This window comes from Pelodiscus sinensis, chromosome 27 (assembly GCF_052426305.1).
Source record: "Pelodiscus sinensis isolate ZL-2025 chromosome 27, ASM5242630v1, whole genome shotgun sequence".
NCBI classification, from domain to species: Eukaryota; Metazoa; Chordata; order Testudines; family Trionychidae; genus Pelodiscus; species Pelodiscus sinensis.
The window spans coordinates 12,292,830-12,497,882 of record NC_143078.1 but is presented as its reverse complement, the minus strand read 5'-3'; the positions used below and the strand labels follow the sequence as shown (position 1 = coordinate 12,497,882).

At 45.7% G+C, this 205,053-nt stretch overlaps 4 protein-coding genes across 11 annotated transcripts; 2 read left to right on the top strand and 2 right to left on the bottom strand.

The window, feature by feature from the left end:
* Positions 1 to 650: 650 nt before the first annotated feature.
* Positions 651 to 5,043, top strand: TAF11 (TATA-box binding protein associated factor 11). The gene is made up of 5 exons (XM_075910456.2): positions 651 to 899; positions 1,370 to 1,512; positions 2,528 to 2,615; positions 2,870 to 2,966; positions 4,351 to 5,043. Exons 1-5 carry the CDS (start codon positions 666 to 668, stop codon positions 4,479 to 4,481), a joined length of 693 nt encoding a protein of 230 aa, XP_075766571.2. The 5' UTR covers positions 651 to 665; the 3' UTR covers positions 4,482 to 5,043.
* A 2,472-nt stretch (positions 5,044 to 7,515) lies between these two features.
* On the bottom strand, positions 7,516 to 71,982 carry BLTP3A (bridge-like lipid transfer protein family member 3A). 3 transcript variants are annotated; one of them, XM_075910453.2, is made up of 21 exons: positions 71,810 to 71,982; positions 43,206 to 43,368; positions 39,867 to 39,905; positions 37,967 to 38,058; positions 37,177 to 37,366; positions 36,574 to 36,714; positions 35,731 to 35,901; positions 33,951 to 34,128; positions 30,662 to 30,748; positions 29,867 to 30,031; positions 29,210 to 29,364; positions 27,108 to 27,249; positions 26,250 to 26,443; positions 22,831 to 24,377; positions 21,047 to 21,243; positions 19,686 to 19,840; positions 19,430 to 19,580; positions 16,798 to 17,063; positions 14,826 to 14,934; positions 14,171 to 14,286; positions 7,516 to 9,660 (listed from the first exon to the last, which is right to left on the bottom strand). In XM_075910453.2, exons 1-21 carry the CDS (start codon positions 71,851 to 71,853, stop codon positions 9,535 to 9,537), a joined length of 4,428 nt encoding a protein of 1,475 aa, XP_075766568.2. In that variant the 5' UTR covers positions 71,854 to 71,982; the 3' UTR covers positions 7,516 to 9,534. The 3 variants fall into 3 exon arrangements, with proteins under 3 accessions (XP_075766568.2, XP_075766570.2, XP_075766569.2); XM_075910455.2 differs by lacking the exon at positions 71,810 to 71,982 and adding an exon at positions 64,550 to 64,849; XM_075910454.2 differs by lacking the exon at positions 7,516 to 9,660 and adding an exon at positions 12,078 to 12,738.
* Positions 71,983 to 77,048: 5,066 nt separating this feature from the next.
* SNRPC (small nuclear ribonucleoprotein polypeptide C) lies at positions 77,049 to 91,902 on the bottom strand. Of its 2 annotated transcripts, none has more exons than XM_075910069.2 (6): positions 91,646 to 91,902; positions 90,295 to 90,337; positions 88,543 to 88,651; positions 85,257 to 85,346; positions 84,384 to 84,470; positions 77,049 to 77,397 (listed from the first exon to the last, which is right to left on the bottom strand). In XM_075910069.2, exons 1-6 carry the CDS (start codon positions 91,876 to 91,878, stop codon positions 77,273 to 77,275), a joined length of 687 nt encoding a protein of 228 aa, XP_075766184.2. In that variant the 5' UTR covers positions 91,879 to 91,902; the 3' UTR covers positions 77,049 to 77,272. The 2 variants fall into 2 exon arrangements, with proteins under 2 accessions (XP_075766184.2, XP_075766183.2); XM_075910068.2 differs by having other exon boundaries at positions 84,384 to 84,488; positions 91,646 to 91,803.
* Positions 91,903 to 103,201: 11,299 nt separating this feature from the next.
* On the top strand, positions 103,202 to 160,245 carry ILRUN (inflammation and lipid regulator with UBA-like and NBR1-like domains). 5 transcript variants are annotated; one of them, XM_075910311.2, is made up of 5 exons: positions 103,206 to 103,505; positions 127,629 to 127,783; positions 139,729 to 139,926; positions 145,774 to 145,877; positions 156,160 to 156,337. In XM_075910311.2, the coding sequence occupies exons 1-5, from the start codon at positions 103,348 to 103,350 to the stop codon at positions 156,193 to 156,195; spliced, it is 651 nt and encodes a 216-aa protein (XP_075766426.1). In that variant the 5' UTR covers positions 103,206 to 103,347; the 3' UTR covers positions 156,196 to 156,337. The 5 variants fall into 5 exon arrangements, with proteins under 5 accessions (XP_075766425.1, XP_075766426.1, XP_075766423.1 ...); XM_075910308.2 differs by having other exon boundaries at positions 145,774 to 146,102; XM_075910312.2 differs by lacking the exon at positions 156,160 to 156,337 and adding an exon at positions 150,008 to 150,785.
* The last annotated feature ends 44,808 nt before the right edge of the window (positions 160,246 to 205,053 follow it).

Sequence of the window (205,053 nt, the reverse complement as noted above, 5' to 3'; positions counted from 1 at the left end):
AAGAATGTAAATAGTACCCATTTTACAGACAGGCAAACTGAGCCACAAAGACGTTCACTGACATGTCAAAACTCGCGTACTGACCAAGAGCAGAGCTGGAAACAACTCAGGACTCCTGACTCCTCCGTCTCCCAGCCTAACCATTATCTTAATGATGATAACATCTTAGCGTGCTGGCCAATTAGAAAGCAACAATGCAGAAAATTATCACCTCTGCTTTCGCCTCCCCAATTGGCTTCCTTCATCAAAGAAACAGAGTCAGCAAACCACTCATTATAGGACCTTAATGAGAAACATTTATTTGCATTAAGGATTATAAAGTCCTGTGATAATCCTGTGGGTACCCCCAGGGCCTAGGCACGAGGGATCTTGCTTCATCCACCCCAGTGCTCCCCATCTGCTCTGTACTCCCGAGTCCCCACTCCATGCCCACCTTACCCAGCGCTCCCTCCTCCAACACCCACTGCTCCCCCTGGTCTGTGCCCCCCCCCCTTCCTTGCCACTGCTCTAACCCATAGTCGGCCGCCCCTCCCCCACTCCAACCCCAGGCCCCGCCCCCACTCTCACACCATTCCCCCGCCCCGCGGGCTGTCGCGTTGCCATGGAAACAGAACTTGCCCGCAAGCGGCAGAGCTCGGGCGCCCCCCCCCCGCCGAGCCGTCGCGATGACCTCATCGGCGCGCGCGGCCTCCGCCCAGGCGATGGCGGACGCCGCGGAGCCCGGCCGCGAGGAGAGCGGAGACTCGGGCCCTCCCCAGGAGACTTTCCCGCCAACCGCGTCGCCGCCGGGGCTGGCGGCGGCTCCCGCGGAACCGCCGGCTGCGGCCGAGACCGCCGCGGGGGAGGCGGCCGAGCCGGGCGGGGGCAGCGAGCCCGCGGCGGACGGGCCGGCGGGGGAGGTGAGGGGCGCGGGGCGGGTCACCACAGAGAGATTCCTGCGGCGGCCGCGTGACGTCATCACGCCGTGCCCCCCCCCCCCGGGCAGGGCGCGAAGGGGAAGTGGCGCCCCTCCCCCTCCTGGCAGCAGCCCGATTCCCCCTGCCCCCCCCCCCCCCCTGCTCCCCCCTTGGTGCCTCTAGTGAGGCAGCAAAGGGGGGGCAGCGACTAGTTGAGCAGGGACTAGGCCACCCAACAAGCCTGAGATTATCCCGTAGTCGACTAGTCGCTCCCCCCCCCCCAGTCCCCCGCCCCTCTAGGCTCATGCGCTGCTGACCAAACAGTAGGCTGCTAGGTGAAAGCGTGTAGGGTGTAATATTTATCATCCTGCTCTGGGGGTGCTTCCTAGTACTGCGCACAGGCCACCATGGACGCACATGGGTCGTTTGGAACCAGCAGACCTCACCCCGCTAATTGTTCGCTCTTGCGGCAGGTGACTAGCCAAGAAAGCTTGGAATTGGGCTCAGCAGAAGCAGAGGATCCTGCATTGGCGGCAGCCAAGAAGATAAAACTAGAGATGAAAGAGAAGAAAGAGAAGAAGCACAAAGTAGATGAAGATGAGATTCAGAAAATGCAGTGCGTGCACCCTGTTATTTCTAACCCATTTGACATCAAGTTTGGTTATAGGATAGGGGATGTTGATTAACCTAGAAACTTTTGCTTATAAGTTAATGCTGTAGACTACATGCACACATCCCTTCTCCTTGGCCAGGACATTTTTTTTTAGCAGGCTGGCCTGCAGCATGACTCAGTCTGGGCTTGTGCCAGGTCCAGGATCTACCCCTGCTGCAGCTCTGCATTTAATGAGTATTAGGAGCCAGAGGGGCAGGCAGCCCAGCTCTGTTCAGGCTCATACTGCATCCAGGAGCTGAGTCCCCCCCACCTCCCTTCCCCAGCTGCTATTCTGCACTGCTGCCTGTATATTAGAGGCAGCAGCATGGGGCAGCAGGTCTGCAAGGGGAGCTGGTTTTTAAACCCTCCCCTCATGGACCAGCTCCCACCTTACACCGCAGCACGGAGTGGCAAGGGGGTCCTCGGGAGTGGGGCTGGATTACATTGGCTGCAGGCCTCACCCTTGTGGACTATAGAATAGTTGAGTAATCAATCAGAATTCATGAGGTTAATAGACTATTCAGTTAACCCATATTTAACATCCCTGTACGGGATTTTATTTTATGACAATTTGCTCATCAGACTGAGTTTAACTCACCCAATTCACTGTACAGAGCTTGCTGATGTAAATGAAAAGTACAGTAGTATGTAATATGCCATGTCATTATTTTAAGCCTAACATTGGAGACTATTCCTTAATAGGTTGTCTTTCTGATTTTTGCCTTCATAAAGGAAGATCTAAGTCAAGCTTGTAAACCAAAACAATTCATCTGTCTCAACCTTGTGTGTTAGATAATTAGGGCACAATCTACCCCCTCCTTTTAGTGGTGTGTCTTATGCTTAATGAAGTATTTATGGCTAAAGTGGCACACTGTAGTAACAGACCATATGTAGATTTGGGTAACTTTTCAAAATGCTTTTTAAGATGAAAATAAGTCCACCTGTGTTCTCTCATAACTGACCTGTTTCCTCCTTCCAGAATTTTGGTTTCTTCCTTTTCTGAAGAGCAGCTGAATCGCTATGAGATGTACCGCAGGTCTGCTTTCCCCAAGGCTGCTATTAAACGGGTAAGTTTTTGCAAATAGTCAGTCCACAGAGGAACATATCCAGCTTGGTACGTATAAAAGTAAGTGCATAAAACATCATTATAGATTAGGTCACAGTTTGAGTGCACAAGTTTTCAACTATGGAATAGGTGTTGAGCACTGAAGTCCACTTGTGTTGACTTCAGTAGTTACTGCTCAGTATTTCCCATGCTTAGACTAAGTGTTTCTTAAAGTCTTCACCTGCAAAACTGAATTACATTTTCTTTTGTTTCAAGCTGGTCCAGTCCATTACTGGTACATCTGTGTCTCAGAATGTGGTTATTGCTATGTCAGGGATTTCCAAAGTCTTCGTTGGGGAGGTGGTAGAAGAAGGTGAGTAGAAGAGGAATATTGTAAAAGTGGGGGGAAATATTCCTAAGAATATATTGTGTAAAGATCACTATAAAAGCAGAGAAAAAAGCTTTTGAAGTGAAATCATGTGGTTTCAACAGCTTAGACCTTTGTCTTAGCATCTGTATAACTCTGAAATGAATCATTTTGTCATCAGAGGCATTTGGCTTGTGGTCCGCAGATTTACATTGAGCAGGGTGGGTCGCGGGCCAAAAAGTTTGAGAACCACTGCCTCACAGTATCTCTATTTGAGATGAGCTTTCTTTCATGTGGCAACTGGAGAGGGATGGATGTAGTGATCCAATAGGTTCTTTCCATCTCTGTATATTAGGGATGTGACTATTTAACTGGTTAACCAGCAGGTGCCTGCTCCAGACTGACAGGGGGCCTGTTGCTGACAGGGGCTGCTCTGAGGTCCTGATTGAAGCAGACAGAGGTTGCAAACAGGGCACAGCTGGTGCAGCCCCTGCCTGTGATGGGGCTGGGTGCTACAATCCAGCAGAGAGAGAGTGTGCGCGCGCACGCATGCGTGCGCTCAAATTGGGCTAGAGCAGCCTCCCCCCTTTAATTAGTTAACTCTTTGGTGTCCAACACACTAGCCACATGTGGCTATTTGGCTGATTGAATGTGGTCAGTTGGCTTGAACAATGTGGTTATTTGGCTAGTTAAGTTTGACTAATTTGTCACAGCAGTAGCCACTATAACTTCAGAACTGGTTGGACACTAGGGTTAACCAGTTAAAGTGGATGTGAATATGTACCCATGCAGATGGTTAACTGATGAGCCTGAGCTCATTTGTTAACATGCATGGTTACATGCAGCCCTGCCTCTGATACAGAGGCAGCAGCAGGGGACTCCATATAAACATGTAACCACTGACATTTTCGGTGGTTACACGTTTATCTAAATAAACACATTTAACATCCCTAATCCGTACTGTTTGTTTCCTTGTGTATGTTCATCTCCTAGCTCTAGTGCAGTAGTCCCTACATGTGTTCAAGTTAACCAACCTGTGAATATTTTAACAGTTCAAAGGAGAAAGGGGCATTCTCCACTTATTTTATGTTCTAAGAAATTAAGTAACCGCAACTGTTCCATAAAATGTAACTTCACCAGTTAAAGAGTGTTTATATTCTCTGTCAGCTTGGATAGTGAGAACCAGAGTCGTCAGTTTTGCGCTCATTCTTGTCCACTGGAAAATCCCAACTGTCCCTTGCGGACACCACTTGGAAACTAGTGCCTGCTGTTTTTAGGGATTTGAAGTTGAAAGGGTTTATGAATAGTAGAACCTGCTTAGTAAAAGATGAGACACTTGCTTAATAAGTCAGCTGTCTGACATAACATTCTCTGTGTTTGGTTTGTTTAGCACTGGATGTGTGTGAGAAGTGGGGAGAATTACCACCTCTTCAGCCCAAACACATGCGTGAGGCAGTCCGGCGGCTAAAATCACGTGGGCAGATCCCCAATTCTAAGTATAAAAAAATCACCTTCCATTGAAGTGAACTAGAGAGCAGTTTAAGAAGCAGACCTTGGAGAAGATGGAGGAGAATAGACTTCCAGCTGTAAATTATATCACCTCAGGGAGCTGCTTAAACAAAAAGCTTGCAGACCTTCTGCACTACTGATGGTTTCAGCGTTAACTAGCAAACCTGTACCAAAACAACCTAACAGAAGTTTCTTAAAACTACAGAGAGCCCATGTGGCCAGTTTCTCAGACTCTATGAAATGCTTCCATTTATAACTTCTGCAAGAAGTGACTGCTTAAGTTCTCTCTCTTTAAACACTTCCTGGGCAACTTACAGAAGTGCTGGTGGTAGAGAGACATAAAAACTGATGTGGAAATGTTGTCAGGGGAATTAGACATAGCTGAGGTTGTGTGAAAGGTAGCCAAACCCTTCAATTACAAAGGACAAAAGCCTTTGGTGTAATAGGCTTTTTAGTTAGAGAGGAAAATGTGATGGGGGCTGATACTGCTGTAACAGGTACACTTCAGTCTGTATAGAAATGGGGAGATTTTGTACAACGAAAATTCATTAAATTTGCTGTTCTGTTAAACGACTGGGATTTGAGTCGTCTCTTCCATTCACATTGACTCTGCTGATGAAACATCATTGAATGTTTTGTGGTAGCTGCTTATAGAACTTAAGCTGAGAAAATGCTATCTGTTAATCCTTAATCAATAATGTGGGGGCTCTAGCGTTTTAGTTTTCCTTTGGAAAAGAGGGTCTTTTAACAATAGCCTCTCGTTCTCACAACCTTTAACCACTGTTACTTTTCCTGTGTGCTGTTCAGCCACGTTCTGCGTTTACTCAGGATTCAAGAAAACCAGCCATGGAGAAAAACATTTGACACAGTGGAGGTTTAGTTTTTCTTTAAGATGGTTCACAGAACCAAAAAATGCACTAGTGGAAATGTAATACTGCAACATAAGATTCCAATACTGATAGGCCTTAGATTCAAGTCAGACTTGTACCCAGTATTGCCAAGTATAAGCAGAAAAGACTGGAACCCCGAAACTAATGAGCTATTGCAACCCCAACTCATCCCTACTGTAACACTGCAATTACACTCAGAATGAAGTTAGCTCATTTAATAGAACATACAACAGTAGAGCAATCTTCAAGAACTAACTTCCCTTAACACAACGTAACTTATCAGTCACATCACCCTCCGTATCTTTCCTACTGTTCAAGCTTAGCTCTTCAGTCCTCTGCAGTGAGCAAGCTTTTATACAGCACGAAGCCCAATGAGGCTTTGAGTAGTAATGTACCTGTATTGTACTGAAATACAATGAAATAGAAGCACTCAGTTTTTTCCTGAACCTAGCCCTATATGGACTGATCCAAGCTCCTGTGGTCATTGGAACAAGATGCTTGCCAAGGAAAACTACGTACCAGCTGTTTCTGATGCAGTAGCCGGAGAGGGAAGTAGCTTCATGTTATTGTAGCTAGATACCAGTTCTGGGCAAAACCTTCCCCTATCACTCCTTTCATAACCTGCTAAAAGACGCAGCAGGACATCTTAAAAAAAGTTTTGGGTTTTTTTGTATGTTTTTTTACAAAACTGATTTCCAAGCACACTGACTAAAGCAGTGGGATCAACATCACCTTCCCCCCGGGGCATTTTCAGTCAGTTCTTAGCACTGCCCAGACCTGGTCAGCAGCTCTATGCCCTAGAGCAATTGCTGCCTTTGCTCTCCACCCCCTCCCACCAGGGGGCCTGGTTGCAGGAATACTCTTATCTCAACAGGAAGAGATGGAGTTTGCATATAAGTGTATAAGTTTCACTAAAGAATGTTAATTTCAGTTTACATGGAAGTGACCAACAACTTCACTTTGGAAACAAACATTTGGGCTTAAAACACACTTCACAACATTAGATGTCTTTTACACCTACAATTAGCTGCTTTATATTAGGTTCACAGCAAGTCTGGTTATATATAAACAGATGCACTGTAACATTAGTGCCTGTTTTACAAGAAAACTGTTTAGCCTTGCCACAGTGTGATCCTTACCACACGAGATAATTCTTGCATTTCTAAAACCTCTTTTTCTTTATTTTAAAAGTATTCTGTGCATACACAAGGCAAAGGTGGTGGGGAAATACTCAGTTGGGCTACCCCTACACTACTGCTAAAAGTTAAAGTGCCTTCTCCTCTTGTTAACAGATTCTCTGCTCCATAGGATCAAACAAGGACTGCTACACAAGAGGATTTTTCAACGTAGGCAATAATGCATGTAATAACCTGTCACAAAGACTGTTTTGAGGAGGCATAGGACAAGAAAGATGCTCTTGAAGTAAAGCAGTAAGATTCCAGTACAGAGAGAGAGAACACTATCCTCCCTCTTCCAGGGACAGAAATTAACATGAGAACTAGAGCAGTCAAGATATAATACACAGTAGCCAACACAGTTCCATCAGATGTGGAAAGACATTACAACAACTGCAAAGCCTTCTGGCATTTGGCTGCTCTTTGCCTAATGCTCATCTCAGGCTGTTTAAAACAGATTTTTCCTTCAAAAGCCAAATAATTTCTAATTGTTGGCTCCCAGTGCACACAGGGAAGTTTGGGCTCTTGCTGACCTGGTTTTAGGCATTGGTCAGTTGGACCTTGTTAGACAAGGTGGTAGAGATGCAGTCCACCTTACAGCAGTAAATCAGGGCTGTCTCTGCGCCAAGGCTATTGTGTCTTCAATGGTACTGGTCAAAGACTCCATCTTCAGCGTAGTGTAGTCAAAATATTTTGAATTTATAATTATCCCCATAATGACAGCTATTTGTGTTGGGTATGGGCATCCTTTCTATGTCCTCTCCTTTCATCTGGAGTGACATATGCAAGGGATTCGTTGTTGGCTCATTTTATAGTTCAGTACCATCAACTGAGCACATAAAAACATGCACCCTTCCTCCCTAGAGCTTAGACTGCAAGTTCCCTGTTAAAGAGAAACACCTGATAGATCCAGAATTGGGTAGAAGAAAAATGTGCAGGATAGTGTAACAGGGAAAAAACGGTTACAAGTCATTGTCTTCCTTCTGAACACTCCCCAAATCTTAATTCATCAAGATGTGTGGGGCTCATCTGTTTGTTTTACAGGCACTAGAAAAAGTATTGTGTATGCGCTACAAATCGTGCATTAATACAAATATAAAGTACATCTGGAGAAATCTAATCCATAAAAAGTTTGAAATGCATTAAAATCCAAGAGACTCTGAATGCTATAAAGTATGGTGGGTGGGCATTCTTCAGTAGTAAAACATTGGCTGAAACTTGTATGGTTCTTTCTTAAACTGTATACAGCTTACTCTTCTGTCCAGCACTATTTTCTATCTTGTGGATACTCTCTTTGCCATTGCTTTCTCTCTTCCATTTATTTCTTTGTTAGTTAAGGAGGGCACACGACAGTTGCTTCTTCACCCAGTGCCAAGACTGTGCATGCACTAGCTTAGTCAGCTAAAGTGAGGAAATAGCAAACTTAGCCTTTAGAAAAGCATTTGATTCTTGTAACATTACAAAAAGAGCCTTTTCATCAATGACTTCTCATGAACTCCTACTTCGTCTTTTACCAGGTATTCTTACCTGTAGAAGCTATTTAATTTTAAATTAAGAAAGCCACACACTGACTTTGGACACTTCACCTTCATCATGGAAGCAATTTGGAGAAGATTAGCACTGAGTCACCATCTTCCAGGAGAGAACATTAGACAGCTGCTGTTTTGATTGCCTTTAGATAACTAGCACAGAGCAACCAAGGCAGCTAGAAGCCACTAAAGTCTGAGTGTCAGCACTCTGTTAAAACACACATTACCAGCCCTTTGTACAACTTCCATATCATCTGATTCATCTCTAGCTCAGAATACATGACTAGGGTAGAATATGTATACTGGTTGTTGTTGCTGTCAGTGCTTTTCCTCCGTCACCAGTCTGTGAACCTCTGTCAGGTAAGTCTGAGTGCAGTACTCTTCACAAAGGGAGATGACAGGTCCTCCCCCTCTTCTGCCCCTTGGCCTATAAGCTTTGCACCCAGCCTGCCTCCTAGGTAGTCAGTTGATAGAAAGGTCATGTTTGTGGGGAGAGGTTGGATTCCTCCCATTTCATTGTGGAGAACACTAAGCTGAACTCAGCCTCTGTGCTTTTAGCTAATGAGCAAGGGACACTTTTCAAACTGGCAACTTTCATACCAGGCTAAAGGCAATGGCCAAGGCATATGGACATAGAGTTAGAGGTGGGGTTGAGAGGCAGCATTGCAAGCAGAGTACCTTTCTAAATCTAATACCCCACATCTTCCTTTTGGCCTGGGACTACAAACTGTTGGGTTTCTTCTAGTACCTTTTCCACTGTGTACTACGCTAGATGGGTGGAAGGGAGAATATCTTCAAGTCACATTCCCTCTCCCCTATAGAGAGTAGTTACTTCCAGATCTCTCACAGCTAGTCACCCCCCACATTTCCAGCCCATTTTACTTCATTTCATATGTATTCACTATAAAACAAACTTCTGCCATATTTGACTATGCCTTGACTGAACAAGTTGACCTTATTGCTTTTGCCTGCGCTCTTTGGTGAGTGTGTTTGGGCAAAAACACCCAGGAAGATACTCAAGGAAGTACAGACCCCCACACCACCCACCTCTGTAAACCAAGATGAACAAGGAAGAAGACGCAATGGTGGTATGAAAGTAGGCCAGCAACACCGTTGTAAGATGACTAGACGGGGTGCCTGGCTCTTGACTACTGTTCTGCATTTTCTGCTTGCAGACCAAGCACTGCAGTTATTCAGTGACACCGAGTATAGCACCGTTCTGTCAGGACTGAGGGACATGGCTGCAAAACCAGAACCAGGTAGCTCCTTGTTGCTAATTTCCCTTCACCCAGCCAGGCTCTCCTTCTTTCTTCCTGACTTAAGAGTTTATCCTGCTATTAGGATTTAGTTCCCCAAGGCGATTCCTCTCTACTGAGGTTGGCCTCTCAGTAGCAATGTAACAAATTAGCCACCTGGATGCTGGTGATGATCTCTGCTCCTCCTGAGCAGCTGCAGCCTTGGGCCTCTGTTGTCAAAGCTGGAAGAGGGGATCGTATTTCCTAATTTCCTGCAGAAGGCGTTCTATGTCCAGATTGGCTTCTGCTAGGGCTATTTTCATAGCCTGGAGATCCTTCTGCAAAGCTGGGGCTTCCTTTAGCTACAAGAAACAAGGAGAGAAAGAGAGACAGATTTTCCAAAAGGTAAAAAGCAGGTGAGATCAGACTGATTTTTCGCAATACTGTCAAAGAGGAATATGAAACCAGGAGCTTGGAGATGAACTGCAGCTACATGCCAGACAGCAAACAAAGCCTGCCAACATACTGATTCCATTTGACTTTCTTGCATGAGTCCTTGCTGACAAGATGCATTTCCAACAGTTTCCTGGAATACCTTTCATAGTCATTACTATACTGAGCCTGCACACCCATCAGTGGCAGCCTAATGGCCATCAGACTCCATGGATTCCCTACTTTAGACATGTGAACAAGACTGTCAGCAGCAGAGGGTCTTCCTGCACTACTCTGGCATCAGCTTAAGGTTAATACTGTACTTACAGGGAAGATAAAAGTGGGCTCCATTCTGTGCTTACAGATGTGTTATCCTCAAACAGGCATACTAGAGTTAACGAGGGATGTTAAATATCAAGTTAATTGAATATTTGATTAACCTCATTAATTCTTATCAACTAGTTGACTAGTCTATAGTTCCCAGGGGCGGGGCAGGGCCAGCAGCAGCCCCTGTCCGGGGGCGCTGAGCTGGGCTGCCTGCCCACCTGGCTTCTTAACACACTTTAAATGCAGAGTCACAGCTAGAGGTAGCCAGTCTGCTAAAAAATTTACTGGCAAGAAGGTCTGGGGGGAAATGTGTGTAGTCTATAGCATTAACCTATAAGATTTTGTTTATCAGCTAACCGACTACACATATACATCCCTACTGTTAACAGGACTACTTGTGTAAGTTCACCAGGAACCTCCCCTTAATTCGGTCACATCTGTTACTACCTCCTGGACTGAAGCTACCTGTGCCTTACAGATGTGTTTTCTTCATAAACAGGCATACTAGAGTTAACTAGGGATGTTAAATATACCTTGTTATACCAATGGCCATCAGGATCCCTAGCATAGCATATGGCAAGTCTAATGTTGACAATGATTTGGACAATACTATTTATTGGTGGATCTTCCTTGGGCTGTGTTATTTTTTAATTCAGAATTTAAGCCTCAATCCTGCTCCCACTGACTTGAGTAGCATCAGTAAATTAACTACTGTATGACCTAGAGGTTCCAGTTGTGATCACCAATCCATTGTCTAGACTAGGTGCTACACACACAATCGGACAGTCCCTTCCCCCAAACAGCTTACAACCTAAAATGAGGCAAAGAGAGGGAGGGAAAATAGAGGTACAAAGTTGAGAAGTGATTTGACCAAGGTCACCCAGAAGGCCAGTGGCAGAGCCACGTCTCCAGAATCCTAGTTCAGCACCTCACCTGCTAGACCTCATTGCTTCTATCAGCACATTTTTCAATAGCCAATCATCAGATTATCTAGTAATACTTGCATAAAGGAAGAGCAATACAAAGTGAAGGTTGTTTTTTATTTTGTTTGCAATACAAAATTATTTGGGTTCCAGATGTCTGGATGAAATTAAATGGAAGATCAAATTAAAAAGTGAGTAAACTAAGCAGAGGGTTCCATCCATGTTAACAGGATATTGACTGTAGTACTCATTCTGTGGTTGCTTATGACCTATTTTCTAAGTCCCTACATCTAAAAGAACGTCACAGAATCATAGAGCTGGAAGAGACCTCAGGAGGTCATTAAGTCCAGCCCCCTGCCCAAGGCAGGACCAATCCCAACTACATCAACCCAGCCAGGGCTTTGTCAAGCTGAGACTTAAACACCTCTAGGGATGGAGATTCCACCACCTCCCTAGGGAACCCATCCCAGTGTTTCACCACCCTCCTAGTAAAATAGTATTTCCTAATATCCAACCTAGATCTCCCCCACTGTAACTTGAGACCATTGCTCCTTGTTCTGCCATCTGTCACTACTGAGAACAGCCTCTCTCCATCCTCTTTGGAACCTCCCTTCAGGAAGCTGAAGGCTGCTATCAAATCCTCCCTCACTCTTCTCTTCTGCAGACTAAATAAACCCAAATCCCTAGGTCTCTCCTCATAGGTCAGGCACTCCAGCCCCCCTAGTCATTTTGGTCACCCTCCGCTGGACCCTCTCCAATGCGTCCACATCCTTTCTATAGTGGAGGGCCCAGAACTGGATACAGTAGTCCAGGTGTGGCCTCACCAGAGCCGAATGAAGGGGAATAATGACATCTCTGGATCTGCTGGCAATGCTCCTCCTAATGCACCCCAATATGCCATTAGCCTTCTTGGCTACAAGGGCACACTGCTGACTCATATCCAGCTTCTCATCCACTGTAATCCCCAGGTCCTTTTCTGCTGAACTGCTACTGAGCCATTCGGTCCCCAGCCTGTAACAGTGCTTGGGATTCTTCTGTCCCAAGTGCAGGACTCTACACTTGTCCTTGTTGAACTTCATCAGATTTCTTTTAGCCCAATCCTCTAATCTGCCAGATCACTCTGGACCCTATCCCTGCCCTTCAGTGTATCTACCTCTCCCCCTAGCTTGGTGTCATCTGTAAACTTGCTGAGGGTGCAATCCATCCCCTCATCCAGGTCATTAATAAAGATGTTGAACAAAACCAGTCCAAGAACCGATTCTTTAGGCACTCTGCTAGAAACTGACCGACAACCTGACATCGAGCAGTTGATCGCTACTCGTTGGGCCCCACTGTCTGGGCAGCTTACAGTCCATTTATCCAATCCGTACTCCCTTAACTTGCTGGCAAGAATATTGTGGGAGACCGTATCAAAAGCTTTGCTAAAGTCAAGGTATATCACATCCACTGACTTTCCCATGTCCACAGAGCCAGTTACCTCATCATAGAAGCTAATCAGATTGGTCAGGCACCACTTGCCCTTCGTGAATCCATGTTGACTATTCCTGATCACTTTCCCCTCTTCCAAGTTCTTCAAAATGGATTCCTTGAGGATCCCCTCCATGATTTTTCCAGGGACTGAGGTAAGACTGACTGAGCTGTAGTTCCCTGGATTGTTCTTCTTCCCTTTTTTGAAGATGGGCACTACATTTGCCTTTTTCCAGTCATCCGGGATCTCTCCGGATCTCCACAAGTTTTCAAAGATAATGGCCAAAGGCTCTGCAATGACATTTGCCAACTCCCTCAGTACCCTCGGATGCATTAAATCAGGGCCCATGGATTTGTGTATGTTTAGCTTTTCTAAATAGTTCCTAATTTGTTCTTTTCCCACCATGGGCTGTCCACCTCCTTCCCATACTATGTTGCCTAATGCATTTGTCTGGGAGCTGACCTTGTCTGTAAAGACAGAGGCAAAGAAAGCATTGAGTACTTCAACTTTTCCCACATCATCTGTCACTAGGTTACCTCCCTCATCCAGTAAGGGCCCCACATCCTCTCTGATCACCCTTTTATTCCTAACATACCTGTAGAAACCTTTCTTGTTACCCTTCACATCCCTTGCCAGCTGCAATTCCAATTGCGCTTTCGCCTTCCTGATAACTCCCCTGCATTCTCAAACAATATATGTATACTCCTCCCTAGTAATCTGTCCAAGTTTCCACTTCTTGTAAGATTCCTTTTTGTGTTTAAGCTCACCATGGATGTTCCTGGTAAGCCAATCTGGTCGCCTACCATATTTGCTTTTCTTCCTGCACATCGGGATGGTTTCTTCCTGTGCCTTTAATAAGGCTTCTTTAAAATACTGCCAGTTCTCCTGGACTCTTTTCCCCTTCATATAAGCATCCCAGGGAATCCTGCTCATCAGTTCTCTGAGGGAGTCAAAGTCTGCTCTTCTGAAGTCCAGGGTTTGTATTTTGCTAGTCTCCTTTTGTCCTTTGGTCAGGATCCTGAAATCTACCATCTCATGATCACTGCTTCCCAGGTTGTCACCCACCTCTACTCCCCCTACCAGTTCCTCCCTGTTTCTGAGCAGTAGGTCAAGCTGCACATGGCCCCTGGTCAGTTCCTTCAGCACTTGTTCCAACAAGTTATCCTCAACATTCTCCAAAAACTTCCTGGATTGTCTGTGTACTGCTGTATTGGTCTCCCAACAGATGTCAGAGTGATTAAAGTCCCCCATGAGAACCAGGGCCTGCAATCTGGAAGCTTCCCTCAGTTGTCTGAAGAAAGCTTCGTCTACCTCATCCACCTGATCCGGAGGTCTACAGCAGACACCAACCACAACATCACCCCTATTGCTTCCCCCTCTAAATTTAACCAATAGATTCTCAACACTCTTCCACTCAGGGATTGGACGGGTGGTTGAAAGATGGATCTCCTCAGAAAACAAGGTCGTGAAAGTGATCAGGAAAGTTTGCTGCAGGCATCACTCTTGATTCTGGATTGTGTGTGAAAGGTGAGATGGGAACTGAATCCTGACTGCTCTCACAAGACGACACTAATGCTTCCTGTCTATAAACACCCCAGAAAAGGAAAAAGACATGCATGTATAGGCCTTACATGTCCCAACTCTGCACTTTCTGGTCTGCAGCCATCTGTCCGGGACACAAGCTACTATTTATCTGGAAGGAAACATGCAGAAATGGCTTACCTGTAGTACAGGTACTGCTCCTCTTGGGACTGCCAAGAGTCTCTCTTTTGGGTCCTTCTGTTCCTTCAGACCTTTCTCAGGCCTTTTCTGTAAAGGTAGTCCCCCATTCTGTGCAGCTGGAAAGGAATACAGAAATACTAGTATGTGCATTTATACCATGAAGCACTTTTTTTTAAAAGGGTTTTGAAGTGCTGTACAGATGTATTATCCCCATTTTAAAAACACTCTTACTGCGGCACAAAAAGGAACTACTTGCCCAGTCCTTGCAAGTCAGCAAGAGTGACAACCAGAACCAAATTAATTTTAACAAATACACCAATGCTGTCTTGAGTTTTTAATATATAATCTCAAGAAAAAGTTTGTACACAAGCAAAAAGTTACACCAGTTGGAGTGGCTGCTGCTGAGAACACTGGAGTATTGTAGGAGAGGGATGCTTATACAGAAGACGTAATATTCTTAGCCTGTTCTGGTAGAAGTGGCTGCAGAGAATAAGGAAACACTGGGTGCTGGTGGTAATCAAATACTCCTGATCTAACTTCCCCCAGCAGCAGCAGATTTCAGTTCCAGTCTCTACCTGCAGGAATCCCTGCAGTGTTCTACACTCCAGTGATGGCATGAAGGAAGGGAGACTCAAGGCTTCCCTATTTTACCAACCTGTTACATAGAACACTCCATCATCGCTGCGCTTCACAACAACATGATCCATCGCCAGAGTTATGGGAATGGGGCCAGGAGAGGTAGGGTATACCCGAGGGCTGTCATCCTGCAGAACCAACACAAATTATCAGCTGCCATGCACCAGTGTGAAACAGGCAAAGCAGCATAGAATTTCCTCTCAAGCCCTCACAGTAGCCATGTTACTGCTGATCCCATCCTGGGCTGACCATTAAACAGAAGAGGATGGCTTTGCACAGGGGTTGCATGTAAACCTTAGTTATCTTTGCAGAAAGCCCTCCTGGGTGGCAAAAGAGAGTTCACTCATATCCCCAATGAAGACCCAAGAGTCGGTTTCTCACCACAATCCCCCTGAAGGCCACATCTCACAATATTGTTCCAGATTCTAAGTTCCATCGAAATTCATTAATATTGGCCCTTAACAATCCGCAGATATCCCTGCTGGTTCACAGTAAGCCTAGCTCATGCGTGTCTGAGGAGACACTGACCAAAGAAATGGGCATGCAGTGGTTATAGGGAGTATAACAAAGACACATGGCTGGATTATCAGACATCTCTCTGCACATGGTATCCTCTCTCAGGCCATGTCTAAACTACATACCTCTTTTGAAAGAGGGATGTAAATTAGACAGATGGAAACTGCAAATTAAGCCGGGATTTGAATTTCCCGTGCTTCATTTGCATCATGGTGGCTGCGTGTTCTTTTGAAAATGGGTATTTCAAAAGTGAAACCGCCATCTAGTCACGGTTCATTCGGAAAAAAACCCACCTTTTTCGAAAGATCCTGTACACCTAAAAAATGAAGTTTATAGGATCTTTCAAAAAAGGATGGTTGTTTTTTTTTTAAAGAACGCGCGGCTGCCATTATGCAAATGAAGTGCAGGAAATTCAAATCCCGGCTTCATTTGTAATTTTGATATGTCTAATTTACATCCCTCTTTTGAAAGAGGGATGTAGTCTAGACCAGTAGTGCGCAACTTTTTTTCCCAGCGCAACCCCTGGGAAAATTTTGGTTGAGAAAAAGAAAAAAAAAAAAAAAAGCAGCCCCTTTAAATGCCTCTCCACTTGCCTGCCGTTCCCCGTGCCCCCACTGCATTTACGCCACTCCAGGGGAAAAAATGGCAGCTGGCCCGGTGCTCCGACCCCCCCCCCCCCCCGGAAGACAACCGCAACCCCCTTGGGGGGTCATGACCCACAGGTTGCGCACCACTGGCCTAGACCAGTGTTTCTCAACTTTTTTTTTTTTTTTTTATAAAGTACCCCTTTAAAAAAAAAAAAAAAAAAAAAAGTACCCCCAGTACTTACAGTTTTCAGACATACATTTTTTTTTTCTATTGCAACACATTTGTTTAAACAACTTAATTGTAGCTGGGCAGGTGATGACATTTTTGGGTGTAAAAAGTACAAAAATAAAGCACTGTACAACAAAAATTCAGTGTTCTCTAAATTTCAGTTGTGTTGACGTAACCCCCAGACTTCTCTCGAGTACCCCTAAAGATACTCGTTCCACTGGTTGAGAAACACTGGTCTAGACATAGCCTCACTAACACTCTCACCCAGCTTTTATGCAACCCTTTCCATTTGTAGAGCTCCAAGACCTTCAGAAGGAAAGGCTGGTAACACTGCCCCTGCTACAGATGCAGATGACAAGAGCAGCATAGAAGGATGAAACAAGTTTCCTGACATTGCAAAGCACGCCATTCGTGAAACTGGGAAGGGAACTCCCATGCATATTCTCCATGGTCAAACCATTACAGTACAATACCAAGGAGATATCTGTTCTTCACTGAGGTCATTTAAGAGTCAGGAAAGGTTATAGAGCCATTCTGCAGACCTGATTAAGGAAATGGCACCTCTCCGGGTAGCCACATTTCTCTTTCACTGGTAAAATCTTAGCCAGAATTGAGCCTCGAGCACCCCCTTTTCCCTGCCAGTGCACACACAGACATACCTTCAGTGTAATCCTGGTATCCACAATTTCTATCTTCATGGGTATCACCTCGGGTATCGCTTCATCCTCGAGGAAGGGTCCGAGGTTGGTGAGGAAGGACATCAGGAGCTCTGTGCTGTAGCTATGGATGAGGATGTGAAGGAACCCATTCTGGACAGCGAGGGGTGAGTGCACAATGGCGCTGGGTCCTATTTCAAGACGTAAGCACATTTCTGGTTGAGTCTGATTAGCTTCTGCGGATAAGGGCTTCTCTATGCTTGGGTCCCCTAGAGGCACAAAAGAAAATCATAGAGGTGGAGGAGAGTGGATGGTATCAGCAGTAGGTTATAGGCCTTTAGCACACATACAGCCTCTAAAGCCTTTCATTGCTCAGATACTGATCAAGAGTCCTGAGTGCTTTTCAGTATTACCTCTCCCTCCCTCCCTCCCATGTGAAATGAGTCTGAGCCTAATTTTCAAGCCAACAAGTTACACATCACAGAAATAAAATACAGGACTATGTAGCACTTTAAAGACTAACAAGATGGTTTATTAGATGATGAGCTTTCGTGGGCCAGACCCACTTCCTCAGATCAAATAATGGAAGAAAATAGTCACAACCATATATACCAAAGGATACAATTTAAAAAAAATGAACACACATGAAAAGGACAAATCACATTACAGAACAGAAGGGGGATGTGGGGGGGGGGGGGGGGAAGGAAGGTGAATGCCAGGTTAATTCAGCAGGGGAATTAACAAAGACTCCAACTATCTTACCCATTACAAAGATAGCTTCCCCAATTATCACCTCTAATACTATTAACTCACAGACATTTCCCCTTCCGCACCTCTAATATCATTAACTCACTGGCATTCACCTTCCTTCCCCCCCCCCCCACATCTCCCTTCTGTTCTGTAATGTGTTCAGCTACACCAGACTAACACGGCTACATCTCTATCACTATATCACAGAAATAAGCTCCCTGGCAGTCACATGACCCCTACATTCAACCCTCAGCTATGTCAGCTCCCAGATAGGCTTAATTGTTCTTGAGGACTTGACTCTTACATGTATCATGCAAAACTCCACCCCATAAATAGAGGCCTTTGGTAGAAGACAGGAAGCTTTACATGCCAACTGAAGGCTATGTAATTTTATAATTGTATTGTGCCCTCTAGTGGCAAAAGGGTGTATTGCTATCAAGGGGTATATCTAGCACAAAAATTACTACTCTTTATTTTAAAGCTTCAGGGAGTATCCGAGTTAGTCTGTTACAGAAAAAAACAACAAATGGTCTGGTAGCACTTTACAGACTAACAAAACATGTAGATGGGATCATGAGCTTTCGTGAACTCCGGTCATCTGAAGAAGTGGGCTGTGCCCACGAAAGCTCATGATACCATCTACATGTTTTGTTAGTCTATAAAGTGCTACCAGACCATTTGTTGTTTCTTTCTTTTAAAGATTTTAAAGCTTGAACTCAGTGCTGTTGGAACACCCTAAAGTAAGCAAACTACAGTCTGAGGATGTCTATCAGCACAGAAATAGCATCAAGAGTGGCAATGCAAGCTTCCCCACATAGCTTCTGTAAGCCTTATTAATTATACATCTAGGAACCCTAGCCAAAAGTCAGGTCCCAATTATGGTAGGCATCATAGAGACAAAGTCCCTACTCTGGAGAGCTTTAGCGCGGGAGATACCTTTTGGCATTGATATGATCATCTAGTCCAGGGGTCTCCAAACTTTTCAGCCCGAGGGCCGCATTAACTATCAAACAGCAGTTCGGGGGCCGACTACACACTTGAGGTCCAAATAAAAAACAATCCATACATGGATGTTGTTTTTAATTATTTATTTAATATTATTTTATTCAGTTATTATTTAATAACACATTCATACACCACACATGAACACCTGTATTAGTGTGAATGGTGAAATTGTTTCCTGGATGCCAAAATAGCAGACATTTCTGGCTTTAGATTTGTTGTCCCTAACATCAACAGTGACCTGAGATTATCATCGGACAAGTTTGTTCTCAAATTGTTCTTCACGTATTTCATTCTTGAAAATGTTTGTTCACACAGGTATGTTGTTCCAAAGATTGAAAGGTACCTTGATGCAAAAGTTTTGACATTAGGAAAGTCTTCCTTGGGCAAAAACTGGTAGAAACCCACCAGTCCTATTTTGAACTTGTCCCTAAGGAGGTCATTTGCTTGCAACTCAATGACTTCCAGCTGCAGTTCATCTGGGCAACTGGCCACATCTGCTTCAAATGGGTTTTGAAACAATCTCACTTCTTCTGCCTTTGAATCCAAAAAGGTCTCCACGGGCCGGATGAGAGGGCCTCGCGGGCCGCATCCGGCCCCCGGGCCGTAGTTTGGAGACCCCTGATCTAGTCTGACCTGCACATGACTTTCCTGCATCAATTCCTGTTTGAACCAGAGCATGTCTTTTATAAAAAGCCCTGGAAACAACGTTTGAAAATTGTATTTCAATCACCGAGAGGCTCTCAATATTAGTAACTTTTCACGTACATTGTTACTGGATGTCAACACTGAAACCGCTATGTACAATTCATGGCTCCCTAAAAGCATCCAGTGCCTGATGCTCTGGTTTCGAAACAAGCAGGTCCAAAGGCCAGCATCTTACCCACACGGCTGCTTTGCAGATACTGCCACATCCCAGTATTGCCCAACTGCTCTAGAGTAACCTCCATTACTTGTACAGCAAGTGACAGATCGTCTCCTCTTGTCTCTATCCCGCAGTTCACCTCATTCATTTTCAGCACCAGAACAGAAACCTGAAATGGCAAGTCAGAGTATCATCACTCCTCAAACAGCTACATGGCCCTCCTCCAAGCTTCTTTAGAGAAAGACTTTAGGGAGAAGGAGAAAAGAAATCTGACCAGCTGAAGGCTGGGGTCCTCTCCACTCTGAGAAGCTGAGCTGTTCATGTCAGGCGTCCCTCTACCCTCATCCTCTGCCATTGGGCTCTCCCTGCTACCTGCATCATGAAGGTCATGAAGAAGTTGTCCTGGGGTGAGGGAATCCAAACTAGGCTCTGAAAACAAATCATGAATACGTTAGGGATGTTAGATTTCGTTTAATCAACTCATTGACAAGTCGATGGATTAGTTGATAAGCAGGGGAGGCAGCAAGAAGGAGGAAGCGACTAGTTGAGGGACTAATTGACTCTCCAATCACCTTTTGCTTATCGGATAGTCAATTAGTCACTTACATCCCTAGAATACTTAGGTACAGTTCCACTTTACCACCTTCCTGAAAATAGTCACAAGCATCTTGGATTGATTTAATTGAAAGATAAAGAGCCCAAATGAGACATTTATTGTAATAGTCAACATCACACATTGCCCTTCTACAGCACCTTCACAAATATTCCACCTACCTATGTACAGTACTACTATAGCATTCATCACTGCAAGAGCCAAGAGTCTTCAAATTCTAACATGAATACACAAAGATCATGTTTCTGTCGGTCTTTCCACCCTTTTGAAACCCAGGAAGACTGTATAATTTGTTACATTTAAATGTATTTATTTAGGGGAATGATAGCTGAAGAAATGGGTTCTGAACATTGTATTCTGCAGGCTGAGATTCATGGTCATTCTGCTTCTTCCCAAAGGTTAGATGCACAGTCATAGGCAAGCTGCCTAGGAGCTGGCTCTCACAGCCACTCTCAAAGTTGGCACTCCCATTGTTCCAGAGGAACATACCCATTATAGGAAGTTACAGTCATGCAGAGTGAGGCATTCAGGCAGTGTGGGCCCAGCCACAGAGGGCTTTGAAGAGAAAATTCATGAATCAAGCCTCTTAACTTCCTTATGAGGTAGGTTAACTATACCTCTCATTTTACAGATGAGGAAACAGAGGACGTGACTAGCCCATGGTCATGCAACAAGACTGTGGCAGAGCTGGCAATAGAATCCAGATCTCCCAAGTCCCAGTTCTATGTTTTAGCCCTTCTCTAGAGTCAGCTCTACATTTTGAGTGTGCCAGTGACCATACCATGCAGATACTAGTAAAGCTCTGTTTGACTGTACTCGCCCTACAGCTCCTTTCACAGAGAAGGCATCTCAAAGAGTATCAGAGATCCACACTAAGTTAACTGCCCAGGAATGAGAGATTGACGGGATCACTTAGAGACAGACATAGTGGGGTCGCTAGTATAAATCACTCCATTAGCTACATCAGAGATCTGTCTGTGGGAACGAATAATGGAAGAACGCATACACGCAGTTCTAGTTACCAGGGTCCAGGAGCATCACAAAGCCATCACTGCCATCACTGTCCACAGACAGCCTGTCCTCTGGGCCATTCCCATCTAGTGATGTGGTATCAAAGGAATGCTGGGACGCAGTCCTCTTCATGGAGAAGAAACGCATTCGCGTGCTGCTGCTGCCCACAGGGGTGGCTGCCCCCTCTTCAGCTTTAGACACAGGCTCCCTACCAAAAACCCACAGAAGCAGACAGCTTAGCCTCTACGCACTAAATTCACTATCACAGTTACACTGTTTCTATATTAAATAATATGTTATCAGCACAGCTCTGTGGTTTCATTTAGAACTGTATGAGATGAAATGATGGCAAAGCAGAGTGAAAGAGAAAATGTAATCCTGTTTATCTACAGCAGAGGCAGTGAAGTGCAAGCTTCTTGCAATGCTCCATCCACACATCTTAGTTCTCTCTTGGAGGGGCCATCTCTGCAAGAGAGAGAAAACTTGGAACTTCAGTTATTACCTCCTCTAATGTATCAACCACATGGGGACCTGTTATTCATAATGTGATATAGACTTGTGCGGACACTTGTCTACAGGGACCTAGACTGAGATCTAGCCACTCAGTTCAACATGCCCATTCAACAGCTATCAGGTAACACCCGGCCACCCTATTTCCCCAGCTCTCTGTATTACCTCAGGAAGAATGACTGGAAGGGAACCAGCTGTAGACACCAGCTTACTGGGAATCACTAGCACATCCCAAAGGCAATTCAATACCTGTCGGTTGGTCAGAATTTTAGGCCCTGGCCAATGTGAGCTATACAGTCCTGATAACCGAGACGTGACAGGTTCCTGTATGCCTTGAGAGATCTAATTCTCAGGAAAGACTCTTACCTGGTGATGTGTGTTAACCTGCACCTTCTTCAAATGTGGGACAGAGAGAAAGTCATAGGGATAGTGAGAAGGGGCAAGTGGTCTAATCACATCGCACCTGATAGATGTTAGTCAGACTGTTTAATGCACTACTAGAAGACCTTTAGATACCCAATGCAGGTGGGGAGCTGCTCTAGCTCGGCCTGGCCCACCACGCTGCAGGGGGTGTTCCAGCCTGACTGGGCCCACTGTGGCATCTTTAGTAATATATCTGGCCAGAGTAGCCCACAGTGTGCTGTGCTGCCACTCCAGACCAGCGGGACACACTGCACTCTGCTATGGATAGGGGGGCTGCTCCAGCCTGGCCTTGCCCACTGCACCACGTCACAGACCATTCCAATCCAATTGGGCTGGGACGGCCCCTTATCCACAGGATCCTGGTTAACCAGAATGTTTAACATTCCGGTTAACTTTTTAATCAGAATTTTACATCCCTATATTACAGCAGTGAAAGGTGCTAGAGACTATGGGATGTGTAGGATCTTGGATCCAAGCCACTAGCAAGGAGGAGGAAGCAGGCAGCAATGTCCTTTATAAGCTGTGTGCTTGTGCAGCCACTCAGGAAAGATTCAAATGCTTCCCAGCTGATTAGCAAAGCAAAGGTGGGTTGTTTCTGCTGGTGGTGCACATAAATTTATTGTGCACACGGATGAAAAAGATTAGCAAAAACATTGGCAGATAGCCAACATTTTGTGCCCTTCCCAGAAAGTGAATGGCCTACAAATGTAAAGAGAATCCAGTGTAGTGTCAGAGGGAAAGATGAGTTTCTAAAAGGGAGAGGAAACATGGACGTGTTACTGTTAAACTCCACCACCACCACCCCTGGTCCGTCTCAGCTTTGCTGTTGCTGTTTGGAAGGGCAAGAGGAGCAATCACTCACTTGGCTGGGGGTAGAGAGAGCATTTTCTGCATGGTAGAAGCCATCTTCTCCCGGCTCAGGCTGAAAGCATCTTTAGTTATAGACATGGCTTCCTTTGTGAGGTCCATGGTCACATGCAAGGCTTCCTTAGTGGCATCCTTAGTCATATGCAGTGCACTTGATAGTTCTACCTCTAGATTCTTCAAGGGAATGAGCTCTTCCTGCTCCTTGAGAGTGAGGTCTCCACTCCTCAATGGCTGTACATCTGAGGAATGGCTGGAAGGAAGGACAAGAGGGGTTTGAGAGCAGCTGGGCTCACTCACTCTCCTAGTATCCAGGGCTTCTACAGCTTCATGTGCTTCCTCAACTGGGCCCCTCTCCTCCAAGCCTTTGTTCTGTGGATCAGCTGTGTCGGTTGCTCCCAGGGTTCCATCACTCACAGATTCTGGCAGTCTCTCTGGCAACATGGTCACACTCACATCTGTGTTTTCAATACCACTGTCCTCCAGGACTTTGGAGGGGCTGTTTACTTCCTTCTCTGAGCTAGCTTCTGATTTCAGCTCCTTCTCTTCTGTAGTCAGCACCTCCCTGCTGTCTGAGGGTGAGAGCTCAGATTCTATCAAGCTCGTTGTATCTGAGTCCATAGACCTGGGTTCTGATCTTGGGATGGGATGCATGAGAAGGGCCATTTCAGCACTGTTGAACATGATGCCCATACACACAGTCATGGGTTCCAAGGGAGATCCAGTCAGTTCCTGGGTGTCTTGGGCCAACTGCTCCTGCAGCATCTGCAAAACTTCTTTCATTCTGAGCAGCACCAGATATTGGTAGTGGTTGAGTCGCACTTTCACGTGGGCGGTCGAGTACACAAGCATGTGAATATCAGCAGAGGCTTCTGGCTCTTGAGCATCCTCTGTGCCATTGTCACAGTTATATTCTCCCAAGATATCCTTTGCCTCACGGACCTTGTAAATGTTTTTCAGGTCCTGCTCAGTCTTTGATCTTTGGCAGAGCCCAGGCTCTCTGGTCATGTCCTGGTATTTGGCATGATTGCTAAAGCTAGCAGAAGACTTTATTTTCAATTCCGATGCAGCAGAGGCCTGCTGCTTAGACACCTGAGCTAGCTCCCATCTCTTGGGATGACAAGCCCAAATGGAGAGGGGGAAAGGGTCAATAAAGGTAAGGGCTCTGCCCTTTGAACTCTCAGCCCCTTCGAAGTCCAGGGAGATCTGGGTGAAGTTAACAGACCAGAGGTCTTCAGAAGCAGAGGTCCTCCAAATTGAATAGGCAAAGCCGTTACATTTCTGGGCTGTGGTTTCTACCTGATATGCGTGGCGTAAGAAGAGAGTGTGGAGGACACTGAAGTTGTCCTGAGACTTTGGGAACTGGGTGTAAGTGGAGTGGAAGAACTCTGAATTGGCAAATCTGCGAAACAGGTTCTGGAGGGCTGAGCAGCTGCAGTGAGGGTCGTAGCGTGAATTGGTGGCAGTCACCTCCGAGGTGTGAATGCACAGGGCCTTGGGACGGTCCCGATGATCAGTTACTTTCTTCTCTACAGGGATGCTTAGCTTCAGTGAGGGGTAATAAATAAGAAGAGAGATTAGCAGCCAGTTCTAAGAATGTATATTGCACTCAGCACAGTGATATCTGTACTGTCATGCTTAAGTCATCCTTATTCTGAGAATGACATACATTAAGAACAACTTTTTTTTAAGTGTGTTTTGTTCTGAAAGGTGAAAAGGCACCAGCCCAACAGCATCGGTGACTGAAGTCCTTTATTAATTAATCAAAGCTTGGACACCATCAATGCAAGGTTCTCTCACCCTGTCTCCATTAGGGATGTTAAATTTCGATTAATCAGTTAATTCAGTAATCGATGGAATTTCCCTCAACTACTTGATTAGTCAATAAGGGGAGGGGCGCTCTTTATCCCCCCCCTGCGCTTCACTATTCCCGCTGCACTTCAAGCAGTCCCTGCTCATGCCATGTCCTCCGCTTCTGCCTCCCCTGCCCCCCGTGGAGACGGTGCTGGGGAGAACTGGCTTTTAAGCTGGCTCCTCCCAGCACTGGCTCCTGCTCTCCCACCCCTTTGATGCCTCTGATACAGAGGCAGCAAGGTGGAAGGAAGTGACTAGTCGAGTAGTGACTTGGCTACTCGATAAACCTAGGCATATCAGGTAGTCAACTAGTTGCTTACATCCCTAGCCTCCATCCAGCTACCCATATCTGGAAAGACCCAGCTCTAAGAGGCAGAAGGTAGGGATGTAAAATCCCATTTAATTAGTTAACCAGTTAAACTTAACGTTTAACTGGTTAACTGATTAAACAGGGGAGGGAAGGGAGGGACAGCGTGGCTGGGCTAGAGCAACCCCCATCCCCTTTTCCACCTCCCTGCCTTCCAGTCGCGCATGGGGCTGCTGGCTCCAAGCCTGCATGGGCTGGGAACTGGCAGCTCCATGCAGGGGCCCAGCAGACCTCTGCCCGTGGCAGGCTGCATGCAGAAGGCTGCTCCCTGGGTACCTGGTAATTGGTTACCCGTTAACATCCCTAGTAGAAGGGCATTTTGGGCCTTAACTTGCCTGCCAAAACTGGTAACAACAGGGCTAGCCAGTGCCAAATGCAGTAGGATTTCGGTGCTACGGACATTTGTCCACTGGGCACTGATGTGAGATTCAACAACTCATTTCATATAAGCCAAATGGCCATCAACCTACAACAATTTTCAGTTGCTACTGTGTTGGCTGTCTTTGAAGTGGCAATTTAGACAAGAAAGACTCCATATAAACCTACTTCACCTGCCACCCAGCCATTCCTCCTCTTAAGCATCAGCTCGCTCCCAGCTGGTTCTGAGCATGTGTTCTTCCATCCACAGGTCACAAAGGGTACGTCTAGACTGCAAGCTTCTTTTGAAAGAGTGTCCACACCTCAAAACCAAATCGAAAAAGCGATCTGCTTTTTCAAAAGAGAGTGTCCAGACTGCATGGACGCTCTCTCGAAAGAAATCCCTGATCGCTATTCACAGAATGGCCACCAGGGCACCTGTGCTTTTTTCGATTGCCTCATCTTCCGAAAAATGTCCCTGTTCTGCATCCACACACGCCTTTTTTCAAAAGAGCTCTTTCAAAAAAGGTGTTCTTATAATTTGAAGTTTACCAAGGTCTAAAAACCCCCTGCGTTCTTTCAATTTAATTTTGAAAGAACACAATTGCAGTGTGGACGCAGGTGAAGTTTTTTCGAAAAAAGGGCAGTTTTTTCGAAAAAACAATGTAGTCTAGACATACCCAAAGAGAAATTAACAGCAGTAGGAGCCAGCCTACATAGGTGGAGTTTCCATTCTCCTCTTCCTCTGAGCTGCCACCGTACCTTGTTCTCACATTTTTCCCTTCAAAAAGGGATTGGGAAACCACTGCAGACAAGGGCAAGAAGTGAATGAATGGTACCTTTAGCCTAAAGCCATCCAGTCGGATATCCACATGCTCATCTTGCTTCTCTGAGTCCTCCAACTTGTAGATGGCTTTGAACTGCTCCAGGCTGCGATAGAGATCCAGGCAGAAGAGATTTACCCACAGCATGCTTGTCACATCCAGAGTCAACATCAGATCATTCAACTGCATGTATAGGTTCGGATATGGAACTGGAGAGGATGAGAAATGGGGCAATTAATAGAGATTCAAAGAAAAGAGGATTGGTCATGGATAGCTAAAGCCTTCTGAGAAAGAATTCAGCATTCACCACAGTTCAAGAACATTAGGGTAGCAGGGGAAGAGATGATAGGCAAAATGCACTGTACTAATATGCACTGGTAAGGCTGCCTAATATTCAAGGATCTTAAAGTGCTTTAACAATATTAATTAAACAGTACAATGTCCCTCTGAGATGGATCTCTGTATCAGAGAGAGAGAAACTGAGGCACAAAAGCAAAGTAACTTATTCAAGTTCACAGTGAGTGAATGGTAGATCCAGCAAGAAAACTCAGATTCTCCTGATTCCTGCACTAGTGCAAAAAAACAAACCAGAACCTCAAGGCTAGAATAGACAGAAACTGCATATTTTCAGTAAGCATGTGGCAAACTATAGTCACACAAATGTAACCCTCCCTCCTCGGGGGAATTTACCCAGGATGCCAGAAGAGTGCAAAAAATCAATACACAGAGAGGAACATCGGGAGACTGAACAAGAACATAGCTGCAGAGAAACTGACTCTCTAGTAGCTGTAACTTGATTATGTATCAAGAGAGCTAAAGATGGGTTGGTTCCTTAGGAAGTTTATCAAATGAGGAGCTAACTTATTGCATTACCTGGGAAATCCTGATTGTCTGGGAAGTAATACTCTGTGAACTCGATATGAATTGCAGAGACTTGATCTGGAAGGTTCAGGGATTTCCTGCTACAGGAAAGCAAGGTGGAAGGTTTCTTACTCTGCTGACCAGCGGTGGAAACCTGAACAATAAAGACAAGTAGTTGCACTGCAATCAGTTAGAAAAGCGACTGTTCGTATAGCATCACTGTTTCCCATACTCATCCTCTCTCAAAGATTCATTCCTGCATCAAATGTTTACAAAATCAGAAAAGTTGTATTTCAAATGCCAGCACCTCCAAGTCAAACCAGGATCTGAAAAAGCCAGCTGGGAGCTTTGAGTCTTTCTGCCTCTCGCATCACCATCAGTACAAGATGTGCCCATCAGAAGTTAATGGAAAATTCTATTGAAAGATACAAGGTAGATGAAGTAGTATCTTATATTCAACCAACTTCTGTTGGTTGAAGGGACAGAAGTTGGTCCAGTAAAAGATATTGCCATCTTGTGTGTTTCAGGTCCTGGAACCAACATGGCTACAACACTGCAAATGAATTCTATTGATGACATGAGGCAGAACAGAATCCATTTCACTCTCCTGAAACTCTGCAGGGGTAACAAGAAGGGTCTGTAAGGAGTAGCCGTGTTAAGGATAGGCTGTAGATTGTTAATGATGCACTGGAGGAGTTTAAGTTGGGGGCTGTACGTGATTACTAGTGGTGTAGAGCCCTACAGCCCCCCAACTTAAACCCCTCCAGCGTATCATTAACAATCTACAATCCTGCAAAATGATCCCTTACTCTCACAGGCCTAGGGGGACAGGCCAATCCTCACCTACAGACAACCCCCTAACCTGAAACAATTTTTTTCCTGCCACCATGCAGCACATCTCCATCATATTCACCCAGAAACTCACCCCTGCAATAAACCCCAGTGCAACTCTGTTCACACATCTACACAAGCAACATCATCACAGGGCTTAACCTCATAAGCCACCATGTCAGAGGCTCATAAAACTACACATACACCAATGTGATCTATGCCATCAAGTGCCAGTAATGCCCCTCTTCCATGTTAATTGGCCAAACTGGATGGTCTCTACCAACAAGGATTAATGGACACAAATCAGATATTCGAAATGGTAACACACAGAAACCTGTTGGGGAACATTTTAACTTGCCTGGACACTCACTACTGGATTTAAAAGTGGCTATCCTTTTACAAAATAATTTCAGGAATCAGCTAAAGAAAAAATCTGCGGAACTGGCCTCCATATGCAAATTTGAAACATTCACCCAAGGACTGAACAAAAACATGTCTTGTATGTGCCATTATATTCAACACCCAAATGACATCAGAAGCTAAGTATTGGGCACTTACAGCCCACTCTGTTAGCCTCATTTAGCATGGACACTTTAATTTACAGGGTTTTTGTCTCCCTCCTCCTCTCCCCTCTTCTTCTGCTATATATTTGTACCCCTGGACCCCTTGCTCCATTCATATGAGGAAGTGGGTTTTGCCCACGCAAGCTCATGATACTATCTATATCTTTTGATTAGTCTCTAAGGTGCTATAGGACCATTTTCTGTATTTTAAGAAGGGTCTGTGTATGATTAAGTGTGTGTAAAGTTTTCTGAAGCATCTGATATTAGTCACGGTCAGAAACAGGATTATAGACTAGATCAGTCTTGGGTCTAGATCAGTCTTGGATCCAGCCTGGCAAGTCCTACATTGCTGGCAGTGAAGACATTTACCGAGAGACCCTCTCCCATCCTCACTCATTTCTCAAATCCACAAAACACCATTTGTTTAAAGTGGTGACAAAAAGCAGCTCCAGCTCTATAGTCAGGGCTTCCCCAGAAACTCAGCAGTTTTGAATGAAGTTTGCTTTGAGATTTGGGGTTCTTCTGATCCCATATTTGGTTCAGAAGATACAAGTAATATCTTACAGAGATCTGCCAGGCCTCCTGAATGCTGCAGCTATAGAATTTTGTTTGGCTGTAGTTGCACACTCGTTTTTTTGTCATTTTTTATTTAACATGGTATCTGATTAAATGCTTTGTTTCAAAACTATAATCTAACAATGGATGAGAGCTCCTTCACACCTGATAAATGTCCAGGTCATCTACACGGACTACCATGCAGCTGGATCGGAGTCGGTTCCATGAAGGGTGCTGAAGAAGCGGTAAGCTTGCAGGAGGTACACGTGTTTGGGAGCAGCCTCTCTCTGGGGGGCTTTTGTGAGGACTGGACAAAGTGTCTGGGGAGAAAAAAAAGTTAAAAATTACATCAGCCATTATTAAATGAATCTCCTTAGCAACAAGGTAGAGCTATTAAACATCAAACCCACAAGAGGTCTCTAGGGAATTCATGTTTATTGGTTAGACGTAATGGACTGAGAGTAGGATATAAATGGGAAAGACTAAGTAATGAAAGCTTAGGACTTTATGAAAAAAGAATACAATCAAAGATCTGTGTAATGTGTGGCAAAATCAACCTAAATTCTGCAGCAAGGACTCAAGGATTCTGTGGTAATCATACAAGCTTCATTTACATCCAAACATAGAGGGGCTCACTGGACTATGAAAATGAACACCGCAATCTGTCTAGTGGTCCATGAGTCACTCATTTGGACATTAAATTCAGTGCATTTTATTCTGTCCTTAAATTGTGCCCAAATCACCAGCAAGTAAGTCTGTTCATATCTTTCTTAAAGTAGAAGCAACTGAAAGAAAACTCCCAAGCCAAGCCAACAGTGCTACCTAGTTGCTTTTTGAAAGGGGATCTTGGAGCCTTGGTGGATCCAGCATCCATTTCTTCACAGTGCTTCTCCATCTTGCTTTGAAATTCATTCACCAGCTTTTTTGCCCACTGTCCCCGAGTCTCCATGGTTTCACAGTACTTCACCCAATGCTTACAGGTGTCTCCTGCAGAACAAATGAACAAGGTGGCTTGCGTGAGCACCAAAAACTTCAGCACCCTTACTCACATGTGCACCTTTTAAATGCTCTCCTCCAAATGGAGCCACCCTAACACAAGACGGGCTACATGGCCAGAGGACTCCCTGTTAAACAATGCAGATTTCCTCATAGCACAGCTGCTCATTCTGTGAGGGTTCCAGATGTAAGAGTTTCTTTCTCCCCTTTTCCACTGTGAGGGGTCCTGTGTTACACATATAACTGTGCCTGGGCTCTTCCTGGGCCTCGTTCCATACACTGAAACCCTTTCAAGCTGACCAGGCACATACAGAAACCAGATCCCAAGTTTAGGCAATGGGAAAGGTCAAGGGGAATCCAAGAGTTTAACCTTATGACATTATGACAGAGAGCTATGTGTTCCCTTCCTCAGAGTCTCACTCCTTGGCATCCTTACTTCGCACGAGAAAATCACCCACAAAGAGGCAAATTGGATTAATCCTGCAAAGAGGATTCAAGTCACAAGATCTCTCTGCATACTTACTTGCAGTCCTTTCTGCCTCCTTCAGCCCACAGTTTTATAGCAGCATATTTCCTCTTTTTATCCCTTTCATGAATGAGGAAAGAACAAACTCCTCTTACCTGTCCAGTGGAAGGGATAATAGTCAAAAGCCATCCTCCTAAAAGTGAGCTGCATTGCACCTCCCATCACCCTCTGCTTTGAGGTACCTGTAGGAAGAAGGGAATAAAGAACATCTGCATATCAGCTGTGCAATCCAAGTCCTGAGGGGAATTCAGAATAACTTTGCATAAATAACACACCTCATGAGTTACTATCTCATGTCAGACTTAGGCGGCACTGCATTGCCAGCAGTATTGGTACCTTCTTTTACAAGAGACATAAAATCTTGCTCATTAAGGATCCCACTCCTTTTTTATATCAGAAGATTTACCTGCGGCCCTGGGTAAATTCTAAATAGAGTCATTGCTTTGTCTCTTAATAAAATTCCCCCTTAAGGTTTCAGTAGGCTGTGTAAAGTGGTGTCCTGAATGGCTAGTAAAGAATTGATAAGCACTACTGAATAGTTGCTACATTTGAGGTGATGTGAGAGTAATCCCTGTATATATACAAAAAGCAGAGCATTTTGGGATCCCTTAGCATGCTATATAAGATACTACACAGAATACTATTTTAAGATACGATGCTGTAAACATTATACCTCTTTTGGGGTTTAGCATCCTATCCCATGAACAACTAGGCCAGGAAACAGACAGCGGAATGAAACTGACAATTAGTGGACTCAAGAAAATTAGTGCACCATGCACAAAACTGCATAATGCCCCTGTGTCCCTAGCAATCACCGTTCTCACTACTATAATAAACAATATGGTAACAAAATAAAGAGGACAAAGCAGCTTTGGGCTGCATATGCAGAGGCTTTAAATCACAAGGTTTATTAAGAGCCTGTTCTCTCTATTTGGCTCTGGTGAAAGTCCAGCTGGAATACTGTGTACACTGCAATTCCAGGCAACTCAGCAACAACACAAGGTGTCAAACTGGAGCAAGTTCAGAGAAAAGCAACAATAATGATCAGAGAGCACTGAATTATAAGAAAAGTTTTATGGAAATAAATATCTACGGGTTGATTAAGGGATCTCCTATGGGGAAAGAAGGGGACTGGAAGAGAGTTAATATGTACTTCAACAGGGAGGGAAAGTCATGCAGCATGGCTCACTGGAATAAATTAGAAAAAATTAGATTAAAATAAGGCAGATTTTAAATTGAATTATTGGGAAAGCTTTCTCTGCAAAGATCTACTAACCTAGGGATTGGCCTCACAAGGGAAGTAGTGAAGCTCCACTGCCTAGTCAAAACTAGGATAACTAAGGGTATATCTAGACTCCATGGCTCCGTCAATGGAGCCATGTAGATGAGTTTACTAGACATAGGAAAATGAAGCAGCAATTTAAATAATCGCCGCTTCATTTACATCAAAATGGCCCCCGTGCTGTGCCAATCAGCTGTTTGGCAGCACAGTGGGGCAGTCTGGACGCGGCGCGGTCGACAAGGGAAGCCAGAGTTAGTGGATTTTGTGGACCCCCTTAGGCTTGGGGGGACAGAAATGGGGGGTTCAGTGTGGGCGACAGGGTGCAGGATCTGGGCAGGAGGGGATGAAGGTGCAAGGTCTGGGTGGGAGGTAAGGTGCAGAAGTAGGTTTGGGAGTAGAGTGTCTGGCCAGGAGGGGAGGGAGCAAGAGCAAGGGAGGGTGCAGGAGCAGGCAGGGGTAGGTGTCTGGCTAGGGGGGACGCGCAGAACCAAGGGGGGACGCAGGAGGAAGTTTGGGGTAGGATGTCTGTCCATGAGGGAGAGTGTCTGGCCAGGAGAGAGGGTGCAGGAACAAGGGAGAGTGCAGAGTCTGGATGGTAGAGAGGGCGTAGGAGGAGACTGGGGGTAGAGTATCTGGCCAGGAGGGAGGGTGTATGTCCCAGAGGGAGGGTGCAGGAACAAGGAAGGGTGCAGAGTGTGGCCAGGAGGGAGGGCACAAGAGCAAGGGAGAGTGTAAGAGCAAGCTGGGGGTGTGGGAGGAGTGAAAGGGATTGGAGTGCAGGGGTCTGGGCATGAGAAGAATGCTTACCTGGGTTTGCACCCCCATTAGCTGGCCAACGGCAGCAGCGGGAAAAGCCTACAACCAGCGCATCATTGCACTGGGTTCCCCCAATAGGGTGGGGAGTTCAGCCCCCTTTCTTCCCCTAAGCAGCAGGGAGCCCGTGCTGGCTGGTGCACTTGGATGGCACGCGGGAGCGAGGGGGAGATGAAGAAAGCCCCGACCTTCCCCACCACACCTGGCTTGTGGAGAGCGGCAGAGAAAATGGCTCCATGCTCTCGTCAGTAAGAAACAACCCCAGGTGTCTCAGTCATCCTGCCAGACCCCACCCACCGCAGAACGAGGCTGCGGGAGGAGCAGGGAAACTGCTGCAGGGTGCATGTTAGTGTCACCGGTGATTTGCAATCTCAGCCTCTCCACTCCGAGCCAGCGGGTCCCAGTGAGGGGGGAGAGGCAGGTGCCCAGCATGGGGGCAAGTGCACCATGCTGGAACCAGGCCAGGCTTCCACATGCACCTATGCAGAGCCCATTCACATGCCAGGTGCTGCTCCACTATCAAGTCTATGGCAGCTCAGCCACAGGGGGCCCCCCCACACTGGACCCACTGCAGCCTGTGCCTGGCTAAAACTTTACTTGCCCACTACTGGGACAAAAGTCTCCAGAGAAGGCAGCACAGGAGACTGCTGGGAGCCAAGTCCTGTGTGCAGGCAACCCACACAACCCCAGGAGCTCCAGCTGCAACAGAGACCTGGCGCTCACTACTTTCCCATGTGGGTGGGTGTGGGGTACCCAGCCTGCAATGCCCACTCTGGGTGGGTGAACTTTGCCTCTTTCTGCCTGCAGCATTGCTCAGAGCTGAAACTCGCCCCAGCCTTGCAATGTTCCAGGTGCCTGCCCCTGCCCCAGCTTGCAAAGGCCTGGCTTCCCCTGCCTCCTACTGTCATTGGTTGGGTCCACCAGGGAGCTGGTGACAGCGCCCCCAGAGGAGCGAGAAGAGGAGGAAATAGACAACCCCAGCTATGGCTCGCTGGTGCCAGTGCCACTCCAGCCACCTCTATCCCAGTGGGGAAGGAGGCGGGAGGGCTGAGCTTGAGCTGCTGACGACCTGGGAGGCAGCTGCAGATCACTAGTGGTCCGTGGACCACACTTCTACACCACATATTCAAGTCTCCTAGTACTCATCATAGTGTCACCCCAGAAAAGCCAAGCCAATAACATCTGCTTCCCTCTGATATGCATGTGCACACGTGAGAAAGAACTACCCCACAATCTGGTTAATTTCTTCCTCCTCCAGGCTCTCCCTAGTGCTACGCTTGGCTAGATACCTGACTCCCGGGTGTGGCTATCATCGCAAATGTGCAGGTCGAGACGGGAGATAAACAGATGGTAAGAGGACTCTTTCATGTCATATTTCTCAAAGTACTGGCTGATGCTGCTTGCATTCACGTTGCCTCCAAATGTCTGGGACCAGGACTGCTGGGCACTAGGAGCAGGTGGTGTAGTCTAGAATAGACAGAAACATGTAGCAGCACATCATGCAAGGAAAGTGTTCCCCAAATGAAAGGCCATTGACCGATGGTTCTGACACAGCATGTACAAGGAAAGAGCCAAACATAACTTAACAACTAGAACTTATAATTATCAATGTAATCTTGATCTTCCATTTCTGCACAGACTTTGCAAAGCTGAAAGCTGTTGCAGTTCATCAATTGATTTATAATCAATGGAGGCAGCAAGGCCAAGCAGACAAGGTACCAAACAGGGAATCAAGATACCTCTGTTCTATTCTAAACAATGCTATGTGACCTTGGCAAGGCATGCCTCAATTTCCCAATCTCTAAAATAGGACTAATGATACTCACCTATCTTTGGGAAAATGCTTTCAAGTCTATGGTTGAAAAGGAAAATAATAAGCTTTATTATTGAAACTCCTCTTGGCCTCATCTCACCACACCGTATGCCAGAGGTCGGGAACCTTTTTTGGATAGGGGGCCACTGACCCACAGAAAAATCAGTTGGGGGCCACACACAAATGAGAACCAAAAAACCCCCTTCACTGACATGGCCCCTGACTGAGAAGGAGAAAGACACTCCTCACATTCCCCTCCTAAACCACAGGCTAGTGGAGACCAGACTAGCAGATTTTGTGTGCTCCAGCCCCATGGTGTGGCAGCAGGGGAGAGGGGCTGGAGTGCCAGCACTGCTCCCCAATGCTGGGGGCCCCTGAGCTTCGGGGGCTGGATCCAGGCAAGCTGGGGGCCGCATTCGGCCCCCAGGCCTGAGATTCTCCACCTCTGCTGTATTTTCTCTCTGCAGCAATTATTTAAAAATATCTCTGTTACTTAACTCTGCTGAGCATTTTGCACACTTCTTTAAAAGAATTGTAAGGATAAAGGGAGGAAATTCAAGGGCTAACAATGAAAGGAGGTGTAAGAAACAGCTGGTTAGAGGTTCTGAAATACCAATGAGCTGTGTGTGCTGCAAACAAACCATACAAACACCCCTGAGCACTGCGAGCCCCTAGCAGGATACTGGGAGAAAAAAATAATGATCCTGAAAACATGGTAATTTTTACAGGGTTGGAGTGCCCCCTGTGTAGATTTTTTTTTTGAGAAATAAAGTAGGAGACATACTACCTAGCATAGGCTGAAGAGAGTGTTTCTAGGGTATGCTCATTATCTATTATTACCAAAACAAAATCTAGGGATTCCCTGGCATGTTGTGACAGTCCTGCCTAGAAGATCACAAAATTCTGCATATTTTCCCCCCAGATCAATTCTAGTGCATGACTATTTTTAAAACATTCACTGATACTTTTCTGACGTTAGGTGCAATGCCTTTAGGCCATGTTTTATCCCAGTGGTGACTCTGTACCCATGTGCTCCTAAACTTGCATCAGGTGAGCTTTTCAGGCTCCTCCCAATGCTAACACCTGTATAGAGTGTTGACAAGACTGTTGGGATGCTGCACAGATTACAGCTTTCCTACCTCTTCCCATCATTAGAGAGAGCACTAGGCAGCAATCACTGTTTGTGTATGTAGACAGAGAGTCCACACTGCCTTTTCCATGTCTCTTTTTCCCAGGTGTAGACAACGGCTGCTTACCAGGACAGGTTCTGGTGCCATACTCTTCCTCTGCTGGGCAGATTTCTCCATGGCTTCACTCAAGGACTCTGCATACTTCATCATGGCTTTCAGCTGGGAGTCTGTCAGTACCCAGAGCAAGTCATCGAGGAGGAACATCAGCTTAGATGCCACCACATTGCAATCTTTGGTCTGTGGCAACAGAAAGCAGGGCCTGGTTTAATATAACCATTTTAAATCTCCATATTTATTCCTCAGTGGACTTGTGGAATGAGGCAGCTGCAAAATGTGCTACTTCACAAGTCATATGAGAGAAAATAGGATGGAAAGAGGCTATTTATCTACCCGACAGGTGTCCAGGGTACCACAATATTATTCAATAGGATCTGTTGTCTCAGCTGAGCTCCAAGCTCATCAGATATAAGGAGGCATGTACCTCCTTCTCCTTCTCCTGTTTATCACACTATTAAACCTGGCAGTGATTTATGTTCAATGAAACAGTGAAGGAGCACACAGCATACTTTTACATTAATTTGACAGTGGATTATTCACCCATTAGCCCTGCTGCATGCATTCCTGAATTAAGAAATGAGTTGTTCTGAGTATACACGATAAGAGCACAGCACTTCTCTCACTGACACCACAGAGCAAAACAGCCTGTAGGGCTCTTCTTTTGTGGACAGCAAGCACAAGCACTGAGAAGGGAGGGCATGTGAATCATCATTGGACACAGGAATAATTATCCCTCTCTGTCCCTCTTCTCTGTTCTGAGATTCAATTTAGTAAGGACGCTATTCCTCGTCAGGGGGATACATTCAGGATTTCACCATGGAAATCACTCCTGGTATGAATGGAGATACTCACCCTTCTCTTGAGAGAAATTTGGATCCTGCCTTGATTAGTAATGAGTCTCAAAGGAGTGGTAACAGGATCCTGATCACCATTGTCAGTGGCATCTGCCTCTATCCGAAGTGTCTGCCAGGTGAGCTCTTTAAATGTCAAAACCTACCCAAAGAGGAGAGTTGAGGAGACAAACAGGAAAATGCTGAGGTTTTCACCAACTTCAAGACCTTAACTACAGATACGTTACACGGCACATAGGCAAGAAAAGAAATAGCTATGCAAGTGGGGAAGGAAGAGGCAACCATCTTTCTTCTGGGATCTCAGTAATAAATGGAGGAGCTGCCCTCGGAGCATGTAGTCCTCCCTCTACAGCGCAATCGCAGCGAAGACTAGTGAAACTGTACTCATTGCACTGGAGAGCACAGCACTCTGAGTAGGTATGAAATAAGACTTCAGAGCAACTCCAGTTCCCAGTGGATGCTGGGGCAGAAGTCACTTAGAGCCATCCACACCGAGACCACGATGTGAGAATTCCGGGAAAATGAACTATGACCCCAAATCTGCCAGAGACCACAGAAGAGATGCCCCCGCATGCTGTATCTGCCAATACAGACAGGTTCTTACCTCTCCTCTGTGAGTGTCAGTAATGCGGGTGAAACGCAGGTCACTCTGCTGCCAGCTGGGGTTCACGCTGTATCCCTGGAGCTGCCACAGTTCCAAAGAGGCGTGGAAGGCCTTGGAATGAATCTTGATGGTGATGGAATTGACAACAATGTACATCCCCTCCACAACCTTTTCGGCAAAGCCATACTCGCTGTCAAGAGAACCCTCAAAATCATCATTTTATAAACAGGGGCCCTAGCGCAGGCTGACCCGGTGCTAACAAACATCTGTCACAAAGGAGACTGACCGAAGGCTCAGAAGTAGCCTAGCTCCACAGAGATGAGCTATCTCCTGGAAAGGTGTCATCCCCTGTGCTCCAAGGCACCCCCATTTGATAGATTAGCCTCAGCCATGGTTACACCTGAGCACTTAATACCACCTTCAGGAACAGCACAAGACGAATAAATGGTGGAGCAAGGGATGGGCGAGAGGATGCAATGCACATAAGAAGCTGAAGTTTAACTCCCGGAGTCAGCTTCTAGCTCCCAAGGCCAGAGATAGAGATATTTATCCTTAAACACTCCTGTCCCACACATTCCAGCAAGCACTACTAGCTAATTCAGAAGAGACAGGATTGTTAACATAACAATGAAGGCGTATACAGCACATCTCACAGCTGGAAAGACTGGGAGAAAACAATTCCTTTTATTCTGCAAAGCTCCTTCACTGTTCAGAATGGACAATCATGGATGCCTGCCCAACTCCAACAATACAGTGTCAAAAACTAACGGTAGAGTGAGTGGATGCCAACCTTTGCCCTGCAGCGAGAGCAATAGGAGACTGTCCATTGGGTGGCCGAGGTTCTTCACAGGTTCGCATCTCCACCTCCACCTTATCCAGGTACTGCAAACACAGAAAGAAAGAAGTAAATATGACATTAAGTCTCAGGATGAGCATTGTGGCCTTAGGTTTGAAACATACAGAACTGAAGGATTGAACACAAACAAAATAGACTCCACCTTCCATCATTCTCAGAGAACTCACTGTGGATACGTCTAAACTACATGCCTCCGTCGATGGAGGCATGTAGATTAGACAGATCGGCAGAGGGAAATGAAGCCGCGATTAAAATAATCGCGGCTTCATTTAAATTTAAATGGCTGCCCCGCTCTGCCGATCAGCTGTTTGTTGTCAGATCGGGGCAGTCTGGACGCGCCGCGTCGACAAAGAAGCCTTTTTTGATCGGCACAGGTATGCCTTGTGAAACCAGCTGATCAGCAGAGCGGGGCAGCCATTTAAATTTAAATGAAGCCGCGATTATTTTAATCGCGGCTTCATTTCCCTCTGCCGATCTGTCTAATCTTCATGCCTCCGTCAACGGAGGCATGTAGTCTAGACACACCCTGTGTGCGGGTGCATATTTCAAATGAGACTTTAAAAACCAAGGTCTCATCTGCTCTGCATGGACACTGAAAATCTCACAGGGCACTTTTCATAAAAGTAAGGAAGCTGTCCAAACCCTCCACTCTCATGTGGCAATGGGGCTGAATCCTGTCGTGCTCCTTTGCCTGCAGCCCCTCAGCTGGTTTGTAACTATGTTTGTGGCTCAAGCTATCCAATGCTTTCTGTCTACTCCAGGCAGCAGCATGTCTAGTGTGTGGAGCATGTCACAACTGGTTAGTTAATTGCACACAGTCAGGAGTCACAAAGAATGGTGCAGTGTGGAATAGCTGCTGGAGGGCTGTTGGGGTTGACACAGGTCAAACAATAACTACTCTTACACTACATTGACTTCAGTAGATGAACTATGGCTCTATGCCATTTGGGGAGGTGGTTTTACTGTGTGACTAACAAGTGCTTATATCAGCTGGAGACAAATTTGAGTCTAGACACGTGCACAAATAGGTTGACACAAAGCAACTCACATCAACCTAACCCTGTAATGTAGCCCAAACCTCAGAGGTTGCTGCATTTTAGTGCTACTCTATCACTGATTTCACATCTACTTGTAAAGAGATAATCTGATAATACACTTTAGAGCATATTAGCCCCCTGGGGCCAGTGGAAATGTCTCCTGGGCATTTCTCAGCATAACCCAGGAACTTGTACTCTTTCCTAAGGCTACTCAACAATTGACCGCAAGACAGCATGGCAACCTCCGAAAAGGCCTGACTACACTGCAAAAAACTAAACAAAACAAAAAAACCCTAAGCCCCATGGTAACTAGTCTCAGAGGCTGGGTCAACTGAATGAGGCTCACCAAGCTCATGCTATGGCATTAAAAAAAAACACTGTAGATATTCCCTCCTAGGTTGGAGCTGGGCTTGGAAATCCAAGGAGGGAGGTGAGTCAGTGTGTGGACTCCAGCCCCTCACCAGGTTTCAAAGCCAAGCAGAAATGTCTATAAACTGCTATTTTTAGGCCCACCACACAAGCCCAAGATACTTGACACAGGCTCTGAGACTCACTGCCATGGGGATGTTCGTGCAGTATAGACATACTCTTTGGACAAAGACACCGCCTACGAGGCCTGAGTGGTAAAAAAACATTCATGTACCCTTAGAGAAGCCTCTGTGCAACAGGCTGGATTTCACCAGCAGCTGAGATGTTATGTCAGAAAATCTTCAACACCTTTAGCAGAAAGCTAACTTTGCACAATCACTTGGCTAAGATTTATTATAAAAAGGGGAAAATAAAACAAAATATATTACCAGACAAATTGGGTGTGTCTTCAGTTTCGTCCACTGGATCTGTAAAGACAGAGCTCGAGTTACAGAAGATGCCTCAGCATGAGGAGGTTTGAATGATTTCAGGAAGACAGTGAAAACTCCCAAGAACCAACTCACTTCAAGTCCTGCTCTGCTCTGAGAGCTGATCACATAAAAAATAGCACTGTGAAGATCCATGTTCACTGTGTCTCACTGACTCCAGATCAAATGCGCACTTACAGACAACTGCACAGATGTTCCAATGACTTGGGCTGTGTCTACATTGGCAAGATTTTGCGCAAAAGCGGCCGCTTTTACGCAAAATCTTGCCACCTGTCTACACTGGCTGTGAGTATTTGCGCAAGAACACTGACATTCTAATGTACAAAATCAGTGCTTCTTGCACAAATACTCTGACGCTCCCACTCAGGGATAAGCCCTCTTGCACAAGTATTCTTGTGCAAGAGGCCAGCGTAGACAGGCAATGTTAATTGGCCATCGGAGCTTTCTTGCACAAGAGAGCGTCTACACTGGCACGGATGCTTTTGTGCAAAAGCACATGCCAGTGTAGACACTCTCTTGTGCAAATACTTTCAACGGAAAAACTTTTCCATTAAAAGTATTTGCGCAAAATCATGCCAGTCTAGACTCAGACCTGCTGAATAAGTCCAGTTTGGCTTTTGTATTTCAGGCTGTCTTTTCCTTCTCATGCATCATTACCAGTAATATACATTCTGCAGCCCACATTCAAATTTCACTTATGCATGACCAACTCTCTTGTCTTTAATAGGTTTGTAATCAATTAATTCACGCTGTAACTGGGAATTTAGTTAACAGTACTGTAGATGATTCTCAAACCTGAATACAATCCATTTTACCTGAACTGACCTGTATTTGCTCTGCAACTCTAAGAGGAGCAAGAACTAATCTCTCTATATATTTTAGAGAGTTTATGCATCCATTTGTCTGTCCATACATGAATCCATCCATCCATCCATCTCTGAGTCCATTTGTTCAAGAACTCCTTCTAATAGTAAGACCTAGGGGTGCAGCTTCCTCTTACCCTAACTTAAAGATTAGGGTTTGGCTGTGCCAGGAAAACAAGATGTGCCTGGCATCAGATTATTTTCCATAACACAGAAAGGGAGGCAGTTGAGAGCAAGGACAGCTATGCTCTGCAATGACCACTGTGGGCAGTAATAGAGATGTAGCCGTGTTAGTCTGGTCTTGCTGAAACAAAAGACAGGACTATGCAGCACTTTAAAGACTAACAAGATGGTTTATTAGGTGATAATAAACCATGGGCAGTGAGTGCAGGGGACAGTTATACTGCAGAGTGACCACGGGGTGGGGGGGAAGGGCAGCCACACCAGGAAGAGAGTGGTCAGCTGGAGTCAGAGCTCTCCATTGCCAGTCCCGGGTAAGTGGTCTCCCTACTCCAAACCCCTCCCTCCCTGGCCCTGAGGAATACCACTGGGGCCAGCCAGCACAGACCCTCGCCCCCGCAAGAAGCTGCTGGGGCTGGAGCCGGGGCCGGGTACTGCAGCACCATCCCTCCTCCTCCAGAGGAGCCATGGCTGGCCACTGCAGCCACAGCCACTCCACAGGAAGAGCTAGGGGAAAAGTAGCAACTGCAGCACTATCCTCACCACCACAGGCAGCTCTAGTAAGCCCTCCTAGATCTCACAGTCCCCTGACTTCACCCCACTGGCCTCAGCCCCCCACCTCCTGCCCTACACTCCCACACATCCCATCCCCCTGCCCTGATACCCCCCCACCTCCCTGCCCTGAGTCCCCTCCCACCCAATCCACTGCCCTGAGTCCCCTCACCTCCCAGGCCCTTTCCCAGACTCCTGCACCACTACTCCCTGCCCTGAGCCTCCCACACACCCAACCCACTGCCCTGACTGTTGCACCTCCCACTACCTGTCCTGAGCCCCCCAAGTCCTGCTAAGACTCCTGCCCCCCCACCCCCCGCCACATCACCAGCCCCCTGCCCTTAAGGATCTGAGCAATGCCAGGTACATTTCTAGTGTTTGTTATTCAATTGAGTAGAACCAATTCTGAATAAATACATGGAGCAGCTGAGATGAGTAAAAGGAGGCCTTTTTACAGTCATTGGCAGGGCAGAACCACACATTAACAGAAAGTTTTTTCCATATGCTCAATGCTTTTAGATTAATTTAGTGTAACTGTGTCTAAAAAAGCAGTTGGAATAAGATTTTCAAGATGAAGAGACCTATTCTCTGTGCACAAGTGTGACTGCAAGTACAAATGCTACAATTATACAAGCAAACCGGGTAATTGCGATAGCAGAGGCTGATAAGGGGCCTAACAAATCGTTTTTCACAGACTTTCACCAAATTTGCACATTATTTCTGAAGTCTCCTTTGCTGAAAATCTAATTTTTAAATAACAGTTACTACACACAACCTCACGGTACAAGAAGGTTTTCAAAGAATTTCAGTCTGTGTTTATTTACATTCCTGTTTTGAGGTTTGTGTGAACAGCCAAGGCAACTTTTTTCACTCTCTCAGCATTAAAGAATTAGGCAGGGAAAGGAAGGAGGGGCAGCATGTGCTTGGGTTACCACAATTTCATTTTCAGGAAACTGACATCCTTTATCAAAAGCCCCAGATAACACCAAATGCAAACTGACATTAAGTGGGCTGCACTGTGTTTGGAGCAGGCATGTAAAATCCCATTTAATCAGTTAACCAGTGAAACATTATGTTTAATTGGTTAACCACCTAAAGGGGGATGGGTGGGCCGCTAGAGCAGTCCCCCAATGCAGGTGGGAGGTACTCCGGCTGGGCTGGAGTATCCCCCCGCCCATGTAGAGGCATGGCTGCTCTGGCTGGACTGGGGGCCCGCCAACTGTGGTGTACTGCTCCCGGCCAGGCCAGGCCTATGGCAGGAAGGGGCTGTTCCAGCCCAGCCAAGCCACCAGTTAATTAGTTAACCAGTTAACCATTAACATCCCTAGTTTGGAGGACACCATGGGTATGTCTGCACAGCAATATTATTTCAAAATAACTAGTGTTATTTTGAAATAAGTTAGTCTGCATCTACGCAGCAGGCAGTTATTTCGAAATAATGTTGAAATACTGTCAAGCTGGAGGACTTCTTATGCCTACTCCTGTAACCCTCATGGTACGAAGAGTAAGACAAGTCGGAGAAAGAGAGCTCTATTTCAAAATAAGTGCTGTGTAGACGCTCTCAATTTTGAAATAAGCTATTTCAAAGTCAACTATGCAAGTAACGTAGCTCAATTTGCGTAGCTTATTTTGAGTTAAGCCCTGCTGTGTAGACTCACACCATTAGTGTAGCATTCCAACTCACCCGGATGGAAGCCTTGTTACAGTAGACCCGAGTGATAGCTAGCCAGGTGGGCAACTCCAACACATTCTGCAGCACCTCTTCATCCAGTTCCAGATTGGTCAGCTGCCCCTGACCTTTCAGTGTGCTCAGGTTGATTTTGTCCGGAGAGAGATTCTTTGTAAACCTGTGGAGAAGGAGAATTAAGACAACAATTTCCAATGTGTTTGTTGAGAATAGAAAGTCCTGCACCTAATGGACGTTATTTTAATAGTAAACACCTTCCTGTTCCTTTGCAGAGCACCTCACATGCTCAGGGGACTAGAGAGAGGGAATAACAGGGACACTATTACACCACACTCTGGACAGACCATTGCAATGCTAGAAGTATCCAGTTAGGCCCCGAATCAACTCCTGCTGACTTCCGTGGCAACGGGGTCAGCTCTTTGAGTCATAAGTGCATTTGACACCTAAGTACTATGGAGATTGACTCACTACTCAGGAAAGCAGAGAAAGAAGCAGATAGGTCCAATATGCTTTATTTTATTTTTTTAAAGGGAAATAAGAGGGAGGAAGGTCACAAACATGTTCAGACATCCTTCCCCACAGAAAAATCTTCACTAAGTTTGAACTGAGGTTGCAAGAACATAGCCAAAACTAAAGGGAAAAAATAGAAAATTACAGTTTAAAATATGCTGGTGGAAAGGTAAGGTTGTTAGGTGTAACTTTGAATTTCTTGCCTTTAAGATGTTTTGATTCTATGGAAGAGGACAGAATTAAAGCCATCCCAAAAAGCATCTTCGCCTTGGGCATCCTCCATATAAGCTACAAGTGTTGTAGTATCATAGCTAGCTGACAGTTAAACCCTGGTACTCTGCCAGTTCAGCAAAGCAGCTTGGTGGGTATCTTTAAGGCCTTTATAGTTTGGCATTTAAAATGTGTTAAATAAAATCATGAGAGCGCACTGGAAACCCAATAATTAACATAATTACATGAGAGCGCAAAGAGAAAATGAAATTGACAAAAAACAAATGCAAATGGAGAACAATTTAATTCCCCTAGATAAGTGACATTCAAAAACAATATTAAGAAACTTACAGCATCAATGGTGGGAAAAGATTGTCATGAATGAAGATGCAGCGGGGTAGCAATGTTACTCTGTAAGGATACATTTACACTGTGGCACTATTTTGGGATACCAGAAGTATCACGAAATAGCTATTCCGCATCTATTGAAGCAGCCCGTTATTTAGAAATAGATTTTGAAATAACAGGTGGCTTATTCCAACGTCCTGGTAACCCTCGTTCCACGAGGGTTATGGGGCATTTTGGAACAGCTAGTCATTTTGAAATTTGGCATTGTGTAGACAAGTGCCAAATTACAAAATAAGCTATTTCGAAATACACTAAAAATAAGCTATGCGATTTGCATAGTGCAAATTGCATTGCTTATTTCGAGTTAAGGGTGCTGAGTAGACGCACTCTAATTAAAAAAAAACTTTAAAAACAACGAATAGTCCTGCAGCACCTTAGAGACTAACAAAAAATGTAGATGGTATCATGAGCTTTTGTGGGCACAACCCAACTCTTCAGATGAATGGAGTTTAAGGGGTCCAGGTAAAAAATAAATAGCAGAGAAAAAGAGGGGATGGGGGCAGGAAGGAAAGGAAAGGAGAAAAAAATGGGAAAAGAATAGTCAATTCGAGTATCCATGCTAAATGAAGCTGATAGAGTGGGTTCTAAGTACTCTTAAGTACCTGGTGACAAGTATCAGAGGGGTAGCCTTGTTAGTCTGAATCTGCATAAACAATGAGAAGTCCTGTGGCACCTTATAGACTAACCCAGCGGTTCTCAAACTTTTTGGGCTCCAGAGCCCTTCACATGCATAAAAATTTATGTGGAGCCCCAGCAGTCCACTATTCTATGTGTTGTACCTATCGATGTTTCCAGTTTGTCAACCTCACATCGCAGAGCCCCGGAGCTCCGCGGAGCACAGTTTGAGAAACACTGGACTAACAGATTTATTGGAGCATAACCTTTCGTGGGCAAAGGTCCACTTTGTCAGATGCATGTAGTAGAAATTCCAGAGGCAGGTATAAATATATAGGTACCTTAGTCCAGCCAGTTCCCAAGTCCCATCTACACCACAACAACCATAGTACAATACATGGCAGTTCCTTGACACAAATAAAACATGGTTCAGTCTCACAGTGTAGATGAGACTGAACCATGTTTTAATTGTGTTTCCGAGTTGTGGGTCAGCCCACAAAGTCCTAAGCTATGGTGCATTTCACGGACATGGTACAATCCGATCTATGCCAAAAGAGAATATTAGGGATCTGAGCATGTTGTAACCAGGTCCCTCAATATACAGCCAGCCAGCTCTGTTTGGGGGTAGAGCCTGTTTTAAGAAGAGGTGTTCTCTCCAGGCAGAGCCCAGGTAGGGAGGGGTTAGGCCATTCTTAAGAAGGACTGAAAGAGCTCATGTCAAGAGAAAACTGAAGGAAATAGGGCAGCTCATGTGACAGGGAGAGAGCTGTAAGGGGAAAGGCCTCTGTGGCCCTGCATCCTGTGATGTTCAGAGAAACAGTTTGGCTGTGTTTAGACTGCATCCCTTTTCCATAAAAGGGATGCAAATTAGACATATCGCAATTGCAAATGAAGCGGGGATTTAAATCCCCCCCCGCTTCATTAGCATAAAAATGGCTGCTGCTTTTTTCCGGCTCGGAGCTTTGCAGGAAAAAAGCACCAGTCTAGACGCGGATATTTCGGAAAATAAAGCCTTTTCTGAAAGATCCCTTATCCTTCATTTAAAGTGCTACATAGTCCTCATTTTAAGAGGGATAGGGGATCTTTCAGAAAATGCTTTATTTTCCGAAAGATCCGCGTCTAGACTGGCGCTTTTTTCCGGCAAAGCTCCGAGCTGGAAGAAAGTGGCAGCCATTTTTATGCTAATGAAGCAGGGGGGATTTAAATCCCCGCTTCATTTGCAATTGCGATATGTCTAATTTGCATCCCTTTTACGGAAAAGGGATGCAGTCTAGACACAGCCTTCGAGTTTGTGTTAACTCAGGAGTTTTGTGGCTGAATTATAAACGTCCTAAAAGAGGGGCTAGAAGTTAACTAGACTTTGGGAATGGGATCAGTCCTTTCAGGGCTTGTGGGACAAGCCAGCAGCCCACCTACTGAACCCACAACTACAGAAGTGTATTTGGCTTGCCAGTATCTCATTGGGATGTCTGCTACAGAGTTTCCCCCTCTATATGAAAGAGGGAAGCCAAAAGAGGGCTGCAGCTTGCACAGAAATAGTAACACCATCATGATGGAGTTTTTCTGCCAGATGATTTACTCAAAGCTGAAGCCAGACCCATTTTGCACATTCCCCCATGCTAATTCTAATTCTGCAGAGCAGCTCAGCAAGCGAAGGAAAAGAAAGGCCCCTTTGTCAACCACGGCAGGATTAAATTCCCACATTTGTCACATGCTGCAGATCTCTCACTGGCGTGGCTACTTGTGCTGCCCCATTGTGCAAGGCCCACAGACAGTTCTGAGACACTGTGCCAGCAGCTGGGGAGGATCATAAAGGTGGGAAAAGAGGGGCTATGGTGCTTGTTTAATCCATCTCACTACAAGAGCATGAGTTGAACTCAGAAACCAGCTAGGACTAACTGATTGGCTTATCTGCCAAATTTCCTCCAAATTTGATTTGTCCTTTTTATTTATGTGTGTTCACTTTTTTTTTGTATTGTATCCCTTCGGTATATATGGTCATGCCTATTTTCTTCCACAATTTGATCTGAGGAAGTGGGTCTGGCCCACGAAAGCTCATCACCTAAAAAACCATCTTGTTAGTCTTTAAAGTGCTACATAGTCCTGTTTTTTGCTCCAGAACAAAGTGAACTTCGTGTCAGGGCAGAATCCGAAGCGTGGAGAGAAGCAGCTCTGCATTTCACTGCAAACAAACACTCTCCTCCTAGGAGAGGCTGGGACTTGAGCAGCTGTGAGCTTGCCTGCTGCTTGTTTTCCCACACCATTTCCTGCAATCATTCCCTGCTTTTATTTCCACACCATTCCCTGCTGGTCAGGATCACAGTATGAGACCTCTACAGACTTTAACCTGCCACATAAGTTTTCTCCATTCCAGACCTAATAAGCTTGTATATTTACTATTTCAAACTGTTTGTCTTCCACCACGTGACAGAATAACACATATGTCACTCTCTCAGGCTCACAAGGGAAACCACCCTGCTTACTTTAGACAAATATTTCCTCATTAAACTAGAGGTCACTCTTAACACCTGAGAAGGCAGCCAAAATCAACAGTTTCTCAATTACTAGATGGCAAAATCAGCTGTGTGTAAAATTACCTATGCCAGCCTGTGTGACATTCTACAGGGGACAGGTTCATGGGAGCAGCATAAACAATTATATCATATATATCTGTAAATGAACCAACCTAAAGATCTCAAAGCATAATGCCCATTATCTGGATCATTACTGGGAATTGAGCATGTGATATCCAGAGATCAATCATGAATCTTGATGACTTGAAGTGGGCTGTGCCCACGAAAACTCGTGATACTATCTACATTTTTGTTAGTCTCTAAGGTGCTACACGACCATTTGTTGTTTTTTCAGTTTTTTCCCCCCAGTTACTGACTAACATGGCTACCCCCTGAGACTCGATGGCTTGAGCTTACAGATCAGAGTCCTCAGAGCTGCAGCAGAGTCATATCCTCTGTGGACTAGGTACAGAAAACAGCATATAACACATGCTGACCAGGAGGATGCCAAAAGCATTCTGCAGACATTAACTTGACATTGTAAGGCTAAGTCAAAAAGCCTCATTTTATAGATGGGGATGCTGAGGCCCAGGGAGGAGATGTGGTAGAGCAAGGAACAGAAAACCCACCTCTCCTGACTTCTAGTCCTTAGCATACTTCCTCTGTGGAGACAAGCTGCTCTCAACTGGTACATTAATGCCATAATTGTTGTTTCAGAAAATTGCAGAACAAATTTATCAGACCATCATCTCAGCCAGAGGCAGAGCTGAAATCTTCAACCCCAGACAATGATGGAGAGAGATATTAAACAAAGCCAGATTTTTAATCAAAGTGCAGTGGCTAAAAGGAGTCCTGCTGAACTGATAGGAAGATGCTGTATGGAACAGTCCCTTAGGACCAGGCAAAATTAATCTGAAACTTTAATTAACAGTGCCCACGGAAGGGGACATGGGAAAGACTGTGGAACAAAAGAGAAATGTAAATAGTTACATGAACAATGGGGCCTCTGGCTTTAGCCAAACCTCATACAGCCACATAAAAAGAGTGGAGTTTAGAAGAAGATCTAAAGCACCCTCAAGTCACTAGATAAATCTAACATGATGTGGTGAATGGGAGCCGCTACACCCTTTTCTGGATATCTCAGCCATTCAGTTAACTAAATTGTCTGTAAGGGTTAATCCAAGAGACAGTGAATCCTAAGGAAGTGTTGGAAGGGAGCCAGGAGAGTCAATGATAAGAGAGTGTGAGTATTTAAATTGAAAAGGACATTCCTGCTGCAGTCTTTGTGTGATCAGAGTTGAACTGGGAGAGATGAGTTAAGCTAGAAACAAGGCATGGAATTTCCAGCGATATCCATGACTGGGGAAAGACTAAACATGGGAACAATAGATATGTAAGTAGAACTGGGATGTTTAGTCAGACACGATCAAGTTATTTTCAGCTTTGTTGAACTCCTCTGTGCTCAGCCCATGTATCCCCTCATGCCCACCCAATACACTGTAACTTTTAAACTGAATCCCAGAGAAGCAATTCTGTGTTTTTAATCTGCCTTTTTTTCAGTTGCTCGGTAAAACCTAGCAATCAAATATGCTTTACCAAATATGTCTTCTTTGTTTTGTTAATAAAAATCACCTTTTTAAGACTATGATATGATTCCTGTGTCCTAGGAGGTTCTGTGTACAAATGCCTGAGACTGAAAGATCAGCTAGTAAGAAATTACAGTTTGTTTTCAAGCTCTCTCCAGAGAGAGGGTTGAAGAGCTTGAGTGCAACCTCACACAAATAAATTCCCAAGTGTGTCTTCCTGGGTTTTCAAAGGGGTTTTTGCATTTGGGTGATGACACTCTGATCTTGGAAAGTTTTTTGAGCAGAAGCCTTTAGTTGCAGGGTATTTTAAAGTCTCTTGTGGGAGCCCACCTTCAGCACTCAAAGTGGCAGAGTGGGGAACAGCCTTGACACATGACAAACAAATACCCATGGTACTGATCCCACGGTGACAGACTCAGGCTCACGGCCACTGTTTCTTCTAAACCTTTCTGTCCTTGTACGAAATAAATGTTTATGTGCACTGAGGCATGTGTGAATGTGCACCAACAGTAGAAACGAAAACCTAGTTGCGGGCACTGCTCTAATCAGCTGGGCAGGATTTGAATGCCTCCTGAGCAGCTGCACAAGCACAGAGTTTAGCAGGGGGTTCATGTTACAGCATGAAAAATAGCTGTGTTTGGGTTCTGAAGTATAGGGAGAAGGGAAGGTTTCACAGCCCAAGGAACAATGGTTATACAGCTATTTTAACCCCAATCTGTAAATCTGGGCTCTGAAACTTGCTGCTATTGGTTTGTTTGCTATGTAGATGTATCAAATGAGATTAGGGTTGCCAGGTGTCCAGTTTTTAACTGGACAGTCCAGTATTTGAGCTTTCTGTTTGGGAACAAATTGAGAAAATATAAATGAGAACATATAAATGTCCAGTATTTTATAAAATACCAGATATTTATATTTTCTCAATAAGATGTAACGTAGATTGTGATATAATGTCAAGTATGTCCAGTATTTTTGTTGAAACCATCTGGCAACCCTAAATGAGACCAAGTGCATCACATTGGTTTCCAAGGTAGAGGGTAGCAAGCATCTCCCACTAAGTTGATCCCTAGAACTTTAATAGCTGGAGATAGCTCTTTATCTGACATCAGAAGGACTGGAGAGCCTGAAATATCCCCATACAAAGTGGCCAGTTCCATAGCTCAATGCAAGATTAATCTGTCAACTGTTCTAACAGCAAGTGAGAGACCTAACATCAGTGTGGACAGAAAGCAGAGTGAGTTGGGCAGAAGGAATCAAAGTCAATCTTCACGTTGCTGCAGCTGAGGACACCGGAGGATTCCTCATGCAAAAACACAGTTTCAAATATTGTGCCTGTTGCCAGTGAATGGAAAGATCTCAGACTCTGCTTAAGTAACATAAGATTATGCTACAGTAACAAACTAAAATATAACTGTGTGATCCAGCAGAGCAGGCAATTTCCAGTCACAACTCCCGTGTTCTATTATCAGCATCACCACTGGACAAATCAGTTCTCTATGAATTAGTTTACCCAGAACTAGAGTCCTACCAAATTCACAGTTTATTTTGATCAATTTCATGGTCATTTGATTTTAAAAATAGTAAATTTCACTATTTCAGCTATTTAAATCTGAAATTTGTCAGTGTTGTAATTGTCAGGGTATTAACCCAAAAAGGGAGTTGTAGGGACGGAGTCACACACTTTTTGAGGGGAGGTGGCAGCACTGCTATCCTTAATGATGCACTAGTACTGGTAGTGGCACTGCCTTCTGACGAGGGTAGATACAAAGTGGTGGTTGCTGGTCTAGAGCCCAGCTCTGAAGGCAGAGCTGCTACCAGCAGCACCATCACAGCAGTAAGGATGGTGTGGTATGGTGCCCTTACTTTTGTGCTACTGACTGCAGAGCTGTATGCCCTGCCCACAGCCACCACTCTCCGACTGCCCAGCTACAAAGGTAGCACAGAAGTAACAGTGCAGATGGCACTGCTACAATCCTCCTAAAGTAACCTTGTGCTCCCTTTCCCTCCCCGCCCAAACTCTCTGTAAATGCACACAAGAGACCAGATGTCACCGGGGGAGAACAAATTTCATGGTTCTTTTTTAATGGGCATGAATTTGGTAAAACAAAATTACTACACCTACCTCATATGACTGTCACAAGGTTAAACCGTTTGCTAAGGCTTTAAGATCCTCTGATGAAATCTTCAAATTCAAAATATTCAGGGAGAAGACAGTATGTATATTTGGGAATAGGTTCATAAAAGAGGCAGAGATAGTGTGGCAGCACAGCTGCTGGGAATTCAGAAAGAAGTCCAGTTTTCCTAGCAGCTTCAAAGTAAATGCTTTGATCAATATCAGTGGAAGGTAAGTCCATTGAATGTGGGCTGGAGATTTTAAGCAAAGTTTGCTGGCAGACTCTCCATTCATACTGAATGGCGGTAAAACTTTTGGCAGAATGCATTGTTGGCTTGGACAAAAGTGAATGGAAAGAGTTTGTGGCTGCTAAGAAAATTGTCTGAATGGACTAGTTCCATTTCTTTTTCCAAAGATCCTTAATAGAGGGCATGCACTATTAGCCAGTACATTTAAAGAACACCACTCTTCTTAGATCTGCCAGGAACAATATCAGCAAGAATAATTCAAACATATATGCTCTGTCAGCGGCTGACACTATTTCATCCTCTCAAATATCACCTTATCAAGACAAGTGCAAATTTGATTTGTGGGGTAATGGCTAAACTAACTACCAGAGTCACCAGTATCCACAGAAAATTTCAAAATGGCTAAAGACTCTGACTGTATTCTTAGCCATGGCAATTACAAAGAGGAGACATGGGATCATAGTAGATTGATGCCCAGTCATGTCCATGCCGCAGTAACCTATGCAGAGCTTTACTATAAAATATATTTTCCAGTGCTTTGTCTGATCCAGGTTTTTCAAGTAACTGCGGCTTCCAACACAGACTTTGTGAGAATGAACATACACACCACTGTTGGCAAATTTTCTCTTTCATCCCGTTACTTCTAATTATACTCCTGCAGACCACCCTAAATAATCTCTCTCCTTTGATAGCATTTTCACACGTTGAATTTTTGCTGAAACAGCAGCATGACTTTGGTAGTCATGTGCCCAGAACTGGATGCCATATGTTATATCTTATTTTCCCACACCTCAATGCCACGCCCTTAAGTGGAGGAGGAAAGAGGCCTGTTGGAACAGCTGTTGTTAAAGATAAACTAGTGGGATATGGTAGCAGATAAAACACAGCCTATAAATATGGTTTAAAATCCTGTTTAAGCTACAGTGGTTTTGGGCTGCTACAGCACAATTCTTAGGGGAAAAAAGTCTTCTTGGGTGGTTTCTGAACTCCTGATGCTTTAGCTTTTATTTCTTTAAAGAGTCTTTTGTCTGTTTTTTGGCTGGAAAAAAAAGGAGCATAAATCTAGCTCTTCCATCATTAACTTTAAAAGGATATCATAGGAAGATTTCATTACTCAGAGACCTTGTATCCAATTCATCTCCCCGTACATCTTGATATCTCAAACCTACTTATTGCAAGAGAGAATTAAGTCAAAGATAGTTGCTGGCCAGAAGCCAGACTATACCAATAATACATTTAGAAATCAATGTCCATACTTCTGACTGTCTGGCAGGTAAAGCACTGTCTGTAACTGAGCAAATATTTCTCTTGAAGGTGGGAAGGATTAGATAAAAAGTCTCAGAACAGGATGTCTTAATATTAAACCATAATTATGATCGCCCCCATTCTGATCTCCCTCTGCTCATCAGCTCTTGATCCCTTCTCATTCATTACCCTGCCACTGTTGGTCCAATACCATTCTCCTTTGCAGGTCCAGCCATCTGAAATACACTGTCTCTCAAGTCTCCTCATATCTCAATTTCTTCTCCAACTGCTCTTCTGTAATTTTATCTTACTGTATATAATTAGCATCTATGTCTTAATAGATCTGTTTCTATTAATAAATTTGTAACTATGGGTAAATGTGTGCAGTAACACTGACAGATGCCCGTTATTTTAATTTAGACAGCTACAGGCTAGGGTAATATATTAACAGATGTATATAATTATTACTCACAACACTGCTACTGATACAGAGTAGCAGATGGTGAAGATATAAAAGGGTGAATAATAGAAGGAACAGGATAAATTTTCTGCTGAGATATGAAAAGATGTGGAGAGACTGAGGGTTGTAGGGAAGCTGCTTTTGTTGTTAAATGGTACAGAAAAAAAGGATTTTCTTGTAACAGTGGTGAACTTATGGAAAGGGACCAAGAGTTTCTTTTAGGGTTGCCAGATGGTTTCAACAAAACTACCGGACACACTTGACATTACATCACATTCTACATTACACATTATTTAGAAAATACTGGACATTTCTATTTTCTTATTTATATTTTCTCAATTTATTTCCCGAACAGAAAACTCAAATACTGGACTGTCCAGTTCAAAACCAGACACCTGGCAACCCCAATTCTTTTCTTAATTGAAACACAAACACAATATTTATACACTTATATCAACAGACAAAACAGAGAGAGTAGTACTACGTTAGAAATGGAGGAAACCAATTCAGTCATATCTAGTCATGCCCTGGCTAATGTGGGATTGCACTCTACACAGCATATTCCCCAGTGTCTTGTCTAATCATGTTTGGTCTCACAATGGGATTTCCATACTTTTCTGGGAATATTTCATTCTCACATCTTTTAGAGATCTTTCATTTCCCTCATATTAAATCTCATTATCTCTAAAGCCAAGAACCACATTCGCTTGGCAAGAAGGCCCATTGCTGGTAGAAGAAAAGATCGATAATTATGAAACAGACAATCTTCCCCGGAAAACATAAGAATGGCCATACTGGGTCAGACCAAAGGCCATCTAGCCCAGTATCCTGTCTGCAGACAGTGGTCAATGCCAGATGCCCCCGAACAGTGGAAGCTTCTTCTATAATAAATACAATGAATTTGGAGGAGTATCTGAGCAGGGAACTAAACTTAGTTTTGGAAGGAAATAAAACTGGGTCAGAGGCCAAAATGTTTTTGAAGAAGGGAAAAGCAGTACTTTGATAGACACTGCATTACACAGGAGGAAGAACGCACACCACAATTTAGTGGAGATAAACCATTTAACGTTTCAGCACAACCCTGCAGAAACCTGTTCACTAACAACACATTATATCACTCATTGCAAGATTTAGAAGTTTCAGGCTGAGCACAAGAAAAAGAGATGTTTAATTAGTATTGGATATCTAAATTAAAACTTACATTACTTTAGTTAGTAGCACATTAACCTAATTAATCAATCTGTATAGAACTAAATGAAACCAATTAGTATCAGACCAATTGGTTCTTTGGAAAATTGAAAGCACAAAGTTATTAATATTTATCACTTCTGCAGCATTATTCATATACAACTCCTTTACTAATCCACAGCAGGCCAGACAGGTAGGCTAGTAATATTAGCCCAAAAACAAGAAAAAGGTTATGTGACTTTAAGGTTATACATGGAGTAAGTGTCTGCTAGGGAAATGATCCACAAGCTTTTAGCTGCCACTACTGTGCTTAGTACATGCTACTCTCCAAGAATAAGAAATTATGTTTAGCATTTAATTTGGAAAGCATGTAATGCTTTCAAGAAGTGTCACCTCTTATCCATATCCCATCTGATGGGAGTTGGGTATCTTGCCTACAGATCTGGAAGGCTAGAGAATCTCTACAGTTGTTCATGATGCAATCTCCAGTTAGACTGGGATTCTGCCATGATTAACACTCCTAGAGCATCATTCAGCACTGGATCAGCTGGTGCACTGCAGTGGGGCAGGATTACAGTATACTGACAAATCTATGTGAAGGATGTTTTAAACACCATACCTGCCTGTAGCAGAGTAGGCTCTAGATTATCAGGGTTTTCAGTTCCCTGTTTCATGGGCACCACATTCATCTAACTTAAATAAAAGCCTAGCCACTAAACTGACCAATGCAAATTATTCAGCTTTATTTGTACTGTGGAATGTTCATGTATCTTGCCCCAATTCATTTAGCTGTTAGTTCTCTGAGCTTCAGGAATATCATTAATGCTATTCTCTGCAGTGACTGTTGGCTTACAAGTCGATGACTAAAATAAAAAGGAATTGAAAATCCAGTTCAAAGTTCAACCTATAAACAAAACCATGATTTCCAAACAAGCTGGGAAAAGATAGAACCGTTATACAGATGAACATGTCACATTGCACTGTCCCAGTTTCTCTCCCACCCCTTCCTCAATAACATCCATTAACTTATTCCCTTTTAGACAGTCTCTTCTCCTGGATAGGAGCAACTAACTAGGGCCATAGACTCCAGAACTTAATGAAGGCCCCTGATGAAGCATACTCCATATAGGGAAGTTAAAATGCAGTTAATTGACTAGTCGAGCAGTCAATGGAGTTTCCATTGACTACTCAACTAGTCGATAGGCACTTCCGCATGCCTCCTTTGAAATGTGCAAGAGCCCCCGCTGGGTATTTTGTACACTCCGTGTACAGCCCAGGGCCAGCGGGAAGTCCCACTGACACAAGGTTGCACATGGGTGTCTGCTTTGAAATGTACAAGTGTCCCCGGCGGGGGCTCTTGTGCATTTCAAAGCCATGGAGCCCAGGGTAGCCCAGTGTGCATTTCAAAGCCATGAAGCCCAAGGTAGGCTGGGGACTCTCTAGCTGACTACGGTTCCCTATGGCATTTCAGCAGAACCCGGGATCAGCTGGGGACTCCCCAGCTGACCCTGGGTTCCACATGGCACTTCCTTGGAACCCAGGGTCTCCGCCGCTAACCCCAGGTCCTGGGAAAATGCTGCAGGGAGGTTGGGATCAGCTGGGGAGTGCTGCTCAGTTGAGCCTGGCCTCCCCATTGAAACATGGAGGCAGAGTTTCAAAGGGGCAGCGCTGCACAGCTGAGCTGGGGATCAGCTACGTGGCGGCTGCCCCTTTGAAACGACACCTCCACGTTTCAATGGGAAGGCCGGGGTCAGCTGGGCACTCTCCAACTGATCCCAAGCTCCTTGCGGCATTTCCCCAGGACCCTGGGTCAGCTGGGGATGATGAAATGCCATGGGGAGCCCAGGATCAGCTGGGGAATCCCCAGCTGACCCCGGGCTCAGTGTTTTAAAGGAGCAGCGCTGCACAGCTGAGACGCAGATCAGCTGTAGAGCAATTGCCCCTTTGAAACGCCGCCTTGGAGTTTCAAAGAGGCAGCACTGCACAACTGATCCCAGCTCAGCTGTATGGTGCTGTCGCTTTGAAGTACCCCTTCCTCCCACTTTGCTGCCTCTATCTTATAGAGGCAGCAGGGGGAGGGGAGAATCCACTAGTTGACAGACTATCCAATAAGCTAATGCTTATTGCATAGCTGACTAGTCCTTAACATCCTTAACTCTGTACAAACACATAGCAAACTCCTTCCTCACCAAAAGGAGATTTCGGCAACAGGCCACAAACTGATGTGAAGAAAGAGGGAGTTGTGCCAGGATGACACATGAACTTATTAAGGAGCTGTCTTGTTATTCTGAGTCCATCAGCTGGAAGCTCAAGAGTCATTAAATGCCAACTATTCCATGTTCTGAAGCTGTAATGCTATACATGTTAAACTGTCAGGGTTTTTCCCCCAAGACTAAACCCCAAGCAAATAATAGCACACAAGCACAGGCAACTAGAAAACAAGGCACAAATTGAGAAATTTTACACCTTTTTTGCCCCTTTATGGTAGATGCCGCCCATCAGATTTTGAGCAACTCTATTTTGCAATCTGATTTCCCTGGGGATTTATTTCCATCCACAAAAAATGAAAAGCTATTGTGTAATTTAGATTCATGACAATGGTGAGGGCAGAACAAGTCAAGAAGAAACACTACAAGAGCAGGGAATGGGAGTCAGGCTCATTGAATTCCATCTTAGCTCTGTGACTTTTCTTCACCTTTGTTTTCTCTGTAAAATGGGAATAGTACCTACCACATAAGGAGGTCAGTAAGTAATTAGTCACTATTAGTAAAGCACTATTGTGCATGTGTATTCATATACAACATACACTTTGTCCCATATAATGTAGGAGGTAATTTGTGTTAAGTGCCAAAGTATTAATACAATCATACAAATGCTTGTTACGTACTCAACTTTACAATTCCCTATGTGATAAGTAATATTAGTCATTTGGGGGGAAATAAGCTGGGATACAGGGAACTTTATGCGGCTTGTGTATGGCCACCCCATAAGCCAGGGGCAGAGCTAGGAACTGGACCCAGGAGTTACTACTTCCTCAATAGAATAATTCAGATTTTTGCACTCACAAAAAGTGTCCTTCTAACTTGCCAGAGAGAGTGATCATTCTTCTATACAACTTTGTAATTAAAGTGGAAATGGTTTGAGACGATCAAGAGCCAAGCTGTAGATACAATTCAGCTCTTTTGATAGATTGCTGAGCTTTCTGATTTTATAGATAACTTTATGCAGAAGAAAGCAGGCCCTGTCACATGTGCACACACTTCCCCCATCCTGTTTTCCTGGGTAGAAAACAGGACCCAAAAGCCACCAAACACTGTAATAGAAGAAGTAGTTACCAAAGTATATTCCTAAAAGCTCTGCCTTCATAGTCCTACATGTATTGGTGGAAACTTAAGAGACTGAAGTTTATAAATGAATAGTTTTCAAACTAAGGTCCACAGCTCACCAATTCCCTTGGCAGCTCTTCGTACAGATTAGGTATTGCAAGAATCAATGACAGGAGTATTGAGGAGGGGAGGGTTGATGTATATGTTTTAAAGAGGCCCCTCTTAGGAAATGGACTGAAGAGACCCTTGCTTTGAACTGTTTTCACCCTGTACCTGAATATAGATTTGGAAACATTTTCAGAGTAATATACAAATGTTCATGAACTAATCCTCTCATCATTAAGATGAGGTATTATCCCTATTATACATGGGAGAGACTGATGCAGAGAGCAGAAGTGATTTTCCAAGGACCACGCAGTGCATCACTATTGGCTGGATTTACCAGACATCATCTCCTTAACTCCCAGTAAAGAAGAGAGGCACTATTGCCATCTGTCAGATAGGTAAACAACATAAGACTAGCATTTTCAAAGGACCATCTATTGACCTGCATGCTTGTCATGGCATTAAAATCAGCAGATGCAGAACTGCTGACCATCTTGAGGTTTCATCTCAAGTGGATAGGAAACAAGGGGTTTTCCAACAGAAGTTAGCAATTCTGGAGTCCTCTGCTCCTTTAGAGACCGGATCATATAACAAGACTCCCAACATTTGCATCTCTGCTTCGATTCTCTGTTGTGGGATTGATGCTGGCTGTTGGAGGATGCTGGCTTCCACTTAGAGGTTTATTGCTCAGACCATGTTCCTTTTGATTGTAAAATATATGTTCTGTTTCATTTGGCCACAAGACAGCTTACTAGCTGGTTCAGGAGCACAGCATGTTGAAAAAGCAGTAATGTGATGCTTTTGCAGAAGGGAAACTTCCATTCCACTCATGATTTATCATCACATTTTAACTGCTAGAAGCTTTGTGGTTTTACACACTTCCCTATAGCTGTAACAACTCGTTCAGGCCGTGTGTGGTTCCCCTCTTAATGAGGAGCTGTCAATTCCTGAAATACTAAAAGAGGGTATGCAAGATGCTGAAACTGAGACAGCCTCTCTTGCATTATCTTGTGGGTGAAGCATTATCTTGAAGACTAGTGTGACAATACAGGATTAATCTGCAGTCTAGACAAAGTGAGATATTTAAAGCCCAAATACAGAATTTTAATTCATTAACGTTAAAGCATTCTCCAAGAGCCTGAGGTGAGAAACTGTTTTGGTGGCAAAGAGATCTTCAGGCTCAGAGAGCAAGGCAGGTTCTTCTGAGACTAATACATTTTACCTAGTATATTAAGTGCTAGGAAGAGTGGTTAGACTAGGAGCCCTGGAGACTGAAGATGAGCCATTTGTAGGAATGGGAAGGGAGTTCAGTCTCCATGATCAATTCCGTCATTAGCCTCTCTGCTGGAACTATCAAAAAAGGGAACACAATGTTAATGGTGATTAATCTGGAGGCAGAGATACCCATTAATTTATAGGTGGACCAAGTCTCCTGAGTTCATTTCACATAGAGCACTGAATGGTAATGAAACCATGGTAATGACTTTCAATCACTACGGAATTGGTTTGGTTTCAAGTGGTTTGTAGAGATGAAAGGCTGTACAAGTCCCACTACTGAATCTTTGCAGCAGAAGTCCTGCTTGCTTTTCATCAGTTGCTGTCCAGATGCATGGTGTAAGGTAGCAAAAGCCCATATGGAAACAGCTAGTAAAAGTAATCAGGCATTTCAGTATCTGCAGGGTAGACTAAGGGCAAAACATAGTTGCATCTCTGTGCAATTTGAAATTTAGCTCAGTCTTGTCAAAGGTGCTGTTCTGCTGAGCACATTCCATTACTACAAAGGGTCAAATAAGGTGACCACTTTCAGACCATTCCAAGAACTGTGATCCATTAAACTAAAGCTGTGGATTTCCATTAACTTAATGAATGAACAAAGGAAAAGATTCTCAAAGGGTTATAAGGTGAAAAAATAACAGCTTGCATTTATATTACACTTCTTAATCTGAAGGACCCTGAAGCACTTTACCAACACCACATGCAATAGTCACTTCAATCATGACAGAAAGGTAGCCACAAGGGAATGGGATGCAGCAGCTGCTTATGAGCCAATAGCAACAACACATAACAGATGAGAACAAGAAGTTAAAAAGTTACATATGCTAGGAAATTTAGGAGGGCAGATGGTAATTTCCAGAGTTCAGCATATAGCCAAGAAACTGGAGGTATTGATGAAACACGTACAACCATAGGATTTTCCCCATTACACATATTTCAGCAATCATAAAGCCAGTAGGGACCATTATAATCATCTACTCTAACTTCCTGCCTAACACAGGCTAAAGAATTTCCCCCGGTAATTTCTGAATGGAGGCCACATCCCACTTTCCTGTCTTATATATTGCCTTATCCTCTCTCAGTGCTTTCTAGAGAATGATAAGCCTTTTCATGCAAAACGGTTTTTCTGACATCACTGCCATCTTGGCCTCTGAAGCACTTTATTTGGCCTCTGAAGCCTGAAACCCTATGTAACAAGATGCTGACTTGTGCAAGCAATGCCTCCTTGCTCAATTACCTTATAGTATCATATATATAGATAATATGTGGGGATGAATGACAGTTGGGATTCTTGGCTTCTGCATGGCCAAACTGCTCTCTGACTCTAGTTGAAAATCCCGAAGTCTGTTATTGGAGATTAAGCGTGGTCTAGTAGACAGAGAACCAAACCTGAACGCAGGCAGATGTGGGTTTTATTTACCAGTTCTTACAGACCCGTTGCCACGTTGGGTTGACTGCTTGTGTGTGAAAAGGGAGTATTAATACACATCTACCTCATGGGGTGAGGAGGATACATTCATCATTGATGGGAAAATGCTTTGAAATCCCTAAGTAGAGAGTTCTATATAAGAGTCTTCCAAACAGGTCTGTGAAATGCTTACTGATCACATGAAGCTGACTTCTCCTGATTTCTCCTAAAATGCTCCTGATATTGCTTTTCCATGTAGGCTATTGCTGTAATTGCCACAGGGATGTTATGTGATTGTAAACAAAATGGGAGGTGAGTCAACCCAATTTTGAGAGGAGGATTGTAGGGAGCATGGCCTGTACAACTGTGAATGGGAGGGGAGTGTCCTTGAGTCAATATTAAAATATAGCCCATCCCATCCAAGAATTTGGAAACCCCATGCTTGAGAAATACATAGTATCTAAGTATTACAATACCATCTTAAATTTAACCTGCTATTGGTATCAGTTGCCATACATGCAATAATTGGTTTTCAGAATTATTTGCCAAAATTTTGAAAAATTTCTCTACTTCTAAAAGATTTACACAAAACAGACCCATATTACAGAAAGCTCCACTATCAGGCTATGTAAGACACAAATCTGTCAAACTCTTCCCCTTTTCTTATCCTTACTGCCAAATGTACGGATAAGGGTGATAAAATTTGCAGAGAAAACAGTGAAACTGACTATACATCTTTATGCGCACCAGTCACCAATGATGATGATAATTAGGCTTCAACCTCTATCATGTAAACTACTAAAAAAAAACCTTGAAAGCAGGAATAAGAAATCCTCCAGAAAAGGCTTTATTTTCCGGAGAATAACGTCTAGACTGGCGCTTTTCTCTGGCTTTTCCCCAAGCCGGAAAAAAGCGGCAGCCATGTTAATGCAAATGCTGCGGGGGATATTTAAATCCCCCGCAGATTTGCCTATTCCAAAGTCTACATTAGCATCCCTTTTCCGGAAAGGGGTGCCAATGTAGACACAGCCTATGGGTATGTCTAGACTGCATCCCTCTGTCGGCAGAGGGATGCAGGTTAGGCAAGTCAACACTGCAAATGAGGCAGGAATTTAAATATCCTGTGCCTAATTTGCATAAAAATGGCCACCACGTTTTGCCGGCTCGGCACTTTGTCAGCAAAAAGTGGCAGTATAGAGATAGATCTGTCGAGAAAGAAAGCCTTTTTCAACATTGCTTATGCCTCTTGCAAGGAGGTTTACAGGATCTGTCGAAAAAGGCTTTCTTTTGCCACAGATCCCGCTAGAGTGCCGCTTTTTGCCGACAAAGTGCCGAGTGGGCAAAATATGACGGCCATTTTTATGCAAATTAGGCACAGGATATTTAAATCCCTGCCTCATTTGCAATGTCGACTTGCCTAATCTGCATCCCTCTGCCGAAGAGGGATGCAGTCTAGACATACCCTAAGGGTGCATCCCATAGCTCGAAATAAGCTACGTCATTTGAGCTACGCAAATGGCGTAGCTTATTTCAAGTCAATTTTGAAATAGCTGATTTTGAAATTTGGCACTGCCTACACAGCACTTATTTAGAAATAAATCGCTAGTCCAAAATATCCCTTACTCCTCATGGAACGAGGTTTACAAGGACACTGAAATAGTGAGCCCGTGATATTTCGAAATAACGGGCACACTCAAAAGATACAGAATAGATAGGTCGGGATACGTCTGGTATCCCGAAACAGTTCTGCAGTGTAGACATAGCCTAAAAATAAATGCATTTCTTCCTGTCATCAAATTACCACATTCCTCTCTAGGTTCTAGGGTTGCCAGGTGTCCAGTATTGACCCGGACAGTTCGGTACTTTCGCCTCCTGTCTGGTAAAAAATTCAGAAAATACCGGACACCTAAAATATCCAGTATTTTCTGATTTTTTTTTCCTGGCCAGAAGGAGAAAATACCAAGTGCTTACCTGGTTCCGCAGGGGAGTTATCTGGCCCAGAGCAGGAAGACAAGATGGTGGGCTTGTCAAAGGCTTCAAGGGGACATGCTGGGCTTTTTTCTTAATTCTTGGGGCTTTTTTTTTTGGCTCAACAACTTTGGTCTCTCTCCCCCCCCGCAACAGAATTTTTTCCCTGGTGTTTTTTTTGGGGGGGAGAGGGGAAGGGGAGAAAGGGTGTTCGATATTTTTGGTTAAACCATCTGGCAACCCTACTGGGTTCCCATAATTCCAGGTTTTCTAACTCACTCTGTATCACAGATTTGCCTTTCAGAAGGCATGGTCCATTAAAACTCTCCAAACCAAGACCCATACTAGTATTTCAATTAAATGACTGGGATTGTATAAGCCAAATAACCAAATGTGAGGTGTGTGAGATGGAAATGTCCCTGAGCAGCAAAGAACTGTGCCTTGGCACTTTCTACGAGATCTGGAGAGAAGGGACCTTGTCAAAATCAATCCCTTGTCTGCTCACAAGTATGGTGGGTTCAGCAGAGACAAGAAAAGTGACAGCATAATATATGCATTTGTGTGTTGATATCACTCACATCTGTAACCACTGAAGCCAGCTGCCTAGGCTACTTGGTGACTTAATAAATAGCACCATTTGTTATCACATGTACAGCAAGGAGAAGCTAATAGATGGTGCTGATTTTCATACTCTTGTCTCAGCCAGCCTTCCATAGACAATAGAACCTTCTCCACAACTCCTGCCCAGCCTATGCCAGTGCTCCTCTCCTCCGACACACACCACCCTGTTCCCAAGAGACCATCCCAGATTCTCTGCTGACAGCTCCTTTAACCCTTTCCTGACTCCTAGTCTTCCACACTGAACCTTCTAATTAAAACAGGTAAAGCTTGCCAGCCTCTCTCTTTGCCTCCTTAAGATACCACCTAAAATCTATCCTAACATGTGACTACACTCCCATTTTGTATCACATCCACTCATACCATTACAGTGAGATTTCTTTGGCACATGGCCTTTATTTATTGGGCAGAGATTACCTAGCACCCTATGACTCATGTATGGTTTTTAAGTGTGTAATAAAACGAAGCTTTAAGAAGCCTTTGTTAAATCTAAGGGCATGTCTACTCTACTGCTTAAGTCAATCAAATGTACATTGCTCAGGAATGTGAAAAAGAACTTACCCAGAGCAACACAACTTACCTAGCTGCATCAGCTGGAGTGTTTCCTGCTGACACTGTTTCTGCCTTTTGCAAAAGTGGAGTAATTATGCCAATGGGAGTGCTCTCTCCCATCAACAAAGTATCTTCACTTGAACCGCAGCAGCCATGTATTTGCATCAGTGCAGCTGCACTGATGTAGCACTTCTAGTATAGATCTGCCCTAACAGTGGGCAGAAATTTTCTCCATGAAATTCAACACAAACAATTCTCTGAAGACTATGTCATAGAATCATAGGATTAGAAGAGACCTCAGGAGGACATTGAGTCCACCCCCTTACTAAGGGGAGAGGTAGCCGTGTTAGCCTGTAACTGGAAAAAACTTTAACAACAAATAGTCTTCCAACACCTTAGAGACTAAAAAAAACCTATATGGTAGCATGAGCTTTTGTGGGCACAACCCATTTCTTTGGGTACTCCATCTGAAGAAGAGGGTTGTGCCCTAGGAATATAAAAGTGTAGTCAATTCACCAATTAGCAAAAGCTTATAGATTAATGCTATAAATGACACACATTTGTTGTTAGTCTCTAAAGTGCTGGAAGACTATTTGTTGTTTTTTAAGTTTTTCCATACTGACTAAATCATCCCAGCCAGGGCTTTGTCAAGCCAAGACTTACAAACCCCTAGGAAGGGAGATTCCATCACCTCCCTAGGCAACCCATTCCACCTCACCACCCTCCCAGTGTAATCCTTTCCCCCCCCCCAATATCCAACCAAGACCTCCCCCACTGCAACTTGAGACCATTACTTCTTGTTCTCTCATTTGTTACCACTGAGAACAGCATCTCTCCATCCTTTTTGAAACCCCCCTTCAGGTAGTTGAAGGGTGCTATCAAATCCCACCCCACACACACACTTTTCTTTTGTAGACTAAATAAGCCCATATCCCTTAGCACAGGTGCGGCCAACCTAAGCCTGAGAAGGAGCCATAGTTTACCAGCGTACATTACCAAAGAGCTATAGTAATTTGTTAGTAGTCCCCATCAGGTGCCTCCTCTCCCATCTCCAGTATCTTTTGCCCCACCAATCAGTGCCTCCTCTTCCTTCCCCGTGCCTCTCGTCCGCTGCAATCTGCTGGTTCATGGCACTCAGGAGGCTCTGTGGGAGAGGGAAGGAGCGAGGGTGCAATATGCTTGGAGGAGGAGGTGGAGCCAAGAGTTGAGTACTGGAAAGTTGGCAGCTGTAGCTGCAGCCCCAGAGTCATTGCCTGTAAAAGGAGCCGCATATTAACTTAAGAGCCACAGATGGCTCCAGAGCCACAGGTTGGCCACCCCTGCCTTAGCATCTCTTCATAACTCATGTGCTCCAGATCCCTAATCATTTTTGTTGCCCTCTGTCAGACCCTCTCCAATTGCATCCACATTCACATCCTTTCTGTAATGGGAGCCCAGAATTAGGCCTAGATGTGGCCTCACTAGTGCTGAATAAAAGTGAATAATCACTTCCCTAGATCTCCTGGCAATGCTCCTACTAATGGACTCCAACATGCTGCTACCCTTCTTGGCTACAAAGGCACACTGTTGACCCATATCCAAATTCTCATCCATTCTAATTCCCAGGTCCTTTTACATTGGGAGTGAAATCTTAAGAAGTCTCTTCACTACCCTGTGCCTCAGTTTCCCCACTTGTGAAACAGAGATAATACCATCCCACCACCCTCATGAAGCAATAAGATCAAGCACTCACGTCAGTTATATGAATGCTAACTGTGATGGACCGCCCCCCCCCATGCTTTATGAAATGGACTTATGGACACTTATGCATAACTCAAAGGCAGGGGCAGACCATGACTATAGGCGGACTCGGCTACCACTGCCCGGGGCATCTGCTGATGTTGTCACGGGGCACCCAGGGTGCCCAATGATGACGTCAGTCCATTGATGGCCCTGCAGGAAGGAGCACCAATCGCACATTCCACCTGGGGCGCCAGCTGCCGCAGCCCGCCTCAAGCCGCTCCTGCTCAAAGGTGCTTGGGACAAGCAGCCTCATGTAACCTATCAATCTTAATATCACAATCCACTTGGTCTGTGTATCTTATTTTGGTGTGTGTATCATTCTTGCGTGTAAAGTTAGATATATTGAGTATGGAATGCTGAATGCTTTGTCAATGTGCAAATAAAGCCATCAAGGGTGTTTCCAAAGCTGGAATGCCTCAACATCATATGTAAATAGACAGTTTTGTCCTTGAAGTCTTAGAAGGGTTTGGTCCCAGGAAGTCATGTGACTGCCTTAACTGGTATGAACTGGCCAAGTAATTTCCCATGTAAAGTAGAATGTATAAAACAATGGAAGTTTAGCAGTGTCTTTGTCTTGTATGGCACGCCCAAGAGGATGATCCAAAGACCCCAGGGTGAAGGAACTTCCCTGGTTTGAAGGCTTAGCTGGAACAAAAACAGTTTTAGGGTGAGTTTGTAATAAGTTTGTACTAAATGTTAGTGTTAGAATTAGCTAAGACTTTTCTGTCACTTTAAATTTGTAATTCACTTTGCTCTGCCTATTTTCACCCCTTAAATCCTACTGCTTGTACTTAAAAAAATCACTTATTTAATATCAAGCAAATGTAAATAATTGTTAAATGAGGGAGCAATCCTCCTTTCATTGTTAAAGGGGGCTTACCTAAATAATTTATTTGGGGTTCGGTAACCCAGGAAGCTGGGCCCAAAACTACATTTTCCTTGGACCTGAAGAGTTTCAGTGTCTGTACTAGTCCTCAGGGGAGTGAGGGCAGTGATCTCAGCTCTGTGCCTTGGGTGGGGGAGACCAGGGAGCTGGCTCAGCAAGACCAGGCAGCGAAAAGCCCCAGAGAGCAGGTAGGTGAAGGTCCGTGGCTTTGTCAGCACCCTGGAAAGCACTCCAAAGGGGTCTTCTGTGACCTCACCCCATCACACTAACTATTAGAAGTTAATTCAAATTAGATTAATCTGGTTTCATTATCCAAGATGAGTGAAATGGAAAGCACTGAAGGGATCACTCTTTAAACTCAAAACATAGAGTTTTCCAAAATGAAGGTTTTATAAAGGCTAAGATCAAGAGAGAGGTTTCTATTAATTATTATTATAAATTACTAAATAAAAAAGTATTTTGTTGTGTGTGCATCTAAGGAGCCCAAACAGGGATTAGATGTATACAAATATAGACAATCCCTGCTCCAGAAAGCTCACAATCTAGGATCTTTATTTCAAGGTAAACATTCTGCCAGTGTTTGCAACCTAACCATAGCAGCCATGGGCCAATGAAGGAGAACTATAAAGTGAAACCAACAAAACTATTTTCCTTCTACAAGCTAAAAATAGCGCAAGAAAATAAACAGGATGATGAAAAATACATTCCTGATTTTAGATTCATTCTTTAGAAATGGAACATAAGTTGTTAAAAATGCAAGTTTTTTCAGATGTATCCTAAGGTCAGTGCCCGTCATTCACATAAAAACTCACCTTTGAAGAGCTTTGGAAAGTGATAATCATTATTCCATTACAAGTGCATGTGTTTCATTTCTTTTGAATAACAGCTACTGAGCAATTTGATACAGTACAACTCTCCCTTTGATTTATTTAACTTTGCAGTCTCACTTTCCCCTTCTTTGTAAATTCCCAGACACACACACACACACACACACACACACACACACACACACACACACACACACACACACACACACACAACTGAGCAGACTGCAAAAGGAACAAGGAGTGATTTCAAATTAAAATTGAAACCAGAAAATTAAGGGAAGATACAAACGCAATAGCAAAGCTTCTCTGAAACACTCTGTTAGAAAAGTGAGACCCACATGAATAAAGAGTTTGGTTATTTTATGTCAAAGAAAACTATAGTAGCAATATTAGAAATGCAGGTTATGTTGCTTTTCTGCATAATCTTTAAACTTGTGAAGGCTCAAGGCACATTACATTTCTCAATCCCTGTGAAACCACTTTTAATAGATGGTGACTCAGACCCCAATCCTGCAAGCTACTAAATTCACTTGGACAGAGCCCCAAAGAAGCAAATAGCATGAAGGATTGGAGCCTGGCTGACTAGTCTAAAATACCACCACAAACCAGTAACAATACCAGGAGCAGAAACCAGAAATCTTCCTGATTCCAAACCTACCACTCACACACACCATTAGGCCGTAGTCCAGGCTAGGGATGTTCAATTTCGTTTAATCAGCTAATTGAATAGTTGGTCCAATTTCCTTCAACTACTCGCTTAGTTGATAAGGGGGGAAACTGAAGAGCTGCAATAGGGATAATTCCCAGGGAGATAACCGCTCTGCTACTCTGCCTTTTAAATGTAACAACAGCCACCTGGCTCTTACTACATTTAAAAGGCAGAGGAGCAGTGGGGGACCAGGCATAAGCAGGGAATCAGCTGTCCTAGCTCTTGCCCCGTCAGCTGCGCCTCTGCTTTAAAAGCGTTTAAAAGGCAGAGGCACGGCAAGGAACTGGGCATGAGCTGGGAATCTGCTCTCCCGGCTTGCACCCAATCCCCCACCATGCCTCTGCCTTCCCTTGCCCCCTGCGGAGATAGTGCTGGGGGAAACTGGCTTTTATGCCAGTTTCCCCCAGCACTGGCTCCTGCTCCTCCAGCTTGCTGCCCAAGCGAAGTGGAAAAATGACTAGTCAAGGAGTCACTCAACTACCCGATAAGCATATGCTTATTAGGTAGTCGACGACTCGCTTACATCCCTAGTCCAGACTAGGGATGTAAACAAGTAGTCAGATTGACTACTCACTTCCCCCTTCCCCTGCTGCCTCTGTCTCAGAGGCAAGCAAGGTGGAAGGAAGCAAGAGCCGGTGGGGGGAACAGGAGAGGCTCATGCCAGGTCCAGGGCCACTGTGCCTCTGCATGTTAAATGTACTAAGAGCCTCTTAGTACATTTAACATTCAGAGGCGCAGGAGTCTGGGACCCAGCGTGAGTCAGGACTCCTTAGTCCCGGCTCATGCCGTGTTTAGGACCTACTCCGCCACAGCTCTGCATTTTAAATGTAGTAAAAGCTGGGCTGCGTGCACACCCGGCTTCTACTACATTTAAACTGTAGAGCTGTAGCAGGGGTAGCTCCTGGACCAAGCACCAGCCGGGACAGATCACCTCCCTTTATCGACTAATCGAGTCGTCGATACAAATTGCATCAACTATGCGACTGGCCAGTTACCCAGTTCTTAACATCCTTAGTCCAGGCACTGCAACAAATGGGTAGAAAAAAAGCAAAATTGAGGACTGTAAAATAATTAGATTAGGAGGAGTACAGGGAAGAGAAGGGGGTGCATGAGCAAAAAAAGACTTTAAAAGGGATTTTGACAATGCATGGTGAGACAGCCAAGAGGCAAGAATGAGCCAAAAGATTAAGGCACCCAAAAATACCAGTGAGGAAAGGTTCTGCACATAAAGCAAATGACAGTATTATATATGGTCAGAAAAAGGTGTCATTTAATCATGGGGATAGCAAAATTTAACACTCACATTAACTTTATTGATGACTACATTACTAACTGGTCCAATGTACTCATACACTTTTCCACATTACGAATGGGTCAACACCTCCTGACAAGGCGGCTGAATCTATAATGTACATACACTTGTTTTGGGGTAGGGAAATGTAGGAAGCTTGGAAGTGTGTGATGTCAAGACTAACGGAAAATCATGTAAATTAAGGAACTTAAGAAGCCTAGTAGCAAGCTACGTTACATTCTTGGTACAAAGGTGAAGTAGAGAGCAAATAGCAACTCGCAGAACAGCCTTAAAACCTAAAGCTTTGCAGACTAAACTGCTCATTTATCATTTGCAGAAATTCTTTGCAGGTCCCAGAAATGCTGAGATTTTACCTTTGGTCTACAAATATATGAAGTCTGCCCACCTCAGTGTACCTAGCAGTTCACAGTAGAAAATGGCACAAGGGTCCTTTCCTAGCCACTTACATTATATAGCTTTTACCTCTCTTTCTCCATCTGTAATATTAGGATAAATGCCCACATTTATACTTGACGGGCTTTCGGTCAAAGGTTGCATGTAATATTTCACCTTCAATCACATTCTCATGTTTCATACCACCACTTTGCGATATTTGTTGACCTAATTTTTAGAGGTGAAGTGGCTTGCCCAGGGTCACACAGCTAGTAACAATACCTAGCTCTCAAAAAAGCTCTTTTTGGCCTAGATCACAAAGCAGGTCTTTCAAAGGAAGTGTATATCACTATCATTTTAAGGATAGGAGAACTGAGGCAAGAAGCAGAAAAATGGTCAGGTCAGTGGGAAAGCTGGAAATAGAAGTCCTGTACATTAACCAATAGATATTCTTTCCTCTTAAATATAAGTTTGATGTATTACTAGAGACATTAATATAACATTCATTAGTCACTCCATGTTTTCTCAGTCTACCAAGACTGTGTTGCGTGTGATAGAACAAGAAGCAATGGGCTTAAACTGCAGCAAGGGAGGTTTAGGTTGGACATTAAGAAAAAGTTCCTAACTGACAGGATAGTCAAACACTGGAATAAATTGCCCAGGGAGGTTGTGGAATCCCCATCTCTGGAGATATTTAAGAGTAGGTTAGATAACTGTCTATCAGGGATGGTTTAGACAGTATTTGGTCCTGCCATGGGGGCAGGGGACTGGACTCGTTGACCTGTCGAGGTCCCTTCCAGTCCTAGTATTCTATGATATTCTGCTCTTTTCCCCCCCTGGATTCACTGACCTTCCAGCCCTACCTCATTATCATTTAGCCCTACTCTTGCTTTCCAGTTATTTCTTGGACTTTTTATTCACATATTTATTACTTATCAGTTTAATCTACTTAAACCTCTTAATTAAAAAGCTTCTCTACATCCCCTTTCACAGCTTAGTGTTACCGAATCCAAAAACAGTGAAGAAAAAGCAAATTCAACACCTCCTCAGAGGTTAGAACACCATGCTTTACTTTAACCCAAATAATAGGACTAAACCAACTAAAGGGAAGCAATCACTGGAAAGCAGGACAGAGTGACATCTGTCATCTTTCATTCCTCCTTTCACCTTCTCTGAGGGCAGCAACCAACTCATTAACTTCTAACCTGCCAACCAATCCTGTGCCACATATGTATCTTCCTGCGGTTGGAGAGGGAGAGAGAGCGGGGAAGAAAAAAAACAGTAGAATGAATGGGAAACGCAGGGAAGGGAACATGCTATCAGCCCCAGGTCCAGTCCTTGTGCTAGTGTATGGGAGGCAGAACGTGCAGGAGAGGCAGAGGAATGGGAAAATGAGAGGAAGACAGGAGGGCTACGTCTGCACTGGCACTCTTTTCCGGAAATGCTTAACACGGAACAGTTTTCCGTTATAAGTATTTCCGGAAAAAGCGCGTCTACATTGGCAGGATGCTTTTCCGGAAAAGCACTTTTTCCGGAAAAGCGTCCGTGCCAATGTAGACACGCTTTTCCGCAAAAAAGCCCTGATCGTCATTTTCGCGACCGGGGCTTTTTTGCGGAAAAGAAATCTGTGCCGTCTACACTGGCCCTTTTCCGGAACAGTTTTCCGGAAAAGGACTTTTGCCCGAACGGGAGCAGCATAGTTTTTCCGGAAAAGCACTGATGATTTTACAGTAGAGCGTCAGTGCTTTTCCGGAAATTCAAGGGGCCAGTGTAGACAGCTGGCAAGTTCTTCTGGAAAAGCGGCTGATTTTCCGGAATAAGTGGCCAGTGTAGACACAGCCGAGTAGTATTCCCTCTCACCTGACCAGAATCCATTCCCAAGCCAATAGCAGAAACACTGAGGAGTCAGGGGCACTTGGGTGAAGCAATCACAGCAGGAAGGAGCCTGGAAGGGGGCGTCAATGCCTAGGCACAAGGGACGCAAGGAGACAGTAGGGAGAAAAACAGAGACATGGGGTAGGGTGGGAAGCATAGGGGAGCAGGACAAGCCAAGGAACAAGATAGCCGGGCCACTAAGCTGACACCCTCTGGCCCTGGCCAGGTGCTCCTATCCCAGACTGCCCCTCTGGAGAAGGGGCTGAGGGGGGCCGCCCCACTTGGCCCCCAGGCGGGAGACAAGCCCCCCCCCCCCGCTGGAGGGCAGCCTGGCCCCTCGCTTCTCTGGGGGGGGCAGAGAGGCCCAGGAGGGCAGCGACTGGGGGGAGCAGTAGCGATCTGGGGGGTTGGCCCCAAGGGGCGGAAGGCGGGGGGGGGCCCTGCGGGGGGAGGGGCTGAGGGGGGCGGGGGGGTTGTGCGGCCGGTGTCTCACCTGGACAGGTGTTTCAGGATCTGTTTCTTGATGATGCCGGCCATTCCGGGTCCGGGCGGGGGCGGCTCCTTACGCTCGGCGCAGGAGGGGTGGGGGGGGGACCAGCCCCTCAGCCGCTCCCGCCCGCTGAGCCGCCGGCTCCTGCCATCTCCCTGACAGCTCCCCCCCTCCCCCGCCCCCAGCTCCGCCAGCATCCCGGCTCGCACCGCGGCGCTCCGCTCAGCGCCGCCTCTAGCCCCCGCCTACCAGCGAGAGCGCGCAGCAGCGCCCTCTGCTGTTCCAAAGCGGCGAGCCAGCGGCGTATGCCACCCTTCTTCCCCCCCACGTGGAGTAGCTCTTCCCTCCACCGGCACCTAGGACCACTCCACCACCAAGCTTCCTTGGCCCCCTTTTGTTTGGGGAACGGGCTTTCCTCCTCGACTTTGCCAAGGTCTCATCCACTGCACCAAGTCCGAGCCTCAGCCCAGCCTGCTGCCTTTCCTTGACCTCCCAAGCCAGTGTCCCACCCTCCTTCTGCTTGACTGTAGATAGTCATAACCCTACCTATTGTGCCTGTTCTCACCGCTAAACCCTCCCCCGAGCACAGGATGCTGAATAGCCATTTCCCCTGTTTCCCATGGGGGTAAAACAGAACGTGGTGCAAAAGGGCCAAAGCTACACCGCAAGACCGAGGCCATAACAAGGGTAGGGCAAGCAGGGCGCTTGCCCCAAACCCATCGGGGTGCAAAGACGCGATAAGTAAAAATAATAAGCTGCAAAAGTATAGAGCACAACATGCACTAAGCTAAGACGGTGTCATAATTAATATTCTGCCCTGGACACAGAAAATACCTGGTTACGGTGCTGAGACACACAATGACATAGGTAGGCCAGTTTATATATAAAGTTTTGCTATGATAGCAATGCAAGTTATAGAATAGTCTGTCTACTCTGAAACATGTGTCAGCCAAAGCCCTAATGTACACAGTTATACTGTCCAGCCAAACCAAAAAAGGTGAGAACTTTTTTGGCAGTGTTGCTTACTTTGTTGGGGGAACAAGTACTTTTGCAGACAAACTGTATCTACAGTCTACTCCTTTGCTCTCCATATAGTATCTATGCACAGCTCACAGCAGTAAATGTGGCTATATAGAGACAAGCAGCCATTTACAGAGGCCTAGGACTAAACTTGCAGGAGCATCCCTCCTAAGGTAGAAGACCAGCTTGCATGGATTTCTGATTCCACAGTGATAGGACTAGGGCATGAGCATTATGGGAATTACATTTACTTCTAAAAATCAAACCTAGAGCTACTATGCTACTACTTCGGTTGCTTCTTAATCCCTGCCTTTGCCTCTATTACAGCATTTACCATACACTTGGACCAATCTCATATTCTTATTGGTAGAAAATCTTAAACTTAGTCTCACACCTCTTCTCTGCCCATCTTATTTCCAGAGACAGTTTCAGGCAAGCATATACTTTAACTCAAAAATAGACATGGGTCAGGTTAAAAAAACAAAACAAAACAAAACACACCTTTAACATAGCAACTTTACCTGTTATTGGTGTCAGACAAGATTGAAACGGGGGGAAAAATGAGATTAATTTCTTCCTGGATGCTTTTTTTGTTTAATTGTTGGATTCCACTCAAATTGGACAGTGAAAATTGATTAGTTTCCCTTTGCAGTTCCATGCACCAACACAAAACTACAACAGATGGATGTAAATATAAGCCAACATGATGTGTATGTGTTCTAATTTATTCAGTGAAATGTTGCCAAAACACAAAAATCATGGGAATCATTCTATTGCTCTTCAGTTTACAAGCCGTGTGCTTTATACCACATTGCGGTAAGTCTCTTAACAGCCAAATGTCCTATTTTGGACAAGAAAACCATGTTCTTTACAGACTACGCTCTATTTTTGGAGATGGCTGTAAGCTTAGAGGGAGAACAAAAGTCTAAATATCAACGCAAAAATCCATTTGTGGTGACAGATTTGTGTTGGAGAAAATAGGTGATGGACTTCAACATATGGTTGGATATGCTCAAACCTTTGCAACCATAAATCAAAACTAGGCAAGTTGCAAACCAAACACTTTTCTTTTCAAAGGTAGAGAGATAGATACAAGTTCCATGCTGTTGACTCATTGGCTACGTCTACATTGCGCTTTCTTGCACAAGAACATATACAAATGAGGCACGGCAATGAAGATCTCCATGCCTCATTTGCATACCTAATGAGCCACCATTTTTGCACAAGGGGCTTTTGCGCAAGAGCCATTCTGATGCTTATTTTCAGGCAGAACGGCTCTTGCGCAAGAGGGGTTTTTTGCCCAAGAAAGAGCAGTGTAGACTTCTTCTTGCACAAAAGTCCCTTGTGCAAAATGGCGGCTCATTAGGTATGCAAATGAGGCACGGCGATATTCATTGCCACGGCGCATTTGCATATGTTATTGTGCAAGAAAGTGCAATGTAGACATAGCCCTAGTGTTTGTCTTTCCTACAACTCTTTAGAAACCTTGGCTTTGTTGTACAAAGACAATATCTGGAGATTTTGTAAAAGGATTTTCCTTGTATTCCTTTGATTTCCTCTTCCCCTACCACTGTTCAGCAATAAAGATTGTCATGCTCCTGCCAAGGTGGATGTTTGCCCAGGATCTATGTCAGGTTAAGTAATGGAAAAGCTGATATAGGATTCATTTGAGAAAGAATTAGACTACAGGAATACAATTAATGCCAGTCAACGTGGCTTTATGGAAAATAGGCCTTTTCAAAGAATGAAATCAGGAAGAAATTGTTGGAAGAGATTACAACAATTGGTTGATAAAAATTAATTGCATAGGTGTGATAAGACTTGTATAAAGCATTTGACGTAGTACCACGCAACATTCCAGTACAATAGTTAATACTATACGATGTCAGTAAAACTTAAATTGAACCAGAACTGCCAAACCGATTTCAATACATAGTCATTGAGCAATCACCACAGAGTTGTTTCCAGTGGGGTTCGTCAGAAATCTGAACTACACCTGCCACCAGTCAAACTTTTCATCAACTATCTGAAAGTAAATATATCACTGCTGACAACACAAACACTGGTCCAGTGCTAAATAATCATGAGAACAGGGTAACCCTACAAAGTAATCTAGATCACTTTTAGTAAGCTGGGCCCATTCAACAAAATGCTGAAAAATGGGACACTGTGCAGAAAAGTGCCACAAACATTTGAGAGCTAGTGAAAATGTCTTACAGCAAGAAACTTCAACAGCTCAGTCCATTTAACTTATCAAAATATTGAAAGGTGACTTGATCAGAGCATAAAAGTATGTCATGGGAAGAAAACAGCAGGTAATAAAGGGCTCTTTAGTCTAATGGAGAAAAAACACAAGAACCAGTCTGGAAGTGGAAACCAGACCAATTCAAATGAGAAATTAGGCTTTTTTTTTTTTGGTTAAACAGCAATAGTGATTAATCATTGAACAACCTACCAAGGCAAGTGGTGGATTCTCCATTTCTTGGTGTCATCAAATCAAGACTGGATCTTTCTGAAAAGTCTGCTTTAGCCAAATAAAGAACACAAGTTATTGGACTCAAAATTGGGTACGAAGCAATGGCCTGTGTCCTATAAGCCAGACTATAAACTAATAGTGCAAGGGTGGGGAACCTTCTTTGAGTCAGGGTCCACTGACCCACAAAAAAGCAAATAATTTGGGGCCCGCACAAAATTGACCCCCACTGAAAAGAAGAAAAAACACTCCTCCACATCCCCCTCACACACCAGAGCCTGGGGGACCTGGGCTAGTACATTTTGAGCTCCCCTCAAGTTCAGAGTGTGGGAAGGAGCTGCCAGGTAGCAAGCTGAGAGGTGGAGGTGGAAGGAGGCAGGACAAGGGCACAGGAGTGGTAGGGTACAGGGTCTGGGTGATGCTGGTGTGGGGTCCCCAATGATGGGGAGCCCCAATCCCCAAGGTTCAGATCCAGGCATGTCAGGGGCCAAATCCAGCCCCTGGGTCTTTGGTTTCCCACCCCTGCAATAGTACACCTTCCCCAGGCCTTAACCTTAAGAAACAGCTGCATACTTTGCCTAATATAGATCTGTCAGGATAAGAGGGGATATAAAATGATTAACAATTCAACACTGACAATACTTAAGATCTGCAGATACTTCATTAGGAAATTCAGTGCTAAGAGGCTTGTGTTTCTCAAAACAGCCCAAGTATGATTTTAAGATAGCATTGATTCTCAGAATTTTAATTTTTCCAAGTGTATACTTAGAACAAGAAGCTCCATGTTTAAAGACTGGCTCTTTTTTTCTCAGCTACACTGCACACTGAATCTGATTTCCACCATACCTATTTGAGCAAAGGACTATGGCTGAGACCATGAAATTCCACAAGGCCATTGTGTTGCCTTGCCTCTTAAGCAACAAAGAAGACCTCAGATAAATAACTTGGGTGACCATATACTTTTTGTAGAAACTTCCCTTGAGCCTCCCATTAGACACAGCAAATACAATCCAGGAGACTGAACACAGGAATCACTTTCTACTAAAGATTACAGTCAAAATACACAGAGCTTCTCTACTTGTATGTGGTGGGAAATTGCCTTAGTGTAATGCACATGTGGTTTCAATAAAGCACTGCACTTCCAAAGGCAAGGCCACATTATTACAGCTAAGGGGCCCCGATTGTGAGGCAACAGAACCTTTTTTTTTTTTAAATTTGAAAATGTGAAACTAGCACTCACAACAGTTGCTCCTTTGACTGCACTGGTGACTTGAATACTATAGTCAAACAAAAGGTATAGCACATGAAAGCTACTGTAATGAAATAACACAGCAATTTATCCCTGGGGCTATAGCAGCCAATTACTAGAGTTTGTTTCCCTCTGAGTCAAGGCCAGCAGCAGAGTTTTATTGGATGTTGCAGAGATACCACTGCAGTGTTTTCTGACATATTTTTATTAAAAATAAACCTTCACAAAGACAAGCACTGCACTGCACTGCTTAGCAGCCTGTTAGTCTGAGATATCTAGTCCACTCTTTATGCCCCTCATGGATGTATCAAACGGGAAATTCTATCAAAAGAGGGTTGAAGCATGTTGCAATGGACATCTTGGGAAACAAAGCACAACGGACTAAAGTAGCACAAGGCTATAGATAAAACAAGAATATTGTTGGAATCTATATAACAGGTACCTCATTCTACTGGAGACAGCAAAACCGACACATAGGAAAGCACACTGAATGCTCTGTATCTAAACCAGCATCAACATTTTATTGTTACAAAAGCAAAAGGGCAAAAAAAAAATTAATAGTTACAATGCATTAGCCCAGTGCACCCTAGATCAAACACGCTGCAATTTGTAAGAGCGGCAGGTCTTGTCATCACACCATTTTGTTATAAAATTGTGGAGATGCAGCACCATGATGTTCTGGTGAAGAAGAGAAACAAAGAAAAAGGTAGCTCCACTTCCATCTTTATCTTTCTGGACGGGTCATTCCTGGCCTCGTTGGCACCATCATAGGCCTGGAGGGAGGTCTCATCATTGGAGGACCTGGCATCATCGGCATGTGTCCTCCCATGGGCGGCCTCATCCCTGGAGCTGCAAGATGACAGAGAAATAGAAAGCATCAGAATAAGTTGATTAGGCACCAATTTGCAACTGTTTGAAAGACTGAATTACTCTGCTGGGAAATTTCTATTTTCTATGTTTAGAAAGAATAAAACAATCTGCAAGTCTGCTGGATACTACGGATGTTAAGTAGTGATTAATTAGCTAGTCGAGTAGTCGATGGAATTTCCATCCACTAGTCGTTAGGGAAAGGCTCACTTCTGGGTCTCAGCACAAGCTCCCCCTGCCAATTTCCCCATTGCCACTGTGCACTCTTAAAGTGACAGAGGAGCCGGTGTGGAAAGACGTTGGCTCAGCCTCTGGTCCCACACAGGACAACCCTCCCTCACGCTGCTACTCTGCATTCTGAAAGGGACAAAGAAGCAGCAGCCCGTCCCATGGGTCTCTCACTTTAAGAGTGCAGAGCAGCAACAAGGGAATAGGGGGGCGGAGGGAGGGGAGGCAGGCAGTTGTGCTGACAGATCCAGGGGAGGAGCTGCCCCTGCTCTGTCCCTTTAAAAATGCACAATGGCACTGGGGGGAAAATGCTTGTGCTGAGACACCTGTGAGACCGGCTGCCTCTTCTCTGTCCCTTTCAGAATGCAGAGGGGCAGCGCGGGGGAGGGTTGTCCTGAGACCCTGCAGGGGACCAGAGACCGAGCCAGCGTTTTTGCACTCCAGCTCCTCTCTGTCCCTTTAAGAGTGCAGAGCTACAATGGAGGTGGGGGGGGGGGAAGAGAAGAGAAGAGGGGTGATCGAGTAGTCGATATTGCTACCCAATAAGCTCCTGCTTATCGGGTGGGCGACTACTTGTTCACATCCCTACTGTATACAGGGAATAAGGTTTCCATACAGAGTATCTAGTGATTATAGGACTGGGAGGCAGGCCTCTAGGGTTATCTTTCTTATTTTGACATAAAACAGTTCACCTACCTACAATTACCTATAGGGAGATTAATGTTTAGAAAGTGCTTTGTGATCCTCTGATAGAGTGTGCTATAGAATGGCCACATAACTTATTTTCATCTCTTTGGATGACAGCATTATCAGCAAGGAGAGCTTAAATCATTACTTAGCACAAGATCTTCTGAGAACACTTGAATAACTGATTCAACCTGATTTGCTATTTACACCTCTCACACAAAGACAAGCATTGCACTGCCTAGCAACATGTTCATCTGAGATGTCTAGCCCACTCTCTATGCCTCTCACTGAGCACTTTATTGGGGCTGCTTCTCTACTACTGACAAGAGCATCACAAAGCACACTGCATCACTGCTGATATATATTATTCCTTGGAACATGCTGTAGAAATACGCAAAAAAATCCAGACATGCTGTATGAGAACAAGCCTTCCTGTGCCAATATCATCAGTACAGGAACAGAACACAACAATGCCCTTTTGACTTTTCTCCATCCATTTCTTTAACAACTCCTGTAAAACACTTAATACGTCTGGGATTACGTTCTTTGAAGGCACTCCAAAAGATTTCAAAGTATTCTACACAACTCCACATATACACTGCAATCTCCACCTATAGCTAACATATTTTACCTCTGATGCAGAGGCTACTTAGTGCATGCAATTTAACATAATTGACTAAATTTGTGTAGCATTAACAGTTAGGGCTGTCAAGCTCAGTTAACTCAAGCAACTGAAAATAAACTCAAGTAAAAATAGTGATTAATAGCACTTTTACTCACATGGCTAAGCTGTAATAGAATTTAAATGTAAATCTATTATAAATATTTGTGGGTCTTTCTACAGTAAAACTCCGATTGTCCGGCATCTGATGGTCCGGCACCATCAGGAACCCAGAAGTTCTCCAGGCAGCCGGACCATTGGAGCTGCTCTGCCCCCAGCTTCCCCGATTCAGCCCCTGCTAAAACTGATCAGCAGCTGAATCGGGAAAGCCAGGGGTAAAGCAGCTGGAGTGCCGCCGAGTAGGTCCTATAGCGCTGCCCCTCAGCACTGCGGGACCAACCCGGCAGCACCCCAGCTGTCCCCGATTCAGCCGCTGCTGAAACTGACCAGCGGCTGACTCCAGGAAGCCCAAGGCAGGGCTGCTCTTCCTCGGCTTCCTGGAGTCAGCCACTGATCAATATCAGCAGCAGCTGACTTGGGGACACCTGGGGCAGAGAAGCTGGGGTGCTGCCGGGTTGGTCCAGTAGTGCCGAGGAGCGGCGTTGCGGGACCAACCCAGCGGCACCCTAGATGCTCTGCCCCAGGCGTCTCCAAGAGCAGCTGGGATGCTGCCAGGTTGCTCTCGCCGCGCCAAGGGTCGGCGCTACCGGACCAACCTGGCAGCACTCCAGCTGCTCTGCTGCAGGCGTCCCGATTCAGCCGCTGCTGAAACTGACCAGCAGCGGCTGTATCAGGGACGCCTGGGGCAGAGCCGGACTATCGGAAGGGAGGGCTATGAAGGGTCTGGGGTGGCATCCTCCCCACCCCAGGCTCCTCATAGCCCCCCCTTCCGATAGTACGGCATATCTGATAATCCGGCACCCCCCGGATTATCGTAAGTTTTCTGTACATTTTCAAATATATTGATATCAACAGCAGCACAGTGTACAGTGCCCACTTTACATTACTACAAATATTTGCATTGCAAGAAAAGAAACAGCAACAGCATGAGGTACTGTAGTGGCCTCTCGCTGACCCGGAAGGGGAAGCCATCCATAAGGCCCCATGGTGGGTGGGACCAGAGCCACCCAGCTCCACCCCCAGGAAGTAGATGGGTGGTGCTGGGACTATAAGGACAGGGGCAGAGAGCTCAGTTAGAGCCCAGCAGGCAAGATGCTCTCCCTGGCCTCCCCAAGAGAGGGGCACAACAGCCCTAGGGTTGCAACAAAATACCGGACGCACTTGACATTACATCACAATCTACATTACATCTTCTTTAGAAAATACTGGACATTTCTATTTTCTCAATTTGTTTCCTGGCCAGAAAGCTCAAATACTGGACTGTCCGGTGCAAAACCAGACACCTGGCAATCCTAGACAGCCCCTCCATTCAAGGGAGGACTGGATTGGACCTGCGGGACTGCTGCCCAACCCTGGGGACCCGCCCCAGCTACCCCAACTCCTGCCAGACTCCAAGGATCGGTGGAGACAACCAGAGGCCATGGCAGGCCCTGGAGACTGGTCTGTGCTGCCGGGGCCAGTGAGTGAGCCTGAGCCTATGGACACCCTGCCATCGCTGCCATCCGCCAAGGATTCCGAGAACCAGCAGGCGCGCCAGGTAGACTCCCAGGGGGAACTAGGGAACGGCCCAGGAATAGCGAATCCAGTGCCGGCTGATGAAATGAAGGATGAGTAGGGCAGCGTGTTGTAGCCCGCATCCCACTGACCCCTCCCCAATCTGGTCAGCATGTTGGGGGCAGAATCCCCACTGACCCAGCAGTAGTCCACGCTGACAGTGTTAGGGCCCTGGACTGAGATGCAGTGTAACGGGTGGGCCTGTGTCCCCCTCCTGCCACTCCACCACCCGGGGTGGCAGGTTCCCCCTGTAGGGAGGAAACCCCCCTGTGCTTGTCGGCTGTCCTGCCAGAGCAAGGAGGCCCAACTACCGCTCAGCCAACAGACAGCCTTGAACACTAAATTGCTCAAACTGCCTCACAGACTGCAGCACAGCCCGTAGTCAGGCCTGAGCCTTTGACTGTTTTGCTTGTCTGCTACCTCCCCCAAACCTAGGGTTCCCAGATGGTTTAACCAAAAATATTGAACAGTCCCCCCCTCCCCCCAACAAACACAAAAACTAGGGAAAAAAATTCTGTTGGGGGGGGGGGAAAAGAAGGGGGAGACCAAAAGTTGTTGAGCAAAAAAGAAAGAAAGAAAAGGACCCCAAGAGTTAAGCAAAAAAAAAAAAAAAAAAAAAAAAAAAAAAAAAAAAACCCACAAAAAAAAAAAACCCACACACACAAAACACCAGCATGGCACCTTCAAGTGTATGCAGAGTCAGAATACGGATAGGAAGACGGGAGAGGTTAAGCACTAAGACCGAGGGAAGGCATTGCTGCCTTGCTTCAGGTCTTGTTGCCAGTAGGCATCTTGTTTTCTTGATAGAGCCAGAAGGTAAGCAAGCGGGTCTGGGGGGGGGGGGGAAGGAATTCTGGGGGCTGGGCCCAGCTGCTGAGTGTGTGGTACGGTTGCCAGGTGTCTGGTATTTTCGCCTCCTGGCAGGGGAAAAAACCCCAGAAAATACTGGACATTTTAGGTGTCAGGTATTTTCTGAATTTTTTTTTTTTTAATCAGACAGAAGGGAAAAATACTTGACATCTGGCAACCCTACCCAAACCAGGGCTTGGGCCTTGAACGGTTTTGTTTGATGTAAACTGTTTGAACTGCTTTAACTCCTGCAGTTCAGCCTATAGCTAGGTCTGAGCCTTTAATTGTGGTGTTTGCCTGCTGACTGGGTTGCGGCTACTGGACTTTCTAACTGCCGGCCTGTTTGTTGCCGTCCTGACCCAGGAACCGGGAAGTCCTGTGTCACCTTGTAGCTGTAGTGGATTAGCATGGCCTCTCACTGACCCACACTGGTACAGGTACATTAAAAAAAATGCAGGTATTGTAATGCCAACTGTGTATGAGATTACAATTTACAAATGTAGATTTTTTTTTTAATATTAACTACACTCCAAGATAAAACTACGTACATCTTCAGAGCCTGTATTAGTCCACTCAATCCTTGTTTAGCCAATAGCTAGGATAAACAAGTTTATTTATTTCAATGCAGGGATGTGAAAATGGTAAACTGGTTAAACACTAGCACTTAACCATTTCACCATTTTAATTTGGGGCTACTGCGTCTGTGGGGTCCTACTGCCCCCCTTGCTGACACCTCTGTGGCCAGGCCTGCTGTGGCCCGAAACAGCTGGTCGCTGCCAGAGTTCATCAGCAAGGACTGGTTAACTCGTTAGCATATGGGTAAGCCTCATGCTTACCAGTAAACCATTTAATATCTCTATTTGTATGAGAGATAATGCTGCCAGACAGATACTTATTTACAAGGTCACACAACAAGACTTTGCATGGCTCTGTTGTAGCCAGTGTTGCAAGGTATTTACATGCCAGATATGCTAAATATACACCTTCATGCTTTAACTATTAAATTGCATTACTTTGTTTACTTTTTACAGTGCAAATATCTGTAATAAAGTGAAAACTCTTCACTTTACATGTGTTGTAATTGAAATCAATATACAATAAAACTCCCATGGTCCAGCATCTGATGATCCGGCACCATCAGGAACCCGCAAGTGCTCCGGGCAGCTGGACCATTGGAGCTGCTCTGCCCCCAGCTTCTCCGATTCAGCTGCTGAACTGACTAGTGGCTGAATCGGAGAAGCCGGGGTCAGAGCAGCTGGAGTGCCACCGGGTAGGTCCCATAGCACTGCCTCTCAGGGCTGCGGGACTAACCGGGCAACACCCCAGCTGTCCCTGATTCAGCCGCTGCTGAAACTGACCAGCTGCTGACTCCAGGAAGCCAGAGGCAGAGCAGCTCTGCCCCAGCTTCCTGCAATCAGCCCCTAATCAGTTTCAGCAGCAGCTGGCTTGGGTACACCTGGGACAGAGCAGCTGGGGTGCTCCCGGGTCGGTCCCCGTAGTGCTGAGGTACGGCGCTGCGGGGACCAACCCAGCAGCGCCCCAGCTGCTCTGTCCCAGGCATCCTGATTCAGCTGCTGTTGTAATTGACCAGCAGCTGACTCCAGGATGCCCGGGGCGGAGCAGCTCTGCCTCAAGTTTCCTGGAGTCAGCCGCTGATCACTATCAGCAGCAGATGACTTGGGGACACCTGGGGTAGAGCAGCTGGGGTACTGCCGGGTTAGTCCAGTAGCGCCAAGAGCAGCGCTGCAGGAGCAACCCGGCAGCACCCCAGCTGCTCTGCCCCAGCTGTCCCCAAGAGCAGCTGGGGTGCTGCTGGGTTGGTCTTGCAGCGCCAAGGGTCCGCACTACCGGACCAACCCGGCAGCACTCCAGCTGCTCTGCTGAAGGCATCCCCAATTCAGCCACTGCTGAAACTGACCAGCAACAGCTGAATCAGGGACTTCTGGGGCAGAGCCGGACTATCGGAAGGGAGGGCTACGAGGGGTCTGGGGTTGCATCTCGCCCACCCCACCCCACCCCAGACCGCTCATAGCCCCCCCTTCAGATAGTCCGGCATATCTGATAATCCAGCACCCCGCGGGTCCTAAAGGTGCCAGATTATCGGAAGTTTACTGTATTTAAAAAAGAACGCCTACAAATCTTTATCATTTAAATTCTATTGTTTAACTATGTGATTAAAATTGATTCATCATGATCAATTTTTTCTTGTGATTTAATCTTGCAGTTTTAAAAATAATTTTAACAGCCTTAAACAGTATTGTTTAAAATAGTTTAAAGGTCTGTAAACAAAAAAAGATATGGGACACCAAACAAACTATCAAATTTTGATAGCTGGGGAAATTAGGGAGATAATAAAATTCCCAGCCAAAATTTGACCTCCACATAAGGATTATCAACTACTCTTGTCAGTAATGCCACAGGAACTTTCATAACCCAAGCTAAGGAGATCAGTTTTATGACTCATCTGAAAAACAGCATTCTCTAGCACCACAAAGAGGACAACAGATCAATACTGACTCTGAACATGAAGGATCACACACTGAAACACAACCTGAAGACTTGGGCCATTTCCCCATCCAACTACTGACCTAGCTCAATTGCTTAGCATGCAAGTGCTGATTAGATTTCAGCCTGAAGTTAAGGGGCCACAAGCAAGTGTATATCAATACATTTAACACCCAGGTAGTCCAATTGCTTAGAAAGGATATTATCGACATTCAGTTTGCTGTTAATCAAGATAATAAAAAACTGGATAATAAAAAACTGGAAACCTAGCTCAATCACCCTGTTAATCTAGATCCAGAGCACTGCTTTATAAAGAAAATATAAATATAGAACAGAAATTAAGTTTCTGAAGGCTGAGGCTTACCAGGACCAACTGGCATCATTCCTGGAGGAGGTGGGCCCATCATTGGCATCATTGGCGGTCCACCCATATGGGGAGCTGGCATCATACCTGGGCGTGGAGGACCAGCTGTAAGAACATGTATAAAAACTAATAGCACACATCTAACTGAATGTGTGTGTCATGCCAGCAAGTCTGACAGTATGGAATCCAAGTTAACAAATACTTGTTAACTGCTAAACATCTTCTGTTTGCCTCTTGTAGGTTATTTTATGATAGTGTATGAATATCCCTTTCTAATTTTGTTTGATTTTTCAGCAGTCAAGAAATTAGTTAATCACTTGCTTCTGCACATCTAATAAATATGACCACTCTTCTGCAACCAGGGCTCCTTATTAGCTAAAGGTATTATCCATTTCCCAGCTGGAACACAGAATGGTAAATAGTTTCTCTTCTACTTCAATAATTTATGAGTGGAGTAAGTGGCTGCATTAGAGATACAGTAAAAAAAAACCTGGCAAGCTGATGAAAAACAAAATTTTTTCAGGCATTTCATTGAACACTATCGGGCAACATGTTAGAATGAAGATGCTAAAAAACACTCAATATTATTCAAAGCTGTTGGAGAACTCCTAAAGAGCTGCTTTATATTTTCATTATCAGACTTAGGGAACATTTTGAAGTTCATGGATGACTAAGCCAGAGAAAACTTAACACACAATTTAAAGACTAACAAAACATGGAGATGGTATCATGAGCTTTCGTGGGCACAGTCCACTTCTTCAAATAACCAAAGTGTTGGATGTCCAGAACCAAAAAACTCCTGCAAATCCTAGCGAAGTAGTTAGTGAGCAGTAGCCAACAAATAGGCATACTACTCGTAACACTCAAACTTACGCATGTTGGGAGGAGGGGGGATCATGGCTCCTCCAGGAGGTGGAGCAGAAAACGGAGTAGGTGGGATTTTGCCTTGTTGAAATGCAGCCGCTGTATTAGGAAATAAGAGGAGACAGTGATTAGTTTGTTAACAGGACTGCTATACAGTTGTTACAATATCAGTTGCTGCCCCCCTCAACTCTCCCATAATATTTACATCATGCTGAAATCACACAGGGTCAGACTCTCTTGAAAGCTGCAGTACTGGCTGGACCATTCAACATGTCCCAGCCTCAATACTGCTTCTACTGAGACGGAAGTACACACTGTATGCCAGGCATGTCCAACTGGCGTTTGGCAGGCTGCATTCAGCCCGATCGAATTTTTTTGCGGCCCGCCACTCCATGTTTATAAAGGAATAAAGTGCGGCCCACAGGCCACTTGGAGCACGTGGCCGAGTGCAGATCACAGCCATCTGGGCCGCTCTGCACCGCAGCAACTGCTCACAGGCAGGGCCCCTCTGCGCACGGCACACACCACGTGCTCACGGCCGGCTGGGCTACTCAGCGATGGGTGGACGCACTCCCAGCCCACTAGGCCACTCTGCACTGAGCAACCAGCATACTCACAGCTGACCACTGTGCTCACCCGCCACCACACATTTCTTCTTGAGGCTCGCTGGGGTAATAACAGCAACTCTGGAGCCCAAGTATTAAGTTAAGGGGGGCTGTGAGAGCCTGGCTGTGGAGGAGGGGGAGGCATTGGTTGGGGGTGTCTGGCTCTGGGGGAGGGAGGCGGCATTAGGTTGGGGGGCAGGCTCTGGGGGAGCAGAGGGGAATAGGTTAGAACAGGGGTATGGGAGTGCTTGGCTCTGGGGGAAAAGGAGGGGCCTATTTTGTTAATATTTTGTTTATTTATTCCCAAATAAAAATCATAAACTGTATATTAATTTTATATCCATAAATGTCAATTTTTTGCAATTGCACAAAGAATTATGTTTATGCAATATCTCAAACTTACAAGTATCTGAAATTTTCACAGAACCATGTTCTGTTTGATTAACCATGGTCTATACTTGGATGGTGAACAGTGAGGCAACAACATTTATGGATACCAATGATGTAAGTTAGTGAAAACGAGAAAAGGCTGTGGGGCACTTCACATAGTTAACTTAATGAGAAATGGGATAGCACATGAAATTCCATGACAACAAATGCAAAGTAATTAACACAGGAAAGAAAATAATTATACAGTCACACTGCTGGATTCTAAATTAACAGCAAAGGCTCAGGGAAGAGGCAGAGGTGCCACTACAGGTAACTAAATGAAGATCTCTGGCCAATATGCAGCAATGATAAAAAATATCAGATAAAGGGCTACAACAGACAAAGAATGAAACACAAAATACTAACAATATTAGGCCGTTTACAAACAGTTAGCCACTTGGAATATGGTATTCAGTTCTAGTGACCTTAGAATGGATACAGCTGAAAGTGGTTGTTCAGGAATAGGCAATGAAAGGTATAGAAAGACTTGCATATGAGAGAAGACTGAAGAGACAGACTGTTTAGAAAGGAGACAAGTGATAAGAATATAACAGAGGTAGCAAACGATTAATGGTATTGAGAAAAGAAATTTAGCACTTGTATTTTGGGAGTAAATACACAAACAAAAGAGACCTTCAGGGATCAATGTCACAAATTTAACACTATTTGAAGGAAACACTTTTTAACCTAATGTATAATTAGTCTGTGGAGCTCATTGCCATTCAGTAAATAAATGAGGCCAAGAGACTAATATGAGTCAAAATGCAAATTAGACAGCTACTTAAGTAACTTTTACATTTACACTGAATATGGCAAATCACAGGAATATAACACTCACGTTTGAGACTACAAGCTAAGCACTAACTGCAGAAAATGCTCAAAACCAGCTCCTACTAAAGTGAAGGGGAGTAGAGGGTGGTAGGCAACTTGCAGGATTGCATCCTTAAAAGACAACAATCATGGGAAACAATCAACCCCACATGGAAGCCCTTCTATCCTAGGGCTTAGGAAAGATTTACAGTTCTGCAGCAGCACAACTGTACTACTCCGCAAAAATGCTACCTATGTTGATCCGAGAGCTTCTGCTGTCAGCATACTTCCTCAAGAGACAATAGCTATGGTGACAGAAGCCCTTCAGTCAACATCATACTGTCTACACCAGGTTAGGACTGTGTCACTAAGGGTAAGTCTACATTGCAACACTACTTTGAAATAACTAGCACTGTTCCAAAATAACTTCGTCTGCATCTACACAGCAGGCAGTTATTTCAAAAGCGTCAAAATACTGTCAAGCTGGAGGACTTCTTACTCTGACTCCTGTAACCCTCATTGTATGAGGAATAAGGGAAGTTGGAGGAAGCGCACTCTGTTTCAAAATAAGTGCAGTGTAGACACTCCCTATTTCAAAATAAGCTATTTTGTATTTGACGTAGCTCAATTTGCATAGCTTATTTCGAGTTAAGCCCTCCAGTGTAGACGCACCCTAAGGGTGTGGATTTTCTACACCAGCAAGCTACGTAGTTACTGACAAACTGGTAGTGTGGACCAAGCCCTAGAGCAGGGGTTCCCAATGTTTTTCAGTCCCCATACTCCCTTGGCTTTTAGTAAAACTTCCCATACCCCCTGTTCAATATGAAAGGAAATAAATTCTAGACTCTAGAATCCACAACTTTGTTCATTAACACTACTACTTTTGGAATATTTCAATTAGGATAATCTAGTTATTTACCAAATACTCCCCGTAACCCTTTGACAAGCTTCTCATGCCCCCTGGGGGTACGTGTACCCCAGATTGGGAACCCCTGCCCTAGAGCAAGCAAAGAGTAAATTCAAGTACAGGAACAGTGCCTTGGCTACTCCGCAGTAGGAGGGGGGCTCAAATGATGGCCTTCAGATTTGTGGCAGAACTATTAGAAATTGCTGATACAGGAAACTGATTCACAATAAGGACTTAGGACATGGCAATTTAGGATATTTAATTAACTTTCAAAAGGCATCCTCAACAAAGCAGATGGAGAGTTATGTTTAAAAACCTGAGCTAAAGATGACCCTTAACCTAAGGACCTACCAATACAGTCACCCTCCTGTGAAACCCCATCAGTTTTAAAGAAGTCCTATCCACAGAGCAGCTACAGAACAAAATTCTTTATTACTTTCCTATTTAGACCTTCAGCATTATAATTCACTTCTATCCAATGCAAGACAGAGGGAGGAGGGAACCTTAAGTGAAATGATCTAGCTCAATAAGTCATTTTTCTTACTTGTTTTATCAATCAGGCTCTGAGCTTGTTCTTCCATCCATTTCTGATAGTAATCTTTCACATTCTCTTTGTGTTTCCGACCACTGCAGTGGGTCTTTCTCACAGATGGCTGCAAAATGAAGAGATAGTGTGATCCATGCACTAAGCACGCATGAGTCAAAGATTTACCTCAAGTTAATATAAACCTCCACGCTGGCAGTCAAGAAACACATATATAGGTTGAATGGTATATACAATCAGATAACTGATCCAATATCAGTGTGTCAAGGCTGTTCCCTACTCTAGCACTCGGAGCAGAAGATGGGGGCCTGCAAAGAGAGCTTAAAAGGAAAAAAACCCACCTTTGCCTCCATAGGCACTGGTTACAGAAACCTTCCCCCCAGAATCACAATACACAGATTTTGGAGAGATCGCTGTCATCATCTAATAACTTTGATCCCTAAAAACCAGGGATGTACACTTGAACCCAACCCCAGGGATACCCCAAGCTCTTTTGCCTCAAAGAGCTTGAAAAAAGTAAAGAGAAAAACAAGCTGTAGTCTCGAGTAGCTGACCCCTCAGTCAGAGGCACACAGATCCACACAGACAGACCTTTCAGGACACAAGAATCAAATAATCTTTAAAAAATGGTGATTTTTATTACAAAAGATAAACTTGATAAAGCATACTTGGTTGCTAGATGTTACATAGCAAGTACAGAAAACAAATTAGAACACAGAGAAAAGTCTCTGGGCATAATGCTAGATGGCAAACGGGAAGGGGAGACATAGATTCACATAGAGCATTTCAAACCAAACAACAAAATAAAGAAAAATTACCCTGAACGTGACTAGATTCACTACTCCCCTGACTTACTTCCCATTTTCTCTTTGTTCAGTCCACTCCCATGCCAGTCCTACCTGGGTCTAAATCATTCTGTGTCTCTCAACTCTTGGGTTGTATTCTCCTCCACAAAGGAAGCAGGCAAATAATCTATATCCAATTCCAATTTCAATACTCTCTCAGTTGGGTCTCCCGGCCCCCTGGCCAACACATTTGCTAGTTACCTGAGTAGGCACCAGGTGCAGGTCAGCACTTCTCCTGCCCATTACACAGTGTTTAAAAGCTACAGATCTCCACACCTAGTTTAAATTTTAAAAAGCTTGTTTCCTATTATGTGAACAATGTGACTGTTCCCAATATGTTCATTATGACATCAACTTGAGATATTAACCTGCAAGACACTAGCAAACCTATAAGGATCTATTTTGAAAAGGGGCTTTTTGGGGAGGATAGAAATGTTATTTTAACGTCTGGTACTGTGGTTTTAATAGAATGCAAGATTTTGACTTAGCATCCACTTTCAAAATAGAATTAACAGTAAATCTATTGTTTCTGAAAAGGGATGATAAGTGTTCACACATTTCTTACATTGCTGATGGATGAACGTCCCAAGGGACTTGGCAGTGTAAGTTTTCCCCAGATCAATGCTGCCACATCACATTATGTCCTATCTGCCTACCTCCCTTCTCACAGATATTCTTCCTTTTAAATAACCAAACCTGCTAAGAGATAACAGTGTATCCCCTTTCTAAGCAACAATGTTTAAAGGAAATTTCTCAAAAAAAAAAAAATACACACCACACACATACTTCAAGGGTAATGTATCTACATAGCAATGTTTCAGGTATTACTTTTTCAAAGAAAAAAGAAACAAATTTAATCTCCAACCGAATACTCAAAAGGCATGAATCCAAACAATTTAGTACTTACAGAGTCATGGGTGAGGTATGTGTCACAATAGTCACAATAAAACCTGGGGAAAAGAGAAAAAAACTGTGTTAAAAGGTGGGGGAATTATTACTTATGTCCAATACAAAGCAGCTCTACAAGATAAAAAAAAATTCAGTTAGAACCAGTTACTTCTAGAAGACAATCACTAGTCCATTACTTCAATAGGAAAAAAATCCCTGAACTTTTTAGTTTCATCCATACTTAACCCAAAAAAATTTCTGTTTCAAACCTAAAGAAGTTTCTTGGCGCTCCAATCCTACCGGGAAACCTGTATAGGCACACACTTACACTTGGGACTCTACCAAATTCACAGCCATAAAAAACACCACTAGAGACCATGAAATCTGGTCTATACTACTCAGATTCCATTTCTCAAATTGGGGATTCTGACCCAAAAGGAAGTTACAGGTCCATTATTGCCTCAAGAGCTGGGTAGTCAGACAATGGTAGCTGTTGAGGGCCCACTCTGCAGGCAGCAGCACAAAAGTAAGAGGGGCAATACCCTACCATGCCATCCTTACATCTGCACTGCTGCTGGTGGCAGCTTTGCCTTCAGAGCTAGACACCCAACCAGCAGACTCCACTACTCTCCATCTACTTAACTCTAAAGGCAGCACCACCACTAGCAGCAGCACAGAAGTAAGGGTTGAAGTAGTGCCACCCTCCTACAACAACCTCATAACCTCTGTACAACTCCTTTTTTTTCCAGTCAGGACCTATAAAATTACAACACCATGAAATTTCAGATTTATGGGGGGGTAGCGCGGGGGCGGGGGGGGAATTGTGACATTTGCCCTTTAAAAAAATCATAACTATGAAATTGACCTAAATGGACCCTGAATTTAGCAGGACCCAAGGCTCCTGTGAAATTATACTGATGTCCCAGTCGACCTTTTTACTGGACCTATAACTAGTTTTGTTTTACACATTTCTACCTTCCTCCCTCCATCCAGACCATCAGTGTCCCCTGTAGGCAGGGTGCTTGAGCAGTCAGGAGACTCCAATGCCACCCAGATTGATTAGCAGAGCGCCCACCGCTAGGTTTCGGGTCTGTTTCTTTCTGCTGAGGGTGCACCATCGCACACGCCTCGGTGCACATACAATTTATTCCGCACATGTACGGGGAAAAGATCTACAGGTGGACGAAAATGGTTGGAGGGGCCATTGCAGATCACCCGCCCCCCCACCCCGGCCCAACCATCACCCCCTTCCCCCCGTGTCTGCCCCCCGCCCCCACTGCCTCGCCACATCCCTGCCCCCCAGCAGCAGGCTCCGAGGGCCCGGGGCTGAGGGGGCGGGAACCCCGGGGCCCCGGCGCAGCTTCACTCACTTGGGCATGTTGCTCGGGACCCCGGTGCCGCCAGCCGGAAGTGACCTGATCACGACGCGACTTCTCCTCTTCCCGCCTCCGGCGCGCTCGGGCTCGAACGCCGCTCGGCAGCGGCCGTAGAAACGCGGCGCTCTACCCTCGCCGCAAAGGCCGGGGCGCGCGGCACGCCGGGATTTGTAGTTCTCTTCCCGCCCCGGACTCCCACGGTGCTTCGCGAGGGTCAAACCATTCATCTCTCAGCGACTCGCTTTCCCCGGCGGGAAGTGACACGCAGAGTGGGGGGGGAGGTCCTGGAGTGTAGATCGGATCAACGTCCCACATTGCCCCTGTACTGCCCCCTGCCACCCTCCCCCTACTGCCCCCTGCCTCTACTGCCCCCTGCCACCCTCCCCCTACTGCCCCCTGCCTCTACTGCCCCCTGCCACCCTCCCCCTACTGCCCCCTGCCTCTACTGCCCCCTGCCACCCTCTCCCTACTGCCCCCTGCCTCTACTGCCCCCTGCCACCCTCCCCCTACTGCCCCCTGCCTCTACTGCCCCCTGCCACCCTCCCCCTACTGCCCCCTGCCTCTACTGCCCCCTGCCACCCTCCCCCTGCCCCCTGCCTCTACTGCCCCCTGCCACCCTGCCCCCTCCCCCCTCCCCCTACTGCCCCCTGCCTCTACTGCCCCCTGCCACCCTCTCCCTACTGCCCCCTGCCTCTACTGCCCCCTGCCACCCTCTCCCTACTGCCCCAATGGTGCCCCCTCCCTACTGCCCCCTGCCACCCTCTCCCTACTGCCCCAATGGTGCCCCCTCCCTACTGCCCCCTGCCACCCTCTCCCTACTGCCCCAATGGTGCCCCCTCCCTACTGCCCCCTGCCTCCTGCCACCCTCTCCCTACTGCCCCAATGGTGCCCCCTCCCTACTGCCTCCTGCCACCCTCTCCCTACTGCCCCAATGGTGCCCCCTCCCTACTGCCTCCTGCCACCCTCTCCCTACTGCCCCAATGGTGCCCCCTCCCTACTGCCTCCTGCCACCCTCTCCCTACTGCCCCAATGGTGCCCCCTCCCTACTGCCTCCTGCCACCCTCTCCCTACTGCCCCAATGGTGCCCCCTCCCTACTGCCCCCTGCCTCTTCTGCTCCCTGCTACCCTCTCTCTACTGCCCTTTGCTTCACTCTCTACTGCCCCCTGCTACCCTCTCTCTACTGTCCCCTACTTCTACTGCTCCCATGCATGGACAACCCCAGGACAATATCATGCGACTGTCCAAAAAACTCAGGAAAACCAGAAGTCATTGTGAAAAAAAGATTGTAAACGGACGTTCAGTGGAAATCCCTAAGGCTGCGTCTAGATTGGCATGATTTTCCGGAAATGCTTTTAACGGAAAAGTTTTCCGTTAAAAGCATTTTTGGAACAGAGCGTCTAGATTGGCACGGAGGCTTTTCCGCAAAAGCACTTTTTGCTGAAAAGCGTCTGTGCCAATCTAGACGCACATTTCCGCAAAAAAGCCCCGATAGCCATTTTCACGATTGGGGCTTTTTTGCGGAAAACAAATCTGAGCTGTCTACACTGGCCCTTTTGCGCAAAAGCTTTGCACAAAAGGGACTTTTGCCTGAACGGGAGCGGAATAGTATTTCCATACATAAATGAGTCTATGTCACTTCATTGCTATTAACACCTAGTCATTTACTATGCATGCAGCAGTAGTGTTTTTTTGATGATAAAATTGTTTTCCTTTTTGTCTTGATTAACTGGTATTGGTTGATTGTTGTGTCCTTAAGTTTATGTGCCTAATTACCCGGGCAGAGTCCATTGTTCTCTGCAGATTTCCCTATGTTTGTTTTCCCAACTCCCAAGTAAAATGGAGGTTTGGGGAGGGGAGAGCTTTGCCTTAGGGAGAGGATTCCCAAGTGATCTCTTCTCTGGAAAAGGGTTTATTTTATATTTTCTTTTATTCACTTAGGTGGTGGCAGCAAGGAATCAGTCTTTGACTTTCTGGATCTCAGGGGGACTGAGATTGAACAAGTTTGTCTCTGGAAGTCTCAGAAACAGGTTTTACAGAGTTTATTCTACTAGCCAGCCCCCCATCTCTGCTCTCGGAGTGTCAGGTTGGGGAATTGAGCCGTAACATGCATCACTTCTCTTTGTTGACTTTGTATGTTGACGTGTTTCCATTATGTTAGCTTACACAGCTTAGTTTACACCATGACAGAGACAGATGAATAAACTTCTCTTGTGTGACAAAAAACATGCTTTCTCCTCTACTGGCGACTCACATCTTGACACGCACGCTCCGAACATGTTTCCACTCCACATAAATAAATCCTTACATAGCATCTGCATATAGATTTCACAACAATATTAATAACCCTGTAACTCTCTGTCATTTGAGATCAAGACATTGCTCTAAACCCCTTGTCAGTAAGCATTTAAGTGTTCTTGAGTCACACATGTTAATTGACATAGGCACTGGATAAGTGGATGGTCCAGTGTGTGGTTAATAGAGATGTGCAAGGTTAAACAGTTAACAGGTGGGAGTTGGAGCAGCTTCCCTCTCCTCGTGGGCAGGGGACAGCTCCAGCTCCACAGGGCCTGTTGCAGACAGGCTTCTTTGGGTATCCAGAGCTGTCCCTGTTCACGGCGGCCTGTGTGTGTCGCAGGCAGGGGCGGCTCCTGTACCATCACAATCAGCTGTTTTGTGACATGCAGAAAAGTTCTCTGGGAGGAAGGAGACGGAGCGGGGATTCAGTGTGCTTGGGGGAGGGCACTGGAAGAGGTGGGGAAGAGGAGGGCAGAGATGGGAAGTAGTGGGGCAGAGGTGAGGTTTGTGAGAAGGGGTAGGGTGGAGGCAGAGTCTGTGAAAAAGTGGGGACAGGAGAGGCAGAACAGGGGTCAGTGCTTGGGGGAAGGGGTGGAGTGAGAGTGGGGCCTGAGGTGGAGTGGGGAGTTGAGCACCCCTGCCCTGGACCCAGAGAAAGCCAATGCCTATGTTACTGTATTATACTGTCATACAGGCCCTCCAGTGGGGGTAAAGGAGGCAGTTGACCCGAGGCCCAGTGATTCAAACGGGCCTGGGGTTCCCAGCCCCCGATGCTGCTACTGTGGCAGCGGTGGTGGTCGGAGCCCTGAGCCCTTTAAATCGTTGCTGGATTGCTGCACCTCATGGCTCCCATGGCTTGGGTGGGTCGGGGCATGGTGGGCTCCGGGCAGTGCAGAGGGCTGGCTGTCCCAACTCCACCCCTTCCACCAAAGGCTCCGCCCCTTCTGAGAGTGTCAAGTCAGGTGCCCCCACCTTGCCCAGGGGGCCATGCAAGCTGTGCATACTGCTCTCTGGCTGTCATACTAACAGAAAGACACATAACAAAGAAACAAGAAGACAAGTATGAAGAACTCTGGCACAAAGTGGTGTGATAAAGGAAGCTTAGAACAAAAATGATACTAGTGATTACTGGAGAACTTGGAGCCATCCATAAGGGTCTGAATGAGCAGCTCAAAACACTTTAGGAACAGAAATTGGGGTCCTGACCCAACAGGGAGTTGCAGTGGGGTCACAAGATTATTTTAGAGGAGTTGTAGTGTTGCCACACTTTACTTCTGCATTTCCTTCATAGCTGGGTGGCCAGAGAGACATGGCTATTGGCCAGGCGCCAAGCTTGGAAGGTGGCACCCCACCATCAGCAGTGCAGAAATAAGGGTGGCAATATCATATCATGCCACCCTTACTTCCTTGCTGCTACCTTCAGAGCTGGGTGGCCAGAGAATGGTGGCTGTTGACTTAGGACCCAGCTCTGCAGACAGCAGCGCAGAAGTAAAGGTGGCAATACCATACCATGCCGTCCTTATTCTGCACTGCTGCTGATGTTGACTCTGCCGTCAGAGCTGGCTTTCCAGCCAGCAGCTGCTGCTTTCCATCTGCCTATCTCCATCTGAAGGCAGAGCCATCACCAGCAGCAGCACAAACGTAAAGGCTGTATTACTGCAACCCCTCCTCCCAATAACCTTGCCGTCTGCCTGCAAATCCTTTTTGGACCCTACAATTACAACTCTCTTAAACTTCAAATTTAAATAGCTGAAAACATGACATTTATATTTTTAAAAATTCTATTATTGTGAAATTGACCAAAATGGACCATGAATTTGGTAGGGCCCTAATAATAGTATAGGGTATCTAGGATAGTGTGACAGTAGCTTGTCAAAACATGTTAAGAGCTGACAGTATAGTGAAGGAAAACAAACCCAGTGTGAATGCCAAGATTGGTGGGTTGGGCATCACTGATTCATTTTTTGACATGACTACTCATTATATAATTAGTCTATTTATAACGTTAATTAAAGTATCTTCCTATGATGTGTTTATCCTGAGGGCTGGATATGCTTGTTTATTTGTCATATGATACTTTTTTTCTGTACAAGTCATCTCACTCAACAAAGGTTACTGTTTAATTGCTAATTTTTTTTAGCAATAAAATCAGATCCTGTGTTTTAAATTAGTCACCTTTTCTGATACATCAGAAGCAAACAACTTTTCCCAGCCACAAACTTCAAAGAGTATTCCCTGGACTCTCAGAATGAAATGTCCTATTTTTATGTTGTTGGCAAGTCATTTCTTTCCCTATATTGCTTGTACTTTGTCATTTGTTTTGCTTTTGACTTGCACTGATTTTCTTGTTCACTTGTGTTGTAATGTTTGCTATACAAATATTGCAACAGGAAACTTCCTCTCAGTGGTCCTTAGAACTGATGGCACTATTATTTTTAGCATGGAGAAAAACAACAGTATGTTTATATTAAATGTTACTATATTACAGCTTTCCTGTTAGATTTCTGTATACACTCACTGCTGTTGATTGGGTATGGCCTGACATTTATTTCAGTTTCTTTCTTTCAAAGAATACAGATAATGACCTCTCAAAAGAGGCAAGTTATGTTCTGTTTTTTAAAAAATTCTATGTCTGTATGGAGAGAGAAGTGTTAGATTAGAACTATGAAAGACAAGTACTCAAAGGAATACTCCATTGTAAAATGCTAATTTTAAGAAAAACTCCAATGGTTGAGATTACTGTAGGGATCCTTAGATAAACAAATAGTCAAATATTAATAACAGATAAATAAATACTTCAAGAGACAATGTCAACTGAGAAGTATATTTCTGTCTGTAAATAGCGTGCTTATTTTAGTTACAAGTAACATGATTACTGTGTCGGTATTTGCACCGCACAGTTCAGTCAACACAAGATACATTAGCATACAGCTGCTGAAATTAATGTGTCAGTGGGAGTGCTTGCTTGTCTACTGGCATTAGTACTGTGCATACTCATCAGGAGAACTTGTGTCATGTAAAGCTTGGTGCCCCATAAGTAGGTATTCTCTCCTGCACTGCTATCTGGTGCAATGCCTTTGGGGACATTTTCTCAGCACTTTATGGGCTGGTGTGATACACTGGGTTCCAGGGGAACTGCACTGCAAGAAATGGGATGGCCAGTCCCCAAAGCTGGTTGGTTATTCCAATATTTATAGTCACCAAGCCAGCACAAAACAGCTTCTTTATTACCTTACTGGTTAATCATAAGTGAATTCCAAGCAATTCCAAAACCTCAGGCCTCCATCCAGACATTCCAGCTAAATAAAATTCGACCAATCCCAAAGGATCCAACACATTACTTTCCAGGCCAATGAATATTTCAGATCTTATCCCAACCACACACTTATTGCCAATTCTTATTAACCAAACTAAAATGTATTAAAGAAGAAAAAAGAGTATTGGTTAAAAGAGTAACATAAACACAGACATGAGTTCAACTCCTGAGGTTCAGTTAAATAACAGGGATGGTGATCTTGTTGCAAAATGTTCTTTTAGAATTTAGTCCGTGGTTATAGTCCAAAATCCATATGCAGGATGGTTCTTGACAATGACTGGGACCTCTGTTCTTTGCGGCTTAGGTGTCCCCTGTATGAAACCTCAAGCAGATTTGAGATCCTAACTCAATGTTCATTAAAAAGGGGTACCAGGATATCCTGGGATCTCACTTCTTATGGCTTACAACTTTTCCCATGAGCATCCAAGACATGAGATGTGTTGAAGTGGGGACTTTATTCCCCTTCTTATATTGCATGTAATTTCTACTATCCTGTAATAACCCTGTGTATGTGCCTCAGTTTCCCTGGGCACTGCACCCATGCCTAGGTGGTGATGGGAATTTTGGGGGTGACAGCTTCCTGCACGTACACAATGGCAAAGGCCCTTCCTACCCTGAGCCTGGGAGGGGAGCAACCAGGTGACACCTTTTGCCCAGGAAGCAGGACAAAGACTGGGAGAAGGGCCTGGCTTGAGGGGGTGGGGCTGCATTGAGGCTGCCGGGCATGTTGGTCAGTCCTGGGTGGCTTGGAGGCAGGGGGAGCTCTAGGTCTGGGTCCCTCTCTCCCCAAGATGGATTGTGCTAACTGCTTCTGGTTGCTATGCTGACAGGTCTGTTCTGCATTGTGTCTCTGTCACCTGATAGACCTTCTGTTCTGCCTGATGGCTGAATGTCATATCTGATTGTGGATGGAATGCAGGGCCCATGGACTCCCCCACACTTCAAGGACATGGGACAAAAAGGATACTGTACAAAAGTCCCTTTGGACAGAATCCTCTAGGGTCTCTTGGCCTGGGAGGACATCATAGACTTTTTACCTAACCTTCTGTCTCCTAAACATCATGGCGATTAGTGCGTGGTAATTTATCCATTAAAACAGTTCATACACAATTTATCACAACCTTCAAAGAGACATATAACAATAATACTACTTCAATGAAGTTTCATCATAAATTCCAATTATTCCTTATGATCTTGAATCAAAGCTATAGTGACAAACAAGAATTGTTTGTTCACATCACAAGATCTGAGCAAAGACCTACCATTCTATTGCTGTAACAAAGAAAGTTTGCATTTCAAAGTTTTATTCTAATTTAGTCCACTTAGCGTCTTGCCAACAAGTCTTTAAAAGTGGGCCGTGTGAGCTGATTTACCCTTTCTGGCCATGTGCCACATTTTAATCAGATAACTAATATTTCAATCAGATAACATCACAGATTTTAGTGAGTTAACTGGGATTAACTGTAAGACGTTAGTACAAAAATAGTTACTTTTAAAGGCAGATCCAGTATGCATTTAAGTGAATGGGAATTTTTAATTTATATAAATGAGTGCTGGATTCAACCCTTGATACATATGACAGGCTGCAGGATTTGGTGTGTAATCAGTTAAGAACATAAGCACAGACATATTGGGTCAGAGGAATGGTTCACAGCAGCGGATATAGGGCACAGCGAGCGGGGCTGCTGCCCCGGGCCCCGCGCTTCAATAGGCCCCGCGCACGCTCTACTACCTGTCGGCTGTGGCCATGGCGCATGTGCGAAATTGTGCTGCCCTGGGCCCCGCAAACTCTCATCCGCCCCGATGGTTCATATTTCCCAATATCCTGTTTTCTGACAGCGGTCAATTCCAGATACAGGTAATGAACAGAAAAGGGAAGCCCCAAAAAACTAAGAGAAACTTTGTTTTTACTAACATAAAATAATCTTTGAGTGATATGCTACTATCTCACATAATTTCTTGTAAAGTATCACTTAGGCCACAATTCTGTCAAAATTTCAGCATGTGAATAATTTATGTACAATAAAACTCCAGTAGTCCGGCATCCAACTGTACAGCGCTCCCAATCGTCCGACATCAAAATGGCAAAAGCCTACTGAGTGAGCTTCAGCAAAAAATGAGTCATAAGGCAGCAGCGGCAGCAGCTGAACCAAGCAAAACTGGATGGGACTGAGTCAGTCTGCCACAAGCATTGTGTGACGCTGGACAGTGCTTGTGCTACAATAAAAAGAGTTAAAAACACTTTATATACAGTGTTATATAATCTGATAATCCATCATATCCGATAATCCGGCACCACCTAGGTCCCAAAGGTTCCAGATTATCGGAAATCTACTGGTCTACTGTATATTGAAGTGCTTACAGGCGTTTGATTTCAGTTGTGGAGTTCAGCAAAGTTTGAATATATCATCTTGTAGGATTGAAGCCTTATAAAACTGATTCCTTGCTTAGGGCACATCTACACAGCAGGTCAAAAGCTGAAATAAGCTATGCAATTTGAGTTACATCGATTGTGTAGCTGAAGTCGAAATAGCTTATTTTGGGCTTTTGGCTCTGTCTATACAGTAGGAAGTCCGAGAAAGAGCACTCTTCCTCCAACTTCCCTTACTCCTTATAAAATGAGTGTTCCAGAAGTCGAAGTAAGAAATCCTCCAGTTCAACATTATTTCAAGATCATGTCAAAATAATTGATTGTAGTGTAGACGTGGATTATGTTATTCGTAAATAACAATGCTGTGTAGATGTACCCTTAGAAACATCAACACAGGAAGGCTACGTCTACATTGGCCCCCTATTACGGAATAGGGATGCAAATGTAGCACTTGGGAAGAGGCAAATGCGCGGGGGATTTAAATATCCCCCGCGGCATTTGCATTTTCATGGCCGCCGCTTTTTTCCGGCTTGGAGATAAGCCGGAGAAAAGCGTCCAGACTGGCGCGATCCTCCGGAATAAAGCCCTATTCCGGAGGATCTCTTATTCCAAGTAGGAATTGCTGTTATTCCAAGTAGGAAAAAGAGATCCTCCGGAATAGGGCTTTATTCCGGAGGATCGCGCCAGTCTGGGCGCTTTTCTCCGGCTTATCTCCAAGCCGGAGAAAAGCGGCGGCCATGAAAATGCAAATGCCGCGGGGGATATTTAAATCCCCCGCGCATTTGCCTCTTCCCAAGTGCTACATTTGCATCCCCATTCCGTAATAGGGGGCCAATGTAGACGTAGCCGAACAGAAAAGTCCGTACAATTTTTACAAGCATTTTTAATTAATCAAATTCTACTGCTTAAAAGGACTCTCTGAACTGGATGTTTTTAATAGTATGTTGACAGTTTCCCATTCATTCACTTTGGAGTGTGAAACTAAATTAGTCTGAAAAAGTCTCAGAGAGGTAGCCGTTTTAGTCTGTAACTCTACAAACTACAAGCAGACCTTTAGGCTAACAAATGTATTAAGTCATGAGCTTTTGTGGATAAAACCCACATCAGATGAGTTGGAGTGGAAATTACAGAATATGGGGTATATATAACAGCAATAGAAGTCACCTGTCAATTGTAAAACCAGTGTTAATGAAATTAATAAGTCACGGTGGATATGTATCATTCACAACATTTGATATGGAGATGCCAGTATCAAAAGTGAGGAAATTACCTTTGTAGTGTTTTAAGCAGTTAAGGTTTTTATTCAAGACTAAGTTGATAGTATTGAAATTCAGATGAACTCCAGTTTAGCTGTCTCCCTCTGTAATCGTGTGATACAATTCTTTTGTAGAAAGATGACTACTTTTAAATCCATTATTGAATGTTCATGGTTAAAATGTTCTTCTACAGGTTTATGTGTGTTACCTTTCCTGATGTCTGATTTGTGTCCATTTATCCTTTGGTGCAGAGACTGTCTGGTGTGGCCAATATACATGGGAGAGGGGCATTGCTGTCACTTGATGGCATATATCACATGAACGGATGTGTAGTTGTATGAGCCCCATGATATTGTAGTGTATTGTGTTGGGTCCAGGGATGATGTTGCTTGAATGGATATGTGGACAGAGTTGGCAATGGGGTTTGTTGAAGGGCTAGTCTCCTGGTTGAGCATTTCTGTGGTGCAGCATGTGGCTGCTGGTAAGTATTTGCTTCAGGTTGGGTGCTGTCTGTAAGCAATGACAAACAAGGTCTCCCAAGGTCTGTGAGAATGAGGGATAATTTTCCTGAATAAGTTGTAGATTGTCTACGATGCACTGGAGGGGTTTGAGCTGGGGACTGTAGGTGATGACTAGGGGTGTTCTTAGGGTTACCAGATGGTTTAAAAAAATACCGGACACACTTGATCTCAGATCGTGGCGGAGGGGAGGGGAGCGGGGCTGGCCGGGGGAGATCGGGGGAAGAGGGGGTCGGGAACCAGCAGGTGGGAAGCAGGGCTGGCTCAGAAGCGACTGAGGAAGCGGGGCTGACCGGGGGGGGGGGGGGGGGAACCGGCTGGCGGAGAGGGGGGGCTGGCTGGGAGGCGGTTGGGGGAGCAGGGCTGGCCAGGAGGGGAGTCGAGGGGGGGACCAGTTGGCGGGTAGCGGGGCTGGCCTGAGCGCATGCAGATCCCGGGGTGCTGCCTGTCCTGTGCACGGTCCTGGAGGGGCGCATGAGCGAGTCTGGCCCCAGGGATTCCATCCTGCCCCCTCCTCCACTCCCACGCTGCCTCCTCTCTACTGTGTAGTTGCGTACTGCCTGGCTGGTAGACACGCTCACACAGTGTGAGCGTGTCTACCAGCCAGGCAGTACGCAACTATGCACTGATACTCATGATAACAATAAAACTTACTTACTTAAAAAATACCGGACATTTATATGTCTGGTATTTTCTCAATTTTTTTCCCAGACAGAAAGCTCAAATACCGGACTGTCCGGTTCAAAACCGGAAATCTAGCAATCCTAGGTGTTCTGTTATTTCCTTTGTTGGGCCTGTCTTGAAATAGGTAACTTCTGTGTACTCATCTGGCTCTGTTAATCTGTTTCCTTACTTCCCCAGATGGTTAGTTTGGTTAGTCATTTTCGTTTTCTGTTTCTTGTGTGATTTTAGTGAATCCTTTAGGGCCTGATTGTCAAATGGGTTGAGCAGTCTCATATCTCAAGAGTTAGTTACCTAGGATTTCTAAACTCAGCCCATTAACATTTTTCCCTATCTATCTAGTCTATGAGGGATTGTGAGGCTATTACTGTTATTAATTATTATTAAAATTGTATTAATTTCCAAATTAATAAACACACATCAATTAGGTATACTCTTATTTTAAGCACATTTGTGATTAACCTTCCTCTCTACAATGCGTATTATGTGTCTTGTCTCTTATTATATGATTTCCTTTTACCATCATTAGATTAGTATGCTGGTTAATACAGGTGATGCATATACTCCTATACAGCTGAACAGTCATGTGACTGATTTAAACATAGAACATAATTAAACACATAACTATAATTAATGAAATTAATTAGCATATGTAAAGAAAGATTTTATATCTCTATGTGTCTGTGCTTGATCAGTGTCATTTTTCTAAGACTACGGAAACCATATTATTTGCTGCGGTGTCATTATTTGAATAAACGTGCTTAATTTGCCTATGCAAATGTGAAAATATTTCTCTACGCCATGGTCATCTGTTCCACTACATATGTAAAATAGACTCTTGATTGCACGGCTATTTTAATCATGTGAACAATTAGCATACGTGAAATCTGATTTCCATAGGAAAATTATTAATATGCATACACACCCCATATGCAAAATAGGTGTTGACATACGTCATGGCTAATTTGCATACGTAAATAACGTGCCCCTGCGGAACTCCGCGGAGACGGCTCCCGGGTGGGGCGCTGTTTGTATTTTTCCTTTGGGTGACGTCACCACGTCTGTGCGGTCACGCAACGTGATGACGCTAGCGGTGGCGTGCCCCGCGCGTGGGCGGGCCCGCGCATGCGCCGTGCATCAGGACGCGCTCCCCCCTCGTCCCCTCCCCCTCCATGCAGCGCTGAGGAGACGGGCGGCGGAGCCGAGCAGGGGAGGCCCGGGGCCTAGCGGAGCGGGCTGGAGCGGCGGCCCCGGCGCCATGGAGGGGATGGACGTGGACCTGGACGCCGAGCTGATGCAGAAGTTCAGCTGCCTGGGCACCACCGACAAGGACGTGCTGATCGGCGAGTTCCAGCGGCTGCTGGGCTTCCAGCTGAGCCCCGCCGGCTGCGCCTTCTTCCTGGACATGACCAACTGGTGAGGGGCCGGGGGGGCTGGGCCGGCCCCGGGGGGAGCGCGGGCCGCTGCTGGGCCGGCCCCGGGGGGAGCGCAGGCTGGCGGGAGGGAGCAGGCCTGGGGGGGCCGGCCAGGTAGGGCTGCGGAGTCTGTCGGCACCTGCCTTGTGATCGCGGTCCGCCTGGCAGAGGCGCCCCGGTGCCCGGGCAGCCTTTTCCTAGCTGCTGGGCGCGCCCCGCGGCTCGGGGGTTCCGTGCGCTCCGGGGGAAAGAATCGCAATTGGACCCGCACGCAGTCTGCCCGGGGAGAGTTCTCAGGTGCCCCCCCCCTCCTCGGGGAGCTTTTCCTGTCACAGTCTTGAGCGCGTGGGGGGTTCTCTGGGGAGCCTGTCTGCAGCTGGATGGGATGGGGGGATGGGGCGCTCAGTCTCCAACTTCTCTCTCAGCCGGGATGCAGCCCAAATACTTGTATCTGCACTGCTGAAGGGGACATGAGCACCCTCTCCTGCTGACATCACCTGCTGACCAGTCCTGCTGGCTTCCCCAGGGTCATGTAAAGGCAATTGGAATACAAATGTGGTATCTTGTTCCCCAGGCATCTTTCCCAGTACATTTGTTAACTTTGGTGAGACGACGTCTTATTCCTGTTTGCCTCACAATACTCACAAGGTTATATGAAAGTGAGCCGCAGTCTCTTCTGTTTCAACCATCACAGCAAGTTACTGAATTGAAATTTCAGGTGTTAAACATCAATGGTAGAAAGATCTAGTTTGACTTACAGGTCCAGGTGGCAATGAGAAAAAAAATCTCACTTACGAAGTGAGTAAACTTCCTTTGAAAGGATAACAATGAAAACAGTGTAATATTTAGTCATACATTTGGCTAGAGCCCTGTTTTATTTAACACTGGAGTGTGTCTTTTTGGGAAAAGATTGATCAGGAAATGTTGGATCCATATTAAGATAGCCTCTTTTATCCAAGCAAGGTGTCACGTAAGGCGGTGCTGAGTTTCTTTGGGGTAAGTGTGTTCATGACAAAATATTTCCTATTCAAATGTTTTGGAATGGTAACATAAATGCGAACTGTCTGCTATATGTTCTGTACTTTCCTTGGAGGAAACAGTGTGAACTCAAAAGTTATCATATTAACATAAAGGCATGTTTTTGTGCGTCTGTAATATTCTGTTTTGTATTAGGAATATACTCTTTGTCTTCAGGAATATTGCTCGGCTACTTAATACTTTTGTTACTACTTTCAGGCATGAATAAATCACTCATAAAAATAAGTCTTGGGTAAAACCTCATGTGTCAGCAATTCTGACAACTGTTTTTATTTAATGAATTTTCAACACAATTAGTCACGCTTTTTTTGCCATGTTTAACTTTTGGATGCTGGTTTGTACACAGCTCAGACTGTTGCGCTTTTGTATGAAAGGAGTAAACCTAAATGACATAACATGGTTTGGGGAGTACTGTTCAAAATTTTAAATTGGTCACCATTTAGACTGACCTTTTCAAATTTGTGTGCCTAAATTCATATCTTTAATGTTAACACTGTTTCTAGTATGTGAATTGAGGGATTGGAGCAGATGCTAATTGAGTTTTACAGATTACTTTATCATTTTTACCGTATAAAATGTCATACCACAAAATAAATCAATTGGCATATAAATATTGTATTTACATTTCAGTGTAAAGCATACAAAGCTGTATAAAGAATTAATTTTCTATGAAACTTTAGTTTGTGTGGATTTTGCTAGTGCTTTTTATGTAATCTCTTGTAAAACTAGGGAAATACGTAGATGAGTTGATGTACCCCCTGGAAGATCTCTGAGTACTCCCATAAGGTACATGTAAACCTAATTGAGAATCATGGCTTTAAGAAAGTCCCCTGCCTAATAAGTTACCAATACAGTAAAAACCCTTCCGGTAGAGTGCACCCAGATATTGCACAGATTTCCATGGTTATTTTCCCTTGATGATCAAGAGCTATCAATTCAACATTTAATTGAACTATATTTTTCTCCCCCTTTTTCTAAATCATTTCCTTTGGATGACAAAATCCAAGCTGCTTCAATTTTTTTTGGTCTTTTAGATTCTGGCTTATGTTCTGTACACCACCAGAATATGCTTTTTGGTGAGGAGTTCTTTGTGATTGAGGGGAGAAGTGTGTCATGGGGTTAGCTTTTATTGCCTCTTGGCAGACTTGATACTCTTCCCTGGTACTGAGTTAAGTTCGCTGTGTTGCTTTGACACTAAATTATCACTTATTGTTGGAGGTTATGTGGATAGCATAATCAGTGACCATTTTATGGACAATATATCTGGGATAATAACTGCCCTTCATTAAATAACGTATTTATCTATCATTCTGCGTGTGTTACCATCCCCTCCAGATGTTATGTAATCCAGAAAATTGGCTAGCTGACACTGAATGGCATCTGGCACCTTATGTTTAAGTACTGGGGAAAAATGTGCTGGTCAGATTTATTTTAGTGGTCAAGTTAAGTTTCAGGTGTCTAGAACAGCTTTGAGTTTTGTGATATGGCATGAGTAGTAACATGTCTGAACTTGTGTACTCTTCCCTCCAAACCTCTAGTAAAGTCTATTAGAAATGTGTATCAAAAGCCTTACTGTGTTTAATGTTCCAGGAAACTGGAATATTTAAAGTGGATAGGTGTAATGTAGTGTGCATACACTGGAACTTTTATAGCTCTTCTTACATTAAGACAATTATTTTTTGTCAGTGCTCAAGATAGGTAGAACCAGATTATTTAGCCACAGGAAAATGACTGCAGAGCAAAGTTCATATAGTCAAGTAATTTTTGAGTAAAGTGCAATTGGTATTCATGAACACTACTAATTTTTTATAAATCATCTATCAGAAAATTTTACTTTTGTTACAAGGTTATTGTAGTAGTAAGAGGCTAGAGAAAAATGATTTTTTTTTTCTTTATCACTTTGTGTGGAGTCAGTTTCACTATTTCCCCTTATTTATGTGCATAATAAATGTAGCATTTAATTGAGGTTTGGCAGGTGGTGAAAACTGGTTGCCAAATGGTGTCCGTTATAAATCTCAGGGTTATTGTAGTAAACCTTAATTTGTTTTATTCTTCACTTTCTTTAAGAGAAATCTTTGTGTTAAGACTTCCATTGCATGTCATTTCCTGAGATGGGATTTGTTTTTTAAAGGTGTAATGAAATCTGGTCTAGCATGGTAGAAGCCCACAATGCTATATCTTTATATGAGAGCTCTCAACACAGGTAAGCAATTGCCTAGTGCAACCATCTGGAACCTTTGCTGGGGGCTGTGGATGTGTTGCTATGCCCTTGTGTTTAGAATATCAGAGATACTCACCTTTGCAAACTAATTAGACGGCATTGGTCAGGCACAGTCTGACTGCTGTTTCATCACATAAAACATCACATCACTTAGCTTGTGTACATTCAGAGCGAGAAACTAGTTTTATCCCACCTGCGGTTGTTACCTTAGACATTAAAACTGCTTGTCAGGTTACATTAAGATGGGAGCCTAAATGCTGCCTCTTCACATAGGTCTTTAGGTTGCATTCCTAGGACAGATGCACGCTTTACAGAAGTGGCACTCTTCAAGGAAAGGTCCACTTCAGGAAATGGGTTAGGATGTGTCAGTGGCATAGAGCTGGTTTTTTGCCTCAACAGTGGGAGCTATTCATCATGTTACTTGCATGTGTATGTAAGTGGAAGTACACTTGAAGAAAAAAGGTTCCCATAAACAGAAAAAAAAAAAAACAATTCCATATGCAAAACTTTTGTCTGAAAATGTGAAAGATGACATTGAATGTATGGCCTTAGCTTTATTTGTTCCTCAGCATTATAAATCTTTGTGCTTAGATACAGTCTACAGTTTTATTGACTGCAGTTGGCCTGACACAGCTTGGATTTAATGGACTACCACGGCCAATTATTTTAGGTGCTATATAAATACCTTAGTTTTCTGTTTAAGTGTGTTGTTTTAGATAGCACTCCTCTGTGCTTACTATTTTGTCGTAGGGTTTTATTGAATTTCCTTTATCCTTTATAGTGATAGTCTTTAAAAATGATTGAATAACTTCAATCACATCTTCAGCTACCTTAACACTCTTCCTTTGACTTCCCTTACTCCTCGTGAAAGCAGGGTTACTGGCATCAACTGGAGTGTCCCTCTCATTTCTAATTACCTGTTTTAACTAGACTGCTAATTCAAACCCTGGAAGATCGACAGCAGCACCTTTGGTCTTCCTCTGTAGTGTAGATGTACTCCAAGTGTGTGAGGTGTGATACAATCCCCTTGTCTGAGAGCAAGGTATAGGATGGGATGGGCAATAATTTTTGATGAGGGGGGCACTCCAAGATTTTGGGTAAGTGATCAAAGGCTGCACTTTTGTGTGGAGTGGGTGCAGGGTCTGGTGTGGAGGTTGGGTGCAGGGTCTGGTATGGAGATTGGGTGCAGAAGGGAGCCCAAGGTAGGAGACTGGGGTACAGGAGAGTATGGGGTATAAGAGGGAGTTTGGATGAAAGACAGGGTTGTGACCTGGGGCAGGAGATAGGGTGCAGGATCTGGGAGGGAGTCTGGGTACAGAAGAGAATTTTGGCCTAGGGGAGGCATGGAGGGATGGGTGCAGAGTCTGGGAGTGGGTTGAGTATGGGAGAGTGTGGGGTGCCAGAGGCAGGCTCTGGCCAGGAGATGCTTACCTAAGCCAGTGGTTCCCAATCTTTTTAAACTGTGTACTAGGGATGTTAGCAAGTAGTCGACTGGAGTATCGAATGCTTGCTTCCCTCCCCTTGCTACCTCTTAGAAGCAGCAAGGGGGAGGGAGGACAGGAGCTGGTGCTAGGGGGAGCTGGCTTAAAAGCACTGTAGTAGCTTCTGTCTGTGGGGGTCCCAGCGGGGAGCTGGGTCCCCCTATGGACAGGGGCTACCGCCGCCAAGCATTTCCTGTTCCTAGTAGCCCGGGCAGGCCGTGCACAGGCGCTGCTCCGGTAGCAGTCCCTGTTCGGGGGGGACAGGACTGGCTGTTGCGAACACTGGCTCACGCTGACCTGGGATATTGTGGCTCTGCATTTTAACTATAGTAAGAGCCCAGTTGCTTTTACTATAGTTAAAATGCAATACCGTAGCACAGGTGACTCCCGGAGCCAGCATGGGCCGAGACTACTGAGTCCTGGCTGAGCTGGCTCTTGGAGCTATCTCCGCTGCCACTCGGCAGAGCGATTCTTATCAACTAATTGTGTAGTCAATACCAATTGTATCGATTGCATGATTATTCAGATAACTACAATTTAACATCACGGACTGGCAAAGCATTCACAAACTTTTGGCAGACCAGTAACATTTTATTTGCATATTCATTATGGTAATTAATTTTAAGACATCACGTGTTATTTTGCATTGCATCTGTACACCGACAATACATGTCATTGTAATGTATCAGAGTTTGCAGGTACCTACATCACTAAAAATAATACTGTTAAAAGAATCCTTTCCTCAACTTTGGAAGCCCTGGGAGCCACAACAATAATCCCAGCACATGCCGAGAGCTGCAACTTAAGTGTGGTTGCATGTATATGCAAATATACAGGGCTTGACAAACTGTGGCAAGAGCTACTCGCCAGCCCTGCACCGCACATGCGCAGTGCTGGTGAATGGGGTGCACGGAACGACCGGCTGAAATCTACTTGCCACAGGCGAGTAGAAACTGTGGTTTGTCGAGCCCTGCTAATATATATATGCAAATAGCTTCTTTCACACTGATGGGCATGAAAACAAAGATCAAGGCAAGACTACACAACACGCATGCCCCATTTATGTCAATTCTGCTGATATTAATAAAAGGCAATATTAACCGATTTCCACCCACCTGACAGCACTTTTAATGAGCAATAATAGTCCAGGAATTTATCTACTAAAACGCATATCAACAGAAGACCACCATATTGACGACTTGTTTTGGCTTCACAAGAGTCCAGAAATTTAACTACTAAAACACTTACCAACCCAAACTGCACCCTAAACCCAAACCCCACCGTGGGCTGCAAACAACAGGTCATGTGTTGAGTAGCCCTGTATTAAGCCATTAACACCTGTGTAAACTTTGAAATGTAATCATGCAAGTGTCATGAGCTAGTCCTTTTGTTCTGCCTGCAGCCCAGAGAGAAACAAGTTAGATAGCCCAAACTTCCCTCTGTGCCCACCTCAGTGAATTAGTACCTACCACTTGACAGAGGGAGATGTGCACAGCTAGGCTCCCCAGCTTGCACGCCCCACATGTGAGCCAGGCAGAGTGGCTCCAGCCTACCTGGTGCCCCTGGAGGAGGCAGGAACAGCTGCTGCATGAGAAACCAGAATGCTCCCACCCACCTCCAGGACTTGGGGACATGCTTGGGGCAGGCAGGAAGGCCTCATGTCTCTGCAGGAGCTTCCTGTCAGCAGCCAGGGCCCCCTGGCAGTCCCTCTGCGGCTCCCCCGGCAACATTTGGGTCCATTCTGCCGTGGCTGTGCCAGTGCTTCACGCTAGGGAGAGAAGCTGGAATTAACACCCAGCCACAGGGCCAGAGTTGTGGCAGCTAGTGCTCCACGGGGCAGGCAAAGCACTGTGAGCTGGCTTCCTGCTCGCTCCCTTCAGCAGCTCCTGCCCCCCACTGAGCTGGGCAAAGGGGGGGGGGGGAAGGTGGCCAAGGGCCTGGCACCCCCATCAGGCTATGTGAGAGACTAGAACAGAGATGAAGGGTGAGGGTGCATTTGCACACACACTCCTTCCCCACATACAGGCCTCTTGAGGCATGGGCATGGCCTGGCAGCCAGCGGTTTGTGGCCCCGCACTGGTCTGTGGATTGGCAGTGACCTAAGCAGCTCCTAGCCAGCAGCACTCAGGTAGACTTATCTGCCTGCCATCAGCTCCCAGCTATGGCCAAGATGGCAATTTATAAGACCATGGAGCAGAGGTATACTGAAGGAGGGGCCTGCGACTGGGCTGCCTATTGCTGCTCCTGTATCCATTCATGCGTCCGGGCAGAGTTCTACTGGGTGGCGTCCACTGGTCCCCTCAAGGCCTTTGAGGGGCTTTGGGCTCTGTCCGGGGCTCTCTGCTCAGCGTCCCCATCTGACTGCCTCGTTTTAGCCCTTTGACCTCCATGCTCAGTTTTCTCTTTATTTGTCCCCCGGAATCAGTTGGAGTCTAGGACTGTAGGGGAGGGTCCTTTAGAGTAAGTCCACCCACATATCAGGCCCCAGTAGGAGCAGCTCCTGGCTGGCTTTTCCATGTGGCTGTCAGAGCTGGGGGACGGGGATGCTTTACCTGCTTCTCCCGCTCCCAGTAAAAGCTCTCAACTCCCATTGGTTGGTTTCCGGCCAAAAGGAGCAGAGATTTTTTTTAACAGGGTTTGAGCCCTCCCCCAGCTTTCCCCTGCAGCACAGAGAACCACAGGGAGCAGCTGGCTGCTTTGAGCGCTGCAGCTCTGTGCTGCAGGGGCAGGCGAGCTGGATTAAAAGGCTTGGTAAGCCAGGCCATATCTTGTCCATCTCTGGTGTAGGATATTTGATTGACTTTTAAGTGTTCTAAATGCTTATGGAAAAAGGACTTAGACGCTTAAGTAGGGATGTGAAAGGGTAACTGGTTATCTGGTAAGCATCACCCTTACCAGGTGATGCTTTCTGGGTTATGGTTAACCAGTGTCCAGAAGCAGTTCCCTGCCCGCTTGGGGCCAGTGGCCTGCCTCCTGTGCTGGGGGTTGGGGGCTGGCCCCTGATCCTAATTAGTTGGGTAACTGGTTAAATGTTAGCTTAACCTAATGTTTATCTCATGGGTGGGGAACCTTTTTTGGGTTGGGGGCCACCCATTCACAGAAAAATCAGCCAGGGGCTGCACACAAGTGAGAAGCAAAAAAACCCACAACAAACCCCTTATTGGTGTGGCCCCTGACTGAAATGGAGAAAGGCACTCCCAACATACCCTCACACACCAGAGCCTAGGGGGCCCAACCTAGTAGATTTTGTGTGCGCTAGCCCGGGGGAATTTGGGGGGAAAGGAGGTGGGAGCACCAATATGAGCTCCCCAATGCTGGGTGGGGGGTCATGAGCCTGGTGGGCTGGGTCCAGGCAAGCTGAAGGCCACATCCAGCCCCTGGACCTGTGGTTCCCTACCCTTGGTTTGACCAGTTAACTGATTAATCAGGATTTTACATCCTTGTTCTTAAGGTGTCCTGTTATATTTCTTGTCTTTTTTTTTTTTTTTTTTAAATTAAGATATTTGCATGAAACATGATCGGAGTACTTTGTTTTGGGTGTTTCCTGTCCCATCTGACTTGAGACATCTTGTTGTATGAGCATTCTGGTGATTTAGACAATAGTAAATCTTAGGTCAGAGAATGATATCACATAAGAAATAAGCATTGGGAGCAGATGAGTTCATAGGATATTAGAAATTGTTTTTTAATTAGTTCATCTAGTTCGGTATTTCCCAATTTTATTTGGACACGGAACCCTTTTAAACTCGAAAGATTTTTGCGGAACCCCTAATAACAGTCTTGTATATGGAACTGAAAAATTAGACCATAAATAAGTAAGGATCGTAATAAACAAATGCTAAAAAAGGTCATGAGATCAACATTTAATTTAATTGCACATATTTAAAAACAAAAATCACATTTTATGTGTACAAAAAATAAAGCTAAAAAAATAATACGCATTATATTGGCAGTTTTCAATGCGAAGAGTGGTTTTTCTTCTTTTCTTGGCAAATTCTTTTTATATTTGGTTTTATACTGAAAAGTTGGATTCGCATATCTGGCGAGTCTTGATTGTAATGGTCGAGTTTTTATATAATTAATAATCTGTACTGCTTCATCCATTACATTTTTGAGAGGGAGAAATAGTCTTAATTACCAGGCGATTGCACTGCTGAGTAGTGACATCATCGTCCCCACTCTGGCAAAGCTAGTATTATACAGGGACACTTATCACGGCAAACACAAATGAAAATAGTTTTCAATTAAAGTCATAAATGCTTAAATATTAATTTTTATTTTAAATCATAAAATGTTATTGTAATAGAATTTTCTTGCAGAACCCTTATTTTCACTTTGCGAACCCTGGGGTTCCACGGAACACCATTCTGACTGTTATCTCCACTGACGGTTGAACCAACCTTGTATGTTCCCTAGTGCAAGTTGTCTAATTCACAGGTTCAAAAAGTATGATTTGAATATGTCTACCAGGTTGGTGGAGAGCTGGCTGATTAGAATTAGTTGGCTCTCCTGTTCCATCTGAGACATCAGGTGAGAGGAGGGGATGAAATGAAATGAAATGAAAGGTTGATTGTGGATCTTCCTTTTCCAAAAAGATAATGCAAATTGAAATAAAAGCAATTACAAATCCACACATACGTGTCCTAATTGTTACATGTAGTGTTGGTGAAAAGTGTTGGTTGGTCCCCTGATAATTTATCTTAAAAACAAAAACAAAAAACCTTCCAGATTGTGATTGACAGAAGTTGGTCCAATAAAAATTATTGCCTCCCTGGCCTTGTCTTGCAGTTCCCTTTTGTCATATTTGTGTGGGCATTTGGGATAGTTTATTTTTCAAACTATGAAAAGGGTTGACTATCCCTGCTGTCAGTGATATCCAGACTCTCTCTGTCTTCCACTTGTTGAAATATCCCACAGCTTCATACTTTAGTCAGGAATTTCTCCCTGTATTCAGTGTAATTTCTAATAATTTCTGCCACTCCTAATTATTGTTGTTGTGTAGCACTCTGACTCCACTCCCTTCTTGACTTTCAGGATGCTCAGACCTAATTTGCAAGCTAGTGTTTTTGGCAATAAAAAGCAAGACACAACTATGAGGCAGAAGAATTTTCCAAATGCTTCCCTTTCTTTCATCTCTAAATTTTTTTTTCCCCACAAGACAGCCACTCTTCAGAGTTTTGTTCAAGAAGTGACAGGATGAAAACAAGCGCTTTCTTAATGTACACCACTACTTCTCCCCTGTGACTTCAGATTGCTCTGGACAATACAGTGAACAAAGCTATATTTGTACTACTGGGTGACATGAAGAATCAATATATAGTAGCTTTCTGAGTGAACTGTTTTTTCTCTTGACTCTGGCCATGTCGATGATCTGCTGAACACTTATTTAAGAACATGGACTAGTACTTAATTTTTCCAGGTTGCTGGTTGTGCTTGCTAATGCTGTCAGAAAATTCGTATAACTTAAACTGAATACAGTGACTTGGAAGCTGTTGATGAGCTACCGTTCTTTCTACGCAGTCACTTTTCTGCCTCTAATAGGCTGGATAGCTCTTGAAGCACTGTCACCAAAATGCCCCACAGCAGTTAGAGATAACAGGATGTCAGTGTGTAAGTATAGTGTCAGTTGTCAATAGGTGGACTAAAAAATATTTCAGCTACTCAGTCATTTTGAGTCAGTCTGAAATGTATAGCCACTGACTTTTGCAGTTCTGTATCTTTGTATCCGTGGTCCCACATATCCCTATACCCACATGTCCTGAAATTTGGTTAGAACCATGAGACCATAGGTTAGATTATTCAAAATGCCATCTTAAGGGATATTAAAATGCATTTATTTGTGTGAATGTGTTACTGCTGAAATTTTTCAGCTGTTACACACTTACAAGGGGGGGGGAGCAGCAGCTCACTACACAAATTTGTTTGTGCTTCTCCATCCCCCGCCAAGTGTTGCCGCCTCTGATACAGATGCGGAAGCATGGGAGTGGGGGGTGCTTTGTGTAACCGCGAGGGTTAATTGATGAGCCCAGGCTCCTCAGTTTACCACAGACACAGGTACACGTTCACATCCTGAAAGAGTACAAAAGTACCCAAACCAGCAAAGTTTCCTCCTTCATAACTCTGGTGGTTGTCCTAATAATTTACTTTTTTAACAAAATAAACTTCCAGCTTGAGATTGACACACCATATAATTTTATATAGTGAGCTACAGACTTCTGAAAAACTGGGTGGGTGTGAAATGAAAGTGGAGGCAGACAACTGTAGTGGAAGGAATTAGGGATATTATCATTTTAGTCCAGCTGAGTTACAGTACATGCCTAGACCTGTTTTGTTTCCATAACTTATCCTCCTTTATTTTAATGCAGACAATTATAGATCATAACTGAGGAGTTACAAATGTTACTAGACTCTTCCGCACGTTTGTTGGCATTGATAGATCTTTGTCGCTTTGTGAAGTGTATTGCTCTTCTGATGCTAATGCCTATTTCTAAAAGCTGCAAGTAGTTAATGGCTCCTGCTGTGACATTCTCAAAATACTTTCCCTCATGCTTAAAGCTTCTGACCACCTGCTTAAGATGGTTCAATTGCTGGGTGTGACTTGATTTTTGTGTCCTTTTTCATAATGTCACAGTAATGATTCTGTCTCTAAGCCTGCTTTCCATTGTTTGGAAGACAAAATGCTTGATCTGGTACAGGTGGGGTGATAGGTAATGGTTAAACAATACATATGTTCATTAATACTTTGAGACAGACTTCCTAAAGGAAAGCAGCATGAATTGATATAAATCACTGATATTAATAATTTAAATCAGTAAACAGGACATCTTAATTCCTCTCTCTCCCCATATAAAATTTTTTCCTGTGAGATGACAAGAGTAACATCATCACATTACTCTGTGTCCCACAGCCCTTCCCTCTACCATCAGCTGCCCTGCCTCCTCCCTCCCTCCCCATACTTCGGCAGGCCGGGAGCCGCCCACCCATTCCACATGGTGGGGGTGCGGGAGCCACACGCCCTTCCACCTCATGGCATTTCCTCTCCCTACACCAGTTGGAAGCTGGTGCTCTGATCTTTCAGGGAGGTGGGAAAAGGCTGGAGTGTCATGTAGGTGGTGAACCAAGTGCCTGGCCTGAGAAAGGTGAAGGTGCTGGGTCCTGGAGCACAGTGAGGAGCTGCCGCTGCCGTCCCCTAGCTCGGCCCTGGTCCTCCTCTGGAGGTGAGCCGGGACACTAGGATTGTGGGGGGGGACTGAGAGGCTGGGGCTAGCTTAGCCCTGTCGGGCAGGGGAGAGGGACCGAGAGGCCAGGGCTGGGGCAGTCCCTGGCGGCCGGGGTGTGGGTGTGAGAGCCTTTCCTACTTCCAGAGATTGGGGTTGGTAAGTGTAGCAAGCAGGGGGCACAGCCCCCTACTATAATTTTAATCTTGTTTTGCATTTGTAGTTTGTCTTTAAATGGTTGATTCTCATTGGTTGGTAACCATTAAAACATGTAATTTACAACTGAATATAGCTTTTACATCAACTTGTTATTGCTGTTTGCTAGCCAGAATCTATTATAACTACACATTTAAGTAGTTAGTTTAATATACATTTATTCACATTCTTGACTTTCCCTTTTTTATATTGGAAAATGGTGGATGAGTCACTTAATATTTACTGGCTTAATTTTTAACTTGTGATTTGAATCAAGCTGCATTTGGATGGAAGTTGGAATTCAGTTAAAATTGCACAATAATGTAATTTTAAAAATTGTTTTCGTTTAATACAACCACCACAGATATGTTGATACTTACTTTTTCATAATTTTATCAAGACATGTTTTGGATGTAATAGCATTTATTAAACTAAGGCATTAGTTTTTGTAGTTAATATATTGAATAGATTGTTTCTAGTAACTTCATCCTTTATTTTTATAGAACTATAGATTTCATCCTCCTTCACTCAGTTCTTATTTATACATTACTTTAGTCTTCCAGTCTCTCCTTCAATTTCTGAATAGTTTCTCAACTTCGAATGGACTATTTATTGCACTGAACTAGTTGGATAATGAAAGTACAGTCTCTGCATCTGCAGAAGAGTCTACCTGCTATGAGAACTTGGTTTGCACTTTAACAAACTGATTTCAGCTGATTAGTCAGTGACTTTCACCAGTTCAGTGGTTAGACTTTGATTTAAAGCTGTAGTGGCAGACATGTTGGCTTAATATTAATAATATGTGTAGATCTTAATATAGGGTTGTCATAATTTTCAGTAGGTTTATTTTTAAAACTATTTTTTCCATCCTCAAGAAACTAACAGTTACATAACCTCTAACATAGTCTCAAATCTGGTTTATCATTTGAAAGTAGCTATTTGAAGCAGAGAACTTGTAAAATTTTGGTTTTCTGTTCAGAATTCTTTAGGAGACCTGATAATGGATGACCTTTTGAGAGACCGTTGAACTGAAAGTTTTTGGGTGTGTGTGTGTATTTCAAATTCCCTTAAGTCACAAATTCCTATAGTCTTGATTTTTTTTTTTGAGAGAGGAGTCAATAGTGAAGATTTCTATAACTCATGTTGAAATGTGGCTTTAGAGAATGGTGTCTCTCACAAGCAGTTAAGTGATGGATTAACATATCCAGTGTTATAAAACATCTTGTATCTTTCTACTTTGTCACCATGTCTCATGCCTGCTAAAACATTCAGTATTAGCGCGCTCTCACTTGGGATTTTCTAACATTTTTTCCCATTCTTTGGCCCTCTCTCAGGGATATTCCTTTGAGGAGTCTGCTGTTTGAAAACCAGCAAATGGTGTGAGTTTTCCCATTTGGCCCAAAGTCGATAAGTAGTTCCATTCGAGTTACCCAACAGCTGGGGCAAATGAAGTACATAGGTTTTCCATATTCGCAGGTCAGTGGTAGGAAGCAAAACAATCTAAGGTAAGTTGTATCAAGTTCCATTACCGAGGAGGGAGAAATAATTAATCTACTGTGCTGTGTATTTCTCTTGTGTATTTTCTCTCAACTATATTCACATGAACCACCTAGCTGAGGTTGTTATATTATTGAAGAATTTAAAAAGTCTGAGAGTGCTTCTCTATAATATTGTTTAGCATCTAGTGCTCCATACTGTAGTTTATTCTTGCATCACTGTTCTGCTCTGTTGTATGGGAGGAGTAAGGGTTGTGATTTTTCTTGTTTTTCATGTCTCCTTCCGAATACTACAGGTTGGACTTCCTTAGTCTGGCTTGGACAGAAGAGTTCTCTGGACCAGGGAAGGCTGAGGTGTGTGCATGCCAGCCTCTCCGTTGGGCTCCTCTCCCCAACTACCTGGCTCCACTGCCTCAACCTCCTGGCTGTGGCAGCCCCACAGGCTTGGTGGCCCCAGGGGTGCTTGCAGCAGCCCCCCACTTCCTGGCCCCGCTGACTGTGTCCTCTATGTCCTGCAAATTTTGGCGGCTCCGCCTGCTTCCTGGCCCGCTGCAAATTCCCATGGGCTCTTGCGCTCCCACCATCTTCCCGACTCTACTGCTGCAGACTCTGGTGCCCCATGGGCTCCACTGGCCAGCTTCGCCCCCAGCCTCTCATAACCTCTGTGATGGGACTCTCTAGTCCAACAATATCCGTGGTCCTTCTGGACCACAGATGTTGCCGTACCAGAGTCCCAAACCACAGAGGTTCAGCCTTTAGTATGCATAGCATGCAAATTATAAATATTGAACTTCAAGTAGTTCACTTCTCATTATTGTAAAGCGGGAGACTATGCAACATCCCTGGAAGAGCATCCACAAGAAAAGGAATATAACTCTTTCTTACTTTGCATTAGAGTTGCATCATGAAACTAAGTGACTTGGTCAACTCATTAGCTCAGGTGAAACAGGAAAATAACTGGAGGATGTTTCTTGCTTTCAGTGTCATAATTGCATCCTGCATGAAACTCAGAGTTTAAGGGGTGGATTAGGTAATGTTGTATGGTGAGCTGGGAAGCAACCTTAGCTTAGGATTGTACTGAAAAGTCTGATTTTTGCCTTATCTGATTTGGTTGGTTTTTCTTATTGAAAAATCTGAAAGTTTAGTAGCTTTCATACTCATACTAAATGGCTTTGGCTATAGGGATGGGGAGAAGCCAATAAAAAGAAATCAGCATATAAATATCTCTAGTTCCTGAAGTACTATGGAGGTGAATCACTAATTTGGAACAACTTAAAAAAACAACTAATAGTCTAGCAGCACCTTAAACACTAACAAAACGTAGATTGTATCATGAGCTTTTGTGGATACAACAGAATCTTTTTTTCTTTGCTCTCCGTAGTATCTTTAATCAAAGGATTTCAGAGCACTTAATGGACAAGAATTAATTTCACAAATCATTTAAGTAATAGTATATTTTATTCTCCATTGTGAACACTTGACTTATGAAATCTTAAAACATGAAAGAATACATTTCAGTATAGGGTGTGTGACCCTCCCCCATGTTTTATGAAATGGACTTATGGACATAAGTATACCTAACTCAAAGGTGCTTTGAGCAAATTATTTAATGTAACCTATCAATCTTCATGTCATAATCCGCTGGTTCCGTTTCTTATTTCTGTGTATGTATCCCTCTTGGGTGTAAAGTTAGACATATGGGCTACGTCTACACTGCAGGCTTCTTGCCCAAGATGTGCTTTTGCGCAAGAGCATCCATGGCAGTGTGGACATTCCCTTGCGCAAGAAAGCTCTGATAGCCATTTTAGCCATAGGGGTTTCTTGTGCAAGAAACTGCTGTTGCCTGTCATTGCCGCCTTGGGGAGAGGAATAACTCTTGTGCAAGAAGCACTCTTTTCTGAAACTTTACTGTAAATTTACTTGCACAAGAATGCGCATGCAGTCTAGACAGTCCGTAAGTTTTTGCGCAAGAACAGCTGTAGATGGTATCATGAGCTTTCGTGGGCACAGCCCACTTCTTCCGATGAAGAAATGGGCTATGCCCACGAAAGCTCATGATACTATACATATTTTGTTAGTCTATAAAGTGCTACCAGACCATTTGCTTGCTGTTTTTTAAGGCAAGCAGCCAAGCTGCTCTGAAGTTTCTCAACAAAGTTCCATGTGGATTGGCACCTATTAAGGCCCATTGCCAATCAAGTACTGCTATTCACTTGACTAGAAAGCCTTTCACATTAGGTAGGTGAAGCTTATTGGAATCTCCCAGAAGCAAACAATTGAAATACAAGTACAGAGCCAACACTCATTACTTCAAATACAAAAATTATACATGCATATGAGCAGTATGAACAGAATCGGTGAATTGTTAGCTTACTTGGCCCACTTTGTTCAAGATTAGGTGCAAACATGTAATAGTGGCTACAACAATGATTTGCATGTTCAAATCAGAATCTGATAATGTCAAATTTACGTTCTGATCCCTGCTTTGCTACCCATTTGGTGTGGCCTTAAGCAGATTAACCCGGCTGCATCTTTTTCTCCATGTGGAAAAGAGGGATCATACTAACGTGTTTTGTAGAGGAGAATTAACTCAATTAATTTTGTAGGGGAGAATTAACTCAATTAACATGTGTAAATGTACTTTGAAAAGTACCCTCTAAAGAATACTTAATATGGAACCATTGTTTTACCTGAAATAACACAAGATAAGAGCTGTTTGTCTAAACAAAATCTGGACAAAAGAGGTGGAGCGAGAAGCTTACATTACTTTGGAGATGCTCTGAAATAATTTATGAATGCTGTATGTTGACCTGATTATTGGCTTGTTTATGAAATATGTTGTACTAAACAGGAGGTTGTTTGAAAAAACAGGCAGGAAAATAATAGTTCAAGATAAGCCATTTCTTCACAAACATTTGAAATGTAAAAGATAATGTGAGGGCTATTGTTTTTTTCCTATTTTCTAGCCCACAAAACTGGTTTGAGCCAGGATAGATGAAAAAAACCTGACAGGTTTAAAAAAAAAAATCAGTCTCAAGAGAGAATGTTGTTGTTTGGGGGACTGAGATGCAGACACAGCCGGGGGGTGTCTGAAGTACCTAAGTTGCCATCAGGGGATGGTAGACCTTTGTACAAGAGAGATTTGTGTCGTGTTGTTTTAAAATCCTTTTTCTCAAAAGGCTTTGTTTCTATTATTCAACAATACTTGGTAATTAAGAAGGCTTTCTGGTTACTCTCTTCACCATGGGTCACAGGTTTTCAAAGGAAGGAATGGCAAGTGCTCAACCCAGTTGGACAAGCAAGATAAGCACAGTCGACACGTGGGATGCTGTAGCCTTGGGCTCCATCTAAGAGTGGGATATCATCTAAAATATGTAAAGGCATGAGGTCCAGGGACTGATGGATGTGCAGTCACTGACACCAGAAAGCAGACAAAGGAGCAGCAAACCCTGGAACTGTGACAGCTTAGTCATGTGAATGTTGTTGATTAAGTTTGACACTTGCCTTAATGGTTCCAGGTTTTTTATTAGTTTATATGCAAGCTGAGGGACACACTCTTACCCTAATAGTATAGCCTGGGTTACTAAAAATGATATGCCTACTCTTTAGGGAAAGTGCTCTCACTAATAAAAATATGGTGGGTTACTATAAACATCCATTCACCTACATCCAGGCACTACACACTCCTTTATGTTCTATGGATGTCTCAAAAAACCACGTGTTGTAACTCCTCCCCCCCTTCCCTCCCCTCATCCACCAGAATTTGCATATATTCTTCACAAGCCATGTATGGGGCACTACTTGTGTATTTTGGGCGATGCAGGCTCCTTGTATGTGTGGGTCACTCCCAGGGGGTGCATGATGTAATTTGGCATAAAGGCATGTAATTAGCGCACTGGGCTCAAGCATCACATTGCTGTAATGTAAACTCTGTACCCACCCTCACCCCAACCCTAAAATATGTCCCTGGATATCCTATCTACATTGATGTTAAACTTGTGTTTTAAACTTCTTCACAAACATTTGCTCAATTAACTTTATAATGTAGGCAGAAGGTTTTTGTGAATGAATAGTGAACTTTGAAAAAGGATTTAATGAAGGGTGAGGTGGACTGACACACTGGAAGAGGGTTGCTGTTCCAAATGTGTGGATGAAGGAATGAAGTCAAGGGGTTTGTCGAGGTGATGGAAGGATCCAATGCATAGATGAGTTAAGACGATAAATCCTTCACTTTTGTAGCTGTCTCTAAAGTGCTTCATGTACTATTATGATAGAGACAAATAGTAATGGGGATGGAGAATGGAGACTAGAAAAGAGGTGGCACCATGTAGGTGCTCAAATTGCTTGCTTGGACTTTTAGCCAGTGAAGGGGCTTTTGGGAGGAGAGGTGAAAATTAACTTTTGAAAATGAACTTCATGGATACCAAAACTTTATTTGGATCTGAACTGCAAACATGGTCTCTGGATGTAAAGCAGAGCTCTGTAGATGTTTACTTTTAAGTATTTTTCCAATTTTCAAAGTTCATGCTTGTAAATGGCCCTAGGTACTTAACGGAAGGTAAGGAGTTAGTGGTGGGCACTTTAATCGTAGCTGCCTATAGTTTTGTAGTTCAGATTTCAAATGGTTTACTACTATGTCCATTTACTGGAGCAAGGGTGTGGTATCCCAACAGAAGGCATGCCACGTTTAAGCTCATACTCGAGTTGATCTCTTGAAAAAGGCAACGACAACAAGGAAATGTTGCTGTTTAATCTGTCTGATTGTGTAACCCGCCAGTTTGTGACTTTAAAATGCAGCTGTTGTAGGCAACTGATACAGCAGGGCTGTGCCATCTAGCCTCACAGTGGGATCTCAGAGTGGTTCCGTGTCGGAGAGTTCTCTGGCTTGAACTTTAGTTGGAGATTTGCTTTCTCATTCTGACTGGCTCCTGCTACTTTCCATGTTGCTACTTTCATTTTCTGTTTAGTCTCTTGAAATTTCCTTTAATCGTCCTTTGTGAGGGCCAAAGCATTTAGGAAAAAACCCATAAACAAAATTTAAACATGTGCAGTGGAGTAGGGGCAGGCAGGGAGGGAAGGTATTTGATACCTGGACACACTGGGACAGCAAGTCTGCTTTTCAGCTTGCATCTCATTTAGTTTTTTTATTAAATGCTGCAGCAGGCTTTGAATTGTTTCCCAGTGGCAAAGCAATCTGATGAAATATGACACAGGGACGGAAGAAGACTTGGCAGATGGCCTTGATGCACGAATAGCCCACTACCCTCTGAAGTATGCTACAGCTAAGCAAACCGAGTACAAAATACTGCACGCTGCTTTCAGAATTGCTGCAGAATTTTTCTTCAAGATCTGAATTTTGTTTCCTTGCTTTTTTTCATCTTAGTGCAATGGTTGTATGGCTCATATGCTGCACACTTGGGATCAGACGTCTTGGGGGTGTCTGGAGATTTATCTCTATGTTTATGGATAGAGAGGAGGAAGAGCTGTGTGCAGTAGTATAATGTCTGGCTACTATAATATCTTTAACCTTGGCTCATGGTAATGAGGGGAAGACATTTCAGTGAAGACTAAACTCTAGATCATTGTGTTAACTGGTTGAGTGAACAGGAACGTCTTGGCACAGCTCCATTGTGAGTTATGTAAATCTTGTTTAGTGTATAAGCAACAGGCGTCGGATGACGCAAAACCAAGCATTTGTCTTCATTTACTGGCTAATATGACATGCACCCTTTGACTGAGCATTTGACTGAGCTGGCTGTTTTAAATATAGTTCTATCTATCCTAAGTAGAAAATGCCTAGAGTTGAAATAATGGCTTGTAGTATAAAATTTGTTGATTGTGTGTCTGTGAAAATCTTGCACTGCGGCTATTATGATCAGGATCTGCTCTGTGCTTGGTAAAACCTGATAATTAAATCCTTACCCTGTTTGGCTGCCTAAATACTTACGTCCTTCAGGACATTCCTCCATTGTCACCTGATGCATTGGATACATTCTCCATAACGTAAACAGGATGCAAGTTAATGTCACCATGATTGTGGGTAACAAGTGTATTTAAAACTGAGCTCTGTATTAGGGATGTGATAGTGTACACAAGTACTTTGTTTACTGATGAGTCTGGGCTCATCAGTTAACCTTCTGTTGGAAGACAGGATACTGGGCTAGATGGACCTTTTGTCTGAGCCAGTATGGCTGTTCTTACGTTTTTACGTTTAGTTACATGCAGACTGCCCCCTCCCTACTCTTCTTCCTGATAGAGTCAGCAGCACTGGGAGCAGGTGCTTTTAAGCCAGCTCCCCATGCATACCAGGTCCCACAGAGCCACCTACCCCCCTGTGCTGCTGCCTCCGATAAATTTTCAGTGGTTACATGTTAACTTAATTAATCGCTTTTTAACATCTCTACGTTTAGACCAGGAGACAGCAATCTTTCAGAGGTGGAGTGCTGAGATTTGACTTATTCACCTCTGCGTACGGGTCAGAGTGCAAGTGATACTTTCTAAGTCAATGATAGTCCTACTTAGAGCAGCTTCATTAATCAAGAAAGATGCGGATCTTACCTTTTTAGTTCAGGGGTCAGAAACCCTTCCGAAGCAGCATACCAAGATTTATCTTATTCATGGATCTCATGGATCTCTGTGTTGGGGGGGATGGGAAGAGAGGGGAGGGCAGGCTGGGTACGGTGACCATATTTTCTGAACCAGTTGCAGCTAGGGAGAATGGTTTAATTTAAATTATGAAACAGATTAAGTGTTTTAATTGTCTCATGTTGGTTAATCAAGCTTTGTTTTAAATAAAGTAAAATATTATGTCCAACACACAAGGTTCCCATGTTTTCTTTATGGCAGCGGTGGGGAACCTTTTTTGTGTTAGGGTCACTGACCACAGAGCAATCAGTTGGGGCTCGCAGGTAAGACGCAGGTATTCGGCATAATGGATGGTCCGAATAGGAGAGGCAGACCCCACAGAGAATGGGTAGATGATATAGTGGATTGGTGCGGAGCTAGTCTCCCGAAACTAAGCCACTCTGCACTGGACAGGGAAAGATGGAAGGAAATAGTGAGGAACGCATCGGACACCGACAGACGTTGAGCCCATGGTGGTTGATGATGATGAACTGAGACACCTCACTCCTCTGGTGCCTGATGGTGCTGGGCGAAGGGAAGGGATGGAGGAACTGAGGTTCAGGGCTTCCCATAGACCAAATTTACTTTTTTGGGGTTTTGGATTTTATGGACCCCCCTTAGACTCTGGGACAGGGACAGAAACAAGGGGTACAGTGTGAGACAGGGCTGCCAAAAAGTAGGATGGGTAAGGGGTACAGGATCTGGGAGGGAGATGGGATGCATGCAGAAGGGGGAGAGGTGGTGAGGTCTGGATGGGAGATAGGGTGCATAAGCAGGCCGAGAGTAGGGTGTCTGGCCATGTGGAGGGAGCAGGAGCAAGGGAGAGTGCAGCAGCAATGGTGGATGCAGGAGCAGGGTGGTGGTATTTGGCCAGGCCAGCAGGGAAGTTGCAGGAGCAGGGGTAGGGTGTCTGGCCAGGAGGAAGGGTGCAGGAACAAGGGAGGGTTTTGGAGCAAGTTGGGGGTGCGGCGCTTTGAGGGGAATGAGGGCATTAGGGAGTGGAGGGCTTTAGGGTGTGGAGGACCGTACCTGACTTCGTAAGATAAGGACCAAAGGGCAGGCTGCCAGGGCCCATGTGGTCCGGGACCAGCCACCGGAAGTCCCATTGCCATGCCCACATCGTCCGGGGATGGCCTTGGAGGCCAAAGGCACTGTGGGGCTGGCCCTGGACCACATGGCCAAAAGGCCCCACTGCTGCAGCCATGTGGTCCAGGGCTGTCCCCAGAGGCTGGAGGTGCTGGTGGTGCTGCCGCTGCCATGCGATTCTGGGCCATCCCTGGGCAGTGTGGCGGCGGCAGAAGCATCTCTGGTCCTGGCCAATATGCTGCTAAGGAGCCTCTGCCCCAACACTGCCTCCTCCCACTGTAGCTTAATCTGCTGCAGGGAGGAGAGAGTGCTCTCCAGCGGCTGCATGGGGGAAGAGCGGCGGGGCTGAGCTCCCTCTCGCGTGCTGCAGAAAATTGGCTCGTGTGCCATAAGTGGCACGTTTGCTGTAGGTTGCCGACCCCTGCTTTAGACCTTCATACATGGCATGAGTTTCACAGGTTGTGCATTATGTCAAGAAGTTTTCCCATGTTTGTTTTAAACCTGCTGTCTGTTAATTCCATTGGGTGACCTCTAGTTCTTGTGCTGTGCAAAGGATTAAATAATAATTCACTATTGCTTATCTCGACACCATTCATGATATTTCAGACTGCTGTGTGTCTTAATCATCGTTTTTCTAAGGTAAATGGTTCTGGCCTTTTTAGACTGTATCTACACTATCATTACTTTGGTATAACTTATGACGTTCAATGGTGTGAATAAGCCCCCCAGTGACATAAGTTAGGCTAACCTTAGCACTGCTGTGGACAGTGCACACGGTGCTTGTTGGATTAATTAAGTTGACTGGAGAGCTTACCTTTTGGCTTAGAGCAGCTGCCCTAGAAAGCTTACAGCAGTGCAGCTGTGTCACTATAAGATCTCTAGTGTAGTCAGTCTGTCTCTCTCATATCGTTCTGTGTTCTATTGATGTTAGATATAGTGTAACTGAACAATCATGTAACTGCATGAAATCTTGGTGGTTACACGAGTATTCGATTGTCCCCAGGAGTAGGGCCGGCGGCCTGTGCTCTGGCCCCATGCTTGGGGAGCCTCCCACCACCCTGCGCTGCTTCCTCAGTATCAAAAGGCAGCAGTGCAGGGTGGCAGGCGGGAGCTGGGCTGTGAGAGGAGCCAGTTTAAAAACCAGCAGGCAGCTGGTAAGCGAGGGGAGCTGGTTTTCAAACTGGCTCCCGCTTGCCACCCCAAGCTGCTGCCTTGGATAGAGAGGCAGTAGCATGGGGGGCAGGAAGGGGGCAGGGGATTCCCCAGGGGTGGGGTTGGACTGCACTGGCAGCTGGCCCCATCACCGGGGTCTATAGAATAGTTGCGTAACAAATGATATTTTATGTGGTTACATGACTATTCAATTATATGATCGCTAACATCCCTACTACGTGCAACATATACATCCCTCTCTGTCCCCCTGCAAGTAAATTTTTTAGTGGGCTGGCTGATAGGCTGGCTCATCCCAGCTTGCACTGGGACCTGGCACCAACTCCCGATTCGGCTCTGCAGTACAAGCACTAAGATCTGCCACAGGGTTTGATGCTGGGTCCCGGCATGAGCCAGCATGCCTGAACACTGGCTGTTAGAGCTTGTACTTCAGAGTCGCAGCAAGGGTTGATGCTGGATCCCAGTATTAAGAGCCGGTGTGCGGGCAGGCTGGCTCAGTCCTGGCTAGTACTGGAACGCAGCATCAATCCTGTTGCGGTTCTGAGGTACAATCACTAAGAGCTGGCACGAGGCTTGATTCTGGGTCCTGGCATGGTCCAGGACTGAGCCAGCCAGCCCATACGCCAGCTTTTAGTGCTTCTAGTGCAGAGTTGCAGCAGGGGTTGATGCTGGGTCCTGGCATGAGTTGGCACTGAGTGGTAGCACTGCTACCCCGTATCAATCATGTAGTAGACAAAATTTTTGTTTACTATATAGTTAATGAATTACATGCGTCTTAACTTCCCTAATCCAAAGAGGAACATAACTGCGTCTTACCAGTGTTCTGAATGAGGGGAGGCTGTTAGTCAACATCTTCAGTAAAGATTCACCCGACAGTATGTTTTACGCAAGGATCTTGCATCGCTTTTCTGAAAACCCTCACAATGCCTCTGTGAGGAATTAGCTCTGTTTTAGATGAGTACACTGAGAAGTTAAGTGACTTGCCTGAAGCGTCTCATAGTGAATTATAGGTGCAGCCTGGAATTGAAGATAGGACTCCTGAATTTGAATTCTCATCTTATCCTTCGACCATTTTTTTAAATTGCTGATAAAATGACTTAATTTATAAAGTATTGACTATGGCTCTAGAGCCCATAACATTGAATAGCGCTGAAACGTGTCTACTGATGCAAGCTTCTACCATCACCTGATCTATTAAGGTCTTAAGTACATTGTCTGTCTGAAATAGGTTATAAGCTCTGTGGAGCTGGGATTGTGTTCAGGTCTGAGCATGCTATCACCAATAAATAAGCTCTTTGTTTGTAATTCATGCCATTTTGTGTATAACCATGTACTTTGAAAGCAGCAGGGCCTGTATCGTAGTTGATCCAGCAATGATTTTGGTTTTGAGAATTGAATAATTCCACATGTGTGCTTTGTGCTTCATCCATGCCATAGAGCTAGAGGATCAGAAGATCTTGTATTGCAAAATTAACTTAACTGAGCTAACATTCTTTAAATTTGTTAGTTAGCTTTAAGAGATGGAGTGTATAAGCCCTTGAAAGGGACCTGACCAACTGGTCTGTACTTACAGCTACATTCTCTTTTGTGTTTCAGGAACCTGCAAGCAGCCATTGGAGCCTACTATGACTTTGAGAGTCCGAACATTAATGTGCCCTCCATGTCCTTTGTGGAAGACGTTACCATAGGAGAAGGGGAGTCCATCCCACCTGATACCCAGTTTACAAAAACATGGAGGATACAAAACACAGGTAAATGGGGTTAGATTTCTTTCCTTTTTTACTAAACTGAGATGGAAATATCATAGAAATCAAGATCTACTTGTGCAGAATGATCTTATATTTCATAGTAGTAAAGTTATTTCATGTCAAGGTATTAATGAAGGGGGAGGTTTGAGACCCAAGGGGCAATGAAGTGCCTATATTTCATTGAAAATCATGGTAGTTAGGTGCCTACCATCTTGTTGCCTTTGAAAATGTTCACCTTTCTGGTAGGGATGTGAAAGATTAACTGGTAAGTGTTGGAGCAGCTCTCTGCCTGCCACGGGAAGGGAGCTGCTCCAGTCCTGCAGGGCCTGCCGCGAATGGGGACACTCCAGGCTGGGTAGAGCACCCCTTTAATTGGTTAAACATCACATTTAACTGCTTAACCCAGGGCTTCTCAAATTTTGTGATACCGTGACACCCCTCTAACTTGCTCGTGACCCCCGGGAGGTCGGGACCCACAGTTCGAGAAATGTGGGGTTAACCAGTTAAATGGGGTTTTACATCTATACTTTCTGGACAGTCACTTTTGGGTGAAATGGAAGCATGTTATATTGACAGGCAGGGAGCTGTAATTTCTGTCTTATCTACCTTAACTTTCCAGGGAAGCCGAGTCAGGAGACGTAATACAAAGGTCTGTATATTGGTTAGAAAGAAAAAAGCAGATGTGATGTGATAGCTGCAGCCTAGCTTCTTGCTGCTGTTCCCTCAGGCTCCTTCCATGCTTACCATCCTCACTGCCTTTTTTAGGAGGGCTCTTTTATATGGCAGTCACATGACAAGGGGTAGAACAAGATGGTGTTTATATGGGTATAAAAGGACCTTACGAACTCTTTTTTTTTCTTTTCAGTCCCAGGTATATCTGGTCACTTGAGTAATTTCCATCCCTATAAACTGGATTGATATTTTCTGTGCCCTTCGTTAGTAATTCGTTTATAGGCTGTTTATACTTTGAGCTCTGCACAGCACCATTGTATTTATGGGGATGTTTGTTGTCCTGTTCAAACCTTCTGTTTTGACTGGTTGACATCCTGAATGTTCCAAACTCTGTGGAGAAGGAATTTGTAATGTAAATTCTCAATCTGAAAATAAAACCACAGGACCTAGAAGTGGTCCCAAGTAGTAGTTTCTGTTGAAGTTCTTTATTCTTCTTGCTCTTCTTCTGTCCCTATGCTATATAGTTCACTTAGGAGGAAAGCCTTTAATTGGGATGGTAGTTGTGTTGGAACAATTCCCTAGGAACACATTTAGCCTTACTATTGTGAATGGCATGAGCCAAATGGCACACTACTGAAATCAGTAGTTTTGCTCCAATTGGAGCAGTATCAGTCCCTGCCTGGATACAATATTATTAACAATTCTGATTCAGACAGATTAATGTCTCCAGTTATGATGTCCAGTGGTCTTTTGACCAGGAGTTTCCATCCCTGTGGAATTTGCCAAATACAAATGAAATGCAATAAAAATTGCATGGAATTTCTTATTTTCAATCTTTCCTTCGCATAAAAAAGGCTCTTCTAATCACAATCTCTTCCAACTAGAGGATGGAAATTATGTACTTTTACAAAGGGATATTTTTCAGCAAGTAAACTCAGCCCATTTAAAATCAGAATTGTTTTATTTAAACTTCTTTAAACTCATGAGCAGCGAGTATGTTAGAACAACATTTCATTCTTTTTTGTGTATATGTGGTCTGTATGCTCTCCATTCTGTTGTTTGTGGGGCACTTCATAGAATCAATGATAGTGTTGAGAAATCAATAGAGATGATGCAACTCGGAGAAGAAATGGTGTAAGGTCCAACTAAATTACTCACCGCAAGGCTGTGATCTTTGTAATTCTATTAAAACTGTGTGTGACTTGTGGAAGAGCATAATCTTGTGACAATTACTAGAGGAGAGGATGTGATGCAAGTTTGAGAAGACATCACTTCAGCATGAGGTGAGCCAAAACAGTCTCTTGCATGTGAGTCTGAAGTGAGGCCAGGCAAAATAAATGCTCAGCATTTATTTACTGGGATGTAATTATGGGAGGAAATGAGAATGGTCAGTTCAAAGAGAGATAATATTTTGTCCTTAAGTACTGCAATGACCAACTGTTGTATGTGTAGTTAACCGATGTATCAGAATTGAATTGCGATGCTTTTGCTGCTTCTGTGCAGAAGAATGATCGCATAACAATGACTGTGTGAGCAAAATACAGCAGTATAAAAATAATAAATGATTGTATTTGCTATAGTGCTTGGAGCGCTGTATAGTAATATGCTAGTTTCCTGATGAATAAACTAGGGCAATACAACTTAGATGGGGCTACTATAAGGTGGGTGCATAACTGTCTGGATAACCGTTCTCAGAGAGTAGTTATTAATGGTTCACAGTCATGCTGGAAGGGCATAACAAATAGGGTTGCACAAGGATCTGTTTTGGGATGGGTTCTGTTCAGTATCTTCCTCAGCGGTTTAGATGATGGCATAGAGAGTACGCTTGTTAAGTTTGCAGATGATACCAAGCTGGGAGGGGTTGCAAGTGCTTTGGAGGATAGGGTCATAATTCAAAATGATCTGGATAAACTGGAGAAATGGTCTGAGGTAAATAGGATGAAGTTTAATAAAGAGAAATGCAAAGTACTCCACTCTAGGAAGGAGCAATCCATTTCACACATACAGGCGTCAGTTAGAGTATTGTGTCCAATTCTGGGCACCGCATTTCAAGGAAGATGTGGAGAAACTGGAGAAGACCAAAGAAGAGCAACAAAAATGATTAAAGGTCTAGAAAACATGAGCTATGATGGAAGACTGAAAGAATTGGGCTTGTTTAATTTAGAAAAGAGAAGGCTGAGAGGGGACATGATAGCGGTTTTCAAGTACTGAAAAGAGTGTTACAAGGAGAAGGGAGAAAATTGTTCTTCTTGACCTCTGATGATAGAACAAGAAGCAATGGGTTTAAGTTGCTGCAAGGGAAGTTGAGGGTTGGACATTAACCACCCTGACTGTTAAGAAGTTTTTCCCTATACACTTGAATAAATTACCTAGGGTAGGGATGTAAGTGACTAGTCAAGTAGTCGACTATCTGATAAGCATACGTTTATTGGGTAGTTGAGTGAATACTCGCTTCCTCCTTGGCCCCCGCTGCCTCTGTATCAGAGGCAGCAAGGGGGGAAGCAGGAGGTGGTGCTGGGGAGAGCCCAGCTTAAAAACTGACTCCCCCCAGCATCGTCTTCGCAGTGCAGGGGAGACAGAGCCCAGGATCCCAGGGGTGGCGCAAGCCGGGACTATCCAGTCCCTGCTTGAGCTGCCCTGATAGCTGACTCTGCTGTGACTCTGCACTTTAAATGCAGTAAGAGCTCGGCGGGCTTTTATTACATTTAAAGTGTAGAGCCACAGCGGGAACGCTCCCCTTACCCCTTTATCGACTAATCAAATTATGGAATTTTCATTGATTACTTGATTACTCATTTAACTGATAGTTAACATCCCCTAGCCTAGGGAAGTTGTGGCCTCTCCATCACTGGATATATTTCAGAGCAGATTAGACAGACACCGATCAGGGATGATCTAGATGGTGCTTGGTCCTGCCATGAGGGCAGGGGCCTGGACTGGATCTCTTGAGGTCCCTTCCAGTTCTTGTGTTCTATGATTCTATGCTAAAAATTCTAAAACAAGCATTATTAAAAGCCCACCGTCCTAAAAACTTAGACTTTGAAACTGGCCAAGAGGGGAGGTCAAGGTAGACTCAGCAGCACTGTTGTATTGGACTTTCCTGTGTGTATTTGGTGGCTGTTTGGGTAAAATAGAAAGGTGATTGAGCACTGTGTCTTATAATTTGTAAAACCAGTTGACAAATCTATACACGTATTATATTTGACATTAATTGTCTATATATTATATACATAAGACATGCTTGACAATTAATGAGGGATAGATCCCAGTGGAGCACGTTTTTCACCCTAGCAATCCCCACAGCAAAGGCACTATAACCTTCTTATCTGTTGAGGTGGTGTTTCCTAGAAGTTCAAGTCCTGTCTTAAGTTTAAGATTGAGAATGAAAAGTGCGAAAACCCTAAATGAAATCCCCATATGTGAGACCTCTTAGTGTTGGCTGATAGACCTGTCTGTAGTAGCTAAAGCAGTGTTTCTTAAACTGTTCTGTGGTGCACTGGTGTACCATGGAGAACAACAGAGTTCAAAATGACTGCCCTTAAAGGGACAGGCGACCTTTTCCCCCTCAATAACCCCCCCCCACCCCCAACAAAAAAATTTGGAGTTCCTCATAAAAAAAGTTGTTTGTTCCTCGGTCTTAAAAAGTTTAAGAAACTATCTAGATTTTTTTTTTAAGCTACAGTGAATTTTATATTTTGTTTAAAATTTGTTTCCTCTCCTAAAATCTTTGGGCCTTATAAGATGTGCGTTAGGAAACTGAAAGAAACAGTTTTAACATAGAATTCCTTGTTTTTTTGGCATCTTGTCAAAACCAAAATTTTGGCTTTCACCAGGCCTGAAACATGACTTGTTTTGTACATTTTGGCTGTAACAATAATTGGCTCTGTCCACAAGGGCCAGACCACACCGTTACATCTTGGTTTAGCTTCAGTCCAGGGAAACTACCGTTTTCATGGTGGTATTGCTGTTGTGCAGTTTAGACTGTCTCTCTCATTTAAAAATTATTTTAATTAAGATTTTTTTATCGAAGGACTGAAATGTTGTTCAAGATAAGATCTTGTAGGTAAATAGTGAAGTAAAGCCAAGATTCTTCTTCGAGTGGTTGCTCATGTACATTCTAATATAGGTGTGTGTGCGTAGCATGTACGTGCCGTTGGAGACTTTCCCCTCAGCAGTACCCTTAGGGCCAGCAGGAGCCCCCTGGAGTGGCGCCGATATATCAGCCCATATATATCCTTGGTGGCCCCTTCACCCACTCAGTTCCTTGAAAGTCGTTGGAACAACCCTCAGCTCGTCTTCGAGTCATTCTCTTCACAGTTCTTCTCCATTGTTAGCTGTCTTCTGTTAAGTACCTGTTAATTTAGTTAGACTTTTCTTTTTACCCTGCTGCAGCATGCTGTGTGTCTGTGGCAGGGCATGCCCGGCCCACAAGGCTTTAAGCCCTGCAAGAAGTGCAACAAATCTATGCTGTGTGGTGACTGTCACTCGTGTTTGAAGTACCTGGGAGAATCGCACATTAGAGACGCGCGCAAGATTTGTAAGGTGTTTAAGCCTAGGACCAAACGAGAGTGAGAGTCATGGCTCAAGGTGCTCCTGATGGAAGCGGCACTTTGGCTGGCTCAGGCACCGTTACCGGTGTGCCGACGTAGTCGGGGTTCCCCTGACACTGCACCCACCGTAGCAGCAAGAACAGACTCCGCCAGCTGGTAGAATAGAGGGTGTTTATTGCTTTCCCAGGATACAGCATAGACATGATGTGTTTACAGGAGTCTGGGCCAGGATATCTCAGACCCCTTGAGATGGGGTCCCTGGGCCCCTAGATTCCAGCCCTCTCCTTAGACTGGTTCCTTCATGATTCCAGCCCAAGACTGCACTGCCCCTTCACCCGAAACCTGGTGTTGGTCTCCACCTCTCTGCCTTTATCTCTCTCCCTGGGAGGCTGAGCCTAGGTGTCTGGGTTAATACACATTTGGATGAGTCAGTGAGAATCTCACATCACAGCGCAGGGAGACCCCAGGTTACAGAGCAGACAGCCCCCCCCACGCCACAACTGGACTCTGCACCAAGCTTCAACAGTACACTGGCCTTGGTGCGTGACAGCTCCGTACACCATGCCTCCCTAGTATCGCACAGGGCCAGACGTCGCTCCCAGTCGCTGGTACGGATATGGAAGAGGAGTCCTAATAGGGATTGATCCCCACCCAGGTATGTGCTCTCTGTGCGCTCTACAGTGGGGCATCCAGCTCCAGTCAGTCCAAAGCCTGGGCCTTCTAGATCGGGTGACTACTTTTTCCAACGGAGGGATGTGAGTCCTTCAGAGGATCTCCTGGACCTGTCCACCCTGGAGGCTTTGGTGGTAGCAAGGGTGCTTATATACTTTTCCCTCCTCTCCACCCTCTCCGGCACCCTCAAGACAGCATGGGGGTGCCTGGTACTGCTCCCCTCCTCGGGTGCCTGGCGAAACTGTACATGATGTGTGGCAGAGCCATGTGGCACATGCAACACCTCCCCTGGCACTGTCTGTCACACCCGTGCCGTTGGCACCGGTTCCGGCACAGGATGCGATGCTGATTACCTGCCCGGCACCATGGCACCTACTGTCAGGGACCCTGTCTCGGCCATGCCTCCTCCTCTACCTCGGCACCATGGCAAGCTGGAAGTCATGTTTCAGCACGACGCAGGACAGTCAACACTGGCCCTTGGCACTGCCTTTGGCCGCCTCTGAGTACTCCTCTGACTCCGACGTGGAGTCTGCATGGTCTTCACCGGGCTCTTGGTCCCGTTCACGGTACCGTTCCCGGCACCACTCCTGGCACTGTACTTCTCCACATCGGTACCAACAACAGTGGGCTCAGCCAATCCCCATACCTATGGTCCAGCAGACATGGCCACCCCAGTCACCTTTTTGGACCCCCTGGTCCTATCATCAGGGCCAGGGTGCGAACCCTTCTAGACTGGCTTGTGTCACGTCAGGTCCATGAGTCCCTCGATTGGCGACTCCTTTGGTCCGGTCCCCCACTTCGGCCCACTCGCTACCTCCGGGCCAGTCATCCCCAGGCTTAGGGGAGAGCATGGCTCTGGTGAGCCAACCTCTCTCTCCGTGGCTACGTTGGACGATCCAGGCCGTACAGAGACCCCCCCCACCTCCTCCCGCCGAGAGAAATATAGCAAAGGGGTCATAGTCCTCCTCCCCGGATGAGGCTCTGGCTGACTCTGCACCCTCCATGGATGCCGGGGCCCAACAAGACCACCTGGCCCAAAGTCTGGGAGTCCAGGCGGACAAGGTCTCTGAGGTCTCAACATCTTGCACACAGACACTCCCTCCAGAGTGGCGTTGCCAATCAACAAGACGGTAGCCAAGATCTCAGCAGCCTTGTGGCAAACTCCAGTGTCCATCTCGCCCACCGATAAACGTGTGGAACAGAGGTGTTTTGTCCCTCAGGAGGGTAATGAGCACCTCTTCTCCTACCCTCCCCCGGTGTTACTTAGGCAGTCAACCAGAGGGAGAGGCAGGGACAGCCTGCGGCCACCCCTAAGAACAGGGAAGCTAAAAAGACCGACTTACTGGACAGAAAAGTCTACGCATCTGGGGGGCATCCAATACCGAATTGCCAACCAACAAGTTTTTCTGTCCAGATACGCCTACAACACCTGGGCATCAATGGACAAGTTTACAGACTTGCTTCCCAGAGACTCCTGTGTGGAGTATAAGGCCCTTCAGGAGGAGGGGAGAGTAATTTCTCGAATGGTGCTACAAGCAGCACTTGATGTGGCTGTTGTGGCTTCTCGAGTCATGGCCACCAGAGTGGTCCTGCATTCGTAGCTCCAGGGCTCCGGAGTGCCGCCGGAAGTCCAAAACACCTTGCACGACTTCCCTTTCGAAGGCACATCGCTCTTCTCCGAGCAAACTGGCCAGCAGCTCCATGGCCTGAAGGACACGAGAGCCACATTAAAGTCCTTGGGCCTTCACACACCTGCCACCCAGATGCGTTCTTATGCTAATAGGAATGCCCCTAGAATGCCTCCACAGGGCCCACTCCCCGATTTTACCCATTGTAGGGGGCAGGGGTAATAATGGCAGGAACAATAGGTGCCGCCCTCGCACAGCCCCAGATTCTAACCAGGGGCCCCCCAATAACCCCACCAGGTCCCAACAAAGGTTTTGACGGGATAGCCTTATATCTTCCAGGCTCACAGAACGTCCTAGCGGACAGATTGAACAGATCGTTTGCGAGCTATGAGTGGTCCCTGCATTGGGACGTTGCCCAATCCATCTTGCGCTTGTCGGGGTTTTCCCATCTGGATCTGTTCACCACAGGGCAGAACATGAAGTGCCCCCACTACTACTCCCTCATGGGGCAGGGACAGGAGTCCCTAGGGGACGCTCTCCTTCTCCACTGGCCGCAAGGCCTGCTGTACGGCTTCCTGCCCTTCTTACTAGTTCACAGGGTCTTGTTGAAAGTGCAAGAGTTCAGTGCGTCATTAATTCTAATCACTCCAGTGTGGTCCAGACAGCATTGGTTTTCGACCCTCCTCAACCTTCATGCGAGAGGCCTGTAACCCTCCCACTGGTCCAGAACCTGATATCCCAGGACTTGGGCAGGCTTCACCACTCAGACCTACAGTCCCTCCACTTGACAGCTCCATGGTTAACGGAAGAGGAGCTCCAGTGCTCTCAACGAGTCCAAGAAGCCCTTCTGGATAGCAGAAAACCTTCCACTAGAACTACGTACCTCGCTAAGTGGAAGCAGTTTTGCTGTTGGGCTTCTCAGAAGGGGGTACAGCCGAGTTAGGCACCAGTCCCCTTGATTCTGGATTACCTGTTGGACCTCAAGCTCCAGCATCTCTTTTCCTCTTCTATTAAGGTCCACCTAGCGGTCATTTCGGCCTTCCACCCAGGGAAAGGGGGGGAAATGCTATTGGCCAACCCTATGGTCAACAGGTTCCTAAAAGGAATGGACAGACTCCATCTGCATGTCCGGCAATCCGTTCCCCAGTGGGAACTAAATCTGGTACTATCCAAACTTATAGGGCCCCCGTTTGAACCACTAGCCACGTGCTCCCTCCTTCACCTATCATATAAGGTGTCCCTCCTAGGTAGGAGCAATCACACCCGTGAGGCGGCTGTCTGAGCTTAGGGCATTGACGTCAGATCCCCCCAACACAGTATTTTTTTAAAGACAAGGTCTGGCTCTGCCCTTACCTAGCCTTTTTGCCGATGATAGTTTCTGCATTTCACACTTCCCAGGATATTTTTCTACCAGTTTTTTTACCCAAAACCACATGCATTGAAGAGAGAGCAAGCTTTACACATGTTAGACGTCCGTAGGGTGCTAGGCTTTTATTTAGACAGGACTAAACCGTTCCGAAAATCACTACAACTTTTCGTAGCCAATGTGGATCACATGAGAAGCCAACCTGTATCCACTCAGCAGATGGCCTCATGGATAACTGCCTGTGTCAGAGAGTGCTACTCTCTAGCGGGCATTTCAGCCCCAACACTTAGAGCACACTCCACGAGAGCTGTGGCAGCTTCCACTGCTTTCGCAGCACAGGTTTCCGTCCTGGATATCTGTAGGGCTACCACATGGTCCTCGGTCCACACGTTTGCCAACCATTCTGCGCTGTCCCATCAGGCCAGAGAGGAGAATGCCCTATGTAGGGCGGTCCTTAACTCCTCCGTGGTTTCGACTTCCAGCCTTCCGCCTAGTTAGGTTCTGCTTTAGAGTCACCTATATTGGAATGCACATGAGCAATCACTCGAAGAAGAAAGAACGGTTACTTACCTCGTAACTGTGATTCTTCGAGATGTGTTGCTCATGTCCATTCCAAATCACCGCCCTTTATCCAGAATATGCTGGTAAGAAGGAACAGAGTGGGTGAGGGGGCCAACAGGGGTATATATGGGCTGATATATCTGCGCCCACTCCAGGGGTCTCCCTGCTGCCCCAAAGGGTACTGCTGAGGGAAAAGTCTCTGACGGCGCGTGTACGCTGCGCACACGCACACCTATATTGGAATGGACATGAGCAACACATCTCGAAGAATCACAGTTACGAGGTAAGTAACCGTTCTTTCTTAATGATCCTGCAGCAACTCTTGATTAAATGACTTCAGTTTTAAAAGATGAAAAAAATAGTGAAGCATTGCTTTGAGGGATTAGATGTAGAAGAGCTGCATTCTGTCTGGTGCAGAAAGCAGAGCTATTGTGTACTCATTGAGTTGAACCAGCTCTCTTAGAATTCTGTAAGCAAGTAGTGCTGTTTGAGTAAGCTGCTTTCAGGCAGGCCTTTTTGCCTGTTGTCAAAGACTAAGGTCCAGCCCTTCTGCACTGCGATAGTCTTTCTGCAGGCTAACCAGTCACCAGGCTTCAGCAAACTTATTTCCATCTCCCAGTCTACCCCTAGCTGCTGTGAGCACCTTTGGGTAGTCACTGCAATATATCCTCTCCCGAGAAATTCATGTACTGAAATAGCATGGCGTAATAATCATTTTGTGTTGATGGCTCTTATCAGCTGTAGCACTCTAAGCGCTGGGCAAGTATAAAGCCATTAAAACTGATAAAAATCACATTATTTAAACCAAAAACATGTTGCCAGGCTGCAAACCCTTTCACACAAAAGTCTTTATGCTCTGAAACTCCCACGCATCACCGTCTTAAGGCCAGCTAACCACTCCGATCTTCCTTTTCAAATAGTCCTCTACCGTAATGTTATTTCTAACTAACTTTGGGTCCAAAGATAGCTGCTGTGATGTCATTCCAACTGTCTCTCACTGAAACTTCCTCAGTTGATAGTTTTCCCTCTAGGTTCAACACCTACAAATAATGATTCATTGCCCAGCCCTCGTTGCAGTACCTCCAGAAAAATATATTCTTCCATAAAGTCAGGTATCTCAAGAAATGATCCTACAAGATGATGATTGGGCACTAATACCTATCCAGAGTTGCCATCTCAGCGTGGGCTTGCAATGATCAGGGCTTACCAAGCAGTGGCGAGCCCCGCTTGCCCGCCACGCGCTATCGTGCGCTGTGCATGCGCTGACTGCGCTGCGTGGCTGTGCCGGGCTAAAATCTACTCGCCATGGGCGAGTAGATTACATTAATTGTTGAGCCCCGGCAGTGATCATATACTGGATGATTTACCCGGCATTGCTTGGGTCCTGAACTCAGTGTTTGTTTTTTGAAAAATAAAATGGGGCTGGAGATGAGGCAGGCTACCCTGGAGAGAGAGGACTACCACAGCCCCCCCTCAGCACAGCAGCTTGTGGCAATCTAAACTAGGGAAGTTAAATCCTGGTTTATTCAGTTAACTGGTTAAATCTTATGTTCAACCCTTTAAATGAGGGTGGGCAGGGTGGAGCCATGGGCGGGGACTGCTCTAGCTGGGCTGCAGTGCACCAGGCTGAGCTTGCCACAGGTGGGGGCTACTTTGTCCAGGATGGAGTGCCCCCTCCTGTGGCGGGCCCCTCTGGGCTGCTTCAGTTCCTGCTGGTTAACTGAACCAGTAAGCATTACCCAGCAGTTAACCATTCACATCTCTCATCTAAACTTGGAATACACTGTAAGAGTAGTTCAACCACACCATCTTGGAGATGAAAGGGCGTCACTACAGGAAGGAGAAAAAAAACTGTATATCGGGGCTGCAGGTTGCCCACCACTGATACAAAGGATGTTATTTCTAGTTTGTAAGATTATAAACCGGGAGCACAAAACTGTTAGCTATTTGCAAGACTGCCAACAAACTGAAAAAGAAACCTGACACACTTGAGAGGAAAAGATCTTGTGTTGACTATTAACATATTTTCAGTTATGTGATGGTGGCTTAGGGGGATGAACTGTAAAATGAAGATGGAAAAAACTAGGTGGACATCTTTATTGCATGCTACATGTTTGCCCAACATGGCTAAAGTGCAGCTGAACATGTCATCAAAGGTCGCTCACTCAGATATGTTGATTAGTGTTGGCCTTCGTTAAACTACAACTCTGAATTTCCCAATTTTAAAGCACTTGTGCATATGCTACTGGTCTTTCCTTTCAGTTGGTCACATATTGGAACAGTTATGTTTGTATGAAAATCTTTGCTGTTATGGCTAGCTGTTGTGTGAGAAATAGAAAACTTGACTAGCCTGGAATCCTTTTGACTGTTCAACAAGGCAGTGTGACTATTTTAATAAAAGTTTATCTGCTTGTGCAGGAATGTGCCAAAAAGAAGCAGGACAAAGTTGCTACATTTGCGTTGTCACTGACATTTCAATGCCTTTTTCTGTTCAATCAGGGACAGAGGCATGGCCCCCAGGGGTTTGTCTTAAGTACGTTGGGGGAGACCAGTTTGGCCATGTAAACATGGTGATGGTTCGATCGCTAGAGCCCCAGGAGATTGCAGATGTCAGCGTTCAGATGTGCAGCCCTAGCACAGCGGGAATGTATCAGGGACAGTGGCGCATGTGCACTGCTACAGGACTCTACTATGGAGGTAAGTTTTTCCTCTTTTTGCAGTTATCCCTTAGCACTCAAGGTAAGAGCCTTCATCTTTGTATTGTTGTTGGTCCAATGCTGGCTGGCATCCCAGTCAGCCTCCTATTATTTAAATGATAATCTAGTGGGCTAAGTCTAGACTGGCCACATAAGACGGAATAGGCATGCAAAGCAGGCGAGTCAGAATAGGGAAATCCGCGGGGGATTTAAATATCCCCCGCGGGATTAAATAAACATGGCCGCCGCTTTTTTTCCGGCTTGGGGAAAAGCCAGAAAAGAGCATCTAGACTGGCGCGATCCTCCGGAATAAAGCCCTTTTCCAGAGGATCTCTTATTCCTACTTGAAGCCTGGCTGGCTAACCCACAATTGGGGCCAACCCCCCATCTGGCTGCAGCATCATAACACTCCTGCACCCCCCAGAACCCAAATCTGAGCTTATCGTACACTGGAATCCCCTGTCCTTAGCCTCTTACATCCCCAAACTTCTGTACCCCCACATCTTCAGTCTTCTGCCACAACACTTCTGCACCATTCACACACCACAAATGTGTCCAGAGCCCATCATACTCCCAGCGTCCCTGCCCTGAGCCCTTCACATACCCAACCCAAACTCCTGCACCCTCACATCCACGTGCCTGTGGCTTGCTCAGCACCACAACCCTCTGCCTGACGGCAGCACTCTCCAGCCTTGAGCCCTCATCCTGAGCCAGCATTCCCTTCTTCACATGCTCCTGCATCCAAATTTCCTCCCAGAGGTTGCACCTCTCACCCCTTTTCACACCCAGATCATTCATTCCCACCCCAGAGCCCACACATCCTCTGTCTACCCAGTGAGGGTACGGCTAGACTACTAGAGGTTTTTCCGGGATACCGGAGAGATCCTGGAAAAATTCTTCCGCATCCAGGGATGCCTTTGTTCTTCCGCCTTTTTTTAGCGGAAGAGCAAACATCCTCTTTTGGCAACCCCTGTATACCTCGTTCGACGAGGAATAAGGGGGCTTCCGAAAGAAGGGGTAAACAGGCGATATGTTGGGAAAACCTCTTCCTACAGAAGAATCGAAAAAAATGGCAGTGTAGCCGTACCCTCATGAGTGTATAAGGGCTGGGGATAGCAAGTGATGGAGAGGAGGAGAACAGAGAGGGCGAGGCTTCAAGGAAGAGGTGGGGTCTTGGGGCAGTAGACCTTGGCTTGTCCTGACTTTTAAAAAGTGATCTTGGGCGTAAAAAGGTTGGAGACCACTGATGGTTCTTCCCTTTGAGGCCAGTGCAAGACTGTTCTCTGTACTTCAGGTTTTTTCCCTGTTCATTTTTAAGAGTGGAACAAAAGAGCTGCCATCTGTGCTCATGGAAGACTGTTTTATAATCTAATTGTCCATATCAGGCGTGCTTTTTTTTCTCTCAAGGGAAGGATGTTCAGTGCTTAGCTCTTCTGAAAATTGTGCAGTTTAGTTAGGCACCTGAGTTTGGACTTGAAAGTCTAAGGGTTGATCTAAACTAGGAAGTTGTGCTACTTTTCCAATACTGGTATAATTTAAAGCTTCTTAAAAATCCTGCCATCCCTCCCCAGTTTAGTTGCAGGTACATTAGCTCAAAAATGTTTTATTCTGCATAATTATTCCCATATAGCAATAGCTATAACGTCACAGATTTAAGGCTTGTCTACATTTCACTTGCATTGTTTAAAACTTAAGATGGTAAAAATAAATATATTGAAGGAAAAAAATCACACACTGAATGAAAATAGTTTGGATAGTAACACTTAAATGTAAACCACCCTAATTCCATGCACTGAGTTTGGAGAACATGGCCTGTATTTGGAAATACCAGGCCCTTTTTAAATAATAAATAACCCACTGACTTCTGTACTACATTCCTTTGTGATTTGTGCTAAACATTCACTGGTACTAACAGATAGTGAGAACATACTTAACAGGTGTCTCTTGATTTTTTTTTTTATGGCAATTAGTGTACCCTGACTGCATGGGGGGAGATATATTAACACCAGAAAACAAAATAATTATCCTCTTCAAAAGTACATATTAGCAACAGATCAAAGCTTTCTTTGGAGGGGATGTAATTGATACCTGAAATGAGAGGAAAGCTTTCTCCTGTTTTTATTTCTGTTTAGGAGATCTGCATAACTGCAATTGTCTTCTGTAGTTGCACTGCTGTGTAAGGGTATAAAATTCTTATTTTTAAAGGTCACTAAGGGGCTGAGCCCCTGCTCACTATACTCGCCAACCCCCCTCTCTCTGGGGATAGGTGTCTGGCCAGGGGGAGAGTGCAGGATGACTGGCCAGGGGAGGGGGCAGGAGCAGGTCGAGGGTGTGGCGCTTTAGTGGATGGGATCTGTGAGGGTGCAGGGTCTTGGTGGAGGGGATGTGTGAGGGGGGCTAGATGTGTGGGGGTCTCGGCCAAGAGGGGGTGTGAGGAGGCGGGGGTGCAGGAAGGGAAATGGAGGACGCTGCATGGCTCCCGGCTCTCCCCCCCCCCCCCTCCCGCTGCTCCTGCCCTCCCAGAGTATCAGGGAGGAGTGTGTGGTTCCTGCCTGCTTCTGCCTCCTCCCCGCCCCCCCGAGCACCAGGAAGGGTGAGGCTGCATGACTCCTGCCCCCATGAGCACAGCGGAGGGGGAGGAAGAGAGGATGACGGCAGCTGAAGGTGGAGAGACTGCGGGACACAGAGTGATGTGATGATATCACTCTCATCCTCCAGGAGCATTTTTTTATATAAAGAGAGAGTGATTAGAACTGAAGTGTAGGGTAAAGGTTACAAGTTTTCTTGATTTACTTTCCTTGTGTGTAGCTTTCTCTGATATTTACATTCTTCAGTTAGGATATGTCTAGACTGCAGGCTTCTTTCGCAAGAAGCTTTTTTTCGGAAGAGATCTTCCGAAAAAACTTCTTGTGAAAGAGAGCATCCACACACACAAGTGCATTGAAAAAGTGATCTGCTTTTTCGAAAGAGTGCGTCCAGACTCAGTGGACGCTCTCTCACATATAAGCAGTGATTGCAATGGATGGAATGGCCACCAGGGCACCTGTGCTTTTTCCTCTTTTCTTTTCTTCCGAAAACTCCCTCCCTCTCCAGCCACACACGCCTGTTTGCAAAAGAGCTCTTTCACAAAAAGGCTTCTTCCTTGTAGAATGAGGATTGCCAATGCTGGAAAAACCCCTCTGTTCTTTCAGTTTTTCTTGTAGAAGAACACAATTGTAGTGTGGATGTTCTTCAAGTTTTGTCGGAAAAACAGCTGTTACCCTGAGAAACATAGAGTGATAGCCTGCTTCAGAGGAAGGACCCGTCCCCATAATTCATAGCCACTGATATACACAGTGTGTGGAATTGTTGCCTGATTTCTCTGCATATTTAGATGGTGCTCTGAAGCATGATTTGATTTTCCCTTTTTTTTTGTTGGCATAGCTACAGATGATGATGGTCGTAAAATTATTAATGCTTGGAATGTGGGAGTAATTTTATTTGTACAGTAGAAGCATTCTTTTGTCTTTGTTTCTCCAAGTGCAGGTCATCTAGAGAGGAAATTTGCTTTCCTTTGGTGATCTCTACATTTGCTGTATTTTTAGATTTCTAGTCATGTATCAGTTTCTTCCCTGTTAGAAAAAAAAAAATCTAACTATATGGTGCTTTAATTCCTTTTTTTTAATGATGGAAATGGAGCTAGCTTTTACTAGTCAGTATCCTTCCAGATATGTGCAGTATACTGTACCTAATTTTAACTAACTCTGAATGTGTGTATTGGGAGGAGAATATTGCCATCCCCCATTTTTTCCTTTCCTCCCTAGACCGGTCCTGTTAACCTTCTTGAAAGAGGAAAGATGGTTTGAAAGTGGCATCCTCTGGAGTACAGTGGAGCATTAATCAAAGGTGTTTTTTTGAAAATAACACAAAGTACTTCTTTTGGGGACTAAATGTGCCACCTGCACATTTCTCCCAGCCCCTCAGGATCTAGGGAGCTGTATATTTGAATTCACACTGAGTCTCAGAATTATTTTTGCTAGCTAAGTTGCAAGTCTCACACCTGAAACTCTTAACTTAGAATTAAAATATATTCATGCTAATACTAGGGATGTGAACGAGTAGCTTTAGTGGGTAATGCTTACTGGTAATCGGTTAACCAGTGTCCCCAGGCAGCCTCCCCCAGTGCCCACCAAGCTGACAGGTAGGGATGTTAAAGATTAACCAGTAAACATATGTCTTAACATACAACTAGTTATCGGAGGGCTCTCCTCTCCCCCCGGCCCGGCCACCACGAACCTGACCACGATAGACTGCCCGGCAGGACTAGTGGCTGGAGAGAAAACGCTGCTTCTCTCTTCACATACATGCTGGGTCCTGAGTTCATGATTCTGTGCAATTGCTGATGAAATTAAAAAGGCACAATAAAGGAACTGTTGGGTTAGGGAGCATTTATTGCATTAGTGGTTTCAGGTCAAATGGCTAAACAGTGGGCTTGCCAGGTGGGTAAAGAAAAATTGTTTTTGGCTACTTTTCATATAGTTAAAAAACAATCTACATATTCTGTTAGTCTCTAAGGTGCTGCTAGACTATTCTTTAAGTTTTTCCAGTTAGACTAACTCGGCTACCCCTCTACAACTTTTTTTCATATAATTGTCCGTCTGTACAGATGTTCCACTAATGATGGTGGCATGTCAGAAATTTTCAAGTCCAAATTTTGCAGTTCTTTTCAAATAAGGAAAGGGGGAAAGCCCTTAAAATTGGGTTAATCATTTTGGCTTTTCCTGAAATGGCATGCCCTCTCTTGCTGGGGTAAGACTGGAGGAGTTGCCTGAGATGAACAGCAGATGGCACCACTTCACTGCTTGTGAGACCTGTTAGTGGAAAACTATTTACTGTGTTTGTGCAACTAAGCCAAAAGAATTCTCTGTAAATGTAATTGGATTTAGTCTAATTTCTTATGTCTTTTCAGTGTTCTAATTGAGGTTTCATAAGGGATTTAAACCTTGATAGTATGTTGATCGTTGACGTGTTCATATACAAACTAAGATGGCTTTGAAAAAGCAATATTGGGAGGAGAAAAGGTGCTAGTGAATTCCCCGAGGCTGGCTTGGTAAAGTAAAGGCAGCTAAACCCCGTCAAACTAAGCATTGTGGCCAAATGAGAAGAGACACGCTGTGAGTTCAGCTGTTTGAGAAGCACTGGTAGTCAAACTAAACTGCAAAGGACCCTGCTGCCCTCTTTTCCCCAGCCTGCCTGCCACTGGCAACATGTTGCAAGCAGTTGGGCTGCTTGCAGATTTACTTAATCTGGCAGACAACCAGCAGCTGATTAGAGACAAGGTGGGTAAGGTAATATCTTTTATTGGACCTGAGAGAGCAAAGCTTTCAAGCCACTCAGAGCTCTTCTGCAGGTCTGGGAAAGGTCCTCTAAGTGTCACATTCTAAGGCAGGGTTGCCCAACAGACAGCTCACAGACCCACCAAAGCATTTTGTAAGGCCCATAGCCTGCTTCAATGCAATATATAGACCAGTGGACTGCCAAGCTGCCGGATCTGGGTACAGAAGAGCCAGCTGCTTCAGAGCAGTCCCACGTCTGCTCCCTGTAGCTCTCTGCTCAGGGTGCTGGGTGTGGGGAGAGGTGAAGGGGAAGGCCTTACGCGCTGCCACCACCTCCCAGCAAAATCTCTCAGCTCCCATTGGCCAGAATGATGCTGCTAGGCTTATGTGGTGCTTGTAAAACACTGTAAAATGTATTGTTAAAAATTCTGTCAGGTAAAAATACTATTCTGATATTATAGGGGCAGGAGTGATCGCCTTGTTGTTCTGTGAATACATCTAACCCAAACCTAAGTGACCTTCCCTTTTCACAGATGTCATCTGGGTTATCCTCAGCGTGGAGGTTGGAGGACTATTAGGAGTAACGCAGCAGCTGTCGTCCTTTGAAACGGAATTCAACACACAACCACATCGCAAGGTAGAAGGAAACTTTAACCCCTTCGCCTCTCCGCAGAAGAACAGGCAACCAGATGAAAACAACCTAAAAGACCCTGGGGGTTCTGAGCTAGGCACAATCAGCAAAAACACGTGGGGGCCTGCTCCTGACCAAATTGAACAAGATCAGACTGGACTGTCACAAAACTCTGTAAATCTCTCCCCCAGCAGTCACTCAAACAACTTGTCGGTAGTGACGTACAGTAAGGTAGGTGCCCTGGGAGATCAGGAGAATGGGTAGGTGACGAGACCATGATGTGTATTGTGATAGTCCTGCTTCATTACAAACTGTGAAGCCCTGCCTTCCACCTCCGTCTGACCTGCTAAGGAAGGGTTTGACTATAAGACCGTCTAACTCTGCCAGCTCCTCACCTTATATTAAACACGAAATAAAACACCCTTTTCATCCAATAGATTCTACTAGGTCCACATTTTAAAAATCCTTCTTGATGTCCTCATCTTGACTGGGTGCTGTGTAACTGATAGTTGTTGAAGTCCTCTCCAACTTCCAATATGTTTTGAAGAAAAAAGTCACAATATCTCCAAACTCAAATCTAGGTGATTTCAACATCCCTCCTCCCCTGGCACATCTTGGGATTCAACCAAAGAAAATAAATGTATATATTTTTTTCCTGCACCAAGGAGCAGATAGGGGGTACCCTGCTCAACAGCTTGTTTTCAGGAGCCACAGTTGAGGAATAGTCAGTCCTAGGACCATTCTTGTTTCTGTGATTTTTTTTTTCTTGTCTCTATAATCATGTTTTAAAATTTCCCTCAGAAGCTTGCTTGATGGATGTTATACAAATAAGCTTGCGTGATATTTTAACTTTTTTAAGATGTGTGCGTGTACAAATTTATGAAAATGAATTTCAGGGTTTATTTACACTTCAGAATCCTATTGTTGAAAGAAGCATGTCTAGGTGTGTATGTCCAAAATAGTTGATTTAAAAGCCTTTAAATATGCTTTACTGTAATTTGAACAGTCTATATAGGAAAAGAACACTCAGTTGCTATTTACATTAATAAAGTCCTAATGTTAGGAACTACTGTGCTGTAGATGAACTTGTTAAACTGCTTGCAGTGTACAAATGAATCCATTCCAAAGTACCACACATTGTACTGAGGTTACATCATTTTGTCCTAACTTTTAGAGCAGATAACAAAATAGGAACTGCAACTGTACAGCAAACTATCAATTGCCTTCTTCATATTAGACACCTCAGACTGTCAGCTGTGTGAGACTTACTGGGTCATGCTTCAAGAGGGGACTCTCAACAACCCTTTAAGGCTAGCGCTTCACTGTTCAGTGAATTGAAAATTACAGCCTTGTACCTTTAGATTGCCAGCCTCAATCATTAGTGATCTGAAGCTCTTACCATATGGTGATTGCTTTCTGTGTTCTGGATCAGGCCATGGTGGATAGTGGCCTAACCATAATCACTGCTCAATCCCTATGGAGGGGCCAAGAGCTAATGTACCTGTTGGCTGACGTCTGGTTCTCCCCGAAAGTGATCCCTCTGTAACAAGGTTGAGGCACATTGGTGGGATAATGTGCAGGAAGTTATCCTATTGTCTGTGAGATGTGTATATTCTGTACCTAAAGGGCTACTACGATTCCAGGACTGGTAGAGGGTATCTTGCAAGAATGTTTAATACATGAAAAGAACTGAAATAAAAACTTAATTTAGCTGAGATACTGGACTAATCTACTAGTTTTTTACAGCTACAGATGGAATCAAATCTGTCTTATGTCACCCATGAAAACTTGGTTGTCCCAGTCTTAGCATATGTCAACACTTGCTGGTGAAGGCGGTCATAGCAATGCTCATTTTAATCTAACTACCATGAGTAACAGCTGAGTACATGTGGTGTCATGGACTTAGTCGTGGATTAGCAACCAGAGTACAAGTCCTGCAGAGTCCCTGGCTTGTCCTTGTCATGACAGGTATGTTGTTGTTGTTACCCATGCTAATTAGATTAAAGCTAGGTAGACATACTTGTCCAGCTACGTTATGTCTTCACTTTCAATGTAGACAGACCCTTAGGAGTACATTTTCAGCTAATCTTGGGGATTTGGGGCTTGCCCATTTTGATTGAAGAATTTGGTTGTTACTTATGTCTACTTCATTGGTACCTGCAGTTGGGTAGGCACGTAACTACTAAGATTTGCACCTAAGTATAGCACTACTGCATCATTAAGAGTAGCCAAGACTAGAAAAATGTCAAATTTTAAGATTTAAATTACTGTGGTGGTGTCTTTGTTAGATACCCAGGACTGAAATACTTGTTATGTTGGGATAAATGTGGTATGGCCATTTATGGATAATTTCTTTCGTATATTGCCTGACTGTCTGGAACGCAATACAAAGGCTAATGACAGCTACCATGATACAGAGATAGAAACAGACAGGAGTACACCTTGACTACGCAGAGCTAAAGGAAGAAGTGGCTAATTCCATGGGCAAGGATTATATCCTTCTCAACAATCTGGACAGTATGTGATTTGGAACATGATCTATTTTGATATGGGACAGCCCAGTTTAGTTCCATGATGCAGATGTAGGGTGGTAACTTGTGTTCTAGTGATTCTTTATTCTGACTGATGAGTTTAGCTTATCCATTGCTTCTAACTAGTTGTCATGCCAGCACAAAAGATCCCTTCATCTGCTTTGAACTGAAAGATAACTTTAATAATAGTTCAGTGGGGTAGTCTACAACTTCTTTTCCCAACACAAAAGAAGACCACAGCCCTACTAATTTGGACTTTTTTGCAGTGCTTGTGCACAAAGCTTGCAGTTCTGTTTCAGGCTGCTAAGAGACTCCCACTGTCTTTTTGACAGAAGCTGATGTGGCCTGGGCCTCTGTTACAGGTTGAACCTCTCTAGTCCAACACACTTCGGTCTGGCAACATCCAATGGTCCGGGGGCATGGATATCCACTTATCATGGGTGTGGCTAAGTTTCCCATGGCCCCAGAAAGTATCACAGCCACCAGTCCGGTCTCTGTGTTCTGTGCTGTTATTTGCCCATACTGGGCTCTTTGAAGACATTTAAGCAGTGGAAGTGTTGGTAATGCTGCTAGACAATATTGACCTCCCATAGTTTGGCAAATTCTCTGGTTCAGCACTGGTTGAGTCCCGAGGGTGCTGAACTAGAGACTTTCTACTGTACTTTGATTACCTCCTGCTTAGAATACAGGGCCCTGGAAGAGTTTCTCTATTATTGATCACACGCTCTTCTGTCCATGGTAACTTAGTAGCTAAACACTGTCTCAGCACTTTACAAAGTGATTTTCCAGTAGGCAGCTTTGTCAATTGCATGAATCTCTTGGGCATACAAGCATATATTGGCAAAGTATTTTGAAAAGGAAGCAACAGTGACAGTCCGTTGCGCATTGAAAGGGCTCACAAAGCTGGTAGGAAGCTCCTGGCAGAATCGGTTGCCCATTGACAGCATTTTGGAAATGCAGGGAGAGTATTTGTCACATCCAGAAAGTATTATTGGGTAGGCAGAACAAAATAAGACAGCTTCTCACACGTTACCTTGTGAAAGCTGGATGGATATGTGGTTTGTCACCATGAGAAATTGAACACCTAAATTGCATGGCAGTTTTTTCTAGGAAGGGACACTACATTGACAATCAAAAGCTCTGAGACTCTGGGATGTGCCAAGTGAGAAGCAGTAAGAGAGAATGACCAGTCCTTTTCATCTCATATCCTTGAAGTTCCTACCTCTGTTTGAGAACTTCCCATGGTGGCCAAGATGGTATATGCTGACCTGCTTTGCTAGAAGTCATAAATCTGGCATGTTACTTTTGTTTGAAATACACTGAGCTGACTGTCAGCTTAACAGTAACTTGCTTATCCTAAGTGAATGGTCTGATCAAATATTAGTGAAAAGTACAAACTAGTTTTAACCTTTCGGTTTCAGAATTCCTGCAAATAAGGTGGTGCCAGATACTGACTCCTGTTGTTGCAAGGCTGATGTTTCTCTTCCCAGACCAATATCTCACTGCCAGAAGGATTCCAGTTTTCAAAAAATCATCTTCAAAAATCAGACCTATCAAACATAAGCTAAACTCTTCCTCTGTTTCCTTTTCCATTCCACTGTTCAGGTTGGGACTAATCTGGTGTAAGATCCGGTTGAAGATCTAAAAGCCCTGACTGGGGAGTAGCTGCTATACCATGTTGTGGTCCTAAATAGGGTAATTGTGGAAATAAAAAACAAAACACAAAAACTGTAGCAGTTTTGTTATCACTGCCATACTGTCAATCGATTTAAGAGATCTCATCGGTGCTTTTGGAATGGGTGGAGAATTTGGTGTGTAGGGATTCATTCACTTATCTAGGTGTCTTGTGTCCTGCACTGTTATCTATGGCTTAGTAAAATAGGTAACTGGTTTCCTCCAAAGCCAAGGCTATTCTGAAGACCATTGAATGCCCGTGGCTGTTAAGCTAAGCATTTTGCCTTGGGAAGCTGCTTTATCTCTTCTTCCTTAAGGAAAAAGGAGTTCAGAACTGGGTTTCCGTTCCCCAAAATCATCAGAAAGCTTCTCCATGAGGTGTCTCGGGGTTCTCATGAGAACAACTCCTCTCAGGTAACTGGTTTCTGAAGATATGGAGTCAAGGAAAGCAGAAGCTTTGACACCAGAAATTTCTGGACCCACATTTAATTTCGAAAAGCCAGTGACATGCTGTCCTGTTGCTTTGAACCAGTGATATCACCTTCTTCTTGCAAGCTGGCAATCTTTCTTTAAAAAGAGGGGTTTCTTAGGAACGAATAACAAGTAACATAAATCATGCACTTGGGTGTCTCTGTAAAGGGAAGTTGTAGGGCTCTTCAGGGCAACTCCAGAAGTATTCTGCATTTCTGAGTGGTTTTGGGGAAAGGTGGGGAAATTACATGGATACTTGAAAATTGCTAGATTCTTGTGCGTGCTCATTCTTAACAGAAAAGGCTTCATCCCACATGGTGGTGATTTAACATTATAAAACAAGTTTTAGAGAGCCATATTAATCTGTCATCAAATACAATGAGTCCGGTGGCACCTTAAAGACTAATAATTATTTTATGGAATAAACTTCCATGAATTGCAACTCACAGAATGAGAGAGCGATCTTCAAATGGATTGAGCATGATGTTAAAGGTCCAGAGACTTGGGTTTTATTTCCTGGGTCTGTCACAGACTTGCTGTGTCATCTGCTGAGCTGCTTCGTGGGCTTGTGCCTTCATTTTCTCTGCTTAAAAAATTGAGTGAATTCATTGCCATGTTTAAGTGCTTAAAGATGAAAACCATCAAATCCATTAAATCTGTGAAAACAGAAGAAGGGATGGATGAGGTAGGAAGAGGTTGGATAAAATTTTCAAAAGCATCTAAGTGCCCTTTTAAAAATTGATGCAGGCACTTAGTTTAATTGTCAGATTCAGTGTCAAATTGTTCTTGGGGTATTTCTACACTAGCACATTTTTTGATAGTTCCAGCCATTTCAGGAGTACTAGTGGAAGTGTCTCTTTAGCCAAAGCTCTTGCAGTTTTCAGATTATAACAGATTGTGATTAAACCTGCCAATGTAAAAATGGTCAGAGGCTGCCAGAGCCTTGTCTGAGTTAGGACTCCCTATAAAGCAACTGCACAGGTGTAAATGGTTTTCTAAAATTCCATAGTGTAGATTAGGCCCTGCTGACAACCTCACATGCTGTCTGCCACTGAGGCAAGTAAGAATCTTGAGATTTCACATGCAAAGTATTTGGAACACTGTTGTGTGTGGCAGTGCAGGCTATGGAGTTTGGATAAATCATCTTTGGAAAACCAAAATCGAATGTAATCAAACAAACTTCCTCTAAAAATGTCAGTAGAACTTAATAAAAAGGCAATATGCTCTGGACTGCTTCTGTAGTAAGTTTCTCCTTCCATCCCCAACAATTTGATCAGCTCCTGCCTGACCTTGATATTTCGTTTGGTAGTAATGAGGCCATCCCTAGAAGTTCCTGATGGGTACCTTAGCTCTTGGGCTCTCAAAGCCTGAAATTGTACAGGCAAGTTACTTGGCCTTGGGAATGGTGGGGAAGGAATAGCAGCTTGTGTGTCTGGTATCTTCTAGATTTTTGAGCCCTCCCCTTTGGGGAGAGGGTATGTTCCCATTGTTGACAAACTTTGAGCCTGGATTAGGGATTTATTTTCCAAAATGGGTTAGTTGACTGCCATTATAATTGAACTGACTTAGATCAAGTGTGGAGACGCCACAAGCTCGGCATGGCTATTAGCCACTTTCCTGGGACAATCGCAGAGCTCCTTATTAGTGTCTGCAGGTTCATCTGGTTTTAAACCCCTCCTCTGTGGACCTAGGCTTACCTAACTGTTGAAAGACTAACCTAGATGTAATTGAGTCAAAAGAACTCAGGATAGTATGGAGAGGCACTGACCACAATCGGCCCAGGAAGAGAGAGGGACATATAGTGTTATCTGATGTTGCCATCAGTGTACGCTGAGAGACTTCTGTGTTGCTTGGCAGCCACTTATCAAAAAGCTCATGTCTTTTTTTAATTAAACTGTACCTTTTATTGATCTAAATTCTTCCACAAACAAAGGTGAAATAAAGATAGTTGTGAAAGTTTCTGAGTTGTGATGGTTTATAAAAGATTAAGTCCCTGAGATGAAAGTGGGATTTTGATTTAACTTTAAAAATGTCTGCTTTTACAATGACCATGCTGTTCAGAGTAATCACTAGGGCACATGCTTTTTCCTTCTTCACAAACCCTATTTTAGTTTCATGCTTGGAAGGTATTTAGTGTCTGAGCTGGGCTCATTGGATGAATTATAAAAGCAAAAATGAATTCTTCTGGTCAAATTTGCAGTTGCAAGAGAGACCACTTGGAAGCAGTTCTGGGACTATTCATGACAGACTCATTCCACAGATGTGAATACAGTATACCATAGGGTTAAGGTCCTGCACATATCAGGTGGTTTTCTCACACTTGAAAGTGAATTGTAATCTAGTTCTGATGGAGACTCCAAATCATTAACAAAATTGTGTAAATTCAAATTAGACACTGTTGAAAGTAGGCTGTGACCTATTTTCTTGATGTACTTGGGAAGATCCAAGGACAGAGGTCTTTCTCTTGCAGCTGTTTATAAATTTACTAATCTCTTTAGGGACTGTCACTGTGCTTTCAAGGGAGGTGCTAATAGGCTGCATCCATTTCTGACTGTTATCTCAAGGCAACACAGGGAGCTTTACTTACTGTGTTTTAGCTGTTAATATTGCCATTTGGGGCGGACAACGCTGAGCTCCTGGCAGCAGACATTTTTTTAACAGTGTTATAGCACAAGTGCCCTTGTTTGCCAAACACAAAGAAAAGATGTTGGTTGCAGGGTTCATTTGAAAATCTTGCCCTTGCATTCAAATCTTTTGAATCAAAAGTTATTAGGGGGTTTGCCCCCCTGCTTAATGCACAGGGGGGTAGGCAACCCCAGCCCTCCCCCCAGCCACCGGTGAGGGCCAGGCTGTGGCCGTGCTAGCTCGGGCCCCTTCTCTTTCCTCCTCCGCTTTGCCAGCCCTGGGCCCCTTTTCCCTTTCTCCCGCCCCTGCCAGCCTGGGCCCTTTCCCTCCCTGACTCTGACCCCACCCCGGCACACCAGGCTTGGCTCTCTCACTCTGGTGGCCAGGGAGGTTCAGGGGTGCCTGCTCCACCCCATGTGGGGCACAGGTGGTGCCATGTGCATGCGGCATTCCAGAGCAGTGCAGCCTGCTGAGGTGGGGAAAGCAGCTGTGCGGGCAGCACTATCGTGACCTTTCCTCTGTGCGCTTCCTCCTGCATTACTCTCCGCTCAGCCCTGCCCGCCGGGCCACCCGTCCACCCACTGGGAGCGGAAGGGAAGGAGCAGACAGGTCAGTGAGGCAGTTCCCCTGGGTTGCTTTGGCTGCTGCGGTAAGTGCAGCTGCTGGGGACGAGTTAGTCTTCTTGGGGGCAGCCAGACTCTGGGTAGTCGGACACCGCGCTCTGGCTCCCCAAGAGCCTGCTGCTGGCACATAAGCCCGGCTGGGAGCCCTGCTCCTAACGCCTGTCCCTGGGCTGCTGTCCCAAGCACCGTATCCTCTGCCCTGCCCAGCTCTGGGGCTCTCAAGACTGATATGGGGTTTACTGACTACTGTGCCATGTTTCTTCACGTTGAAAGCCCTTTGGGGTGGAGGTGAAGGAAGGGGAGTAGGGGCTTGGTTTACAATAGCAATTCCAAGTGGCAAGGGAAGCAGTGAGGTTGGGCTTGGTGGGGGTGGGGGAGGCAGGTGGGATGCAAAGTGACATAACAGTCACTCTGTCATCCTGCAGGAAGAACTTTTTTTAGTATATAGAGAGATGAAATACTACTCTTGCGCAGTGTGCCACTAACCATTCTCCCCTGATAGATGCTAGACTCCACAATAGTTTTGAGTCACTGGAAGATGCTTTGTTGATGTGCTATTTCCTGACACCATATAGCCCAGGAAAATACCCTTGCCTTGTTAACTGTGGTGAGACTTCAGTATCCTATCTGCACTTGATCATTAAAACCTAGAAAGTAAGATATAATAAGACTTTTGATAACGTTTTTGTAGTTTGACCTAGCCCATCCCACCAGACTATATAGTCAGGGCTTTTTGGTATGAGCCATACAAAAATACCTCGGTGCTCCACAGCCAGTTCCAATACTTACGGGTCACAGAGCAAGCTAGTTATGGAGTTACAGCAAAATAAGTTGGAGACAATATTTCTTTTGCTGCCTTGGCTCATCCTGCTTGAAATGGTGTTACTGCTTAATTAGGTCACTGGCTGTCTTTTTTACTCCTCGATACAATGGGAAACAGCAGGACTGTATAAAGGCCAGAAGACCTACCTTCTGTCTCTGGTAAATCCAGCATAATGCATTTTTTTTCTTATTTTTACTTGACTTTGTCTTATGGTCTTTTTTAAAAATGGAATTTAATTGCTGTAGCTATTTCAGTAAGCTATGCGCCTCTCATTTATAGAGAAGCCTCTTAATGCTGTGGGATTTATTATGATGTATAATAAAATGTTCTAAAGTTAGTGAAATTAGAGCATGGGAGATTGCAGAAATAGTTGTCCCTGTTAGTTTTAGACCTCCTGCTGCTAGATCTGACGCTTACATAAATTCACTCCGGGTTCAGAAGGAAAACACAAGTCACTAAATATTCCCCTTTTTTTGGAGGCAGCTGGTTTCAATTGAAGAAATATAGTTGTTTAAGAACTATCAAGTCTCGTTGTCTTGAGGGAATTAAGATGGTCAGAGAGGAAAAGCTTCCTCATAACATGTAGTAGTGGGGTGGCACTCAAGCCCACCAATCTGCACTCTACAAGTTGATGCCCTATCCCTGAGTTCACACTCCACCTCTCTACTTGTTCCTTAAGCTGCCAGCTTAAAGCAGGCACCAGCTCCAGGGCAGCTAATGTTGGCTGTCCGGCCACTCCTGGGGGGGGGGGAGGGGGGGAAGAATGGGACTTGAGCAGCTGAGTGGGGGGCAGGATTCAAACCCCCAATCCTGGTCTCCCCAGGTGAAAGCCCTATCCCCTAGGCCACACCTACAGGTGTTTATAGAGGGAAACTAAGGCCATGTATGTCTACATTGAGAATTTGCCCTATTTTCAGCCAGTGTCCTAGGTGTGCACTGCAATACTCTAGTTTAGGCTAGAGAAAACCATTAAGTGCACTGGGGCAGCCTTATCCTGGTTTCAGGGGTATAGATGGGGCTTATAAATGATTTATCCTGTGTAAGCTGGGAGTTTGGACTCTGGCAGTTTCACCAGTAGCTGACATCCCCAATAAAGAGTATAGAAGGTCAAAAAGAGCCAAAAACCAACAGAAGAACATGCAGTCATGTTGATTGTCTATTAGCTATATGACAACAGGCAGAGGTGAGTTGCTGGAAATGTATGTAATGACGCCCCTGGTGAGTTCATCTGTGAGGGTTGAACCACAGGATATTGGATCTTAAAAGCAGCTCCAGACCCATTAGCTTAAAGGCAGTAAGTAGCAGATTCAAACATCTGTATGTGATCTAGCTGCTAGAGGGAGACAGGTGGCGTTTTAGCATGTGTTACATGTAGATTTCAGTAGATGGGTCAGTTCATGTAGGTTAAAGAATGCAGGAGGTAAATGCAGGCAGTGGGATAGGGTAGAGAGGGCAGGTATCCTTTTTTGCCAACTAATGGTGATCAGCTGGTTTCAACTCTTGCCTATTGATATTGATTTTTGTCTCCAACTTTCTTCCAGGGTTTCCACGGTCCTTATCCCTTTGGACAGTCTTAAAAACAAACAAACAAAAAACAAAACGGGTATCGTCAAGAGGAGAGTTTGACAAAGAACTTACTCAAGAGGGATGTAGGGGGGTTCTTATGGCTTATAGAAGATACGGCATGGACCCCCTTCTCCACTTCTGCAACCTGGATAAAGAAGAAAACAAACAAACCAATAATTTAAGACTAGTGGTTTCCAGAGGAAAACAAAACTAAAGTATGCATGTGTGAATGCTGAATTTCAGGAGTGCTGTTCAATGCTACGAGAGAGAGAAAATATACCAACACCATGGGTTTTTTTTAGAAGTCATTATCACAATTGATTAGGTAGCTGAAAAAGTTTAAGAAAAATTAAAATGAAAGCCATCTTTTTAAACGAAAAACAAAGAATTATTTTGCCTACAGAGCGGTTGTAGTTTGAGCAAATGTTTAATATTTTTGTTTGTTTCCTGTTCATAATTTTTTTAATAAGGGACAGAGTGCATTTTTATGGAACTGTTGTGTCTGCTTGCTACAGTACGGGAGCTCGCTTAGCGTCTTCTGGAGTTTATGCAGTGTGTTGGATGTTTTTAATGTGCGATTGGGCCAGCACCCAGCTCTGTGAATTTCAGTGACATCAGCTGTTTTTAGTTATCAACCTTTTAATCTTCTGATTTGTCTGTTTCCCACTTGACCTTAGTGTTTTCAGTAACCTCAGTCAAGACCAAACTCTTGCATCAGAATGAGGGGGGAGATTCCAGAACTGAATTAAGATAACCTGGAGGTTCTTTTTTCTCTTGGAACTTGAAGTATACATACACATGTTTAAGGCAGAGACGGATTTACTAAAGTTCCAAAGCTGGTCCTTAGTGGTTGGTATTTTAAAATGCTGTTTTGTTGTCTGATACTGATGTCCAGTAGCTGTGCCTAGGACAGCCAGGCAAGTGTATCTGTCTTGTGCCAAGAGGAAATTAACTTTCTGTAGCTGTAGTTCACCAAACAGTAATTATAAAGTTATGCAAAGGTCATGTCCCTTTAGATTTAAACCTCATATCCATACCCTTTATAGAAGTATAATTTTAATTCCTCTCTCCTGTGATAAAGTACTAGCTTAGGAGGCAGAGGCCAGTTGTTTTTGAATGTAGAGCAAGAATTTGAATCATCAGCTGAGTTCCACAGTAGCGCCTTGTATTCTTGTTTTGCCTTTTTACTGGCCTGTAGCTTCTTTGAGGTTCTAGCTTTCTAGATGGATCTCATCAAGTCTCCTGTTCACAAGAAGAAGAACTCTTCTGGTCACGAGTCACTTAGCTGTGGGCGTCCGCAGAGGAATGGGAGCCATGAACAAAAGAGACTGTGCAGAGCAATTGTGTAGGGTGGTGACGTTCTGGTTCAGATTTTTGAGGTGTTGGGTCACTGTTAGCCAAGCAGCCTGGGTACTCGGGAAGAGAATGGGTTTTTTGGGGGGAGGCGCTGATTCAGAAACTTAAGCCAGGCCGTAACAGCCATCTGCCAAAGATACAATAATATGCAACGCCCCCCATCATCCTCTTCTAGCCCCCCAATCCCAAGCTATCCACCCATGTTGGGAGCTGAGTGCTCATTTTACTTGCTGAAGGTGATGCAAGGCTTTCAGCAGGCCCAAGCAGCAGTGTTTGCTTCATTGACTTAAGGGTTCCATTTTCAATGCACTTTCCATGGGCCCTGTTCCCCCAGGCTACGTGGGCAGCTCCTGTTGAGGCTAATGGGGAATGGTTGGTATTATGCCAAGGAAGAATTAGTTCACTGGTGAGGCATTTGGATTCTTGTAGTCTCTAGGTCCTGACATTGCTCCATTAGTGAGTGGCTAATACTTTAGTTGCCTATTAGACCCAGAATTTCTAAGGGCATGTTCCCTTTTAAGATTGGAAGTCTCCCTTCCATACTCTCTAAATACATGTGCGAGGCTGTAAGGGATTGCCCTTTGAATGAAGAAGGAGGAGGAGTTTTGAAGGAAGGTCCTGTCTGACTTGGAGAAGGGGTGCAGCTTGCCATTGTGATTTGAATGCAATTTAGGAGGTGTAGGCTGCTTGGTTAGCTCTAGTCATAATACCCTGTATGTGTCTTGTAAAAATCCCTCTGTCTGTGGGTGAGGTTTTATTCATCTCTCAAAATGAAGCAAGTATGTAAACCTTCATGGTAAAGTGTGGGTGAAGTTTGAATTATCGCAACAAGCATGCGAGGCCTCAGCACTTTTCCATGTGTCCCCGAAGTGTTGCTGTTAGTCGAGTTGCCATACTTCTCATTGGTCTCTTCTCATGAGCTCCATCCAGCTGCCACCACTGGGCCCAGAGCTCTACAAGCCTTGTACTGGCAAGGACAGCGGTTCAACCCTCAAAACCAGCTCACCAGATTCTCATTTTCTTCTCAGCTGTTCCCAGACCTGTAGGCTTCACCCAGCTAAACCAGTGGCCATGTTTGTTGCCTGTCACTACTGCAAAGATGATGTTTTGTTCCCATTCCTAGAGAAAGCTAGTGTCTACCCCCAGTTGTTCTTGTGCCTTCTCAGAAGACTGTGTCCATTCTGCACACATCTCCGTGTTGTCTCCTCTCTTGAGCATATCTTAAGTCTACTTTGTCCTTGTGATTGGGACATTCACAGAGGGAAGAAAGGGTAGGGCCTGATTTGAGCTGCAGCTTGCAATAAGTCAGCCTGTTAATGTTGGCCTATTACATCTGTTTCCTAGGGAATGAGTCTCAAGCATAATCACCACCATTATCAGTGGGGATAATTGCTCTAGAAATAGCTGCAAAAGGCTCATAAGTGTTTCAGTGTGTTGGTTAGTGTGATAATCCGTGTGATGATGATGATGGGCGGATGTTTAAATTGGTAATTACGCTGCCTCCTATTTCTTCTCTCTGTGAAAACTGAGTCCCCTGGTGCTCAATGCACCCAGTCCCCAAATTTAAGCTACTATTAAGTTGGCAACATTTTCAAAAGAGAATTCGGGGTGCTGGGCGAAAGTCAGTCACACTTAGGACTGAAATTGCATTGCTTTCCTTGAACCAATATTTTTAAGATGGGGGGAGAGGCTAAAGTTTGGCACCTAAACCAAAAAATCCAAAAATGCTGAGCTCCCACGTTTCTAATTCACCTTAGCAGGGGACTGTGGATGCAGAACCTCTGAAAACCAGACTGAGTGACATGCCTAATTTTAGACTCTCAAGTGATAAAATGGAATCTCAGCTGATGATACCCTTGCCCAGAAGTCTCATAGGTAAGAGACTCTATGCCATGTTACCCAAGCCTGGCTGGTGTCTCTAACTTTGGAGAGTGGGGGGAAGGGGAGGAAGAGAAAGGGCTGGTACCCAGTGGTCTGAGAGACCATAGCTATGGAGGGGCTTGAGTTGACTCTGATCCCCAGCTGCTGCTGTTGTGGGGGGAGGAGGGGTGTTTGGGGTCCTCAGAGGGCATGACAAATGGAGAACAATTCAAAAAAGGGAGTTTGAATTTCCGATACATAGTGGGGTTTTTCAAGCATAGTGTGAGCTGCTGAGTCCAGAAATGCCTGGTAATCCTGGTGTGTCCCAATGTAACTCAAGTCTGGTTGGAAAAATACCCTGTCCCATGGCTGGGAAAGCGTGCGCAAGCTTTGTGTCCCTCTTGCTGGAAATGCAATCTGTATCTGGGAATAAGTGTCTAGCCAGCTTTGGCATGATGGAGAGAAAGTATCTGCTGCCCTGTGTCTTGAGAGGAGCATATGTGTGTATGTGCAAGAGGGAAGAGTGCATCCTGAAACCTATAGGACCTGCAAGTGTAATCCCAGCCCCCTGGTTGTGAGTATAATCTGAGTCTGCAGGGCTAGGAAATACACACTGTCCCCTGTTTCTGTTTTTTTTTTCTTTTCTTTTAGTGTGTGAGGTGAGTGGTTGGTTCTGCAGCCTGTCTTTATTCTCTTTGGAGGAGTGCATGTGTAGAGCAGGATGGTGTGTTGCCTCATTGAGTCTGGGAGAAGTCCAATGATAGCACATTGGGGGTAATAAAGGAAGTTTTTCCTTTAATGTATAAATGAATATTTGTATGATTAAATTAACACAGAAAAAATTACCATCAGCTGTCTATAGAGTTTTATTGAAGGTGTGAGCAGTTTCTAGTTTTCTGTGACCTCTGCAATGTTTGTTAAATGCAACTCTCTTGCTTCCTTCCCCAGATCTTTGGGGGTGCCGGGCAGACATAAAAAATGTGCCATACATCTCAACGTTACCTTTCCTTTTCCCATGAATAAATTTGAGGAGAACATTTGAGAGGAAATTAATTCAGGGTGCATTGGATGCATGAAATAAAAAAAAGTAATTTTCCAGTCCAGATATAAATGCCAACAAGAATAAACACTGGAGGAAGGATCCTTTAAAAGACAGATGGCTTCACATGGGAGTTGACCTGGAAAAGAACCAGTTAGAAAGGATCCTGCAAAAAATTTTCATGCAGGTAGATCCCCAATGGGACTCCACCTGGATACAGAGTGCTTTTGTGGGATAGTTTACAGAATTTGGGCAACTACTTTTTTACAAAATGCCGAGGCAGATATTCCGGGGGAGTTCTCTGTCCTAGGGGGAGAGCATGAGAGCAGAAGCTCCATCATTCAGTGACTTTCAGACTTTGTCTACATTGGCCGTTGAACGACACAGCTTTGTTGTACTCAGGTACTTTGAAAGATAAAAGCTGCCAACAGAGCAAACCTCTCATGGGGGTGGGGGTGTGGAATGTTTTTGTCAGCAGAAGTGCCAACAGACAGTGATTGTACTGCCTGACTTTTAGCGACACAGATGAAGTTCAATAAGGATAAAATACTCCTTTGAGGGAGGAGTAGTCAGTTTCACACATATAGAATGGGAAGTGACTGTCTAGGAAGGAGGACTGCAGAAAGGGATCTTGGGGTCATAGTGGACCACAAGCTAAATATGAGTCAACAGTGTGACACTGCTACAAAAAAAACCAAAAAAACACTCTGGGATATATTAACAGGAATGTTGTGAGCAAGACATGAGAAGTCATTCTTCTGCTCTACTCTGTGCTAATTAGGCCTCAGCTGGAGTATTGTGTCCAATTCTGGGCACTACATTTCAGGAAAGACGTGGAAAAATTGGAGAAGGTCCCGAGAAGAGCAACACAAATGATTAAAGGTATAGAAAACATTACCTATGAGGGAAGACTGAAAGAATTGGGTGTATTTAATCTGGAAAAGAGAAGACACAGAAAGGACATGATAGAAGCTTTCAAGTATCTGAAAGGCTGCTGGAGGGTGAAAAATTATTCCCCTTAATCTCCAATAGGGCAAGGAACCATGGACTTAAATTTCACCAAGGGAGGTTGAGGTTGGACATTAGAGAAAAACTTCCTAATTGTCAGAGTGGTTAAGCACTGGAATAAATTGCCTTGAGAGATTGTGGAATCTCCATCAGAGATATTTAACATCAGGTTAGACAGCCAGATGTCAGGGATGATTCTAGACGGTGCTTGGTCTTGTTGTGAGGGCAGGGGACTGGACTCGATGACCCCTCGTGGTCCCTTCCAATTCTAATGTTCTATGATTCTATGGTAATATTTAATACAAAGCCTTATGAATGAGGCATGTTCTTAATCTCCCAGAATACTGACACAGGGTCACCAGGAATGGTGTGACAGAGCTACAATAGATGCCCATGCACCCCTCACCCTCACAGCTGATCTGTTATGGTAATAAAGCGGTTTGTGCCTAACAAGAGGTTGCCACAAACATGCAGGCTCACTAGAGGAGCCTCAGCACTCTGTTACAGAGGGTTGGTGGCCTTCTCCTAGCAAAGGTGATGTCTCCTGGTTAAATCTGTCTTAAGCTGAAGCCTTTGAGTGATCTTCAAAGGTTAGCTTCAAGCAAATCATGGTTCTGTGGCTCAGCTGACAATGGTAAGTATTGTTACAGCAAGTATGGCCAACCTCCCATACTTGCAGAGAGAAGTGAAGTGGGGAGGGAAGAGAAGCAGCATGAGCTAGCAATCGAAAAGTAGCCCTAGAAAGTGGTGCAGAAGTTCTGACTTAGCAAGCCTCTTTCACAAAGGGTGGGATATGATCCACTTAAAGATGGAGCAGTTGCAAACTCAGCCAGTTCGAGTTGTTTTCTCTAGCTTCTGATCAGTATTCCTCCATCCCAATGACCCCAGTTACCTCAGCTGGTGCACTGACATTAAGGGATCTGCACTGATTTATAGCAGCTGGGTTGGTATTTTAGCTTGTTTCTGAGAAAGGGAGGCAGTGTGTGTGAAATTCATGCAAATTCATGCAGGTTAAGGCCTAACCTGTGGATAATTAAGACAAGGTGAGTGAGGTAACATCTTTCATTGAACCAATTTCTGTTCATGGGAGGGACAAGCTTTTGAGTCTCACAGAGCTCTTCTTGTGGTCTGGGAAAAGGGACAATTGGGACTGTGATCTGACCTGTGTTAGATTACGGGTTAGAGAATGTCTCCTAGTGAAGCCCAATACTCTGTCTATACAGTCTTTAGTTTGGAGCAGTTTAGTTGCAGCTATTTGCTTGCTTACATGTGGCTTCATTATTAATCCCTGTGAGACTTGTCAGTAGGATTTTTACGTCTGAATAAATGCTTGGCCCTTTTATATGCCATTTAGCCTTGTTTGAAAATTTTGCTGGGAACAGACATCCTGCTGCATATGCCCATAGCTATTTGTTCTCTGCCTGGTAATGAACACACCCCTTGACTCTGTGATGCTCCCAGTTGTTTTTAAACGCACTCTGTGTTTGGACAGATTGCAATCCCCCCTTCTCCCTGCTTACATTTCTTCACTAGTTATTTGCTTGAAATAATCTGTTTGTCTTTAGGGCTGCTACCTGTCAGGAGTTCGTCAAAGCAAGGTAGTCAGCTCACACCTTCATTAATGCACTGTCTTTGGAGCAGGACAAGTAATGCTGGCAATTGCGATAAAGCAGTCAGTTTAATGAGGCTGTATGTATGTTATGATACATGCATAGTAGGCCTGGGCTGTGGGTGTGGTCCAGGTTAGTGGCCAAGGCAAATAGTTGCATTAGAATCAAGTACTAATTTCTTTTTATAAAAGGACCAAGATTTTATTTGTAACATTCACGTTGTGGGTTTTTTTAAATACGGTTAATCCAGCCTCTGTGCATCAGGATGTTGAAATGATAGCTGCTGTGGTCCAACAGAAATCACCCATTCTGGTGCACTGGTATCAGCCAGTGCCTTATTGTGGGGAAAAGGGATTATTAGCTTGAGAAAGCATTAGTAGTTGCTGAGGTATAAGGTATAGGCCTTAAAGGAATAGCAAACACTTTTGTGTGTCTGGCATCAATCACCCAAAACTTTGTTCTTTGCAAATACCCTTTGGCGGGGAAGGGTCATTGCAGTTTTGGAATGATTACAGAGTGAACACAAAAGTGATGTTGCAGAGCTTTGTCACACAGCAACCCTAGGATCTGTTCAGCCAAGATAAACTATACCAAAACCCCTCCTTGGAGCTAGGCACTGCAAAGGCTTAGTGGTCTGAGAGGTTGCCTGGGGTCACAACTGGAAACTGAAGTTGATTTAGTTTGTCATCCTAGGTCCACATTGTTATTCCTCCTCGCTAAGCTACGTCACGCATTAGGGGCAGATTCTTAGCTGGTGTAAATGATCAAATTTAAGTCCTGTCTATTGAAGTCAATAGCCTCTGACAGCCTTGCTCCATTTAAGTCAGTTCTGCTGATGATAATAAAATGCAATATTTACCCGGTTTCCACCCATCTGACAGCACTTTTAATGAGCAATGGGAGTCCAGGAATTTAACTACTAAAACGCATATCAACAGAAGACCATTATATATTAACTACTTTTTTGTTTTGGCTTCACAGTTTTAACAAATCAAACAAAAACTACCAATACAATACTGTAATTTACTGGAGTATAAGAACAATCAATGTGAAGATTGTGTCTCCAAACTTTTCACCAGCTGTTTCATGTCAGGCTTGTATTCCATTGTAGCAGCATGGACACAGTTGGTCGGATGTCTGTCAATAAAAGAGGTGCTCAGTTTTGACTTGATTCCCATGGAGGAGAATTAACTTTCACAGACATGTAAACCTAAAGCAAGTTAGCATTTTTTTGGGCACACTTCAGTAATGCAGGGTACATGCCTTCCTGTACATAAGTCATCCAAAATGTTTCAGTGTCTTCCTTATGCCTAGCTTTTAGAATACTATTGTTTTTCAGTTCTATCATCTCTTCTTCAGATGTGGTCCTCTCAACACCAAATCTCACTGCTAAAGGTGAGACTGCCTTTACCTCATCTGAAAATGGATTTTCAGTAAAATTCAAGAACTGTCTTTGGGGATTTGGCATTTAGAAAGTGAGAAGAAAATTCGGTTTGCAGCTCTGAGATGTAATCCCTAAATAAATCAGGCAAAAAAGGTACGTTCACTCAGGTGTCACTTACCTGTTGAGGATGGGAGTGAGTCAAGTCTCATGAAACTGATCTGCAAAAAGGGTCAGTTTTGTTTGAAATGCAGAAACATTGCCCATCAGAAAAAGCAGATTTTTTTCTTTGTCTTGAAGTTTAAGATTGAGTGCATTTAAGTGGCTTGTCATATCAGTGAGAAAAGCCACGTTTAGCAGGAACGTCTCTTCGTCTAAACACGACAGTAAATCCTGGTGATCCTTTGCCTCCAAAAACATTCGTACAGCAGACAGTAGATCCATAAACCAAACTAACACTTTGTCTCAACTCAGCCATCTAACTTATGCAAGCATTGCCAAGTCACCACACTGTGTTTTATACTCCTCCACTAAAATTGTCTGTTTCAAGGTATTTGCAACAATGAAGTTGACAACTTTTGTGGCACTATCCATTGTGCTCTTGACAAATCCTCTCTTCAGTTTGCTGCATAACTGTTGTTGGTGCAGAATGCAATGATATGAAAAAAAAATCTGGAAACTGGATTTTTCTTCAACAAAGAAATTAGCCCCTTCTCTTTTCCAACCATGGAGGGAGCGCCATCAGTTGTTACCGAAGTAAGCTTCATTAAATCAATCCATTTTCCTGGTCCTTCAAATAATGCCATCAGCGCAGAACACATGTCCTCTCCCCTAAATTGCTGTCAGGTGGATACAAGTCTTTGAACTCAGGGTGACAAGATTAATGGTGCCGTTGCAGGTTTGTTTTCTTTAACGGAGCAATAGTCTTTTGACAAAGACAGCACATTGGTTTTCCATTTATCTCTGCAAAAGCGAATTTCATCTCCCAAAAAGGGTTGAAAACCCTGTGTTCGTCCAACAAGCGTCTCTTCTTTGTTGCCATTTTTAATGCTTCTTATTAAAAAGAAAATTGTATACCAGGCTACATCTAGACTGCATTGCTTTTCTGGGATACTAGAGGTATTCCGGAAATGCAACGCCACATTCCAAGGAATGCATCTGCTTTTCCAAAAATTGTTTTAAAAAAAGCAGACGCGCTCTTTCACCATCCCTGGGAACTGTGTTCTACAAGGAATAAGGGATGTGTTGAAAGAGCATTTTTTTCCAAAATTTGGCGCTGTGTAGATATGCCAAATTTTGGAAAAAACCTCTTTCTAAAGTAAATCAAAAAAAGATACGCAATTTGTGGTTTCTTTTTCCGATTTAACATTGGCATGTAGACCTAGTCCCAGTGTTTTGGATGTTTAGCTTGAAGCTTCAGGTTGTGTGTTTTGTGGAGTGATTTTACAGCGGCGGGCAGGGAGCTGGGCAAGTCAGGCCAGAAATGAGAGGCAAAAAAGGACAGGTGCACAGGAACCCCATCCTGGTTTCCCAGCAGGGCTGACGTCCCCACGTGGTAGGGTGTTGCTTCATGTGGGCCGGAGGCAGGGCTGCCCGGCTGCAGCACTGGACCCAAACATGGTGGTCAGCACCTTGGGCTCTGCCCACAAGGCTAAACAGCCAGCGCTTCCCATAATGCCCCGGTGCTCCCAGCACCTCCTCCCTGGGGACTAGAAATGCCGACACCCTGTACCTGTCTATTCCAGCCAGCCCGTCCGCTTGCATATTTCAGTGCTCACCCTGCCTGGGAGACCCTTGCAATTGTGAAGTGTGTTCCCAGTGGAGGCCACGTTCAAAGGATCCCACCCACAGGCCATGTATTGAGCCCCAAGTAAACCCAAACCACACCGTGGGCCACATGCGGCGTGTAGCTCTGCTCTAAAGGAAGCAGACGGTACCCAATGGTAAGGAAATAGTATTATGCACTGTGCATCTATTATGGTGTCAGTCCTTAACACTACACAGGGGTTTGACCTGTTTCATCCATGGGTAACTTGCCAGCAAAATGAAGTGAGGCCGGTTTGAAAGCAGTAATTAACATAACATAATGCAGGTGTCTGGGCAGATCATCCTGTTGCCACAATTCTTGAAACTCTTCTATCATTCCTCATAAGTCTCAAAGTAGTTTAAAAAGGTGACTTGTGTTATTCCCCACTCTACAGATGGGGAAATTGCAGCACAGCCATGTGATATGACTTGGGTGTTGAGCTGGGATCGCTTGCTCTCAGAAGATGTTTAGCTTGGGTGTGTCTCTATTGCTCCTTGTGTTTGGTTTTGGGGGTTATTGTTCCAAATAAGAAAGGGACATGGGTAAGAAGCCAGGATTGACCTGAAGCTATAGGCTCATTGCCCAAGGTTGCATGAGGCTTCTATCAGTAAAGAGAGATAGAATCATAGAATACTAGGACTGGAAGGGACCTCGAGAGGTCATCAAGTCCAATCCCCTGCCCTCATGGCAGGACCAAGTACTGTCTAGATCATCCCTGATAGACATTTCTCTAACCTGCTCTTAAATATCTCCAGAGATGGAGATTCCACAACCTCCCTGGGCAATTTATTCCAGTGTCTGACCACCCTGACAGGAACTTTTTCCTAATGTCCAACCTAAACTTCCCTTGCTGCAATTTAAGCTCATTGCTTCTTGTTCTATCCTCAGAGGCCAGGAAGAACAAGTTTTCTCCCTCCTTCTTGTATCACCCTTTTAGATATCTGAAAACTGCTATCATGTCCCTCCTCAATCTTCTCTTTTCTAAACTAAACAAACCCAGTTTTTTCAACCTTCCTTCATAGGTCATGTTCTCTAGACCTTTAATCATTCTTGTTGCTCTTCTCTGGACCCTCTCCAATTTGGAAGGGGATGGTACATTGCTACCTTGAAAATGGAGCAGGGCCCTCTGGCAGCAGGAGGGTGATAACAGGTATAGTTTGCATGGGAACAGGCTAACAAAAACCAGGTTTGGTGCACCTGCAGCTCCCATTGATGCCTGCTGAAATTCTGGGGTGCTCAGGTGCAACATGTCAATGACCCACCTTCTGAACCAAGGGCTAAAGTGACAGGCTCTGAAGAGAGAGGGGGTTGGGCTGTACTTTCAGAGCAAGGTTGGGGGAATGGAAAGGAACTGGCTGAGAATAGCACCTTCTTCTCCCTCTCCAGTGTTGCCTCTTACAGATAGGTTTGTGTGTGTGTGTCTAGGGCTCTAAGGTAAATTTTAAAAGAAATCCATAAGGGGAAATCTCACCTAGCACAAGTGTCTCTTCAGACAGCTTTTAGAACATCCCACATTTGGGATTATGGATTCCTCCCCCTGCCTTACATCCTCCTCACAGGCTCAGTTCCCAGGACTCCATCTTTGCAGGTTCAATTGATGGTTGCTAGCCCTAGTCTGGAAGTATAGTCTAGTCCTTAAAGCAGAAGACTGTGCTGCAGGAGACCTCAGTTCTCCTGTTCTTAGCTCTGCTGTTCTGGATGACTTTTGGGAGGTCTCTTCCCCAATTATAAAATGGAGTTAACTTTTAAAGGCCAACTGGGAGAGTGGTTTGTTAATCCATTTTTAAAGCATTATCTGTATTCTGATGCCATCCACAGTATGCTCTGAAGAGTTTGGAATCAAGGAAATCAAGCCCTTTTAGTGATTTGGGGCTGGAAGGGGTGAAGGCTAGGGAAGTGAGTGTGCAGTGTGTGTTGTAACCAGTTTTCTGTATAACAGGGACTAATAGTAGTCCTGTGATACCTTAGAGACTAACAAAAATAAATAGAATCCCATCAAATGAAGTGGGTTTTACCCATGAAAGCTCATGATTTTATATATTTTGTTGGTCTCTAACGTGCCACAGGACTACTCGTTTTTGACGTTACAAACTGACACGGCGACTCCTCTGGGACTAATACAGTGGTTCCCAAACATTTCAGCATCATGCCCCCATTTTGATTTTTTAGAAACCTTCATGCCTCCCCCCCCCCGACAGCAGCAAAAAAAAAAAAAAAGACGGCCAGACCGGGGCTGAAAAAAAAATAACAGAAAAACTTAGGGGGGAACTTGAAGGAGGGGGACTGGGTTACCTTGCACCCACCCACCCCTGGAATTTCTTCACACACCCCCAGTTTGGGAACCCATGGACTATTAGAACCATTTGCAGTGCATCAGAGTGGCCAATAGGGGGAGCTGAATGCTTCTGTCCGTTTGGGAAAGCATTAAGGCCCTAAAGCGCGTTGGGAACCTGTCTCTGCTGCATTTGAGCCTTTATTTTTCCATTGAGATGGGGATGGACGGTGGCATCATTTTCTTCCAGATGGAAGCCCCCTGGCCTGAAGCCCATGGGGAAATATCGCTGATCAAGGGCACCATGAGGAACTAAATGAATTTTCCCAGGTTTCTGGTTGGAACTGGAGCCCTAATGTTCATTGTTAGAGGACCCTTGAATCTTTAAACCCAGCCCCCCTTTGCTGCCAACATCTGGCAGAAGCATAACACAGATGTGCTACGCCTGTGCTCCATATTGCTGCAGAATCTTGCCCAAGGCAGGGTGGGGATGGGCAAAAGCCTACAATTATATTTTTAAGTAGGTGACTGCTTGCAAGCTGGTCACAGACGGATGAGCTGAATTCCCAACAGAGTCTGAATCCAGGCCGATGTTTTACAATTGCTGCTGCTATCCACGTGTGCTGAAGTCTGACACTCAGCCTGCCCCTCCTGAAATGTGTGGGATGGTGCGTGAACTAGCAGTCCTCTCGGCTGCGCCCCACTTCCCTAGCGTTGGAAAGGGGAGAGACCAATTTGGAATCTCTTGGTCTAACAGCACTTGACTCTGTGGCATACGAGTGTTTTAGGGAGAGGCAAGAAGAGTTGGTGAGCGCACAGGCTGGGTTGATGTCATGTGACTCTTCCAGGGGGCTTGTACTCTATTGAGAATGAGAGTCTGCTACTGTAACCTAAGGGCTGACGGGTGGCCCCTGACTTCAGGTGGGTGCCCAAGAATGGCGGCGGGAGGGGGAGGGTGTTGCAGGACAGGAAACATGGGGGATAAGGCCCAACCCCCCTCCTCAGTCCAGGGCACTGGGGTGCAGCGGGGCAATCCCCAGCCCCCAATCTCTTTGCCAGGCTGGAGCACAGAGGCACAGTGAAGTGCTCTCTGACTGAAGCACCAGGTGGGCTGGTGGAGGTGGGCCTGGATATAAAATAGAATCCTAGAATACTATGACTGGAAGAATAGTAATAGAGATGTAGCCGTGTTAGTCTGGTGTAGCTGAAACAAAAGACAGGACTATGTAGCACTTTAAAGACTAACAAGATGGTTTATTAGGTGATGAGCTTTCGTGGGCCAGACCCACTTCCTCAGATCAAATAGTGGAAGAAAATAGGCATGACCATATATACCAAAGGGGTACACTCAAAATAAGTGAACACACATAAAAGGACAAATCAAATTTCAGAACAGAGGAGGGAAGATAAATGTCTGTGAGCTAATGATATTAGAGGTGATCATTGGGGAAGCTATCTTTGTAATGGGTAAGATAATTAGCATCTTTAAGACCACCCCTCCCCCCGCGTAAAGTGTCAAATTTAAGCATGAATGACAGTTCAGAGGTTTCTCTTTCAAGTCTGGTGTTAAAATGCCTTTGAAGAAGTATGCAGGTAATCAAGTCATTGAGACAATGCCCTTTCTGGTTGAAATGGCAAGAAACTTTTTTCTTTGTGATACTGTCTGATATCCGTTTTGTGTGCATTGATTCTTTGGCGAAGCGTCTGAGATGTTTGTCCAATGTACATAGCAGATGGACACTGTTGGCACATGATGACATAAATTATATTTCTGGATGAGCAGGAATATGTGTTCTTGATCTTATAACTGAATTGGTTAGGTCCAATAATAAACCATCTTGTTAGTCTTTAAAGTGCTACGTATGACCTCGAGAGGTCAAGTGCGGTCCCCTGAACTCAGGCCAGGACCAAACTAAGTGATTGGGCAACAAAATGGCAAATGAAATTTAATGTTGATGAATGTAAAGTAATGCACATTGGGAAAAAATAATCTCAACTACACATACAATATGATGGGGACTAATTTAGCTACAACTATTCGAGAAATCTTGGAGTTGTTGTAGATAGTCTGAAAACATCCACTTGGTGCAGCAGCAGTCAAAAAAGCAAATAGAATGTTAGAATCATTAAATAAGGGACAGACAATAAGACAGAGAATATCTTATTGCCTCTCTAAAATCATGGTATACCCACATCTTGAATACTACGTACAGATGTGGTCGCCTCATCTCAAAAAAGATATATTGGCGTTGGAAAAGGTGCAGAAAAGGGCAACAAAAAAGGTAAGGGGTTTGAAATGGGTCCCATATGAAGAGAGATTTAAAAGACTTGGACTTTTCAACTTAGAAAAAGAGGAGACTAATGGGGGATATGATAGAGGTCTATGAAATCATGACTGATATGGAAAAAGCATATAAGGAAAAGTTATTTCCACAATATAAGAACTAGGAGTCACCAAATGAAATTAATAGTCAGCAGGTTTCAAATAAAAGGAAGTTTTTCTTCACTCAGAGCACAGTCAGCCTATGGAACTCCTTGCCAGAGGATGTTATGAAGACTAGGACTTTAACAGGGTTCCAAAAAGAGCTAGATAGCCATTGATGGACCTAACCTCCATGAATCTATTAGCTAGGAGGGTAGGAATGGTGTCTCTAGCCTCTGTTTGTCTGGAAATGGGTGATGGGAGAGGGATCATGTGAGCATTATTTGTTGCATTCCCTCCCTCTGAGGGCAACTGGCATTGGCCACTGTTGGCAGACAGGATACTGGACTAGATGGACGTTTGGTCTGACCCAGTATGTCTGTTCTTATGTTTATGTTCAAATATCATCTAAAGACCCTCTTGGACAGGTGTTTAACCTGTTCTTAAATATCTCCAATGATGGCGATTCCACGTCTTCCCTAGGCAATTTATTCCAATGTTTAACCTCCCTGACAGGAAGATTTTCCTAATATCCAACCTAAGCCTCCCTTGTTGCAATTTAAACCCATTGCTTCTTGTCCTATCCTCAGAGGCCAAGGAGAATAATTTTTCTCCTTCCTTGTAACACCTTTTAGGTACTAGAAAGCTATTATATGTATCACCGTCACATTGGGAGAGACGGGAAATTGTCTGACTTGTGTATTGAACCTCCTACAGTGTTTAAGTTTTATGAGTTTGCTGCAGGGAGGGATTCCAGGCTATCCCGTTCTGTTTCTGGATCTAGCCAGCCTTGAGCAGTCTTGTGCAATATTTTTCTACAGCAGGGGCATGTGCTTCACGATATGGGTTCGGGAAAGCTGTAGCATAGGGAGATGGCTTTTTGAAGAGCAATATGTCTTTAACACTCTCTGTGAGGTAGGTAACATTCCCTTTTCTGGCTATCCAGGGGTAGCTAGCCTTTCAGGGTTGGCTATACTCAACGTGAAATGCAAATGTTGAAAATCCTGCATCATGCTCCCTTTAACATGAGTTTTAAAATCATAAGATTTTAACTTGGGTTCTTTCTTGGCTCTCTGATTTTGAGCTTTCTAAGGGGTCACGGTTTAAAGTTTTTCTCTGCATGAAAGCTGAGATCTTCACCTCATCGGGTGACTCCAGGAACAGGCCCAGATATCAGGGGACTCCCAATAAAATTGTGAGAAATGGTTCTACTGCTAAGGCCTCCTCTCATTTTCTTTTGAGCTGACCTTAGTTGCTTGCTGTCTCGCACATGTCTGTAGTTAAGTGTTGGAGGCATAAACCATGCATGCCCCATATCGGGCTGCCCCAACTATCTCCTGCTGCTCCATCAGGAAAGGAAAAGCCAATACCATTCCTCCAAACTGCCAGCTAGCAACAGCTACCAGCAATTCCCTTTCCCTCAGTGCTTGGGGGGGGGGGGGAGCAGGGTGTGCGTGCATGCGCACGCGAGCTAGAAGGACGAATGCTGGTCACTCTCGTTTTGAAGAGGCTGTGTTGGAAGGGCAGGATGCCATCTGCCTCGGGAAAGTAGGAGCCCTGATTAAGTGAGTGACTCTGCGTCTCTCCTGTGTAAGCCTTGCCACAATAAAAACATTTCCTTGTTATCTAATCTGCCCAGTTTTCCTTCCCCTCTGTTTACCATGGCCAAGTTTCCTCAATAATTCTGACAGCTGCAGGCTGGGCTGTGACGTCAAGCTGCAATACTGAAGTAAAAAAGATGTTGAAATGAGAACTGTTAATGCTGCTTATTACAAAACCTAGCCTTGGTGACTAGGCTGGGGGAAGGTCAGAGGTAGCACTCGGCTGGGCTCAAGCCAGTGGTATCAGATGGTGGTGATACCTTAGGTTAATTTCATGTCTCGAGCTAGTAGAGGCCTCCAGCTCTGGGCAGGAACGCAGCGGCAGCTTAAAAGGCTGCGGCAGCTTAAAAGGCTGCAGCAGCGAGTGCTACCATGTAACAGCCTCTTTCCAACGTAGCCCTGTCCCGGATCAGTGGCACACCGGAGTCTGCTCTGGGCCAACCCGATTCCAACACCTAAGCACATGGGTCAGTTAAGGCACTCTACGCTTTCTTCCCACCCCTTTCTGCGCCTTTACTGCTTCCCTGGCCCACACGAGAGACCCTGTGTCTGGCATGATGAAGCTGCCGCCTCAGTCTCCCATACAAATGACCAGAGAGGGTCAGAGCAATGGTCCATTGAATCCAGTATCCTGTCTCCCGGCAATAGCCAATGACAGGTGCTATATTGGGAACGAACAGAATAGGCCATCGCAGAGTGATCCATCTCCTGTCATCCATTCCCCAGCTTCTGGAAGTCAGAAGCTTGCAGGGAGACGGGGGGAGGATTGAACACTGAATTTTCCTTGGGCTTCTTGTGGTGCTGGTCCTTCCAGGTCACCTCTGAGGCCACTGATGGAGACAATAAGGCAATGACTTTAAATCTCAATGTTTTTCTCCAGTGAAATATGTCTAGAAAAAGGAGCCTTTCAGTTCCAGCACAACCTAGGCCAGTGACCAGAAATCTTTTTACTTTACTTTATTTTCCAGCCTCTGTGCACAAGGATCTGTCCCGGAGCAGTTGAAAGCAAACAGGTGTCTGTAACGTGATCGCTCACCATTGGTCCTGCCTGCCTGCTTGGTGCTTCAGCAGAAAGGCCAGGCTGTACTCTCTTCTCAGTCTTGGAGACAGTCTTTGCAGGTCTGCGTTGAATCACAGTGGCTTGGCAAGATGGAGTAGTTTTCTCTGCTGTTGCTTGTGCTCTTCCTGGTCTGTGGATGGAGAAAACTTCCTTGCCTAGGTTGTCAGTCCAGCACCTTTCATCAGCACTAAACTGGCTCCCAAAGTTAAATATATAGGTGTAAGCTTTATTTTCTGTAGCAGAAATGCTGAGCCTGGCAAGAATGCTGTTTTCCCACAGAGAATCCATAACTTGTCTGTCAGGCTGCGAGAAAGTGATGATGGCTGTTTGTGGAGGAAGTAACTGCGTTTTAAGAGCCCAGGTTAGAGAATCCTGTTTATCCAGCTAGAGGAGCAGCAAAAATAGACACTGCCCAAAGAAAGGCAGGAATGAGACCCACTCTACTCTTTCTGGCTCTTTCTGTAGTAGCTCTGGTGGGAAATCTACTTGTATCATGGCTTCACAAATATGCTCAGGTGGGGGAGAACTGGCACAGAATTACCTACTGGAAGGGTGGGACAAAAGAGCTAGAAACCCACAAATCAGTCGCCACCCTGTCTCCTAGACCTTAGCATGTGGATAGTCAATGAGCTATCTGCCTTGGGATCTCTGAGCTGGCTTCTGCTTTTAGGCGATTGACAAAGGAGGGTTGGAAGGAAACAGGTTGTGGTGCCTGAGAATCAGGTTTCTCAGAACTTTTAAAGGGATTTAAATAAATAACTATAAGGAAGCAATTATTTTAAGAGCAAATAAACGGGCACTACAAACTCTAGGTGTTCTGGTGGGGGAAGGGTAGGCTTTGTTTGGGTTCTGGGGCCTGACAAAGAAATCCCACCACACCCCCCTTGAAGTATTGTCTTCGTTTTTATATCACACCTGTTACTACAGTATGCGTAGTAGGGTACGTCCTTAGAATCAGGAAAGTGAATGTATTTTTGGCTGGTGCCAGTTTCTTCTGGATGTGCCAATGGTGGAAGGCTTAGTGTGGGAGATGGGCCAATCTCAAGGATATGGGCCAGGGGAAAGTTACCTGCTTGCCAGAGCTGTCAGGTGGTTGGCCTGACGGTGTTGCCAGATGAGCTAGAAGCAGCTACGTGAAAGGCCAGTGTCTCACCAGGAAATGCTGACACCTCGTCTGAAAATGCCAATCTGAACACAACCCCAAAAGCTTGTGTCTTGACAGGGTTAAAATGTCTAACTTGGTGGTATTGAGTCACCAGTAGGAGATACAGAAAAACAGACGAATGTCTGATTGAGTGGAAAATGTAAGCTTTCTCCATACCCTAATGCACTGTGTTGTACACACCTGGAATTTTGTTTCTGTAAGGAAAAGATACAGACTCTGAGACACATTTATCTCATCTACTGTGACTAGCTGCATCTAGAATGGCAAGTTTTTCCACAAAAGCAGCTGCTTTTGTGGAAAAACTTGTCAGCTGTCTACACTGGCCGCTTGAATTTGCGCAAGAACACTGACGATCTAAGTAAGATTGTCAGTGTTCTTCTGCAAATACTATGATGCTCCCATTCGGGGAAAAGCCCTCTTATGCAAATGCTTTTGCGCAAGAGGGCCAGTGTAGACAGGTAAAAACTGTTTTGCGCAAAAAAGCCCCGATGGCGAAAATGGCGATCGGGGCTTTCTTGTGCAAAACCGTGTCTAGATAGGCACGGACGCTTTTGAGCAAAAGCAATCTAGACACTCTTTTCCGTAAATGCTTTTGACAGAAAAACTTTCTCCGTTAAAAGCATTTGCGGAAAATCATGCCAGTCTAGACGCAGCCACTGAGTTTTCGTGCACCAAAACCGAAGGCATAAAACTTTCTATTAAGGATACTAAGTATTACAAGTTCAACAGGCAATTTCCAATACTAAACCCTAACATCCCTGCCCTTTCTATCCTTCCCCCTGAGGAAGGGGCTCTTTGAGGCTTAAATGTGTTTTAAAAGAATCAGTTGGGTCCCGTTGACATAATCTGCTCAAGTGTAAAGAGTGTGCTTACATATGCACCGTTTCATCTAGCACAGAAATGCTGCTGTCGCTGAAGTAGAAGCCATTTAACGGAGCACACGACATGACTGTTCAATAGGATAAGTGAAGAGGACCTACAGGGAGAATTTTAAGTGGGCTGATGAATTAGAATTGATCGGAACACCAGCCCTCCTGTACTTCTGCACATAAGGTTGTGGGATTTAATGACTGCTGGTTTAACTGTTTGGTCAAGGGCACTCAGAACTGGGATAAGGAGTTTCTTTTTCACTTGATATTACTGAACTGTAAATAAATTATCATGGTCAGGAGCTGCAAGTCCTCTGCACAGATTGCTGAGCTCCTTCAGAAAAGGTGCTTTGGAAAGGACTCTGGTTTCTGTTGGAACTGGCTTGGTGGTGATTTTCATAGCTGGTATAGAAAATGCACAGAAGTTCCCTGATTTGAGGGTTCCTCTACTGTTCTTTTCATGACTGCTTCGTTGTTGCACAAAGAGCATGTCTACACGCAATTTTTATTTCAGGAGAAGGATGCAAATACCGCAGCACATCTGCATACTCCCCCCCCCCCCAAAAAAAAAAGCAGAGGAAGAGGCTCTTCTGGTATTTACCCACATCTACATGCAGCCAATTTTCTAAATAAACCCCGATTTTGAAAGGCCCCTGTAAACCTCATTGTAGGAAGAATTAAGGGGTCTTTTGAAATAGGGGTTTATTTCGAAATTCGGCCATGTGTAGACATGGGTAAATACTGGAAGAGCCTCTTCCGAAAAAAAAAAAAAAGTGGAGGAAGTATGCAAATGCGCTGCGGTATTTGCATCTTTCTCCTGAAAAAAAAAATGTGTGTAGACATACCCTAACTGAGCAGCATCTGTTCTGCTTTGTTAATATATCTATGAAGTATGTAATCATTAAGTCACTGGCTTAAAACCTCTGCCGATGCTCATTGACAGTGATGGGAAAGGATTTTGGTTGGCACTCTGGTTAACAGAGCTCTTGGACTTCTACAACACCATGGCTCCCTTCTGGGCTGTGAGGCAGGGAAAGGAATGAATCCATATCCTAAGGCTGTGTAGGAATTGCCGTTAAAATCCCAGTTCTGATCATCTTCTGTACTTAGGTGTTTTGTACCTGACTTTTCAGAAGACCTGAGCAGCTGTTGTCCAAGTGAAACAGGAACTGTTCATGCTCAGGGCTTGAAAATCAGGCCTCAGGTTACTGATTGAGTTTAGAATCATAGAACACTAGAACTGGAAGGGGCCTTGAGAGGCCTTCAAGTCTAGGTCCCTGCCCTCACAGCGGGATCTGGTTGCAGTATTGAGACATAACATCAGTATGGGAGTGGCTATACTAGAGGTTCTGAGCATGCACATTGTGGCATCAGTGTTAACAATTATCAGTTGGATAACTCCCCCTCCCTCCACACACCAAAATCATGAGATTTAAAAACAAAAGTTAGGGGTGGTTCTTACTTGCTTTGTGCCTCCTGGGAGCAGTTGGGTCACATTTGCAAGCTTTGCTCTGCCACCAAGAAGGCTACATTTTCATCTTAAAATAAACAATTTGACCTACTCTCTCAGCTCTTGGAGCTTCGACTTCTTGACTTGCATCAGATATCATGAGACTTGGGATAAAATCAGCAGCATCACTGGAATTCCAGAAACCTGAGCAGACCTAGACCTTGACTACACAGAAATAGCTTTAGTTGGTGCAGCTTTTATCTATGGTCTCCCTTTATAATGCTTTAGAATTAGTTATCAGTTTAGATTGTGTAATGCCGATGAGGGAACTGAACCTAGGACCTCTAGAACGGAGCATGAGGTGCTACCACATGCGCTAAAAGCTAGTTCTTAGCTAAGGCTGTAGAGCAGACTCATTATTCCCTCTGTAAGTGGTCTCTGTGCCACTAGATGGGAAAGTGCCCCACACCCATCACAGGTGTGCAGTTACTTATGCCTGCACGTTTACCTGCAAAACTACCAGAAGTCCCATTTTGAATACCAGCTCCTGACATCGTTGGAGACTTCTTCCTCTCCTGCCCCTTTCCCTCCATGCAAATTTCTTGAGCTTCTGGGATTCAGAGGTCTGACACCACCCTCTTTATTGCATGTATTGATTTGTAACCAGCACTGATGCAGCATGCCTGTCTCCATCTAGGGGTGCCTACCCTGAGGTTCTAGATCCCGTGGGCACAGGTTTGCTCCCCATGGCGCTCTCTCCACCCAAATATGTCCTATGACATATTGATTTAATATTTATATTCCAAGAGCAGCAGCCAGAATCGGGACCCCATTGTGTGCTGCACAAACACACGGGAAGATGTGGTCCTTGCCCTGACGCGCTGCTCTGTACCGTTCTGTTAATCTTGCTTTAAAGGGCAGTGAATTCCCATCCCTCTCTCTATTTTAATAGTCTTTGGGTTGAGGATTAGTTATGTATTGACAGAGCAAACATTTGCCTGCCCTCAATCTGCCACTGACAGCAAAAACTTCACTGTGTCTTGGCTTTTGCGCACTAACTGATGAAGAGAAAGCCGCAGGCTGGAAGCTGAGACCGTCTTTCCAAAGGCAAGGCAGGATGGCCTGAGAGGAAGGACTTCTGGGTTCTGCTTCCAGCCCCGGGAAGGGGTGTGCGTACACCAGGGAAGTGGGCACCCTGGCTCCTGAGTTTTGTGCCCAAAGGTCACATGCATCTGACAAAGTGGGTCTTTGCCCATGAAAGCTTATGCTCCAATACATCTGTTAGTCTATAAGTGCTACAGGACTCCTTGTCGCTTTTACTGATTAGTTAGTTCATCTCTCCAGGCCTTAGTTTTTCCATCTGCAAAATAGGCCGAACGAGCCTTTCCTCTCCAGAGCTTGGTGAGGTTTCAATAAACAGTCTGTATAAAGGGTTTTGTCATTCTTGGATGAAACGTGGAGTATTTAATCATTAAGTCACTGGCTTAAAATGAAAACTCCTTCCTGGTACTGGTGCCCAAAAACTGTAGCTCGGATCTCCCATCCCAGCTGACCAAGACCACCTGGATTTCCTCTTATAAACCTGTTTAGTGTCTGCAGGAAATCGCCGGTGGCTCAGGGAGCAAAGGAGGGGTTTTACGGTTCTGCTGGGTGCCCACTGGATTGCTCTACAGCAGGTTGGCTCATGGAGAAAATGGTGGTTCTTTCACAAAGAAATACCTGTGTCTGAACTAGAGCCAGCTCTTGTGGTACAGGAGAGAGGACGCGACTTCAGAGCCAGGGCGGCCTCTGGGTGCCTCAGCGCCGCTGGAAATTGGGTCCTGTCAGTCTAGGGCATTGAACTGGGATTTGGGACTGTCCCTTTAGGCATCCAAGCGTTCTCAAGTGGGCCCTCAGCGCCCTGTTTATCCTGGTACGTGGTACAGGGATGGGCAGGAAGCAGAGCAACACACGGCCTCGCTGCCAGGGCCTATGGGGTTTTGTTGGGACCCTGACACTGGATAGGACAGCTCGCATTTGCCTCCCCTCTGCAAAGGCCCCCTGGGGTGTGTGGGGCCAGCCCATCTCCCCCGGCACTCCAGGGGCGTCGGTGCTGCGGGGTGCAGTGTAGGTCTGTACGCTGTGCTGGCAGTTCAGTGGGTTAATTCTGCAGCACCTAGGGAGAATGTTACACCTGCCGGTGCTGCTGTGTCTGACTGCACTAGGAGTACAAAGTGCCTGTGTCTTGAGCGCGGCAGCGAGCTGTCTGGGAGGTGGGGGAGGGTGTCTCTGAGCCCGGGGGGTGGTTAGTCTGGAATGACACGTTTCCTTAGCTCTGTGACTCACCCTTGAGTCAGCGCTCAGCCTGCAGCGCCTTCGTCTTGGCCTTTCCTTGTTTCTTCTGGCCCTGGAAGACAGAGACTAGAAGGCTCTTGCCTACTGCCACCCCCCTCCCCCAGCTGAATTGCCAACTTCCTCAGCACCTGCTGTCAGCACACAGTGCTGGTAGGTGTGCAGAGGGCAACCTGTTTCAATTGTGGCAGCATGAGAACCACCTGCCTGACCTTGATTTCTGACAGAAGGGGTGTGGCCTGACCCCCAGTTAAAGGACCCAGTCTGGCCTTGGCTCAGTCCCCCTTGAGCAGCATCTGAGAGGACCCAGGGTGGCTGATCTCCTATGCAGGAATGGCCTCTTTGGAGCAGGGGGAGGGAAGGCTGCAGCAGGCTGTCGTGACCTCCCTCTCTCATGCCTTCCTGCCGGGAGTTCCTCTGTGTCAGCCCCCCTGTGATTTCTGAGGCCTGCTGGAGGGGCATCAGTTCTTTGTGCTATTCCTTCCTGTTGCCTCACCCCAGAGTTGGGATTAAAACCCCATGCTGCTTCTGCTTCACCTGCAGGAAACCTGGCTCCTGTTCCTGGCCTGTTACATGACTCCACTACTCTGTGCCTCAGTTTCCCCAACTGTAAAAGGAGGACAAGGATATTGGCACCCCCCTTGGTGAAGTACTGAGAGATCTGCAGGTGGCAGGTGAGCTATAAGAGTCAGGTTTTATTAACAACTTTAAAGGTAGGGATCACTGCACCCATTGCTAAAGTGCAATCAGAGAACCCCAGGGCTGGAAGAGACCTCAGGAGTCATCAAGCTAACCCCAACTCAATCACTTTGGGAGCGGACCGGGATAGCTGTGACCAGCATGACTGCACTTAGGTTTTTTTTTTTTTTTTAAGATTGAGGAGAACTAGAGGTAGATTCGTAACCTGGCTAAACCAGAAAGAGTAATTGAAGGACGGAGACCTTGTTCTAAAATACCATGGCTGCTTCAATGACTGCGAAGGGATGCTTGACACTCTCTTGACAGAGTAATGCTGCGAATTTAAGAGAGGTTATAGTTGATTGCCAGTCCTAACAAAACAGATTTACTCTGTCCAAAAGCAAGTAAAATCTTCAATGCCTCCTCCTGCAGCATGGGATTGACCTATGGAACACTGCCTCAGGCGTGTGTGTTCAACACTGTGGCTGAGTGTAAAAGGGGCTGGATAAGTTTATGGCTAGCAAGCAACACGTTAACTCTCCAGCTGTGTCTAGACTGGCCAGTTTTTCCGCAAAATCAGCTGCTTTTGCGGAAAAACTTGCCAGCTGTCTACAATGGCCGCTTGGATTTGCGCAAGAACACTGAGGATCTCATGTAAGATCGTCAGTATTCTTGCGGAAATACTGTGCTGCTCCCGTTCGGGCAAAAGCCCTCTTGCGCAAATCATTCAGGCCATGAGCTGATTGCCGTGAATCAGGCAGCATTACCACCTCCCTATGCATAGCATTGATTACCCACATGTGTCATGGGCATCTTCACTTTCCCTGATGTACCAGGAACTGGCCATAGCCAGAAGCAGGAGACCAGATTTATTAGAGCCCTGGTTTCTCAGCATGGTGGGTGTTGCATCCTCTCTAATTTCTGAACCTAATGATCATCTAGTTCTCCCCAAAGGGGACAATGGGGGATGAATCCAACCCAGGGCTCATTATCTAACCTTCCAGCTTCATCTTTTGGGGTAAGCGTGGACTGTGATCTGACCCGACCTGCCCTGTGTTTTCCGTTGCTGGAACTGACATAAGGAGCTTTGGCAAAATAAAATCACCCCAATTTTGCCATGGGACAAAACGGCCGACCCTTGTATTTAGAGAGCAGTGCTTGGGGCACTGTAGAACCAGACCAACATCACGCCAAAGAGCCTTGAATTGAGATCCATTCCAGTCTCTTGGGGCCCTGGCAGCTTCTCTGGACTTCAGGTCTTTGCAACCCTCGGTTGTACTTGCTCTCAAGCCCGCGAGGCGTTCTCAGGAAGAGGGCTTGCCACCCGTCTCCCACGATGCTGGCCAGGGAGCTCTGCTCCTTGAGGCCGTTATGCCCAAGGATCATTTGCATGCACAAAAGAAAGAATTTGCATTTCTCTGTGGCAGCTAGTGTGGGAACCGCAGCAGTCCATGAGTCAGGCGGTGCTGCAGCCCAGAGACACGCTGGGCATGGTGTGAAAAGACAACATCCCTTCTCTTGGCACTTGTCACTGCTGGTTTCACCTGGCTGGCTGTGTATGCCTGGGAACAGCGGGCAGAGAATGGCTTGATCTATTGTGGCTGGCGGGGGGTGAAGGGTGGGGAGGGCTTTAGCATGGGTCACCTGTCCCAGAAATGACCCTCCCAAGGCTGGCTAACGTGCCAAGGAGAGTGAGCAGAGGGGATTACAGCCTCAGCTCACGTTTTCCCCATAGGGAGGTTGGGTGCAGCAAGCTGACAAGCTGTTTACATTACTGCGAACGTGAGTTAATGGTATCAAAGTCACTGGGCTTCTTGTGGCTGGGCAGGGTTGAGATCACCCTGCCTTTCCCTGGTTAGCAGCCAGGAAGGGGGTTGTGGACGGGGCACCATTGGCCCATGTCTTCCTTGAGACAGACCCAACCATCCCTGTATGCAGCGGTGCAATGCCTGTGCAAGGTGCTCTCGGGTGACAGTGAAGGCCTCTCTCCAGGCACTCAAGTGGCAGGGCAGGAGCCCTCCATCCAGCAGTCACTGAAAGCACGGCAAGTCCTGCCTGAGGCCAAAGTGGTTCTTAGACCCTGGGCTTCCCCGTCTGCTGAAGGGTGGGCTCTGTCCCAGTAAGACATGGGCATGGTGCCTGGGGGGGATTGTACCACTGTGAGTGCAGGGGTCTGCAAAGGTGAATGGCGACCCTGGTTTGGGTGCTAGCTAGGGGAGCTGGAAGGAAGCGGTTAATAGGCCCACTAGGGTTATGTGGCACTAGTTTTTGTAATGGGTGAAGTATTAATGTCAGCACGCTGCACTAGGTCTAGGCAGCTGTGGGCATGTCAGCATGATACCCAGCACCTGACTAGCTGCTTCTCCTTCAGGGAGGCGGAGCCGCACCTGATGGAGGATCCACCTGCACAGTCTGGGGTGGGAACAGCCCAGAGTGCTAGTCACCTCCGCCTGCCAGTGGGACAGTGTAGGAACGTGAGGACTGGAACATCGAGCTGCAGTGGCAGGTCACAATCTCAGGCTTCATAGAGCTGAAGGGGGAATCCAGGCCGGGCCCAGCAGCGAGGGCTGCGGAGCCGAGCTGGGGAGATGTCTGCAAAACCTTCCTTTCTAGGACTCGGGGTCGGCCTGTCTCTTCTGAGCTTAGAACAATTAGTGGAAACAAAGGCGGCCGGCACCGTCCGTCCTCGCTCCGCCACTGTGGGCGGGTCACGCCCGCTTTGCACTGAGATGCCCGTCGCTGGTGGCTGTGCCAGCCCCTCCCCGATGGGCTGCACACAGTGACTTCCCAGGCTGAATCCCAAGGGACAAAGGCAGCAGTTTACAGAACCCAGAGGAAGAACAGCTCAGGCATTAAGGGAAGAACAACAAACATGCAGGTGGATGCTGTGCCTTGTACTGTGCTGGGCTGTTTGGGCTGGTACAGGGCAGGCTGTGATCTCTCCGTGCTGTGCTGCGTCTCTACGGATTTGTACTGGCAGTGCTGAGAAGGACCGAGACAAGACAGCCTGACCAAGGCAACGGCGGCCCACGAAGGGGAGAGCAAGAAAAGGAGAGGCCGGTGGGCAGGAGAGGGCACAGAGGAGAGTGAGGGGGAGAGGATGCTTTGAGGAGAATGGCTAAGGCAGGACAAGCTGGGGCCGGGGCAAGGGAAGGCTTGCATTGGGGGCTACATGGATTTATCTTTCCTGTGCTGGGGCTGCAGGGCTGGAAGTGTGTGGCAAGCTGGAACAAGCAGTGGAAAGGCTCTAATGTCTGTGTGCAATCAGGTGGTCAGTCGACCTTACTGATACGTATCAATCCGTTGTACCCAGCCTCCTCTGTAACCCCCGGGGCTCCGTTGCTGCCAGCCCGTATCCCTAACTGTAGCAGGACTTGAGTGCCACCCTCAGGTAACCTGCTGCCCCCATTGCCTTGCCCTAGTGCTGGCTCTCCCCTTCCGTACCACTTGGTCACACGTGCCCTGGAGGACTGGGCTTATCCCAGGCTAAAATGGGCAGAAATGTGTTTTCTCAGAACATTGGCCGTGCCCTGTGGGCGGGAGGTGGGAGGCTGAGGGCTGTGATTGTCCACTCTTTGGGGCAGGAGCTGTCTTGGTCTGTGTCTGTACAATGCCTCACAGTGGAGTCATGGACCATGATGTGGGCTACTAGGTGCTCCCACAATACCTGTAATTAAAATCAGTGAAGAGCTGATCATTAAGACGTGCTGTCCCTGGGGAAACAAACCTTACATCCTCTATGGGCATGCCCTAGCCTGCCTGAGCTGGGAGCGTGCTCCATTCTTGTCCCCTTCTCCCCATGCTCAGTTGTTGCTGGGAGTAAGTAGGAAGCCCTTACTGGCTTATTCCTCTTCAACTTGGGGCTGTGTCTAGACTGGCCAGTTTTTCTGGAAAATCAGCCGCTTTTCCGGAAAAGCTTGCCAGCTGTCTACACTGGCCGCTTGAATTTCTGCAAAAGCACTGACTTCCTACTGTAAGAAATCAGTGCTTTTTGCAGAAATACTATGCTGCTCCCGTTTGGGCAAAAGTCCCTTTTGCGCAAAACTTTTGCGCAAAAGGGCTAGTGTAGACAGCTCAGATTTGTTTTGCGCAAAAAAGTCCCGATGGCGAAAATAGCGATCGGTGCTTTTTTTGCGCAAAAGCACGTCTAGATTGGCCACAGACGCTTTTCCGCAAAAAAGTGCTTTTGTGGAAAAGCGTCCATGCCAATCTAGACGCTCTGTTCCGAAAATGCTTTTAACGGACAACTTTTCCGTTAAAAGCATTTGCGGAAAATCATGCCAGTCTAGACGTAGCTTGGGTGTGGGAATCCCCTTTCTCTGTCCAAGCCTCACTCCGGAGAACTGTCCCTCCCCAGTTCACACCAGGGGTGTAGCCATGAGTGTGCTGTGGCCTGCCAACTTTGTCTCTAGGCTGACCCCCGGGGGTTTGTCCTGCTCTACTTCAGGGGAGTAGGGTGGGGCTTACCCCCCATCACTCCTGTCCCACTTTCCCCCTATTTTTGCCCACCCACCCAAAGTTTCTGGCTACACCACTGGCTCACACACACAAGTGGCTGAAGGCCCAATGTGGGGATGAGGTGCTGGCGAGTGAGGGCCGAGACAGAGGCCTACTCTCAAGTAGGAGCTGCTGGCACGGGGCTCGTCTCCCTGGGCACCCATGTCGGATGCCGGGCACCAAGTCATGGCACTGAGTGATGTTTCAGGCCACTCTCTTCCTTTGGCCAGTGGCTGAGGTGGCCACGCTTCCCTCAGGGCCATAAAAACCTGCTGGCGTGCTGGGAGCACCCACCTGTGTGAGGCAGGGCCGTGTTAGCTCTGCCATCGCCTGGCCCCTTCCTCCCAGCCACCCATCTCTCAGCGGAGCCGGTCGCCTGCAGGGAGACCCACCCAGTGTCAGCGCTATGGTTACTGTGGAAGGGAGGGCCTGGTGTGTAAGGTTATTTGTGTTTCTCCCTGCTTCACTGATCCCTATCCGGATTGCCTCCTGCAGCAGGCAGGGAGGGAATGTCTACACTGCAATCAAATGGCCGTGGCTGGCCCACGTCAGCTGACTCTGGCTTGCTGGATTTGGGCCGTGGGGCTAAAAATCACAGCCCAGACATTTTGGCTCGAGCTGAAGCCCCGTTCTCTGGGACTCCACAAGTGACGAGGATCTCGGAGTCCAGGCTCCAGCCCAAGTGTCTGCGCTGTAATTGAATGTCCTTGCGACCTGAGTCAGCTCACGGCCCTGGCGTGGAGGGGTGATTGTAGTGTAGAGATATCTGGAGTGCTTTGGTTGAATGGCAGGCTCTGGCATGGGGAAGAGAGGCAGTTCATGCCTTGTGTCTGTTGGCCTTATCGTCCCAATCTGATCTAATCCTTCATCCCAGTTCACAATAGGCTTGCCAGTTTTGGCTGGATCTATTTCCAGAGGTTTCATCACATAACTATCTTTTAGTTAAAGATTAATAGAGCCCTATAAATCCATGCATATCTGTGGCTCATTTTTGCAGATATTGATGTGGAGTCAAACTTTTGTATCCACACAGGGCTCTAAAAATTAATCCTCAATTCCTGGATTCCAGGACGACTCCTGGAGAGTTGGCAACCCTGGATCATAAGAACAGCTGGACTGGGTCAGAAAAATGGTCCATCTGGCCCAGTATTCTATCTTCCGATAGTGGCCAGTTTTCCAGGTGTTTCAGAGGGAATGAATGGAACAGGACATAGAAGGGCGTAATCCATCCCCTGTCATCCAATTCCAACTTCTGGTAGTCAGAGATTTAGGAGAATCCAGGGCATGACCATCTTGACTAGTAGCCACTGATTGACCTATCCACCAGGAATTCACCTAATTCTTCATTCTTTTTGCCTTCGTAACAGCCCTTGGCAATGACTTCCACAGGTTAACTGTGTGTTGTATGAAGGAGCATTACTCAGGCTTGTGTTAAACCTGCCGCTGCTTATTAATCTGGTTCTTGTGTTATGTGAAGGGTAAATAAAACTTTCTCCACACCATTCATCAGTTTCTATTCTGTCCCCATAGTCTTCTTTTCCAAGCTAAACAGTCCCAGTCTTTTAATCTCTCCTCATAGGGAAGCTGCTCCGTACCCATCATCTTTCATGCCTTCTCTGTACTTTTTCCAATTTTTCTATCTCTTTTTCAAAAGGGGCCATCTGAACTGCAGTCTCGAAGGTGTGGATCAACAGTGTAGCTAGAGAGTGGAATTACCATGTTTCCTGTCTTATTTATTCCTTTTCTAATGATTTCTAAAATGGTTAGCTTTTTAAACTGCTGCTGTGATTATTTTCCAGTATGCATTACTTTGCATTGATAAACATTACAATTCATTTGCCCTTTTGTTGTCCAATCACCCCGTGCAGTGAGATTCCTCTGTAGTTTTTCACAGCCAGCTTTGGACTTAATTATCTTGAACAACTTTGAACTGTTTGCACACTTTGCAAACTTGCTGTTTACTCTCTATTCCAGAGCATTTATGGCTGTGTTGAACAGTGCTGGTCCCAATACAGATCCTTTGGAGAGAGACCTTGCCAAAGGTTTCCTGAAAGTCCAACTACACTCTAAGCATGGGGTCAACCTTTGCATGCTTCTTGATACTCTCAAAGAATTTTAATAGATTAGTGAGGCATGGTTTCCCTTTGAAAAGCCATGTTGATCCAATATATCGTGTTCATCTAGGAGTCTGATAATTATGGGTTTGGCTATAGTTTGAACTAATTTGCTTGGCACTGACGGTAGGCTCTCTGGTCTGTAATTGTCAGGATCGACTCTGGTGCCTTTTTTTTTTATTTGGGTCATGTGGTAGAGGGGCTGCTTTAAGTTGTAGGTTACATACCATAGCTAGCTGTTCTGCTGTTTTATATTTTGAGTTACGTCAGTAACCTTGGGTCAATACCCTGTGGTCTTGGTGACTCATTAGTGTTTAATTTTTCAGTTTGCTTTTGACACCTCAATCTGGGACTGTTCCTCAGAGTTATCCCCTGAAAGAATGGCGGAGGTGTGGGAAGCCCAGTGCAAAGAATTCATTTTGTTTATCTGCAATGACTTTGTCTCCCCTGGGTGCTGTGTTAACACCTCTATTGTCCAGTTGGGCGGGCTCGCAACGGTGAGAACTAGAGGCACTGGCAGCACCCCCAAATTTTACACGGGGATCCGCTGTTGGCCCTGCGTCTGGAGCACCAGCTGTCAGCTCAAGTCTCAGTCCCCTTTCTCCTGTCCAGGCCCTCCCCTCCCCAAAACACAACCCTGCTCCCAGCTCCAGTTAGGGGGAGGGCGGACGAGGATAAGGAGGCTTGCTTTCAGCACCTCTGCTAGGAAGCGGTCCAGCATCACTGGGCAAGCTTCCTGCTTCTGATGTTGTTTAAAAACATGCTGTTAGTTTTTGTGCCTACAAGTAGGTTGACGCCTACAATGCTGCATTGGCTGTAGGCCTTAAGGGAAGATGTTCCTAAGAGGGCTTCTCCGGTCAGCATGGTTAATCCAGCTCCCTAAGAGGTGGTAGCTATGTCAATGGGAGACGCTCTCCTGTCAACGGCATGTTGCCTACAGGGAGGGTCAGGTCACTGTAAGGATATCACTGAGGAGTGGAGACTTTTCACTTACTGTGACACCGGTCTGTAGGGTACACCTGGCCTGTGACCGTGTAATCAAATTTGCTCTTCTTTATGCAGTTCAACCGAAGGCATCAATCGAATCTTATCCCAGTCCTGCACGACTTAACCTACCATCCACATCAAACCCAGCCTGAACTGTCATCTCAGTCTAGTCCAAACTACATCTGACGAAGTGGGTCTTTGCCCACAAAAGCTTCTGCTCCAATACATCTGTTAGTCTATAAGGTGCTACAGGACTCCTTGTAGCTTGCAAAAGCGGCATCTGTTATCCCAGGTCAGTACAGTCTAATCCGGGATAGGCAAACTATTTGGCCCAAGAGCCACATCAGGGTATGGAAATTGTATGGAGGGCTATGAATGCTCATGAAATTGGAATGGGAGGGGAGAGGGTTCCAGCTGGAGCTGGGGGACCCCAAGAACGAGGGGTTCAGGGTGCAGAATGGGGATCTGGGCTGGATAGGGAGTTGGAGTGGGGAAGGGACAAGAAGGGCTCTGGCTGGGGATGCAGGCTCTGAGGTGCAGCTGGAGAGGGCTTCTGCGAGTGGGAGGGGGATCAGGGTTGGGGTATGGGGGAGGAATCAGGGTGCAGACTTCCAGATGTGTCTGCTCCCTCAAGCAGCTCCCGGAATCAGCCGCATGTCCCCCTTCAGCCCGCTCCTATGCAGAGGCACGGCCCGGTGGCTCTCTGTGCTGCCCCCTTGTGCCACCCCTGCCAGGTGCTACCCCTGAAGCTCCCATTGGCTGTGGAGCTGGGAGATGCTGCTTGGGGTGGGGCTGCAGATGGACAGAGCTCCTTTGGCTGCCCTGTGTATAGGAGCTGGAGTGGGGAGATGCTGCTGCTTGTGGGAGACACACAGAGCTCCAGCATGCAAGGAGAAGGGCAGCCCCCAGACCCTGCTCTCCAATGTCTGATGGGCTGGATGTGGCCCACGGGCCGTAATTTACCCGTTCCCCCCCGGTCTAATCCATACTACTTTGGGGCAGACTGTCTGTTTTGTGTTTATACATCCTCTAGCCCAGCTGGGCCCTGATCCATGACTGGGGCGCTTTAGGTCCAATACAACCACTGCTATTGCAGTGCCAATAAGAAGCAGTGATATCATGCAACCTGCTCTATGCAGCCCTGCTGGTTTTGATCTAGTCTACCAGCCCAATCTGGTCTATTCTAACCTCTCCTCTCGCGTTCGATCCCCCCGAGTGCTGCTGTTGGGAGGAAAGCCTGCAAAGTTCAAACTCAGCTTGGGCTTTCTGGCACTTCCACGTTGGCTTGGGGCTCGTTGAAAGCCAGAGTGCATGCACGCCTTTCCAAAGCGAGCACTGAGGGTGCATTAACCGTCGCGTAGTTGCCTATTAGCGGAGTGACTGGAACTTCAGATCCTGTATTAGCAATGGGCCCAGACTAGACTCTTAATGCTTCCCTGACCGACTCTAACATTTTACAGGGGAATGTGGGGTGAATTCCTGGAAGAAGTACCATTGAGACATAGGGTCCCTTCTAACCCTACGGGTCATCTCGTCTGCCCCGCTGGCAAGATGCTGGATTTGTTGGGTCTATACCAGCCCTGTCTGAGTTTGTTAGGATTCGAGGGGCCAGGCCTAGAGATGTGAATGGTTAACGGGCAAGCAAGCATAGCATCCTAGGGCAAGAAGAGACCTCAGTAGGTCATCAAGTCCAGCCCCCTGCCCCAGGCAGGCCCAATCACAACTAAATCAACCCAGCCAGGGCTTTGTCAAGCCGAGACTTAAACACCTCTAGGGATGGAGATTCCACTACTTCCCTAGGGAACCCATCCCAGTGCTTCCCCAGCCTCCTAGGGAAATAGTTTTTCCTAATATCCAACCTAGACCTCCCCCACTGTAACTTGAGACCATTGCTCCTTGTTCTGCCATCTGTCACTAATGAGAACAGCCTTTCTCCAGCCTCTCTGGAACCTCCCTTCAGGAAGTTGAAGGCTGCTAGCAAATCCCCCCTCACTCTTCTCTTCTGCAGACTAAACAGACCCAAATCCCTCAGCCTCTCCTCATGGGTCATGTGCTTACTGGGTGATACTTCCCGGTTGCAGTTAACTGGCGAGGACTGGAGCAGCCTAGAGGGGCCGGTTGCAGGACAGGGTGCTCCAGACCGGCCAAAGTAGCCACCACCCATGCTAGGGTTGCCAGATGGTTTCAACAAAAAAACTGGACACACTTGACGTGACATCACAATCTACATGACATCTTATTTAGAAAATACCGGACGTTTCTATTTTCTCAATTTGTTTCCCAAACAGAAAGCTCAAATACTGGACTGTCCGGTTCAAAACCAGACACCTGGCAACCTCACCTTTGGCAGCCCCAGCCTGATGTATTGCAGTTTCAGCCCATGGCTCCAACCTACCCATCCCTGTTTAGCGGGTTGGACATAAGGTTTAATCACTTAACTAAATAAACAGGGATTTTACATCCCTAGCCAGGCCGGGTGTATTTTCCAGTTCTGGTCTGACTGCAACCACGTTGTTGGGAATTTGTAGCAGACCCTGTGAAATAGGATGACAGCTTTGATATGGGTTTCCTCTACTCCTTCATTGCCGACGGGTTGAGCAGAGCCCTGCAACAACTCCAGCCCCTGGCGGTTTCGGGACCTGTGGGAGGAGCCTGCGTGTTGCCTTCGTTATCTCCAGCTCCACTTTCACACTGCTGGGCAGCGGCAGACACAGAGCAGGCGGCTTTCCCTCTGCTGGGCCGGGCGCTAGCGTGTGCGACTGCTCCTGTGCGTGCACGAGCACCAAATACTCACTTCAAAACTGAAAACGAGAAGGAGTCCGGAGGAGAGGGAACTCCTGTGCACCTGGCTTCCTCCACAGCAGCTTCTGGCCATGAGCCTGTGCCAAGTCCAGAGGGTGGGCCCCGCATGCGGCTGCTAGCTATTATTACTCTGTGCACCTCAGGCACCTGTATAATCCTCCATAAACACCTTTATGGCAGCATCTGGGAGATGGGGCAGCAGGGCAAAGAAAACAAATGGAAGTAATAAATGGGACTGATCCCTATCTCAGTCAAGTCATCCCGGTTCGGGAGCTGTGGCTGGTTAAAAGCTGGTAGTCTTGACGGAGGCAAGGAAAAAATGAATTGTGACTCAACTGGTCTCTGCTGTAGATCAGATAGCCATGTAAATCATTTCCCAAATAATCATGCTTCTGGCTTCACTGATATATCTATCACGCAGTATGTAAATAAGTGCTGTATTGGTTTCAAATGTGCTGCCCTGCTGTTATTTTCTCTTTCCCTCTTGACATACCCTAAGATTTGTTTGGCCATGGGTTGAATCCACAGCCAGAAGAGACCTATTTGCTTGGTCCAGTTTGGATGCAACTGAAGCGCTTGGAATTCCCAGTGTGTATTCTGAAGCCTAATGATGACTGTGTAAATGCCAATTACATTAGTAGCAACATACAGCTATGCCTGCCTTTGGAGATGGAGTGTTGAATTTCTTTGTGTGTGTGTGTGTGTGTGTGTGTGTGTGTGTGTGTGTGTGTGTGTGTGTGTGTGTGTGTGTGTGTGTGTGTGTCTGTGTTTGTCAGATTTCCTATCAAATCTCCTCTTAACTCTCCAAATCTCTGTCTGATGTTTAACCTTTATTATGTAAGATGGATTTCCATGAGCGGAAGGATTCCTGTCTGGCTGAGGTAACCTCTTGCATTTAGTCATACTGAGAGTATTTGCATTCCTGGTTTCTCTTGTGCTTCCAGGAGTATGCAACCTGCTAACATGGTCTACACCAGGGGTGGGCAATAATTTTTTACTCAGGGCCACTTCAAAAATTTCTGAAGTGGCCCTGGACTGCTCCAGAAGGGGTGGAGCCTCAGTCAAGGGGCGGGACCAGAACACTTCCCTGCTTCCCCACACACAGACCATGATTGGTCTGGTAGTGGGGGAGCCAGTGAAGTCTTCCCCCTCCCCCCCCAAGAGGTTCCCCCTGGACACCCATGCCCCTGGTGGTGGGAGGAGACTTTGTGTGCTCTAGCTTCTGCCCCAGGCCAGTCAGAGCTTGCGGGGGGAGCACAATTAAACAGGGATTCCCAGACACGGCCTGTTTCCTCTCAGCATACAGGTAGTTCCCTTTCCAGATCTTTGGAGCTGTGACTCAGGGCAAGGCAGAGGCTGTTTCTCTTGGTTAATGACCTAGGACAAAGGAACTCGATGTCTCCTGGCCATATAGCTGGCAGAGACCCATCAGCTCAGCCCGCCTCCATCCGTGCTCCCTATGCTGTTGCTATTATTGACTCTCAGACGGTCTTGCTCCCAGAGAGGGCAGATGCCATCCGGCAGTGGGAAGGCCTCGGCTCGCTCGGAGGGGGGTGAAGACGGTACAAGAAGCAACTCAGATGAAACCCCCAGGCCTCTGTTCCGTGCTGGCTGTGCCACTCGAGAAACATAATTAGACCGTGGGTTTAGATCATTGCAGCAATCGTGCCAACTCACCTCCGGTGACCGAGCCCAGTGCTCAGGGACTCACTAGCCTGCAAAGGAAACAATGAGATTTACAGCAGTGCAATGGAACAAAGGCACAATCTTGGACAGTCATTGGGCCCTGCGGCGTGTGGCTCTTACCAGACTTAGCCCTGCTATAACCCCCGTGATTGGGGACTCTCAGGGCACTTTAAGTTCGCTAAGTGAACTGCATCTGGTCTGTATTTCATCTGTATAATGGGGAAGAGTGAGGGGAAGTGACCAAGGTCACACAGTGTGTCAATGGCAGAACAGTAGCCTGGTGTCCTGATTTTCCCCCCTCCCCCAGTTCCAATCAGCAGTCAACACTCCCATTTGGAGAGGGGGGGTCTGGAACAATTTGTACAGGGGGGAGCTGAGAGCCATTGAACCCAAGAGCGTATGATGGAGCCCACCTTAAGCCAGGGGCTGTGACTCCACCTCTAGTTCCAGCATCTCTGCTCCATCTCGTGGCCATCTCAAGCATCCTCCTGCAGTGGGGGTGTTGGTGGCAGTTCTGTGCGTTGGTGGTAGGATCAGTGCGTGCCCTGGTGGCAGGGCCCGTGGCAGAATGGGAACTTGTACTGCCTGTGTGTACAAATTGCTACGGACTCTTATCTGCTTCATTCGTCCATGGGGAAAAAAACACTCTAACTGCTTAAAATAAACAGCTTAGTCCGCTTCAAACTGACCCCCTGGGAGGCAAGTCGAACGGATGGCCCCTGTGCTGCTGGTTTTGCTGTTTGCATGTGACTGGCAGGTATGAAGAAGCTGCCATGGGATCAAGGTGGCTATGTATACAGCTGGCAATCTCTTCCCTGCATTGGTGCTGTGCAGCGTAGCTGGCCTCCAGGCAGAGCGTGTCAGGTGCTAAGACATGTAAACACTCCATGGAGCTTCAGAGGAATGAGCATGCTACATCTCTCCTTCCTTCAAGAGCTATCTCTTCCCACAGGCTCCTTGGAGGACAGCCTGTGAACTCCGGTGCCGGTGCCATGGCTCGCTCGCTTGCATGGGAAATGCTCTGGCTTCACTTCTGTCAGCCCCACGCAGGGAACGGGAATCGAGTCCTAGTCCAGCAGATGCATCAGCTGCAGGCTGGTCGGCCAGCTTCTAATTGCAGGGCTAGTGGTGCAGCCCCAGGGTCGCCGCTGTCTCTGGATTCCTTGCTGAAGGCGATGAGGATAGCGGAGCGTCTCACAAGAATCTTCTCTGCAGAATCTGTATCACTAGTGATGTGCCAAAAGGGCTCCACCCACCTGTTAGATCCCGGCCGCGCGTACAGGGCTGGAAAGGAGACATTTTATTTTATTTTTACAAATGAGAGCAGAGTCTGAGACACAAAGGCAGCATCCTGCACAAAGCAGCATCCTGTACCAAATATGGTTGGGTGCCAGTGGCAGAGTGCAGGGCATTCACAGGGGGCCCTGCACTCTGATCACTCAGAGATCAGTGAGGGCTCCTGCAGGACGCTGGTTGGGGTAGCAGGAGTTAGTGATCTGATAATGGTGGGGGGGCAGGGCTGGGGGAACTAAAGCAGCTGTCAGCTCAAGGCAGCAAAAGTGAGAGCTCAAATAAGGGAGGTCTCTGCTCCATGCCTGCCCCCGGGAAGCAGGGGACTGTCTCGGAGTCGGTGGTGGGGACATAAATGAACGGTATGGTCTGGAGACCCAGCCTGTGATATCTGACGGGTTTCTGGGGTGCAGGAAGGGATGGTACTTGGTCCTGCTGTGAAGGGAGGGGACTGGACTTGATGACCTTTCAAGGTCCCTTCCAGTTCTAGGAGATAGGTATATCTCCATTTAAAAAAAAAAAAAAAAAAAAAAAGGAACGAAATGCGCTCTGCTATGGTCCCCAATGATCTAATGAGGTTAAGACACTCACTGGCCTCTAACCATGACCAGCCTCTGCAAGTGTGTGTTTGTGTGTGTGTGTGGGGGGGGGGGGGAAGGATGGTGGTTCATTCCTGTCTTTGATCACGCTCCGGTCTGACCCAATTGGACGCGACTGGCAGGCTCCTTAGGCGGAGACTGAAATAGCAGTGAGTGAAACAAGGCAGGTTGAGGGGCTGGGCACGCCGTGCAAGATGCTCTTCCCATGGAAGGATAAGGGGTGTCCCCAATATGCCCTGGGGTGCACAGTCAAAGCGTGTACAATGATGAGACAATGAGCTGTGGATCAATCCTGGATCAGCAGAACTGTGCAGATGCAGGGTGGTAGCTGGTTTGAGTATGTATGGGCACAGCTCTGCCATGGGAGCAGGACTCAAGCCTGGCCGTGTTAGGCTGTAACTTTAAAAACAGCCAGTAGTCCTGTGGCACCTTAGAGACTAACACAAATATATACATAGTATCATGAGCTTTCGTGGGCAAAACCCACTTCCTCAGAGGAGCTGGAAGCTGAAGTGGAAATTACAGGAACCCAGAATGTATCACAGAAAAAGAAGGGAAGAAAAAAAATTACCTGTCAATTATGCCAGTGCTAATGGGGCTAATTGGGTGGGGTGGAAGTGTCCCATACTTAGCTTTGGGAGTGAACGAGGTGTTAATTCAGGGAAGGCTGGCTTTAGAATGCGACAGCCAGTTAATGTCTTTGTTCAAGCCCAGTGTCAGATTTGCAGATGAAGGTCAAGTCTGCGCATACTTGGGGGAGTGAACCTGCTCTGAAGCGCCACCTTGAATACCACAACCCCCCTCCTTGCTGCAGGAGTTAGCTGAGCAGTTGGTAATCTGCCTCCAGGGGTTTAGTGCTTCTGCGCTGCCTGCTTGTTGGCTGTGGCAGTTACTGAGGCCTGGCAGAAGACAAGGGAGCGCATGATCTGGCTAGGGCATTAGCCAGTCTGTAATGGAGTTGGCTTAGGAGGAAATGTTGGGGACAGAATAGCCCAGAGCTGCCTCCTGCAGACTTCCTTGAACATTCTTCTGGAGCATGGTTGGAGTCAGGACTCTGGGCTAGTGGGACCGTAGGTCTGGTTGGCCTGGCAGTTCCTCGGCTCCTGTTTTACCCCAAGGAGTTCCTCGGGTGATTTCAAGAACCTCCATTCTAAGGATGCCAGAGATCACTAGGGGTCCTGACCTTCTAACTATGCATTAGCCTGCAATAACGTAACAGAGCCAGCGATAATCCCCATCAGTATGCTGGGAGGAAATGGACTAGCATAAGCAAACATAGACGCCAGAGCAATTAAGATTACACCCTGCGAAGGGGGAGCAAGCAGCTTCCAGGACCAGTGCCAGCAGCTAACTCATGTAATTGCCTCATTTCTAAAGTGGCGGGGGAGGGGGTCTCCTTCCAGAAGTGGGCAGCTGCTCTTCCAAGGCGTGGTCCACTTAGCCATCCTGGACTTGCAGGGCACAGAGACATGGCCGTGGGTCACACAGCGTAGGGAAGTACTTGCTGTGGCCATAGTGAATGGAAAGAAGATTCTCTAGGAAGGAGGCTGCTGGACACGGACAGCTCCTGTGGTTCTCCCAGCCTGACCCATGCTGTCTGTGCTCCTTGGCATTGGTGCAATCCAGGGGGGACTTTGTGCAGGGGAAAACCAGAGCTGAATTTCTACTCTACAGCCCTTTTCAGCCTTTTGGTGGAGGCTGTGAATGGTTGGGACCCATTTGTGCCTGTTGCGGTGGTGAGTTATATGATGGGGAGCTGTCTGAATGTACATTCGCCCAGACTCCTTTTCCTCCGGGCCACCCTACTTCACACCCAGGACTGCCCAAGAGATCGAATAAAGCGACCTAGCAGCATGTGAGTGCCAGGAAATTCCTTTGGGTTCTGGCGCCACATCCTGCCGTTGATGTCTGTGGTTTCTGTGATGGCACCAATGCTCCTAAGTGTTTTATTGTATCGGGATGTTCCGTGGCTGCTCATCTATCAACCTAGCAATGGAAGCAGAGATAAGCCCAGAGAGATTCCTCCAGCCCGATTCCTATCGCTTTTCTAACTGTCACGTTCCCTAGCCGCGGGCTAAGAATTAAGGTGTGACGAGCGCCCCCCAGTCAAAGGTGCTGCCGTCCCAAAAGGGACCAGGAAAAGTTTTAAAAAATTAGCTCTGCTGTTGCAAGCTACTCGTTGAATGTCACTGTTTTGCATGTGTAACCAGAGCTGTTTTGAATAGCAGTTGTGACCGCACTGGGGTTGCGAAAGGCAGGGCTTTTTCATTCAGCCAGATTTGCAGCCTGGGGAGCTGGTTCACTCGCGGCTCTGGATCCGCTACACCTGATCGTGGGAGGGAAGGAAATCGGAGCGTGCTGGATGGGCCAAAGTGTAGGCAAAGCAGCATTTATGTATAGCTATATGGGCTGAGTCACGCCTTCGGGGACTACCTCCATTTCCCCACCTGTAAAATGGGAAGAACACCCTCCTTCAGAAAAAGCATTGAGACCCTTGGATGACTGGTGTAATGCATCAGCAGTGTCGTATGCCCTGCTCTGATCCAAGGCTCCTTCTGCTGTAATGCTCCTTCCAGCCCCCTCTCCCAGCATTACAGGGCTCTTCTTGCACCATCTGCCCCTGCCCAGGTGACTTCGTGCCCGCAGACTTCATGGAGTGCCTCTGGTGAAGTGGATGCACTGCTGTCTTGGCTTCATGGCAGGATTCAGCCAGCAGCTCCTCACTCTTGCTGCTGCCATACAAAGGGCTTGCTCCTACAATGCTCTTGGTTCCCGCTGAAGCCCCTGAGCTGTTTTATGGCTCCCCACTCCCTTCCCCCATCTCCGTAGGATCTGAGCACCTCACCCTTTTAAAAGGTGTTTATCCTCAGGCAGTTCCATGCATTGCAGGGCTGGGGCTGCGTGTCTTGCAGAGAAGGGAATTAAACCCAGCGCTGTCAAGTCCCAGCTGAGTGCTCATCCTTGAGACCGTCCAGCGACCGCGCAACTGGCTTGGCATCTGGCAAGACTTGGGCCTCTCCTGGCATCATGGGTGTGAATTCCTTCCTAGGGGCGGGAGTGGGGAGTAACCTTGCCTGGCTGTGGGTGAGATTGTCCAAGCACTGGCTTAGCTCAATGCTCGTTGACGCCAATGGGAGCAGAGTTGGGCCAAGGGGAGTTAGAACATGGCTGACAGGCTGGGGATTATAGAGCAGCACCCAAGTCTGATGCCGTGCTTAGCCCGAGCAATTCTGGGTCAGGCTCCGCCCACAACAATTGCTGTCAGCTGGTAGTGAGTTTGTGATTTATCCCGTGTGTTTCCATAGCACTGTCGGAGTTGTGGCCTGGCACCCAGTTGTGCTCGGTGCCATACAAACACAGAACCACAATTCGGTCCTTGCTTGTGAGAACCCAGATGTGGTGGCTGAATTAAGCCAAGCCCGTCGCAGGAAGATGGCTGTACCAGCAGCTGCTCTGCATTGCTCCCTCTGTGTCCCCAATGGCTTCAGGAAAGGGATCCAGTCACATGTAGTCCATTTCCAGACAGAATTAACGGCAGTTTCAGACCGTGCCCTGAATCCTTTTGCCTGTTTAGGGGCTTTTCTATATTTTTTTCTTGCCCCTGCGTTGCTGCCCCAAGCAAACAAGGGGAACAGAAGAGGGCAACTCTCCCCAAAGCGTTGCCAAGTTCACAAAGCAAACAGCCTGCAAAGCAGGGCAATTGCGTTTTCGCTAATCACTTTCCCTTATCAAAGTCTCCGGTGTTAGCGATAACAGGAGCAGGGAAAACATTTTCAGACCAATGTGTGATCCTTATGTTGTTTGAGTCCCCTGAAAGGCCAGGCCCAGGGGTTTGGGACATGGCGAGCAATAGTTCCATGCTGGCTGCTTCCAGTTCGATCCCATTTGCTCAGGAGCCTCAAATTGACTGCTCTCTTGGCATATCCAGGTTCTTCTATGGTTGGCTGGGGTGGGATTGGCTGCTCTGGTGTTGGTCCTGGTGCAAAGATGGTTAGGAAGCCCAGTAAGGCAGGGAATCCCATGAATGATGACTGTCCAAGAGTAGCCACTTGAGCCTGCACAACCTTCAAAAGCAACTGTCCCCTCCCAAAAAATCTTTCTAGTAGTCCCCTCCCTCCTGCCGGAAAGGTTGGCTACTGCTTGGGAAAGGGCAGTGCTTGGGTGGCTACCCAGGAGAGATTCGAATGGCACCCAGCTGGTTAGCAGAGTACCCATAGACAGCAGCATGTGTTTCTAATTGTGGTGCACATCCACTTGGTGCACCCAACAAAATGTATTCCGCACATGGATGGAAATGGAGAGAGAGCTCACTGCTGCTGGGGCAGGTCAGCATGTCGCTTGCGTGAAATTTCTGCGGTTCGTAGGCCCTTCCATGTGCATCATACCTGCCGTTTCTAGAGATCATACATAATGTGTGAGGCTTCCATTCTGTGACCCTAAAGTATAGCAAGTGGAGAGCAGGCCTGCAACTAGTGTGTCTGTGTGACTGATGCGACCTTAGTGTGTTGCCTGGGTGGGCCACGTGAAGCGAACGTGACCTTAAGGTGCCGTGTGTGTGAGACCAGCGTGCAGCACATGAGCAGCCTTGTGCTCAAGGTGGGTTGTGTCGTTTCTGTGGTAAAAGCCAAACAGTGAAAATGCACCTGGGGGACGGTGTTAAGAAAATAGCTCTTGGGAGCTGCAACTTACGCTGTCATGATCTGTGTGCTTGGAACATCTAACAAAATCTAGAGAAGTACATGGCCAATGCAAAGGAGCAAAAGACAGCACTAGGGACAGCCTGGGGAAGAAAGACTAGAGCCCCATTCTGGAGCTCTGCTGGGAGCAAGGGGAACCAATGCTGGACTTCGAGGTCTGACTGTCCGAGCTGGGAGAGTGAGCATGTCAGATGTTCGTCCAGCCACGCTGCTGGCAGAGCTGTCCAATCGCCCAGCTCAGCAGTAGCTGAAAGAGTTGGCCTGGTACTGAAGAAGTCCTGCCTCCTCTGGGCCTGGTTTGCACAGTGCACTGCAATTTCCTTTCCCTGTCACGAGCCCTGACTTGTGTCAGTTTTGTGAAAATCTTTCGAGCTGGCTCCAGAAAACTAGCCCCTCTCCGAGGAGAGAGCAGTTCAGGGGCTGGAATCCTCCACCCAGTCCTGGCTGCTGCTTTTCTGAGGTCGGACGGGTTCCAGTTTGCACAGCGCCTATTGGAGAGGAGCCCAAACCAACGCTCTGGGGTCCAGTTGGGGAGCTGGGTCCTCTCGCTAGGGTCTGCACAGTATCGTCCTGCCTCAGAGTGAATCCGCAGCAGGTTGGCTGGCTTCCAAAGGAGTTGCTGCCCTGATACTCCCTAAATGCTTTCATGACCGTTCCCCTTCAGGCACAGAGGGGAGGTAAACAGCCCCCTGGGATTCATTAAACTGCAACGGAACGGAATCATTTTAACAGGGCCTACCCTGCAGATGAACGTAGAGAGTGGTGCTGTGTACTTTCACACGGAGGTGTCTGCAGAAGGGCTGGCTCCCTCAGGGGACACGGGGCACTTCAGAAGGAGGCTGGATGCAGCCTCTGCTGATCTAAACAGTCTCAGTCAGGCCTACTTTGTCCCACCCGGTCTCCTCAGCGGGAGGTCGGGAGCGCAGGAGTCCTTTCCTGTCTGTGTTAGGATGGCTGCTACGTGGGGGAGTGAACTGGTGATCTCCGGAGCTCTGGGCTCCAGAGTCAGGGCAGTCCAGCTGTGGTTGCAGCAGATTTGTCGCCTGAGGTGGGAGACGCAGGACACAGTGGCCAGTGGGTTAGATCCGCATTCTGGCTTTGTCAGCCCTGAGATCTGAGCCAGTGGCATCCCAGCATTACTCATTCCTCTTGTGCTGAGGGCCTCTGTTGGCTGAGAAGATAGAAACCCTGTCTCCACAGAGAGGCGGCCATGTTTACTCATGTGCTCTGTACATATAGACAGGGCCGCGTTATGATTTTCGTGGGCCCTCGGCACTTCTGCCTTCGTGGGCCCCTTCCTCCATTAAAAAAAAAATTAAAAATTATTTTTGATATCACTTTAAATACTTCAACATTTTTTTTCTTCTGTTTGAGGCAAAATGTAATAGATTTTCATGGGCCCTAAAAGTTTCATTTTTTTCTGATGTGTGAAAAAAATTAAAACATTTTCTTCGACCCTAAAAGTTTATTTTTTTCTTCTGATTTTAAAAGAAATTAAAACATTTGCGTGGGCCCCTAAAAGTATCATGGGCCCTAGGCACTGTGCCTGCTGCGCCTAATGGATAAGTCGGTCCTGCATATAGAGAGGCCACCAGGTCTCTGGGGAGGGCTGAGTTCTAGTGGATCCCTGAAAAGGCTAAATGCTAAATTCCAGACAGGCTACACTGTCATGGAGGAAGATGGTCCTGAATTTCCATCCCCTCTGATTTGGGATTCATGAAGCCAACGTGACATTGGGTGAGGAAATAGCAGGGCTTCGTATCGGTGGATATTTGTGTCTCTCTTGCTATCTCTGAATCAAAGCTCTGAGTGTAAATATCCCAGTTCCTGAGAACATTCTGAATAATGGCTTAGGCAAATCAGGAGAATTGCTGTTGCACTGTCCTATAATCACATGTGCTCTCGTAGCAAAGAAGGTAAACAGGTTACCCTGCCATGCAAACAGCTCTCTGATCCTCCCCACTTGATGGTGTTGGCTTTACAACAATAACTATAAATAATCAAGAACCAGAGAAGTGGAGAGTTGCAGCCGCAATGTAGCGAGATGGCTGGTGTATTTGTGTGTTTATTTTATGCCATATCTTAAGTTTCCACATTTGAGACACACCTGTGTTTCTATTCATAAACTATGATAAAGTTATCACCGCCCAGAGAAGGCGCAGTGCGAATAGCCGTGAGTTCTGCAGCGGGCCGAAAGCAGGACTGAAGTAGTTGTGAATTGAACTGGGTCACATTTTTTGTATGGAACCTTTTTTTTCCAAAAAAGGCAGACTTGGGTTGACTGAAGCAATTTGCGAAAACAGCGGAGAGTCCTGGGGCACCTTGAAGACGGACCGGTTTGTTTGGGCATAAGCTTTCCTGGGCAAAACACCACTTTGTCAGAGGGGGTTTTGCCCAGGAAAGCTTATGCCCAAATAAATCTGAGTCGTTAAGGTGCCACAGGACTCTTCATTGCTTTTCGGGAAACAAACTAACACGACTCCCCCTCTGATAATTGAAACAATCGACAAATTTGTGACTATTTTGACAAACTGGATCTGTTGAAACAAACACAGGGAGAGAATCATGTGGTCAGCATCAAAACAGACTAATAAGATGCTCTGGAAACCTCACTAGCTTTCTCTGTCTTGACTCCCCAAAATTGCTAGTACTGCTCCTTGCTTTAGCCTAGGGACCAGGGTGCTCCCCTGGGAGGGGGGAGACCCAGGTTTGAGTGCCAGCCCTGGAGCAGGGACTTGTAACCTCAGTTCCCCACTCCCCCCTATCAGAGTGCCGTGACATCCACACTATTGTGTGATGGGGCTCTCAGTCTCCCTGCTATCCTGTTAGGAAGCAAGGGTATGTCAGGAGAGCCTCCAGGAAGTAGTGCATAATCCTCCTCTCGCTTGCAGTTGGAACTCCGAGCTGGCATCAGAATCAAAGTTCCTTGTGGTCAGTGATGGTCTTTCCACTGATGATAGAGGGCCCATAATTCCTTCGTAGCCCAAAAGGCTAGAAACTCTTTGAGCAGCCAAGAGAAACTTGGTTCTGACATTGAGCTGCTCGGATCCCACTGGCGCCCTTAGGGTCAGACCCTTTGCAAGCCCTGCCGATGAAATTGGTGTGTGCGTACCTGGGATTTATCCCTGACAGACACAGTTTCTCTAGTGATCGTGGGTGGCGCTTGCCATTCAACAGTGGTTGCTTCTTGGTTCAAAGCCCCAGTGCGGCCTACAGTGAAGATGTAAATCAGTGCTGGGTTTGTCCCAGCACAGTTAATTTCAGGGCATCCTAACCCCTGGATGATTGGAGTTCCTGGAAGGGTCAGGAAGGAGAAAAAAGGCCAGGTGGGGAGAACGTTCATGTACCAATACACATATCTCAGGGACAGGATGGTCAATGGACTTCAGATCTTTTCAGCCTGGTTTGCACCCAGGCCGTGTGGGTAGGGAATGAACATTTCCACTAACGAGTGATCCATGCCCAAACCCCAGAACCGAACAACCCTGGCACTTTCATGGAGAAGCCCAGATTTTGCAGCTTGGGCCTACATCCCTGGACATTAGGCCGGCAACACCTCTTAGCCTGTCTCTGTTTGTTGACATCTAAAGGTTGCGTGGTGCCCCATCTGAAGTGAGCTGATGACTCTCCACTCCTTAGCAGGCAGGTTTCTGTATTGCAATAGAGAACGATGGTCAAGGTGCTTGCCTAGACTTGAGAAATCTAGGTTCGGTTTCTTGCTCTCCTGTGTAATCCTGGGCATGTTGCTGTCTCTCTCTGCTTCAGTGTCCCATCTGTAAAATAGGTCTCTTTCCTGCATCCACCAGCATGGTCAATACACCACGGCTGTGTCTAGACTGGCCAGTTTTTCCGGAAAATCAGCCACTTTTCCGGAAAAACCTGCCAGCTGTCTACACTGGCCGCTTGAATTTCCACAAAAGCACTGACTTCCTACTGTAAGAAATCAGTGCTTTTTGTGGAAATACTATACTGCTCCCGTTCGGGCAAAAGTCCCTTTTGCGCAAAACTTTTGTGCAAAAGGGCCAGTGTAGACAGCTGAGATTTGTTTTCCGCAAAAAAGCCCCGATCGCGAAAATAGCGTTCGGGGCTTTTTTGCGGAAAAGCGTCCGTGCCAATCTAGACGCTCTGTTCCGAAAATGCTTTTAACGGACAACTTTTCCGTTAAAAGCATTTGTGGAAAATCATGCCAGTCTAGACGTAGCGCAGGTGTTGTGAGATGTCCTGAAATTGTAGGAACTGGGGTCTGCTCTAGATCAGATGCTGCCACTGGATCAGCTGTAGGCCAGAGTGAACCCTTAGAAAGAGGTGGAACAGGCACAGAGCTCACCCATGCTGGTGGAAACAAAATCTACTTAACAAACACCTGCTGCTGATCACAAGGGTACCCATGTGAGCTGGCTGGGGTGAGCAGAGAGCACACAGGATGCTACTGCCCAAGGGGGAGCTGCTGGCAGTAGAGGTTGCAACTCTCCGAAGGAGCTCGACTGCAGTGCGGCAGGCATCCAGCTGCCCGTGCTGCCTGCCACGTGTTCCGGGCCTGACTCTAATTACAAGGCCCTCATCGAAATGAACAAAGAAAGCTCGTCTGCAGCAGCCAGGACTGTAATCTAGGGGAAATGTTCTCCTCCGATAAGATAACATTGATGCATTTCTAAAGGGAGCTGAGCCCCCTGAATCGGTGATAGCATGGGAATGCGCAGAGGGCCTGGGTGCCAATGGGCCGCCGCTTGCTCGTGGCACTTTAATGCACGGCCCTCCTTTCTTTTTTCCTACCAAAACAGCTTTTTGATTGTGCGCTTATCTGGGCTGTGGGTTTGAAAACCCATTTCCGTTGGCACAGGCCTGCTGGAGAAAACGAGGACCTTTCACCTCCGCGACCCGTGGGTCAGCCGCAAGCTGAGCTGTTGCTGGGGGAGCGAGTCTGGGGCATGCGTCCCAGGCTGTGAAGTGGCGCTGTAAGGTGCTCCGAAAAGCAGCGGGGAGCTTGCACAATTCCTGCGGCGATAACAAAGAAACGATTGTTCGGTGCTGGCTCTTTCAATGGAGATCGCGGATTTGCTCTACCTGGGCTACAGAAAATCGGTGCATCGCTCTAAGCTACAGGAGGCTGGGTTTGCCTTGTGGTTTGGGCTGTCAGTTCTTAAAGGCACAGCGGGCCTGATTCTCCACTGGCTCCTGTCTTGCAGCCCTTTCTCCCCCTGCAAAATGCGTTCATAAGGTGACCATTCTGAGTAAAGGAAAAGGCAGGGAGGGGGGAATAAAATAGAGCTCAGAAGGGAAGGTAGGAGACTAACAGAAGGGGGCAGGATAGGATTGCTGCCGGGAAGGAAAAGATGAATTAAACAGACAAGAGCTCCTTAGAACATGAATCTTAGTGGGCGCACCTGCTAATTGATGCTCTAGGAAGCCATGACTCCGTATGGAAGGGCAGCCAAGCCTTAGCCTAAGCTATGCAGCCGTGACTGCTCAGACTAGTTTAACCCTGGGCAGCCAAACTCTTCTGAGAGCTTGACAGGGAAGGGGCCTTTCGGAGAAGCACTAGCGGTTGGTGATGGGCCTGGTTACAGTCTTCAGAACATTTGCTTGTAAACATGGTGGCGTTTGGGGGGAGTATGGTGGTGTGACGGACGAGGCCAGGTCTGGGCACTGCTGAGAGCATTCACTCAGGGCGAATTGCTCAAAACCAGGGCACCTTACAGCCCCTGACTGGAGACCTTTCCCAAATAGGCCACAAACCAGTCACACCGAGCGTTTCAGCTGCCAATCCGGCCAGCAGGAAGCCTCACGAGCAAATCCCTAGACACCCCAGATTTCCCTGTGCCACAATCAGCCCTGGGCCTTACACACAGGTGAGGGGTATAGAACCCAATCCCACCTACCCTGAACAGGTCTTCCTGGTCCCAAAGAACCAGCCATAGATCCCCAGTCAGTTTACACTGTGGATCTTACCCACACAAACCCGATGCGCCAATCCTTTAGAATCTAAAATCTAGGGCAATGTCTACACTTGCTGCTGCTTGCGCAAGCACGGCCATTCTTGCGCAAGCATCTGCAGAGCGTCCACACTGCCCGCCTGCTCATGCGCAAGGAAATGTACAGCACGGCGTGGTCAGAGGGGGCTCCTTGCGCAAGAGCTATGCTCTTTTTTAACAGGTGTAAGCCCTCTTGTGTAGGGGCTCTTGCGCAAGAGGGCAGTGTGGACGCTCTGCAGGGATTTCTTGCGCGAGAAAGCCCTATGGCTAAAATGGCCATCAGAGCTTTCTTGTGCAAGAGAGTGTCCACACTGCC

What these genes read in the sequence shown, in the direction of transcription:
- TAF11 (XM_075910456.2), top strand. Translation starts at nt 666, where the DNA reads ATGACCTCATCGGCGCGCGCGGCCTCCGCCCAGGCGATGGCGGACGCC. An exon ending in GATGAGATTCAGAAAATGCA is followed by an intron (nt 1,513 to 2,527) that starts GTGCGTGCACCC and finishes TCCTCCTTCCAG; the next exon opens with AATTTTGGTTTCTTCCTTTT. An exon ending in TGGGGAGGTGGTAGAAGAAG is followed by an intron (nt 2,967 to 4,350) that starts GTGAGTAGAAGA and finishes TGGTTTGTTTAG; the next exon opens with CACTGGATGTGTGTGAGAAG.
- BLTP3A (XM_075910453.2), bottom strand. Translation starts at nt 71,853, where the DNA reads ATGGCCGGCATCATCAAGAAACAGATCCTGAAACACCTGTCCAG. An exon ending in GCTCTCGCTGCAGGGCAAAG is followed by an intron (nt 37,367 to 37,966) that starts GTTGGCATCCAC and finishes TTCTCTTGACAG; the next exon opens with CGAGTATGGCTTTGCCGAAA. An exon ending in AGACAATCAGGATTTCCCAG is followed by an intron (nt 26,444 to 27,107) that starts GTAATGCAATAA and finishes CATCCTCTCCAG; the next exon opens with TTCCATATCCGAACCTATAC.
- SNRPC (XM_075910069.2), bottom strand. Translation starts at nt 91,878, where the DNA reads ATGAATGGTTTGACCCTCGCGAAGCACCGTGGGAGTCCGGGGCGGGAA. An exon ending in GTCCCGAGCAACATGCCCAA is followed by an intron (nt 90,338 to 91,645) that starts GTGAGTGAAGCT and finishes TCTTTTCCCCAG; the next exon opens with GTTTTATTGTGACTATTGTG. An exon ending in AATGATGCCAGTTGGTCCTG is followed by an intron (nt 77,398 to 84,383) that starts GTAAGCCTCAGC and finishes GTCATCTTGCAG; the next exon opens with CTCCAGGGATGAGGCCGCCC.
- ILRUN (XM_075910308.2), top strand. Translation starts at nt 103,348, where the DNA reads ATGGAGGGGATGGACGTGGACCTGGACGCCGAGCTGATGCAGAAGTTC. An exon ending in TACAGGACTCTACTATGGAG is followed by an intron (nt 139,927 to 145,773) that starts GTAAGTTTTTCC and finishes CCCTTTTCACAG; the next exon opens with ATGTCATCTGGGTTATCCTC. An exon ending in CGGTAGTGACGTACAGTAAG is followed by an intron (nt 146,103 to 156,159) that starts GTAGGTGCCCTG and finishes ACTTTCTTCCAG; the next exon opens with GGTTTCCACGGTCCTTATCC.